The 288,358-nt window shown below is 47.3% G+C and overlaps 3 protein-coding genes and 1 long non-coding RNA gene across 7 annotated transcripts; 2 read left to right on the top strand and 2 right to left on the bottom strand.

Moving 5' to 3' along the window:
- Nucleotides 1–82,417: 82,417 nt before the first annotated feature.
- PHF2 (PHD finger protein 2) lies at nt 82,418–152,191 on the bottom strand. 2 transcript variants are annotated; one of them, XM_084795071.1, is made up of 22 exons: nt 152,014–152,191; nt 116,488–116,573; nt 112,901–113,015; nt 108,168–108,328; nt 106,860–107,001; nt 104,096–104,282; nt 102,515–102,677; nt 101,480–101,567; nt 100,995–101,101; nt 100,501–100,592; nt 99,266–99,355; nt 98,448–98,798; nt 97,386–97,505; nt 96,889–97,004; nt 94,715–94,893; nt 94,548–94,618; nt 93,719–93,879; nt 88,502–88,773; nt 86,642–86,737; nt 85,979–86,088; nt 85,404–85,506; nt 82,418–84,375 (listed from the first exon to the last, which is right to left on the bottom strand). In XM_084795071.1, the coding sequence occupies exons 1-22, from the start codon at nt 152,109–152,111 to the stop codon at nt 84,287–84,289; spliced, it is 2,997 nt and encodes a 998-aa protein (XP_084651197.1). In that variant the 5' UTR covers nt 152,112–152,191; the 3' UTR covers nt 82,418–84,286. The 2 variants fall into 2 exon arrangements, with proteins under 2 accessions (XP_084651197.1, XP_084651196.1); XM_084795070.1 differs by having other exon boundaries at nt 85,113–85,506; nt 152,014–152,190.
- LOC311604877 lies at nt 147,275–156,099 on the top strand. Of its 3 annotated transcripts, none has more exons than XR_014781717.1 (3): nt 147,275–152,061; nt 154,356–154,498; nt 155,006–156,099. It is a non-coding gene; the product is annotated as an uncharacterized lncRNA (long non-coding RNA). The 3 variants fall into 3 exon arrangements; XR_014781718.1 differs by lacking the exon at nt 147,275–152,061 and adding an exon at nt 152,494–152,632; XR_014781719.1 differs by lacking the exon at nt 147,275–152,061 and adding an exon at nt 152,970–153,746.
- A 4,556-nt stretch (nt 156,100–160,655) lies between these two features.
- On the bottom strand, nt 160,656–253,297 carry FAM120A (family with sequence similarity 120 member A). The gene is made up of 18 exons (XM_084795072.1): nt 252,764–253,297; nt 232,839–233,085; nt 228,221–228,303; nt 214,448–214,576; nt 213,500–213,596; nt 205,012–205,109; nt 204,370–204,653; nt 195,980–196,067; nt 193,680–193,907; nt 191,111–191,285; nt 183,669–183,918; nt 178,926–179,040; nt 173,138–173,347; nt 171,517–171,700; nt 171,021–171,158; nt 167,396–167,537; nt 166,889–166,985; nt 160,656–162,541 (listed from the first exon to the last, which is right to left on the bottom strand). Exons 1-18 carry the CDS (start codon nt 253,235–253,237, stop codon nt 162,230–162,232), a joined length of 3,351 nt encoding a protein of 1,116 aa, XP_084651198.1. The 5' UTR covers nt 253,238–253,297; the 3' UTR covers nt 160,656–162,229.
- Nucleotides 253,090–255,502, top strand: LOC311604876 (uncharacterized protein). Its single transcript, XM_084795082.1, has 2 exons — nt 253,090–254,064; nt 254,407–255,502. Exon 1 carries the CDS (start codon nt 253,423–253,425, stop codon nt 253,966–253,968), a length of 546 nt encoding a protein of 181 aa, XP_084651208.1. The 5' UTR covers nt 253,090–253,422; the 3' UTR covers nt 253,969–254,064; nt 254,407–255,502.
- The last annotated feature ends 32,856 nt before the right edge of the window (nt 255,503–288,358 follow it).

Genomic DNA, 288,358 nt, shown 5'->3' with positions numbered 1-288,358 from the left:
CAGAGGGAGGAAGGAGTCACCTGGGAACCAGGGGCTCTCACTCCACCCGCATTATCCCAAAGGGCAGGCAGCCCCTAACTTGGGAGTCCATTCAGGGGCAGGGAAGAGTTGGGGACACTATAAAGAACAGGGTCAAGGGATGTGAGGCACCCCCTGCCCCCCGACACACACACACACACACACACAGAGAGAAAGGTGAGTCTAGGCCACTCTGCAAAGAGGGTGGCCAGGCAGGATAGGAACTGGAGTGAAACTCAGGCTACAACCCCGAGGCTGCTCCTTGGATGGCCCTCAGTGTAGGGGGGAGGGTTTCCTGAGAGGTAGGCAACTTCTATTACCCAGTAGTAGGGTAAGTTGAAGGCTTGCTGGACAAATAGAAAGCTCGCTGGGATAAGGGCAAGAAAGTAAGGGAGTGGATCTTTCTGTGGCCCAGGAGGGGGTGGGCTTTTCCAGTTGAGCCTGCTGGTTCCCAAGGAGCAAGCTTTGCCCCTTGCCAGGTAGCTGGGCCTTCCTGGAGCCTTCCCTTCTGTGCCCATCTAGAATATAAAGAAGACCCTCCCCAAGGGTCCCCTCATCCTCATCTTCCGCAGCACTGCTCCCTCTGCCCATCCCTAGCTCCCCTTGGTTCAGTAGATCACTCCACCCACCCCATGATGTGCCTGAGGGTCACTCACAGAACAAGCAGTGACTGACAAGGCTCAACCAGTCACTTTCCTGAGTCTTTCTGTTTCCTAAACCTTGCTGCCTCAGTTTCCCCAGTTTTTCGGTATCTTTGGTAAGTGAGACCCTTACCTGCCGGGGCACCTAGCATCCATCAATACTCCTAGTCATCGAGGATCAAGCCCCATGGGACACGGGAAGCCTGGCCAGGACCTGGACGTTATTCCCACGAGGCCTCCTGAGCAGGACAAGGACCTGTTTTTCAGGCCCTGGAGAGATGCTTGACCCATGACACTTGGCCTAGCCACTTGTCCACCCTTCCTATTCTCCAGGCACTAACAAGCTTTCCTCCCAAAGCTCCCAGCACCATCCCCAGGCCTGTGGAAGCCTTGGCTGAGGCAGGGTCTGCCCACACAGACTATCTTGATTCTGCTCTCTCATGGACTCTCTGCCTAGCCTGGGATCCACACTTTTCTTTTTCAATTTAAAATAACTTATTTTATTTTATGTGCATCGGTGTAAGGGTGTCAGATCCCCTGGAACTGGCGTTATAGACAGTTGTGAGCTGCCATGTGGATACTGGGAATTGAACCTGGGTCCTTTGGAAGAGCAGACAGTGCTCTTAACCACGGAGCCATCTCTGGGGAATCCACACTCTTGCCTCACAGTCTGATGCAGCCAGTTCTAGTGCTCCTCTCCTGCGCTGCTCCTAAGGCACTGCTGCCATGCAGTCCGCTGTGATTTCTCGCATGTCTGCAGAGCTTGGTACTCCTCTTAGCCCTGTATCCACCTTTGCTCATCCCCAGTCCAGTGCTCACTCCAGGCTGGGTGGGCTGGGCCTGCTGGGCCTCAAATACCAGGCTTGAGGCAGAAGGAAGGAGGCAGGGTTGGGTCCAAGCCTTTCCTTGGCCTGTGTCTGAGAATGGGAGGGTGAGGCAGTGATGCCCGGGGCAAGGCAAAGGGAAATACAGACAGGCAGAGACAGTAGGAATTGGACAAGGAGAGCAATATTAGAGATGGAAACTGAGACAAGGTAACAAAAGGGAAGAAAAACAGGGAGAGAGAGAGAAAGAGAGAGAGGGAGGGAGAGAGAGAGAGAGAAACAAAGGGAGCAGGGGCAAGAAGGGGTGGGGAGAAAAGAGAGAGCAGGCCAGGGAGGGGGAGGGGCAGCATGGGGGTTGGGGGGGACCCTGACCCCAGCAAGGGGGCCCAGCCGGCTCACCGCCCCACTGAGCTCAGGTTTCAGGACTCTGAGCGCCCAGATTCGGTAACAAATGCATGTGTAACGTATTATGAAGAAAGCCTTAAAAAGCCCTCGTTTATCGCTGTTTACGTTATGTGATTGAGGGGAGAATTTGCCAAGACCAAAGGTTACTGCTGGTGTTTCTGTGACGAATATTACCTCAAACTAAGGCAATTAGCTTCAAGGAAGCGTGCGCTGCCTCGGGAGGGTTCTCCAGAGCGAAGGCCTGATGGATTCCGAGGGTACCAAGGTCTTCACGGAGAGCACGGCCTTCCGTGTTGCACACGGGGCCCCTCTGTGTGTGTGAGGTCTGACACCCCGCCTGGCGGGCCTCAGTTTCCCCGTTGGATGGGGAGGGGATAGGCTGAATACAGACATTCCAGGGCTCCCGAGGGTGGCCACATGCTCCACTGGCTTGGCTTCCTGGGGCTGTTTTCGCTCACGACTTAGCTCATTGGATTTTTCCCCCCTTGAGACAATTATGGAAATTGCCTGAGTAGTAATTAGTGAATGGTAATTAGTAACTGCTCTTTTTCCAAGAAGGACAGAGGTGAGAAACCCACGGGGGGGGGGCGGGGCGCGGCGGGGATGGGGGGGCTTTCCTTGGCTTCCCGAGGGAGCACCTAGTGCATCTGACCTGACCTAGCGTGCCTCAGTTTTCCCATCTGAATGCAAGGTGGGGACAGTAATACTTTCATCAAGAGGTGGGTGACGCTGCCCCCAACCCCCAACCCCCCCCCAGGGGACTTTATCACGAGCTCAGCCAACCAGGCAGGTTCCCAGAGAGTCTGAGGCAGAGCCCTGAGGGGGAAGCAGAAAGAGCCAGGAACCTGCTGGGCTGCCGCCTTGTCTCCTGCTCCAGGCACCTTACAAGCCAATCAGTTAGAGTCACGAAGGTATGGCTGCTGTGCCCTATCGTAGCACCTGCCCTATCTGCAAAGGTTGAAGAGACAGGTGCCCAGAGGAGCCAGGAGCCTGGTGGACAGCAAACACAAACAGCCCCCGGGGTCACCTTTGCTCTGCGCCTCACTCTTTCCTATGGATGTGTGTGTCAATGCATGCCCACACTTTGTGTGCACAAGTAGAGGCCAGAGGTTGGTATCAGGGGTCTTCTTCTACCACTCCCCATTGTCATCTGGCTTAGTGGCAACCTTTACTTGCTGAGCCGTCTCGCCTCACTGGCCCTCCACCTTAAGGTGCTTTAAGACAGGGTCAGTCTCTCCCTAAACCTGAAGCTTGCTGTTGCAGCTGCACTGACTGTTCAGCAACTCCCCTGGGGTTCCTGTCTCTGGCCCTGGCCAGCATTGGAGTTATAGACTCACACGGCTGTACCCGGCATTTACATGGATGCTAGAACTCATTCTGAACTCAGGCTATCGTGCCTACGCAGCAAGCAGTTCACTGACCGGGTCCCCGATGTCATCTACTGCCATTTAGAGAGGCCTCTTGGGTTCCTCATGGGAAGCAGAGTTGGCCCAGGGTGCACAGTCTCCTCAGCCTATTTCTCAGAGTGTATGCTCTGTGAGGGCAGGCCTGGCCTCTCTAGCCCACGTGGGTGTCCATTGCCAGGAGGAGGGCCCAGAATGTCTGTGCTGCTCTGGTATTCTATCCTCAGCTGTTCCTGTAACTCAAGGACACCCTGAGAGCCCAGCCAGTCTTCCTACTTCCTGCCCAGAGTGCTCCCAGATAGGGTGCTCCTCTTTGCACAAAGTACGCATTCTTCCTCAGCTTGGGAACTGGGTGGGAAAATATTTTCCAAAGGTCAGTTTGCCAGTTACATTGAAAGCTTGCTTATTTGTTTGTTTGTTTGTTTGTTTGTTTTTGCCACCCTTCATTAAGACCAAGCTCACTGATTTCATAAAGACACCATTTAGCTGAAGGAGGCGGGGGGTCGGGACCTTGCACACAGTTTCTCAGCGTCAACAGCTACCCACAACCATAACTGCTGACTTCCTACCATTCATGTGGTAGGGGACATTTCTCTTCACCCCCACCCCAAAATTATGGCCTATAGGAACCAGACAGCATCCCCATTGCCCAGCAGGGAGGTACAGAGATTTTCTTACGGACTTAGCATTAAGCCCACGTTTATAACGTCTTGCTTGGTTTCCCTGGCTCACTTGTGAATGATGGTGGTTGCTGGAAACGAGCAGTGAGACCGTCACATTAGTGAGGAGCGGTGTGGCTGAGTCCCTAACTCATGTGATGGCAGTCCTGAGGACTCAGAGCTGAATGTAGAGATGTTGGCATGGGCAGGAGGGGCTGCAACCTCCAGGTCCTGGAGGAAAGAGAGAAGAGGACAAGGTAGAACGCAGGCCTCTGCTCGAGGGCTGGAAAATACATCACAGAAGGGACAGATCAGGCCAGGGCTCCTGTCTGTAAGATGAGGGCTCCCAAAACACAGCCTTTAAGTGACAAGAATGATGGATCCAAGGGATTCAACGGAGATGGTTTGGGCTGCTGGCGGTGGGAGGCAGGGCAGGGGGTACTAGACGGCTGGATTCTTTAAGAACAGGGCTACAGGTTCAGTGAGAGACCTTGCCTCAAAAAGGAACTGGATGTGATGGTGCACGCCTTTAATCCCAGCACTCAGGAGACTGAGGCAGGTGGATCTCTGTGAGTTTGAGGCCGGCCTGGTCTACAAAGTGAGTTCCTGGCCAGGGAGAGTCATATGGTAAGACCATGTCTCAAAAAAAAAAATCACAAGAAAAATATAAGGTGGATGGGAGGGGCGGGTAGAAGAGGAAGAGTAGAGGGAAGTAACTAACACTAAAGACCTTTTGAAGAAGTCATATAAAAGCCCTTTAGTGTAGAAGCCTCCTGAAAGGCATAATTTACACATACATATACATATGCAAAAAGCTTAAGGTTGGTTACCCTGTAACAGGGTGACAACTTCCATAGTAGATCCAACGGGCTAGCAAATACAAAGCTCGCTGCTAAGAACGGGTTATTGGTTTTTGTAGTTGTTGGTCAGTGGGGTTCCACAGATCCCTGACTATTGTAGGCTGTTTTCCTTGGTTGCCCTTCAGAACTTGATGGTATGACCCCAATTGCTGAAGGTGGGACATAACTGAGTTAACGGAACATGGTGGGATCAAGCTGGCACTGGCCTGGAAACTTCATTCCTCCTGCCTAGCTTCCGTAGGGCTTAAAGCTGTTACGCACATTACCAGAAAAGAAAAGTAATCACCAATCAATCATACAAAGCTGTTGAACCCTGCAAGCCGCAATAATAACTGGTCTGGCAAAAGATGCCTGCTGGTCCAATAGTGGCACAAATGTCATAGAAGTGACCGACTAATTTCCAACTGAATTTAAGGCCTGCTCCACAAAATGAAAGCCTTACCTAGCACTACCACAGACCAAGAACCCATGACTACACAGGCCACAGGCCCAATCGGGACAACCTCTTACTATCATTCTGCTAAACAGATACAGAATTAAACTGACTCCTAATGACCTATCACTAACCCCATAGATGAGTGGACCACTGAGTCCTCATCAAAAAAGCTCCTTTCGGCAGTAGATGGTGATTAACACAGAGCTCCACAACTGGTCAACATTCAGAGATTGCGGAGTGCTCAGCTCTAAATGGGGGCCCTTATATCACAGCCCCTCCTCTCAAAGTCTGAGATTACCATGGAAGAGGGCTAGAAAGATTATAAGCGCCAGAGGTGGTGGGTGACCACGATGTAAACAGTGTTGTCCGGACACAACAGGGAAGTTGCACTTATGAGCTCACAAGGGATATGATAGCTTGCACAAGATCCGCATAATCTCAAGCCAGGCAAAATACTGACACAGAGAGGGGAGATGGGCACAAAGTTGCCGCCCGTAGCTGAGAAGTGTTGGCAATTGGTAGTGGCTGGGAGACGGGGAGTCTGATTTCTTTATGAGTTTGACGCCTGGTGGGTTGAGCATACTCTAAGGGGTACCCCTCCCCACACAAGCTGGACTCAAGGGACTGTGAGATAGATGTCCCATTTAGGGCCAAGCACTCTACAGCTATTTATTCTTCGGACTTCGGCCAGTGGTGAATCTCCAGGTTAATCACTGTCTACTGCACATAGAAGCTTCTCTAATGAGGGTTCGGAAGTATATTAATAAAAAAAATAATAAATAAAATAAAATAAAAAACAGAAGTACACTAATCTATGTGTATAGTGATCAGTCATTAGATGTCAGTTTAATACTATATTCATAAAACTCAAATGATGAGAGAGAGAGAGAGAGAGAGAGAGAGAGAGAGAGAGAGAGAGAGAGAGGACGCAAAATTGGGTAGGTATGGAGGTAGGGAGGAGGGTCTTGGAGGAGTCTGGGGAGGGGGAGTAAATGTGATAAAAATAAACTACATAAAATTCTCAAAGATTTAATAAAAAATGCTTGAGGAAACAAGGTGGAGCGTTATCGAGGAATATACTTGTAGTCCCCACACACGGATACAAACGTGCACACCTGCCAGCACGCACACGTGTGCATATCCACATGAACAGGAACACCATACAGACACACAGCACACAGGCACACCCCACTAATGAATGAACAAATGAGTGTGTGGCCCTCACGCGACTTCAGCATGGTTAGTGGCGCCCACACTTCCTGCTGCTGCTCCTCACTATCCCCAGACCCTAGGTATTTCTGTCACTGGGTTCTGAGCATCATCAATGCGGAGAAGGCGTCTGCCTTGGAGGATGGGATAACACTGTGCAAAGCCCCTTGTCTTCTTTGGCTTGCAGGCTTAGTCGGCCAATGAGGTGAGCTTTGTCACAGGCAGAGTCATACATGGCTGAGTGGGGTAGGTGCTTTTTAACATTGTGATTATTCCCCCAGCCCGAGGCCTTTTCAAAATGGCCAGACATCATCGGGAGGAGGTCAGACGGCTTGTGAAGAATGACTGGGGATTATGAAGGCCTTAACGGAGTGGTACCTCCTATTACACTGCTATATTCGACACTGCTTTAGTGACGGGATAACTGATACAAGCGATGAAATATTTATGTGCTATATTGGACCTTGCTAACTTCTTTTTAGAACTATTCTCTGAGATGTTGCATCCCAAGATCAGTTTGCACTTATTTGGGAAGGATGACAGGTGGCCTTCAGAGTGAGTGCAAGTTGCTGGCCAAGGACAATCCTGACCTATGCCCACTTCCACATACCACACAAACTACTGCAACTGCTGCAGATTGCATGGCACAACCAGAGAGTAAGTCTCTATTGCTGAGGACATCACATACTCCAGTTGCAGGATACGGAGAAATCAGGCTGGGACCGAGCAGGTAGTTCTCTCTCTCTACTAGCTGATGTTTGAAGTGTCATGAGGTGTCTTACAGGCTGTTAGGGGAAAATCATCACCCATAGCCCTCCCCAGCTCTAGAGTCTGCAAGTAACATTAATCATATTCCGGAAGTCATGCGCCTGCTAGTACAGTAGTGGCTCAACTGTTATGATTGAAACCAATTACCTTTTGTTTGGTTTTGGGAGATAACCCACGTTTGGTAGTTGTGATGGCTGATCTGGGTAAACCTGTGAAGAGAGAGAAGCCCAACTGAAGAATTGTCTTCATTCAAACTGACCTGTGAGCATGCCTGTAGGGCGTTTTCTTGATTGCTAATTGATGTCAGAGATCTCATACCACTGTGGGCGGTACCATCCCTAGGCTGGAGGGCCTGGGCTGAATAGGAAAAGTATCTGATTGTGAGCCTAGGAATAAGCCAGTAAGCAAGCAGTGTCCTCTGAGGTTTAAATTCCTTCCCTGGCTCCTCTCCATGGACTATAATCCGTAAACTGAAATAAACTCTGTGGCGCCCGCACCACCGCGGTACCAAGTCGAGGGCGAGGGACTGAGGATTTAACTCATGCGCACACACATGCACACACACACAATAATACAGCGGGTCCTTCATGCTAAGAGAGCAGCAGCCGCAGCACCAGCCACGGCAGCGGTTTATTATTCTCATCCAGAGTTTCCAAGAGCCTTCTTATAGGCAGCAAAACAGGAATCCTCCTCCCAGGTGAAATCTCTCAAGAGGTGATTGCACAGAGGAGGAAAAGTCTCAAGGAAGGGAGGGGCGCATTCTCAGAGCAGTAAACACGACTAGCTAACCAAGATAAACACAGACATGGAAGCTGCTAGAAACAGGACATGAAACAGCAAGACAGGCAGGCAGCCCAGTCGGGCCTGGTTCCTACAAAACTCCTCCCCCAATTGCTCTTGGCCACGATGTTTATCACAGCGGCAACATGCAAATCAGAACAGTACTATAAACCAGGACAAAGCTGGTGACTCTGACGTCATGGGTCCCAGCAAGTTACTCCTATTGTTCTGATAGACGTGTGCCTGTCAAACTGCCTTTTAAACATGTGTGTCTGTGCCTAAAGAGTACTATCGATGCTGGCCACGGTTGATTAGACTTCTTTTTGCGGTGAGTAGTGGTCATTACAGAAACTCGGAACTGACGGAGCGGCTACGACGAATAGGTTTCTGTGGCATAACATCCCAGTGTTTAGACCTAAATGGACTAAAACGATTATAAATCTATGTCACCCCCTCCAAGGCTCAGGGATATCATGGAAAATGAAGCGAAAAGAATGAAAGAGCTGGAAGATGAGGCTGAGAGCTGCGCATTCTTCCTCTGCATCGGAAACGCCCCTTCCTGTCTTGAACCGAAGCGATGACGATGTCTGACTGTCTGCACGTGATCAGGACTAGCATGCTCTTTGGAGAGAGAGGAGACTCATGGGACTCAGGGGTGCTCATGCCTCGTGACCCTCCGGAAACTCTCCCAAAGTCTGGTAATGTGGTTGCCTACTTATCACCCAGGGGACCCCTCATGGGTGCAGGTTTTCGTGTGTTGCCTGTGGTGCAGGTACCCCTAAGCTGCTCAGGGGATATCCTAGTAATGTAGCTGCCACCCCCCTCCACAAAAGAAACCAAAACTATGAAACTTCTAGAAGAAGATATGAGGGTCTTCTAGACAAGACAAAAAACCTTGCAATTTTGACCTGGGCACTGTTTACCTAAAGCACCAGCCGTACCATAACAACCTGGTAAGTTTAACTACAACAGGATAAGAAATTTCTGCTTTGCATCAGGCATTATTAATAAAATGCAAATACAAACCAGAGATAGGAGAAAGGTGTTTACAGGCCATTTCTCAAAACTCAGAGTGGGGGTGGGAGGGTGGGATCCAACTTAAGAATGAGCATGGAAAGCCAGGTGCGGTGGCGCAGGTCTCTAATCCCAGCACTCAGGAGGCAGAGGCAGGCGGATCTCTGTGAGTTCAAGGCCAGCCTGGTCTACAAAGTGAGTCCAGCACAGCCAGGGCTTCATAGAGCAACCCTGTCTCAAACAAAACAAAATAAACAAAACAAACAACAAAAACAAAAACAAAAAAAGGGGGGGAGCTGGCAAGGTGGCTCAGTGGGCAAAAGTGCTTGCTTGTCTCAAGTCCGATCAAGCTGTCCCTGAGCCGCATATGGTAGGAGATGAGAATCAGTTCCTGCAAGACATCCTGTCTTCCATCTGGGCGCAGTGGCGTACGCCTTTAATCCCAGCACTCGGGAGGCAGAGGCAGGCAGGTCGATGTGAGTTCAAGGCCAGCCTGGTCTAGAAAGCGAGTCCAGGACAGCCAAAGCTAACACAGAGAAGCCCTGTCTCAAAAAAAAATCCTGTCTTCCACGTGCATACTGTGGCATGTGTGCCCCCCCCAAGTGAATAAATAAAATATCTGTAATTTAAAAATTAAAATGGGCAAAGCTTTGAACAGGCACTTCACCAATGAATGAATATATGTGGGTGGGAACAGGCACACAAAGAAAAACTGAATATCAGTGCGGTTACTAGGGCACACGAACTAAAAGCACGTTATTGTATACATACTGACCCCGCTAAAATGGAAGCATCTGAAAAGCTTGTGGGAGTGTGGAGAAGCTAGGCCCGGAGGGAATGTAGCCAGTTGGTACAAAGACCTCAGAAGACAATTCAACCCTTTGATAAGATGTGCAGAGGTATGTCAACCTACTCCCAGAGAAAGAAGCGAAGCTGGCAACAGCTATTAAAATCTCAACAATGAGAAGTGTCTGGAGATTGGCCTCAGGGTGTACACTAAGTGAGAGAGCTATTCAAGGAAGCATAATACAACTTAGTAAGGATGACAAGAACCAGTGGATATATGCAGCTCCCCCCCCAACCCCCTTGAGCTGGCAGAGGCTTTAAGAGATGGGCTTAGTGGGGAGTGATTAGGTCTTTAAGAGGGATTAGAGCTTTCCTAACAGGACATTCTTACTCTTGTGGGAAGTCTAAACGTAGCTGTGATAAGTGCCTAGCATCTCCCCTGTGTCTCTTGCATCCTGTCTTTCGTAGTGACCTCTGCCCCTCTTTCTCACAAACTCCTGCCATTCCTCCCTGCCATGGGTCCCCAGCTCCAGAACTGAGAAGAGGCCCTTGACCTTCTGGGTCCATGAGCTCCTTTGCAAAATACCTACCGAGCCGAGGACAGCAACATAAAATGGACTAAAGCTGATTGGTCAAATGGTGAGCCTCTCTTTTCTTTCCCTTCTGGGTCAGGAGGCATCCTGTGCCTTACTGAGAGAGCAGGTCACCAGCAGGCCCGATGCATTCTGGGAAGGGCAGGAGAGTTCAGCAACTCCTTCTTCTGCCAACTCCATATGACAGAGGCTCTGTACCAAGAAAGAAGACTGGCACCACAATCAGTCTGAGGAAGACTCTCTGCACCCCAAAATGTAAAGCCATGAAGACCCAGGGACTGTACTCCATGCATAGCATGAGCCTTCTCCCAAGGAGGACAAAAAGAGAGAGAGAGAGAGAGAGACAGAGACAGACAGAGAGAGAGAGAGAGAGAGAGAGAGAGAGAGAGAGAGAGAGAGAGAGAGAGCGCACCAGGGCTAGGCGGCGGTTCAGCGCATAAAGCACTCGCTTGGCACCACTGAGGACTAGAGTTTGGATGTGCAGAGCCCCTGTAGGATCTGGATGGGCACGGCAGTCCACCTGTAAGCCCAGAGTTTGGCAAACAGAAATAGGGCATCCTAGGGCGGAATGGCTAAGCACACCAGCTGAAACAGGGAGCAAGAGATCCTGCCTCAGTGTATAAGGTAGAAAGACACTGGGGTCAGTCTCAGGCCTCCATCTGAATCACACCCACCTGCCCCATACAAATGCGTAGACACAAACAATGAGAGGAGGGCCAGGCTGGCGCTCCACAGGAAGACAGACAGAGCTTGAGAGAAGGCTAAGTGTACAGATGCTTTGAAAAGCAGTTTCCTTTCAATTAAGAAAAAGAAGCCAATACACAGGCCCCCTCCAGTTCACCAGAAAGAACCCTCCCCTCCCCCCACCCCTCTGCCGGGCCCAGAACAAAACTCAAAAACTGGCCTCAAAAATTTACCCCTTTCCCAATTTAATGGGATAAGACTGCTCAGAAACATCGGTTCCAGGGCATTGTCAAAAACAATAAGACAATCGGACGATAATGAATGCAGCCTGCAGAATAGAGAGTAATGGTGAATGACAGGGATGGCTCAGTGGAGAGAGCAAGGCAGGGACAGGCAGGAGAGCCCGGCATGAACAAGTGTCGCTCCAGCATGACTGTGTGTACCCAGGGCAATGCCCTGTCCCAACAGGGGCTACACACACTGTCTGCGACTCCACCCTCAGGGGATCCCACGCACTTTTCAGGCCTCCTTGGGCACTGCATGCTGTACACACAGTACAGAGACCCAAGCAGGCAAAACATCAATACACAAAAATGTTTTTAATCTTTTAAAACTTAAGGTAGTTATCCAATTTTAAAAAAACATAATAAATAACAAGAGTTTTCTTTTTTCTTCTAATATTGTTTAAAAAGAAGACATGAAAAAAACACGTATGTGTGGATGTTTACAAAGGGCATTGGTGGGAAACTGAAGAAATGACACTGTGTGGGAATTGCAGCACACAGGAACCAGTGGCTGGAGCCGGAAATAGTACATTAGAAGGCTAGTATAGTGTGTGTGTGTGTGTGTGTGTGTGTGTGCTCATGTGTGCGTGTGTGCGTGTGCGTGTGCGTGTGTGTGTGTGTGTGTGTGTTGTGTGTAGAACATAGGTTGATGTTGATCTCACTGACCCTGTAGCTCACCGGGTAGGCTGTGTGGACAGACTTACAGCCAACTGCTTTATGACAAATTAATGCGATAATGCAACAGAGGAGAAATGGTTTTCTACACAAGTGATGCTGCGCTACCTACGCACGTGCAGGATGAGGTTCAGGCCTACCTCACACCACACGGAAAATGTTTTTTAAACATTGACCTGGGATGGAGAGGTGGCTCAGCAGGTAAGGGCACTTGTTGCTTTCCCACAGGTGAGAGTTAGAGGTGGTGGCAGGTGCCTACAATCTTAGCACCTGGACGGTTGGGGCAAGCGGATTAAGAGTTCAAGGCCAGCTCTGAACATGCAACATGTTTGATGCCAACCTGGCCTATAGGAGACCTTGTCTCAAGTAAACAAAGAGAAAGAACTGAAAAGGCAAACTCAAACTAGAAGGGACAAAAGTATTTGCAAAATCATACTTGATAAGGATTTAATATCCAGAATTTTATATGTACAATTCCCACATCGCAACAATAAAAAGAGAAATGACTCAGTTAAATAATTGGGAAATGACTTGAACAGACACTTCTCCTAAGAGAATATGAGACTGATCAATAAGACGTGAAAATATGTTCAATAACATCAGTGATAAGAAAACCGAGTCAGAGCTGCAGAGAGCACCTCAGCCTCACGATGGCTCTAATGAGCAGTGCTGGGGTGTAGGGGAGCTGGAGCCCTGGTGCTGGGAAGGGAGGCAGCCACTGCAGAAAAATGGGCTGACAACTCCTCCAAAAGCTAAAATCCTGGCATGTCCAACCTGTGACCTGTGACTGCAGGTGTCCTGTGGTAGCTCTCAAGGGTTAGGCCCAGCACACTTGTAGATGGCAGTATTGTGTGCTCATGTTCAAAGGAGGATACCCTGAAATAAATTACCAGGAATCCAGCAATTCCACTTGAGGTGTGTGTGTGTGTGTGTGTGTGTGTGTGTGTGTGTGTGTGTGTGCGTGTGCGTGTGCGCTGGTGCGCTCACTCACATGTTCTCATGTGGAGGCTGGAAGTCAATGCTAAGTGTCTTCCTTTGGTGTGCCCCACACTATTTTTTGAGACAGGGCCTCTCACTGCATCTGGAGCTTGCTGTTGCCACTAGACCAGCTAGCCAGTAAGCAAGCCTCAGGGATCTGCCCCTCTGTGCTCCCCCTACCCCCTGCACTGGCTTAGAGACACATTCTACTGCACCCAGTTTTTGTCCACTGGATGCTAGGGATCTGAATTTACATCTCATGCTTGTATACCAAGTACTTTACCCAACTAAGCCATCTCCCCAGGCCAACAGATTGGCTTAAAAACTTACCAGACACTTCATACACTGTCTTTATTGTATATAAGTTACACTTCAATAAGGCCAACAGATTCTGCACATGTGTGATTTTGATAAGAAGAAAAATTATATTTGAGGCTGGAGAGGTGCTCAGTAGTTAAAAGCACTTTCTGTTCTTCCAAGGACCAAGTTCTGTTTCCTGCCCCTTCACACAGCAGCTCACAGGGCACCCAATACCCTCTTTTGGCCTCCTTGGCCACTTGCATGCATGTGCACAAACGCACACAAATAATCAAATACATCTTTTAAAATTGTATCTGAAGGGAAAGTTACATCCGGATGTAGTCTGTTATTCTAACAATACAAATGCTAAATTTCCCCATTCGATATCCTATACTGAATATAAATAACAATCTAGGATGTCACTGACTTTGACCTATGGCCTCCATATGCACATATGTACACAAGTACACTCACATGCACACACCCATACAACACACACACACACACACACTACACCTCCTTGACACTTACTACTCAGGCTGTGACTACTGGCCTCAGCTTACCCCTACCAGCTTTATGAGTTCATCATGGCAGCTCTGGGGTCTCGGAACATGGATGCTCCAGTGATGTTTTCCTCTGGGCTCCCCAAGCCTTGGTCCTTCCATCCATAAGCCGGCAGTATTGAGCACTACCCAATAGACTTTACAGATTGAATCATACGTCCTCCCCCAAGACCTCATCCTCAAGCTGCTGCTTGGGGGTGGGGCACGGGAGAAACTGTAAAAGAGTGGATCTAGCAGCTCACTGCGGGCCTCTGAGGTGGAAAAGAGGCCCTGGCTCTTCCCTCTCTTTGACTCTCTCTGACTAAGCAGCTTCACCCCACCATGTGCTTCAGCCACAACAGTCTGTACAAAAGCGCCCAAGCAGCCGTAGGCAAAGCCCTTTGCCCTTCCACCTGAGTTACACCAGGTGTTTTGTCACAGTGTGGGGACTGCTGACTAGCATAGATTGGGAGAGCATCTTTCTAATACATCAAGGAGGACCAGCCCATGAAATAGCTGGCGCACACAATGTCAAGGAAGATGGCCTCTCACACCCCACCAGGGAAGGACACATACAGTCCTGCCTGGGGCTCCTGGAACAGAGCTGAGATAGGCCACGTGCACCAATCATGGGAGGCAAGAGGGAAGGGAAGATGGGAGAAGGGGGAGGAGAGGAGGCCTGGGACCCGTGAGGGACCCAGACTAGTTGTAGAGTGATGGCTGAGAAAACCAGGAGGGGCTGGAACAGGTTCCAGGACAAAAGGCAGCCAGGGTCCTGGCCATGGGGCCCCCAAAAAGCCTCTTCAGCAAAAGCTGGGCTCACTGTCAGGGCAGGTCTCCCAGGGTTCATTAGCATATCATTCTGTGAGGTTCCACAGGCTTCAGCAGCCTCACCTGGGCAAGGGAGGGAGGAAGGGAGAGGAAGGGGACCCTGCTGTAACCGCACCCAGCTCAGTGCCTCACAGCTGCCCCTCACACAAAGAGCCCTGTGGTCACTCAAGAACAAGGGCTCCCCCACAGGCAGGGTGGGGGTGGGGATGGGGCATGGACTCTTCATTCGAATGGTCCTTGTGTCCTCTAGCATCCATCCCTAAAGCTGAGCCCTGATCTGCTGCACCCCCGCAACCCCCCCCCCCCCGAGGGCCCAGCTCTGGACAGCCTGACTGGGCTATGAATAGCATACAGCCCTTTTCCTTTCCAAATATAAAAATGTTTGCTTTCAATCAGGGGCGTCTAGGGAGATGGAAATTATAGGATTGGAGAGTGTCCTTGGGTAAAGAATGCCGAAAGCTCTCGTAGGGCCTCTGATTAGGGCTGGAATAATTCCTGGTGTAATATAAACAAGCCTTGCTGGGCTAATGGGGGGCGGGGGCGGGCCAGGAAATAGGGGCACATGCCACGTTCTTTGTTCTCTCCTCTCCCAGAATGCCAGTGAACAAGGCTGGGCCCAGTGTCCAGGCAGCCCGGCACTGGCGGGATCATGGGCTGGTCCCTGCCCTTAGGGTCTGGTGTTCGCACCGTAGCAGGTAGGGACAGGCTTGCGGTATCCAGTGCTGTCTTTTTAGTGCCCTCCCTGGCCCCTAGGCTAGTGGAGTATGCAAGATTGAGAAGAGCTATCCGTATGGACTGTGGCCAGCCAAGGGAGAAAATGGGCTGCCTGGGAAAACAGCACCCAAGCAGGCATTTCCTCTTCATTTTCCCAACAGTCAGCTAGCCAGTCAACAAACATTGAATGGCCCCTCCGATGACATTGGTGGTGAAAGTGTCCTCACTCTCACGTATTACAAAGTAAAGAAACAAATACACAAAAGGTAAGTCTTCACATCATTTTAGGGCCAGTGACCCTGGGAAGGGACTTTCCACGCCTACATTTATACCTGGCTTCCGACAGCTATCTCTTCAGCCCTTGGGGCTGTCAAAAAAAAAAAAAAGACTATTTTTATTCATGTGTATGTGTGTGAGTGTATGTCACGTGCATGCCAGCACCCAAAGAGGCCAGAAGAGGGCAACATACCCCCTTGGAGTTTCAGATTGTGAGGCGCCCGCTGGGAACTGAACTCTGGTGGTCCTCTGGAAGGGCAGTTAGAAACTTAACTCCTGAGCCATCTCTCCCCTTCGCTGCTGCCTTAAATACCAAACTTAGTTTTCTTTAATCTATGTGCAGATGCATGGCTTCCCCCTTTTTTTTTCTTTCTCTCTGAAGCCCAAATCTACACGTGAGTCCATCTGGTGGTGGATCCTGAAAGGGAATCACAAAGCAATGTGGCCCTGGGGTTTCAAGAAGTCTCAGAAGGGTAGTGAAGGAGGCAGGGGGGAGCTGGACTGGGTCCTGACAGTCTCTCATTTGTAAAATGGTGTTAAATAAATAAATGTATGTATGTATGTATGTATGTATGTATGTATGTATGTATGTATGAAACGACCCTAAGAAAGTCAGTAATCTCCCCTCCAGCCCAGAGGAAGATGGCCCAGCTTGGTCCAAGGTACGCTGGGGTGGGCTTGCGCGATTGGAAAGAGGAAAGGAACCTCCACACATCACCAGAGCGTGACACCTGTTCGGTTTCCCCAAGACAGGAACATCCAGGGCACTCCTGGGACATCACCGGTCCTCCCTACGTGACGTGACTGCGGGATCACGCCGGTACAAGTCGCTACTTGCCGCTCATCCTTGGGATTCCGCCTGGCCCTTTGATAGGGCAGCACCGCGGGCTGGGAGGCGGGAACCAGGAGGCGGGACCATCCTGGGGCGGGGGCGGCTCTGGAATGCGGTCGCCTAGCAGATGGCCCCTGTGCGCCCTGCCGGGGCCGCCAGCGGTTCCGTATTTACACTACATTAATAATGGTTTAAACGCTCTCATAAATACATGCTGATTAATTGGCAATCCATTTGCCGAGGGCCGGCCTGCCAGACGGTTTCCTGGAGGCCCCGCTCCACATCCCGATAAACACGCCGGGGCCAGGCGCTAATGCACCGCCCCGCCCCGGTCCGCGGGCCAAGCTACTCAGCTGCGCCTCCTGGGGAGCCCCGGGGGCACGTACGTCCTGCAGTGGCTCGCGCTGGGAGCTCGCGCCTGGCGGGGCAGCCTTGTGGTTCTTCGTGAAGGCCCGCGGTCCCACGCCTCCCCCAGAGACTCAAGAAATCAGGTGGAGGAGGAACCTAGGCGCCGGGGTGAACCAGGTTGTCTCACTGTGCAGAGCCACCTGGGTCCTCCTGTCACCTCAGCCTCCTAGCTGGGCCTGCCTTCTCATCACCTGGCACAGGCCCATCTTCTAGGACTGGGGGAGTAGGGGAGGGGGCGGAATACATTTCCAAGGAAGCAAGAGCGGTGCCCCACGAGTCCGAGCAGCGGCTGTCTTCGGAGTGCATGTCCCAAGGGAAGACGCACCTCACTCCGCCCTTGTCCTTTGGCAATTAGCGCTAGCCTCACCCACCAGGGCCCCTTCAGAGTCCTCAGCCAGCTTCTAGCTCATCAAAGCCAGCTGTTTTGGGGCACATCTCTTGCGTCCATTCTGCAGGTGGGAACATTAACAATCGCCCGCCAGGTGGCTTGGTTGGCAAGTGACAGCTCAAGACACCCCCCGTGCGTCTGCTCCAGGCTAGAGAGTAGAAAGAAAGAAAGAAATGAATGAATACTAAAAGCTCGGAGGGGTGGATGGGTGAGGGAGGGGTGTGCCCCTCTGGTCCCTACCCTGATGATTGGCTTTTAAGCTCGGGCAGACCTCGAGTGGGGAGGTCAAAGGTGGCTGCTGATGGCTGTCACTCAAACAAAATAGGCCCGTTTTCATTTTTCACTTGGGCCCAGACCCCTCCAAACAGACAGTGATTAGGTCCTGATTGAGCCTTTCCTCCGCCTGATGACTCCCACATGTGACCTGCTCCCAAATTACATGCAAATGTTCCCGGACGAGCTGCTGAAAACCCCAGCGGGCCCCGGAGGGGCCGGGTCCCTGCAGCGCCGCACCCCTCCCCCGCAGGTGCTAGCGGCCAGGTCACCGGCCTCACCTGCTGCGGGGCCGGGTTTCTGTAGCGCCGCCTGGTGGCGACGCGAAGCATTCCCGTTTGCTGCGGGGTGGATGATGGAGACTGCATGGCTCCATAGTCCCTATGGACAGGGCACCGCATCTTGCGTTCCCTATGAGGAGGAAGGTGTCGTGGTGCTTGTGATAACGGTCAGAGTTGTGGCAGTGTGTAACCAAATAGCTGAGCGCACAGAGAGAAGCCTTAGAGGGCACAGCACAGCCTTAATGTCGTGAGGCTCATGACGTTCCCGGAACTTTAGGGTGGACATCGTGGGTAGCAGCCTACAGGTGAGGTAACCACAACAGTGTTCATGCGGTACCTGACACAGGGATCCTGGCAGCGGCTCCACAGCCAGCCTGGCTCATCTTCACGCCCAGTCCTTTGAGCTTACTGGAATCATGGGCCTCCTGGCTAAGGGCGTGGTGGCTCAGGGAAGCTGCTCAGCCCGCCCTGTACAACTGGGCAGCAGGGAAGGCATCTGGGACCATCCACACCTGTAGCTTGGAGCGGGGCCCTGACCTCTGCAGGGCAGCAGGATAGCTGGAGCCAACCCAAAGGCTTGAACTCGTCCTGGACCTTTCTTACAGTGAAAGACTCCCCCTTGCACTGTCTCCCGGCAATAGGTCATCCCTGGGCCCAGTGGGGACTGCAGTCCCAAGTCAATGGAGAAGGCCTTTTTGCCACATAGACAGGCCTTCCTGGAGCCCAGCGGGACCTCAGGACCTTTCCCCTTCATTTACCCATCCACCCATCCACCCACCCATCCATCCATCCATCCATCCATCCATCCATCCATGGTCTGTTGGCTCTTGCCTGGGTCCCTTTTAAATTGTCTCCAGGCGGTGGTAGCGCACACTTTTAATTCTAGTACTCGGGAGGCAGAGGCAAGCGGATCTCTGTGAGTTTGAGGCTGGCCCGGTCTACAAAGTGAGTCCAGGACAGCCAGGGCTACACAGAGAAACCCTGTCTCAACAAACCAAAAATCAACCAACCAAACAAACAAACAAAAACACCAGTGTCAAACAAGGAGCTAGCCAGCCTTGCCCAGCTAAATCAGTCACACTTAGGAGGGGCACTGGGGAAAGGGAGGAGGGGAGATTCAGTACACATCTGTGTATACGGGTGCAACTGTGTGAGTGTGGGTGTATGTACTTGCGTGTGGAAGTCAAAGGCTGACTGACTTCACGGATCACCTCTCTGTACTGATTTCTGCTTTATTCTTCGAGACAAGGTCTCTCATTTAACCTGCAGCTCACTGATTGATCTAGACTGACTGGTGAGCTCCAGGGACCCTCCAGGCTCCACCTCCCCAGGCTGGGATCACAGGGTTACACCACTTTGCCTGGGTTTTTACGTTGGCTCTGGAATTTCAAACTCAGGTCCTCATGTTTGCTTGCACAGCAAGCAGTTTGCCAACTAAGCCGTTTCTCCAGCCCTCAGCACACATTTTATTAATTAATAAATTAATTTTAAATAATTGTGTCTTGGCCTTTTGGCTAAAATCATGTATATTTTCCTCTCTCTCTCTCTCTCTCTCTCTCTCTCTCTGTGTGTGTGTGTGTGTGTGTGTGTGTGTGCACATGCACACACACACTCAGGTACTGGAAGAGGCCAAAAGTGGGCATCAGATCCCCTAAAGCTGCAGTTACAGGCAGTATTAAGCTTGGAACATGGGTGCTGGGAACTGAACTTACGTCCTCCGCAAGAGCCGTAGGTGCTCTTATCTGCTAAGCCATCTCTCCAGGCCTCAGCACACATTTTAAAACACTATCTCTCATAGGGCCAGGAGGCAAACCAGAACAATTCACTATGACTCCTAGTTTGCAGGTAGGCACCCGTGGCCAGTGACTGCCACAAAAATAGTCATCACAGAGTGCCAACTGCAGCTGTCCCCAACCCAGGTAGGAAAGACAGTGAAGCTGTCCACTTAGTGGATGTAGGGAAAGGCACAGGTCTGGGAAAGAGATGGCCAGAATGTGAGGCAAGAAGATGCAGTTCAGAGCCACTGAGCAGCAGATGGGCATGAAGGCAGGTGGGAGGTGGTGATTTATGCTTCAGATTGGGAGAAAGGGGAGTGACACTAGTAGAAACGTCGTGTGGGAAGCAGGAAGGGTAGAGAGGGAAACAGTGGGCAGAGAGACAGGGCTGAGGTGTGCCTTTCAGCTTTACCCATGTGGAAGCAACCAGGGGCTCCTTCTAGGGACAGAGGGGAAGGCAGTGGAGACATGGGCACAGCTGTGTGTGAAGGAATGCTCTGGAGGATCCCCACCCCCACCCCCCCCACCCTCCCCCCCACCCCCGCACTGCCTCCTGCCAGGTTGGAGTGCTCTTTATGCCGGCCAGTAGGGGCGTCTTCTCCAGAGTTTTAGGGAGAAAATCAGGAGAGAAGGGTCTGTGAGCAGTATGGCCCCATCTCCACTCCCCACCCCCACCACGTGGCTCCCTGCACAGCAGTGGGGTGTCACTCCTGTCCATGGTAGGCAGAAAGCAGTCATGAGGCCCCACCCTCGCCAGCAGGTGGGTGGCCCCTCATCAGCCTGCTGTGGAAAGTGAAATCACTCCTTCCAATTACGGTCGAATCTGGAAACTTTTTGTGCCTCCGACATTTCCTCCAGTCCAGGAGTTAATCAGCCCTCAGCTGTCCCCGCTGGGGCCAGGGTGTGGGGCACCAGGCCCGTGGTGCCCTAGAAAATTGTTTCTCATCGCCAATTATTGCCCATTAGAGCTAATGGTGGCACTTAATCACCGCACACTTATCTGGGGTGTTTTAAGCCACTGGAATGGCCTCCCTTCCACCTCCTCCCCCACCCAGGCTTGAACACAGCTCAAGCCTTTGCCAGGAATATATATATATATTTAAACCAAATCACACATCTGATACCGTTTTGTTTGAAAAACGATCTGGTCGCCCCTCCCTCATGTCTGCTGGTCACACAATGAAATGTGGGGGCAGCCATGAATTCCTTGGGGGCATGTCACCATGGGGGGCGGGGTGGGGAGGTAGGGCACCCCTACCCAGCTACTCTGCAAATAGGAAGATGCTGAACTCCAGTTACAGAAGAGGAAGCTGAGGTTCAGCGAAGGATGGGTGTGCAGGAGCTGGGTCCAGGTTGGGGACAGGGGAGAAGGGTGGAGGTGTGGGTTTACCCCTGAGACTAGGGTGAAGGAAATGGGACAGGTGGATTCGCCTGTCCTGGCTCTGCCGGTCTCAGACAGAGAAGGCAAGAGAGATTTGGGAGGCTGGGGAGATGGCTCAGTGGGTAAAGAGTGCTGGCTGTGTAAGCAGTAGGACCTGGGTTCAAATTCCGAGTGCTAACACAGCCACTCGTGCCTGTAATGGCAGCAAGGCAAGGCCGGTGACTGGGTCTTGCTAAGAACTAGCCTACTAGGCTTAGTGAGAGACCATGTCTCAAGGGTATACCGTAGGGACCTATACAAATGATCTCTCTCTCTCTCTCTCTCTCTCTCTCTCTCTCTCTCTCTCTCTCTCTCTCTCTCTCACACACACACACACACACACACACACACACACACACACACACACAGTTTGTTTATTTAAGTTTTCTGGTCTTGGTGCTGTGCATGGATCCCAGGGCATCCTGGTGCATACTTGGCAAATACTCACTGAAGCTCAGCCACAGCTTCTCACTACACTGCCCATGTCTGAATCAATGTGCTCTGTAGCTCAGGCAGGAGTTGCACTTGTGATCTTCCTTCCTTAGCGTGACAGGGAGCTGGGCTTGCAGGCCAGAGGTCCCTGTCCCGTCCCAGGCAAGGAAGCTCCATAAAAGCATCGTTGGTGTGATTGGCTGAAAAGTGAGTGTGCTCAGACGTTCCATTCTGCACAGACAGAAGGCTGTTTGTGGTACACCGGGTCGAAACTCTTGGGCAGCTGTGTACCCCACTTCTTTTCAAAGTGCTGCCAGGTCCCACTGGGCTTCTGTTTCCTAATCTGCAGAGCAGGCTGTGGTTCCTGAAAGGCCTAGGCCCGTGAGGACGCCGAGCTGCTTCTACCTGTAGCCAAGCCGGGAGAGCACCATGGCGGTTACAGAGTGATGGTTGGGCTTGCACTGTGGTGCTCACTACTGCCCAGTGATGGTCTGCCCCAGGCTGGGCCTGAGACCACCTGGTGCACGGCACTATCTGTGACGAGGAGGCCTGATAATCCCAACAGAGTTCATGGAGCCCCCTTAGACTTCCCAAATGGCCCTGGCTCGCATCAAAGGACGGAATAAGCCAGTCTCCAATCAGAATGAAGTCAAGAAACAGAGGGAAAGTGGATTCATCACCCGGAAAAATTCTAACGCGTCCCACAAAACAAATGATAGGGTGACATGCTAGGACTAACAGGGTGATGTGTGTCCGCCTCCTCCTTCCTTCCTTCCCTCCCTTTCTCTCCCCCTCATGCCCTCGCTCTGTCTTTTCCTTCCGTAGATAAGGAAGAGAGAGGAAGAGGAGAGGGAGGAAGCAGAAGAAGAGAGGGAAGAGAAGGGAGAAGGTCCTCCTTCACGGGACCTCAGCCTCCTCTTCTGTAACTGGAGTTCAGTGTCTTCCTATTGGCAGAGTAGCTGAGTAGGGGTGCCCTACCTGCCCCCTGGCAAGATGCAGAAAGTGGGGGAGGCCTGAGTGTGATATTTAGGGGTCCTTGGTGGAATAAGGAAACATAGGCACCCTGGATCTCAACTCCAGAGAGTTCTATTGCATAGTTGCCGCCTCTCTATTGTCCCTCGGGGAGGCCTGTGCCTGGTGTCCTGTCTGCGGTCAGGAGATAGACCCCAACATGCTGTGGCTCCAGCTTCCGGGGCAGAGGCCTACTCAGTGGAACTCAGGATGGGTGTTTAGCCTCAGGACACTGCCTCTGCACCACCAGCCCAGCCCTCTGGGGCATCCGCTGTGGGGAATCTATCCATCCCCCGTCCCATTCTTGTCCCCATCTCACCACCCAGAAGGGGCCAAAGCCGGTGTCAGCGAGAGCCACCTTGAAAGCCACCAGGATGCAACCCGATGGCAAGATGGATGGGTGTCACCCGCCGCTTTAAGGCTGTGTTTATGGGACACCCAGGCAGCTGGTCAATCCCCTGGGGCCATCACTCACTGGACTACCAGGGTCTCTGACAGCCTTGGAGATTGTATGGCACCTTAACTGGGGCAGCACTTAGCATCTTAGCCTGAGGCCTGCTGCAGGTCCTGTCCTAGCCTCAGGCTTGACAGATGAGGTACTGTGACCCTGAGGACGAGGAGGGTACAGGGCCAGAGCAGGAGGAACAGGCACCTCCAGTCTAGCCTCTCAGCTTTGCCTCCTGCACCAGGACTATACCTATCCCCCAGCTGCCAGACTCGGGGCTCTGTGTGGTAGATGTCAGACTGGGTAGCATAATGGTCCAGGGATCAGAGAAGCCCACCTCACTCAGGGGATAGAGGTGCATCCTGCTGCTTCTTTGAGGAAGTAACTGATGTCCTGCCTCCCTCTATCTCTCCTTTCCGCAGACGAAATCGATGGCTTAGAAACGGCGTGGAGCATGCTGCCATTAGCTCCACTAGCAAATAGACGGCAAGCAGCACAATCAGCCACACAGTCGGTGGGGGCTGTGGGAGGCATGAGCACATGGCTGGAGCACCCCTACTAGAACAGCTCATGGGTGGAGGAGTAGGGGAAGGGGAGGGGCCTGAGGAAAGAGCAGTGGCTCCAGTCCACGCTGTCCTTCTGAGGGCTCCTGGTTTCCAGCTTCAGTGTCCCTACCTGAGATGCTCGCTCCCTAACTGTCAAGGCCAGAGCTGGGTGAAGAGGGAGACAGATGATGGGCAGACACTGGGCTCCTTGTGGAGCGGCCTAAGCCAGGCTTCAAGGCTGTCTCGCGACGCGGCATTTCAAGGTACTCTGCTGCAACACCCGCGTTTATTCCCAAGAACAATATACAAACCCACTGCGTGCAAACATAACTCCGAGCGGATCAAAGACGCAGCGCAGGAGCCGGAGCTGCCAAGCTCTTAGGCAGTCAGAGGGATAACTCTCGGCGGCCTTGTATCTGATGATAGATTCTTAGATACACCACCAAAACGCAGAAGAAACAAATGAGGAAAATGGATGGGTGGGTCTGATCCAAATGAAAAACCGTTGTGCTTCAAAGGAACATGGAAACATGACCCAGAGAATGGGAGGAAACATTTACAAATCATAAACTCGATAAAGGTCTCATGCCCAGACTAGACAAAGAACTCTTAAAATTTGCCAATAATGACAAGAGCCCAGCTTTAAACCAGGCAAGGACCCGAAGGGACCTTTCTCTAGAGCGATGGTGCTCTGGGGGGTGGGGGGGTGGGGTGGGGCAGAGAGATGGCTCAGCAGTTAAGAGCCTTTGATGCTCTTGCAGAGACCTGAGTTTGCTTCCCAGTGCCCACTTAGGATGCTCTCACAATCACCTGCACCCTCACCTGCACCCCCAGTACCAGAGGGATCCGGGAACTCTGGCTTTTGCCAGTGACCAGTGCAGACATAGTGGCAAATAAATATCCTGGCAATCCCTCCTGACATTAACCAAGGAATCACTTACCTGACAAAGAAAAATATCCCAGACCTGTGCTCAAGAGACTAGAAAGAGCATCTTCATCCAAAAACGTGCAGGTTCATAATGACATCCTTTACAAGAGCCACAAGACAAGACAAGACCAAGCCATGTCCAGATACGGATAATATGCAAGCTAGGATGGTGGCTCACGCCTGTAATCCCAGCACTCAGGAGTCTAAGGCAGGAGGATTGCTGACTTCCAGGCTAGCCTAAGCTACAGAGTGAGACCTACATCTTACTTTCTTTTCCTGTCGCTGTGTTAAAACACACCGGCAAAAGCAACTTACTGGGGGCTAGAGATACAACTCAGCAGTTAAGAGCACTGGCTGCCTTGCTAGAGGACCAGGGTTCAATCCCCGACACCATCTGTAACCATCCCTTGGGTATCTGATGCCCTCTTCTGGCCTGCATCACATGAACACGGTTTACAGACAAATGTGTAAACAAAACAGCCATACACAGAAAATAAAAAGGAAGGCACTTTTCAAGAAGCAATTTAAGGGGGTGCATAATCTCAGCTCACAGTTCATGGTGCGTGTGCCCCATTCCCCATGGCAGGAAATCAGGGCAGCAGGAGCTGAAACAGCTGGTGAGAGGGTTGCACACATCCTCAGCTCTCTTTCTTCCTGCTGCACAGTCTAGGATCACTGGGCCAAGGGATGGCCCCACCCACAAGTAATATGGGTCTTCCGGCATCCGGCATCCGTTAATACAATGAAGATTATCCCCTAGAGGCTTCTCTCCCAGCTGATTCTAAATCCCATAGAGTTGGTTAAATGATTCTACCATACTCTGCCTAAATAAATAAATAAATAAATAAATAAATAAATACAGCTAGCCATGGTGGTACGCCCCTGTAATCCCAGCACTAGAGAGGTAGAGGCAGAAGGATCAGAAATTCAAGCTTACTATTGGCAATATAGGGAATTTGGGGTTAACCTACCTATTTTTCTTTCTTAGCTAATACTTACATATAAAAGAAGTAACCATTTTTTGAAATAAATGACTCAAAGGGCTGAAAGTGGTATGCTTTTTTTTTTTTAAACCCAACATTATTTTACCAGGTGACATATCCCACAGTTGCAGGGACAAGTGTTCCACTTTGAAGTCTCAGATGGATTATTGAGGGATTGAGGGAGGTAATGAGAGTCTGGGGCAGGTGGCTTTGCTGGTGGTGTGGGCCACGTGGTAGCCTCTTTTACATGGTGCCCGTATGTTTGGATCATACAAACCCTCAGAGGTATTGGCAGAGCCTGCCACTGCCGCCCTGCTTCTCTCAGGAGCCCTTCTCATTTCTGTTTAACAGACTCCCTCCCCCCCAACCTAGGCTTAGCCACACCACTAGTACTTGTGTACTTGTGTACTTGGTAAGTAAGCCTCTGTCTTCCGGGCCTTCCCCTCCTTAAGCTCCATGTTGGGGTATGGTAGGAGAGGAAGTTCCCCAGGAGCCAGGCATTCCTAGGTAGGGTATACACCTGTGCCTCCTGGCTGGTAGGCCAAGCTGAGCTCCGCCTTTGGGAACACTAAGGTCTGGGGACCAGAGGGAGAGGGTGGACCACACAGCCCCCCCCCCCAATTCTGTGCGGCATGCAGAGGGAACCAGCCTGGCCTTCGGTGTTCCCTTGGGACTGCAGGGGTGGCAGGGGACGCCTGTGTTGACTGTCTCATCCTGCTGAGAATGTTCAGAAGAGCCGGAAGCAACACCCAGCCCTGTGTGTCCTCCCAAGGCAGGGGGATGGGGAGGAGAGTGCACCCACAGTCACTGCCGGGTCAATGGAGTCAAAGGCCTTTCCGAAAAGCCTCCTGGGCTGTCAGAAGCCGCAGGCAGGGTCCATTAGTACAGGCTGTGATTTGTGGGCTGCTCCTGTAAACACAGGGCTTAGAGAGGGGAAGGCTAGGCAGGCAAGGGCTCTCACCCTGTGCACCTGATTCTGGGGACATCCTCTCCCTGTGCAGGAAGCCAGGCCGGGGGACCACCAGGGGTGTTTCTGCCCACAGGGAGAGGAGACAAAAATGCAGCCCCCCTGAACAGCATCCTTCCCAACAGAGCTGGGGATAGAGTTCCGGCACTCAACCATTCCCTACCCTCCGCCTGTGCCAAGCTGCCCAGTCCTCCCAGAAGCAATGTCTCCAGCATCCACATCACAGGAGCCTCCGTGCTCCCTACCTCTATGCTTGCTGGTATTTTCTGCCACTTACAACTGCCTCCTTGACAAAGGGAGCTTGCTGGAGGATGCTAAGGACCATGTCTCCCTGGCCAGCGCTAACCATCAGCCCTCGAATGAACAGATGGCGAATGAAAAGGGCTGCAAGGTGATGACTCAGCGGGTAAAGTGAAGGGGCTTGCCTCCATCCCTGGGACCCATGGGGTAGAAGGAGAAAACTGGTTCCTGCAAGTTGTTCTCTGACCTCCTCCGTGTAGACCATAGCAAGCAAGCAAACACACACACACACACACACACACACACACACACACACACACACACACACAAGAATGTAATAAAAATAAAAATCGAAGAATAAATGAATTCTTGGGCATTTATCCTAAGCCACACTGTGTGTGTGTGTGTGTGTGTGTGTGTGTATGTTGAGGCTGAGAACAAGAGAGGACAGGAAAGGTCGCAGAGGGCCAGAGGAGGGTCTACGCAGAGGAGCAAGGTCTGCAGAAACGTGCTCCAGGGAAGACTGGGTGCCAAGGCCCTGGGGCAACACTGAGAGGTTAGGGCGTAAGCAACTGTGTGAAGACAGGATGTAGCCAGGGAGGAAAGAAGAGGGAGGTTTGGATTCTGCTGGCTCCTGGGTCAACCCCATTCCACCTCACGTGACCCCACCTGATTCACTCAGGTGAATCATGAGTGATTCTCAATGACACACAACTAATTCCGAGGTCTGGCCTTGTTTCCCTCTGTCCTTTGAAGTGTTCAGTTTCTTTTCCTATGACAATTATAAGTGTTAAACCGTCCGGAGGACTCCCATGCCCAGCCTCCTTCTGGTTTCGAACCCCGGGGGACCCTGCACGCCTCTCACCCTGCCAACCACCCTACACATTTCTGTCACTTTCTTCTTACCTTCAGCACATCGACTTAGGGGACCAAGTGGTCCCCAGAATTCAGTCCTGGGAGGTATATTGAGAAGAAATGGTCACGTGCACTTGGGAACTGCCTGGAAGAGCCCCCAGGTACAAACTGCAGGTTCTGAAAAGTCCAAAACGGAAACCTGTCCAGTTTGCCACGTTTCTACTTCCCCTGCTCCTCTCTTCCTCACTTGTCAGTCAAGTAGGGTGGGAGAGGCAGACAAACTTCAGAAGGTCACCAGAAAGAGGCTTATTCTCCCTGAGAATTGCAGCTCTGTGTGCACTTGATGCCTGGAACCACAGCAGCTTCCTTGTGTCTGTGAGTGGACAAGTCAGGAAGAGGGCACCAAAGCTACTGGCCCTGGACCCTGATGGGGAGGATGGCTATACCCTTTACCCCTGTGTTATGTGAACACGAGACCTAATCCATCCCACCTGCCTCTGACCCATGTCACTTCCGGAACCACCTGACACGGAACGACAGACCCTACTCCAGGGATGAATCTCTCCATAGTCCCGTGTGTCTCTCTCTCTCTCTCTCTCTCTCTCTCTCTCTCTCTCTCTCTCTCCCTCTCTCTCTCTCTCTCTCTCTCACACACACACACACACACACACACACACGAGTACTTTTTTTTTTTTCCTGCAGCTGTCTCCTCTTGACATTCCTCATCAGCCCTGAAAGCTTGGGACATGAGCTCATTTCTGCTCATGCATGTGTTTATGGCTTACAGCAAGACCTGGCAGAGATCAGCCTGACCCAGATGTGGGTCACGCAGAATTTGGTGTGATAGGGTGTGAGAGCGGGAGTGGACAGTGCTAACTTTGAACTGCTAGTCTCCTCTCTCCTAATGCAGAGGTGGGAAGAGGGCTGTGTTTGCCAACCCGCAGTGGGATGACCAGAGGAAGGAGGAAGAAGAAAGAGCAGGAGGGTGGAGTGCAGGGTGCGGAGTTGGGGGGTGCCTCATCCAGAGTTCACCCCTGAAACACGACGGAATTCCTGCTTCCATGAAACACAGTGACTGCAATTGAAAGAGATGCAGGAGGACTCAGTGTGTGTGTGTGTGTGTGTGTGTGTGTGTGTGTGTGTGTGTGTGTGTGTGTGTATTGTGCATATGTGTGCATACAGGTTTTTACATGTGCATATAATTATATACCTGGAGGCCTGAGATTAACGTTGGGAATGATCCTTAATCACTCTTTTGCCTCACTTATTGAGACAAAGTCTCTCAAACAAACCCAGAGCTTGCTGATATGGCTGACCTTTCTAGCCAGAGTTGTCCCTGGGGATCCCCTGTCTACACCTGGTAAGTCTACCTCACCCACCCAGCATTTAAATGTGTTCTGGGGAATCCAAACTCTGGCCCTCACACATGTACGGCGAGTGACTTAGCTGAGCCTTTGCCCAGCCCCTAGCACTTCCATTTTAAAGGGAGGCCTCAACATAAGAAAGCACAGTGGGCCTAGACACGGGCAGGAACCATGCTTGTTCCAGGTTGCACACAGCAGACAATGAGAGAGAGAGAGAGAGAGAGAGAGAGAGAGAGAGAGAGAGAGAGAGAGAGAGAGAGAAATGAGTCCACGGGTTGGTTCAACACTTTCCAACTCATGTGTTACATACACACAGCTGTGGATGAGGCTGTGGCAGGCACACCTCTGCCCCTGGGATGGATGCACAGTTATGCTTGTCCCCTGGAAGGCTGGCAGTGCTGGGGCAATGCTTTATAGGGCAGTGTGACTGTCCCAAACCTTTGGGCTGTTTTGCAATGGCCCACCTCTACCATGGGCAACTTGCCCCTAATCCATTTCAGGAGACAGGTGCGGCCTGACTGGAAGACCTAGGAGCCAGGATCCCCTGAGTCAGGCTGTGGAAGACCCTCCCTGACTGAACTTGAGGAGGCCCGCCTACTCTCCTACACAGATCAAGGGCAGGCGGCAGCCTGGCTGGAGAGCCCTCTCGAGAGGCCGGAGATGAGGGGCCTCTGTGTATAATAAAGGTGACCAAGTGTCAGCTAGATCTTTTTATGCTCTTCCACAGGCCCCAGCTGCCTCGTGGCCAGAGGCGTGAGCTCTTAACCAGTGGCTGAGGGGCCCTGCTTTGAGTAGGCTCCAGGCCAAAGGGGATTGGGGTGGGCCTGGGCACATCTTTGAGAGTCCCTTCCCACTCTAGCCAGCCCATGTCTCCCCCATGCAAAGCCTGGATGTGCCGGTGTGTGCCTTTGATGACGTATGGTCCTGGGGGAACTCTGCCGATAAGAGGCTCGTCCAGCTCCCAAGGCGTGCAGCTTCAGGTGGCCCCGGGCTTCTGGGGCTTCTAAACGGTGGGCTCAGGCTAAGGATCCTTACTTGTTACAAGGCCCCCTGTCTTCAGAGTGCTCATCCCTGCCCTCCATGGAGGCTAAGCAGCTGTGGTTTGGTGTGCGGTCAGTGGGACCCCGTTCTAGGACTGGCACTTGGGACAGGCTCAGTACCTCTCTAGTTCTCCCCCGCCCCCCCATGCTTCTTTCTCCTGCAGTGTAGTAAGTTTCTACCAATCATGGGAATCTGGCCAGGATGGCCACTCGAGGCACCCAGCCAGGCTATGACAAGGACTCCTGCTCGCCAAGGTCCACTACCTGCAAGTCCAGGACCTCCTTATAGGTAGGTACACAAGGCTCTTAGCCATACCCATCCGAGGTCTCCAATCCCACCTGACCTCATGGGCCCTGCAGCTCTGTATCCCCACCTCTGAACAGGTGGTCAGAAAACACACAGTGAACCCCGGATGCAGGGGCAAGTGGCCCCACAGGGCTCTCCAGGCCCGGCCCTGTAGGTGAACCTGAGATACATGGAGTCATGAGGTGTGAACAGAGGTATAGACACTGAAGCGACTGTGGACAGTGTTGCAGTGTCCTCGCCTTCCCACAGCCAGGAGCACCCAGAGCAGCGGCTGAACAAGTAGAGAGGGTGAACCCGGAACAGGAATTGCTGTGCCCCGGGATATGGGCAGCACCTCTGTGCCCTAGTACCAGGCCAGGGCCACCGCAGAGCACAGCGTTCTCAGACACACAGAAGGCAAGGGGCTGGCTGAGGGGCGGGGGCGATGGCTTCATTGGCAAAGTGCTTGCTGAAAAGGCACGACGGCTTGAGTTTCAGTTCCAGGACCCCCCCCATGAGAAGCCAGGCACACTGATGCGTACTTGTAACCCCAACACTCAGGAAGCAGAGACAGGAGGATCCCTGGGCTCACTGGCCTGCCAGTCTAGCCTATCTGGTGACCTCCCGGCCAATGAGAGGCTCTGTCTCAAAGAAAGTGGACAGTGTTCCTGAGAACGACACGCAAGATTGTCCTACCCGCCATAAATACATATATTGTACACAGTAAAACAGAAAAGAAGGACAGAGAGAAAGGAGGACTGGCTGGGTCACCAGGAGTGGAGGAAGCAGCATGCTTGTTACGTTTCTTACTAACCTGAGCCCAACGCCCAGCCCTCAACCCCTGGACCAGAGTCAAGATTAGGAGTCCCCCCAAGTGGGGAAACTGAGGCTTCAGCTGCAGCTTCCTCAACATGTGGGAGTGTGGCCACCTCTTTAGAGCCCCAAGCTTCCTAGGTTCTCCTGCTTTGCCCTTTTTCTGTACCCAAGACAATCCCCCGCCTGAGCTTGGAGGCAGAGCAGAGGTGCCCCTAGGGTCACCACTGGGCCTGCCCAGCCTGCAGAAACCCTTCCTGGCCTCTAGGCTTACATAAGCCTCTTTGGCTCCCTGAGTTGGCCTGGGAGGAAGTGTGCCCATAGCCAACATGACCAGACAGTGTTATCTTCCTTTTGGGAAGTCTTTGGTGAGATGTCTGCTCTTCGACGATAGTAGTGGCAGTGGGCTCATATAAGGTCACAGGGTGTGTGGTGTGATATGATGTATAGCCTGATGTGTTCTCTTTGGCCTTTAGAAGCTATGATCCACGGAGTCCCGTGATCTGGAGCTTCGAAGCCTCTAATGCTAAGACCATAGACAGGACTGTTGCACGTCAAGGCTTCACTCATCTGTATGTCATCATGGCAAGGTCACTGCAGACTGACGTCACATAGAACCCTACAAGTAGAGCCTGCATGTCTCACCTGATGCTGGTGTGGCAGCTGGCTCCATAGCAGGCACTGATAGCCAGGTGTTGAATGGCCAGGATCCCCACCTGGATATTGACTCAGCAGGTGTCTCACCTGGATGCCAGCAGGGCAGATGTCTCATTTGGAGGTCAATATGGCAGGCATCTTACCTGGACTTCAGTACAATAGGGGCCTCTCACCTGGCCTCCGGTATGGCAGGTGCTTCTCACCTGGACACCAATGCAGCAGGTGCCTCACTTGGATTCTGGTATAGCAGGCACTTCTCACCCAGATGCCAGTATCTCACCTGAAGGCCGATACAGCAGGTGCTTCTCACTCAAGCAGGTGCCAGTACAAACATGCACTTTTCATCTCGGTGTCAGGTACACCTGGATGCCCAGCCACTGCTACAGGAGTCTCACCTAGATGCCATGTACCAACAACTACCAGAAGCAAGCAAAATCAATGCCAAAGGGTTAGGAATCCACACTCCAAGATCTGAATGGACAATGCACTGTCTCGTTCAAACAAGAAGCTTACCAAATAGTTGGATGGCAGCTGGTCTCCACAATGCTGTGAGCACTGGCTCCCTCTCTGGGCTCTGGTTTGCAAGTGTCTCTGCCTGAGTGGCTCATCCTCCAGGCCAAGGGCCAGCAGAGGCTTGCCTGGCTTTGGGGACATTCCCAGCATTCATCACTGCCCACTCGCCCTAGGCCTCAGGTCAGGTTTCCATCTGCCGTCATTAGGCAAATGTCAAACTCCAAGGGGCAGCCGTAATTTGGACAATTATGGCCACTATTATTACTTCCTCTCCTTAAACGGGGGCCAAATTACTCACTTAAACACAGCCGCCAGTGCTGGCCACGGGCAGGCGGAAGGGGGTACCAGTTGGGGGAGGGGCTTTTGGGAGGAGCACATGAGAAAGAGAGGGGACAGTTCCAAAACCTCACCAGCCCATGCACTGGTGACTTGTCTGGCAGGTTTGGGTGACATCATGAAGTCACTCTCCTGGGGGGACAGGCAGGTAGGGGTCTGTCGCCATGTCAAAGGGGCTCAGCTGGTCACTGTAGACAGGATCACAGCAGTAAAATGCTTCTTTGGAATCCAGTGGATGGTGTGGGCTGGGCTTCTGCCCACCAGGCTTGGCTTAGGGCTGGGGCTCAGCAGGGAATAGGACATCCATGGGCTGGGCTGGATTGTTCCCCCGAAGGAGACAGCCTGAAGGCAGAATCATTTCTCAGGTGTAAAGTAGGTCAAGGTGGCCTTACGCCTCTCTGGACAGGTGGCCCTAGGACCTGATGCCAAGCCTGGTGAGGAATGAGGGCGAGGACAGGTGACAGCATGCAGAAAAAGAGGTGCAGGCTTGTCCCACTTCTCAGAGCAGGTGCAGCCAGGTAACAGTTGCTGCAAGGATAGCAAGCACTTATGTAGCAAATACAATGAGCTCTCTCTCTCTCTCTCTCTCTCTCTCTCTCTCTCTCTCTCTCTCTCTCTCTGTGTGTGTGTGTGTGTGTGTGTGTGTGTGTGTGTGTGTGTGTGTGTGTGTACTCCTTTCCCTGGAACTGCCCCACAGACCACGCTGGCCTCAGACTTAGAGGTCTGCTGCCTCTGCCTCCTGCATGCTGCTGTGATTAAAGGCATGGGCCACCACCACCTGCCCTGTGTGCATCTTCTATACACTAACTCTAAATCCCCAGAGAAGCCTTGAAAGTTAGCTTCCAGGGGGCTGGAGAGACGGCTCAGAGGTTAAGAGCACTGATGGCTCTTCCAGAGGCTCTGAGTTCAATTTCTAGCAACTACATGGTGGCTCACAAGCATCTATAATGTGATCTGATGCCCTCTTCTGGCCTGCAGGTGTACATGAAGGCAGAGCATAGTATACATAATAATAAATAAGTCTTTTAAAAAAAGAAAGAAAGAAAGAAAAAGGAGGCTGGAGAGATGGCTCAGCCATTAAAGGCTAGGCTCACAACCAAAAAAAAAAAGAAAGAAAGAAAGAAAGAAAGAAAGAAAGAAAGAAAAAAGAAATAAAGTCAGTTCCCATGGGAATAATACACGTTTCTGCCATGGAGCTGGGGCTGGGGCTACTTCCGTGAGATGTGGAGTTGAGACCATTCCAGTACAGCCTGGAACCTAGACTCCTCACACTGGTCTTCGCCCCTAATGCAGCTACCCACCGTCAACTTATTACTGTGTGTAAAGTGAACGATCAGTGCTGGGAGACCGATGGGGTAGACCTGGTCACCTCCCACCACAGTGAGTCCCATGTGATGCTGCATCATGGATGTATATGCAGTCAAGGACCCAAAGGTGGTCACAGACAGGGTGTCAAAACCAGCTTTGATGCCAGGCACTGCCCCTCTGCATCTCACCTCCTTGCAAGTCTGATGTAACTGTCTCCTATAGCCTGGTGCCTGCCCTGTCCTCATCTGCCCTGGAGCTGGACTCCTTCCCTGCACTGTCCTAAGAAATTGGCTCACAGGGCCTGACAGCGCAGGCCTTAGACACTTGTTCTGAGCATGTCAACATTCGTCACTTGGATGGCCAGGGAATGTCCATTTGTCAGCTCCTCACTAGCTGTAGAGCTGGTGGCCAGGGACCTCAGTGCTCCCACACCTCCAGGGGCTAAGCCTGGGGCTCCTGGACAGATACACGATGACAATTAGAAAATGGCTCATGGTTTCCAAGACACCCTTAGGTGCTCCACACTTTCAGGATACCCTCTCCTTTCATTATGATCTCATGTAGGGAAAGAAGACTGAGACCAGAGCAGGAATGTCACACGGCCAGGGGCAGTGGGTCAGGGAATAGGCTAGTGTAACTTCCTGGCTCAAGAATTGTTGTTTCCTGGGCTGGAGAGATGGCTCAGGTTAAGAGCACGTATTGCTCTTCCAGGGGTCATGAGTTCAATTCCCAGCAACCACATGGTGGCTCACAACCATCTATAATGTGATTCTGGTGTGCAGGTGTACATACAGGCAGAGCACTTGTATATGTAATAGTAATAAATAAATACATCTTTTTTTTAAAAAAAAAGAATTGTTGCTCTGGTTTATTTTCTGTTAATATGATAAAACACTGTCCCCAAAGCCCCTTAGAGAAGGAAAGGGTTTATTTGGCTTACAGGATACACCAGAAAGAGGAAGCCAAGGAACTGAGTCAGAGAACACAGAGGAATGCAGCTTACTGGCATGGTTATCTATTTTTAGCATAAAGGCCCAAGCCCACCTGCCTAGTGATGATGCTGCCCACAGTGGACTGGGCCCTCCTGCATCAATTTAGCAATTAAGAAAATGCCCCCCACAGGTCAGTGTCATAGAGGTGATCTCTCAACTGAAATTCCCTTTTCCCAGCTGACTTTACTTTGTCACCTGAAAGTGGCTGTTGCTGCCCCTGCAAGTGTTCAGCACCACAAACCTCCATGTGATTGTGCTGGTTTGGCTCTCAAGAGGCAGCCACAGCCCCTAGCAGGTTCGGGCTCTTCTTATATGGGGTTCTCTGCTAAAATGAGGAGTCTCTGGGACCAGCTGAGGCACGGCCCTCAGAAACCCCCAGTCTGGTTTGCATCATCGGCTCTACAAAGGCACAAACAGCAAAACAGGCTATGATCTTTTAGGATCACAGAGAGCTCCAGGCTGCTCAGGGCTGGGCAATCAGGAGGGGTCTCTCCAGGAAGTGATCTTGAAGCTTGTCTTAGTTTTGGTTACTATCCCTGTGATGAAACACCATGACCGAAAGCAAACCGGGGAACGAAGGGTTTATTTGGCTTACACTGCCAGATCACTGTTCATCAATGGAGGGAGTCAGGACAGGAACTCAAGCAAGGCAGGAACCTGGAGGCAGGAGCTGATGCAGAGGCCGAGGCTGCTTCCTGGCTTGCTCCCTTCTGATGGTTTGTTCATTTTTTAAAGCATGCAGGACCACTGGCCCAGGGGTGGCACCACCCACAATGGGCTGGGCCCTCCCACATCAATCGCTAATTAAGAAAATGCCCTTCAGGCTTGCCTGCAGCCCAATCTTATGGAGACATTTGCCCAAATGAGGCTCCCTCCTCCCTGATGACTGTAGCTTGTGTCAAGTTAACATAGAACTATCTAGCACAAGGCTAAAGATGGGATCCCCAGAGTAAACCCACATTTGCACCCCACAATCTCCTGAGCTGCAGAGGCAGGGACCATGTGTGTCTGAGCACAGCAGGATTCACACACCAACCCCTGGAAGCTTAGAACGCACACCTGTTGGGCCCCTCCAGAATCCAGCCTGCATACAAGTCTGCAGGGCAGGTAGCCTACCTGAGTGAAGTCCAGGAAGTGAAGTCCAGGAAGTGAAGTCCAGGAAGTCAGAAGGGAAAGGAGGGATGTGGTGCAGGATGGGGAAGGGCAGGTAAAGAGAAGAGGTATCAGGAGTCTTCTGCAGGGACGGGAAAGATGGATCATTGCAATGGAAGTTTTGGCTTCTCTGTAAACTCGGATATGTTATGTAACTATGTTTGTGTTTTAATCCCAAGTGTGGGATTTTAGTTTGGGCTTTAGTTTGTCCACAGCTGATAACTGTCTTGTGCTGGGAGTGTTTTTTTTTTGCCAGCTGGTAATGGCCTGCCTCCTGTAGCACAGAGAGGGGCGTGGTCTGGGTCTCTGAGGAAGAAAAATAGGGAGCCTGGAGAGAGAAGATATGGCGTGCAGAGGTGACCTGTAGCAGTTTGGAGAGGCCGGAGAAATATTTCAATGCAGCGGTTCGGAGGAGACGGTGTGCTGCGTTTGCTCTTGACAGAGATTGGCATTGCCCTAAAAGAACCCAATTAACCCTAAACAGCTGGGAGAAGTAAAGGGGTCTGAGCCCCCCCAACCTTCTTTCTTATACCCAGGATTAAGGAGTTGGTGGAAGGAAGGTAGAGGCATCAACACCCCAAATAAAATCCAGCTAAAAAGGACCATCAACAGGCCAGTGGTCTTCCCAAGAGCTGTTCTTCCGAAGGGCCTGAGTTTAGGTCCCAGCACCCACTCACAACCTCTTGTCACCCCAGCTCCAGAAGATCTGGAATTTCTTCTGGCCTTCACAGGCTCCATATTCACACGTGTATGCCCACCGCCGCCACCACACACACAGACATATAGTTAAAATAAAATAAAACAGAGTGTACTACAACCAAAGTGCACTAGAACCAAAGCCTGCTGGAGAACTGGAGGAGGCAGTGCAGAACTTGCCCCTCAGAGAGACGCAGCCTGGGGGACAAGGGAGCTGGCATGCTGGCTGAAGAGCTGACCTGAGGGCCAATTTGGAAGATTTGTTACACCTGACGCAGGCAAGGCTCTGGGGAGCTGGGTTCATCAAGAGTTAGTGTTGGTGCCAGCAGGGGATGGAGGCTAAAAAAGACCAGCGAGGAGAGTGGGGCAAGGTGGTGGCCAAAGGACAGTTCGAGAAACAAACTGCTCTTCAGCTGGGGAGTTCTCAGATTTGAGAAGGAAGAAGGCACCGGGGCCTGGGAAGGCGTCTCCACTGGCAGGGTGCTTGCTTAGCATGCATGCAGCCCTGGCTCCTCCCCCATCACTGCATAAGCCAGGTGTGATGGTGCACACCTGTAATCCTGGGAGGACCTGAAGTTCAAGATCTTCCTTGAACTTGAACTTGAGGCCTTGTCACAAAATAAAACATCAGGCAGGAAGGAAAAGATGGAGGGAGGGAGGGAGGACAAGGGAAGACCAATACTGTCTTCTGGTTGGATTGCTGTTTTTCTGGAAGCTTCTCCACCTAGATCCCCTGGGCCCAGCAGCTTAGTTCTCTGCTGAGAGCTTCACTTGGAGAGCTGCTGCCACCACCCCACCCGGCCAGCACCCCATCCTTGATGGACCCCAGGGATCCTGTGTTGTTTTTACCTGTGTTTTATAGGAGAAGTGGACCCAAGCTCCTCCGTAACTTGGGTGACTTACATAAGGACACAGGAAGAAAGTTGGATTCAGAGAGGACCGGCAGTGCCCTGCCCTGGAACCCAGTCCCTGGGCTTCCATGGTCCAGAAACAAGTGCTGAGAAGGCCGTGCCTCTCCACATCTCATGAATTAAAAACAATGTTCCTGAGGTCATTTCCATGGGGCTTGAGGGTTGGCTGTGTAAATATTTGGCCTTCGGGGCTCTTCACAGCCAAGCTCCTCAGGGTGCTGACGTTAAACACACTCCAGGAAAAATGCAATTGGCTTCAGGAAGCCCCCAGAGCCGGGCGCTCAGAGGGCGTCTGCTCAGAGTAATGTTTGACAACACAAAGCCCATTTTTCCTATGACTTTTTCTCATTTAAGACAAGAAGGATCGCCCTCCACTCGCCAGCGTGCATACTCAACCAGTCATTAATACGCAGGCATTTAAAAACATTTGCAATCAGAAAGGTCTGTGTTTTCTCATTGCTTTAAAGAGTCGGGGAGATTTGAGAGTGAGAGCGGGGGATGAGGGCGGAGAGCGAGAGTGGAGAGGGGGAGAGAGAAGAGGGAAGAGAGAGAGAGAGAGAGGAGGTGGGAAAAGGTTCAGTGTCCACTGAGCACAGTCTTGTAGACGTGTGTTCTGCGTCTGTGGCAATACTTCCCACCTGTGTGAAGCCAGCCCAGGCACTCGTGTGTAAGTGGTCAGGGATGTTTGAGCACAGCCCCAGAAGTCCCCCCCTTGGTGCCACCGGGGGCTAGGGCTTTGCATGGAAACAGCCAATGACGTTCCTCTGGGTAGGGGCGGGTTTGAGGCCTTTCAACTTTATTCTGTGATGAGATGTGAGGTCTGAATTTTCTGGGGCTGCCCAAAGGACTTCAACCTTAGTGTTTTAAACATAGTCCCACAGCTATGGAGGCCAAGGTGCTGCTGGCTGGACCACGCTCCCTCTGAAAGTGCTGTGGGGAGGGGGGGAGTCCTCCCTGTTTTTGCTGTGGAGGCTGCCAAGCTTTGATTCTTCTTGGCCTCTGGTTGTAACACTTGAGTCCCTGCCTCTGAGGCCAGGAGGCCATGGTCTCCTGTGCCTGTCTTCTTATAAAGACGCCACTCATGTTGGATGTGGGTGCAGATCCAGTATGGCCTCCCAGTAACCCATACATCTGTGGTAGTTCTGCTTCCAAACGAAAAGCATCCCAAGGTCCTCTGGACTAGGACCCCCACGTGGCTTCTTGCAGGAACCCAGCACATGGCATAACGCCCCAGGGTGAGAAAACGGCCCTCTGCAGCTGGAGAGTGGTGGTGAAGGTGCCCATAGCTAGAAATCTGTGTTCCTGGCCAGTCACAGGTTCCTCCCAGCTCTGGTGGATGCCCCAGTGGACAGTGTTTTCTTACCTCAGGTTCCATCCCTAGGGAGGCAGCCATGCCTTGCAAACAGGGTGGGTTTCCAGAAAACCTAGACTGAAGGACTCCAGGAGAGGGGTCTGAGGTCAAAGTCAGCTGTGCTCACTATTAACGGTGAGTCTTCGGGAATGGTTTCCTGGTTTATCAGTAATGAGAGAGAGAGAGAGAGAGAGAGAGAGAGAGAGAGAGAGAGAGAGAGAGGCAGGGGGGGGGGTCACTCAGAATGATCTGTCGGGACAGACACGCACTGGGCGTATTGCACCAGATTACCACTGTCCCTTCTGAAGGCAGGTCTAAGACACTGGGTTCTTCACAGAGCCAGGACGAACAGGACTCCAACAATGAGCAACGCTGTCCTCTCTGTCCAAGGACTTCTGTGGGAAGAGGAGCCTGGGAGGAGGGCAGGCCAGAGGGATCGGAGCATGACTCAGGAGAGAAGGAACTGAAAGCACGGCCTCCTTAATGAGGGCTCATATGAGTGATTTTCCATAACATGTGTGCTGTATGAAACATGCCAGGAAATAAGCACCCGAGCCACCAAGAGCCTAAGGCAACCACACCCCTATCCCACGTCCCAGGTCCCATCTGTTTAGACCCATATCCTGCTGTGTACCTCCTCCTCCTCCTCATGTCATGTAAGGTGTCCTTTCACTATGTCCCATGGGCAGATATGCAGCAGAAAGAGCTGGGTTCTAACAGGCATGGTGAACTTGAAGTGAGGTCATGGGTCAGCAGGATCAGCCATTAGAGGTCAACTTTGGAATCAAGCGCTATTGGCCGATTGGCAAGTACAAGCCAAAGGACAGGATATGTAGGACAAACAGGACCCCATTGGGGGAAGAAAGGCTGGCCCGACCTAGACAGTGGGACACAACCAGGAAGGATAAGGCTCACCCTACTGCTGTGAGTGCCTAGGGTCTCCATGGAAGGTGACCAGCAGCTGTCCTTTCAGTGCCACCATCCTGGGGCCGGGTACAGGGGGTGGGAAGAAGCAGCGTTAGCCTCTGGGTCCTCACACTGAGCTAGGACACCAGCCACCTAGAAAACCCACAGACCATCTCACAGGAGTTCCCTAAGCCTGGCTGCCATGAACGTAGCCCAGTCCTGAGGAGGTCCCAGCAGCCATCCCAGCACAGGCTGAATAGCTCTCATCTCCAGCATGGCCCCTTCTAGACCAAGGACCTGGAAAGCACTACACTGAGCTGCCACCTGCAGAGCGGGTCACGCTGCCTCTCTCCTGAGACTGCTAGGTGTGCAGCCAGGACTATGATGGGCAACTGGACCATTGTGAGGGCCCCTTGGCATGTATGAAGGGCCAAGCTCGAGCATTGTTCACAGCCAGCCATGCCTCGGCCAGTCATACCTGGAATCCCATGTGAGGCAGTGGGATGCTGAGAATGGGGGTCTTGGTGGTCTGATGCTTCCAAGGCCCAGGATGTTCCAGCTACTTCTTTCTACTCTATTATCACTCTCCCAGTGCCGTCAAGGACTCTGAGCTGTGGTAGTCCTGTGTCTTGCCCCCAAAGTTCCGCTTTGAATCTGTATCCTCTCTATAAACCAGATGTGTGCGGTCTCCACTCAAGGCTGCTTAGGTAAGTGGGGTACAAAAGGAAGGTAGCCTGGCAGGTAGGGACAGGAATTCCCACCCCTCAGCTTAGGCCATATACAATAGCTTTGAACCAACTGACACTGGAAATGCCAGCTGCCCAGAAACTGTCCCCTCCCAACTGGACGGTCAGACCCTTATCCAGGACACTTTCCTTCTGTCCCTGGCTGTAGGGGCCATGGTCTCAGCTACATAGACAGGCTGAGGTCAGCCTCAGCTTCCTGAAACCCTGTTTCAAACAGCAATAGCATCAACCAACTTTCACACATGCAGGGCTCCCCAGTCCGGGCATCCTGCGGCCCAGGAGAGCCACGCCAGCACTGTTAACTGAGGTGCCTTTCACAGGCTTCCCGGGCCTCTCATTCCTACCCTCCCTCACCCCTGACTCCTTAGCTGCTTATTCTCAGCCGTGTGAAGAAGTCATAAACCATGGCGCCTGCCCAGGTATTTATTTTAGTTAGTAAAAATGCTTTGCACTTTGCCAAGAGCCATTTGCCTTTAATTGGAAACTTTTGAGGCATTAAGAACGCACCGAGGTTCAGGACCGTCTGCAGGCTATGGAGTCATCGATCATACGAGGGAGGCTTTGGACCAGGTGGAGCAAAGGCAGCCTTTTAGTGAATCCACCTCCCTTAATGGACTCATTTATAACTCACAAGTCCGGGTCGAGCTTTTCTTCCATAGCTTCGAGAAGGCCCTGCCAGCATGGTGGAAAGCAGCTCACAGCTGTTGATTGGGATGGAGGAAGCCAGGAAGACCAAAACAGGAGGAGACAAAGGGCAGGGAAAGGAGGGGTCCTATGCCCCCCTCCTCTCCACACCCCCCCATCCCCCGGTGCCTTACACTGGTAGACATCTCTCTTGTACTATGCAGGAGGCCAGAGAGACACCATCTTCAGTTTGTTCTAGAATTGTCTAGCTTGGATCAGAGAGCCCCCTCCCTGGGTGCCAGACCCTTAGGGCCAGAAACAGCCCTCAATCCCAGAACACTCCAGGCCCCGTGTCTGTGGTGGCTCACGTGACTCCCCAACTTAGTAACTGAGAACAGCGAACCCTTATTAACATGTGGCTTTTGTGAATCTGGAAGGCTGGGACAGTTTGGCCTTATGGCTCTGGGGCTGGGGCTGCCCTGGGGCTGCAGGTGCAATGTCAGGTGACTTTACCGGCGCTGCTGGACCGGCCTCTGAGCTCGCTCTATAGATCTTGGCTGGAATCCTTAGCTTCCTATCACAGGGGCCTATCCGGGTGGCTGTCTGAAGCTGTTCCAGCCTGGCAACTGAGGCAAGTGTGCAGAAATGACACACCCTTACCTCTGCTGCTTTTTTGTCAAGTATTAGGTTGAACAATATCCTTCCAGACCCGGGTGTATCCAGATGTGAGAGGTGAACTGATTGGAAGACAGGATCCTGCAGATATGACTAAGATAAGGTTAGACCAGGCTAGCTTGGGCCTCCTTTCTAGACTTATATAAGAGCACCCCCGGCAGATACAGAACCAGAGGAGATGCCAGGAGGCCTGTGATGACGGGGACAGAGGTTGCAGTGATGGTTCAATAAGTCAGCTGTCATATTTAGGCCTTGAATGTGCCCAGGAGCCCCAGTGTCAATGGCTTGGTCCCCACCCCAGTGTGCTACTGGGAGGTGGTGGAAACTTGACGGGGTGGGGCCATGTAGAAGAAGTTAGGGCGTGGCACATGGCCTTGAAGGGAATATTGGGACCCTGCCCTTTCCTCTCTCCACCTCTTGGTTGCTGTGAGGTGAGTAGCCTCCCCATCCTGGGCTTCCACTGCACTAACCAAGCCCAAGGCAATGGAGCCAGATGTCCGTCCAAAACCTTTGCGGCTCTGAGCCAAAATCAACCTTTTCAGGTGATTGCCTCAGGCGTTTCATCCCAGGACGGAAGGCTGATTTCAACACACTGCAGATTGCCAACAGCACTAGAGTTGGAGGAAGGGGCTGGAGACAGATGGCCCCCCCCCCCCCCCCCCCGCCCCGAATGTCAGGAAGAAAGAAGCCTGGCCAGGACACACTGACTCCAAAGCCCTGGCCTCTAGAACTGTGAGAAAACAAATCCTTGCCACAGAAGCCGCGCGTGCAACTTGCACTGAGTTAGCGCACACGGCAGCAAGTTTGAAGCCAGCCTGGCTGGGCTACATGGTGAGATCCTGGCTTAGTGAGAAGAAAAGTTGCCGCTCCACACCCAACTGGTCGGGGTGTGGGATGGGGGCTGGAGGGGTGGGGACACAACAGAACCAGCGAGTCTGTGAGCAGGGCAATGGCTGCCTGTCTCTGCTTCCGGGTGTGCTCCTGAGTCAGAAGCTCCACCTGGTGCAACACCGTTCAAGTACCCGGGAATACGGCACAGGGGCGGTTTAGACGGACGTGTTTGTGCAGGCTGGGCAAATGCCAGTGCCAACCGCAATCTGAAAGACATACTCTCTGAACACAATAACCTCAAATAGAAAACTGGGGAAAATTAAAACAGGGGATTGTTTTTAAGGAGAAAAAAAACTACAAATAATTGAATATTTGAAGAGTGTTACAGGGGTAGATTCTGGGTAATTGCGTGGAGACAACCAAGAGCAGACTGCCTCCTGGCTGCATTGCAATGAGCATTTCTTCCTTTCTTTTTTTTTTTTTTTTTTTTTAATTTCTAAGTCTTTTATTTTTTTTTCTTTTTTTTTTAAATTAATTTATTCATATTACATCTTGATTGTTAGCCCTTCCCCTGTTTCCTCCCATTCCTCCCTCCCTCCCACTTCCCCCCTTCTCCCCTCCCCTATGTCTGTGATTGAGGGAGACTTCTTCCCCCTATGTATGCTCTAAGATTATTGAGTCTCTTCTTGGTAACTTGCTATCCTTCTTCTGAGTGCCACCAGGCCTCCCCATCCAGGGGACATGGTCAGAAAAGGGGCACCAGAGTTCACGTGAGAATCAGATCTCACTCTCCACTCAACAGTGGAGAATATCGTGTTCGTCGGCTAGGTCTTGGTAGGGGTTCGAAGTTTACTGCCTATTTCTCCTTGGCTGGTGCTTTAGTTTGAGGAGGACCCCAGGACCCAGATCTGCCTGTCATAAAGTTCTTCTTGTAGGTTTCCAGGACCCTGTGGGTCCTGTTATTTCCCCATTCTTCCATGCTACTCTCGCCTAAAGTCTCAATAGGATGTCCTCTCCTCTGACCCACTTTCTTGGTAAGTAAGGTTTTTCATGGGACGTATCCCTTGGACTAGTGTTTTGATATAAGTGAGTATATACCGTTTGTCTCTTTTTGCTTCTGGGTGAACTCACTCATTATGATAATTTCTAGGTCAATCCATTTGTCCACAAATTTCGGGAATTCCTCGTTTTTAATAGCTGAGTAATACTCCATAGTGTAAATGTACCATAGTTTCTTAGTTTCTTCCTTTCTATTTGAGGTTATTGTGTGAGTCTGGAGAAGGCACTCACATCCACGGCTTCTCTTTCTAAGGCTCTTCTGTGGCTCAGCATTCACTAACATGGATTCCTGTTAAACTGCCCCATCTTGTGTACACATGTCCGTGCTCTGGGCTCAGAAGTGCACTCGGAAGCTTGTACTCACATATAGAGCACGGAGCTGACAGGTGATATGCGTGACCCAACAGCAGCACTCGCGCATAACTGTCTCTTTGTCCTCTTTGCCAGCGTCTCTGCTCGGCTTCTTCCAACAAAAGGCAGCTTTAATGCATTACGAGCTCTGGAACCTCCCTCTGCAGCCAACACATGTAAAAGGTGCGTTTTCCGCTGCCACTCTCCTCACTGCTGGGTTACGTGTCCTTTTCATCAGAACCCTTCTGCCAGGGGTCAGGGTTCAGTCCTCTTGCATAATCCTTTGCTCCCGTGTGAATTGAAGTTTTGGGGATCATTTTTCTCAAGACTCCAGGGTTTGGGATGACAAGCTTTAGAAAGGATGATTTGGGGAACTTTACATTTTAGTGTTTCTGATCTTTTTAGGGATCACTATTTGAGACTACAGTGTTCGAGGAGGTATCTTTTGGAACTGTGATGGGTACCCCAAGCTTACGTAATGGTATTCAGCTGACACCGTGACAGCCACATGGGCTGTGTGGCAACTTGATGGCGCATCCTATAGCCATTCTTCCCATTTCTACTGAGGCCCAACAGCCGAGCAAGAGCAGACTCATAGGAGAGGCTCATGCACCCCATCAGGGCCTAGCTCCCACATCCCAACAACCAGACGCTCACCTGACAAAGGCTCCAAACAGCATCTTCCACCGAGACCCCAAGCACCATTAGATCTGCTGGAGCTTATAGTCTGAGTCTCTGAGTCACCTGCACAATGGCCTGGGCCTGTGGCAGTGGAGTCCAGTTCCAGGCCCTACTCAGCCTGCCACGTTTGGGTCGCTCAGTCAAAGGTCAGAGTTGCATCTCCTTAGTGGAAAGACGCCCACCTCAGGCCTCTTTCTTGATTTTGCGAGTGGCCAGATGCAGGTTGACCCTTCACCTTATATGATAGTTAACACGGATCGCCAATAAAGACAGGGTCTAGAGTCATCTGCAGACAAATTTCTGGGTATGTCCCATCTGTGAGGGGATTTTTGGATTAGAATAACTGAGGTAAAAAAAAAAAAACCAGACCCACCCTAAATGTGGGTAGCAGTGTGACCAGCTGCCTCCTGCTCCTGTCACCATGATGGACTGATCTTTAGGGTGTAAACCAAAATAAACCTTCCATTACCTTAGCCTGTGTCTGCCAGCAGTTTTGTTACAGTAATGACACGTCTGACACAGCAGACCCATAGATATTTTGTCAAAGTGGAAGTCCCTTGCCTATTCTGTGGCATGCAAATGTCTTCTTACCCATCAGTCTAGAACTGTTGCTCTTTCCTCACCAGGCGCAACCAGCACAATGCTGTCAAGTCTATTGACCAGCATGATGCCCTGTGCCAGGCAACGGTGAGAATGGTTCCTGTGAACAAACTACAGCAGAGCCAAAGAGTCGGCGTGCCACTGAGCAAGGGCGGGGCATGAGGGTGCACTGCTGGCCTCGGTGGCTAAAAGCACACTACTCTAGCTGTGTCCCCGGACAGGGATGTCGGAGAAGGATTTGTTGCATCTGTGGCTGCACGTCAGGTGCCAGGGCACTAGTTCACGTATGCAAGTAATACAACCACATCTGGCATGGCAGCCGCAAGTGGAGAGAGTCCTCACTTGGCTGAGTTTAAGACAGTCCACGTCCCTCTCCTGGATCTGGCTCTCTTGCTCAACACAAATGGGTTTGGATGGAGGGAGGTGTGGAAGCCACCACCTCCGGCACTTAGACCTCTGGTTCCCCAAAGAATTGCACTCGATTGACTGTTGTAGTGGCGGAGGCCGTTCTAAGAGTTGTACTGGGCCTTCCCGTCATCATTGTTCTCACTTTATGTATTCAAGAATAAATGTGGGATTCTACCAGGTCCAGAGTCTTAAGCCCCGCCCCTCCCCCCACCCCTGACCTGGCCCTCCCCCCCCCCCCCAGCTGGGCATATTCCTACACAGTACACCATGATGTTCTCATACCTCTGTGTGGTTTGTGATGGATGCTCAGGTTCACACGTCAGTCAGCCTGCCAGCCTAGTGGACACAGACCAACAGCCCCCTCCTCCTGCCTGACAGGTCAGTCAGCCTGCCCGCCTAGTGGACACAGACCAACACCCCTCTCCTGCCTGATAGGTCAGTCAGCCTGCCCACCTAGTGGACACAGACCAACACCCCCTCCTGCCTGATAGGTCAGTCAGCCTGCCCACCTAGTGGACACAGACCAACAGCCCCCTCCCGCCTGACAGGTCAGTCAGCCTGGACACAGACCAACACCCCCTCCTGCCTGACATTCTGCTCCCTTCACAGTTGTTCCACATCCTTAGTGTCTGTTCATTTTCACATGTATTTCCCCAAATTTCTGTCTGAGTTGGGGGCACAGAAAATGGGTGGTTTGGGGGTGATGCACATTTCCTCATTGGTCATGCGTGCATACCTCCTGCCTTGCCTTGAGCACTGCTGGGCTTTAAATACAGCTTAACGCCAGCAGCCAGCTTTTTCTCTTCTCCTGTTCTTCCCGCAGCTCCGGAGAGCATCCGGGGCTTAACATGTGCTAGGCACGAGCTTTTCCATTGAGCTATGGCCCCAGCCCCAAGACCAGTTACAAACGGAAAATACCTGATGGAGAGAAGTCCTGTGGAAACCAGGCAGTGCCCAGGGAAACAGCTGCCTAAGGGGGGAAGGCTCTGGCGTTAGAGGGTGCAACTTCCGAGAAGGCCCTCCAGACCACACAGAAGGCTGCTTTCCCAGGCAGGCGAGAAGGTCTGCTTCTATCAGAAAACCAAACCAAACCAAACCAATAGGACTTCAATGTCTGGTGACTTCACTCATGTTGTTCCCTCGACTTCTATCTACTGCAAGTTGAAGACTCTCATTTCCTTCTCACTTGATGCTTTTACTTTAATGCAAAGATAATGTCAAGTTGGGAATTTGACCTCTGCACAGAGCTGACCACCATGAGCAGCCATTCAGCCATGCCCAGAGTGAGATTCGGGGCTTCCCGCGGCTGTCAGGGACAAGGATGTCAGGGCAGGCAGAGACTCTTGCGTCACTGACGCAGAACTTGAGTGGGAACTGGGAGCCTGGCCTCCTATTTTCTTCCAGTTCCCTCATCAATCAAGAACAAACCACTCAACGTCATTCTAGTCCTTATTTTAACTCAAATGTTCTAATGTAGCAAATATTTGGCGACCCAGACACTCTCTATTTGATTATAACTGTCCAACAGGAATAATCTCAATATTCCACCACACCTTGACCCAGACTAGCTGTGTTTGTTTCATTGTTATTTGCAGTGCTGGCGTTTGAACTCAGGCCCTTGTGGGTGCTAGGCAAATGCTTTATCACTGAGCTAGCTGCACACAGAGCCCTGGCACTGTCTTCCTTACCATGGAGAACAGGACTATTAGTACCTTTAAGACTGGCTAACCAGTTCCAGAAACCTCCTACCAATCTGGAGATTGCAACTGTGCGGTTCCATCTCCGTGGCATCAGCATCTGCATCAGGCAAGGTTCATGCAGGGATGGTGCTCTGGCAGCTGACAGATGGCGTGCTTCCGCTTGGGAACCATGCCTGCCGTGGGATGATTACAAAGCTCTGCATTTTGATCTGATGTCAGAAGAAGCCTCCCTAGGAACTACAGAGTCAAAGCACACAGTGATGAGACAAGTGTGCCAACATGGTGAACGGCAGTGTGAAACACGGTGGAATAATCACAGCCTCTGCTTTAACAAAGACCTATGCCAGGTGCAGTGGCACACACCTGTCACCCAGAGCCCAGGAGGCTGAGGAAGGCAGATCACAATTCCAAGACCAGTCTGGCTGCATAGTTAGTTCCAGAACTAGGCTACATCATGAGACACTGCCTCAACATAATTAAATTAATTAACAGCTAATTAATTAAAAACAGACACCTAATAGAAACTCCTCTAGAGGGAAGACCACCAATGACAATAATTCTCCATCAAGAAGGGATTTTGTTATATAATATACAATATACTATTATTAAAAAACAATGATTATTGTTGATGTTTAATTTTTTCTAAAGACCTTTGTGATTTTTTTCATATGTGGATAAAGTACCATTTATGATGTTTTACTATTTTTCTTTTAAAAAAGTTTTTGAGATTTTATTTATTTTTATTTTGTGTGTGAATCTTTGTCTGAATATATATGTGGTGTGTGCAGTCCCCCTAGAGGCCAGAAGAGAGCATCAGATCCTGCCCCTCCCCCCATCCCCCCAGGCTGGAGTAACAGAAAGTTGTGAGCTGCCATGTGGGTGCTGGGAACTGAACTCCAGAAAAGCAGCCAGTGCTCTTAAACCTAGACTATCGCTCCATCTCCTTAATAGTTTTCAACTGAATATTTATTGAGATCATTGCAAACTCACTCGAGCAATTATAAAAACTTTCTACAGACAGATTCTGTGGATCTTTTGCTTTATTCAGTTTCCCCCAAAGTAGCATTGTGTGACTGACCATACGACATTATACAACCAAGGCATCACTATTGGAGTGGTTGACCAAGTTGTACTTTGATTTCCCTGGCTTTCCTCTGGCTTGTCTGCCTGTGTGCCTGTTTAGTGCTATGCAATGTCTAATGTAGGCTCATGGCTCTACCAACACAGTGAAGATCAACACGTTCCATCAGAGCTGCCTTCCTTTTGCCCTTTCACAGATTCCCTCATCTCCATCCTCTCATCTGTCCCTTTAGCCACAGCAACTACAGATTTGATTTCCATCTCTATAATTGTGCCATCTCCAGAATGTAACATGCAAACTTTGGGGACTGATGTTTTGGCTCAATATAATGCCCCAAAGATTCATCCAAGCTGTTAGGGCTACAATAAATAGTTCTTTTTCTTTTACCTTATGGCTTACTAAATGCACCAGTTTGTTTTACCTCTTATTGAAGAACTCACTTTTTAAAACATTTTTTAAAGCCTTTTTTTGGGAGGTTTTCAAGACAGAGTTTCTCTATGTACCCTTGACTGTCCTGGACTCGATTGTGTAGACCAGGTTGGCCTTGAACTCACAATGATCCGCTTGCCTCTGCCTCCCAAGTGCTCAGATTAAAGGCATGCACCACCACCAGTGGCTTTAAACTTAGTGTGTGTGTGTGTGTGTGTGTGTGTGTGTGTGTGTGTGTGTGTGTGTGTGCTGTCTGTTTATGTTTAGGAGTCGGTCCCCTCTTTCTGCCATGTGGGCTCCGGGTATCAAACGCAGGCTCCCAGGCTTGTAACAGGCACCTCTCTGAGTGGAACCATCTCGCCAGCCCTGGTTTTTAGTTTTGAGACTTGTCGCCATGATATCCTGTTCCAATTTCTAACCCACAGAACCTATTAGTGTAAGGACCAGACAAACTCCATTTTGAAAAAGAAACTCCATTTTGTGTTAAACCTAGCCAAAGGCTGAACCCAGATTCCAGAAAAACCACAAATTAGTCTAAACAAAAAAATATTCCCTAGCAACACAATCAGCTCACCTTGGGAAAGTCCAAATATACTCTTTGCTGTCAAGCTGACCCTGCAGGTGGTCTGGCACATAGCCACAGCCAATTAGGAGAAGCCAGGCCGAAGTTCCTAACACCCCCATGACTGCATCAACCCATCTTTTCTATAGGCCAACTTGCCCCTACACCTATTACCCAACCATGAAACACCAAGGCTTGTAACTCCCTGCTTGCAGCTTTTCTGCCCAAGTGCCGTCCAATCATATACTGTAAACCCATTTCTTTGTCTAAAACCTATATTAAAAAACAACCAAATCTCTCTCAATTGATACTTGAGGCTACTTCCCTGTCTCTGCTGTGTCAGTGCATAGGAGAGGTGGCCCGGGTTCAAACCTGCAGTAAAAACTTCCTAGCCATTGCATTTGGACTCGGCTCTTGGGTGGTCTGTTCAGGGAGTCTCTCAAAATTTGGGTATAACATGAGAATAACATTGCTGTTTTGAGAAAAAAAAAAGCTAACCAGAATCTAGGACTTATGTTCTAAGACCAAATACCAGTATGGTCCACTTAGATGAGCTGAGTTTTAGTCTCCCATGTGCAGGGATCTAAGTTGATGAAAGAACTCAGATGGCAAATGTACAGCTGTGGGGGTCTGAAGAGGTACAACCTCCATAGAGTCATGCATTTGAATGGTTGGCCTATAGAGAGTGGCACTATTAGGTGTGGCCTTGCTGGAGGAAGTGTATCATGATGGGAGCGGGCTTTGAGGTCTCCTATGCTCAAGCTATGCCCAGTGTAGCACACCGTCTCCTTCTGCTGCCCGTGGATCAAGATCTAGAACTTGGGGAACACTCTTCCATTGCTGGTGGGAGTGCAAACTTGTACAACCACTCTGGAAATCAATCTGGCACTTTCTCAGGAAATTGGGAATAATTCTACCTCAAGACCCAGCTATACCACTCCTGGGCATATACCTAAAAGATGCTCCACCATACAACAAGGACATTTGTTCAACTATGTTCATAGCAGTTTTATTCATAATAGCCAGAACTGGGAAACAACCTAGATGTCCCTCACTCGAAGAATGAATAAAGAAACTGTGGTACATTTACACAATGGAATACGACTCAGCTATTAAATCAAAGAAATCTTGAAATATTCAGGCAAATGGATGGAACTAGAAAAGACCATCCTGAATAAGATAACCCAGCCCCAGAAAGACACACATGGTGTAGATATTAGCAGATTAATACGCAGATATTAGCCACTTAATACAGGATAACCACACTACAATAACAGAGACTGATGCACCAACCAAGGCGCATGTGTGATGTGGACCTAGACCCTCTGCTCAGATGTAGTGGATAGACAGCACAGTCTCCTTGTGGGTCCCACAACATGGGGAGTAGGGACTACTTCTGACATGGACTCTGGCCTCTCAACATTGATACTTCCCCCTGGCAGGGCAGCCTTGCCAGACCATAGAAGAAGAGGATACAGGTAGTACAGATGAGACTTCATAGGCTGAGGTCAGATGTTAGGGGAGGAGGGCTTCCCTTTCTGGGGACTAGGGAAGGGAGGGGGATCGGGAAATGATGAGGGAGGGGGCTACAAACGGAATGTGAAGAATTCAAACTGCAGAACAAGCAGGTAATTTATATTCCTAATCCCACTACATGGCAATAGCTCTGAGACTGACTGAGACATGAATGTCTATGCATAGACAACGCCTCTTGTTCTTCACAGAATTCCTGTGGTTTATTATTGATGCTATTCTTTGTATGGCATGAATGAAGATTTACAGATGTCTTTCTTCTGCTCATATAAAGAGCAGAGAACCAGCTTTAATCGTCCCCTGCATCACAGATACCTCATACATTTATAATTTTAGGACTGTATAATGCTTGTGAGAAATTATATGTTTCCAGAACAAAAGAAACAGACACTGACACTAGACCAGTCAGACTAGACCGGATTTACTCCTCTCAGCAGGCTGGGCACTGACATCCTGCATCCTTCATGTTCTAGCACCAAGTGTTTCAGTTGCTGTTCCTCATCAGAACACGACAGTTCCTAGGATAGCTTGGAAGGAAAGCATCTGATCTCAATTGGTCCAGCATTTCAGACTGTCTCACACAGGACTTTAATTAAGCCTGGAACTTCTCAACATTTAGAAACTTAGACCACAAATGCTATTCCCAGCCTGTTTAACCACTTTCCTCAATTTTGTTTGGGCCCCTACAAAGGTATCATTCATCCCAAATCAGCCAGAAGAAACCTTAAGAGAACAATGCCCCATTTCCCTTAAGGGGGGGTTGGGTAGATTTTTGGTTGCTTTCTTGGGATATAGATGTTTATTTTCATTGGGAGTTAGTTATAAATTATTATTGGTCTTAGAGAGAAAACAAGGGAAGTCTCTCTTTTCCTTTATCTTTCATTCTTAGGTTTGGAGATAAGGCTTGAAAAGAAAGAAGGGGGAATATAGAAATATATAGGGATGATAGGACAAAAAGTAGATTACTGAATCTACTCCTCAACTTAAGGCCTTAATTGTTACTCACAAGACTATTTTTAATTTACTGGTATGAATTTTGTATACTGATGCAAAGTAAGTCTAATTTTGATATATTGGTATAGAATTCAAATTTAAGATTATTCACACATATTATATATATTCACATATATATATTTCTACTCTAATATGAAGTATTGTACCAACTCAACTATAATACAAGCTTTACTTCTAATACTTTGAAAGTGCTATTGCAGGCTGCTTAGGATAATTTAGTAATATAAGCCAATTGTTAGTTGATCAAATCATGGTCATGTCAATTACTAGTCTACGTTTATCACAAGTATATATATCCTAGGTTTAATAGATAGATTTTTTTATAGATAGATAAGGTAAAATAGTTAGAAAGGTCTTCAAAAAATCTCAGAGAACTACAGAATTTGGCATTTAAAGATGCTTTTATTATTTCAAAGATTCTTTGACAAGACAGGTTAACTCCTGGCAACACCCAGCCAACCTCATAGAAGATGATGAGCATCAAAGAACCTTTTTATGGAGATGACTTCAAATGTAGCAAACTTGGCAAAATGTCCTCGTTTCTGCCACAGACAGAATTCTGCCTAAAAATGGACAAGCTTGGATGCAGGCAGAGTGAACAGCCAAACTCTGCTAAGACAGGGTAAGCAAATCCTCAATCGTTCCTGCCTCACAAAGATGTCTGTCAGATATATTGGGCCAGAAGGCTGAAGATGATGCTCCAGTGTTATAGAGAGTTTTGGGTGACTGTTGGTGTAGCAACTGTCTCTGTCATCTTCTCATTTGGAACACTGCTAACCTGCACTCCGGTATACTCAGGTAACTAATTCTATTCCTTCTCAAGTCTCTGATGGGGTTGAAGACCAGGTAGTTTAGTTTTGTAGTAAAGCTTGGTTGTTTAGAGGTTAACATGTTCTTAGGTCTAGATATATGTTTTAAGTTGATAAAGATGAGATATGGTAGGTATTCATTTACATTCAGAATTTTAGACGCACCAAGATAGCCAAGAGGTTTTCTTCAAGGTTGCCAAATACAAATAGCCAAACACTACGAATGTAACATTTAGATAATTCTTGACTGTTTTGTGATTCTTCTTGCTGTAGGTAGTTTATTGTATATATGTGTAATAATATAAATGTATATGTAAAAAAGGAAAGAAAAGATGTAGAGCTCTCAGCTACCTTTCCAGCACCATGTCTGCTTGCCTGCTGCCACGCTTCCCACCATGATGACAATGGACTAATTCTCTGAACTGTAAGCCAACCCCAGTCAAATGTTTTCCTTTATAAGAGTTGCCTTGGTCATGGTGTCTCCTCACAGCAATGGAACCCTAATTAAGACTACAGCTTACTCATTTTCCCCTCCCTTACTCACTTGCTTTTGTGGGCAGATGTTACTAATTGAACACTATGGTTGTTTTCCACCATCACTCTGGGTCATCTAGGGACCAATCCCGGCATTGTCACTGCCCGGACATGCCTTCAGTGCCAAGGCTCCCACCTCCTAGAGCTCTATAGTGACTGAGGACACCCATGACACCCAAGGCCTGCCTATACTGGTACTTGGCTGCAGCCCAGATGGCCACAGTGCCGTAGCTCCAGGCAGGAGAGAAGTGAGAAAGTGTGCCTAGGAATGACGGGCTGGGCGGCTCCAAGCTCCTGTTTCCAGACAGAAAGAAGAAAGCAAAGCAAACAAACAAACATATCAGGTGTGACCAACTCACTTTGTCAGAACTCCTGGGTGTATGCAAGGGCTTGTAGCATCCATGACAATGCTCCAGACAGAAAAGGGCACCTCAAATTGTCAAGAACACAACTTACTCACACCCTTTTCCTGCCCTCCATCATTTTGGTGGCCTTGGCTTTGAAATGGTGACTGCCTGTGGTCCCACAATAATACTCTGTACCCTCAGATAGAGCAAAGACAAATTTATTGACAAACTGTTGTATGTGTATGTTCTAATGACCAGGCCTGGGCAGACACTGGCTTCACTCACCTGACAGGTGGGGGAAATGCTATATGTTGTTTGTATTTTGATTCTATTTTTAATAATGTTTATTTGTATGTACATTGGTGTTTTGCCTGCATGTGTGCCTGTATGAAGGTGTCAGATCCCACAGGACAGAAGTTACAGACAGTTGTGAGCTGCCATGTGGGTGCTGGGAATTGAAACCTGGTCCTCTGGAAAAGCAGCCAGTGTTCTTAACCACTGAGTCATCTCACCAGACCAATTCTGTTTTTTATTTACTGTATGTGATAGTCTGAATGACAGCGGCCCCCATAGACTCATTGAGAATGGCATTATTGGCGGTGTGGCCGATTGGAGGAAGTGTGTCACCGGGGAGCATAGACTTTGAATTCAAATTCAGAAGCTCAATCCAGTGTCTCACTGTCTCTTCCTGGTGCTTGTGGACCCACGTGTAGAACTCTCCACTACCTCTCCATGTCTGCCTTCAAGCCGCCATGCTTCCCGCCATGACGATAATGGGCTGAACCTCCAAACTGTGAGGCAGCCCCAATTTAATGTTTTCCTTTATAAGGGTTGCCATGGTCCCAGTGTCTCTTCATAGCAACAGAAAACCTCATTAAGACACTATATTATCAGAAAGATCGATACATAAAACAATGTGCCTACATTCCTGAGCACACAATGTTCTAAGATGCAGTTGGTGATGTTGGTTACCTACAGGAGTGGACAGAGCTATGTAGAAGGCAGAATGACGCACTCTGAAAACCGACTCGGTGTCGATTTGAGTTAGATTGTTATAACTTGGCTAGAGAGGGGCCTTGGTGGTTAAGAGCACTCGCTGCTCTTGCAGGCGACCCAGGTTTTGTTCTCAGCATCCACGTGGCCACTCACAACCACCTTTAATTCCAGCTCTGGGGGGGATTCAAGACATTCTTCTGGCCTTCATGAGCACCTGCATTCACATGCACAAGACTACACACATACACACACACACACACACACACACACACTCACACACACTCACACATACACACACTCATACACACAGTCACACACACATACACACAGTCACACACATACACATACACACACTCACACACACATACACACACTCATACACACAGTCACACACACATACACACAGTCACACACATACACACACTCACACACACTCATACTCACACATACTTACACACAGTCATACACACAGTCACACACACACTCACACACACATACACACACACTCACACACATACACACACTCATACTCACACATGCATACACACACTCACACACACAATCACACACACATACACATACACACAATCACACACACATACACATATACACACTCACACACATACACACACTCATACTCACACACACATACACACTTACACACAGTCACACACAGACACTCACACACACTCACACACATACACACTCTCACACACACTCACACTCACACACACACTATGCACATAATTAAAATTAAACCTTTAGAAGAATGGTGGCACACACTTTGAATCCCCGCACTTGAGAGGCAGAGGCAGGCGGATCTCTGTGAGTTCAAGAGCAGGCTGTTCTACAAAGCAAGTCTAGGACAGCCAAGGCTACATGGAGAAACCCTGTCTCCGTCTCCAAAAAGAAAAAAAAACAAAAAACAAAAAACCAAAAAACATGCTTACATTCACCACTGCTGTCCCTCACATTGTTAGAATTCCTAGCCTGAGCCAGGTGTGGTGGTTGATGATGTAATCCCAGCACTTAGGAGGCTGAGGCAGGGAGATTATTACGGGAGTCTGAGGCCAGCCTCGGCTACGCACCATGTACCAGGCTAGCCAGGGCTATGCATGAAGACCCTGTCTCAAAAATCAAAATAGAAAGTCAGAGCCAGAGCAATTAGGCAAGAAAAAGAAATTTTAAAAAAGGCTTCCAAATTCAAAAGAAGTAAGATGATCTTTATTCAATAGCATGGCCCTATACCATATAGGTATTATACAATATGTATTCTCTATATGTAACTGCCTTGTTTAAATATTAAATAATGCATATATATACACACATATATGGAAAAAGTTATACCTGGAATAAAAAGTAAAACAAAAAACTATCAGAACCCAGAAATGAATTATCACAAATTCAGGACACAAAATCCACATGCCAGAATAAATTGCATTTCTAGGAACTAAAAACAAAAATGAAATCATGAAAATTATTTTATTGATGTAAAAATATAAAGTGCTGAGAGATTCATGTAATGAAGGGCATGAAATGGCAGCACTTCAGGGACTGGAGATGTGCATATCCTAACGCACTGCAGAAAGAAATCAGAGAGGGTGTGAGTGGGAGACAGCACCCTGCGGCCCCGTGGAAGGCTGCACACTGTCAATATCACCAACAGCCATAATTGCTTCCAAAATCACTGCAGCATTTTTTTTTATAGAAACGAAAACCCCACACTTAAACTCATGTGGAATCCCAAAAGAATCCAGAGAAACAAAATAATTTCAAAAAAGAATCGAGTTGGAGGACCTGTGCTTGCAACCTCAGAACTTTCCAGGCACCAGCAGTGTGCGGTCTGGCGGGATGACAGACATACAGACCAGTAGAATACAACCCAGACAAGGAGATAAGCCTTCCCACGCACAGGGAGGGATTTCCTATTTTGATGCCAGGACCACTTACTGGGAAATGTGTTCTTCAACCAAAAATGTTGGGGAAACTCGATCTTCTTCTCAGAAGAAAAAAACCAGCACTGGACCCCTTATCTCATACTGTTTACAAAAATTAACTCCAAATGAATCAAAAACCCTAAGCTTCGGAGCTAAAACTAAAAACACCCCAAAGGAAACCCAGAAGATAAGCAGGCAGCATGCATACCAGGAGAAAAGATTTGCAAATCAAACCACTAAGAAGAGATTCATACCTAAGACACACTTGAAAATTTGATGGGATGACTCAGCAAATAAAGGCACTTGCTCCCAAGTCTGACAACCTGACTTTGATGTCCAGGACCCACCTAGTGGAAGGAGAGAAACGACCCCTGAAGTTATCCTCTGACTTCAGCACACATGCTATGGAACCTGTGCCTGCATGCATGTGTACACATGTGTGCCTGCACGCACACTAAATATGCTCCTGAAAGAACATTTTTAATCTATTACCATGCAGGAACAAAAATTACAACTGAATTCACAAATGGGCAAAGGACTGACTAGGTGTTTGGCCAAAGACTACATCCAAACAGTCATTGAACTCATGTAAAGGTGTTCAACGCTGTTGTCCATGAGGGAGACACGCCCAGAATGTAAGGAGAAAGCACTTCACAGCCCCTGGCACAGCTGTTGCTCTTAGAATGGAAAAGAACGTGTGTAGGCCAGATGTAGAGAAACTGGAACCTCTGTACATGGCTGATGGAACCGGAGCGTGGCATGTTGCCTGGCAACGGCATGATGCTTCTTCAGAAAGTTAGATGATGAATGATCATGTGACCCGCCAATTCCACATCTGGGTGTGCTCTCTACCCCCTGCCCCTGCTCCTGCAAAAGAACAGAAAGCAAAGACTTGAAGAACTGCTTGTACACCCACAGCCATAGCTGAGCCATTCCAACAACCCAGGCAACACAAGTGTCCACTAAGGGATCGATGGAGCAATCAAAGGTGGCATGGATACAGAATGGAATATTATCCAGTCATAAAAATGATGGATGCGCTGACACACTGTGGAATAGATATCTTGAAGATACTGTTCTAAGGGAAACAAGTCAGTCACTGAAGGATGCTCACTGCATGACTCTCCTGGTGTACACCAAGGAGATGGATTAGGAGACGGCAATTGGCACAGTGGTTGCCAGGGCCTGGGAGTAACTGCAGACAGAGTTCAGCTGGGGACGCTGAGAAAGCTATGAAGATAGATGGAGGTGATGGTTAACAGTATGATATGGTGTGTGTGTGTGTGTGTGTGTGTGTGTGTGTGTGTGTGTGTGTGCGCGCGCGCGCGCGCGCGCGCATGCCTGTTTGTGTGTACAAGTGTGAAAGTATCCATGCCATAGTGTGCATGTTGAGGTCATAGCACAGCACTGGGTGTCTGTCCTTACCTTTTGCCTTCCACCAAGGTCTCTTTGTTGCTCATAGCTGTGCATACCAGGCTTGTTGTCCCCCCAAGTTTCTGGGTATTCTCCTTTCTCCACCTTCTATCTCCAAGTAGGAGCTCTGGGATTACAGAGGCATGTTACTGTGACTGGCTTTATGTGGAGTCTTGGGATTTGAACTCAGGTCCTCATGCTTATATAGCAAGTGCTTTGTTCGCTTTTGTTTTTACTTTGAGACAGGGTGTCACTATGTAGCTTTAGCTGTCCTGAAACGTACTGTGGACTCACAGAGACTTGTCTGCTTCTGCCTCCCAAATACTTTGGCTAAGGGTATGTACCATTGGCCCTGCCACTCATCTGTCATGAGGTGATGTAGGAAAGGGAGAGATGCCCTCCCACCTTTGCCCCTTGCCATGTGTGGCATATGGGAGAACTGGCCCCACAGTCATGAGAGCAAGAGAGCTGTCCCTGCCCCTCACTGGCTACAGTGCTCAGGAGAACAGGCTCTGCACCTTGCCTGGGCAGCACAGTAAAACTGGCTTTGGTGGCATGGGTGCAGGTAAGCCCACTCCAAAGGCATGAGAGTGAGGGCTGGCCCTGCCCCTTACTGGCTGAGGCATTTGGTGAGCTAGTCAGGACAGTGCTGGAGAACTCACCCTGGTGGTACGGGTGAAAGAGAGTTAGTAGTAGGCTGACCAACTCAGCTACCACCCAGATCCAGGGCTTTGAGTTGGCCCACCCCAACATCTACCTCATCTATGAACTGCTGGAGAATATGAAAAGGCCAGTCCTGAAGATCCAAAGCCACAGGATCTCCATGACACAGGGCAACTACAGGATATCTGAGAGGAGTCCTGATGAGGATCCAGTATTAATGGTGTGGCAGGAGCCAGAGGCCTCCAACACAACCAACGCCTCATTGCAATGAATATTTGCGAATAAATATGTGGCACGCTGTTACATCCTACAGCTTCTATGACAAGATGTTTTTCGGGTTGGGTATTTTATATCTTATATTTTTTATTTTGTAGGGTTGGGGGGGAGGTTTGCAACAGTAGAAGTCAGATATGGGGGGATGGGGAGATGGGTGAGATTGGGGTACATGATGCGACACTCACAAAGAATCAATGCAAAGGTTTTTTTTAAGGTATGCACCACTACACATGGCTACCTCTGTGCTATTCTTAATCTTGCTCAACTATATAATTAAAAGTGGGCTGGGTGGTGGTAACACACACCTTTAATCCCAGCACTCAGGAGGCAGAGGCAGTCAGATCTCTGAGTTTAAGGCCAACTTAATACATGGAGTGAATTTCAAGGCAGCCAGGAGCTACACAGAGAAACCCAGTCTCCAAAAACCAAAAATAAATAAATAGAAAAGAAAGAAAGTAAAAAGAAAAAAGAATAAATTTATATTGTGCATATTTTGTCACAATTGAAAAAAATAGGGGTAGGGATGAAGGCAGCTGAGCAGTGAGTATGTCAGGTGGTGTGTGGCGAAGTGGTTTCAGCACCAGGTGATTGGGTTTTTACCTAGCTCCTCACAAGAGGAGAAATCAGTTTCTGAGAGGAGAGTCTTTATGAACAGCATAGACTGAGTAAACAGCCAGCCAGAGCTGGTTGACATAAGCCTCCTGTAGGCTCAGCTAGTCACAGGGTACTTGACCACATCACAAGACGGTTACATTTTCTTGCGTCCCAGGTAGCCTGTTGAGGTCACTCGCTGCAATTTGTCCTCTGCCCTTTGGAGAGGCTTCCTCATCACAGTCAAAGGACACACCGCCTCTGCCTACCTACTCTGCACCTGGGAACAATGACAAGTTCACCCTGAGCACTTCTTGATTCTTTGCCTTAAACCCTCAGCAGCAGAAGGGCTGGGTGACATGTCAGTCCTAGGCTTAATCTCTTGAGAGAGATTTAAAAAAAGAAAAAAAGTTACACTTAAGAGTCTTTTTAGCTTTTCATACTCATTGGGAAACAATAAGAAAGGGTTCACGTCCTTTCACCATGCTGCCAGAGTTGTGCCATCGCCAACACTGTAGTCGGTGGCTGCAATGGGGAGTGGTTAAGTCACGGCTGTTAAGGGCTGAGAACGACTGGCAATGAGCACTTAGCTGCAGACATCTGTATCAGGCACCTCCTCAGGGCTCAGGGAACGTTGAGGAAGAGGGTGTGGAGGGAATGCAAGAGCTGACAGATGGGGAGCAGTGCCTGCACATGACACAGCCCTTGTACACATGGTCTCTCCTCAAGGCTTGCACAAGATCAATCCCCTTAAAAATTCCAGCGTGGAGCAGTAGGAGGGGCTCCCAAAGCCCCACCCCTCGATGAGGAGCTATTGGCAGTTGATGGCTACTGAGGGAGGCAGAGTCACTTTTCTTTAAGAATGTGGTTAAGAGCCTTGACTGCTCTTCCAAAGGTCCTGAGTTCAATTCCCAGCAGCCACGTGGTGGCTCACAGCCATCTGTAATGAGATCTGGTGCCCTCTTCTGGCATGCAGGAGTACATGCAGATAGATAAATAAATCAATATATTAAAAAAAAAAAAAAAAAAAAGAATGTGGCCAGTGGCGGGTTCACTGCCCCAGTGGGTGACCCTGCACCCGTGAGCATATGGACAGCACAATTTGTATTCAATGCATTAAAATAAATAAATTAATAATGATTATTATTAAAGGAGTACACAACGTTAGAAGGAAGTTGGAGGGGGGATGTTTAGAATGGGTATGATTCAGATACATTGTATACGTTATGAAATTTCCCAAAAATAAATAAAAATGTATGTGTTTAAAAAGAAAGCATATAGAGGCTGGGAATGTAAGTAACTCAGTTGGTAGAGTACTCGCCTACCAGGCACGCACGACGCTATAGGGTCCAACCCCAGCACCTAGTAAGCCAGGCATGGTCGGGTATGGCTGCGATCCCAGTGCTCAGCAGGTGGGGGCAGGAGGATCAGAAGTTCAAAGTCATCCTCAGCCACATAAGACTCTGTGAGATGAGAAGAAGGAAGAGGAAGAGGAGGAGGAGGAAGAGGAGGAGGAGGAAGAGGAAGAGGAAGAGGAGGAGGAGGAGGAAGAGGAGGAGGAGGAGGAAGAGGAGGAGGAGGAAGAGGAGGAGGAGGAGGAGGAGGAGGAGGAAGAAGAAGAAGAAGAAGAAGAAGAAGAAGAAGAAGAAGAAGAAGAAGGAGAAAGAAGAAAGTTTTTTTCTTCCAAGTTCCCAGAAGCAAATTCCTGCTGTCACAGGGACTTCTGCTGCCCACTTTTCTCTCCAGCTTCCCAGCTGCCTCTGTATTTGGATCTACCCCTCAGACGTCCGAGGGCTCCCCCTGGAGGCAAAGTGCCCCATGGGGTCTTCGCTGTGTATCACTGGGACCCTCTGAGCCCCCTCCCCACATGCCACGCATGCCTCGCAGGTGCTGGGCCCCACTGCCTGTCCTGCAGTGGCTACAGAGCCAACTGCAGGACGCATCCGAGCTGTGGTGGGGAGTTGAGTTTCTTTTGGCAAACTCTAGAGACTGACAAAAATATTCACGTCAAAACATTTCTACTGCAAAATTCATGAAAGCATTTGAATTTGGCCTGGGCATTTTTCCCCTTCTCCCTCTCCCAGCCCCCTCCCTGTCCTGGCTTAGGGGCGGGAGCAGAGATAGAGTCCAGATGGTGGCTGGGGGGAATTGCTCCGTGCTCAACTCCCTCCCGCCCCTCTGGTCAGAGACTGGGAATCAATGGCTGCTGTGTGCCACAAGGCACAAAGACCCTGGGCCAGCTCAAGTCTTGGGTGAGCCCCGGGAAGTGTCCCCTGCCTGGAGTCTGCCCCCTAACCCCAGGGTCTGGGGTAATTGTCTACAGAGGCAGCCCGGGGCTGAGCCGGCCATAATGATTTAGGCAGGATCGATTTCACTTCAAGCCTTTTCTACTCCGAAGAGGCCTAATCGAAAGTAATCTGAAAATTAGGGAAAATAAAAACCATGCCCGCAGCTACATAAATACCCATTTCCTCACATCGGCTGCTCGAAATCACCTCATTCCAGTGTCACGTGATGTTTTCCTGATGGGCAAGGCCAGGCCCTGGGGGGGGGGGGAGTTTTGGGGGGGGGCGTTTGATCTACCGCCTGCCTTGCCTGACAGCCACCAGCACCCAGGCAGAGGTCGGGCAAGGAGGGGGGCATCTGAGGCTGGCCTTGGCACTGACCAGGCTGAACAAATCGCTGTGGGGGGCTGGTGCTCCTGGTAGCCCTCAGTATGCAGCCTGGGGTAAGAGGAAGGGGCACTGGCTAGGTTTTAGGGGACCTCTCATTTACTCAGCCCTGGTTTTCCCAGGATCCACAGAACCCTCAGGATGGCCCCTGACTTCGTTGTTTGGGTCCACAGATCCTTCCAGCTTGATGACACCCTAGGGCCTTTGGACCCCCAGGACTTTTGTGTGTGTGTGTGTGTGTGTGTGTGTGTGTGTGTGTGTGTGTGTGTGTGAGCTATATCTGTTTCCTGGACCATCCCTCCACGTGGTGTCAGGTAATGTGTCCTTTCCAAGGACCCCTTGTCCTTGCAGCTCCCATCCTGCCCTCCTGGGACTGCTGTTTCCCAGTTGGTTTCTTGTTTCTCACAGCCCCACTGGCTGTGAGAAACAGGAAACAGAAGCCTCATCCAGCTTGGTCACTGGTACTAGCACAGAGTGAACAATTATGGACAGAACAAAGGTTTTCCCGCAACTGTAAGGTGCAGTGGCTGCCGAAGGAGAGGGTTTTCTGGACCCCAACAGACACTCAGGGTCAAATCCCACTTGCACTGTGCGCCTGCTTTTTTTTCAAAGGGACCTCAGGGAGGGCAGCATCCACTCATGGGGTCTCACACACAAGCAGGGTTCAGGGGCACAGGCCAGGGTAAAGGCCAGGGACACCCCCCCCCCCCCCGGGAAAGGCCATGCTATTTTTGTTGCTTGTGTTGATGGGACATTTGGCTGCAACTTTTGATGTGTCTCCCATCAAGAAGCAGGGAAGTAGCCAGGTGTGGTGGCTCACCCCTTTGATCGCAGCCCTCAGACAGGCGTAAGCCGGAGGATCTCTGTGAGTTCGAGGCCAGCCTGGTCTACAAAGTGAGTCCTGGATAGTCACGGCCACACAGAGAAACCCTGTCTCAGAAAAAGAAGGAGGAAAGGGAGGAAAGGGCGGAGGAAGAAGAGGAGGAGGAGAAGAAGAGAGGCGGGGTCCCCCCAGAATGTGTCTGGGCTTGTGAAGTGTGGTCAACAGGGTGAAAGAATGACTCGGTGACAGTCTTTCTGGCTGCAGACGCTACTCACCTTGCCTAGGATCCCTAGAAGTCCTCCCACGGAGCTTGGAACCTTCTCATAAGAGCCTCTAGCCAAAGAAGGCCACCATGCCACCCCCAAAGCCCAAGTCACACAGTGACACCCCACTTCCAGCCAAATGTGTGAGCAAAGAAGTCTCTAGATGTCCCAGCTGCTATTCATCCATTCAACTCAGTTCTTAACCACAGCATGCAAAGCTCCTCCCTGGGCTGGGTCACTTCCCTGCTATGGAGATATGGAGAGAAATAGGTGACCATGGTTACCAAGAGAGTTGAAGAAGTGGTGTGCAGAATGGGAGGAACCCACACACATATCAGGTGGTACTCCTGGGGGCTGGAGCATGCCCATCAACAAGATCTGGGGCTTAGCTCACTACAACTGCTATAACAAAATGCCAGAGGCTGGGCCATTTATGCAGATTAGAGGTTGATTTCTCATGGTTCTGGAGGCTGAGGGAGGAAAGGATGAAAGTCCCAGCAACGCCTGGGTCTACAAGGATTGGTTTCTGCTCTCAAGTGACAGGGCACAGAAAAGCCAGGGAGCTGAGGACTCCTGGGGTCCTTAAGAACAGCCCCAATCCCATCTGCGAGAGGGGAGTTCTGGAATAACCAACCATCTCTACCTCTCTGTCTCTGTCACTCTGAGTGTGTATGGGGGTGCGTGAGTATGTGTGTTCACGTGTGGATGCACGTGTGTCCAGAGGCTGTCATTAGGTGTCTTACTCAGTTGCCCCTCTACCTTACATACTGAGACAGGGTCTCTGCCTCAGCCAGAACCTGAGGGTGTGGTTAGCTTAGCTAGTCGGTTTGCTCTAAGGATCTCTCAGGTGTACCGCTACATCCACCCCCCCCCCCATTTATGTGGGTGTTGGGGACCCAAACTCCAGTCCTCACACTGCTGCTGGGGCCAATGATGCTGAGCACCAGATCTGTGCAGCGCTCCAGCGTGGCTCTGGGGGCATGAATGGTCCAGTTAAACCCGATAAGATTCTGGAAACTAGGAAGCAAAAAGCCTGTCTTCAGATTCGTTGTAAAGCACAACCCTGAAAGGCCAGACCCACCAAAAGCCCTTCGCGTCCACCAAAAGTCAGAGCTGGCGAGTGTCCTGTGAGCTGGAGGCCCCCCAGGGTTGTGGTGTAGAATACACAGTCCTGGGGGTAATGGACAGGGCAGAGCCGTCCAGAGACCCGCAGCCTCTGTGCTGAAGTCAGGGCATGAGGCCAGAGCTGTAGTGACTGTGGACCACACCGGGCCAGGCTGCCTGGCAGGAGGCAAAGGCCCGAGGCTAGGAAGCTACCAGCTCCCTGTTGCGGGAGGAAGGCCAGCCTCTGGGTGCAGGCTGGGCTGGCACGTGTTAGACCTTGAAGCCGTGGGCGGAGCCGGGATGAAGGCCTAGGCAGTAGTCGGGAGGGGTGGCACTGCAGAGGCTGCGGGGCGGAGCCGGGTTCTGTTGCAATTACCCGTAAGCCTGGTGTTTACACGGGGTTTACAGGGAATTCAAAGCATATCTTCCTGTTGCTCTGGCAGCCGAGGCGTATCAAGTGCGTTCAAAAGGGCCGAGCTGCGTTCGCCAAAATAAGAACCAAATGGCTGAGTAATTTCCACCAGAGAAGAACTTACTCTCGCAATTGCACGGTCTATTTAGCGTGCTTTCATAAAACCTTTTAACGAATCAGCTCAGGACCCCTCCCCAACTGCAGGGCCCGCCCCACCTGTGAGGCTTGGATTTCCAAACACAGGTAGGGCCTCTGAGATTGGATGCAGACCTCCTGCCCACTCTGTAGGGCCTGCGCGGCAGGGGGTGGGGGAGCCCGAGTGGAGGTGCCTGCCTCCAAAGAAACCCCAGTGGAGTGGGGGAACAGAGCCTTGGCTTTCTAGGAAAGTCAAATAACAGGTCAACGCTGACACACCAAGCGCTCAGCCTGGAGCACCCTGAGAGGCTTCTTGAAGGAGGCGATCTTGCCACAGAATCAGGGAGGAAAAGGATTTAGCTGACCAAGATGAAAAGGGAGGGCTTTGACGCTCAGGCCTCAGGAAGGTGCTGGTAGGTGGGCCAGAGAGCAGATAGTTTTATCCAGTCTGCCCACAGGAGACAAGAGTAGGGAAAGCGTTCCTGTCAGGTTTTGACTGGCCCAGACCGTGGTCCTTCCCTGTTGTAGGTGACTTTCAAAATGTGCTTCAGCCTCAGAAAAGGGGACAGGGACATGTGGGAGAGTGTTGCAAATCAACTTCCTCAGGCTAAGGAAACTATAGCTCCTGGGCAGTGCTTTCCTAAGAAGCAGAGTCCAAGTGCCCAGCATTGCCAAAGCACAGCTGAGGTGTGAATTAGGTGCCATGAAGTTCACTCTGAAGAGCTGACAGGGTTTGGCCAAGCACCCCTGTGAAGTTGGGGAGCCCCCTTCATCTCCCCAAGAAGTTCCCTGAAGCCCACACTACCCTGCTCACCTCTCAGGTGCCACTCTGGGGCTGTTAGGGGCTCCCAGCCTCAAACCCACACAGCTATTATGTCTGGCTTCTCTGACACTGTGGGAAGCGTCCTTTTCAGAACAGAGCAGGCCGATTTTCTAACCGGCTCATCTACCCCTGTGTGGGCTTCTCCGCCTAACTCATAAACCCAGCTGCTCTGGGCTATCGCCTTCACCTCTCTGGGGAAAATGTTCCCACCCTCACCCCCAATCTTGGATGGCCCTTACAGTGTGCTTAACTTAGCCAACACAATGTCTCACACAGTGGGCCTGCTTGCTTCCTCACGTGAACTGTCACACACAGTGGGCCTGCTTGCTTCCCCACCTTAACTACCCAGGAGTCATTTCCATGTTGATCACTCTAATGCATGTCCAATGGGTAAAACCTTAGTGTAGCTTTCATTTGTATATACCCAAGGAATTATGATAAAGTACTTTTCTATATGCTAACTTATTTATTTGGTTGGTTGGTTGGTTGTTGGTTTTGGTTTTTTGAGACAAGGTTTCTCTGTGTATTCACAGAGGTCCACCTGCTTCTGCCTCCCGCGAGTGCTGGGATTACAGGCATGCGCACTGAGCCCGGCTCCGTATGTTAATTTTTATATGATATTTCATTAAAGCATTGTCCATCCAGTGCTATTGTGTTGTTTGTCTTACTATTAATCTGTAAGAGTTCATTGTTAATTTGGGGTCTATACATCCTAGCTACAGTGTGGCCTTTTACAATTTTTATTTGAATATTGATTGTTAACGATTTTCAGAAAAGTGTACAGAGGAAATCCTACAGACACTTCCTTCCCCCAATGGGAACGGATCACAGAACAGGAGCAGGGTATTAAAATGAGGACACTGGCATCAGTCAGCGTCAAACATGAACGTGTGTCTGTGTTTGCATGTGTGCACACTCTGGGGCTCTGCAGTTTTATCTCGCATAGCTTAAAGCAACTGTGACTGTCCCTTTACAGCCCTGCCTAACTCCATCCCTGACCCCCAGCAACCTCTAATCTACCTCCACCTCTGTAATTACGTTACTTAATGACTGTTTTAGAAAAAGAATCATGCCAGACATATCCTGTTGAAACTGGCTTTTATGGCTCAAAATAGATCCCCTGAGTCATGTACACTTCTCAGACATCAGTCAGTACTAACTCCTAGCCTGACCTGGTGGTTCAGGCCTACAATCCCAACTACTTAGAAAGCTGAGGCAGGAAAATTGCAAGTTCAAAGCTCACCTGAGCTGTAGAGCAAGGGAAAGGTCAGCCTGGGCAGCTTAGTATAAGACCTGTCTCAAAATAAAAATTATAAGGGCTAAGGATTTAGCTCAGGGGCAGAGTATTGGCCTCAGGTGGGCAAGGTCCTGGGTTCAATCCAGTACAGATAACAAATAAACCAAATGCCCCCCCTCTGGTTATGTGTGTGGGGGTATGGTTTGTGTGTGTGTGTGTGTGTGTGTGTGTGTGTGTGTGTGTGTGTTTGTGATGTGGTATGTATGTGTGGTGTGTGTGTGTGTGTGATGTGGTACGTATGTGTTGTGTAGTGTGTGTATGTGTGGTGTGCAGTTTGTAGTGTGTGGTGTGTATGTGTGGTGTGGTGTGTGTGTGTATATGTGTGCGTGTGGTATGCAGGGTGTGTGTGGTATGGTATGTGTGTTTGTGGTGTGGTATGTATGTGTGGTGTGTGTGTATGTGTGTGTGGTGTGGTGTATGTGTGTGTGTAGTATATATGTGTGGTGTGGGGAGGGTGTGGTGTGTATGTGGGGGGTGTGGTATGTTTGTGTGGTATGGTGTATGTATGTGTGTATCTGTGTGTTTTCAAGTGTGCAGAGGCTAGAGCAGGATATCACTCTTCTTAAGACTGAATTTTCTCACTGGCTGGCCAGTGAGCCCTCAGGATCTTCCTGTCTCTACCTCCCAATGCTACTTTGAGTTTATTTATTTTTTTTTAGTATTTATTTGTGTGTGTGCATGTGCTTGCACCCCATTGCACATGTGGACGTCAGAGCACAACTTGCAGGAACTAGTCAGTTCTCTCCTTGTACCGCATGGTCCCTGGAATCAAATTCAGGTGGCCAGGCACGGCAATACGTGCTTTTGTCCACTGGCCCATCTTACCAAAGTAGACCTGATTATTTTTTAATTTCTTATTTATTTTTCTCTCACATATTGCATCCTGACCACAGTTTTCCTTCCCTTCTCTCTTCCTAGTGCCCCACTCTGACTTAAGCTTTAATAATATGTGAGTGTTGACGCTCATTTTTAAACTCTATTTTATTTTGGGGTATTGAAGCCTCTACCTCCCTTCCACCAGCTGCCTATCCCTGGGTGTGAGAAAGAATGTTAGTGGGGAGAGGAGGTGCAGACCCCTTTACTGCTCCCGGCTGTTTAGGGTCAGTTGGGTTCTTTGGGGGCAATGCCAATCTCTGTCAACAGCAAACGCAGCAAGCAGTCTCCTCCTAGCCACTGCATTGAAAAGTTCCTCTCCACTCTGTCTCCAAGCCTCCACAGTTTGTCTCTGGTCTCTCAAACTGCTACATGCTACATGCCACACACTACACACCACACACTACACACCACACACCATACACCATATTTTCTCTCTCCTCAGAGTCCTAGACCACGCCCCTCTCTGTGCCTTTACCAGCTGGCAAAGACCATGCCCCACAGCAGGCAGTTATCAGCTGTGGACATACTAAAGCCCAGACTAAAAATCCCTCACTTGGGATTAAAACAAAAACATATCTACATAACATAACTGAGTTTACAAAGGAGCCAAAGCTTGCATTGCATGTGCGAGTGAGGGGTCTGGAGAGACGGCTCAGTGGTTAGGGGTCCTTTCTGCTCTTGCAGAGGACCTGGGTTCTGCTCCCAGCACCTATGTTATGTGGCTCCAACTGCCTGTAACTCCAGCTCAGGGGGATCCAACACCTTCATCTGGCTTCTCAGTCACCTAAGCCCACAAGTGCATGTGTACACACACAAGCACATACATGAACTTAAAAAAAAAACACACACAAGAGGGCTGGAGAGATGGCTCAGTGGTTAAGAGCAGTGACTGCTCTTCCAGAGGTCCTGAGTTCAATTCCCAGCAACCACATGGTGGCTCACAACCATCTGTAATGTGATCTGATCATACTGTATACATAATAAATAAATCTTTTTTTAAAAAATGAATCTTTTTTAAAGATGTGAGAATTATTTGGGCTCTTTTGTCTCACTCATGAGCACCACCGTTTGTTAGAAAAGTCATTCCTCCTCCCCGGAGTTATTTCTGCTCGTCTGCCAAAAGCCAATGGCATGCCCTTGTGTGGGTCTCTTTCTGGGTCCCCTCCTCTGTTCCACTGATCACATGTCACAACCACTGAAGCTGTACAGAAATTCCATTGGTCACAGGAAGCTCCTCTCACTCTGTCCCTCTTGTGAAGAATCGCTTTGGCTAATTGTCTTCTTTGATAGCACTGGCACAGCCCAGCGCCATAGCACAGGTGGCTTAAGAAGCAGAAATGTATTCACAGTACTAGAGGCTTAATGTTCAAAACCAGGTTTCTTCCTAAAAGGGTTGGCTCCTCGTCTCTCCATGGCTTGTGCAACTGGCATTTCCCATGCTCACCTGGCTTTTTCCGTGTGTGTGTGTGTGTGTGTGTGTGTGTGTGTGTGTGTGTGTGTGTCTCCAAGCTTCCCCTTTTCAGATGGCCTCAGTGGGATGGTAGGACCTACCCTAACAACCTTATTTTAATTTCTTTCCTCTGTAAGAATCTCTCTAAATAAGATTACATCCTGAGGTACTGAGAGTTAAGGAATCAGTGTGTGGCTTTGAGGTGCCACAATTCCACCCGCAGCAATGCTCAGTATCCCATGCTTTTGTTTGTAAATTTTATAAAGTGCTTGACTATGTCTATCAAGAACCTTGAAATTTTAATAGAAATTACATTGTGCTTATATATCAGGTTGCTCTCACTGCCCCCAAGGGACCCTCACTCCGTCAACGTGGGATGCCTGTCCATTTACTCAGACTGTCTTTGATTTGTTTCATCAACTTTCTGCGACTGCTGCCACTTCAGAGCCCCAACCCATGTCCTTACACCGGGACCCTAGTGTCTGTCCTAGTTTCTGCGCTTCCTTTCTTTGGGGGAGTGTGAACACTGCTGTTGGTTCAGTTGTGATCCTCAAATGTTCATTGCTATATGCAAAAAGAAAAAGGGAAAAAGAAAAGAAAAAAGAAAAAAAGATAAAATTTTCTGTGTTGATCTTTTAGCCTTCAACTTTGCACTGCAATTTGTTTTGTTCTGTTTCCTCTAGGTTTTCTATATATTTATGTCATCTTCAAACAGGGACAGTTTTTATTTCTTCCTTTGTAATGTGTGTGTGTGTGTGTGTGTGTGTGTGTGTGTGTGTTTGTGTGTGTGTAAGAGTCTAGTCTTTCACCATGCCATTAACTGTAGGCTTTCTGTATATAACCTTTAGCCAACTGAAGGTGTCCTTTCTGCTGCTAATTTATAGAGGTTTTCTTTTCCATGAATGGTAGTTGGATTTCATCAAAAGCCTTTTATCACCAGTTGATAGGCTCACAGAACTTTTCTCTATTAACCGAGCAAAACAATAGATTGTGTTGATCGGCTTTTAAATAATAATGCTAATTCCTCTTAATTGTTTGCTAGAATTTTTCCAGTGACACAGACTGCGATGGAGGGGTATGAGCATCCTCTCCATTGTGAGCTTGTATGGTTAACTTGACAGCCTGTTCCCACTTCTACTGCAAGACGTTCAGGCTAAAGTGGTCCAGTGATGACCCAGAGAGTACAAGGCCCTAGGTTTAAACTCTAGCACCATCAAAAAGAATTAATACAGCAGGGCGGTGGTGGCGCATGCCTTTAAATCCCAGCACTTGGGCAGCAGAAGCAGGCAGATCACTATGAGTTCAAGGACAGCCTGCTCTACAAAGAGAGTTCCAGGATAGCCAGGGCTATTACACAGAGAAACCGTCTCAAAAAACAAACAGACAAAAAAAGTGTGTGTGTGTGTGTGTGTGTGTGTGTGTGTGTGTGTGTGTAATGCTATAAAGTCCATTAGTATGTTTTTAACTAAATCTCAAATGTTTTGATGTGCTTTTTATTTTTACTTCATTTATTTTTGGATTTTATTTTTTTCTTTTCTTTTTTTAAAATTTTTACTTTTATTTAATCATATTTTAAAGACAGGGTCTCAGTGTGTCATCCTGGCTGTCCTAGAACTCTCTGTGTAGACCAGGTTGGCTTGAACTCAAAGAGATCTGTCTGCCTCTGCCTCCGGATTGCCAGGATCAAAGGTGTGCACCACTATGCCCCACTATTATTGAATTTTCATTGTGAGTTTGTTTCTTTTTGTAAAAGTGTTATTTTCCATACGTTTGGAAATTTTCTTTTGACTTTGCTTTATGATTTCTAAATTGAATCAACTTAATCAGAGAACACACCACATGCATGGTTTCAATTCTACTTTGTTAAGGTGTGTTTTATAACCCACAATGTAGTCAACCTTGTTTAGTGTTACATGACTGTTTAAAGGAAAAGGTGCACTCTGTGGTTGTTCGTCAGGGTGGCCTGTGTTCCATCAGTTACTGGGAGTCAAGCGTCACGGTCCCAGACACTTGTGGATCTGCCCATCCTGTGGCTGTATCAGAGTTTGCTTTGCGTGCTTTGAAGCTATGTTGTTTCGTGCATAAACCCTTAGGCTTGCTTTGTCCTCCCAGCTGACTGATGCTTGCTTGTCACTGTGCCTCTGCAGGGTGCATCTTCACTCTCACTTCAGTCACAACATACAGCTCCACTGCACACAGTCAGTGATTTTCTTTTTTGAAAGACTTGAGATGGTTGGACCACTTCCACCTGATGCTGTGCTTGGACCTCTTCCACCTGATGCTGTGGTTTCTGAAGAGTTTGCCATCAGGAGAACTGGCCCTTCCCTGCTGGTAACAGCAGATTGAAATCTGATGTTTTTGAGAAGATCTTCATGTTTAGTTCTGAGGAGCCTTCTCTGGTGTAGCTCGTTGATGCTGATTTCTTCAGGCTATTCTGAATGACATTCTCCTGGTCTCCTCAGCCTCCGGGTTTATGTCTTTCATGGATTTGCTTTGAGGCTTTCTTATTGTGGTTTGACAAAAGGATTTCCTATTCATTTTGGTGAAGTTCAGTTTGCCAGCTTTAAATTTATGTTTTGTTTTTGTTTGGTGCATGTGTAGCTTAAAACTTAACCCACACAGAGATTTTCACTGTGTCTTCTTTCAACATTTCATTTAGCTCTCTGGTGTTGTTGGCCTTCATTCTTGAAGGTGGTACGCGTTAAGATCAAAGTTAGGGCCTGGAGAGGAGACGGCTCAGCTGTTAAGAAAGCTGGCTGCTCTTGCAGAGGACCCCCATTAAGTTCACAGCATCCACATGGCAGGTCACAAACAGCTCTCTCCTCAGTTCCAAGGCATCTAGAACCCTCCTCTGATGTCCTTGTGCAACACTCATTCATATACTTAAGTAAATGTCTAAGAATGTTTTTAAATGTTTTGAATGTCAATTTTCCCTCCGGCAGATATCTTGCTTGTAAAAGACCTCTTCTTTTTCATCTTCAGAGTACCCTGTTGAAAATCCATGCAGATTAATTTCTAGACATCCTCTTCTATTCCATTTCCCTGTAGCTACTATTTTGTTGGGGTCACTTAGTTTACGTAGCCTTAAAACCATCACCCCCAGTCTTGAGATCAACCCCTGTGCAGTCCTTCTTTTCAAAAACTCTTTTGAATGTTCTGGGCCCTTTGCATTTCCATGCCAATGAATTACAATAAATGTATAGATTGGTTTGGGGGAAAATAAACATCTTAAAAGCATTGACTCTTCCAATCAATACATGCGATTTATCTCTTCATTTACTTAAATCCTTTGTCATTTCTCTCATTAGTTTTGGTAGTTTTAACTCATCGGTTTGCAAATATTCTTGTTGAATTGATCCATAAGCCCGTTTTGTATTCTTAACCATATGTGTGGGAATGCGTGCATCATTTCAGTGTCCAGCCACTTGTTGCTTTGTAGAGGCGTGTTAACTCAGAACATGGATGTTCTGGTAGGAAATCACATCCAAAGAGCTTCTAGGTCTGTGTGATCTGGGTGGAAAACAAACATTCCTTTAATCTAGGAGACAGAGGCAAACAGATCTGAGTTCAAGGCCAGCTCGGTATAGGGCAAGTATCAGGCAAACAAAAGCTTAGGTCCAGGTGTGGTGTGACATGCATTCATTCTCAAACAATAAAGGTAAAGTTAGTTTGTAGAAGGAAGCACCCATGTTTGAAAGTGATGTCTAATTGAGTGGTAGAAAAGGTGATGAATCAGAGAAAATTTGACAGAAGAGGACACGCCCCACTCTCAGGAGAAGAGAGGAAAGGGAAGCTATTTAAGAGGCAGTTTTTAACCAGGACAGTGATAAAGGGAAAGGTTGTAGATAGAACTCAGATAAAGACAAAACAAGCCAGAAAATGAGAAGAAGCCAGAGATTAGAGAAGCTTGCTGAATTAGTTTGAGGCCAAACAGAGCAATTCTGGGCCAAGAGAGAAGCCAGATTAAATAAATCAGCTGGGAGAAGGCTGAGCCAGAAGAGCTGAGTTGGACCAGCTGGCCCAGAGCTCAGAAGGAAGAAGAAAGGGTGAGCTTATCAAGCAGTAAGCCCCAGAGGCTGAAAACAGTCTAAGCCTAGGTTAGGGAGAAGGAGGCAATTAGTCTCCCAGACAACAACTGAGCCAAGAGAATAAAAGTTACTTTTACATTGCCCCATGTAGAAATAAATACAGTCAATTTGTTTGGTGCCGATATTACATCCTGTAACCTCAACATGCTGGCCTTTGCCATCTTAGCAAACACTTGCATGAGAGCACAAGCATGCACACACACGTACATACTCAGGCACACATGCACACACAGGCACACACACTCCGGTGCATGTGTGCACATAGGCACGAGTGCACACTCAGATGATTTATGCTCTATGCTTTTTGCCCAGAGTTGTTCTAGAAGATCTTTTGTAAAAACGTTTTTGAACCATGCTAACACTGTCTGTAGGTATCATGTGATCTGTATTCCTTTGATTGAGTTTTCTTGTCTTATTGCCCTATGATAAAGTACAACATTGATTATAATGTTGAGAATGGACGTCCTTGCCTCCGTTGTGTTCTTAGGGGGAAAGGTTTAGCTTCCTTACTGTGCGCAGATGCCCTCGATCAGGACGAGGACACCCATCCCTTTCTAGTCTTATGTGCTGAGAAACCATTGTGCTGCATGGATATGTAATTTACCAAGTAGTTTTTGATCACATCTTTATCTTCTTTATTCTCTCAATATGCAGGGAGAAGTGAATTGACTTGACCCTCAGGTCAGCTTCACCTTCTAGAAATTAGTTTATCTGAAATATAACATATCACCTTCTACACACTGTTGGATTTTATTTTCTAATATTTTATGAGAGTCTGTCTGTATACACAAAGAATGGCCTTCTCTTTTTTTTTCACTTTTATATTCAGTGTATTTTTTTGACTTGTGTGGAGGTCAGAGGACAACCTAGCTCTTTCTGCTTGTGGCCCTCACTCAGGTTGTACGGCTCAGCAACAAGTGCTCTTTCTCCTGATGAGACATCTTCCCAGCCTAATTCTACCTTTGAGACTGGAATAACTCCAGCCATATAAAATACAGTGAGAAGTATTGCTTCATCCTCTATTTTCAGAAAAAGATTACATAATATATCATCATAAAATGTTCACTGGAATTCAGTGACATCATCTGAACCTACACCTTTCTACTGCCTTTTAATTACAAGCTTAAACTTGTGCAGATGGCTGACTAGATTTTCTAGGTTTTGGGGGGGGGGTTGTTTTTGTTTGTTTGGTTTTGTTTTTGTTTTTGTTTTTTGTTTTTTGTTTTGGTGGTTTTTTTTTAATTTTTGGTATTTTTAAAAAATCATTTGCACTTTTCAAGGAACTTACCATGTCAGCTAAGTTGATCATAATATTGTACTATTGCTATTTTTTTGGTTTTTAAACCTTTCCAAAACACTTTATTCACGCATCTGTGAGCAAGCATGCGTGTGGTGTATATGAATGCTCTTGTGCAGTCCATCCACACACTGTGCGTGGAGGCTAGAGAAAGACACCCCGGATCCTGCCCTACCACCCTCTATGCTATACTCTGGAGACAGCATCTCTCACTAAGCATAGAGCTAAGCTGGCAGCCAGCAAGTCCCAGCACTCCTACTGCCTCTGCTCCCCACAGCCCTGGAGTGACCAGCACGGGTGGTTACACCTGGAGTTTCCTGTGGGTGCTGGAGATTTGAACTTGGGTCCTCATGCTTGCAGAGCAAGCGCTCCTACCTGCTAAACCACCCCCATCCCTGAACTTGTTGCTATTTTCATTTTAATTTATTTTTATTTATGTGTGTGTTCATATGTGTTTGCATGTGTGTGCATGTACATGAGTGTGTGTACATACATGAGTGTGGGGGTGGGTGGGTGGGTGGGTGGCCACTGAGGATGGAAAGAGCATCAGATTCCCTCAGAGCTTGGGTAACAGGCAGTTGTAAGCCATCTGGTGCGGGCAGGCACTGGACACTGAACTTGGGTCCTCTGCAAGAGCAGTATGTGCTCTTAACCAGTGGGCCATCTTTCCAGCCCTATTTTTTTTTTAAAGATTCATTTATTTATTATTTATACAGTATTCTGCCTGCATGCGAGCCAGAAAAGGGCACCAGATCTCATTATAGATGGCTATGAGCCATCATATGGTTGCTGGGAATTGAACTCAGGGCCTTTGGAAGAACAGCCAGTGCTCTTAACCTCTGAGCCATCTCTCCAGGCCCCTGTTGCTATTTTTAAACCTGCTGAATCTACAACCCTCACAGCCAAGCTTTTGTTTGTGGCATGTGGCATGTGCATCCTCTCTGGGTTGTTTTTCTTTGTTTGTTGTCTTTTCTAGAGAGTAGTACACTGATGGTTTTTGGTCTTAAAATATCAATTTTTGGGTTTTTTTCCCTATTGTGTTTCTATCTTCTATTTCACTGACTTTTATTCCTCTGCTTAAATTTAAAGCAAAGTAATTAAAATTTAGTTATATTTCAACTTCCACATTCAGTTCTATCAGCTGTATCTTTGGTACTGACTTCCTGGTTTGAATCGCCACCCTTGGACTTGGACTGATGGCCCCTGCTGTGAAGGGTGGACGTCGCTCTCCAAGCAATCAGCTTCTCTTAGCTCAGCACCTTTGCTAGGATGTTGCTCAGAGAACTTCTCAGATCCATCTTATCTTCTCCATGGCCGGGCCTTGCCCCTCAGTTCTTTTTTTGTTTTGTTTTGTTTTGTTTTTCAAGACATGATCTCTCTGTGTTAGCCTTGGCTGTCCTGGACTCACTTTGTAGAGCAGGCTGGCCTCGAACTCACAGTGGTCCACCAGCCTCTGCCTCCCAAGTGCTGGGATTAAAGGCGTGCGCCACCACGCCCGGCACGTCCTCAGTTCTTGGTATCCACTCTCACTTCTGCTTTCAGAGGTGAGTCTCGCTCAAGAGCCATGTGCTTCATCCTGCTCGACTTACTGCACCCAGCACCTGGGCTCCCATGGGCTCCCCATTTGGAGGAGCTATGACTCTCCCACAGGCCCCGACATGGCTGCTTTTACACGGGATGGGCAATGAGTTAGACTCATGTCGTTGTTGACCCCTGTATGACCAAAGGGGTAGGTACTAGGGACAGAAGCTGACAGAACCAGAGCTCTTTGTGGCATTGGTTTACACGTCTCACTCTGGGCTGCCTAGAAAGGCGACTTGTACCTCACTAAGCCAAGCCAAGTTCAGGGTGAAGCCAAGTATCCAGAAAGTCATGAGTGACACCTTGGCCTGAGTATGGAACGGAGACCAGAGACTGCTTTTGTGAGGCATGGTGTTCTGGCAATTCCAGGCTGGCCTCTGCCTTCTGGGCTTCTGGGAGGCCCTAGCTTGCCCACCAAAGGTGCAAGCAGCTTGAGCTGCCTCCCAGCCAGGCCCCAGACCACCTGTCAAGTGCCCAAAGCCCATGAATCACCCAGCCCTCACAGGAGGAAACGGTGATAACCCCAGACCCCAGCAGGCCCACCCGGATGCTGTCAGTCTTAATCTGGCTGGCCTGGCTCAAGCTCAGCCTACTCCAAACTCCTGTCGTTACTCATGCTGGCTGTCACGCCTGTCCCCTGTCGCCCCATGTCCCCACTTCTCCCCTGACTATCTACCATTGTGTCTTACTTGGACCCTCCTTCTTCCTTGTGTCAGGCCATTTCTCTTTGAAAGACCCTCTTCTAAAAACCATACTGTCCTACTCCGTCTCCTCCAGCAATTTGTTCATGCAGACTTCCATAAACTAGTAGACCTGTGTCCCACCATGGTCCCAAACTGTTGGGTACAATGTCAAGTATGCAGACTGTCTCTGGGGCTACCTGAGCCCTGGAGAGGGCTTGTTTGATCATCCCAAGGATGCTTGGCCGTGGGACTTGAGAAGGTAGGGGACAGAATGTCAGGATCCTGTTGACAGGTTGAGCTGGGAGGTGACCAGAAGAGACAGGTTTCAAGTTTGAACATCGGGTGACAAGGCAGTGAGACACAGACAGGCCAGGGCCTTGCCAGGGGTGTGGCCTCTGGGAGGTGTACAGGGCCTCTCCCCTGTGAGCCAGCAGGATGAAGACTGAGACCCTGGGCAGAATTGTCTCACAGATCTGCAGATGGGCTAGAGACACATCATCACACACCATGAAACAACCAAATAATACAGAGTTTAGGACAAAAATAAACAAGCAAGCCCAGAGTGAAAAGACAACAGAATAAAACCCAGAACTGTCACCTGCATGTGCCCCCAGCCCTTGCTGCTCCCTTTGAACTGGAGCTACCCACCTGCCCTGGCAGGGCTCTGCCCTGGACAACCCTAACCCAGAACCCAGGCAGTGATAAAAAAATCCCATTGCAAGAGCAAGCCACCCACTGGGAATCCAGGTTCCTTGTGATACTGGAATGACACACACATGTTGTGGGGCACGCCGGCCCTCAGTCATGAACTGCATTGTGTCCAGGAGGCAGAGCAAGGTGGCTTACAGCAACCCAACTCAAAGGCAAAATGGATGGTCTTCTGACCAGTGATAAAGATCCAGGCGACCCTGTGTGGCCCTTCCAGGAGCTGGCATGGAGCCGACGTAGTTTATCAATGTAATCCTGGTGGCGCCTGAGAGGAATATGGTTATCCCCGCGGGGTCACAGCCCATGGGAACTCTTCCCAAGTGGTCAGAGCTGGCAGATCCTGAAGGACCCTAGAAAAACTGCTAAAGGAGGAAGGAAACACTGAAGCTCCCCCTTCTAGGGCCAGCTGCGCCTGGAGCTGATCCCGCTGCCCAGGGGACTCTGAATGTTTGTCTAAGAGTTCCTGGATGTTGGGAGGGTGTTTGCCCGTCTTGCACAAAACCCTGTGTTCAATCCCCAGAATCACATAAAAAACAGTGTGGTGGTGCATGCCTGGAAACCCAGCACTCAGGAGATAGATTCAGAAAGGTCAAGGACATCCTCAGCTACAGAGAATTTGAGGCCAGCTTGGATTATAAGCGACCCTGTCTCAAAAGAAAAAAAAAGTTCGCTGTGACACACATAAAAAGAGACAATATTGGTCTGTTGTTATTGAACAATGCACAGGGGGAAAAATGTTCCTCTATGGCAAAAAGAAAAACGGAAAAGATAGTTGAAACCATATCTAGGAAGCCTGTGTGCTTATTAAACAACCAATATGACTGTGTTTCCCATGTCCTTTGTGACATCCAGCATGTTCTCTCCTATTCAAGGCTAGCCCCACAAAATGGGGCTCTTGGTTGGCTCAAGTTCAGCCATATTGGGAGAATGGTACTATTGCCCCATTTTATAAAGAGGAAAGTAAGGCCCATGGGAAGGCAACGAAGGGCCGCATCCTAACATCAGTACCGGAAGTGAGATTCATCCCCTCTTTCTGCTTCTTCCTGCCACCCCTAGGACATCCGCTGTTTGGAAAATACCATACACAGGGGCAGAGCCAGATTCCGATTTGGAAACTCCTCAGGCTGCACCGAGGGGCCCAGTGTGGCCTAGCCAACAGAGAACAATTAATTACTGGGATCATACAGAGGCCGGGCTAGGGCCCAGCGCCGGGTGTTTACACCGCACTCGTCTGTTTGGGGCCAGCAAATCCATGTCAGATGTTAATGGAACTGCATCATTTTTCTACCGAGGTGGCATCCCCCTGAGGGTGTTTGGAGGAGGAGGAGGAGGAGGAGGCGGCTGGACTCGGACTGGGCGGTGGGCGGCTCAAGAGTGAGGACACCATCTGGGCTGCAAACAGCTCAGCCAGGTCGCCTCACACAGCCTTCCCTCCCTCCACAGTGGGCCACACTGCCCAACATCTCCAACCTCTACCTCTCAATAGGGCCTATGGCCATGCTAGTCTGGACATACACACGCGCGCGCGCGCACACACACACACACACACACACACACACACACACACACACAGTGTGAATTGCAAAATGTGACAAAGTCTAGATTATAAGGACGCCAAGACCAGGGGAGCACCCTTTAACTAAGCATTGAGTCAGAACACTCGAGGAGGCTCCAGCCACAGAGGTTCAAGGTTGCCTGGCATGGCAGAAGTAGCAAGTTCACTACAGAACTTTTGGGGCAGGCCCGGCCACAAGAGGGAGAACACTGCTTCCCTCCTCTTCCATCTGGAGATGCTCTTTCAACAAGAAAGCAATGAGAGAAAAGGCCAGGAGAGGGCAACGGAACCCAGGTCCTCTGGACAGGTGTGTAGGGGAAGAATTAGCCTAAAGGACCTCTGAGGGAAGACAGGACCATTCTCTCCACTCTGCAGATGACAGAGCTGAGCCTGCACAGCCAGAGCGGGAGAGAGCTTGCTAAGGCCTGGAGAAGATGGGGGGTGGGGAGGGGCCCAACCTCCTCTTTCCATCGTCACTGCCTCCCAGCTTCTCCTCAACAAACTTGATCCTGCCCCAGGGCCTTTGCATAGTCCGTTCCCGCTGCCCAGCCAGCTCTCTTAAGCGTCTCAGCACTCTGTTTGCTCAGGCCACCTCCTCAGAATGCCTTCTTGTCCAGACAGCCTGGCGTGTACCCAACTGCCCCTTCCATGGGCTTGGGCTTAGGAGCAAAATAAGTCACAATAAGGTGGGGGAGGGGGCCATGCCCAGCACACAGCAGACACATCGTAAATGTGACCATACCGGCTACAGGGCCACTTAGGAAAGCTGTGGCCTGCAGTCTTGGTACCCTATGACTTACTCCAAGTTCCTGAGGCACCATCCAAGAGGGCTAGGAACATTTGACAGTACACCTCTTCCTCTGCTACTGTAGCAGTGCTCAGTTTTCTGTATCCTAACCCCGCCCTGCCTAAGTGCCCCCATCTGCAAAGTGGAACCCTTATTTAGGGCAAAGCAGTCTAGGGTGGCTGTAGACCCAGGTTAGTCTGGGGGACAGAAAAGGACCCAGTGGGGGAGGGAGTGATGGTGGCTGAGACCCTTGCAGAGGCCTAGGCCTCAGGAAACCCTTGAGAGCTACCCACCTGGCTGCTGTCTGCAGGAGAAGGTCTCTCAAGAGGCTCGGTTCCAAGTCATAAGACTGATTACTGCTCTACCACCTGTGAGACACCGTGCCTTAGTTTCCCCATCAGTAGAACACTCTTGCGAGACTTTTTTTCCAGAGGGTGATGTGTCACCTAATGTCATGTGTGTAAGAGATGACAATGCCACTTGCGCTGCATCACTGTGATTTTTCTTGTCTCCTTCCTAGCGCATGCTTATAACTTTGTTTTGCACCCTAGAAGGAGAAGTAACCTCTGGTCCCTGGCCTGTTCCCAGCCTTGCCCTGCCCCCTGGTGTTCATTCTGAGCACTGCCCCCCCCCAGGGGCTCCCAATTACATCCTCTTCTGCCAACTGCAGGTTCGGGACCAGGGGAACAAAGGATCTAAACAACCAGAACACACAGGGCTAGGCAGAGTCACCATGTTGCTGGGCTCCGTGCCATGCATAGTGAAGATGGCCATGCCCTAAACAGGGCTGGAAGAAGCCTTTGCCTTGGGTTCACTTAAGATCCCTCTGCTTACTGGGGCCAACTCAGTGTAGGCTCCCTGGGGCCTGCTCAGCGGCAGTCTGGGCAGCCTGAGGTCTGGCTGACTGGGAAAGTGTCTTCTCCAGTTGGGCAGTACTGGGGCCTCTTCCTGGAGGCTCACAAAAGCCAGCGGTGGTGCAGAAGCGGAGGAGGGGCTGTGCCTGCTGGCTGCTTCCTGAGCTCTTTGCTCACATACATACAGGCCACCTAGCACACAGCAAAAGTTCTCCTCATGGCACATGCTGGCTGGAAGGCAGCACAGATTGGAGCTTGGCCCTGGGAAATGCTGGGTGTCCTTGGGAAGCTCTTCCCGTGCCCAGGATCCTCAGCTCCCTGACGGCCCTCACAACCACCTCGGAAAGGAGGTGGACTGACCAACCAGCCCTGCTGCAGGAACCCTGGGCTCCAAGCCTGACAAGGCTGAGGGTGGTGAGAGGCCCAGATGTCAGACTTGGGGTGTTGTTGCATGGGGGGGGGGGGAATAGGGATAGGGTGGGGACCATCTCAGCAGGTGGCACAAGGGGGAAGGGAGGGTTGTCATCAGACCACCCCATGGTTCATTAAGGTAGGGTGTGAAAGGGTATACAACCCAGGTGCCTGAAGCCTGGAGCTCAGCATGGGCCCAAGGCGCCACCTAGTGGCAACACTGGGACCCATCCCCATGGAAGAGGCTATGTAGCTGGTAGCCCCCTACCTCCCCCCTCCCCAACCACCATCAAGGACTCAGTCACACAGGTCGGGGTTGGAGCCTCTCTTCTGAGCACCAGAGAACACAAGGCTTAAAGGGGCTCACCCAAGGCCATGTGATGCGTTGCATGTCAATAGGCACAAGGAGTAACACCAACCAGCTCATATCCACGCCAGGATATCTGCTTCAAGGCTTGCTTAGGGTGCTGCTGGCAGAGGTCTCGTGCTGGCTCCTTATATCCGGATGGCCTTGGCTATACACTGGTCTCAAGTTCCTTATCTAGAAGTTGCAAGCCCACCCCCATGTTCAGCTCTAGTCACTGTCACTGGGTGACACCCAGGTGCATGTGGGGCTCGGAGAGCACACGGTCCTGCTAGCAGGTTGTGGCTGTTCACCAGCTGTCATCAGCTTCCTCCCCAAAGAGAACTGGTACTCATCCCTTAGCCTTGCCTATGGCACGGTCACATCATCTCAATGGACACTCTGTCATTTCAGTGAATGTCATGGGCAGGGCAGCTTCTGTTGGCTTGCTTCAAACATCAATGGGGGCTAAAAGACGCACCCACCCAAGGGTTCGCCCGGCCAGAGCCCGCCGGAGTCAGGTAAGCCTCACACAGCTGGTTCCGTCTTCAGGTGCCCCACAGGCAAGAGAAGAGTGGTGAAGGAGGTAAGTACGACAAAAACATGGTTCTGTACAAAACCTGAAATATTTTTACTTTTTTAAAACTTTGGTCTAAGTTGCCTTAGACCTCATGGACTCGATACAAGAGTAATATGAACTGGGAAATAGAACACTTTAATAGCCACGATAAACTTTGTTAGAAATGTACATGTCGCCAAAATAATAATAAAATTAAAAAGAGAGAAGGAGAGAGAACAGCTTGATGCCCGGGTTAAGATTATAGAAATGTTCACAAGGACAGGGTCAAGGAAACTTTAAAAAACACCAGTTCTGAGTAAGCCTGGGGCCCGCAAGATGCCCCTCTCCCAGCCCCGGGCCCTGGGGACGGCGCCCCTCCAAACAGGTCAAGTGGGAGTGGATAAGGCCTCCGCCAAACTGCATCTCCTCATGGACAAACACATCCAGGTAACGGGTGTAGAAACGAACCTCATAAGAAATGTACAAATATAAAAAGCTACAAACATTAATAAATTACAGCATCACGAAACACAAATACTTCACAAGGTGCTAGTAAAATAACTGCATCCCCGACCCTCGTCATAAAGAAGGAGAGCGAAGAGCTGGTGTGAGACTGGAGACGCGGCTTCAGGGCTGTGGGAGGGATCTGTGTACTATCCGCTCTGAAAGACAGAGTGTAAGGCCGCGCAGACGCCGTTGTTTTTCAGGCAATACCTTAGTTCCTAAGAGGGAAATAAGAAGAGTAACGAAAGGAAAGGAAAGAAAAAGAGGTGGGGTCTGGGAGGGGTGTGGAGGGTGGGGGTCAGAACCCGACCGTCCATCAGAGAAGGGGTGGGGTGGGGGAGCAAAAACTCGTATAAAGGTTAATGAAGGACTCTATAGAAAGAAATTCCTAGAGATACTTTTGCTCTTGTAAAAAAGAAGTCATTTAAAAAGCTATTTACACGCTACATTCTATGAAAAATATGCTTCCAGAAATACATCTAAAATGAAAATACAGGATTGCCTGAGAAACAAACCCAGCCCCTCCATGTCAATGGGTGGACATGCCACCTGAGATGGCCCAGTGCTCACAAAGCCACCCAGGGGCTCAGACAAGCGCTGCCGTGCTGGCTCCAGCCCTGTGGCCCTGCTCACCTGTCTGCCCACTCGGGGCAGGGTGCCTTGGCCTAGAAGTGCTGTTCCAGAGTGGGGCCCCTCCACGTGGCTTAGCCTGGGTCCCCCGGACCCTAAGACGTGGTTGAGCTGTCACCCTTCCCCTGTGACCCCCCACCATGGCTCCTCCACCCACTAACACACCAACCTAACTGTGGGTCCTGACAACTCCAACTGTCCCCAGGCATTTGGGGTGTGACACCCACCATCTGGCCTGCTACCTGCCAGCCAGGGAGCTGGGGTAACCTGTCCTCACTGGTCAAGTGCTGTAAGACTCGCTCAGGAAGAGGAAGAGGGGGACATTCAATACCCCACAGCTCCTCTCCTACTCTGTGTCCTTCGCCTTGTTTTACGCCTTTGGAGGCTGCCAGCCTGGGGCCAGCTCGGACTCGGGCTGGTGAGCGTGGCTCACTGCACCTTCCTGGAAGGCCTCATGCTCCCAAGCAGAGCCATAGAGGTCACCCGGCTCCGGTGGGGGTGCCTGGAGGCTGTCCTGAAACCAGAATGGTCCGTAAGCCGGCAGGGCCACTTTCCGGTCACTCTAAGCAACTTGAGAAAGGATGTCCATGTTCACAACAAGGGACGGCCATGCTCCGCTCACTCCACCTGCTCAAGGGACAGATGCGCGTGTTGGGGAGAGGTGGCCGGGAGGAGGCAAGGCCCTCCCTGGGCCAGGCGGCATGGCCACCCTCCTGGAAGGGACTGATGTAGCGGGGCTCCGGGGGTCCTGAGCAGAGCAGAAGGATCCTGGCTTTCCAAGCCTTAGAGGAGCAGTTTCCCATTCCGATGGATCTTCAAGATCTTTCCAAGCCTTTGCTTGGCGGTGGCCATGCCCTTTTTTGTACGTTTTCCTATAGAGGCAGGGAGAGATTTTTTTTTTTTTTTAAAGAAAAATATCAAAAGTGGCAGCTGCAGGAGGGGAGGGTACCACGGGCCCTCTACTTCCTCCCCACCCACCTCTGTAAAGCCAGCCAGCCAGGCTGAGCCCTGGACTCAGAAGTCCCCCAGGGACCCAAAGTGCTCAGAGGGGCAGGGGCCATGATGGACTTAGTTCAGGATGGCATGGATAAGATATGAGACCACCCTGCCACCCCAACACTGCCCCCCATCCCCGAGGCAACAAGGTCATCTCAGGCGGCCACCATAAGTAACCATGCCACCAAACCTTGGCCACCAGGCCCAGGCTGCAGTGTAACTAGGTGGGCTAAGGGAGGGCACAGGGTTTCCACGGGGCCTGACTGGTATGACATTCTAACCCACAGAGGGGCTTAATCCACCAGCTTGGCTCATCTCACACCCAGCTTCACCTTAGCAAACAGCTAACCACGTGCCTGAGCCAGAGCACTGCGCTGAGGACTAGTCCTCAAGTTTGATACTGATGAGGCCTAATCAGGCCTTATCTCCTGATTTTAGCCTGTGTCTTTCACATGACTAGGCAGACCAGCGTGGACATTCATGTGAAGGGTGGGGACCATGCAGATTCACGAAACATAACTGTCTCAGATGCCCAGCACCTGCCGCCCTGGGGCCAGAACGCCCCTTGCAGTGTGCTTCCTAAGGGCGGGGGCAGACAGGGCAGAAGGGGTACCTTTGGCAGCAGTGTTGTTGGGGGATGATGCAGAAGGCCGCCTCTGTGTGAGAAAGACTCCAGGGGCCATGGGCTGGGAGGCACGGCCAGCCTGGGCCCCTGCGAACGTGCCGGCTGCTGTATATTCATGGTCAGCCAGGCTACTGCTGTGTGATTCAGGTGGGGGCTCAGGTGAGCTGCCCTCCTGTGATGCTTGGCTGCTGGCTGTGCTGGTGGAGGCTGGGGTGGTAGAGGCTGGGGTGGTAGAGGCTGGGGTGGTGGAGGCCGGGGTGGTGGAGGCCGAGGTGGTACCCGTAGAGGCGGAGGTGGAGGTGGAGGTGGAGATGGAGGGGGAGGCAGTGTTAGGAGTCGGCTTCCTTTTGGTGTTCTTCTTCTTCCTGTTTTTCTGCTCCTCCTAAGAACAAAGTGCAGAGTTGTGCTACCCATCAGCTGCCCCAGGTACCATCAGAGTGGGGCACAGCCAGCTCAGCCTCCACCCAGATGCAGGCTTCTAGGGGCTCAGATCTCTACTGGGTAGGAAGCATAGAGAGCAGTGGCTGAGTCTCTCCCACCAAGCCCAAGGCAGAAAGCCGGGCCTGTACCACTTAAAAGTGCCAGGACCCTTGGGAATGGGAGCAGTCCCTAGAGGCATTTAACAAGGGTATCCTGGGTACCAGAGAGCAACCATGTTAGTGAGAGGTGCCCCTAGGGTAAGGGGCATGGGCTGTGCACCTGCCCCCCTTGTACCTTCTCAGTATTTGAAGCTACTCCTAACAGACTCTATCCCTGGCAGTCTCCACACAGGGACAGTGGCTGAGGTGTCTGGAGGTTAGCCTAACGTCACACAATAGAGACGTACTCCTGCAAGAACCCTTCAGTCTCCTCACCTGCTGGGACAGCTTGGCTGCAGCAGCTGCCAGCCCAGTCTCGATGGAGGCCACTCTGGTCCCCTCACGCACAGGCCTGTCTTGCCTTGGCACCGATGGGCCGACCCTGGCTGTGGGAGACACAGGGAAGGCCAACCAATCAGCACCAGAAGTGGTGGCCCATTCAGCCCAGACCATCTCTGAATCTGGGGGACCATGAGCATCTACCTTTCCAGATGGGAAGCCATATCACATCCCTTCTCCCCAAGGTGGTGCCACACTGTGAGGTGATATGGGAGGCCCAGAAAACTGGACAAAACAAATCCACAGAGACCTGAAGCACATGGCAAGTGGCCAGGGCTGGGGAGGGACAAACTGTGGGTGGGGACAGTTTCCTTATAGGGAAGAGATTCTGAAATGGACCGTGGCAATAGTTACCCAGGCAGGGGACCTTCAAAGGGGGGCTGCCTGATCCCGTCCACCCAGCATGTTCTGGGCGCCCCTCCTAGGAGAGGAGGGGCCCCAAGTGAGAAGCTTCTAGAGTGAGGTCTAGGCTCAGAGATCCCAAGACACATAGCAGAGCCCCACAGAGCTTATGGGGAGCTGACCAATCTCCCCCAGATATGTCTAGAGCCACGTCTATGTCCTCAGTGGCCGCATGTCAGGCCCCCAGCCCAACTCTACCTGTGGGGCTGTAGGGAGCATCGTCTGAGCCTTTCCTCTTCTTTGACCGGGACTTGAAGACAGGGTTATCTTCATCAGACTCCAGGGAGGGGTAAACTGCAGGAGGCAATAGGAGAGCAGGTCCCTGAGCAATTAATTGGTGTAGCCAGGGCTCGAGGGTTGCAGTGGTGCTGCAGGGTTGCAGTGGTGCTGCAGTGGCCCATGGACCTGTCATTAGGTTCTCAGACCTGCTGTGAAACTGAATCTGCCATAGCAAGAGGCAGGAGAGTGTCTGCACAGGCTGCTGGCCGTGCCCAAGCCCAGGCTGGCCCTGTGCCTGAAAACCCCTTAGTCACTTGGGATCAGTGGCTTCAGGAGCCTGAGGCGTACAGCCCTTCTGGGAGGCTGCTGCAGTAGGGACGGAGAAGCTGAGGGGACCAGGCTAATTCCACTGTCTCTGAAGCCCCAAGACCCTCCCAGCAGGTCGGGAGAAGGTGCCCGCCTAGTGGCTTGCACGGCCATGGAAAAGCTTCGCTGGCTCAGGGGCTCCCCAGTACCCCCTACACTGCAGGTCCTGCTTCCTTTACCCAAGGCCTACTGAGAAAACTCCAAGCCTGGGGAATCTGTGGGGGAGGAGGGGCAGCAGGACCTGGCACTCCACACCCCCAAAGGAAGTGGAAACAGGAGTTCATTTGGCTGCCAACTCTCTCTATATAAGCAGACCACACATATCATGGAGCCTAGATCTGTGCAGCACAGGTAGGACAGATCTCCTTCTCAGGAGAGCCCCTCACAGCGGCCTACATCAGTAGACCCAAGCCTCTGGCCACCAGGAAGGCACCGGACTACACCTGTGTCAGCCCTGGGCACAAGAAGCCTGGGCTAGCACCTTTGGCACAATGCTGGGATGTTCCTGAGGTGGGGTGTGACAAATCTGGTGTCCGAGCCAGGCAGGTCCTGCTGGTAGGAGGCATGGCCCCTGAACCTGTAGCAGACAGCCAGAGCCTTGTTGGTTTCTGACCCTCACGTATGGCTGCAGGGGCATCCTTGGGCCTTGGCTTTTCCATCTGACAGACAAGGTCAGGGCAGTGACCCCAAGGCCCTGTCACTGATAAATTCAGCTGCATGGACATCTGTCAGGTAAGCCCTCAGAAAGCCAAAACCACATGGTGACTCATGGCCCAGCAGGACCCTCCCAGAGACACAGCCAAGGGATGAGAGTCCAGGTACCGAGAGGAACCTGTACATACTCATGATTATAGCAGCCAAAAGAAGAGCTCACGGGCCCAGGGATGAGTGCATGCGTGGACTTTCATAACACTTCCTACACAGGAGAGAATACTACTCAGCCTGGAAAAGGAAGGAAATTCTGGCATGTGCCACAGAATGCAAGGGCCCACAAAGAGTCACATGCTACCTGATCCATTTGGGTGATATGGCCAAAACAAATCCACAGAGACTTGAAGCACATGACAAGTGGCCAAGAGTGGGGAGCAACAAACTGTGGATGAGGACAAAGTTTCCTTATAGGGAAGAGATTCTGAAATGGACCACGGCGGTAGTTACCCAGGTAATGAAATGACAGGCTTCCAAATAGTGGTGGTTTGGTTTGGTTTAGTTTGGTTTGGTTTGAGATAAGGTCTCACTGTGTGGCCCTGGCTAGCTTGAAATTCACTATGTAGACCAGGCTGGCCCAGAACACAGAACAGAGATCCGCCTTGTCTGTGCCTCCAGAGTATTGAGATTAAAGGCATGTGTCACCACATACCCCAGCACAAGATGGATTTTGCAGTTTGGGCTGTAGCTCATGGGCCTCCTTTGGCCTGTTCCTACCAGTGCTGCCCCCTACAGGCAGAATCTCTGCCCTGCGGCCACACTCACCATAGTCTGAGTCCTTGAAGCAAGCATCCAGGTGGTCCTGCTCCTCATAGTCCTCCAGATCCACGCTGTTCTTGGCAGTCCTCTTCAGCAGGCGCTTGCCCGTGCCTTTGCTGCCACCGCCATTCTTCCTGGCACCATGGGCTGCCAGTGAGCCGCCCTTGGCCTGGCCAGTGCCCCATGTGGTCTGCAGGCAGGAGTCAGAGGCCTGCAGATTGGCCATGGACAGCATTCCCTGAATGGCTTCCTGTGTGCTGGGTGAGGCAGGGGGCTGGCTGGGGACACAGAGAGACAACAGGCACTCAGCCATGGCGGCCCTTGACTGACAGCCAGGATATCTGGATCACAGACTAGAGCCCCATAGCTCATGGCCCACAATTTGCAGTCCAAGGTGCTGTAACTATAGCCCAAAGCCCATGGCTGTATACACACTGGCCTGGGCAGCCAGCAGATAACAGTGATGTGGGCTGGTGACCTAACAGTGGGAAAAGGCTGGAAAGCCCCTCTGTATACTCAGCCATACTCCAGGAAGGGAAAAGAGGCCTTGGGTTAGAATAAGGAAACATACAGGGTGGCAGACGGGATCAGAGCCTGCACCACAATGCGGGTTCCCACAACTTTTGAGTTGGCCAGAGATTGGTTCAGCTGCCTGACTCCTGTACACTGCCAGCTCTCCACGCTTGTCCACAGCTGACCATGACCTCAATCCTAGCCAGGAACATTCCGTCTCCTCACTCCTACATTGAAATGGAAAAGTCCCCAGTCCTCTCCTATGACCAAGTATAGACCCAGAGCCCCATCTACACCTCCCACCTATGCCCAGACCCTCACCCATACCTGCATCCATGCCCACATCTCTACCTGTACCTCATCCTCATCTCTACCTGTCCACGCATTCGCCCATATCTACCCCTGCACCCTCCCCTATGCTTGCATACACATCCAGCTACACCTGTTCCTACACCCTCAACAACACCTTCATCTACACCTACTCATCCACACCGGTACTCAGCCCTGCACCCTCACCCTGTATACCTGTATGCACGCTAACATCTGTATCTGGGCCTACACATCTCTTGGTTAGGCACAGCCAATGCCTCAGCTCAGCCTGTCTCCCCTCTCTGGATCCCTCCATTCAGACTTGCAAGCTTTCTCTTGAGCTCCGGTTTTCCTCTCTTCTAAACCCATGCAGGACTGCCCACGGGGTTCCGTCTGCATACTTCTGCCTAGTCTGTGTTGCCATACCCTTTATGTGCTTTTCTAGCAATGCCTCTGTCTACTGTCCCACGGCCTCACCTCTTCCTGGCTGCACTGGTACCCTGCCTTCCAGAAAGAGCATCCCAGACTAGGTTCAGGGAGCAGCGATCACCATCATCCCACAGACCTGAGGCCTGGCTGCTATTGGACTGCAAAGACCCTAGGGGCTAAGTCTGAGGTGGCTCCTGGGTGGTCTCCACGGTCTCCATCAGATGCTCCAACAGGATCTAGCTCTGGCTTCCTCAGGGCTCTGTGCTGGCTCAACCCACTCACCTCCTCCAGTCTAGACTTTCCACTTGTCTAAGCTAGAACCACCTGGGTTGCTTTAAAAAAAATGCCCACACCTAGGCCCTGTCGGGAGATTCTGAGTCAGGTCTAGCACCGGATCCAAATGGCCACATGATGCCCAGACAGCCAAACTTGCCCCGGCCCCATAAAGACCGGGCCCAGTGGGAGCTCCCTCTGGAGACTTACTTATCCTAGCTCAGCTGGGCTACGGATGAGCCCAGCCTAGAAAAGAATGGCTTGCTCCAGCTGGTGAAGAAAAACACTACCAGTACCAGGGACACCTACCACATGAGCCACCTAGGTCATGGTCTGGACCAGAGCCACACAGGACCCCCTGTTCTCCTCCCTTACTCCATGGTCCCTTTTCTCCCGAGCCTCCGGCATCAAAGTCCTCTTGTCTCCAGACCCTCTCTTGCTGTATCGTGCACACCCGGGACACACGAGTGTTTGGAACACTTTTAGAAAAAGCTCCTTTGCAGGAGAAAGCATCACAGCCTCTGAGGAAGAGGGTGTGTTAGGAGATGATTTCATGGCAGGCCCAGGGCCAGAATGGTACTGAGTGGCAGTGAGAGCAAACAGCATTGTGCAGACAGGTGTCCCCCCTCCCTCCACGCCTCCCTGCACTTGCTGAAGATGCCACATGTGTGAGGTCATGGAAGGCAGACCACCTTAAGTACAGGCTGAAGGACCCCAGCAGGAGCTCTAACAGGGACCTAGGGAAGCCACTGCTCAGAACACGAGGGTTCTAGAGAAGGCCCTGTTTGGTGGTGGTGGTTGGGGGTGGTTGTCAGAGAGATGGGGCTGGACAGGTGAGTTTGGAGAAAAGCTATCTCCTAGGCTAATACCCCATGGACTGAGGGAAGCCAGTGTCTCCACAGCCCTCTATGACAGCTGCCTCCTAGGCTGAAGCCATAATGGAAGGCCCAAGTCACACAGCCCTGAGTCCTGCAGACAGCAAGGCTGGAGCCACCATCATCAAGCCTTCCCTGCCCTGTCCACAATGCAGGGCTATGTTTCGAAGGCTAGCAGCTGTCCTGTGCAGCTGGGCAAGTCTTGTGGACTTCTCTGAGCAGGGGCAGGTCATGGGCAGGAACAAAAGCTCACCTTGTGCCCTCAAGGTATAAAGCTCTATCCTGTTCTCAACCCAGGCCTCAGGGAAATGCCACAAGACATCCACCACAAGGGCCCTAAACACTGATGGCAGGATCCCCCATGAGAGCCCACTTGGACATGAGCTGCCACCCATGCCATCTGGGTGACCCCAGACCCAGCTGGCCCGTCTATCTGCACGGTTGCTGGAGAATCAATGAACAAAGTTTAACTAGTCATCATGGAAAATAATACTTTAATCCTCCAATTACCATACCCAAATCCCTTCCTTTTCCCATAGCAGTAAACACCAAGCAAACCATCCACGAGAAATTAACATATTTTCCTCCGTTTTCTTCAGCTGTATTTTTTTTCCAGTCAGTACTTAAAACAGAGCAAACGGACCATCAAAAACTGACCCATGCTCCAAATGGGAGACTTCGGGAGAGGAACTGCCCGCGGCAGGCTGAGGGAGCTGGCTGGCCTCTGAGGCACGTGTGTTGAGGACACACGTGTCTGCAAAGCAGTCTCCCAGACTTGGGGCATGGGGCCACAGCAGCTCTGGTTTCTCATCAGCAGACAGGCTCCTCCTGGCCTCACACGTGAGGGTTCAAATGCCCCCACCTGTGTCCTGTCTCCATGCCACCCAGAGCTCTCTCTCCACAGCACCCTTAACAAGACCCCTGATGGCTAAGGCCAAGCATCTTGGCCCTGTCTGCCCTCATCCGGAGTGGCGCCAGGTTTACCCCATGTTTCAACTTCCCAGGCCTTTCCATTGAGGCCATGGGGGATCCAGGGTGCTCGGGGGTGTCTCTTAGATCTCAACATCAGTCATTAAAATGTTAGTGAGCACATACTTTGTCCCAGAAGCCAGGCATCGCCACCACCAGAAACTATAAAGCCCCGAACAAGGCCTTTTTGTTTGCTTGTTTTGTTTGCTTGTTTTCAATACAGGGTCTCTCTGTGTAGCTCTGGCTGTTCTGGACTCGCTTTGTAGACCAGGCTGGCCTTGAACTCGCAGAGGTCCCCCTGCCTCTGCTGGGGTTACAGGCTTGGGCCACCGTGCCCGGCAGGGCTGCAGTCTTGAGTGTGAAGGTGCTCCAATGGGAAGAGGCCACAACCAGGCTTCACCTCGTGGACACCAAGGCTCTCACTGGGTCATGCCAGGCTGAGCCAGTATCCTTGCCCAAAGCCATGCATACCCCGCCTCCCATCATGCTTCACTCCCACCAGGAAAGCTCCTGAGGCTGGCTGGCTTGTGAATATGATATTGCATTCAAAACAGTCATCCATGAAATAAAATATGGCCAACTAATTTTAGCAAAAGCTTGTTTCAATCAAGCCCTTAATCCACCACCTTTCCGGAATCTCATGTCATCTACAAGCAGGCCTGACCTAGGCCTCCACCTGCTGGAGCAGCCTCAGAGTCAGAGTGAGCTGCTGCCTCAGGCAGTAGGCTAAGAACTATTCAGGCAGATGTGGGAGCAGACACCCAAGACTGGCCCATAGGACTTGCTATTGACCCCCATTTTTAAACTCTATTTTATTTGGGGCGTCCCCTTCCACCAACCCCTTAACCCTGGGTATAAGGATGTTAGTGGGGAGAGGCGGAGCAGACCCCTTTCTTTCTCGCAGCTGTTTAGGGTTAACTGGGTCCGTTTAGGGCGATACCAATATCCATCAACAGCAAACGCAGCAAGCAGTCTCCTCCAAGCCTTAGCATTGAAACGCTTCTCTCCTTGTATTTCTAAGCCATCACACTGTTGGTCTCTTGTCTCTCCAAACTGCTACACACCACAAAGCACCACCTCTCGCCACGCTTTCTCCCCCAACCAGGCTGTTCTATTTATCTCCCTCAAAGTCCTAGACCACGCCCCTCTCTATGCCACTCAAGGCAGGCTGTTACCAGCTGGCAAAGACCACGCCCCACATGAGACAATTATCGACTGTGGACAAACTAAAGCCCTCCCTAAAACCCCACACTTGAGATTAAAACAAAAACATATCTACATAACATAACTGAGTTTACAAAGAAGTCAAAACTTGCATTACAATTTGCCTTCCTGAATATAAGGGACCATGAAGGACTGGCATACACAAATAGATACGGCCCAGCACCCAGAGCAACTCTTTAGTAGCCCCAAGTTTGGTCCTTGAGTCAGGTCAGCCCAGAGCCTAGGCCCTCTGCTGCCCCCAACCTGTGGGCCATGGGAAGGCTAAGGCTCCTGAGCCTCAGTTTCCCCAACTATACAGTTGGAGTCTGAAGCTGCCATGAGTCTAGAGTTGGAAAGGAACTACTGTTCCCCCATATGTGCCACAGAGGGTCTCTGGGGGAGTGCAGGCTGTGCCCCATCAGTCACCTGTCCATGCCACACCTGGAAACGCTGATAAAGTTTCAGAGACACAAACAGTGGTCAGGTGCTTAAAACCCAAGTCGACCAGGTATGGGTCTGCCTGGGCCCATCAGGAGGGCAATGAAGACTTCCCCTGCTGCTCGGCAAGCCCAGCACCCGCAATCGGAGGCTAGGGCCTGCGCGCAGGGCCAGCCATGCTCTGTGAGTGCTCTGTGACGCAGCCAGGGCCCACCTGTTGGGGTTGTACTCCAGCGCCCCGACCTCCTCACTGGCCTGCAGCAGGTCCAGGATGCCTGCTGCTGAATTCCCGCTCTCCTTCTTGACTTTGGCATTGCGGCCTGGCTTGGTGTCCGTGTCGATGTGCAGAGAGCCCTCATCAGAGGAGTCGTCACTCTGCAGGGGACAGAGCAGCTGGTCAGGGGAGGGCCTGGGGGTGGGGGGTGCTTCTCCCCTTCAAGGGGAAATGAGTCTTAAAGAGCTCTGTTCTAATTGCTGCCACAGGGTAGTCTCGGGCTCACACTATGGGCGAGGGCCTCAGGAGACAGAAGTGGGGGCCACCTTTCCTAGGGTCCTCGAAACCACCACAAAGGTTAAAGTTGTCTTCACACCCTATACTGCTTTTCCAAAGAAAGCCCCAGAATTTCACTGGGATGTTGCGACTAAAACCCTTTAGCCTGGGTAAGCTTACTCCAGCAGGTAACTCAGGGGACAGGGACATGTGCTTCCTGGGCTCCCCAGGAAACCTGAGACCTCCTCAGCAATGACCCTCTTCTGCCAGAGCACCAGCTTTGGAGGTCATCTTAGTCTAAGACCCCTGCCGGTGGGGAGCAAGCCCCTGCCACCCGTAGTTGCCTGGAGACAAGTTTTGCTGCATTTATCTCCCATGGGGCAGGCCCAGTGGGAACAGGTCCTTAGTCCTGGTGCCGAGGACTGAGGAGGACCACGTCCTTCCTATGCCAGCCCCACATCGCGGTCCAGCCCATGGGGATGGGGGAGGGTGGATGTGCTCGTACATCAGACAGAAGCAGGCCACAGAGGCCGAGGGCGGCTGGGTGGCTCACCTTGTATGCCGCCGAGTCCGGCTTTGGCTTCGCAGCGGGCACAAGGAGAGCCTCCTTCTTGTCCAACAAGACTGAAAAAAGCACAGCAGACAGCAGTCAAGTGGAGAGGCCTTTAGGGGTTTGGCCGAAACCACTCCCACCCTGCTGCCCACGTCCACTACACTCACAGGACAGGTCCCTTTTGGGGGCGTTCTTCTTCCTCCTGATGGGAAACTCGTCAATCTTCAGCTCCCCGTCATCCGATACGTATTCGTACTCGTCCCGCACGGGCTTGGCCTTGTCCTCCTTGAAGCTCTGCAAGGTCCCGAACACGCCAGGGCTCCCTGGGGGCCTGAGGGCCTTGGAGCTAGAGTAGAAGGGATAGGCCAGTGGGGTCCCAGAGCCCTGAGAGGTCAGCAGGCAACCGACCCTCACAGGGACCTGGAAGAAAGCATCCGCTTGGAAGGCAAGCAGCTGGTCAGGGGCTGTGCAACCTTCAGGTTCCACTGTGGAAAGTCTGCACACGGAGGGGACGTCCCCCAGCCCTACAGCCGCCTCCTTCGCTCCATGTCACCTGGTATGAGGCCCAGGATATACAGTCATGCACTGGGGAGAAGGACCTAGGCAACTGAGGTTCTAGAATGATCCACCTGCCCAGGTTCTGACAAGCATTGCCCTCAACCCTCCTTTACAGACTTTCAGGGTTTAAATCAAATCTCAGGTGAGAACAGGGCCAAGCCCCATGTCCCTTCCGCCCCCCCCCCATACTTTTTAAAAACAGAACAAAACAAAACGAAACCCAAGACAGCAGCACTGCACATTCTTCGATGCATTTCCACGGGGCTATGAAATACTATATCTTTCTTCTTGCTAGGGTTAGGCAGGGATGCTGTCCTTACCCCACGAATACATCTGGTATGGACCATCTCTGGGCCTTAGGATACACTTTTCTCAATAGGGGGGACAGCATGCTGAAGAAAATGCCTGCAGTGTTGATAGCACGCCAGGCCATAGCAGCCTCCAGCATCCTCAGGAAAGGCCCGTTGCCCTGCTGCCTTAAAGCTGAGCCCCGAACCACCACACCCGTGCACGTGTGTATATGCATGGTTCTAGCGGCTCCTTCTAGATGACATGGCCCTTTCACAGAACTGGTGTCACTGGGAAGCTTCTCTGGGACCCAGAAGTGACACTTCTAATGAAATGACAGAAGCAGACTCATCAAGTTAGGGGTAGCAAGACCAGGGCCATGTGGATTACACCCGCCTGGGTAATGGTGAGTGCAGTCACTCAGAGTCCCCAGCCCTGTCTCTCCAGCACCCACAGGCCTTTGCCTCCCTTCACACAAGAGGAAACAGAGGCTGCCACCCCTGCAGGCAATGAGGATATCTCAGCAGGACACGTTTGTCACCTATATACACTGTGTGGAGCCTATGGACGTGACAGGGTGCCTGGTGGGCACTCTTCCTAGCCACACAACTGGAACCGAGGCTGCAGTGGCCATGCTGAGGCGCACCTGGCTCCCAAGCTGATGCCTTCCCTCTCTAGTTCAGCACCCAAATCGTACATCCCTCCCTATGGCACCCGTCATAGCCATAAGCTTACGTGGAGTCATGAGTGTGCGGAGTGTGCACTGTCCCACCCTACTGGCCACTGGGCTCAGAAACCCGTGTCCTGATCCCTACTCATATCTTCAGCTTTAGCCTTTGCCAGCCACTCTCAAGGTTTCCCACTGCCTAGCTGGCCCTCGCTAAGGCTGTATTCTCCATGTACCAGTCCAGCAGCTAGACTGTTCTGGAAGCAGAAACAAAGGGATTCCATGCAACAGACCAGCAGTGAGTGAAACCAATGGCCTGGAAAAAGCACTGCTCAAGGGTGTCAACCGAGTGTACAGTGTGGTGCGAATGTGTCACGTGTCTATGACATGGGGCATGCATGCGGTGTAAAGTATGATAGAGTGTTGGGTGTGAGATGCCTGTGGGATGAATGTGCTATGTACATATGGAATGGGTGTGTGATGAGGGTATATAAACGTCCATGTATGTATGGTGTGTGAGGGATGCCTGTATGTATGGTGTGAATTGTGCTAGTGGAGGTTATGACGCAAGGTATATGCTTGTGTGTGTATATGCCATGTATGGTGTCATATATATGTGAGTGTTTGGTGCGAAGTACAATTTGGAATGTTCACAGGGGTGTGCATGTGATGTCGTGTCTATGGGAGGTGATGCAAGTGCCTGTGTCATACGGGATGATGCACAGCATTTGTTATGTGTGGTATGGAGTGCATACACAGTGTGAGGGCATGTATGTGTCGTGGGACATATGTATGTTCACCCGCAGCCCTGCCCAGGCTCTCACGTACCCCAGGAGTTTTCTGTTGGAGAAAGAAAAGGAGAACTTGTCCTTGTTCCCAGCCAGGGGTGACTTCTCCAACCTCTGTTCCTCCTCCATTTTCAGTAAAGAGTCAGGTTTGCTGTTCTGAAAGGAAGACCAAGGTTGTCCCTGAGCCCGTTGGGACGAGGGGCTAGTATCCCAAGCCGTGTTACTGGGTGCAACTGGGGACCAGAATATGCCCAGGAAAGCTGTTGATGGATGCTAAGGCTGCCCAGCCATCAACAAACAGGACCTATCCTGGGGTGCTACCCAGCCTCGAGGTGGGAACACAGACCAGAGATGGGACCACAAAGAAGGTAAACAACAGTAGAGGGAGGCATGGGGAAGACGACATCCTTGGTTTTCACCGACACTGTCTACAGAGGGTGGCTTACAGGAGGCCAGGTCACTCCAGACTCATACAGACTTTCCCCATGGCCCCACCTCCTGGGGATACCCTGTCACAGGCCTATACCCCACCCTCACCTTGTATTTCCACTTGGCCTCTGACTTGCTCTTAGTTTGCTCTCGGATTTCCAGCCTTTCCACATCATTCTGGGTGTGGACTGTGTCCTTATTGGGGACACTCAGGACATTCTTTGGGGTCTGCAAACAAAGTAGCCATGACCCAAAGGTAGACATAGAAGGTGAGTGGGCTTGGGTTACAACAGCATATAAGACCAGTCACTCCTGCTGGTCCATCCATTCCTTCATCCCCCATCTATTTATCTGTTCACTTAGTCTTTCATTTCTCATCCATCCACCCACCTACCTAACCATTTGTCCATCCATTTACCAACCCGTCCTTCTGTCCATCAGTTGACCCATCAGTTGACCCACTCACCCATTCACCTACCACACACACATTCACCCCGCTCTCCCTCCCTCCTTCCTTCCTTGTCCCAGAAGAACAGCCCCAGTGGAATATTACAAGCCACAAGGATGGCCCCCAAGATGTAGGAAGAAGCTTGCTGCCAATAATCCTTAATTTCATAGGTTCAGTAAGACTCCTTATGGAGGCCATCTCTCTCTGTCCACAGGGGCTCAGGCCCTCATAGAAATCTCCTCTCCCAGTTCTCTGCCTTTGCCTAGTGTCTTCCTCAAACAGACACCTTAGCCCCAGGGGTGGGTTCTAATCCTTTGGAGAACTAAGCAGGATGGTCTCCGCGTGAAGACCACCCTGGTGTTGCATCAACCCAGCGGCCCTTCAGAGTGCTACCCCCACCACAGCACAGACCCTCTGTGCTCTCTCAAGCTCTCTCCCCAGGGGGCCTCACTGCTCAGCAGGATCTGCCTGGGGTTTTGGCCTGAATGTGCAGGCCTAGGCTGGCACAGGCAGGGAAGTACTTTGATTGGGTAGATTCATCAGGAGCCAAACCCTGGACCCTTGTGCTCTCTAGAGACCTTACCCCACAGCTGCTCTCCCCTCCCCACCCAGTAGCAAAGGAGAGCAAAGACACATTAGGCCCAGCTGTTCCCTCTGGTCTGGCCCAAGGCAGGGGCTGCAGTGCCTCCGCACATTAGGGAGTGGGGCTCAGGGGGTCCCACCTTTCCTTTCTTGGGAGGCTCCATCTTGGTGAGCGCCTCCTTTGTGTGGGCCTCAAGCAGGTCCAAGTTGGGGATGGTGGGCGAGGCTGACTCCTTGCTCTTCTTCCCTTTCTTCTTGCTTCCATCCTTGAGCTTGAGGGTTTTGGGGGGCTTGGGAGGTTTGGGGATTTTGGATGGCTTGGGCATCTTCACAGTCTTGGGAGTCTTTTTTTTGGACACTTTCTCCAGGAGGGATCGAGGTGGGGTAGCCTCAACGGGAGATGGTGGCTCCTCCTTCTCCCGGTCCCCGTCACAGACCTCATCTGAGGAGGTGACAGCATTTACTTCAGGTCGGACAGTTTTGGAGGCATTCTGGTATGGGAAAAGGAGAGGGTCATTTGTGTTCCCTCTAGGCCATGGCAGGACTCAGGAGACCCTCATAGCCATGTTGGAAGAGGCACTCAGCCGAGAAAGGCATACACAGCTGACACCATGTGACACGTTCATATTTGTTCCACGTTGTCAAGCAACATGCTCATCACACTGTCTGATAACATCAAGAAACATTCACACAGCCCTACAACTCACTCACATTTGTCCCAGACCATAGTCACTCAGGTCCCAGTTTCCTGGGCTCTTCTGCCCTGTCCAGGCCCAGGAGGCTCACCAGCTCCTCCAGGCTCAGGAGAACTGAGACCCAAAGTCTAGGCTTGGTGTTCTCCACTCTTCTCCCCAGGCTCTCTCTAAGCCTTGGGCATGACCACTAATGCAGAGAAATTTGCTATCAAGCTCTGGGCCCACCTTCGTCCCAGGGGTCCATCACCCTGGCATGGCCTTACCTCACTGAACCTGATCTCTTTGGCCAGGTCCTTGATGAGCTGCGAGGGCCTGAAGTGCTCCGGGAGCTCATCCTCGTGTTCTGCCAAAGCCTGTGGAACAGTGGGGTCAGTGCCGACTTGGCCTTTGCAGTGCCTTAGCCACTCCGTGTCCACCCAGCCAGGACCACGGCCACCCCATGGGGTGAGAGGCTTCCGTGGAGCAAAGCGTGGCACACAAGGCTCTGGAGCCCTGCCTGATAAGATGGCTCTCTGTGAGCCACTTCTGTTAGTGGAAAACGCATCAAAACTGAGCATCGCCCGAGGCCACCACCGGCTAGCTTAGCTGACTGTGGAGAAGATGTGAGCCAGCTTTCTTCATGGTCATGTGGTTAAGGTGAGGTGGAGGAGACCACTGGATTATCCCAGCCCTAACTCTCAAAGAGATGGCAGCCATAGGATGGCCCCCCATGAGGGTGGGAACTATGTGGCCTATCGCCACCTGCCAGGCCCACACATGGGTGGAGACAGCCACAGACATGGTTCCTTATGTGACCTCTGCCTCAAAGTCCTCTGAGGCCTCATACTTGTTCTCTCTGACCTAGAAGGGACTCCGTGTCCCTCAAGTAGCCAGGGGCAGGTGATCTGAATAGCCAGAGACTCTCGTAGGAAACAGCATCACAGGCTACCCTACGGAAAGCCAGACCTACTTCTCCCTCTATAGCCACAATCTAGGCAAGAGGAGAATGCAAATAGAGAGCTAACAGCCTTGTGGTCTTTGTCTGAGAAACAGCTCCCAGGGGCAGGAGGAAACCAGTGCACAGGATCACAGGAAAGGGCAAAGAAGGAAAGGGGTACCTAGGTTACAAAGCAAGTTAGCTGGGAGGCACAGCATCACATCAGGCTGCATGGCTGCTGAGTGTCAGGAACCACAACCATATCCCTGGCACTTCCTGTCCAGATCCAGATGTGTGGTCATTGCACCAGCTGTTTCCTGGGGGCTTCTCTGCCATTTCCAGGTTAACAGAAAGTTGTCCTTACACAAATTCCTGAGGGGAATCTAGCTCTGCCAATGACTCCAGGCTGGCACAAACCAGCCACATCTGTCCAACACACCCCTCAGGGGACCATGGTCAGTGTTAGCAGGCCAGCGTAGGCCAGCCTGTAGATAGTGCCTACCATTTGTTCCGTAGAACACACCCTTGGCATCTTCCCCACACGCCCCCTGTTCACTCAGACAGATACAAAGAGGTTCCTACCTGCTTCTTCGTCCATGACCTAAAAGCACCATTGAGAATTTTAGCTCCTTGAACTAAATGTGGGGGCAGCTGTTTCCCAGACTTGTGAGAACCTGGGAAGGATACAACAGGTTAGTGTGGTGGCTGCTCCAGCAAGAGGCCTTCCAGAGGCCACTGCCTCAGGCTGCTCGCCCAACTGCCAACGGTTTTCCTTGGAATCTGGGGTGCCCACCCACCCACCCGGCACCTGCCCTGCAGAGGAAATGGCTGACCTCCCATCTCTTCCTATTTCACATGAAGCTTACTTAACAGGGCACTGAGCAGGCTACTTTTCTCTCCTGTCTCTGCCCAGGAACCCCAAGGCCCAGTCTTAGTAGGTCAGACTGCCCCAAGCCCCCCAGGTACCTTCTTATCCTCTGTGGCCTAACGGGTCATGATCAGGGCTCACAAAGGGTCAGGGTGTCCCTTAGACTAGGGCTATGGGCTCAAGTCACCCAACTTGGAGTAACAGGTACCTTTGAATGCTTCCAATAGGTGCTTTCCCATGTACCAGCAGGCAGTTTCAAAGTTGGGAAACTGAGTCAGGCTGCCTAGTTTTAACCTCCTTTCCACCTCATATGCCCTGGAAGTCACAGGAAAGAACTAATCAGTGCAGGGAGCATCAGGCAGACTGTGACAAAGGGAGAATCCAGGCTACTGATCCAGCTCAGGCTTCCCCACTGGGCCTGAAGTGGCCCAAAGGGATGGACACCATGAGTGGACACAGTGGGGTGCAGTTTCTAGAGAGGCTGGCCACAGTCCAGGAAAGGTGACAGCAGCCTTCGTGATTCCAAACCACTGCTAGCCTGGCCCTAGCCCAGACCATAGAACCCATCTCCCCTTCCCCACAGCACAAAGATGTCAGCATAGCAACCCATAAGCGAAGCCTAGCCAGGAATCTAGCCAAGGTGCCATTGGGCCACCTGGTCCAAGGGTGGACAGCAGTGTGGGGACCACCTACCTCATCTGCATCTCCACACTGAGGCTATGGAGGAAATGTCCAGCGAAGGCCAGGCAGTCCACAGGGGTGAGGGTGGCATATATCCAGCCTAGGAGAGAGACGTAAAGCTGTGGCTAGCTTCTGCCTTCACCTCCCCCATTCATCATGGACTCCAACTCCTACTAGCCCAGGGCTTGCCTCATTGTTTCTAACTGCTCAGGCTAGGTAGGAACCCCTGAGAGACATGGAGGAGGGAGTGTGCCTGAGGTAACATAGGCTGTTGTGACCAGACAGAAACTGAGGCCTGGGAGCCAAGGGGACATGCTTAGGGCACCCCAGGGCAGTGCTGCCATCAGGCAAGGGAGCCCAAGTCTCAGACCTGCCTACACAGGGGTCAGAAGACACAGGGCTGGGACCGTCACTCTCCCTAGAGACTGAGATCTGTCTCTCAAGGGATGTTAATCCCGGGGGATGGAGGTGGGAGCCAGACTCCAGAAAACCTATAATGTCTCCCAAAGTAACTATGAGGATGCCTTCAGGGAGGGAGAGGCCCCAGAGCCAGAGGCAGGGGCTGAATTCAGTCAGGTTCTGGGACCTCATCTGGATCAGCTACTGGATGGTTCAGCGGGGCCCACACTTCACTCTCAAAATGGGTTCAAATTGCTTTAGAGGGAAGACGTCTTTCAGAATGGACTCTTCGGCTCTGGAACTCATCTTCCAGGAGAAGCCAGCAGCCTCGGCTGTTCAGGGCATACCTTTAAATTGCACTAGTGTAATCATCCCTGAGGAATACTTCTCAACACCCATGCTTCTCCTCTGGAGCTACTGACTGAGCCAGGTCTCCCATGCCAAAGCTGGCTGGCCACAGCCCTGAGGTAACATGGTGCTGACTGGGGAAGGTCCAGCTATGAAAAGTTTACTGCCGGCCCTTCCATGAGGGCTGGGCCAGGGCAGAGGACAGCAAGACACCCCTGTCAGGGGAGTGCAGCACGAGGAATGGGGCAGTGAATGTGGTGGCTAACCAGGCTGGGTCCTGTCCCTGGGTGGTACACTCACCTGAGGGGATAAAGAGGGTCTGGCCCTGCTTGACGGTGCACTTATAGCACTTGTCCACCTGGTCGGCAAAAAACATCTCACTGTGGTTGGAGGCTGACCGCCAGCGCTCATACAGGGAGATGTTGGCTGAGGCTGGCCGGATGAGATAGAAGATCTTCTCTCCCTGCCAAAAGAGCCCAGTGGCAGAGCCACAACATCAGGGATGTGGGGCAGAGTCCACTGGGTACTGAGGATGCTGGGCTGGGGGGCAGAGTCCACTGGGTACTGAGGATGCTGGGCTGGGGGGCAGAGTCCACTGGGTACTGAGGATGCTGGGCTGGGGGGCAGAGTCCACTGGGTACTGAGGATGCTGGGCTGGGGGGCAGAGTCCACTGGGTACTGAGGATGCTGGGCTGGGGGGCAAAGCCCACTGGGTTCTGAGGATGCAGAGGTGGGGGGCAGAGCCCACTGGGTACTGAGGATGCCGGGATATGGGGCAGAGCTTACTGGGTGCTGAGGATACTGGGGTGGAGGGCAGAGCTCACTGGGTACTGAGGATGCTGGGCTGGGGGGCAGAGTCCACTGGGTGCTGAGATGCAAGGGTAGAGGCAGAGCCCATTGGGTGCTGAGGATGCTGATGTGGAAGGCAGAGCTCACGAGGTTCTGGTGACGTTTTAGGAGTGGAATAGACTCCACTAGAGACTCTTGGCCTGGGGATACAGCCCACTAGAAGCTGGGGCACAGAGGCAGGTAGCAGAGTCCACTGGGTGCTAGGGACAACGGGCCTGGAGGGGGCCCAATCTGCTGGGGCCCGGTGATGGGTGCTGACTTGACGGGCATGCGCTGAGACTCACCATTCCCACCTACGCTACGTTTCTCCGTTAGGAAGGCTGCCGGTGCGTGAGCCTGACACAGTCAGGAGCAGCACACTCATTACTATTCCACAACACTACAAATTCCGTGTGTGCTCGGGGGGGGGGGGGGGGGGTCATACAAACGCAAACCGCCACCCAGCAAGTCCCCGGGAGCTCTGTTCTCAAGAGCTTCTGGGCTTCCAGGTGGTCACGTGCAAGCCCAGGCCAGGCTCTGCACCAAGAAGAGACAGCCTCATTCTCACGTTCTGAGGCACACACCATGATGCCTTGTTCAGAGCCTCACAGGGCCAGAGTGGGCACCTGAGTGTACCATCCCAGCTCAAGCCGTGGCTGGTCTGGGGAAGCACAGTGTGCAGCAGGCAAGGCCAGAGCTCAGGGATGAGCCCAACCCTCCCTGCTGGCTTGGGTACCCACCACCTTGCCTGCTGTCTCCATTGTTGCTTCTGGGAAGTGAGCCCAGCACCTCTGCACCCTATTCTAGGCTCTAGGTGACCTAGTGGCCTCCCCTTATTACTTATGAACCCGAAGGACATTAGAAAGGGAGATACAGGTATGCCACTGGTCCCAAATGCTCCTCCATTCATACACATCCCTCTGCTTCCTGCCCCAAGACTGTCCATCTCAGTGTTGCCCTGCCCAGGAAGTAGGTGACTTCCTGGCTACAGACAGGGCTTGGAGGGACTGCAGTCTCAAGGACGCGGGTGAGGTCTTAAGGGGTGTGGCTCACCTTGAGAACATGGTACCAGGCTGAGGCACCCCCAGAGTCGATGTGGAAGTCAGTGTAGCTGTCCTTCACACAAATCAGGCAATACTTGGTCACCTTGGGCTTGGCCAGCAACGCGTCATCTGGCCAGTAGTTTTCCACCCATGACAGTTTCTTCACAATGTCAGGTGGCTCCACAAAGCTGGACATTCTAGGGCCATGAAAGGAAGAGTAGTCAGGGAGATGGGGCCCATAGCTTCCATTTTTAACGCATTCTAAGGTAGGAACAGTGCAAGGCTCCTTCCACATGCTACCTTGTAAATCTACAGGCCCCGGGCAAACATCTCGTTTTATAGGGGAGTAAACAGAGGGTCCGGAGGGTGGGATGAGCCCAGCCACCACACAGGGCTGCAAAGGCCACAGAGGATTGTCTCTATTCTAAGAAGATGAGTGAGAGAAGCCTTGTAGAGCCTTTAAAGTGGCCCACTGGGGTTGGCACCACAAGACTTTCAGAAGAAATGCTTATCATACACAGCCCAGTGCCATGTGCATTTGAAGAAAGGCCACCTCTCTCTAGGGCAAAACACAGGCAGCCGAGAGACTCTCTGTCACATTTAGCTGCTGTCAAATGAGCTACATCACTTCCATGGTGGGAAAAGGCATAAGTGACCCAGTGTGTTGGTAAGTTTTTACAATTTGACATAAGCGAGAGTCACCCAAGAAGAGGGAGCCTCAACTGAGAAAATGTCTGTATCAGACTGGTCTGTAGGCACGCCGGTAGGGCATTTTCTTGACCAATAACCAATATGGGATGACCTAGGCCATTGTGGATGCTGGTGCCACCCCTGGGCAGATAGTCCTGGGATGTATAAAAAAAATAGGAGCAAGCCATGGGGAGCAAGCCAGTAAGCAGTATTCTTCCGTGGCCTAGCCATGGGGAGCAAGCCAGTAAGCAGTATTCTTCCGTGGCCTTTGTGGCAGCTCCTACCTCCAGGATCCCTCCATGACTTCCCTGCATGATGGACTATATAGCTATAAGATGAAATAAACCTTTTCCCTCCAACTTGCTTTTGGTCGTGGTGTTTTATCACAGCATTAAAGTTAACTAACACACCTGGGGTTTATGAAATGCCAGCAGCACCTGTGCAGTGACAGAGACCCAGACCTGAACATGCTTGCTGCCTCAGGCCCAACAGAGTCGCGCATAAAGCTACACCTAGCCTGAACACACGTGGCCCTGTGAATCTCTACCTTGCCTCTACTAAAGGCCACACCCACCCTGACAAGGCTGTCTGGATTGGTTCCAGATAAGCTGATCTCTACATCCACCTTACACATGAGCTGGCCTTTCCCATGCCTCACCCTCCATATGGTGTGGAGACTACATCTCTGTGGGGCATCCCCCTTACATGTCTAACTCTGATCACTCCCATATCGTGTGTGCACGATGCACACCTGGCCTGGTGATCCCTCTCAGCCACCGTCCCCCCACCCCCAAACTCATGTCTTCCATCTATAATCAAATCCATTTAAGAAACCCCTCACAGGTTTTCAATGCATTTGGAAGAAGCCTAGGACCCATTAAAGGCATCAGACCCCAAGTTGTTCTCCATGTCTGTGCTTCCCTGATCTTCGGTGTGTGGCCTCCAGGCTTGCTATGCCTCTCCTGACCAGTGGAGAGGAGCTCTCCATCTCCGTGAAAGAGCCACCAGGAATCACAGCCTAGTCCTGTTGCCCAAGCATCACCATCCCACAGCGGTCGTTCCAATGACAATGCCTTGCAGCCTCCACCCTGTTGAGACATCTGTGTGTGGACTCACAGGTTGAGGCAAGTGGAAGGCTTAGAGGAGGTGCACAGTGGCCACCACAGTACAGTTCTGTGTGGGTGAGTATGCACGTGCATGCAAGGGTGTCGGTACACGTGGCAGGGAATGTGTGATGGAAGCATTGAGTGCGGTGGCAGTGAGAGCTTCAGTGGCCATGCTACTGTCAAAAGGGGGCTGTGTGTTCATATAACGAATGTGCGGCAGCTATAATGGACATGCTGCAGGTGTCCTGACCATGTCACTGCTATGTCTCAGGGTATCCACTGAGTGAGAATGTTTGTAAGTGTGTCTGTCTTAAGTGTGTCTACCTCTTGTTCCATGGGTATGTCATGATTATGGGTGTGTCAGTGTCCTGCCTCAGTGTGTCACGACAGTATGTCATTATGCTGTGTCTTAGTTTGTCCATATGCATCCAAGAGTGTATTACGAGTATAAGTGGGTGTGTGCATTGTCTGTGTATCATACACCTGTGAGTTCCTGTGTCACAAGTATAAGTGTCAGTGTGTCATCTCAGCATGCCATTAGTGTTCAGGAGGAGCATGTGCCTCAGGAAAGGCCTCATTCATGCTGCCCCAGTGGCTTTCTCTGGGAGTGGGCTGGCTTCCTTTTAGCTCCTATTTCATCTGAGTTGTTCAGTGTGTTTTAAGAGAAAGGAGAACCAAGCCTGCATGGTGACCTCTGGGAAGCTCACAGGACAGCAGCAGACCATGCAGAATAAGACTGCAGGCCAAGCCTTGCAGCCTCCACCCTGGGCAGAACCCCCAAGTAAGGCCTCATAGTCCCCACACCAAGGTAGAACCCCAAAACAGGCTTCATAGCCCCAGAACCCAGAGCAGGACCCTGGACCAGCTCTTGCAGCCCTCACACCAGCCTGGCCCAACACCATCCTGTGAACTAGTCTAGACTGGTGACATTGACCCTGAGCCAGATCCACCCAGCCCCAACCCAGAGCAGCCTGTCACCTGGTGTCTGAGAATTCAAGGTTGGTCACATTGAGAACACGCTTGCGGTTCGTGCTGTAGTAATAGTCCACAAATTCTTTCAACTTCATTTTGCAGTCTTTCTGCTTGGTAACATCCGTCACGTCCACGCTCCTCTCTGGCCCTGGTGAGGAAGCACAGGGGCATGGTGGGTGTGAACACTTACATGTCCTCAGATGCCCTTGTGCATGGCAGTGCCCCCATAGGATAGATGAGGATGAGGATGAGGATGAGGATGAGGATGAGGGCGGACCCTATCTCTTCTACCTACAGTTGCTGTGGACTCGGAGTAACCAAAGCTCCTCTCCAGGACCCAGTGACACAGGGAGGCAGCGAGTCTCATGTCAGCTACAAAGGCCACATCAGCAAATAAATATACAGATGCCCAGTCAACTTGAGCTTCAGATAACAGTGGACATCTTGGCGTGAGCACTTCCATAATAATATTAAAATTAAAAGCTAGGAGCCCTCCATTTAAAGGGCACTTGTTTGCTGTGGATATGCAAAGGCTTGGTCTTAGCATGTGCTGCTATTCAGTGGCAGTGGAACCTTTAGGAAGGGGGGTCTAGTAGGGGGGTGCTAGGTCACGGGGAGGTCCCAGGCAGGGACAGCAGGACCCTGGTCCTCCTTTTGCTTCCTGACTCATGATATAAGCCGTTTGCTCCATCACACACAGTCTTACCAGAGACCCAAAACTGAGGGCGATGATTATGGGCTGCTAGCTCTAGAAACCTGAGTTCAAATAACCTTCTCCGCCCCCTTTATAAATTATTTGTGTCTAATATTTTATTCTAGTGATAGGATGCTAATACAGGAAAACTAATATGAGTACCGACTTGCTATCCTAATGGATCAATTGATGAGTAAAGGGGAAAACACTTATCTTGCCCTTTCTGTAGGTAATGAGGATAAGTTGAGGCTCTTCAAATAGCTAAGGATGGAGAAGTCTTTACAGAAGGCTCACGATTAAGAGAGCATGAAACAATGCAGCCTAGGCAGGCAAACATGCCCTTTGTCAGGGTCCACAGTGGCTACTCAGACACAAGGAGGAAGCTGTGGGAACATCCGTGGACAAGAATCCTGGACACCAGGCCCCACTGACCATGGCAGCACCATTACAGGCGTGTGTTAGGCACGGTAGATGGAGGTGCACCCACTGGGAAGGGAGAGCCCGCTCTCATCAGATCAAGGATAAGGCCAGGATGCTGCGATCAAAGGCACAGCACAGTTCTTTACCCCAACACCTCCCTCCTCTGGGCTCCTACAAGATCCACAAAGGTGAGTACTCACCCACGTAGTTCTCCACGTCGCTCACATAGAACGTCGGGGCAGGGACAGCCAAGCCCAGTCCATCTTTCTTGGGGACAAGGATGGGCTCAGTGAAGCCATGCTCCTCCATGTAGCCCACAGTGAGCTGGCTGCCTGGCACACGGGACACCACATCTTCAGCACTGTGGGGAAAGGGAAGCCAGAGGCCTCAGGATCCCTGGCCACAGCATGCCTCCCATGCTCCTGGAGGTGGCTGCAGGCTTGTGGTGCTGATTCCAGCAACCCGCCACCCGGAGCGGGGCACACAGGCCCACTGGTAACAGTCACAGGGATGGATGCGCTCCGCCGTGGTCCTACATGCTAGCCACCCTTTCCACGGCAGCAGAGACACCATCGCCCAGACGGATCTCTCACTCTCTCATGCACCCCTGGCATGGCAAACAGAGCAAAGCCAAAATCCTTCTACAGCAGCCTGCCGAATTCCAGGCAACTTTATTGTAGGAACTCACAAGCTGATCTTAAAATTCGCATGGACCACGTAAAGGAGCCAGAGGAACAAACGCAACCTCGGAAATGAAGAGCAAAGGTTCAGGGCCCATAGACCTTGACTTCAAAACTCAATACAGGAGTCAAGCATAGTCTTGGCACGAAGACAAACACAGATCAGCACCTAGAATTTTATCCAGATGTAAATGTGGACACTTAGGAGCAAATGATTTCAACAGAGGTGCCAAGACCTTCTAATAGCAAAAGGGAGTCTTTTCAACGAGACACTGGAACAAATAGATAGCTACATGAGAAGAAGAAGAAGAGGAGGAGGAGGAAGAGGAGGAGGAGGAAGAAGAAGAAGAAGAAAGAAAGAAAGAAATTAGACTTTTACTACATTCTGTATACAAAAATTAACTAAAAATGTGTCAATGTACAAACAAAATGCTAAAGCTACAAAACTTTTAGGAGAAAACAGGAAGATAAATCTTCATGACCTTGGATTTCGTGAAGGTTTTAGATAGCAACTAGAGCACAAGAAGCAAATGAGAGATTAGATAAAACCTACATCAAAAGTACTTTCTGCTTCAAAAGCCACCATCAAGAAAGTAAAAAAAAAAAAAAAAAAAATATCGGGCATGGTGGCACCTTTAATCCCAGCACGTGGGAGGCAGAGGCAGATGGATCGCTATGAGTTCGAGGCTAGCCTGTCTACAAAGCGAGTCCAGAACAGCCCAGGCTACACAGAGAAACCCTGTCTTGAAAAACAAACAAACAAAACAAAGGTAAAAAAACACACCAGGGCAGGAAATATCTGCCAATTGTGCATAATGAGGATGCTTCTAGAATATGTAAAGAGGGCTAGAGAGATGGCTCAGCAGCTAAGAAAGACTATTGTCAGGCAGCTGACAGGACATTCAATGCCCTTTTCTAGACTATACCAGCACTTGAACTTTTGAGCACAGGCACAAACACAGACACGTAATTTCTAAAAGTCAGGGGCTGGAGAGATAGCTCAGTGGTTAAGAGCACCACCTGCTCTTCCAGAGGTTTTGAGTTCAATTCCCAGCAACCACATGGTGGTTCACAACCATCTATAATGTGATCTGATGCCCTCTTCTGCAGATAAAGCACTCACAATAAATAAAATCTTTTTAAAAATTAATTTTTAAGCCAGGCGTGGTGGCACATGCCTTTAATCCCAGCACTCGGGAGGCAGAGGCGGGCAGATCACTGTGAGTTCAAGGCCAGTCTGGTCTACAAAGTGAGTCCAGGACAGCCAAGGCTACACAGAGAAACCCTGTCTTGAAAAAAATAAAAAATAAAAAATCACTTTTAAAAGTCATTAAAATATGTAAAGAACTTTTACAAGACAACAACAAAAAGATTATTTTAAAAGCTGTGAGGTGCTGCACTAGAGAGGTGGCTCAGTAGTTAAAAGCATTTGTTGCTCTTGTTAAGGAATCAGGTTCAGTTTCTAGTACCTACACTGTGGCTCAAATCCATTCATAACTCCAATTCTAAGAGATCTGATGCCTTCTTCTGACCTCTAAGGGCACTGGACACATATGTGGTGCATATACACAAATACAGGCAAAAAACTCATTCATATAAAATAAAATAAATTTTTAAAGAATTTTTATGAGGCAGGATTAGTGAGATGGCTCAGCAGATAAAAGTGCCTGCCACCATGCCTGTTCATGCACACAGAGGCATTTACACACATACACAAATACATATGTAAATATAATAAAAAACATTTAAAGTGTGAGGTAAAGGTTGAGGAAACCCTGTCTCAAAAGAGAATCGTGCTTGATGAACAACACCTAAAGTTACCCTCTGGCCTCCAAATGAGGTGCACACACACACACACACACACACACACACACACACACACACACACCACACATATATACACACACAGTGTATGAAGCCAAAGATCTCAACAGATTTCTCTAAGAAGCGACTAGAAAGGCCCACATATAAACAAAAAGTTGTTTAACATCTCCAGTCATGAGAGACATGCAAATCAAAATATAAGAGACCACTTCACAGCCACAGAACAGACAGATTCAGAAGCACAATTGTAAGGAGAGCTGGTAGAACGCAAGAACTCCCCTCCATCACGGCTGGCGGGGATGTCACGTGATGCGGCTGCCTTGCAAAGCAGTCTGGCAGTTCTCAGACAATTAAACACGGAATTTCCATCTGACCCAGTGGCTCCACACTAAGAAATGAAAACATATGACCACACAAAAACGTGTACATAAATATTTAGACCACAATTATTCATGGTTGTTAAAAAAATAAAAATACAAAAGCAAAAACAGAAACAACCCAAATGGCCATCAGCTGAGCAATATAGACAGCCAGTGTCCAGCCAGACAGTGGGATACTATTAGGCCAAGGAGAGAACAAAATCCAGACAAGCGCTACAACGTGGTGAGCCTTGAAAATAATCGGAATAAAAGAAGCCACCCAATTACCAGGTGATTCTATTTCTAGGAAAGGCCCGACTAAGCAAGCAGATTTACACATGAGAAAGTGGGCCCAGCAGGTAAAGGTGCCCATGGTTTCTCTGGGCCAGGGCAAAGAAGTCGGCAGGACTTCTTTGTGGGGGTAGAAGCTCTGAACATGACTGGTGAAGATGCACACATCTATGAACATAGCAAAAGCTACCGGGCTTTACACAGTGAGTTACGGTAAGTGAACTGCAGCTCATGGAGGTCGGGGGAGCCGAAGAAGATACAACTTTGCTCAGAGGAGCGAGGACAAACAGAAGCTCAGCTGCTATGAGAAGTCGCATAACAAACAACAACAGAAACCCACCAATTGAGGACTCTCCTTCCAAAGTAAGAGAGAAATAAAGATTTCAGTCAGACAAACAGGACCAACCTCTCAAGTGTGGGTGACTCAAAACAGCTTCCCCAAACTGCCCTTTCCCACAGGGACCCTTGTCTGTCCGCTTCTTTGGCAGACCTCAGACAGAACATGGGTGCAGGGACTAGAAAGAAGGAAAAGGCCTCGACGAGGTAGCAAGAGTACGAGGCCGGTGGCCAGACACCAGGACGGAAAGAAGTAATTTCCACCCAGGAGAAGGAAAGTCAACAGTAACACCAATATGCGCCCTCGAGAGATGCTGACAGAGGAGAGACGTTCTTGTCTGTGGAAGCCCTGCGGCTCCTGCCTCAACAACAGGTCCCTGGCTCTTTGCTCTCCTAGAAGAAGGAGTCCCCAGTGAAAGACAGATGGACGGAGAGGGACAGTACACACAGCCTTGGGTGCAGTGACTAGAGGATGGAGGGAGGAGGTGGGGCTTCAGTGTATGGGTCCACCCCTTAGACAGCTCTGCCTAGAGCCCACCAGGAGAAGGCCCACCCACCTGAGGAAGGTCTGCCCACCTGAGAAAAGCCAATCACCTGTGGAAGGCAGTTCACCTGGAGAAGGTCCAACCACCTGGGTAAGGACAGGATGGTCCCCCCACCTGGGTAAGGACGGCATGGTCCACCCACCTGGGTAAGGATGGCATGGTCCCCCCACCTGGGTAATGACAGGATGGTCCACCCACCTGGGTAAGGACAGGATGGTCCACCCACGTGGGTAATGACAGGATGGTCCACCCACCTGGGTAAGGACAGGATGGTCCACCCACCTGGGTAAGGACAGGATGGTCCCCCCACCTGGGTAATGACAGGATGGTCCACCCACCTGGGTAAGGACAGGATGGTCCACCCACCTGGGTAAGGACAGGATGGTCCACCCACGTGGGTAATGACAGGATGGTCCACCCACCTGGGTAAGGACAGGATGGTCCACCCACCTGGGTAAGGACAGGATGGTCCACCCACCTGGGTAAGGACAGGATGGTCCACCCACCTGGGTAAGGATGGGATGGTCCACCCACCTCGGTAAGGACGGCATGGTCCCCCCACCTGGGTAAGAACGGCATGGTCCACCCACCTGGGTAAGGATGGCATGGTCCCCCCACCTGGGTAATGACAGGATGGTCCACCCACCTGGGTAATGACAGGATGGTCCACCCACCTGGGTAAGGACAGGATGGTCCACCCACCTGGGTAAGGACAGGATGGTCCACCCGCCTGGGTAATGACAGGATGGTCCCCCTACGTGGGTAAGGACAGGATGGTCCACCCACCTGGGTAAGGATGGCATGGTCCACCCACCTGGGTAAGGATGGCATGGTCCACCCACCTGGGTAAGGATGGCATGGTCCACCCACCTGGGTAAGGATGGCATGGTCCACCCACCTGGGGAAAGTTCGGCTCCGCAGCTCCTTGATGAACAGCTGGCTGCCGTTCTGCACTGGCTTCATGTCCGGCGTTTGCCCAGGGCCATGTTTGTGCCAAGTCCGCTTTTTCTTGACTGTAGAGGAGACAGGAAATGGGTCTGTTCCAAGCACAGCTCCCACCCAACTCGGAAGGCCCCTATACCTATTAAGAGGACATCCTGGCTAGGCATCACAGGGCACAGGAAGGAAACTAGAAAGCTCACCAACACAGCAAAACCTCTCCTACAGACCCTGCCTGCCTATCCCTGCCTGCACCTCACCTTCACCCGTGGGTCTCACAGTGGAGGTCATTTTTCCACTCCAGCCCTGCCCCCTCCTCACTCAGCCACTGGGTCCGCCAAGACAACCAGAGGCAGCTCTTGGAAGGTTCTCAGCCCAAGGGGCTTCCTATAGTGGGAAGACACATCCTGCTCGACCTCCATATGAAGACCTGCCACCTTCCTGCCAGAACCTTCCCTGTCCGAAATCCTCTTTCCCCACCTCACAGTCAATGTGCCCGTGAACAGACCCAGGAAGATGGCCTGAGGTGTAGGGATGTCAAGCAGGCCCTGGTACTAAAGTTGTCATGTAGCACTCTGAGCAACAGGGGGCAGTGCTGGGAACACCTGGGCTCTCAACCTAACCCCACAGGGACTCTGAGAGGGATGACCTTATGAGGGTGGGCAGTGGGTCCTCTCCGCCAGGTGAGTACATTTTGCCACATATGTGACACTGCTGTGGCTTCAGAGCTGTGCTGCGCCTCTGGTCTCTGTCACATAAGGCACCTAGCCAGGCTCATGTCGAGGAGCCCGACACTTCTGTGCCACATTTTTGTTTGTCAAATAAACCTGTCTCATGGCTTTGACCAAGACCCACAGGCCAAAATTACCTCAAAGAACACTCAGAAACTGTGTGGGGTTGAGCCGCCTTATGTCTCACACCACTGTTGCTTAATGAAGTGAAAACATCATGACAGGGCCCAGCCCTTGCTGTTCACTGTATCCACCCACTGCAGGGCTTGCCTCAGGCCAGGGTGAAAGAGACAGGAAATGAGCTTTCCAACTTCAAGAGGGCTGGAGCTCTCCAAGACCATGGGAGGGCCTCTTGTCACCAAGGCTTTGGGAACGGAAATATGACTACAGCCAGTGTCACCAGCAGACTTAACTCATAGTGCAGACTCGGCTAGAATCTGAGAGTGTGTCCTGGTAGAGAAAGGGCTAGAACTCCAGACCTTGGAGGCTGCAGGAATCAAAGCCTCTCGAAAACAGTAGTGAGAGTCTAAACCCCATGCAAATGGACACATGCATACAAGGCCATGTGCACACACATGTAGGCATGCTCTGACTGAAGTCTGTGCCCCAGATCCATAGGTTGAAATACTCAGTCTTCTAGATTAGGAGGTGGGGCACCTGAGAGGAGAAAGTCGTGGAACTGAGGTCTTCTCCATGGGGAGAGAAGCCACAGGAGGCGACCTCACCCGTCCACCCTGTGGATAGATGGCACCTTGATTTTGGACTTCTCTGTCCTCAGAATGGCATGAGATGAATATGCTGTTATTTAAGCCACCCGGCCCGTGGCATTTGTTACAGAGGCAAATTCATGTAGGTGGCACACAGGTAAAAAATACAGGCCCCCTATGCACGCATCACTCCCCGGGAGCTGGTGGTAAGAACGGGAATCGAGTTGGTACCGGGGTCCCCGCTGAGCGTGGAGCCTCTGCTCAAACCCCACCCAAGCCCAGGGGAGGCAGTGCACATGCCTTCCCAGTGGACAGACGTTGCTGACACAAATGCTGTTTCTGAGGATGCCCAAGAACACACACACACACACACACACACACACACACACACACACAATCAAACTGTTGGCCACTGATGCAGCCTGCTCAGCACCCCCTCACCTTCGTTCTACTCTGGGCAGACTCAGACAAGAGCCCCTAAGCCAGGACCCCTTGCAACCTTTATGGCTGCCAAGAAAGGCCCCAGCCAAATCTGGGATCTCCTTAGAAATAACTCCCAGACGCACCTGTGGCATGAACCACCCAGGGTAGTATGACCCTAGCATCTTCCAGATCACCTTCAGTAGGGACCCAGGGATGGGCACACATGGCCTTACCCCATTCTCAAGAACATGCCTGTTGGTGTTTCTTGGTCCAACCCTGCTCTGCCCTGACCCAGCCTCCCAGGCCCACAGAACAGTTCCTGGGGACAGCCCTCCAGCCTTGTCTCATTTCTGACAAAAAAGATGAAGAAGAACCGGACTTAGCACCGTGCCAGGACCCCTTCCTGTCCATATTACCAGTGACTTCGCTTACCCCACAGTGAGACTTTCTGAGCATGAGTGCTGTGGGTCTGGGAGGTCTGGAAGGTGCCTTAGGAGTCCTTAGGATGCTAAGGATGTGCTAGGGCATGACCAGAAACCAGAGCTGCCTCACCGATCCAGCAATGCACATAGGCCAGGCCCTAGAAGGACCAACAGACAGCAGAGAAAGGCCAGGAGCTGGGAAGAGTCCACCCCACCTACTATCAGCCTCACCGGGAGCCAGATTAGGCTCCAATGTCCCCAGATTCTCAGATAAGCCTCGGCCCACTGAACAGGAGTACGGACTCATGTCCCTCCATTGCCTGCCCATCCCCCTGTCTGTTCACTCAGTACCCCATACTGGAGTCCCCTGGTGTCTGTGTCTCGCCCACTGCCTGCATCCCTATCTCACTACCCCCATCCACCGTCTGCATCTCTCTCATCTTCATTTCTCTATATTCATAGGACTTAGGCCATGGAGCCAGGCGATACGACCTCTCAGCTTGTACTGAGCACCTAGGTGAGGTTCTCCTGAAAGGGGAGTGACACAGTGACTATGACGGGAGCTGGACACGGTCCCCCAGCTCAGCCAGTCCAGCCTCAGGCATGAGATGTGAATAGTTAAACAGCCAGAGAGTGTCCACCTGCAGTGAATGTAAGTGCTTCTAGTACCAGCATAGGCAGGAGTCCTGAGGACAGGGACACACACACACACACATACACACACGCACACGTCCAATCCCTATGTTCCCTAGCCCAAAGCTCTGCTCCCCACTTGTAACTGGGGCTCAGCCTTGGAGCTCAAAGCCTACTTGGGTGAAACTACAGTATGAGCTGAGCCTGCACCTTGGGTATATGCTGCACAGCAGGGCCCAGAGAGCAAGGATAGGGAGGAGAAGTCCTGGATACGTAGCTGCAGGCGGGAAAGCCAAGCCCTCAAAGACTTCCTGTAGGGGTGCTGGGTAGGATAAGCCAGGCTCCTAGAGGATGGACAGCCGCTGAGCCACTCACAAACACATGTCAGGGCTTGGCTGAGCTGGGGGCCCTGAACACCTCTTTTATCACCTGAGCCCCAATCCCACACTTAATATGAGCTAAGTGCACTAAGCATGGCCCTGGCAAGGCCTTGGGGATGCTAAAGTCTGCACAGCGGACTCTGAGGACAAGAGTTAATCAAAAGCAGTCATCTGAGCTGGAATGGCTCCCAGCACCAGAGCCACTCACTGGGCTGTGACTCTGATGTTTCACGTGGGCTGAGGTACTTACGCGTGGACTTGCCATGGGTTTTCTCGCAGTTCGGGCAGTGGTAAATGTCGATGTCTGGTGCCTCCTCCTCTTCCACCCCAACACAGCTGAAACGGGAGGAGAGAGACCGTTGTTACTCTCATTCAGTCTCTCTCAGCACCTTCCATCCATAAGCTCAGGGGTAGCTCTTACTGCCAGGACCAGGACCAGTGGAGCTGTCCAGGATACTGGTCCTTGGAGAGGGATGGGAGAGAGGGCTGCAGAGCCGCCCTCCTCAAACATGAATCTGCAGGGGGATTCACACACAGTTGCAGAGGCTCACCAGGAAGACCCAGTGCCTGTGCCACTCATCCAGCAAGCCTGCCTCTGTGAAGACCATCTCCATCGTCACCCTGGGAGGGTAAGGGAGTGTGCCAGTGACACAGCTCACTCTAGAGGCAGCTGGGGAACAGAATACAGCTTGGAAGTCTGGAGAACCCTGAGCTACGTCACAGCCAGTTGACCCGCTCAGCTTCAGAAGGTCAGGGCAAGGTTGAGGGACAGTGACAAATGTGTCCCCTTTTTCTTCCTTCCTAAGAGCTCTTTCAGCACACTGAAACCCCACTCAGAAACTTGGCTCAGGAGACAGCTACTGGCAGTGACATTCACAGCCAAAGCCACTTAGGGAATGAGGACTGAGTCAAAGGATGCAACATATAACACCAATGGGTTTCTAACAATCACAACCAACACAATGAAAGCACGTCTATTCTGACACCTTCCACTCTTTTGGTTACAGGTAGCAACGAGAGGCCAGGAGAAGAACGCATTGAAAACTCATCTGAAAGGGCAAGGTATGGGAACAGGTGAATCCCACTAACGGAAAAATCAACATCTTTCCAGTGAGCACAGAAGCAAAACGGAGCTACCTGGTATGTTTTTAAGTGGCATTTCCTAAGGCAGTCCCAGAGGCTCCACCCAGGAAGGGCTAAGGGAATTAGCTGTCTGGAAGCCACCAGTGTACACTAGGCAAATGACTTTTATACAGAGAGCAAGCTCTACAAATCCATCAAAAGTCAAAGTTCTCAAACTGCTTCTAGCTGTACTTAGCATGACTTTTAAAATGTGCTTTCTTCTTCTTCTTCTTCTTCTTCTTCTTCTTCTTCTTCTTCTTCTTCTTCTTCTTCTTCTTCTTCTTCTTCTTCTTCTTCTCCTTCTCCTTCTCCTTCTCCTTCTCCTTCTTCTTCTGTTTTTCGAGACAGGTTTTCTCTGTGTATCTTTGGCTGTCCTGGACTCACATTGTAGACCAGGCTAGCCTCAAACTCACAGGGATCCATCTGCCTCTGCCTCCTGAGTGCTGATATTAAAGGTGTGCGCCACCACTGCCTGCAGGAGGCTTCTTCTTTCTTCTTCTTCTTCTTCTTCTTCTTCTTCTTCTTCTTCTTCTTCTTCCTCCTCCTCCTCCTCCTCCTCCTCCTCCTCCTCCTCCTTCTCCTCCTCCTCCTCCTCCTCTTCCTCCTCCTCTTCTTCTTCTTCTTTAATGCATAGCCTCATGATGTATTGGTTCATAGGGAACCACTTTTACACCTATTAAAAATAAGTAAGGAGGGCTGAGGCAATGGCTCAGTCAATAGAGGGTATGCTGTGCAAACACCAAGACCTCAGTTCAGTTTCCCAGAACCGATGCAAAGGTAGGATGCAGTGGTGTACACTCAGAGTCGCAGAATTGGAGAGGTGAAGGCAGGCATTTCCAGCGCACTCGCTGGCTGGAGAGTCTAATCAGTGAGCTTCAGATCCCAGTTAGAGACCCTGTCTCAAAAAACAAGGAGATAGCTAGACATGGTGGCACATACCTATAATTCCAGCACTGCAGGAGGCAGAGACAGGTGGATCTGTGTGAGTTCAAGGCCAGCCTGGTCCACAAAGCAAGTCCAGGACAGCCAAGGCTACACAAAGAAACTCCAAGAAAACAAAACAAAAAAACTGAGGAGACAGCTCCTGGGAATGAGACGCACGGTGGACCTCTGCAAACCTGGAGCAGGAAAGGGAGGTGCTTTTCCTGACTTCTTGTGTCCCTCAAACACCACTGAATGGGGCAGCATATCTCTGTATCTCTGAACTTGTTTTCCACCAAATGAGAACTTCTTCAATATTATTTGGGGAGGGAGTAAAATGTGTATACACTAATCCAGCAACACCAGGGAGAGTCAACAAAAGCAGAAGTTTACAAGCTCTTACCTAGACTGACCAAGACAAAAAAGAGAGGACAGAAAGAAAGATTACTGAACCAGCCATAGAAGTAAAGACAGCACCACTGTCCCCAAGGACAGGAAGAAGACTGTGAGAGAACCCTGCAAATGTTTATAGACCAACAAATTAGGTAGCCTATGTGAAATGGACAAATTCCTAGGAACACACAAACTACAAAAAATTCAAAAACAGCCGAGTAAGTTGTAACTCAGCAGTAGAGTGCTTGTGGCCCACATCTGAAGCGGGGGACTGATTCCCACCACCAAGCAACATATATGTACTCACGCTGACAAAACAGAAAAAGGGACAAGATCTGCAATAAGACATTGTGTCACTGTGAGCCCCCTCAGAGAACTGCAGAGACCAGCAGATGGCTCAGGGGGTAAAGGTGCTCACCACCAGGGCAGATAGCGTGAGTTCAATTCCCTGAACCCAAAGGGTAGAAGGAGAGAACAGACACCTGGCAGTTGTCCTCTGACCTCCACATGTGTGCTGTGATACTTGCCTTAGCCTAAGTACACACACACACACACACACACACACACACACACACACACACACAAACACAATGAATAAATAAAGTAATAAAGAGGAAAAACCCAGAAGCACCACTGATGAATTCTATCAAAATGAATACCACTCCTCCTCAGACACAAACAGAAAAGAAAGTCACATTACTGACCCACCACCTCTTTTGGTGCTGGGGATGAATTCAGAGCCTCAAACATGCTAGACAAGGATTCTACCATTTATTCCCCAGCCCTCTTGATTCCTTTTATTAAACCAGTAATATCTTGATTTTGAAGCCAAAAGCATATAAGAAAACAAGAAACCAGCATCTCTTATTAATAGCAATATAAAAATCCTCAGGAGCCAAGCATAGTGGCACACGCCTTTAATCCCAGCACTCGGGAGGCAGAGGCAGGTGGATCTCTGTGAGCTAGAGACCATCCTAATCTACAGAGAGAGTTCCATGACAGGCAGAGATGCAGAGAATGCCATGTCTCGAAAAACGAAAAAGAAAAAAAAATCTCAGCAAACGATATCATAAGGCCCAGCAGCATACTAAGGGGGCTGTAGTCCACAAGCAAATGAGACTTACCACAGGAATGGAAGAATAGTTCAATACATGGAACAAACCAATGCGTCAACCCCTGCAGCACCACATCTGACCACATGGAAAGCGTGTGCCCTGGGGCCCCACCCTGGAGGGTACAGCACAGGGACCGTGCAACTTTCACCCATTTCTGAGGGCAAAAGGCAAGAAGCACAGTTCATGTGGTCCTTACTCCCTCACATTTCTGTCCCCCTCTCCCAGACCTTCCCCAGCCCCTACCCTTCCTAAATCATTCTTGCCTCATATAATAAACCCACGGAAGACCCGTATGAGCACCTCGACTGAGACAGAAAAAGTACTTGGCAAAATCCAACATCTATTCATAATTTGATTTATTTTTATTTGTGGGGGAGGGAGACAGAGTTTCTTTGTGTAGCCTTGGCTATCCTAGAACTCACTCTGTACACAAGGTTGGCCTGTCTCCCAAGTGCTGGGATTAAAGATGTGTGCCACCAACTCCAAGCTCTTCATAATTTTTTAAAAGACAATCTATAGGCTAAGAATAGACAGTGACTTCCTCAGAAAGATAAAAGTCTAATATGAAAAGCTCACAGCTAATATTACACAGACTGATGAAAAGCCAAAAACCTTCCCCCAAAAGATCTGAAATGCAGCAGGGTGCCTGTCATTGGCTTCTACTCGACACAGTGTTAGAGGTGCAGTGCTAGGCAATTAGACAAAAAAATTAAGTTAAAAGCTTCAAACTGAAAGATTTGCTCTTTATTTACAGATGACAAGCTTAAATATATAGAACATCGCACCGAAGCCAGGCATATAAAACATGCTAGCTATGATGAACAAAAGGAGGAGTTGCAGGATGCAAGATTGGCACACAAGTGTTTCTAGACAATGGGAACAGATATGCTGAAAACAAAGTCAAGAACGTGCTTACACACGCATCAAGAAAGATGAACTATGTGGAGGAAATGTACCTAAACTACAGGCAAGATTTGTACACTGCTGAAACAGGGTAAATGCTGACTCTAAACTCGCATGGCATTGTGAAGGACCCTCAGATAACCAATTCTTCAAAAACAAAACTGAGAAGTTAAGAGGACATATACTTCACAATTTCAAAACTTACAACAATGCCATAGTAACCCAAAGAATGTGCCACTAGCATCTAGCTAGAAACAGACCAGCAGAACAGAATAGAATTAGACCCAGAAAACCTACATATCAGCGATCAATTCATTTTTTGACAAAGGTTGTAAGATCATTCGATAGGGAAAGACTATTCTTTGTGCGTGTGTGTGGTATATTGCACGCACATGAGTTTGCAAACGCACACACCCGTGTACATGCATGTAGAGGCCAAGGCAGAACACTGGGTATCTTCTCCCGTGCCCTCTGCCTTACCGTCTTGAGCAGAGTCTTTCCGTGATCCTAAGGCCTACCATTTATAGACTAGCTTGCCAGTGAGCTCTCAGGGTCTGCTGTCTCTATCCCTTAAAGCTCACCTGATGCCCTACACAAAAACTAACTGAAAACAAACTCATAAACCAAATATAAGATCTAAAATAATAAAACTATTAGAAAAAAACATGAATAAAATCTTTATGCCTTTGTGTTTGGCAGTGGACAACCAGATACAACACCAAAGGAATAAGCAGCAACAACCACAAATGATAAACTGGGCTTTATCAAAGTTAAAAACTTCTGTTTATCTACAATTGGGCCAGGCAACATCTCCTCATGGGTGGAGGAGGAGCCCGCGAGGTCCTGTCCCTTCCTGAGGGACGCACTAGCAGCTACTGGTTACTAGGTAGGGAAGGGCTGCCACTTTCTTCAATACTGTACCTCTGATATGTTGCTCATTCCCCAGTAAAAACAAAAATAAAAAACAACAACCCAGTAAATAAGTAAACCCCCTCATTCATGCTTGTGCAAGAAATCCCAATTAAACTGAGTGGTTCAAAAAAGTAGGAGACAGAGGAGGGGGCTTGAAACTGTAGGGACTTGCTGGAAATGAGAAGAGCTTCAATGGGAGAGGAAGAGAACATGTAATGGTGTGTGTGAAAATGGGGTGTGTGTAATGGGGTATATATATGTATGAGGCTGTCAAATCATTGTTTCAATTTAACTAAAAAACATGTTTGTACATCAAAGAACACTGTTGAGAAAGAAAAGGCTACTTATAGAATGAGAAAAAAATTTTAATTACATATCTGCTAAGGGTCTAGCATCCAAATACACAAAGAACTCTTATAGTTTAATAATAAAATAATCTAATTCTAAAATGAGCAAATGACTCAAACAGACATTTCCCCAGAGAAGATGAATAAACAGCCAACAAGCACATGAAGCGATGCTGAGCAGGCACATCATTAGAAGTGCAAATCAAAACTCCAACGAGATGCAACTTCACACCCAGAGGGATGCTACAGAGAGATTGTGACCCTTCCGTAATTTCTCCAATTGAGAGATGTAAAACGGTGCTGACACAGAAAAAAATGATTTTTTTCCTCAGAAAATAAACATAAAATGAAATATAAGCCAGCAGTTTCACTCAGTTATTTATCTAAGATTTAAGAATTGGCATTTTGCTGGGCGCAGTGGCACACGCCTGTAATCCCAACACTCGGGAGACAGAGGCAGGCAGATCACCGTGAGTTTGAGGCCAGCCTGGTCTACAAAGTGAGTCTAGGACAGCCAAGGCTACACAGAGAAACCCTGTCTTGAAAAAAAAAACTAAATAAATAAATAAGTGAATTGGCATTTCATCAATGCCTTACTCACAAAAAATAGTGAGATGTACAGTAAGTAAGTAGGTATGGCATCCAACATCCAAGACAGGTGAATGAATCAGAAACATGTGATCACACACATAACACATTATTCTTCCTAAAGTTTATATATTAAGCAACACGTATGAATGGAAATACTACATTGGTGGTGGTAGGGGAAGCCCAACACACAGTGCTAATAACAGGTAAATCTAGAGAGACACAGGGCAAGTGGGGTGCCAGGGGTGGGAAAGAGGGAATGTGGAGTTGCAGCTTGGTGGGAAGTGATTTTACAGTCATGGAGCATTGGCATGCTGCTATAGAACAGTCACACCCACTATGGAGCATCCACACTGGTCACAGAGTATTCACACTGGCCATAGAGAATTCACACCAGCCGTGGTGGATCCATACCAGCCATAGAGGATTCACACACAAGTTATGGAGTACTTCACACAGCCATGGAAAAATCATACCAGTCATGGAAGATCCACACCAGCTATGGAGGAGTCATAGCAGCCACAGAATAATCACACCAGCTATAGAGGAGTCACACAAGCCATAGAGCACACAGCCACAGAGCATTCACACTAACCATGGAGCATTCACACTAACCATGGAGCATTCACACTAACCATGGAGCATTCACATTAGCCATGGAGCATTCGTACTGGCCATAAAGTATTCATACCACCATGGAGCCTGTGCAAAGGGTCTGGCTCTGACTTGCTTATCATGGAATTCTCTTCCGTAAGCCCATTTATAGAACGCTTTTGCTTATAGGAAACCCAAGCATGACAGGTAGAAACCACACACTTCCCTAAGCACAGAGTGAGTCATCTATTGTTCCTCAGCTCTAAAGCTGTTTTGTCGGGTACATCTCAAATGTCCCCAATGACAATACTCTGTGACCTTTTAAAGAAACTCGGGGTTAGCCATAACTCTCCCACCCAGAAGCAGCTCTCCCACTCCCTGAGGAGGGAAGGAGCCTTGGGTCCCTTTAAGCTTCGTTGCCGCCATCATTCCACTTAGAGGACATGACAGGCCTTGAAACAAACGGGAGCCCGCCTGGTCTACACAGTGGGTTTCAAAAAGCCAGAGCTACCTGGTAAGACCTGACCCCAAAACAAAATGAAGGAGCCAGGTCAGGGCTGGCTCCGTGGGTGCCCTGAAGAACACTGCCTTGTCTCACTCACCCATGTAGACAGAGAGGACACTCCCTCCCAGAGCCCCTGGCTAACCCATACACACAGAGAGAGGACACCCACACACAGAGCCCTACAGGGTCACTGCATCCCTTCCTGGGCACAGTAATAAAGACAATTCAGGACAATGGGACAGCTTCCTGTTGCACTGAAAAACATTAGGAACCAAAATAAATGATCACTTGCAAATGAGTCACAAGCACCAAAGAGAGGCTTCGGTCTAGTGCTGAAATGCGTATTAAGGATGTAGCTGTGAAAAGACCATTTTCTGTAGGAGAATCATGCGAGGAAATGGCATCTGCCTGACTAGTGACTGAGCTGCAGTTTACAGCTACAGAGGAGGCCACAGCACAGTAGGAAATACCCACTGAACTGCAGTTAAAAGGGTGTTGCTGATGGTGCTAGTCAGCTGTCACCATGACAAAACACCTGAGAAAATCCACCTTAAAAGAGGAAAGACTGATTTTGGCTCATAGTTTGGGAGGTCTTGGCAGAGTCACTAGGCCTGTTTCTTTGGGCTTGTAGTATGGAGCATTATGGTAGGAAAATGGAGCAGAGAAAAGCCTGTCTCCCCCCAGCACTGATTGCGAGGGGTGTGGGGGAGGGGCGGCGTGCCCTTGGAGGACTTTGTTTCCTCCCACTAGCTTTCACTTCCTCAAGGCTCTGCCACCTCCCAACTGCACTACAGTCTGGGACCAAGCATTCAACACACAGACCATTGGGGCACATTAATATCCAAACCTTACCACTGATGTTGCAGACAGACAAGCACATGTGTCAGTCTTATCAGGAGCCCATGTCATCATGATTTCATGAGTGGGAACAGCTGGTATTTTATTTGTGTATGTGTGAGGTATATGTGTGTGCACATGTTCATGTGTATGCATGCATATGTGGCTGTGGGTGCATATGTGTAAGCATACATGTGGAGTCCGGAGATCAACACTGGACGTCCTCCTTTCTAAGACAGGGTCACTCACTGATTCTAGCAAATTGGCAGGGCCCCCTGTCACCCCACCACAAGGTGGGGCTTCAGACTTTTAAATAGATGCTGGGCACTCAACGTACACAGACCCTCAACTCACACGCTTCGCTCACTGAGTCATCTCCCTCTAAGTTACTGTTTGTTGTAAACCCTTTGAGTATGTGATGCCAGGGAGTCAAAGGACCTCACATGGGCTCCTGAGTTATACCCTGAGCCCTTAAAGATTTTTAATCATGAAAAACTGATCTTGTTTCAGTTAAAGCTCTCTGAATTTATACATATATACAATTTTATTTTATAACATATTTTTGTTTGACTGTGGTGGTGCATGCCTTTAACCTCTTAGGAGGCAGAGGCAGGTGGATCTCTGAGTTCGAGGACTGCCAGGGATACCCTATCTTAGGTCTATACTCTGACACTCACAGATAAATCTTTACAGAATGCAAGCCAAAGCAAGTGCTGGTGCGGCAGACCTTTCAGAGAAAGTGGCTGGGATGGGACGCCCTTGAGCAGCAGCAGGACACAACCGCGTGTTACTCATCTAGACCAATCCGCTGGCTGCTCACATAAACCCCAAGCAAGAGATGTGTGGGATAATGTGTGAAGAGAAAAGACTCCTAGGGTATAGCTCTGAAGCAGCACAGCCTCAATAACACAGACCAAAGCACTCCCGGTGGAACCCACCACACCGCGTGATCTCAGTTTCTAGGAAAATCGGAGAATAGGCAAGCATGCAGGTATGTATGAAAGGCCAAGCCTTTTACGTGGCAAGGTGTAAGTAAAGAGAATGCTTCTTCTCAAAGCTGTATATTTGCAACAGGAAATATAAAGCACACTAAAAGCAAAAACAAAATACCCAGACAGTAGGTTGCTCAGTGGGTAGGGCACTTGCTGGCAAGCCTGATGACCTGAGTTCAAAACCCAAGACCCATAAGGTAGGAGCGAGCCTATTTCCAGAAACTGCCCTCTGACCTCCACATGTGTGAACATGCATATGCATGCCCGGGCACACGTGTACACACACACACACATAAACACACACACACACACACACACACACACACACACACACACACACACACACACTCAAACACACAGAGATCTTGAGAAAAGCCGGTGGGCAGGAAGAAAGCTCCTTACCTACAGGGAAGACAGGACAGACTTACATCCAATTTCTCAAAAGCCTTGCAAGCACCAGACTGTGTAGTAAACTATTTAAAGGGCTTGAGGGGTTGGGAACATATAGAATTCTGAGTCTAGCATTTTTTAAATTTCCATGTGCATGTAGCAGGCAGAGAGGCCTGCATAGGTTCTCTCCTTCCTCTGGGGGCTCTGGGACTGGACTAAGATGGCCAGGCTTGTGTGCAATGTCTCTTACTCAGCCAGTTTACCAGTTTCCTTTTAAAGTAATTAATCAAACAGTTAATATTTTTCTTTTTGACATAGTATCTTACACAGCCCATTCGGACCTCAAACTCAATATATATCCAAGTATGATCTTGAACTTTTGATCCTCCTGCCTCCAATTTCCAAGTGGCATATACCACCATGTCCAGCAAAACTATTCTTCAAAGGTGAAGGATAATAATCTCTATTTTTGGACCAAATCAGAACTAGCCACTAGTATACCCTATTTCCAAGATATGTTAAACCAAGTTCTCTTGAGAGGGGAAAAAATTATAAAGGCTGAAAAATTCAAATTATATAAAGAAAGGATGCTATTTTTAAAGGCAACAAGTTGAAAGTTTTAATTCTCATATCCTTTAAAGCGTTTAAACTTTCCTGAAGTGGCTCCTCTGTGGAGGCTGTAGAAGAGCTTGCAGGAACTGGTTCTCTAACACCACACTGGGCCCAGGGAGTGAACTGAGGTGGCCTCTGCCCACTGAGCCATCTATCTCACTGGCCCCTATTTCTCATGCCCTTAGCTGACCTAACTGATAAGTATTTGTTCAAAATAACAGCAATGGCATACACTGTGCCTGATGTTTATGGAAAAGTCAAGTGAAAGACAGCAGTGTTAAAAACATGAAAGGAATTCTTAAAATACTGTTTCTTCCTCTACCAGGAGCAGCCAGAGTCCTGTGTGACAGTACTTGGAGTAGACAGTCATTAATGTACACTGTAAACTCAAAAGCCACCATGTCCGAAACTTAGCGTCTCTGTGATAAAACACCATGTCTGAAAGTGACTTGTGGAAGAGTTTACTTGGCTTATGTTTCCAGAGGAAGAACCATAATATCGGGGAGTCACGGCCGGCAGCAGCCATAGCTGGAAGCTAAGAGATAGCATCTTCCCAAAACAAAGCAGAGAGCAAACCGGAAGTGCGGCGAGGTTGCAAACTCTCAAAGCCCACCCTTGGTGACATACTTCCTCTAACAAGGCTCCACATCCTGAAAGTTTCATAACCCCCCCAAACAGTACCACCAGCAGGGGACCAGGTGTTCAAACACATCAGCCTAAGGGGTAATTCTCATTCAAACCACCACGGCAACCATTAGAAATGTTTATTTTAAAATATTATTGTCATACTGATGGGCGAAAAACACTAAAATCCTACAATATGCATAATTAAACCGAAAAGGGCATAATACGAGAATGGAAGAAAAAAACAAAGAGTGGGGCGATAGCTCAGTTGGTTGTGTCACACAACACGATGATCTCAGTTCAACCCCAACACCCACATAAAAAGCAGGCACAGCGGTATGCTCCTATGATCCCAACCCTGGGTGGTAGAGACAGGAGGATCCCTGGGGCTTGCTGACCAGCTAGCTTAGCCAACTGGTGACCTCTTGATTGAGTGAGAAACACTGTCTCAAAAAATATGGTTAGGAAGCAATTGATAAAGACATGTAATGTCAACCTCTGGCTGTGGGCACAAAGATGCATGCACTTCTACACATGCATACCCATGCACATACAAGCACACACATACACACACATATGTCATATATATGGCAATGAATAGGAGATAGTAATAGATATGGTAAATATTGGCCCAACTATATTAATAATCACTTTAAATATTATTGTTCTAAATGTACTAATTAAAAGGCAGAGACTGTTAGGATGGAGAGCAAAATAGAAAAAGAAGACCCACCTATGTGTTATCTACCAGAAACCCACTTTGCATGTGAAGACTCAGACACACTAAATCAAACTAAATAACTCCATACAATCAAATTTCAGTGACTTAACTGAAATGGACCAACTCCCTAAAGACACACTCTGCTAAAATGTACAAAAAAGACAGATATTTGAGGGGATCTTGATTTACTGAAGATTCAATCAGTAATTAGCAACCGTCCAAAACAAAAGGCACCAGACCCAGATGAGCTCACTGGTATAAATATCTTACGAAGAAATCACACTAGTCTCTATAACTTATTTCAAAGGATCAAAGCAGAGGGAATCCTTCCTAATTCATTCCATGAGAGCAGCATTACCCTAACACATGACCAGACAAAGATGTTATAAGAAAACCACTGACCAGAATCTCTCATAAATATTGAATATAAATACAAAAATAATTCAGCAGAATACTAGCAAGTTCAACTCAACATTATAAAGAGCTATACGCCATGGATTAGTCCCAGCTATGCACAACAGGCTCAACATTTGGCAGTAAATTTCTGTCATCCACCAACAGGTTAGAGAAAAAAAATATTACATAATAAATATTTGATAAAGCCCAACACTCATGCGTGCCTAACTCTTGGCAAACTGGACACAGAGAGAAACTTATGACAAAGAGCATTTACCATGAAAAAAATCCCACAGAGAAAAAACCATAATGCTGCCAACATCAGGAAAACCATGATCTCGCCAGGTGCAGTCCCACACTCCTGTAATCCCAGTACTTTATATACTGGTGGTCCACACTTAAAAGTAAGAAATGGGGGAGGCAGAGGCAGGCGGATCACTGTGAGTTTGAGGCCAGCTTGGTCTACACAAAGTGAGTCCAGGACAGCCAAGGCTACACAGAGAAACCCTGCCTTGGGGGAAAAAGAAAAGAAATGGATAGTAAAGCACAGCCTCACTATCAAAATGAAATGAGAGAAGTGTAAATTTCTACAGAAGGTCAATTCAAGAAAAACTGTAAAACTCCGATGAGAGAAATCACAGAATTAAAGACACTGGGAGACAATCCATGTTCACGGGCAGGAAGGCTCCATACTGTCAGGTGCCAGCTGTTCCCAACTTGATCTCTAGGATCTCCACGATAGCAGAGAAACCTCAACACATCATCTTATAGAGACTAACACACTGCTCCCAAGGTTCATGTGCAGAGGCAAGGGACCCAGGACAGCTACCACAACAGAACAAAGGACAAGCACAGCACCTCCAGCTGTACTACTGAGCAGCAATAACGGAAACCACGTGACCACAAAGAATCAGGTCCATGGAATGAAATACTGAGGCAGGAGCAGACCCTGTGCATACGACAGGGGGATGGGGACGACGCCACTGAGAGGACAGCGTACTGGTAAACAACTAGATATCCACATGCGGAAGAGTGAAGGAACCAGGCAACACCTGTCAATAAAAAAAAAAATCTGATGGTCTATAGCTTAAGCAGGAAATTGGAGGTGGGACATCCGGGAGGTAGAAAGGATTCTGGGAGACAGCCAAGTGTGGGAGATTCGTCAGGCAAGATGTGAGGAGCACAGACATGCATGGTCCCTGAACAGAGGTAATCAGCCACATGGCAGAATATAGATTAATATAAATTGATTGTTTTAAGTTATGAGCGAGTCAGAGAGGAGCCTAGCTATATGGCCTAGGTGTTTGTAAATAATATTTTGGAGATCACAAGTCCTTATTCCAGAGAAAGAAAACCCATAACACACAGACATACACACATACATATCTCACACACACAAATAGCTAAGTGGTTAAGAACACTGGCTTCTTTCCAGAGGACTTGGGTTCAATCCTCGATACCCACATGGCATCTCACAATTACCTGTGACTCTAGTCCCAGGGGGACTTGACACCCTTTTCTGACCTTCAAGGGCACCAGACTCACATGTGGTGCACAGATATAAATGCAGGCAAAACACCCATCCACATAAAATAATACACCTATTACAAATTAAAAGATTCTATAGGAAACAAGGTAGTGTGTAGGGTAGGGGAGGTATACAGGAGTTTGTTCTTCTTGCTTAGCCGGTCTATAAATGTAAGCTTAGTCTAAACTTGTCTATTAAAACTCATGCTGGACCTGGCAGCACAGACCTCAGCTACACAGGGGGCTGAAGCAGGAAGATGACATATTTAATTTAAGATCAGCCTGAGTAACTTCGTGAGGTTTTTGTCTCAAAAGTACAAACATGAAAAGAGAGCCGGGGATACAGCTCAATAGAAAGCACTTACCTTGTGTGTGCACGGCCCAAGGCTCACTGCCCAGCACTGGGAAAGTACTGGAGGAAGGGAAGGGAGGGAAGAGAAAGAACTGTGTGCGGCCACCTGCAGAGCTGTCAGTGGGAGGCACAGGGGAAAGCTACCCAAACAGGAAACTTTCCTGAAAGAGAAGCAAGTCCACACCACAACAAGAAGAACGAGGCCAGGAGTGGGAGGCATCACAAGCAGACCTTGGTGGAGACCAGGGCTTACCACCTGGGTGCCCTGAGAGCCTGCGTCAAGACACACAGAGCGTATGTGATAGCGACACCAGGCTGGCTCCCTCCAGCCAAGCCAGGCTCCAACTGCAGCATGTGGAGGGAGTGGGCAGGTTGGCAAACACCCCACAAAATACCCAGTTCTCACTAAGTGTGGAAAGCCCCTGGGGTAGAAACAAGGGAGGCAGAAATATGAGCAGAGGAGTCTGGCTACTCTCAGAGCCCAAAGGTAGTAGGGTCTGTTAGTACTTGTTACACTTACTTATTTAGGGAATATGCATGTGTTTGGAGAAAGTAATCCACTTTTTCTTCTTTCCTAGACCATGTGAGAACTCTAATTTACAGAAACTAAGGGAGGAAAGCCCTCCTACCACCAACAGAGCCACGGTCAGCTTCCACAGAAGGAATCCTGTCATTGCTCTGAGGTCAGCCACTGTTCTGAGGCACAGCCAGAGCACAAAGCTGCACATTAACTGCTCCTCAAAGGCACTGACACATGCTATAGCTGGGCTCGGCTTCCCTTCCCTTACCCTTGGAGCTACAAGGGTCCTGAGAGCATTCAATCCTTGGGCTTAGCCACTCTGGGCCATCAGATGGGCTTGACAGGGTGCTGGGATGTGTCTGCCACTTGCCTGGTCCTGAAAACATGTCAGAGATTTGGTCCACAGACAACATACAGGGTGTCACATGCTTCTTCCAGGAGGAAGGCATTTCTCAGAGCCCAGGTGAGGAGGCTGAGCAAGGCAGCCTGCGCTGCAGGAAAAGGCTATGTAGGGCTTCACAGAAGTGGCTCAGGTGGCCACACTAGAGTTCTCACAGGTGAGAACCACAGATGTGGTATTCTAGAAAGCTCTGTCCATCCCTCAGGTCCTTCTCCTTTCTTCCCAGAGGAATTGCTGGTGCCAAAACCTACAGATGGCAGCCACCTCCCTCAGGATCTCAGACACTTAGACAAGGGTGGTAGGGTCCTACCACATCACCTGGCCACTGCCAGACACAAACACACACACACACACACACACCATACATATAATACATGCCAAGCAAACATACACACCCCACATATCACACATAAAAACCACATATACATACCACACTTCTATATAGAAACATACCACACAAAATATGCACATACATACTACAGGAACTGTACACCAAGCAAATACCCCTGACACTCTGCACATACTACCCTCACACAAACAAATTACATATTATACCCAGACTACAACAGACATGATAGATAAAACACATACACTCACACTATATACACAGACATCACGCACATGCATACACATGTGCATAGCAGGGCTCTGCCCTGACCAGGCCAAGCTGTTACATGAAGCAGCACAGAGTGCTTAGTCCCTGGCTTCAGGTCTTCTCTGACCATGATAAGGAGTTGTCCTGCATCTGATGACCAGAGTTAGTTTAATTCTGAGTCAGCTGAGCAGGGGACCATGGGAACTGGGTGACCCAGTGACGTTCAGCACCCTGGACTGAAATCAGCCTTTAGTATGCCACTCACTCCAACTGGACTGCCTGATGCCTTCAAACCTGGCCTATGGGAAAGAAAGCATCTGACACGGAAAGGCCGGACAAGGCACAGGCTGGGGACAGGACACCCAAGATGGCAGCAGGCAAGCTGTGGACATGAGAATTCAAAGTGAGATTAGTCATTAAATCTGAACTATCTACTGGGTGCGATGATGCATGCCTTTAATCCCAGCACTGGGGAGGCAGAGGCAGGTGGATCTCTGTGAGTTCGAGGTCAGCCTGGTCTACAAAGCAAGTCGAAGACAGCCCAGGATACACAGAGAAACCCTGTCTCCAAAAAACAAAAACAAAAACAAAAACAAAAAAACCTCTGAACTATCATGGCATCTTCTGCACTGTAACGGATCCTGCCCTGGTGAAGTCCAGAAACTGGATTAACACTAAGATGCGGGCTTTCTTTCTGCTTCATGAGCTTCACCTCAAAAGACCCAGATCCAGTGTTCTCATGAGCATCCTCTAAGCACTAGGCCTCTGTGGTTACATGAGCCTGCAGCTGAAGGACAGCCACGTACACACACGCACACACACAGAGGATGGACTGCTTCTTACATGTTGCTGTGTGCCTGGTACACTCGGAAAGGCCCATCCATGGCACAAAAGCATCATCAGACTATCCCAGAGTTGGATGTTATGTTACTTAACGCACATAGAAGAAAATCTTTCCTGTGTCAATATCCTCACCTTCACATAGGCATTCAGAAGCCCTCAGCAAGCCGCGGTGGTGCACACCTGTAATCTCTGCACCAGGGAGGCAGGGCCAGGCAGATCTCTGTGAATTCAAGGCCAGCCTGGTATGCAGAGCAAGTTCTAGGACCGCCAGGGCTACACAGAAATCCTGCTTTGAAAAACTAACAAACAAAATCAGAAGCTCTCCAAGGATGTTCCTAGAGGGAAGTGATCCTGTTGGCATGACTTCTCATATTTCAGCCTTGGGTCACCTTGCTTCCGGGTAGAGTAGCTGCCCAGAACATTCTGGCATCTGAGAGCAATGGCTTAGCCTCCTTAAGTATTCAAATACCTGCTCATAACCGTTCTGAGCCACTGAGACCTCAATACCTAGAAGTTACTGGGGTCCTTGGAAGAACCTATATCTGTGAGCAGTTGTCAGCATCTGTAAGTACTTGAGAACCTGTCAGCGACAAGTCAGTACCTGAGCATCCGTAAGTTATAATGCTGTCTTGGCAAGTGTGACTTCCCCACAGGACATCATCCTAGCACCTCGAGTCCTAAAGAAGCATAAGTTCAACCTCAGAGCCACATAGGAGTCATCTCCGAGTAAGGAAGTAGAACCAATTCATTCATTACTCTCAGCTTGAGGCAAGGCCAAGCACTAGGGCCCCTGGGTACACACGGATAGAACAGTGCAGCTGGTGACAGGACTGCCCACTGCTCTGCCCATAGGGAAAGGGGAGGATCCATGGGACCCAGGAGTCTGGGAAAGGAGCCCCACCTATCCCCAAGGCTGGCCAGAGCCCTTAGCTTCCAGGCCTGGGCAGGGGGAGGGTTGGGGGCTGATGTGGGCTATAATACAAAGCAGGCAATAGGCTAACATACTCTAGGGGCTGAGGTCACAGCGGAAAGCGGCATGGTGTGTCGAAAGAGTAGGGCGACCTCTCTTCCTCAGCCTTCAGTATCAAGAGGCCCGGGGCTAACAGCAGTGGGACAAGGAGAGTTATTCCAACACCGGTGTCTAGAAACTTCTCTAGGAGCCAGACAATATACTCAGGAGCTGATTTCCTTGCCTACTTTGTTTCCTTTTGCCTTTTTGTTTTGTTTTTAGTTTTTAAAAACACAGCCTATGTAGTCCAGGCTAGTGGCAAATTTATGGCAATTTTCCTGTCTCCTCCTATTGAGCAGGTGTGCACCACCACAGGCAGTTTACTTGATTTCTAACTATGTAAGTGTTAGGTCTCAAACTCAGGACAAATGTTTGAGGTACCTATTAACATATCAAAGCAGACACTATCCCAACCTCTCTCAGCCTCTCAGCCCATCCCTTCCAGATGTCTCTGGCTGTGCTCTCCTTATATCTACAATAAACCTCCTCAACACACACTTAGGAGCATGGTATCCTTGTTCATTTTTTCACTCAAAAAGTAACATGACTGATGTGGAAAACCTATTAGAAAATATAAACATGCATGGGAGAAAGTATCATAACCTTTTAAACCATTCACTTTTTTAAAACTAATTTATTTATTTTAAAAATTATTTATTTTTATCTTATGTGCATTGGTGTTTTGCCTGTATGTCTGTGTGAGGGTGTCAGGCCCCTGGAACTGCGGTTATAGCTGGTCCTGAGCTGCCGTGTGGATGCTGGGTGTTGAGCCTAGGTCCTCTGGAACAGCAGCCAATGCTCTTAACTGCTGCGCCATCTCTCTCCTGCCCCAAATCCTTCACTGTCAAAAATAAAATTTTAGTACTGAAAATTAAATTTAAATATTTAAAATTTTGAACTCATTTTAACTAATTAATAGCAGCTGTCACCCTACTAATAAATAAAGCAAGTCGTTTAATGTTACATTGTAAACATTTCCCCCAGTCATTAAACCTGCTGTAAACACATTGTTGCCAACTGGGTAATTTCCCATTGTGCACACACACAGCCATTTATTTAACCACCCCTCAGCTCTATCATTCCACAGCCCAGGAATCTTGATTTATTAAATGAATATTCACAACTGTCTTTGTATGCACTCTAAAACTGCTCTGTGGGTTCGTTAGATCTTCCAGATATAGGGCAGGGTCTCTTTAAAAATCTGAAGCAGGCTCCAGAGCGTCTATTCCAGTGGTTTCTAAGGAAACCAATTGTATGCAGATGTAGAGCAAATAACTCTTCCAGAAGCTTTGGGAATTAAAGCCTTCTCTCTGGATGAAACCCTCAGAGACAGCAAACAAACCTGACTGCGGAGCAAATGCAGTCCAAGGTCCTCTTAACCAAGATAAGGACTCTAGACAAGCACGGGAGGTGATCTTAACTCAGCCCAGGCGAGGGACAGATCCTGGAGACAGCTGTGCCCTGTGGCTCACGCAGCCAGGAGGGTCAGAGGGTGAGCTCTAGGATTCATCTTGCCAGAAATTTCTGCCACTTATTCTTTGACTTTTTTTTTTTTTTAATGCTCTAAGAGATAAGAACACAAAGATTGGTGAGAGCCCCTCTCCAGAATGAGCCTCCAGCTGGGTCTTGATCCTGACCACTGGAAGTACAGTAGCCGGGGCAGGGGATACAGGAAGAGGATGACACCTCCCCGTGGCCCACTCCATGAGAAGGGGACTGGTCAGGAGCCTGGGACAGGCAGGGGCAGGGATGGGGCGCTCAGAATGGAACAGAAATGGCCAGTGAACAGAGCCGTGAAGCTTGGACACGGCCAGGGCTCGGCAACCTTGCAACACCCATGAAGGTTCTCACCATTTGCAGCCTCCGATGGAGGCATGGCCTCACTCGTTGGGCCAGGAGCAGGTGGCTGACAGCAGCGAGACACCTAGCCACACCTCAGGCAGTTAGCACTCAGGGACTGAAGATGAGCAGATACAGGCACACTCAGCAGGCAGAGGAACAAGGTCTGGTCCGGAGTCCTGGCCCTCAGAGGGGCACACAGGGACTGCCCTCACTGGGCCCACAGGCTGTAGCTACTGTGCGAGGCCTCAAGCAGTGGATACAGTGTTTCCAAATGGTTTTGGTGTCAAGACTGAATCCCATGAGGAAATAGTCCACTCAGGCTAGACTAAGCACAAAAAGAGTGGCACCGCAGTCATCCATCCTGTGGTGGTCCCAGAGACAGAACCACTCTCACAAACCTTCCTCAGGAATGAGAAAAGGAAACCCCAAGATCAGAGGAGTCAGGGCTAGGGAGAAGACTCAGTGGTTAAGAGTGCTTGTTCTTGCAGGGGACCTCAGTTAGATACCCAGCACCCTCAAAAAGGCTCACAGCTGTCTGTACCTTCATCTACAAGGACCTCTGTGAACACCAGGCACACATGTGGTACATAAATACACAGGCAGACAAAACATTCATACACATAGAATAAAACAATAAATAATCTTTTTTCTGGGGGTGGTGGTGGATGTTTTGAGACAGGGTTTCTCTGTGTAGCCTTGGCTGTCTAGACTCACTTTGTAAACCAGGCTGGCCTCGAACTCACAAGATCCACCTGCCTCTGCCTCCCGAGTGCTGGGATTAAAGGCGAGAAGAGTAAACCTTTTTTGTTTTTTTTTTAATCAGAGGAGCTGCTCCAATAGGAATGCATACTAAGAGGTATCTACAGAGCCTCCTGTCACCCATCACAAGGTGACAGGACCAGGGATTTCCCAGAATGAAGACACTCTGAGCTGAGCTGGGTGAGGGCTGAAGCCACAGTTTTGATGCATGGACCTCTGAGTAAAGACCCATTTGTTCAAAAGTAGAGATGCCAGAGCCATGGGAGGCGAAGGGGATCCAGAGCAGACTAAGTGGTTCCAGTGGTTCCTGCGTCCCCAAGCACACAGCTCCAACATCAAGGCAAACATTCAAGCACAGAAATGCCAGTGTCATGGGAAGTGAGGGGGATCCAGAACACAGCAAGGAGCTCCAGCGGTTCCTGTGCCCCCAAATCCAGAGCCCCAACATCACTGCAGACAAGGAACAAACCCTGGATGAGAAAGCTACTTGCAAGGTCCACAGCAGGGCTGAAGGCAGGACGCACACAATGCGACGGCAGCAGCCAGGCAGACCTGTGCAGCCCACCAACACTGCCTGCCTGATCATCCAGTGTTCTGGATGACAGGCCAAATTCTGCTACAGTGATTCCCTTCAGAGAAGTGGTTGAAAGGAAGGAACACTAAGAGATGGCAAGGACCCTGGTCCCCACAGCTACTAACCTCCTGTGCAGTGCCAGTTTCTGACTTGCTAAAAGCGGAGCTTGGACCAAATGCTCCCAAGACAGCTAGTCCTCATCCCCTGCTCCTTAAGCATCTTGTTCAGAGGGTGCAGGCTTTGGGCACTGCGGCACAGAAAGCTTGTACCCAAAGGAGATCCGCAGCCAAACCAAACTGTCCTAGAGTCCAGCTTTTACCACATGAGACTCCACAGATCCATGAGTTAACACTCTCCTTTCTAGAAAGTGAGATGTGGAAGAAACCATGAATAAGAAAATGCACCCAGGCCCATAGACTGTCATTATGGCCACTGTCAGGACCAGGTGGTAACAGGGTGGAGGCTCACAGGCTCATGACTCACATCTCAGCAGATCAGAGGTAAGTGTTGATGTCACCATGATACAATGCCAAGTGACATGCGACCCCTTCCCTGGACACAGCATCTTACCACCTGGCTAGCCTGAGGTGGCCCCATCAGCTGTCAAGGTGTTACAGAGGTATGCTGGAAAACCTAGGGAGAAGCAGCCCCTCAAAATCAAAGGGATCCTCAGATCCAGCCTACACTGCTGTCTCACCTTGTAGAGTCATAGGACAGAAAGAGACGGGGAGGTCACCATGACAGCCAGAGGGGCAGAGACTACCAGCACAATTCGGCCTCCAGGGTGGGGTTAGCAGAAGAGCGGCCTGTGAAGAGGGTTCTGGAGGAATCAAGCCCAGCACGGGCAGGATTGGCAGATGCTGGTCCTAGTCTGCTGCTGCAGGATGTGGAGTCAGGGGAAACGAGTGCCATGGATACAACTTCCCTGCAAATCTAAAGCAACTCTAAGCTCAAAAGTGTATGGAAGGGCTGCTGGGTGGCTCAGCTGCTTGAGTGCTTGCTTAGCATGCTTGAGGCCACGGATTCCATCCCCAGTACCATTTAAACAGGGCCTGGCGACAGTCAATGGTGGCGCACACCTTTAATCCCAGCACTTGGGAGGCAGAGGCAGGTGGATCTCTGTGAGTTCAAGGCCAGCCTGGTCTACAGAGAGAGTTCCAGTACAGAGACACAGAGAAACCCTGTCTCAAAAAGCAACAAAATAAAAAGAAAGAAGGAAGGAAGGAAAGGAAAGGAAAGGAAACAAGGTCTGCTGGCACTTTAAATCTCAGCTCTTGGGAGGTAAAGGAAGAAGGACCAGAAAAAAAAAATCCAATGTCATCCTCAGCTATATAGCAAGTTCAAGGGCAGCCTGGACTACATGAGGCTTAGTCTCGGGGGAAGAGTGGAAAGTGGATAGGATTTTTTTTTTAAGTGAGCTTTTACCTCACAGTAGGCAGGGCTCAAACAAAAAAAGAGACCTGATGAACAGGTGAAGGCAGCTAGCCTAGGCAAGGGTGACCTTTCCAGGTGACATTCACGTTGAACCTGCTGCTTCTGTTGCCATCAGAAAACATTAGGACTATAGGTAGAATGCCCAGCACTGGATAAGAAAGATTTAAATGTGACGAATGGCAGCACTAGATACTGCAAAGTAAAAACTATAGCAGGAGAGAGCTCAAAAGTTCAACTACAAAAATCAGCACGGCCTGTGGTCATTTTGACAACCTGAGGGGTGGCATCCTTCATTTCTATGCTTAGTTCTTGCTGCTTCTACAGCAGACGCACCTGTGGACATGCACTGAGTTAGCCAGGCCCAGGCCTCTACGGGGCAGCACCACAGGGATGCTTTGGGGTGGGGGGGTCTGACCTGTCACTGGGTATCGCTGTCTATGCCTCAGAACGTGTGGTAATGGCTGAAGTTACTTTACTTATTGCAACTCGGGTGCTCCCAGCATCTGCAGATTGGAGGCAAGAGCTCCAGTGCACAGGCCAGGCCCTACCCCCAAACAGTCTCTAGTCCAGAACGTCAACAGCACAAAACTGAGCAGCCCCTGTCTGCACAGGCCTTGCTCTCTAGATGGGATTCCCTGAGGGCCAGGCTCAATTATTAGTTAAGTTTCTCAACTTGAACACAAATTCTCTTGTTTAAAGCTGCTGTCTGTCCTTCCCAGCTCCACAGATGAGATGGTGCTGTGTGGGAGGAAACAAAACAGACCCAAGGGTCATGAGGCACAAAGCAGGAATCCCAGCTCTGGGGTCCAGGGCGCTGGAAAGCAGCTTCATGCTCTCACTCCCCTAGAAGATCTACAAGTTGCCAGGGCTATCCCTGAACATAAATCCCATCAGGCCACTCCAAGAACTGCCTTCAGGGCCTAATTAAGCATTAGAGTTCACGAGGTGAAAGGAGAGAGACATCAGTCAAGCTGGCTCTGTTCCTGTGACGCTCCGAGTTATTCTCAAACTCGCCTTCCTTTGTGTCTAAAAGGCTGCATCTGGTCCAAGCAGTCCACACTCCCTTTCTCTCTTCTTTCCTCCCTTCTTTCCTTCCTTCCTTCCTTTCTTTCTAGGTTTTTATCTTATTTTTTAAATTACATTTGTCTGTGTCTATCTCTGCGTGGGGATGTACACGGGGATAGATGCCCGCGGAGTCCAGAAGATGGCATTAGATCCCCTGGAGCTGGAGTTATAGGCAGCTGTGAATCACAGACATGGGTGTCGGGTACTGATACCGGGGTCCTCTGCAAGAACAGTACAAGTTCCCAACCGCTGAGCAATCTCCTCAGTCTCCAGGCTGTCATTTCTCACAGCTCCCGACTAGGGCTGAGCCCTCCAGGGCTGTCACCATGCACACCCAGAGCTGTCTAACCCATCCTGCGGATCTGCTGGGACCCACCCCAGACGTGGCTCAGAGGTGGGAGAGGCAGGGCTCAAATACAAGACCGCTCCTAGGCCACGGGAAGCCACCAGGGAAAGTGCCAAACTGCTGGGTTAGGTCCAACCTGGACACGGGCAGGGAACAGGCCAGAGAGACCAGCAGGCATTAGTAATAGAAGAGCTCTGGGAGACCAAAGGTCAGTTAGACACAGACTGGGGTACATGGGTCACACGGTGACGCTGTGCCACGAGAACCTCAATGCCAAAGGTAACTACTGCCTCTACTCTCCAAAGAACACTGGTAGGCTCAAGGCAGGAGCAGGACCTGGCAGGCTGAGACCCTTCAAGGGGCAAACAGGTTGGCAAGAGGAGACACCTTCCTAAGTGATCTTTCTACTGCAGAGGCATTAATCGCTCCCTGAGCTCCTCTCCCATTCTTCCAGGGCTGTCATCCCTCACCCCAGGAAACACCGCTAGCTACATGATGGACAGACAGATAAGGAGCCAAGTTACCATTGTGCCTCCTGACTCTAAGCATGGCCTATGCAGGATATCTGTGCTCTGCTGAGGCTCAGTGTATAATGTGTAGTCACCAGACACTGCCAAAGGTAGCAGGAAAGTCTCATGGAATGCCTCCAACCCTTGGTTTTGTCAGTGGGGCCGTGATTCTGGAGATCTGGTTGGCTAGTTTCTTCTGAGCAGCCTCACATCAAAGTTCCTGCAAGGGGAGTTGCTGCAAGGTCAGGGTAGCAGCAGAGTACTCAGAGCTATAGGCAAAAGCCTAGGCAGGAAAGGCCACGCCCAGGGGCAGTCCTACAGCACCTGTCACAGGCAGCTGGGTGGAGGGTCCCAGGATTCGGTCCACTTTTAGACACCACAGCCACTCACAGTGACAGGTCCTCACACTTAAGGGAAAGGGTGTCGGTGGGAAACCTTGTGCTGTGTGACCTGCTGTGTGTGAGAACATGGGGAGGCCCACTCACCAAGGTTACCACATCCCTTCCTCAATATGTTCATCTACAAGACAGACTGGCTCAAAATACAGACTCTGGATTGTCCCAGGCTGGCAAGGGTCTCAGAACTCCAGTTCACAGCCCTTCCTGTAGAGAAACAGGGCCTGTATTCCAGGTCAGGGTTTGCTTTCCCTCCAGCTATGCCAATCAGCGAGCGGGCAGGGCTTTCAGAAAAGCACTCCCTCCACCCCGTTCCACAATAGAGCCGTGAGCACCTCCCACATGCCCTGCATGCTTGTCCACGTGTCACAGAGATGCACACAGTTGCCTCGATGGGGTTTCCTAATACCCCAGAGCCATAGAGCATTCAGTCTAAATGTTTCTGTCTGCCCCAGAGGTCACCACCACTGCATTGCTGGAGTACAGGGCCAGGAGCTCGGCTACAGCCTGGCATCACAGGTGGGGCACATCAGTTCTCACTCAGACTCTCACACTTGCCTGAATGCTGGCCTGTGCCCAGCCCAGTGCTATGTATAAGAACAAGCTGGGGCCTTACATTCGCTCTCAGGGCTCCCCAGGGGCCACTTGTAGGGTGCACATAGCCATAGAGTGTCTCCCAGAGCTCCTGAGGACACAGCCCCACCCAGCACACATACCAAATCTCTGCCACTGTCCTGTCAGCTCCTTCAGGCTGCTCCTGTAAGGCCTGTGCCTCAGACAGACAGACAGACAGACAGACAGACCGACCTACCAGCAGGCTTTCTGTTTCCTGCCCCTGGCCACCACTGCAGCACCTACGTTCTCACTCACTATCTCTCCAGTCCCAGGCTGTATAGCTGGACGCAGGCAATCTGGTCAGGTAGCTATTTCCCTAATACTCACTTGGGTCTTTAACCTGGAAGGACCATCAGAAGAGATGAGAAAGAATTGGGACTCTACTCCAGCCCAGGGCTTGAAATGGCCTCACTCTCCTAGACTTCCTGTAAGGTCCTTGGGTCCCTGAACCCCCAACAAAGCATCTCCAATCATGTCTAGGCCTACGCCTGTAGACCTCCACAGCTTCTCTGGTCAACAGTGGAGCTGCCTCGTTCCGACTCCAGCCATCGCCCCCAGAACATTCCTAATGTCCTCTTCTTTGCCTGACAGGATCCTGTGCTCAGCCCTGGGCTTTCCTGTCACTGTTACTGGTGGATGGAGAGGCACTATTGCAGAGACCTGGGACAGACACACCAACCGCATATGGTTGGTACCTTGTTGTACTGACTCAGGCGATCTAAACCCACTAAGCTTTAGTTGGCCCGCCCACCTGATGGGCTCTCAGGGCAGCCTGTACACCGGTGAGGCCACACACTGCCTGCATGGAACAGCCAGCACAGCTCCAAAACACCGCCAGCCTAACCCTTGTGGGGTCCCCCAACAAGGCTTCAGCCACAAAAGCAACCCCTAGGAGGATGGCTGTGAGGGGAAGGAGATGGGGAAAAAAAATGGAGACTTGCACAAGAGGACAGTATGTGTGAGACAAGCTTTGCATTTGGCACAGGGCCTCAGTGAAGCTTATGGTTAAAAAGGAAGATGGCAACCATGTTTCAAAGGTATACAAGCATGTACTGTGCACCCAGCATCTGGGCATGCCACACCACCGTATGCAGAAAACCCAAAGGGGGTTGGGGCAGGTGGCACCCTGCACAGGTGTGATTCTGAAAATCGAGTTACCGCATGTTACAAAGGGACTATGAAACTATGTAAAAAGGCCAAAAAGGGTGCTGAGTATAGCTCAGGTAATTTGTCTAGCATACACAAGGCCTTGGGTTCAATGTTCAACACTGAAGGGGGGGATAAAACAGGCACCATCAATGAATGAGTTACAGAAGCAGTGCCCTCAAAATATTTAGAAACAACCGGAGGAAGTCAAAGACTTAGATACCACAAAACACTGATGAAATGACTGAAGACACAAAGGAATAGAGAGAGAGATGTAGTACTCATGGTCAAAAGTCTTAAGTCTGTCTACCAAGAAGAGACTTGCTACCCTATGAGCATATACAGGGGGAGGAGATGCCCCTCAGTCACAGTCATAGAGTAGGGGAGTAGGGGGAAAGTGGGAGGGAGGGAGGAATTGGAGGATACAAGGGATGTGATAACAATTGAGATGTAATATGAATAAATTAATAAAATATATTTTTTAAAAAGTCTTAAGTCTGTCAAAAGAGCAATGTGCAACCTATAGACATTGAAATCCCTGTCAAAATCCAGCTCCCTCCCCCTTTTTTCTTTTTCCTAATTTTTATGTTTGCAGAAATGTAGCAGTGAACTCTCACATTTACATGAGATTGCAAGGAGCTAAATGCTTGGTTTCAAACAGCCAAAATAATTCTGAAAAAAAAAGAGGGGGGGGGGGAAATGAAGCACAAAGGCTTACACTTCTGACTTTAAAACACACTACAAACCCACGGTACTTAAAACCATGTGGCACAGGCCTAAGGATAGGCATAAATACCTAGGGAGCAGAAGTGACAGATCAGAAATAAACCCTGTATGTACAAATGATTTTCAACTAGGGAGGACATTCAATGGGGCAAACGCAATCTTCAAAACCACTGTAGGGAGATGAGTGTGGTGAGACATGGCTGTAATCCCGGAACTTGAGAAGCTGAGTCAGAAAGACTGTGAGTTTGAGGAAAGACTAGGCTACACAGCAAGGCTATCTCAAAAACCCAAGACGGCTGGGGCTGGGGCGACTGCTCACTCACTAAGGTACTGGCTACAAGGACCTGAGTTCTAGTCCCCAGTGCTCATGTTAAAACAACAACAAACAAAGTCCACGGTGTGGTACTGCTCCTGTAGTCCTAGTGCAGGGTGAGAGGGGAAGAGGAGGGTCTGTGGGGCCTGCTGGCCAGACAGTCTTGTCAAATGAGAAAGTTCCAGGCCAATGAGCAATCCTGCCTAGAAAAAGAAAGAAAGAAAGAAGAGGGAAAGAGTAAACAAAGTAGAGTGATAGAAAAAATTATTCAACATCAACCTTTGGCCTCCACATTCACACTTGCCCATGTGAGTGCACACACATGAACATGCATAAAAGTATGATTCACGCAAACTTAAAGCAATGTGTCCTAGTAACCATGTCACAAAACTTGAAAACCAGGAACCAAACCTTTTCTTCCTTTAGGCATCTACCTTAGGATTTCATCACAGTAGTGAACACAGCATGAAAACAAAAGGAAGAAAAAAAAAAAAAGGAAGAACCCAAGACCCAAGATACTACTTCATACAATGGATCAAATACTTAACGATGCTTGCCACCAATATGATCTGACCTCAATCCCCAGGACCCATACAGTAGAAGAAGAGAACTGACTTCTCCAAATTGTCCTCTGACCTACACTCACACACACACAAAAACACTCAGATAGTCACACACACACACACACACACACCTGTGGCATGTGCCCCTTACCACACAAATAAATAAATGACAATTTTTTAAAAATTTAAAAGCCAAGCTTGGTGGTGCATGCTTTTGATTCCAGCACTCAGGAGGCAGAGCCAGGTAGATCACTGTGAGTTCAAAACTAGCCTTGCCTGCAGAGCAAGTTCCAGACTGGTCAGGACTAGATAATGAGACCCTGTCTCAAAAACAAACAAAACCAACAACAGCTAATAAAATGAAGGATTTTAAAGCCTAACTAAGAGCTGAGGGCCAGGGAGGTCACTTAGCGGCTAAGTGGTCCTGGCTGCTAACCCTGAAAACATGAGTTAGATTCCTGGGCCCCACACGGTAGAAAGAACAGCCCCAATTCTCACACGTTTTCCTCTGACTTTCACATGTACATGATTGTATGCATACATACATGTGCATACACACATATGCACACACATGTGCAACACACTGACCTACATGATGGTGTGCATGTGTTCAGACACACACACACACAAAAATAAGTAACATATGTGTGGTCTTTTAAAATAAAGAGATAAAAGTATGAAATTCTTCAAAGAAATCACTAGAGTAAGCCTTGTAACAATTGATTTGACAAGAGACTCTTAAGACACTAAAAGCATGAACAAGAAATATAAATAAGTAAGTAAGCTGAACCTCATTAAAGCTAAAAAAATGTTTATACCCAGCGGATGATATCATGAACATGAAAAATTTACCCAGGAAAATGAAGAAAAGAAAAAAAAAAAAAAAAAACTCCCAACACTTGCAAATCATGTATCTGATAGAGGTGTGATTGCTAGACCCCAGAAGGCTCAGCAACAGAAAGAAAGGATTCAGTTTTACAAAGACAAAGGAAAGGGCAAAGATGGCTTGGTGGGTAAAAAGTACTTGTACCCAGCCTGGTGACCTCCGCTTGATGCCCTGGACACATACAATGGAAGGAGAAAGCTAAATTCTGCACACGTGCTGTGGCATATAGCGTGTACACACAGCCCAACACCCATGATAAGTAAGTAACAAAATAAAGTGGACAATGGGGCTTGGAAGTGAGTGCGGCTCAGCTATGGATTCCATCTCCTGCACTGGAGGACGGGGTCTTGACTAGACACTTCTCAAAGGCAAAGACCAAAACACCAGCCAGCACCATCGGTTATCAGGAACAAATCAAAGCCATCACCAGACACTGTCTCACGCCCACACCCACGAAGACGGTTATAATAAAAAGACTGGAAAACAGCAAGTGCTGGTGAGGATGAGAGCACGGGCCAGGCCCTGTAGCAAATACCCTGTTGGTTACTCAAAAAGTTAAATATAGGGCTGGGGGTGCAGCTTGGTGGTAACACATGTGGTTAGTACACCCAGAAAAACTGGAAGCAGGTGTTCAACCAAACGTTTGTGCACAAGTGTGCATGGCAATACTACTTACAACAGCCACTGGTGGAGACTGTCCAAACCCGACCCAACTGACAATAACTGTGGCCTAGTCACCCAAGCGGTAGACTATTATTTAGCCATTAAAAAATAAAAATCAATAAAAGTCAACACATGGGACTGTGTGAATGGGCCTTAAAAACAGAGGCCAGATTCAAAACGTTTGGTGTTTGCCTGAGTCTGTCTACACAGACTATCCTGGATGGTAAGCCACAGGGCCCTTAGGGACTAGGGATAGGCAGGGAACGTCACATGGCTGCTTGATGGGCAGACGTTTTACCTCAGAAGGATGAAGATGCTTGGGAACTGGACAGAAGGGAGGGTCCCACAACCCCATGCACCAAATGTCACTGAAACTCTTCCTTGTGTGGTGCAGAGCTAAACAGTCGACCGTAAAATGGTTAACTTTATGCTAACTGAATTTCACCTCTGCATTTTCAGAAAAACAAGAGACTAGCTGCTCTGCTTGCCTGAGAGCTCCGGGTCTCAGAGTTTGAGATGACAACCAAGCAGGCTAGAGTTCCAGATAGGGTTTCTGTTGTTGTTGTTGTTGTTGTTTTAAACTCAGTGCTTTGGTGTGGGCAGGGTACTACCAGAGTAGTTCAGTGTCACCAAACCACAAAGCTGAGAGTGGAAGTCACCAGAAATATGGGGACTAAAGATGGTCAGCAGGACAGGAGGAAAACGAAGGTGAGAGAGAGGTGGGGACTGAGACCCAGCAGGGAGTATTCAGATGGCTGCTTGGAGCAGGGACCCCTCCACAGTCAGCACTGCCTGTGGACCTCCTGTTGGGTGTACACTGCACCACACTGTCATATCCATGGACTCATGTTATCAGCATCCAGTATCTGTTCAAACCTTGAACAAGCAAGCACAAGCTTGCCACACCCTCTCGGAGGCGAGCACATCTACCTGCCCTGGCTCAGGGTGCAACTGCTAGGGTCAGGAAAGCCGTAAGTGACAGAGCGCTGGCTGCCTCCGGGTCAGCACTGAGAATGGAGTTGGAACTGTGACTGCTTAGACTACCTTCCACTCAGAGTGTGTACGGAGACCAGACAGGGTGAGGCTCTCGTAGTCCCACAGACACTCAGCATGGCCTAAATATGGTAAACACCTGCAGCCCATTGTCATCACTGTGGTTTCAGGACCCAGCTAGTAGACTTGTTTCGCCCACACTGGAGCTTGAGAAGTTAGTGGATTCTTGCAGGGGGCTCCACCGCGCAGGGTTAGACGGTGGCCTCCTTCCAACAGAAATCCCTTCCACCCTTTATAAGTAAGAGCCTGGCAAATGTGAGGTACTATCAGGAAATGGCCAAAGGGAAGAAGAGAAGAAGGTAGCCTGGAAGAGCAGGGTTGGCACTTGGTATCCCAGATCTTGGGCCATCTGTGGTTATGCCTGATGCCCAACTGGCCCAAAACAAATGTGGGCTGCAATCCTGTGTTTGTACCACGCCTGTTGCCAGCCAAATATTTCCAGTTTAAAATTTAAAAAAAAAAAAAAAAAAGCAAACATCATGGCGATTAAGACGAGGCTCACACTAAGCTGCTTCCTTCCAGACATCTGCTTGCCTTGGGAAACACCATCAGGGTTCCCGGTTGCCTGGATGCTGAGTGGACATTCTTCCCACTTCTTCCAGAACTTTGAAAACTCACATGGGGAGAATTCCTTGTCTTCAAATGATGAGTTAGGGGCTGGGGAGATGGCTCAGAGGTTAAGAACATAGGCTGCTCTTGCAGAGGCCTGGGTTTCAATTCCCAGCACCTGTGCACATGGCAGTTCATAATCATAACTCCAGTTCCAGGCAATATGATGTACCATTCTGATCACCATACGCATCAGGCATATGCACTGTACACACATGCAAGCAAAACGCTCATACATGTAAAGTAAATAAATCTTTAAAATAAAATAAAAGATGAATTGTTATTCCTAAACACATCTCCATGCTGTTTCAGTGGGAAGGGCCTCTTCCTTATATTCAGTATCAGAGTCTCTGATAGCCTAGACCCCTCTTAGCTTCGTCTCCTTCCTGTGGGACACAAACTCTGCTGAACACCGCCACAAGCCCTACTCCATGTCTCCAGGCCCTCCAGATGCAATTCACTCCAAGGACCTTAAGGCTAAGTGGACACAATCAACCCCCCCCCCCCAGGCCACCTCAGTCTGAGGGAACTGGACATAGGAACAGAGCCCCAGGAAGAGGGACAAACAGACACGATATCCCCAGGAGCCCTATGCTCTCACTTAAATGGTGGTTCCCCACGCCTACCTTGCATCTCTCCCAACAGCAGCTACCAAGACTCTGACAAAAATCTGTCATGAGTAAAGCAATACAAGCCTTTAACTGCAGCACCCAGGAGGCTGAGGCAGGAGGGTAAAGGCTGCAAAGCTGGCCTAGGCTACACAGAGAGATCCTGTATCAAAAAAGGAGGAGGAAGGGAGGCAGGATGGGAGGGAAGGAGGGAGGGAAGGAAGAAAGAAAAATAACAACAAAAACAACTCTCCGAACCTGCTCCTGCCAGTACTTGGCCCAGATCCTCTGCCACTGCCGCCACCCCCACCGCCCTCCACACACACCCCTGCACACTTCCTGCCTATACCTCAGTTCCCTCTCACTCGACCTCCTTGGCTTCATTCCTATTTCTTTGCTTCCACAGGTCTCACTTGCCACTCTGGGACGAGACACCCCACCCCCTAGAGTAAGCTAGAAGTCCATCTGCAAGTCCAAACCACATGCAAGAACCCAGTAACAGACAGGCAAATGGTCTGTCCACCTGGCCACCCCCAAAGGCCTCACCGCCATCTCTGAGCCGCTCCTAGAACAGAACAAATATTTGCTGAGAAACAAGTAAAACTTTTGTCGCAAAGTCACCTGCACATCTTCTAAGCTTTCTGAAGTCGATTTTATTGGCAATGCCTCCAAGGAACCTTCTGATAGAATGATCAGCCATCACCCATCAGAGGGTCAGAGGATCAGGTTTAAGAATGTTGGATGAATTTATGCAGCCATTCCTGCCTCCCAGGGGTCAAAATTCTTCCAAGCAAGTCAGTGACAAGTGAGAGGCCAGTTCGTCCAATACATGCAGCAGGCAGGAGTGCTGGGCATGGGGTCTGCTTCCATCCTCCCAATAGGTGATACAAGGAAGCACTGCCGTTTTTGACCTAAGTGGCTCTGTACAAGAGAAAGACTTGTGAAAAGGACAGGTTCCCAAGGCCCCTGTAGGGCTCCAGGTCCTTACCAAAGGGACCAGACATGCCACCTCTGGGGCCAGCTGCTTCCTACAAGGTCCTGCCTTCAAATCCATCCTCTCTAAATCCAAGACCCAATTCCCAAGGACCCCAGAAAAGCAGAGAGAGTATCAGACGTGGCCAAGACAAGACTGGGTGAAGAATCTTGCCATGGCTCAGGGAGAGGCCACTCAGACACAGCCTACACACGTCAGGGACAGAACGGAGAGGATCATTCCTCGTGCATCCCACTCCCTAACGTCCTCTCCAAGGCTAAACACTCTTCAGTGTGGCACCTCATCCCATTCCACCAGGACTGTGCCCAAAGAGATTGCCTGAAAGGGTGCTATGGAGCTTAGTGCCCCTCAGAGGCACACTCACCATGGAATCAGGCATAGGTCAGGCCACAGAAGCAGCCAAGAGCCACCACTCCACCACTGTAAGCATGAGTGACTTAAGAGAGCCCTCATTCCAATCCTCCCCAAAGCAAGGCTTGTCGGGAATCTGTAATGTGACCCCAGGTAGGATAAACTCAGGTTTTCTGGTTAGTGTGTTTTGGTTTTTGTTTCATTTCAAGACAGGGTTTCTCTGTGTAGTCCTGGCTGTTATGGAACTCACTCTGTAGACCAGGCTGGCCTCAAAAGCAGAGATCCACCTGCCTCCCCCTCCCAAGGGCCGGGATTAAAGGCGTGTACCACTACCGCCTGGCTACTGTGTTTATTTTTATGGTAACTGTGTATGGCAAGTTACAATAATGCTCCATTTTGGAGAATGATACAAAGTTTCCTTTTAAAAGAAATGTTTGCCAGGGTAAGGAATCCAATGCTGTGGGATCTGGAAACAGGAAAAGTACACAGGAGGGAAACCTGGCTAAAGAAGTTTGAGTCAAGTGTGCCATTCAGTCCCTAGCATTGAGCCAAAGTTCCCGCCTTAGTTTCTAAGCTGGCTTAGCCAACTAAGTCACTTAGGAGAAGTGGAGTGGAAGGTATATGTAACAAAATCCTACCCTTCGGTTGTTATTGGTGTTTTTGTATTTTTTAAAATTACTTTTAAATTTTATTATAGCGGGGAGCCCATGTCACGGTGTACATACATAGGTAAGAGAGTATTTTGTATCTACCATGTGGGTCCTCAGAATAGAACCAGGGTCAACGGGCCTGGCAGTTTATCTGCCCAGCCATCTTACCAACCTTTGTTACTACTTTTGAGACAGGGTCTCATATACCTGAGGCTGACCTCAAACTTGATGTGTAACCAAGGATGGCCTTGAACTCTTGATATTTCTGCCTTCACCTCCTGGGTGCTTATATTATAGGCATGCTCTATCATTCCTGGGGATACCATTTTAAAATTTTCTCCAGTAAGTCTTATTTCCTCAAGATCAAAAGTGTAAAAGCATACAAGCTGTTCAAACATGAGCTAAAATGTAAACTCTGAGGGAATTAACAATTCAGGTGCTATACAGCTCCGAAGAGAACCATCAGGGGTCTTCCAAGAATATCTGAAGGGACAGTCCAAGCACCTTCCACTATTGATTAAGAAAGACTTGAAAGGGATCTGGTCCAGACTGCAGGAGCAGGAAGAGGCCCAGGCCCTTCCCTCCCTGCCTCACTTAGGCCTCAACCCTTGACCCTGCACAAAACTAGACAGAGGTCTAGACCCACGAAGAGGCACCACTCAGGGAGCACTTGAGCATAAGAAAACACCTGCCATGACTGATCCCTTTTACAGTCCAGAGCCCCCAATAGGTGTAAATACATCAGGGCTAATCAACTGCCTGTCTCAGATCAAATCAAAACCCTAAGATAAATAGCAAGGTGACTAGGCCTCTAAAAACAAAAACAAAACAAACGTCAAGCCTCTTCTAGTATCAAGGCTGGTCACTGATCTCATCTTCCCTTTCTCTGTCTGGGCAGCAGCACAGCTGACAGGTACCCAGGGGCACCACAGGCCCTGGATTGAACCATGAAAAAGGAGTTCTACCACTCTTAGGGCTACTCAGGTCCAGATTTCTCAGGTCTCTGGATTTGGAGAGGTCTTCAGGCTCTTACCCACTGTGATCTGGCCACAGACCTCTTGGAGATAGATGCCAGTTGGTTGCTGTTTATAGTGGCTCTGTTTTGAGCAGACCCCAAGGGTCACACATAGCTCTGGGGGCTCTCCACAGCCCCAGATATTCGGGAGTGCAGCACAAGTTCAGTGAACCATAAAGGGCCACCCCTCCTAAGGTCAGCCAGGTTACCCCACAAGGGTGGGCCTCTGTCCCAAGGCCTACAGGCCCATTACATCCTGGCTACCTAGCTCCCCACACTTAAAGGCGACTGACTGAACCAGAGGCCACAGCTCTCTTTCAAGAGTCCCTAAAGATCCTGGATATGAGGAAATATGAGGGTCTTCTCTTTGGAAGGAAGGCCAGGGACCATCCCGAACCACACACCCTTCACTCCCTCCAGCCTGCTACTAGCTGCTAAAAACTCACACCCAGGGGACAGACAGACCTGTCCAGCTTCAGGCCAGCCCTCTTGAGGCCCAAGCACATCCCACAAGCAAAGTCAAACACAAGAGAACCTGTTGGAGCAGTTTAAGCAGAATGATCACCTCTTTCTCCTCCTCTTACTTCTGAGTAGGAAAGGACTTAGGCTCTTGAAAAGTAGGCACAAGGCCAGGTCACGGCCACCAGCAAGGGCCCGCAGGGCGGGTTTAATATCTCCCGGGCTTACCTCCTTCCCCCTCCCCATCTTCCTTAAAACACATAAGGTCATGTCAAAACTGGGGTGTCCCTGCCCGGAGCAAAGAGGAGGGAAATGGGGAGCCGAGCAGGCCAGGAAAGAGGCGGCCAAGCCACAACACCGCCACCCCAACACACAGACAGACACTCACATCGGTCTGTCACTGCACTCCGCCTAGGCCCGCAGGCCGGCCCGAACCAGTAGGGGCGCGGGGTCCCTAGAGGGTCCTGCCCGCCAGGACAAGGTCTGGCGGAGGTTCTCAGGCTCCGTCAGAGGCTGGGGGCACTGGCCACCACCTCGCTACCGTCCCCCGGTCCGCCCTAGCCCAGCAAGCTCCGGAGCCCGCCAGTCGCGCCTCTCGGGGGACCAGCGCCGGGCCGCGCGCCCGCCTCTCCCGGCCCGGCCGCCCCGAGCCCGCGCGGGGAAAGTTCCTGCAACTTCGCAGGGGGCTGGCGGCGGGGGCCCCGGGCCTGGGCCTCGTCCCGCTCCCGGCCTCCGCGGCCACTGCGGCCCCGCTGTCAGACAGCCGCGTCCCAGCCCCATGGCGGCCGGAGCCCCAACTTCCCCGCGCCCCTCGCCCGCCCCGGCCGCGGGCCTCGCTTTGTGCGCGGCGGCCGTACGCCCCCGCCCTGGGCACAAAAGGGCGCGCGGCCCGGCGGCCGAACGCGGCTGCGGTGCCCGGTGGGGCCGGGGCGCGCGGCCGGGGCGCGGGGCTCGGTGGGCCGGGCGGGCCGCGGCGCGCTCACCTGCCGTGGAACCAGTCTTTGCAGGCGTCGCACTCGATCATGAAGCGGGTAACGTCGTAGGGCAACCGGCAGACGCAGTACACGGGTACCGTCGCCATGTTGCCGCGCCGCCGCTCGCCCCGCCGCTGCGCTGCCCGGGTCGGGCCGGGCCGGGCCGGGGGCCGCGCGGCGAGGGCGGCGGGGGCGGCGGGCGCGGGCGCCGCGGCCGGAGCGGACGGGGCCGGGGGCGCTCGGCAGGGACCGCGCGCGCGCTCGCCGCCGGGCGCGTCCACACAATGCCGGCGCGGGCTGCTGGGGCCGCGCCGGGAGCCGCCCGCCGGGCCGCGGGGCGCAGGGCTGAGAGTGCGCGGGGGGCCCGGCCGCGCGCGGGACACAAAGCGAATGGACGCGCGGGGGCGGCGGGCGGGGAGCCGCGGCCCCACCGAAGGGACCCCCGGCCGCCGAGCGGCCGCTACGTCAGCGCCCCGGGTGGCGCCGCCTCCGCCCGCCGGCCTGGGCCCCGCTCCCGCCGCCGAGAAGGCGGGCCGCGGTAGAAGGTGGGCCGCGGGCTCGGAGAAGCCAGAAGCCTGGCCCTGGGGGGACCTCGCGGAGAGAGGGTGGCCCCGGGACGCCAGGGGAGGTGAGCCTCGGAGCCCCCTGCCACCGACTGCGTGAGCACAGCCTGCACAGCCCTGCCTCAGCCAGAAGCAACTCCTTGGCCTTAACTTTCTTCTGACCCCCGAAGTGGGATGGACAGGGGGATCTTCCTCCTCTTCCTGGGCCCAGCGGCCTCCCTCCCATCCCGAACTGCGACTGAGTTGCTGGCTCTTGAACAACCTCCTTTTCCCCTTCTTCCTAGCTGGGGGCTGCCTGGCTCCCTCGCGTGATCCGGTGAACTTCCCTGATGCTCCGGCCCCCAGAGGTGGAGGACAAAAGTCTGGGGACCCGAGAGTGAACTACAGTGGGACACAGCTTACCTGGCTTTGGTGCTGCCCACGAGCCCACATTACAACCCATAGACCCCACCTCCCCACACCCCGGACCTTAGGGGCGGAGGACTGTCCAGTGACTTGCATCTGAGCCACAGGATTGGGGAGAAGACAAGGGGGTTATGTTGTCGCTCTCGCCCCTGCAGCCTTGTCCTGAACTGACTCTCTGGTCTCACCTGTCTTGCTTAGGGCTTTTTTGTTCGTTTGTTGGTAAGATTTGAGTGGAAGTCCTCAGTCCCCTACCCAGGCCGCTCCTGCTGAGCAGGGCCACATACCTAGTAAGAAACCTGTCTGCTAGCGTAGCCTCTTCTCTGCCTGTCCTCAAACAACAGAGATGTACTCTCATGCAGGTGAACTCAAGTCTCAGACCCTCTGCTTGACAAGGCAGAGTCCCTGCTTCATCCCTGCCCTGACTGCAGCTGTCAGTCAACCATTTGCTCTATTGCTGGCAACACAGGGAAGGTCCTCTCATTGAGCCAGAATCTGCCCTAAGCACCCGCCACTCTCCCCAAAAAGGTGAAACCGGAACCACAACTCAGGGTGTGAGCCAGGGTACACTTTGTTAGGTAGGGGCACACATGTGTAAGAGGAAATAGGAAAAATAACTTCGGAAATTGGGGGGCAGGCAGGGAAGCCCTCCAAACTGTACAGAATGAACTCAGTTCAAGCCACCAGACTGAATCCCAGCTGCTACCTTGAGTCTCCTTTGTCCTGGGTGGTTCTTCACATGAGAAGGCCCCTGCCTCTGGACAGCATTAACATCAGGTGTGAATTCCCTACAAATAAAGGGCAGAGTGACCCAGAGTGAGTCCTAGTGGGGTAGGCGCTGCCCTGTTATCTAAGGCACCCTCCATTTCCCCAAGGAGTATGCTGATGCCATTTAGCAGAGGGGAAAAGTGAAAGAACAGTTAAACACAGAAAAGGAGCCCTGGAGTGGTGGCAGATGCCTTTAATCCCAGCACTCGGGAGGCAGAGGCAGGAGGATGCTGTGAGTTCGAGGCCAGCCTGGTCTACAAAGTGAGTCCAGGACAGCCAAGGCTCCACAGAGAAACCCTGTCTCGAAAAACAAAAACAAAAATACAAAAAAGGAGTGGCCTGCCAAGGGTAGGGGCAGAGGGAGCAAGGGAAGAGCACACCGCTGCCCAAGTCCTGAACCTGTTCCTCTCACTTCACCCTTCTCCCGGAAAGCCTGTCCTTCTCATGTTCTCTCTGGCAGCCAGCTGTGCCCACGACATCTGTCCCTGTGTTTGGGGATAGATACTTCCCTGATTCCCAGAACCCTCCTGCGCTGCTGCACTTGCAGCAGCAAAAGGGCCCCTATCCAGGCTTCTGGCCCTGACTTCTGTTTTCCCCATCCCTTCTCCTACCTCCTAGCCTTAGATGTTTATTGAGCACCTACTGAATGCTGACAGCTGTGCATCAGAACCCAGAAGACTCTCAGCTTTCCTGTTCACCCTGGAGTTGAGAACCCGTGATGGACTTAGCCGGTGGAGGAAAAGCATGGAAAGACTGAACAGGTGAGTCACCTTCTGAGAACATGACCCAGGAGAAGGGGACAAGGAGGTGATAGTGAGGCACTTCCACTACCTGTAAAAGGAAGAGGCACTCCAGAGCAGGGGCAGTGTGGTCTGGTGGCCCCCTCTACTGGTGCTTCCTGCCCCCCTTCACTCCTTAGGGCTCAGCTTCTGTTCAGCACCCTCGTCTGTGTTCCCACACCGCCACTCACACCCCCCATTGTCTGGCTTGGGACCCTATCAGGGGAACCTGCTCACAGCTCTGTGGTCCCCACACCAGCCTTGTACCCAGGCACTCGAGTGACACCACTTCAGTGCTACACAGCAGCCAGACTTCTTGGCCCAGAAAGATCTCCCTCTGAGCAACTCTATTGTTTTGCCTGTAAACACGGTTTCCCAGAACTATTCCTAAAGAGATGGCCCTTTCTTCCTAGAATGATACTTGCCTCCTTGTCAAGGTTTTGTTTTGTTTTTCCATTTATTTAGTCTTTTTTCTTTTTTTTTTTCCAGAGCTGAGGACCAAACCCAGGGCCTTGCGCTTGCTAGGCAAATGCTCTACCACTGAGCTAAATCCCCAACCCCTTGTTTTTCCATTTACTTATTTAGTGTATGTGTGAGAGCATTCACGTGTCATGGTGTGGTGTGCATGTGGAGATCACAGAGCAACTATGCAGTAGTCAGTTCTCTGGGCCATGTGGGTCCCAGGAACAAGACTCAGGTTGTCAGGTTTGGTGGCAAGCACTTTCCTGACTGAGCCATCTTACCTGGCCCTTCCTTGTCTAAACGATTTGACTCTTCATTGAGAATTTGGTTGTTCCTAGGCTCTTTGTTGTATCCAGCTTGTCCATGTATCTTTTTAAGCTGATGTTACATAGTTTTGATTGCAGTACTTTGTAGTAAGCTTTGTATTCAGGAAGTGTGAGTCTTCTAACTCTTTTGTATAAGATTACTATGGCTATTTGTGGCTCCTTAAGATTCCATACGAAATCTCAAAAAAAAAAAAAAGTTGTTTGTTTCCTAGGCTGGGTTGTGATAGTGCATGCAGACAGATCTGTGAGTTCGAGGCCAGCCTGGCCTATAGAGCGAGTTCCAGAACAGCCAGGGCTACACAGAAACCCTGTCTCGAAACTCCCCCCACCCCACCCCCAAAGTTTGTTTTCTTGAGGGCTGTTAAAAGTGTTTGCCATAGAATCCTAGCAACCTGAGTTTGATAGATTTTCCAGAACCTACATTAAGGTGAATGAGAAAACTAACTCCACAAAATTATCTTTTGGCCACCATGCAAGTGTGCGCACACACAGGAGTTTCAAAGATTTGTTTTTGAAAAAACACATTTCAATATGGATTGTAGAAAATCTATAGGTTTTAATTTTGTTTGTTTACCTATTTATTTTGGTTAGAGAGAACAATTTTTGTGATCCATCTTCTCCTTTTTTAGCATATAGGGCCTGTGGATCGAAGTCAGGTTGTCAGCTTGGCAGTACATGCCTTTACCTGCTGAGGTGTCTCACCATCCCTATACGTTGTTTTCAAATGATTATGTACGAAGTTTTCTAATCTGTGAACACAGTCTGCTTTTCATTTAATTACTTTGAGCAAAGTCATTTGCCTTGCCTCCTTGGTTTATTTTTTTGAGTAGTTTGTTGTTGTTGTATTTTACTATTGCATTCATTTACTTTTAACATTTACTCTGTGTGTGTGTGTGTGTGTGTGTGTGTGTGTGTGTGTGCGTGTATACATATACATATGTGTGTGTGCGTTTGTGTGGGGGTAAGTACAGAGGACAACTTGGAGGAGTCTGTTCAAATTCAGGTGAGTATTCAAATTCAGGTGGCCGTCAAGCTTGGAATGAAGCACATTTACTGAGTGATCTACTGATCTAGTAGATCACACTGATCTACTAACTGTGTGTGTGTGTGTGTGTGTGTGTGTGTGTGTGTTTCCTTTTTATTTTTTATATGTATGGATGACTTGCCTAGATGTATGTCTATACATGTCTGGGACCCATGGAGGCCAGAAGAGAGTATCAAGTCTCCTTAGACTGGATTACAGACTATTGTTAGCTGCCACGTGGGTGCTAGGACTTGAACCTGGGCCCTCTGGAAGAGCAGCTAATGCTTTTAACCACTGAGCCATCACTTCAGCCCCCTCCCCTCCCCCATACCCTTTTTTAAAAGTCTCTTGTAACCATAGCTGAGAATGACCTTGACTCCTGGATCCTCCCACTGCTGTCTCTTGAGTGTGTGACTTATTATAGTCAGGCCTTAACCACACCTGGCTTATGGGGTGCTGGGGCTGAAACCACGGACTTCATGCATGCTAGGAAAACACTTCACCAGAATTCTGGCTTTTTTTTTTTTTTAAGGCTGTTCACTGTATGGAAACAAAACTGATTTTCAATGTTGATCTTGTGTATTGCTCTTTACTGAAGTCGTGTATTTTAACAGAAGGTGTGTGTGAGTGCACACACATGCATATTAATATTTAGGGCTATCCTGGACACATGTGACCTGCCTAATGACTCACTTCTCCTCCACATCATGCCGTAGTGTAGCTTTCCCTGGTACCTAGTCCATGCAGGTTTTTAATTGCTTTGCTGTTCTTTCTGGAACCTTCTACTCCTTCTCATTTTTTACATGGATTCCTTTTTACCTGTGTGTTTATGTAATTTGTGATCCTGTTCTCCCAACTCAGGTGATACTCACAGCCCCAAATAACTATGCCTTTTGCAGCAGGCTCAGTGTCAGCCCCTGTAACTCCCCTGGAGTGATCAGTCAGGGCATCAAAGATTGGATGGGCATCCCTATACTCAGAGAAAATCAGATCTTTTGGTCCAGATACAAGGGTTTGGGGGCACTTGTGCAAGGTCCACAGCAGTACTTGGTTCAGACCCTCAGCCTGAAGTCCCATCTACCCTTGTCCAAAAGGCAGTGACTCACTGGAGTTCTGGCTCCTTAGATATGTTCATTCTCTATGGAATCACAGCTGTTCACACTAACTAGCCTGGGCAACTTTCAATTCCAGAAGCCGGGGCCAGGGAGTAAGTATAGCCTCTGGGGCGCTGGAGAGATGGCTTAGCAGTTAAGTCTGCTCTTCCAAAGGACCGAGGTTCAATTCGCTGCACCCACGTAGCAGCTCGTAACTGTCTGTAATTCCTGACACCCACATACCAATGCACATAAAATAAAATTAAATTTAAAAAAAATTTTTTTTAAGTATAGCCCCTGGGTGAACCAGGCCCTGTTGGGGAACAGAGAGGAAGGTGACCCTACTATGGACTCAGAAGCATATGAAAATCCAGGACTGTTTAACAAAGGACCGGACTGGGTGCTCTGGGTAGCAGGCATTTACTGTCTCCAGGTCTAGAAGCCAAAAGCCCCTAACCAAGGTGCTGCGGGGCTGCAGTCCTTCAGCTGTACCGGAGAAGGCTCTGTGTCTGGCCCTGTCCACCTTTTCATGGCTTCCTGGCCCAGGACAGTGCTGCTCCCGTCTCCCCATGGCCTTGGCCCTGTGCTTCTGTTGTCCAAGCCATAGTCATACAGGATAAGGGCCCATCCTACTGCAACATGACCTTGTCCCAAGTCCTCAGCTGATTGCATCTGCAGAGACCTTATTTCCAAATAAGGTCACATTCTGAGATCCTAGGACTTATGTCTTGGCCCAATGAGTTAAGGAGGGAGAGGGGGGTGGTCTTAGTTCAGATCCTAATACAGGAGGCTGCATCTTTACAAGCACTTCCACATGACTTTGCCTGAGGGTCTCTAGGTCATCTCAGCCTGAGCCACAGCCACAGCTTCCTGAAAGAGCTCGCAGGGTGATGACAGGGAGCCTGAGAACCCTAATGTGGTCCTTTCGGAAATGGTAGAGCAGGACCCAGCCACTTAGCGAGGCCTGTATGAAGGATACAGGTAGGGCTGGTAGATCCACTAGTGACAGGCCCATGACAAAAAGACCTTTCCCCTGCCCATTCCATCACATGAAGTGCTAAGTAGGAAGGGACAGGCTGAGAGGGGAACAGTAAATTAGTACACTGTCAGAGTTGACCACCAGTGCTTGCCCTTCCCTTCGGCTGACTTTTATATCCCCTTTGTCAATGCAAGTGACATATGGATGAAGGTACAGACAGGAAGTATCCAACATTCTCTGTCAGATAGAAAATAAAGAATGAGGCTGCATTAACATCACCCATGTTTGCCCTCCCTAGAAATCAAGGCCATACAAATGAAAGCCTATTTTTGCCTGACAAATGGCAAATGGCCAGTGGACTGGCCTTGCCAGGCAGCTGGGCCTGTTCATACAAACAGCTCCTGAGCTCTAGGGGCCAGCCACGGCAGAATAAGGAACAATCACAGGACTCACCCACTGAGCAAGTCCACTCCTTACTCCATCTCCTGTCATTATATTTTTCTTATTAAGTGTGAACATGTGTGTTGTTCCCCCATTTTAATGGAAGTGTTTCAAGGTACAGGCCTTGTACCTTGTCCCTTGGAGGGCAAGGCCTGGTAATGGTGCTGCCCAAGAACCTTACACAAGCAAGTAGAATGTCCCCTCTGTGCCGAGGAAAGGAAAATACACATTACATTAAAAAAAAAAAAAAACCACAGTGTTACAATAGTTGTTTAGAGATGGCAGAGCTACAGCAAAAATCATACCTTTCTTTTTAAAAGAGAAAAAAAGAGAAAGAAAACAAAATAAAACAAAACAAAAAACTACAAAGTGCACCAGACCTACCACAACTGGCCATCTGACCAGGAACAACACCAAGCTGAGTTCATCCTGGGTGTGTACAAAGCCTCAGATTTGGTCCTGAGTTCGGACCAGTGCCAAATATGGCCGAAGTCCCTTGAACTATCTTGGCTCGAGCCTCCCAATAATCCCCTGCAATCCCAGTTGTGTGTTAAGAACAGTGAATGCGTTTCTAGCAAAGTGAGGGTCCAGGTGCATACCCATGGAGCCTCCAGAATCCCCTCCTTCTTGCTCAAGCCTAAATTCCGGGTTTTTAAGTAAGGTGGAGGCTTGCCATGAGGCCAAAAGAGATCTCTTAGGCCTAGAACAAATGCCACCCAAGCGGAGGAAAGGACATCCCTGAGATCCCTGTTGGTGGAACAAAACTATCTGTCCCTCGCTCTAAAGTCAGAAGACCGTTCTGTTCCACTTGTTGGACTGAGTGAGGTTTGTGGGTGTCACCTCGGGGAGACCCTGTGAGGGTGCTGTGGGTGAAGGCATATTTAGAATAAAAGTTTTCTGTTACTCTGGCTGCTGGGCCATTCTTTTGGGATCCAGTGTGGGCTGGATTTGCTTTCCACGGGCCAGTCTTCCCTGGGACCCCTGGCTTTTGTAAGATGAAACAGGCCTGGCTACCAAAAAAAGGTTCAGGTGGCCGGATAAGGGCAGGAGATACCAAGGTTCACTCTGTCACTGAGACTCCGGAGACCAACTTAATAGACTCGGACAAGAGGGTGTCTTCCCGTAGTTTGGACGCCACATCACAGTAGGCAGACGCCGAGGCGGGCGCCCGTGACTGAGCCTTGGATCCTTTCTGGGGCCTACGGAGGCCGCGAGGTAGCGGAACCCAGCCGGAGCAAGGCCGCAATCCCGGCTCTTGAAGCTGGAGAGCCTGACCAACCGAGCAGGCGCAGTCTCCCTCGTTATGCATTTCCGCCCTGGCGCGCAGAGGACCCAGCGGCCTCGGGCTTGGCTGAGCTCCGCCCCGAGATGCGCGCGCATCTGCCATGTAAGCCCCGCCCCACTCCCGCCCGAGAGAAAGAGGCCTCTGCTCTGAGCGTGCATGCTCCAGTAGCTTCCTGGCCTCATTGCTGGACTTACTTGAGGTAGGCTGCCCGCAGATTGAGGTAAAAAGATGGCATGAAAGCAGCCACACTTGCAAGATGTAATTGAGATCCGTTTTCCCCTGTTAGGCCTTTATAAAAGCCACTTTTGACTCCTCAGCCTGACTGGTTGGAGAATGTCTTTAAAGGCACTCAAACGTTTCGCTCATCATAATCTTCATATTAAACACCTACTAATATTCCTCTAACATTACTTTGACAAGGCACGGTACTCCTACCCGTTTTGTTATCTGACGAGGCTCTTCATGAGCTACCTCATTTACATTGTAAAATGTATGCCCTTACAAGTGAATTTAAAAGCCACACCATACTTTATACTAAAAGAATAAAGATTTTTATTAAGCATTGTAAGTTGCATTCAATAGCCTCCGGATACACCACACCACAATCCATCAACAGTCAATCAGACCCAACAGCAGTTCATTCTTCACAATCCATGAGTTAGGGCGGAACTCCCTTCAACTTACAGTAAGATCCTACTTAGCTCTTGCGGGCGGGGCTGGGGAGTTACACCTCATTTCTGATCACTAATGTGATGAAGAGCATCGGAAGTGTATGAAACGTAAGAAGTGATTCTGATTCAAAGTACATTGTTTGGAAACAGTAACAAAACATCAAAATGATAGAAGTATACCTGCTTCTACTAAATTCCTGATGGGAAACTTCTCAACAACAAGCAATTTGTTTCCTGCTACAGAAGGGGAGGGGGTGTTTTGTATTTTAAGATCAAAGGGGATTTTTCTTCACAGAATTTCATATTTTGCTAATATGAAGGCATAAAACAGCAACAAAGAACAAGAACGCACACAGCAGTGAGTACGCCAGGGTAATGCTGATACCCCAAACGGCTAGATAATTTGGGGGGTTTAGAATAAATGCAACAGAGGTCAATAATCACAAAATTTTAAGGTTAGAGCAAGATCAGTCAATGACTAAACAGAGTTAACATCTTTTATAGGACTATTACTGATTATTAGCATTTTGTTTTGCAAATGGGCACATACTGGGAAGAATGGAAGAAAGGACAATAACATGCATAATATTAACTACACACTTTAAAAATTATGAACCATGCAGAAGTTTAGCTCAAGTAGTAGTACTAATGGTCTACATCCGATTCAAAACCACATAGCTCATTGATCACAGATGCATGGTATTAGTCACGAAGTTTCAGAACACATTGTGTTGATTTTGAAAGGTCATTTGCATCTTCTATGATTTCAACTTTATCTCCATTGAACTTGCTTGTAAAGTATGTATGATGTACTGTGTATTCAAAATCAGCACAACAGCAGTTTACTCTATAATTTTTTTTAAGTTTTGATAGTTGCACTTTTTTTTAACACAAAAGAACCACATCAACAGTGATGAAATTTAAGTAAGAAAGAAAAACTGTGGTTGTGCCTTATTTCTTTCATAATCATAAAAATCAAAGCCTTAAAACAAAGCTTCATTGTGAAACAGTAATGCAAAATCAAATATAATGGCATACATATGGTGCCAAATGCTAAAAATGATATTTTAAGCTATATATACTTAAAGACTGCCAAAATTTGTTTTCTTTAATAGTTCAAGAAACACAACTCTAGGCTTTTGTCGTAACCAGTTTAAACTTTGTGTACTTCATTTTAAGTGCGGGAGTCAAATGCTCTTCATTTTCTTTCTCTCTTTTTTTGTTTTATTGTAGCATTTTGACTACAACTGGTTAAAACTAAAAAAATGTGTTGTTTAAATCTCTGATATCAAAGAGGGATCTGAATTTCCAAAGTCCTCATTTTTCTCTTACGGAAAGGACAAAATGTACATAACTGCAGGCTCTCTTTCTCTCCAGATATTCCTAAATCCTTACCCTTCCATCATCCTTCACCCTCTATAAAAAATAAGTTTACTCTTCTTTATTTAAGACAGCTGCCTCCAGAGCAGCCTCCCTGCGGCAGGCGCTGTCTGTACTTAGTGCATTTAAGTGAGGATTTGTATTGCACGTTTTAGAGTCATTGTTCAAGGCACTTTCAGAGTGGCTGGGGGCCCTGGTGTCACCTGTGCTCCCATTAAGTTGGGGCATTGGCTTCTCCTCGGCCATTACTCCGTTTTCGGCCAAGGACCCTTCTGAGGACATGGCAGAGGACTTGGATTCCCCAGATTTCGACTTCAGTTCCTTGGCCACTTCTTCTGCTGAAGCAGCATACGGAGGTCTGCCCTGTGGAGAAGCAGAGTGAGGAGAGCCTCAGGCACGGGGGCGCTGGGCGGGGCTGGCAACACAAGGCACAGATAGCAACACAGCTTGGCTTTAGGCCTCAGCCAGAGAATTCAAGCAGCTAGGCCCTCTGCCTCTGTTCTTCCATCTTGGCTCGTTTCTTCTGTGGCTCCTTCCCTCAACACCGCTGCTGGGAATGTTAATTTAGAATGACAGTCTCACTTGGAGCACTCTAACTCTTCACACAGCACCTCACCATTATGGTTACCAGCACCTTTCAGTGAGTCTCCTCTGAAATGAAGGCTGTCCCCATATTCCCCAAAATGCATAGGTCCCAGAACACAAACACCCATCTTTACAGGGTAAACAAAACCACAATGGGGCAACCTCAACACAAAGCAAAGCAGCATCGGTAACAGCACAAGGGTTGTGAATGGATCCCCCTTTGTGTCACCTCTCCTCCTTTAAGCAGGTTGACAAATAATTTCCTTGAAAAAAAAAATGGACCTTGAGCCTGGCACAATCCTGTACATTTCCCAACAGCTTAGCAGTTTTCTGTTGTAAGCGCCCCCACCCGACCAACAGCATGGTTATCAAGTTGTGACAGTCAAGGCCTGTAAAAGTCCCTTGAGACCAATGAGACAGAATGGGATATGAAAGGAAGGTCATGGGGCGGGGCGGGTGCTTTGGGGAGTAAGAGGAATGGTGGGACTGGCGGCCATACCTGCTTAGTCTTGAGAACAGACTAAAAGACAACAACAAAGATGATCCAACCCTTAAGATATATCTATCAACACAGAAATGAAATAGCAAGTATCTACACATGAAAAGATGTGTTAACCATCAGGTCACCAGAGAAACACACTTTTAGACTATTTAACTAACAGAATGGTCAAACTGCCAGGATAAGAGTGAAAGACACTGTCACTCACCAATGAGAGGTAAAATAAAACAACGCTGCCACTTAGGAAGTCAGCTCAGTAGCTCAGCACTAAGCTAACTCTTGTCATGTGATCTAGTTATCTTGCTCCTTATATTCACCCTACAGAGATGAGAACCTGGGAAGCTACAAAAGCCTACATTCAGTGCTTTTAATTTGTGGTGCTTGAAATCAAACCCAGGGACTTGCTAGCACCATAGCACTGAACTACATGCTTAGCCCACTGAGATGTCCTCAGTAGTGTTAGTAACAGGGAAAAATGTAAAGACACATATTGTGAGTGAAGAAAGCAGTTTAAGGGGCTGGAGAGATGGCTCGGTGGCTAAGAGTATTGGCTGCTCTTCTAGAGGACCAGCACCCACGTGACAGCTCACACAACTGTCTGTAACTCTAGTTCCATGGGATCTGACACCATCTCCCCCCCACTCTCTCTCTCTCTCACACACACACACACACACACACACACACACACACACACATACACACACACAATCTATTTAACCTTCTGGAAAAGGCAAAACTTGGGAGACAGTAAAATACTCAGCAGCTGCCAGAAATCTCAGGAAAAGTAGCAGGTAGCGGAGCAGAAAACTTTTAGGGTAGCAAAAGTTCTGCGACACCATGGCAATGGAGACCCTGGCCAGCTGGCACTCTTTGAGCCGGTGGAATGTACAACACCAACAGTGATGCCTGATGTAAGCTATGAACTGGGAGATTCCATGTGTGGTGATGATGGTGGCACCAACTATAAAAAAAAATCACTCTAGCAGGAGACAGAGTAAACAGGAAGGCACAGAGGGGAGTACAGTGCTCTGGGAAATCTGCGTTTCTTAGTGCTGTAAGCCCAAAACTGCTCTAAAAGCAGCCAGGCATGGTGATCCACACCTTTAATTACAGCACTTAGGCAGAGGCAATCAAATCTGAGGTTCAAGGCTAGCCTGGTCTACACAGTGAGTTTCAGGACAGCCAGGGCTATGTAGAAAGACCCTGTCTCAAAATACCATAAACAATTAAAAAAAAAAAAGGAACTAGGGTTCAAATGGGTAAAGCACTAACATTCTGACTTTAACCCTTGGAACATGCAGAAAGGTGAAATAAAAGGAACTAATGCCACAAAGTCCAACTTTAGTGTCACGTGGCAGTGTGGCTAATATATGCATACACATATCATGCTCACATTCATATAGTAAATAAAAATAAATATGTAAGCGTAGCATGGTGGTCCACGTGGCACAGTGGTCCACAACTTTAATCCCAGCACTCAGGAGATAGGAGCAGGGAATCGCTATGAATGTGAGGCCAACCTGGTCTGCATAGCAAGTTCCATCCTGGGCTAAGTAGTGAGACAGTCTCAGAACAGTAACAACAACCAAAAATGAAAACAGAAAAGAGAAGGGAAGGGGGGAGGCGGGGAACCGACAAAAACCCTAGAGGTAAGCTGCAGCCTGAGTTATAAATCAAAAAGAAGAGAGGAGATCGGCAAAGAAGAGTCTGCCAACACCGAAGGTGGGCATAGCAGAGCCAGTGAGAGCGCAGTTGAACACTGACCAAGAAAAGGAATGGAGCCAAGCACTATCATCAGGAGAAAGTTCCTGAAGGGAAAGATCTAAGCTCACTGTTCTGAATGTGGTGAGCAGAACAGCAGTGCAAGGGGCTTCTGGGAAAGGCAGCAAGTTTTCACAGAAAATCAAGGCCAACCTGGCCACTTAGGTCAAGCACATGGGTGAGTTCAACGTGAATGGCATTAGGTAAGTCTTTGGTAGCAAGGTTTTATGTATGAGGAAAATGAAGTAAAGCAAGACAACTGTGGAGAAAGCCTTCCAGACAGTGTCCTGACTAGGAAAGCAGTCTTCACACGGAACACTGTTTTCATCAGTCCTTCCTGAAAAGCCATTCCTCAAGAACCCACTGAGTAAAGGACTTCAGAAACCAGAATGGATACCTAGAGCCTGGAGGGGACATGGGACAAAAAGGTATTTATAGAACCAAAACAAATGAGGCACAATGGGAAGTAGAGTGGGTCATGGCTCCCTGCCTAGATCACAGATGAGAACAGCACAGTTAGTGCTTAAAGAGAAGGTGGTGTGAGAATGAAGGGGGCACACACAAACATGCCCCCAGCTGCTCTCAGTACAGGAGGCTGGCCTCAGCACTGTGAGCTGGTACTGAGCCTGTGTTTGCAGTGTGTGAAAAAGCACTGACTAATTATGAGATGTTAATTTAATCAAGGTTCTCCAAGATGGACAAGACTACATCTAGACACTACAACAGAGTATTAATAAAATGCCTATCTGTTAGAACTCAGCAAGTATTTCATTGGGACAGTGAATGACAGCACATTGTCTCCACAGGGCATGCACAAGTACAGGTGTCCATAAGAAGGCTACATGCAGTTCATCCAGGGAAGAGACATGTGACACAAGAGATCAAAGAAAAGCATAGACACAACAGGTAGACATGAGAATCTTATCTTAAAAGTGGTGGTGAGAAGGGCTCTGAGGTTAAGAGTACTGGCTGCTCTTCAAGAGGACCTGGGTTGGATTCCCAGCCCCTGCATGGAGACTACAACTGTCTCTAACTCTAGTCCCAAGGAGTCCAACACCTTCTTTTGTCTCTAAGGCACACAGTGCCCAGACATACATGCAGGCAAAGCATCCTTACACATAAAATAAGCAAGTCTTAACACTTAACACACACACACACACACACACACACACACACACACCAATAAAACCACTCACATTACACATGTTTAACCAAGAACTGTGATTTATCCTGTGGACTGAGTAATGATTGGTACCTGGCTTATAGCTCAAAATCCCATTTCTATCAGGTGGTGATACATGTCTTTAATTGCAGTGCTCAGAAGGCAGAAGTAAGTGAATCTCTGACTTTTTTTTTTGACTTTTTTTTTAAGATTGTGTTTATTTTATGTATATGAGTACTGTGTCTACATGTGCATCTGCATACCATAAGAGCACGTTAAAGAGGGTGTCAATGGTTGTGAGCCACCATGTGGTTGCTGGGAATTGAACTCAGGACCTCTGGAAGAGCAAACAGTGCTCTTAAGCGCTGAGCCATCTCTCCAGGCCCGAGTCTCTGACTTTTAAAAAAAAAAAAATCTATTTTCCACAAAAGTGGCTATTTTGAAAAACAGATGGCCAGCGGAGGCTGGGCCTTCATTTGGCCCAAACAAGAAGCCACACACACAGGTATCATTCAGTGGACTTCCTGAATAGCAGAGAAATGATTTGGGCTTCCTGGGAACTTGATATAACCATGGGGAGCACCTGTGGCCAGGTATCAAGTCTGAGGTCTGACAGCTACCCAACAAACTCAGTGGCCTACAGACAGAACACAGGCAGGGACACTTAACTTAGAGGGGAGACACAGGAGCATGGGGGCATTACCTGAATTGCTCCCTGGCTTTTGTAGCCTCTGCCGTAGTACCTTCCACCTCTTCCAAACGTTCTAATCACTGGAGTGGAAATGACTCCCCTTGGACGCCTGGGTCAATACAGGAAGACAAGAGCAAATAGACTTAAACCTATGAAAGATTACATTGAAAATTCTCTCAAGTTTATCTTATGCTGTGTGAGATATTGAATATTAAGTATGGTCACATCGAATCCAAGGAATCATATTTTTGGTTCATTCCCAAGGCATTTGATCTCAAAACCAACACTTGAAACATTTAAGAAAGACAATTCCTTAATTGAATAATGCATGGCTAATTATTTAATAATGGTGAGTCAAATAATTATATAATGCTATATAAGAGGATTCCATGTAACACTAAGAGCAGTGTTAAACAGGGACTATCCAGTGACATGAGAACAATTCCTGCTCAGGAGGAGTCTGGCAAAGGCTGTTTTCTGCACTTAACACAAAGCACACCACCTCAGCGCAGTGCTTACCCTCTTGCCGGTCCTCCCACGGACACCACCTGCAGAGGGAAGGGCCCTCGGGCCCCACGGCCCCGCCTGCTCCCAGCCCAGTGGCCAACCACGGTGCCAGCTATTTCTAGCTTCCCTCCCTGAGAAGGAATAGGTTGGACTCCTACATGAAAACAAACAAACAAAAAAACACATGAGAAGATAAAATCTTTACAACCACAGCGTTAGGAGCAAAGAAGAGAAAACAAGCAAAGCAAGTCCTACTGGGTTCTAGTTCCCGTTCAGTTAGACGCCAGTTACCGCGCTTTGTGAGGACTTTCTTACAGAAGGCTCTCTGTGCACACCGTGCAATGTATTATTACTAATACTACCACTATTATTATTATTATTATTATTATTATTATTATTATTATTATTATTAATTTTGTTTTTTGAATGCAAGTTTCACTATGTAATAGCCCCGGCTGTCCTGGAACTCTCTTGGTAGACCAGGCTAGCCTCAAACTCAGAAATCTACCTACCTCTGCCTCCCTGCTAGAATTAAAGACATGCCAGGCCCTACACTATGAGATTGCAAGCTGTAGTTAAGTACCCATAACAGAGCTAAGTACAATAGTAAACACCTGTGATCAAAACACTTGGGAACCTGAGGCAAGACAATTGTGGATTTGGGGCCCGACTGGACTACAGATGGAGACTCTGTGTAAATTCAGAAAGAGAGAGTGAGGCTGGAGTAATGGCTCATCCATCCATTTATGGTGCTTACCCCAGGCCTGATGGACGATCTATGTCCTATCACCAAGTTCCACATGTTTAAAGGAAAGAACAAACTCCTGCAAGTTGTCCTCTGACCTCCATTAGTACCCTTTAGCATGTTCGTATGCACAATGAATGTCTAAAAAGGATTTGCAACTAAGTTGGATTCCCACTGCCATAGTGAACACCTATTTAAGGAAATTCAAAGAAACGTAGCTGAGTGTCGCTGGCTTGCCTTCCATGCCACCAGATGGACTTGTATGCAACCTCAGTATGCTTTTCTCTAGGTAAACACTTCCATATTTATTTTGTTAGCCAAACATTAGAGAAATTAATCAATAAATCTAGAAGCAGCCTTTCCTTCTCACTCTCACACTAGGAATGGAACTCAGGGCCAGGCACAGGCAAGTGCTCTAGCACATCGTGAATTTTAAAAACAGTGTCTCATTGTGCAATGCAGGCCAGCTATGAACTCTTGGCCCTCTTACTTCTGTGTGCTCCATAGTTATTATGTGGTTAAATTAGAATGTCCTTAGAACAGACGTAAGTGTGAGCTGTACTCACCAACTCTGTAAGTTACTGGTGGACGGAATATTCTATTTTTCTGACCTAAGAACTTCCTTAAACTGTTAAGTTATAGGAAAACCTTTAAAACAAAATGAGCTTGAATATTTCATTCCTGACCTTATCACAAGCTCCCTCCCATCCTGGTGTTAAGATAATGACGTATGCTATGACTGGCTCCACACAACTATGGAAACACTGGAAACAGGTCTTTAGATCCTCTTAGGAGAGGCCTATGTTTCCTGTAGCCACATGAAAAAAGTATAAAGAAAGAGACAAGATGGTTTTTGTTTTCTTTCTTTTTTTTTTTTTTTTAAGATTTATTTAGTTACTATGGATAAAACATTCTGCCTGCATGTGCACCTGCCTACCAGAAAAGGGCATTAGATCCCATTATAGATGGCTATGAACCACATGTGGCTGCTGGGAATTGAACTCAAGACCTCTGGAAGAGCAGACAGTGCTCTTAACCTCTGAGCCATCTCTCCAGCCCCGGTAGCTAGAGCTACCTGTGTAGACCAGGCTGTGCTAGAACCTGCCTCTGCCTCTAGAATGCTAGACTAAATGTTTTAATAACATCTTATTTTATGCCAATAATATTATTTCACCAGGTAATTAAGATAAACAAATAACTGGGTTTTTGAGATACAATATCATTATGTAATATTGGCTGAACTGAAACTTGCTATGTACACCAGGCTAATCTTGAACTTGTCCATCTTTTCCTTTTTATTTTACTTCCCTCCCCTTTATTAAAGATAGATTCCCCCCTCACATAACATATCCCGAATGCAGTTCCCCCTCCTTCTCCTCCTCCCAGTTCCTCCCTCCCCTCCATCCAGATCCACTCTCTGTCTCATTAGAAAACAAACAGGCTTCTAAGAAATAATAATAAAATATAATGTGATAAAACAAAAACTAGCACTTTGGAATTGGACAAAAACAGAAGGAAAAGAGCAAAAGAGAAGGCACACAGAAATCCACTCATTCACAAACTCAGGAATCCCATAAAAACAATAACCTGGAAGTATAATATATACTCAAAGGACCTGGTGCAGACCTGTACAGCCCCTGTGCATGCTGCCTCAGTCTCTGTGAGTTCATATGGGTTTTGCTCATGGTGACTTAGAGGCCTTGTTTTCTTGGTGTCCTCCATCCCCTCTGGCTCTTATGCTCTTTCTGCCTCCTCTTCCGCAGGGTTCCCTGAGCCCTGAGGGGAGGGATTTGATGGAGACGTCCCATTTAAGGCCTGCCCTGTCTTCAAAGGTCTGGAACACAGGTGTGCACTACCACACCCTAGTAAGACTGAAGATGTAGTCAGCTACTTTCCATCTACTTTCCACCTTCAACTCCCTGCATGCACCTGTACTTCAGGCCCATAGCTGATGTGTTTCAGGTGTGCACTGCACAGCCCAGGAGTGAACAGGACAGTTAGGAGGCAAGTTAAGTTCCTTGAACCTTCTCCGCACACTGTCGCAGGTAGCGCCTCCCCCTCCTTGCTTTCCCCAGCCACAGAGCATGCAGCAACAGTCCAGATCCACAGACCCTGAACACATCAGGGTCAAAGAGTTACAGGAGCAGCCACAAGGTAGAGACGCCCTCAAGAGGCGGAAGAGCAGGAAGGTTAGGGCCGACTGGGGCTGCAGACAGTTGCTCCTTGGCCACATCTTTCCACGTGCCGTTCTTCTTGCTGGCCACAGTAGTGCCCAGTAACTGAGCGGCAAATGCTACCATCCAGAAATGAATGACTACCCTGAAAGTAACTCAGAATTTATCAGACCAATTCTGCAACATAAGGTGATGGCTTCAAGTGACAGTAGAATTGCAATAAACTATTTCAAAAATTCTTCCCTTTACAAGCCAAACATAAATGATGATCAAAGGAAAATCTAAAACAAACCTCCTTACATTAAAATTTTCTTTAAAAACAAATGATAAGAGGCTTTTATGTGCCAGGAATTCTGCACCTGCTGGCACCTTCTACACAAACACCTTTATCAAAAGAGGGCTGCATGAGTACAGCACTATACAAAATTGTCAGCCTAGCCTGAGAGCACAAGCTGTTGGCCAGGTCACACTGTTGCAGAGAAAAGTTCTCTTCTGGGTGGACACTCAGTGGCCTAGCCTGGAAGGAGAAGACAAGATAACTACAACAGGGTCACTACACAGACCTAAGGGCAGAGGGTCAGTCGGGAACACAAGAGAAAAGCCACTGCATTAGAGGTAGCTTGAAAAGACAGGCAAGAAGGGAAGGGGCCAAATGCCGGAGCAAAGGAAGTGCTGGTAGCAGAGGCCTGGAAGGGTGTGGGGTGTGGGTAATAATTACCGCCCTGGGACTTGCTAGTCCTGCTGCTGTCACCACCTGAGAAGGCTCCACAATGTCCCGATGCTGCTGTCACCCGGAAGGCACGGTAAGGGCCTGTTGCTACTGTTTCCCCGTAGTGGCCTCCAAAGCCACAGACTCCTGTGGAACCCACAGTAGAAGAAACAGGAAAAGCATGAAAGGTGAGTCTCAGAGGGACCACTCATGTATGCAAAACAGCCTGAAGACCCTGGAGGAGTGGTCCTAGAAGACAGCTCCCTCAGACCCAGAGGGATTTATTTCCACGCATATGAAACATGAATGAAATCAAGGTGGCTCCCTCTTTCTTTCTCACCATCTCCTTCAGGATCTTACTCTCTTATCTCTATTTGGGAAGAATTACTGCCTTAATACTGCTTCCTAAAACCCACTGTAACACGTCTCCATACAGCAAGCTGTGATGTCACCAAAGGACCACATGCTCTGTCCCCACTTGAAAGATTTCCAAATTATGACTCACCTGCAAAGCCCCTGCCTCTGCCCTGTGAGGGTGGGACTGGCCCAAAGTGCCGGGGGTATACAGATGCTGGGTAGAAGGGCAGAGCAGGAGGTGGTGGGAAGGGGAGTGGGTGGTTCTGCCGGGAGAAGTTGAGCCCCTCCAGGATGCTCTGGCGCATCTTTTCCACCTTGGCAGCCTGCTCAGCCTGGAAGTCAAGGGACAGGCAGATAAAACATCACCCACAAGTTTGAACAAATCTGAACTGTCAATAACAAAGCAGAACCACAGTTATGCAAAGTCTGCATTCTTTATATTTATTTTCTTTTTATGTGTCTGTGTGAGATTGTGCATTATTTGTGAAATGGTCAGAGACCAACTCCACTTCCCTGTGCTGGTGGTTGTATGTTGCTTTATATGGGTTCTGGGAGCTGAACTCAGGTACTCTTTACAATAATACATACTCTTAACTGCTGAGCCCTCTCTCCAGCCCCTCACCTACTTATTCTTAACAGCTAAATCAAAAGTCATGGATACTTCCCTGATCACCATAGGACCTGTGCACATCAGGGTGTAGGATATGACAAACTTCCCACATGAACTCAAATGGTACAAAGTGCAGTTCATTCTGAAAATGGGGCTCCCTGCTGGCCTGTTTTGCATTTTTGTCCTTTTTGCTGGTTTCACTGGTTAAGATAGTCCCGTGGTGCTGAAATGCTTTGTGGGGCTTGTAAATGCATACCTGGTCATAATGTGCTGCAAGCATGTACCATTGGCCATGAGCGCAACAATCATGATCGAACAACAGATATTAAATGAAATATCCAAGAAGGGAAGCCACAAGCATGGTAGCACACGCCTTTAATCCCAGCACTCGGGAGGCAGAGGCAGGCGGATAGCTGTGAGTTTGAAGCCAGCCTGGTCTACAAAGTGAGTCCAGGACAGCAAGGGTGACACAGAGAAACCCTGTCTCAAAAAACAAAGAAACAAAGAAGAGAAGCCACACAAAACAGGCTATGCAACTGAAAATGTGAACAAAACCTCATGGGAACCTAGCCCTGATGCTTCTCAGCCACGGTGGTTCACACTCACTGACTCAATATGCAAGGAGCTTTCTGGAACCTAATTCTCTCAAGTAATAAGAATCAATTGAGAAGGTGTTCCATTGGGAACACTCAAGTTTAGAAGACAGCAGGTGTACTGGATAGTTTTATGTTGACTTGACCCAGGCTAAAGTCACCTGAGGGAAAACCTCAATTAAGAAAATGCCTCTATAAGCTTAGGCTGTAGGCAAACCTATAAAGAACTTTTTAAATTAGTAATTGATGGGGGTCAGGGGGTCCCCAGGCCATTGTGGGTGGTACCATCCTTTGGCTGGTGGTGGTCCTGGATTCTATAAGAAAGCAAGCTGGGCAAGACAGAGGGAGCAAGCATTCCTCCAGGGCCCCTGCATCAGTTCCTGCCTCTAGGTGCCTGCCCTGACTTCAATGACATGTAAGCAGAAGTCAAATAAACCCTCTCCTCCCCAAGTTGCTTTGGTCATGGTGTTTCATCACAGCAATAGTAACCCTGATTAAGATAGCAGGTTTAGCTCACAGGCTACATTCCACTATAGTCAGAGGTGGCCACCCTGTCCCCAACATACCTGACCATCACAGAGGTCGATGAGTGGGGTCTTTTCCCGGCTGGCTTTGAGAAGTTTGGACTGGAAGAGCTTCCCATCAAAATACATCCAAGGACAACAGTGTTCCCAGGGGATGGGCTGCCCACATGCATCATTGGCAAACAGTGCCATGTCTACTCCGCTCATGAAGAGAGCTGACAGCTGAATTCCTCGGGGGTCTAGGTTTTCAATCTTTAAATTGAAAAGAATGATTTTTATGGAGGAGGGGTACTACAGTGTCATACTTTCCCATTAAAACTCCCAAAGTTAATAGAGCACGATGCTCACCAGTCAGAGTGCCACACCTTAGCTTCACCCAGACCTGGCCTCAGTCAAAGAAAACCACAGTTTATGTTTTACTAGAGTATTCAAGAGCATGTTTTATGAATATACGAAATAGTCTAGCATCGGTAAATCATTACACACTGTGGATAACATGGTGATTAAGGCTAGATATGACAAAGGGACTGATGAGGTACAAACTCCTTCAGGGCCCAGAATTCTACTCCCCTCAGGAAAGCCTAACACTTTAGGTCTGAACTCTGGCCATGTGCTAACAGAAGTGTATCCAAAAGGAAACAGTTTAAGATCCTACGTTTTTCAAGTAGCTGTATTAAGAAATTACTTGTCACAATAAATTTTCACTATGTTTGTTGCGTTACAGGTTGTTTCGAAGAAATTTAAACTCAAAATGTTTTAGGAGACACAAGTAACTCATAAACAAAAGAAAAACTGTACTTGAACTGTGCACTCTCAAAACTTGCATCTTCCTATGTATACTGACTGCCGGCACCTGCCGGACCAGAACTCTGTCTTCTCACAGACAACGGGCAGGGTAAGACACTCGACACAGTCCAATCAACTCTTGATCATCTGTGTGCAAAGGGCCTAGTTTGTGGATTATCTAGGACAAAGGTTTAATTTTCTATCTTCTCCCCTCAATGGCTTTTCAAGAATAAAATCTTTGAGGGTATGAGTACAGGTAAGGCTGCACTGTGGCAGGGGAAATGGCGTTTGGAAAATGGTGTTGTATGAAACACAAAAAAGAACATTTCAGTGCCAAATGCTAATGAATTTAGGATTATCTGTTATTTATTTCCCATTGTTTGTAACAGTATTTTCCATCAACAGCTAACGTTCTTGCCAATATTTTCTAAGGATTTTAGTCAATGCAATTAAACTTGTAAGGACTGGAGGAGCCAGGTCATGAATTTATGAATACTGTTTATCTAAACCTCTGAGTCCTCGTGTGTGCACTAGTCATTTATTTGTGGGAAACATAAGGGACTGGGAAATGGAATTAAATGCATTTTCATTTTTACATGCAACAAAGAGAGAGAGGGTCAATTTAACCAAATGCAAAGAACGCATGTTTTCTTAAGCTCCCACCTGTGTGCTATAGCAAGGACGGAGGAGCCTTACTCACCAGTGAGAGTGAGCTGGCCTACTGGAGTGAGGCCAAGCAGAAGTGGGCTGTAGTAAGGAAACAGAGCTACCCCAGGACACAGGTCACCCTCCCACTTCTATGGGGCAGTGGCTATGAACGCTCTTAGTCATCTGGACCACTGTTTCCAGCCCATGTCCTCTCTGTGTCCTACACCAGAGAATCAAGATCAAAACTTAGAGAGAGAGTTGGTGGCACTCTAAAGTTCTGTATGAAATACCATACGGCCTGTCTGTGAACACAACTGTGGCAGCCTACAGGCAACTCTTGAGATTATGAGTTACTTCTGGTCATGCTCTGATACAAAGTCCCACTGATTAAAATCCTGGCCATATCACTGTATGTGGAGTTTAAAAGAATGCATCAGAGGTGCACAGAACAGAAGTGCCTTGGTTGGAATTACTCATTTCTCAATTTCCTAAGAGGAATGGACCAGGACTACACTGTGTACATTCATTCATATATGAATTACACTGGCCACTGAGGGACTCAACTGTGGATTTTAAAAATGACATTAGGTCTGAGGATATAGCTTAGTGGAATACAACTTGTTGAGTATGCATGAAGTCCTAGGTTCACTCCTCAGAAATTAAAAAAACAAAAAACAAAAAAAAGTATACTTTGAAGAAAATCATCAATTTTATTAATGACAACTACCATTAATTTAAAGGCAAAAATTCCTAAAATAAAATCTATATAATTATGTTAATAAGATTTCCACTGCTGCTAAGCGTGATGGTGCAAGCCTTTAATCCCAGCACTCGGGAGACAGAGGCAGGTGGATCGCTGTGAGTTCGAGGCCAGCCTGGTCTGCATGTGAGTTCAAGACAGCCAAGGCTACACGGGGAAACCCTGTCTCAAAAAACAAAAACAAAACAAAGATTTCCACTGCTGGGTACATTTGGCTTAAAATTTTTTTTTTCTTTTTGTTTTATTGTTTTAGAGATACCATCTTACTACATACCCCAAGATGGCGAAAAACTCTATCGTTCTGTGTCTGGCTCCTAAGTAGGTGTCAAAATGCCTGCCCAAAAACTTTCTAAAATTCACACTGCAGTGTTTTAATTTCCTTAAATGTTAATTGTTTCATTTTATTGTTATTGGTGGTGGTGGTAGTGGTTCCCCCTTTCCCACCCCCCCAGACAGGGCTTCTCTGTGCTAATAGCCTTGGCTGCCCTGGAACTTGCTTTGTAAACCAGGCTGGCCTTGAACTCACAGAGATCTGCCTGCCTCTGCCTCCCGAGTGCTGGGATTAAAGGTGTGCGCCACCACTGCCCAGGAATTTTAGAAACTATTTATGTGTGTAAGTGTCTATATGAATGTATATGCAGCCCATCAGCAGCCAGAAGAGGGTGTTAGAGCCCCGGAACTAGAGTTACAGACAGGTGTGAGCTGCCATGTGGTGTTAGAAATCAAACCCAGGTCCTCTAGAAGAGCAACAAGTAAGCTTAACTGCTAAGCCATCTCTCTAGTTCCCTTAACGGTTATTTATATCTCTGAACTATAGTACTTATTGCCTTATGCCAATCAAGATAAAATATTCAACATTATCCAAAGTCTTTCAACTAGAGAGAAACAGAAAAATCTGGCTTCATAAGAAATAAAGCTGCAGAATTATTTTCTGCTGAGTTAGGTCAAGAGCCAATTGTAGTGAGGTGATGTTGCCTAACGTCTACTTACTGCCCTGCAGACTCCCTCTCTCTCTGTATATAGGTATCATAAACACGTTGCTGCCCCTGATATTGTCTCTAAAGCGCTTCATTGTCCAACTTTTATATTCTATATTGGCATGTGAACCTGTTACAAGAATTCTAGGGATGTCAAGAACAAGGGAGAAGAAACAGGACAAATATCACAAATGACAAAAGTTCCTTCTCCTTGTCCTTCACCTCCCCACACTGAATCCCAGGCTCAGTGCTAATTTTACCTGCACAATTACGCTCATGCTGGAAAACTAGGAGAATGGCTCAGAAAATTTAACAGGGAAGCAAATGAGGGTCATCAATCACTGTCACAGGTACTCAAGGAGCCACACAGAACATGCTCAATTATTCATGGACATGGTGGACAGAAGCATGGATGAGATGAATTCTTAAACATTAATTTCAGCTAATGGTGTAGTGTCTTTTCCCACTAACCCTCCCTTCAGAAAGCTGGTAGCAAGAGTCCAAACTGGCAGAAGTGGGACCTTTCTTCCTCTTTTCCGCCTCTGATGGCAGAGTGTGTTTTGGACACTGGCGGGGCTAAGAGTGACAAGGTCTAGGCAATCCACAAACGGGGTGACAGCCCCGGCACAGTGACAGCCAAGAGGTGACTGTGTCTTAGACAGTGAAGAGGCATCTTACAGAAAAGCACCGTCGTTGCATTTCAGTTGTCAAAAACCTTTAATGGTTAAATGAAAAAGCAATTTTAAATTTTAATATTCTACTACTGCACTCTGGAACCCCAAACTCTCATATGAATTTTGGGTAGCCTGAAATAAGAATACTCCTATCAGTTCTCAATTCAACAGCTGAGAGGATGCTTAATCTTTAAAAACAAACAAACAAACAACAAAAAAGAACAAACAAACCGAGCTGCCTTCTCTTAATCACATGCTGTTTTTCCCTCACAGCTCTTTTGAAATATGTGCTAACCCTGACAATGAAGCTCTTAGTGTGGGCTGTGCTCGTGAAACGGGAACCACCAACTTCCACACAAGAAGACCTGGGCTGCGACGAGTGAGACAGAAGGCCCCTGTTTGTGGAATGTATCTCACTGATACATCTTTAGAAATGTCGCGCCTTAGATGAAGAATCAGGCGAATACCATGAAAGCACTAAGGCCTCAAAAGAACCAAAATGAAAGCTTTCAAAAAGTACATCCTGCATGTGGATCCGAAAATGAAAAGGATATGGGAGAGAAGATGGACTTTGGTTAAAGTAACTTGATGGTGAATAAGGCTTGGTGGGCATACCTGGTCCCTGGCGGTCTGATTTTCAGAACTGGGATGTCAATACTGAAGGAATAATCTACACAAGAGAAACAGGAGGAGAGGTAGAGGGTGGCACCACACTTTAGGGCAGTGATTCCACCCCCTGAAGCACAGCCTGCGGCGAGGACGGTGGTGACGGGGCACCCGGGGAACACGCGGGAGGACCTGATTGGGTCCGCCACACTGCCTGACACCGAAAACAAAAGTGTTAAAGACAGTAACAATTTCTGCCTAACAAACAGAAAAGCTTGATCCACAAAGTAAAGAACACAATTTGAGGGGGATTCTATTGAGCTTTGGTCTTGTACTTAGCTTGTTTCAAAGTCATCAGAAGCCTCAACAGAGTTTCACTTAGCACCAAAATATGCAATTTAACATGATAATTTAGGGAAAAACCAGAAATTTATTGAGAACCACCTGTCAAATACTAAAAAGGAAAAAAAAAGAGCTAGTCTAAAATCTTTGCCATAAGATGTGTTCATAAAGAACAGCAAAAAGATCTAAAAGTGATGGCAAATTTATCAAAAGAGATTGGCAGATTTTTAAATAAAACTTGGTAAAAAATTATATAACTGATGACAAAGAAAAACAAAACCCTAACATTAAAAAGGCAGAGCTGTGAGTTTAGCTAACCTTGAGGTCTTGAACTTTCTAACATTTAATACAGAAATTGGAAAGCAATTATAATCATGAACATAGCAACTAATGAGTGTAGTGAAAAAGATGACACTACAAAATCAGGGCCAACTTAGGAGAAAATAAACACTGCCAACACAAAGAACAAAGGAGTGCTACAAGGCGAAATTAAAAGGAGCATGATATTAAACACTCATGAAAAGGGGTAGCGGGAGGATGGCCGGACACCGTTCTTCAAGTGGTACTTTAAAAGGGATTGTGCAACACTAGAAGGGCAAAGAATATGCTTTAGAGAAAACTAAAGTTGCAGCTAGGAACAATGGAATGAAATAAGAAAAAGAATCCTGGCTAGATGTTAGAAAATTCCTAAGATTGAGTCCTCCCAGGGCTTGGAGTCCCCTGGTAAAATAAAAAGAGAAGTTTATTTCCTGATGTGAAAAAAAAAAACAAAAAACAAAAACAAAAAACAAGAATAAACATCCATTGGTAAACAGGTAAAATCTGATAAATGTGGAATTGACTGTTTATTTGCTTACAAACCCTGATAGTACAGCCATACCTAAACAGGACTATCCCCTTTGCCTTGAAGGCTTTGACACATATGACATTAGTATTATTAGTTTGGTGCCCAAACAACAGTCTGGTGAGGGTTAGCAAAGTTACACCAAAATCCAAAGCAAAACTTTCTAGGACAAGAAAACAAGGCTGATCGGTACCTTGAGTTCCTGCAGCTGGTCCGGCTCATAGAGTTTGGGGGACAATGCCTGAGCCAGGAAGGCATCCAGCTCCTGACGACGCAGAATGCGAGCTCCGGGCCACTGCACCATATACCTGGTGAGGAACAGAAGGAGAACGGAGTGACTGGAGAACCAGAGCAGGAGGCGCTCAATAAATCTGAGATGGTGCAAGTCAGGAAGTTGCCTTTGTATTATTCTCTTTCAGCCATTCTGTTTCCATGAGAGGATTCCAGGTGAAAAGTATACACTTGATTAACATTCAGCATGCTAGTATGTTGTGTTGTGTATAGTCTTTAAAAAGAAGGTGCTAGGCCAGACCTGGTGACGTGTGCTTTATTCTCAGCATTTAGGAGACAGAGGCAGCTGGTCTCTGTGAGTTTAAGGCCAGGCTTGTCTACAGAGACAGTCAAGGCTGGAGTAAGATACGTCTCGCTTGAATTAAGGATTTTTCAGCAGCAGCTCAACAGGGAATGATGCAGGAAGTGCCCATGAGGAGGAGGTCCCTCAATGCACTCATGAGGACCCCTTCACATTTGGAACATCTTGGTGTGGGTGGCTAAAGGGAATCAACTTCCACAAGGATAGAGTTGTCCAGCAGCCAGCTGCCTGAATCACTCCACAGAGTACCACCTCAGATAGCTTTTAGTATGGAAATGAAAATGGCTACCTACAATAGTCATAAACCTGCAAGCCCATTAGTACTGACTCTGTACCAACAAACCTTACAGAGGACTAATCAGATTTCTAGGTATCATTAAAAAGCTTCTGGCCAGGCGCAGTGGCACACACCATTAGTCCCAGCACTCAAGAGGCAGAGGAAGGCAGATCTCTGTGTGATCAAAGCCAGCCTGGTCTACAAAGCGAGTCCAGGACAGCCAGGACTACAAGAGAAACCCTGTCTTGAAAAAACAAAAGGAAACAAAAAACAAACAAACAAACAACAACAACAACAAAGCAAAACAAAAACCCAGAAGCTTATTTATTATCCTAGCAATTCTAAAGCAGGAGTAAGTATCCTGTAACAAAGAGGAAACTGAAGGACAGAGCAACACACTACATGGCACGATTATGTACCTCAAGTAGATGGGCATTAAATTTCAGTGTGAATGAATATTAAATATTTTTACTTAAATAAAACAGCAACATAAAAGTAGACTAAACTATATTAGTACTGGCAAAATTATAACCTTTGACTGGGCATGGTGGCACAGGCCTTTAACCCCAGCACCAAGGCAAGAAGCAGAGGCAGGCGAATCTCTGTGAGCTGAGGCTAGCCTGGCCTACATAAGGAGTTCCAGGCCAGCCAGGGCTACATAGTGAGACCCTGCCTCAAATAAGTACATAGATAAATATTGCATACTTTGCAACTAAGTGCCATAAACCATACACAATGGTCCCACTGAGGTTCAATGAGCTTGATGAAAAAAAAAAAAAAAAAAACAAGTAAATGTGACAGATGCTCCCACTATTGACTGAAAAATATTATTGTGGAGATTATACTCAATATACAATATTCCTTTCCTTACATAACCCTAGTTTATGCTCCTCTCTTTTATTCATTAGTTATTATTTATGCACTTATATTTGTTTTTAATAACTGTGTTTATTTATAGCAGTATACACATAACACAGCATTCCCTATAGTAAGTGTCCATCTCTGAACCTGTGGGCTTCAGTGGTGCTGGCCCGTTCCCACCATCCTAGAGCCTCACTCCCTACCAGACTTCTTCCATCTCTTGGATGGAAACTGACACATGAGTACTAACTCTTCACATTCCATCCTGGTTCTATGTTCCTTTTGAAAACTTTGGATCAGAAAAGAATGGCAGCCATAGTTGCAATTTGTTTCTGTTTTTCTTGGAGGTGACTCAGACCAACAGCATATTCCTGTTGGTCAAAGTATCTGTTTTCTGACTTTGCCTTTCTATTCAGCCATTCAGCTGTTCTTAAACAGACACATGACCAAAACATGTTCATGAAAGCAAGGATCAGAGCCCCCAGATAACAGAAACAGCAACTTACTCTGGGGCATCTCATTTATTCACTGATTTCTACCTGAGCATTTAGAATGTTTTCAGATCCTATTTGCATTACCAAAGGGATTTTCTGGAGATTTTTAAAACATTTATTTATTTTTATTTTATGTATATTGGCATTTTGCCTGCATGTATGTCTGTATGGGGGTGTCAGATCTTGGAGTTATAGACATTTGTGAGCTGCCATGTGGGTACGGGGAATTGAACTTAGGTCCTTTGGAAGAGCAGTCAGTGCTCTTAACCTTGGAGCCATCTTTCCAGACCCTTGGAGATATTTTTTAGTGACTATTCTTTTCCATGCAATTAATTGAGCAAAATATAATGGTAGGTGGGCATAGTAGCCTATGCCTTTATTTCCAGCACTCAGAAGCAGAAGCAAGAGGCTATGACCATGACTTCCAGGTCAGCCTGGAGTACATAGCAAGTTCAGGCCAGCAAGAGTGATAGAACCTATCTCAACAAACAAACAAACAAACAAACAAACAATTACCTGACTAGCTTGCAGCAATGATCTTGGAAGAACTTTTAAAATATTCTCCCTCTCTACTTTTATGTTCTACCACAAGGGCTAATAAGCAGTCTAGACTGTTCTAGAGCCTTCAGAGACTTGTCTGCCCTTACTAACATGAAAGCTGGAGGAACGGCGGTTTGACACCTTCCTGACACACCTGGCACAGTCCAAGGCATCTCCAAGCACAAACAGAGAGCTGCAGCCTTGCTATTGTACCTTGGCCCCTTCTTCCTTAAAAAATATTCATATATACGTGGTTGATTATTTTGTCTTTTGAAATAAGATCTGACTTTGTAGAACAAGGTGGCCTTGAACTGTTCACCCTCCTGCTCTAGCCTCGCCTGGTGCTGGGATTAAAGGTGTGCATAAACACATGCAGCCTCCTCCTTGATGTTATCACACTGATTCAAGTACTCTTCACATAAGCCTGGGCCACATCTATTTGCCTGCAATTTTGTCTCTTTACTTCTGAGGAAGAACCTCTTTGGTTTAGTCTGTGTGTAACATGACAGCAGACCTCTAGACCTTCCTCCTACCACACAATACCAATTTCTGCTTACACTCCTTGCTTCCTCTGTTGCCTTAGATTCTAGAGACTAGACCAACACTGCTCCCTATCCACCCTAAGTACTGCCTTACTGTGACATAACATGACAATACCTAAGTGACCTCATCCAAGGCTCGAGTGAACACTGGCAAAAGCTGTCTCTGGAGAATAGGAGAACACCACACCCTTTCTGTGGTTCCCTGCCTAAGTGTGCAGGCTGAGGCGTCAGGGATAAATGACACTCTACACAGGGAAGCAGAGGCTAGAGATACTTGTGTTCCTCCACTTCACCATTCCCATGACCCTAGGTGCTGGCAAAGAGTGAACCTCTCACTCGTTCCTTCTTTTTTGTTTTGTGACAGGGTTTCTCTGTGTAGCCTTGGCTGTCCTGGACTCTCTTTGTAGGCCAAGCTGGCCTCAAACTCATAGTGATTCTACCTCTGCCTCCCTGAGTGCTGGGATTAAAGGTGTGTGCCACCTCTCACTCATTGAGAAGCCCAGAGAATAACAGTCAAGACATAAGGGTATTATCAGTCCAGGAAGCAATAGTTTTCCATGAGACAGACGAAACATGAATGTCACACCTCATCCATACCTAATGGATGTGGCCGTGTGCTGCCCAGAGGTGACTACAAATTATGTATCATACAGGGTACAGTGTGCTGCCTAGGTCAAGTGTTAAACGTCTTTTCACACACATAAACTGACGATGCTTGATACAAACTTAAGACATACCTGTGAGAGAAAGTCTCAATTGAGGAATAGCACCTATCAGATTAGCCTGTGAGCACACATGTGTGCAGGCATGTATGTGTGCTTGTGTGTTGGCGGTGGTTGACTCTAGACAGCTGTGGATGGTATTATCATCCCTGGGGAAGTGAACCTGGGCTTTTTACGAAATGTAACTGAGCAAGCCAGTAGGCCAAGTTCCTTCAAGGTCTCTCTGCTTTAGTTCCTGCCTCAAGTTCGTGTAGTTGTCCCTTGATGGACTATAACCTATAAGCCACTGCACTCTTCCTCCCCCAAGTTGCTGCTTTAAGTCTTGGTGTTTATCATAGCAACCGAGAAGTAACTAGAACAGAACCAAATTCACTTTTGCTCCTGACCACAGAGCACACAGATGTTATTTTCTGTATCTTGTGGGGGGGAGGAGGCACAGAGGCTACCTTCTTAAATCACTCTTCTAGCTTATGTTTAAAGACTGGTGCACAAACATACATACATATAAGCAAAGTACCAATACACATAAATAAATTATGGTAAGGTGGAGAGTAACTGAGGAAGAAAACACCCAGTGTGGACCTCCAGGTTCCACAGGCATACAGGTTTACTTGTTTTCCTTCTGTCTCTCTCATACACACACACACACACACACACACACACACACACACACACACACACACACACGTTTACAAGCTATACATTTGTCAAACATACCTACTCTAGTATAACTGTTTGTATCATCTATGTGACCTATACTCCTAGACTACACACACACACACACACACACACACCTAAGACAGCACAACTCCTGTAGAGTAAGCTTGTCATGTTTTCCAGAAGACATTGAACATGGTGACTGTGCTCATGCCCCATGTCACCCTGTAGTCCCACAAACAGTCACGCACCGTAAGACGCAGCAGAGCACCATGAGGTGAGTGGGCACATTGGCAGGGTTGAGCATGGCTGGGGTATCCGACCTCATGCAGGCCAGAAAGGCCCTCATCCGGCGGTTCTTGTCCTCCACTGCCTTGCCCAGCCAAAGCCTCTTCAGATTAGGGCACGTCCACTCCCGGAAGGCCAGTGCTTCCACTAGTTCTGGGGTCTGAGGAGACTTCCCCTTGTAAGCTGCCCATTCCTTAATGATCACTGGTGAGACTGCAGAGGAAAAACACAAAGAGGCTCATTGCTGCTTGCTCACTGGCCTGCCAGCCTACACAATAACAACCTGTTCTAGCACTGGCCTCCCTGGTAGAGAATGAGGCATTCTTTCCTTAGCAAGCTGCTAATTCTCTCTCACAATTCTATTCTGTGATTAACAGCTCAATTAGCTTTTCAGTCAGGCCACACATAAATTTCTTCTCAGACAGATCAAGACTTGATTTGCCTACTTGCTGAACGTATAGACAATAGATGTTAGAGACTTGTTGACACTTTAAATCTACTAAGAATTTCAATGCTAATGAAAATGAGCCTAATATATAGAAATGTGGTATTATTCTCTGGTACTCCAATATATCAGCCCAAATTAGGTGCTCTCTTTTTCTACATAAATATTCCACAAGTCATATCTGAGAAGCCATTTACATTTTGCGACAACTTTACTTAAGGGTTTCCTAATTAAATAGGCAGTAGACATTACAGGGTGGCCAGTATGACTGTGTAGAATCAACATTCCAACTTCTGAATCCCAGATGGTGGCAGAACACAGCAATTATCTTCAGCAGGACTTAAGACTGTGCAAAGTTCTCCAAAATTTCATTTTGAAAGAGGCAAAGTGTCCTAAGTTCACAAAACTAACAATGACCTCACATCCAGTATTTCATCACTGCTGGAGTCAAGTCTTACAAACACAGAAACATGACATGGTTCCACAGTCTTCAAATACACCAAGGGAAATCTACAAGGGTGGCGGTAAAAGACAATGCAGCCTGCGATATGGAAGTTAGGACCCCCCAGCTCCACTGAGGTACCAATCTGATGATGGATCTGGATGTACTTTTCTCAAGCAACAAACAGTGAACACAGAAGCAGAACAGAGCCTGTACTCAAGGCTCCATCTGACGTGGAGATCAGGACGGAGCTAAGGATATACTATCCAAACGACCTTGACCCCCAGGTTCATTTTCTCTAATGCAATACCTAAGGCCGAGGAGATTCAGAAAACTCAAAAATCATGGCAGAATCACCCAAGTAACTAGACGATCTCAAGTTCCACTCTGAGTCTAAATAAAGTCAGGTAATATAATATTCTCTTCAAATATATGAAAACTGCCAGAAGTTAGGTTCTGGGAGGTGCAATGCATCAGTTACAGAAAGAAAGAAAACAAACAAACAAACAAACACACACACACACAGTTCAATCTCAACACACAAGACAATAGCATCACATATGGGGACATGATGGGCACAGCTTTGAGGAGAGCTCCAGGCAGTGATGCTGTTGCATGCAGGCCAGCAGGCCAAGCAGGGACACAAATACAAGCACTGCTGTCGTGAGACAAATTCGTTCCATTTACATTTCACTATCTTAGATGAAAATATAAGTACTAACACATTCAAGGCTAGTTAATGTTCAATAGTTTTAAAAGGATAGCTGAGACAACTTAAATGCTTACTCGAAAGTTTATCAACTCAGAACATTCACATGTGTATCAACATATACTTTTTGCTTTTATTATTTTAGGTGTCAAGAAGAAAATCCCCAATAAAATTAGCCATCACCAAGAGGGCCTGTCCGTGGACGCACAATCTAAAGCATCACCATCCCACCTGGTTCCCACTGTGCTCCAACACAAGTCAGCTTCCAGAAGCTTCCTCAGTTGTGCCAACATCAGAACATGTACAATTCCCACCACCACTACCAACACCACCACCCCACACACAAGCAGCCACCCTGGAAGGCCATTCCTCTCCTTGCCTCCCTTTATGGCCAACACAGAGGACACTCAGTACTGAGAAGAAAAGAGCAGGCAAGGCTTCCAACTGAGCATCTGACTAGGTTCCTACATCTGTGACATGTGTTCATTTGTTCATTCATGTTCTTCCCTCTCCCTCCCATTCCATACATTCACCACACAAAATCCAGTGTTCACAGCACACACTGCAGTGACCATAGAGACTACAGGTTTCCTGTGTCTAGAGTCTTTCAGCATTCTAATTCATCTATCTTTGTCGTTCTAGTTCTTTCCCTTTCCTCAGATGTTTTTAGACTATCTTTAATCACTTTTTAAAGCACATACTGTGTTTTATTTATTTTGGGGACCAGATCTCAGTATGTACATGTCTTAGTAAAGGAAATCTCCACAATGACGTGTTTTATGTGTATTCTAGGCACTGCCTGCCTAGCGCATACAGAAGCATTTCCTCCAGCCTTGGTATCTAAAATTTGCCTCATCTGATGCTAAATTATGGACCCTACACCTTGGTCTTGCCTAGACCACAGACACAGAAAGGATGGGTGAGGCTTCTGCCATCTCTCACAGCACTAAGCATTTGGTCATCCACCTGCAATGGTCATGAGCAGCACAGTTCAAATCTAATAGGTGTAATAATCACACAAAGCTTACTTGTAGGACTTGTTTTTCCTAGATGCTCAGCTGTTTTTAAACATGCTAATATTTGGAGACCACTCAATAGCTGTGCAATCGCCGGCCAGTCACTAACCACATCCTGTGAGTACTTCATACGCCGGGCAGGGACAGGACAGAAGAGACAGTTGTGGCAACAAAATACTAATTATAAACATAAAAAGCACCCAGCACTCTCATTATGAAGGGAAAACTAAATAGCATAGCTTATATTTATGTTAAATTAACTGATTACAATATTGTTTTTAAATTTAAATTTTAACATAACATTTTATTAATTCTTTCAAGAATTCCATTTAGTGGTTCCACCATAGTCACCTACTACTACACCCAGATCTACCCCTACCTCTGTAAACCACTTTAAATAACAAATTAAAGAAGGTACCAGGGCACTAGGTTGCCAGGGTGGCACTGTCTGGCCAGAGGCAAAGCATGGATCAGTGGTAGGATCAGCATAAGTCATGCTTATGCTGCCTTTTCAAGGCAGAGCAAGAGGAACCAATAGATCATTCATGACCTGTCACCTCAGTGAATACTAATGTCACCTTTTCTACTGACAGAAAAGCTCTTGGCAGGAGCCCACTTCTAGAAAGCAATAGAGATGAACTCGTTTTTTAATTTAGTAAAACCAGTTCTAGGACAGCAAGTGTTTATGGGATTGGAGGCTCAATTTACAGAAAACACACCCTAAACACTGTCATATTTAAGCTGTCAATAAAAACCTGGTGTTTGCTACCGGACATTGATCATGTCCTTATATCATGCCTAATAAGTATTTTAGGCATCTACCCACAAGCCAAGAGCAATAAGCCCAGTCCATTTTGTAGGAATTCCTAGAGATTCATAGTGGCTGTCTCTATAGCCTGGTGCCACAGAAGTGCCGTTTCAGGAGCATTTGCAGCATGCCACACCACCTTTACAAGGGGATGGAGAATGTAGCAAAAGGATCAGCTTCCAAGACCTGTGGTCTGTGTGCACTGCACTGGGGAGGAGCTGCTGTTGTGCCCGAGAGTGTCCAGGGGAAATTATGTAAGCAACTTTAGCTCAGGATAGAAAGAAAACCTGGACACCATGAAAGCCTCCCCCTCCCTTTGGTTTTTCGAGACAGGGTTTCTCTGTGTAGCCTTGGCTATCCTGAACTCACTTTGTAGACAAAGCTGGCCATGGTGACCACCATCAGGAACTTACTTCTATGTGTTCTGAGATTACTTTGCACCAGGCTACTGGAGTTCACCCACAAGGGTCTTACTATGGAAAGAACCATCCTACACAGATCTGCTCTCACAGGACATGTCTGTGGCTCATGGCTTTCCTTCCATATATCAGTGATCTCATGTACTCTACAGGTCATTCAGGAGTGGCCACAGGTTAGAGTGACATACCAACAAGACTGAAATTCAATCATTTGAAGTTCTAAAAGTTTCATTAACTAACTACACAGGGTCTGCAGATACCCTTTCTTTCCCATATAATGTCCTCGGCCCTACATTATTTCTAGACTGACCCCAAACCTTGAATGATCCTCTTAGTCCTATACAAAGATTAGAAACAAAGAGTACAAAAATGGGGAGGGGGTTCTTAGCACTAAGCCTTCAAAGGTCCTCAGTAATTATACACTCTCTCACAGAGAAATTCTAATTTCCTAATACACTAAAAAATCTCATGTATTCACCTCAATAAACCATAACCATCCATTTGTAACAACTGTTCGTCAATATTCCCCCTGCCCCCAACACACACACAGTTTTCTCTGTGTAGCCATGGCTGCTGTGGAACTTTCCTCTGTAGACCAGGCTGGGCTCAATCTCAGAAATCCACCTGCCTCTGTCTCCCAAGTGCTGGGATAAGAGACATTCACCACCATCACCTGGCCAATTGTTCATTTTGTGACTGCCTAATAGACACTCCTGCAGGAGTCACACACTCAGTAGCAATAAGATATGTTGATAGAATTGATTCCAAATACTTGCCACCTAAGCACAAAGCCCCATTTGACAAGAAGCTATCTCACCAAGAAGAGACTTGATACCCTATGAGCATATAAAGAGGGAGGAAGTCCCCCTCAGTCACAGTCATTGGGGAGGGGAGTAAGGGGGAAATGGGAGGGAGGGAGGAATGGGAGGATACACGGGATGGGATAACCATTGAGGTACAATAAGAATAAATTAATAAAAGAAAAGAAAAGAAAAAGAAAAAGAAAAAACATTGAAAACATAGCTGCTCCTGAATCCTGGGTGAGTATGAGCTCTATCATCTGGTCAGTTTTGGACTGATGCCTGAGAAAAGAACAACAATCTACTTGGCCTTCTGAAGGTTTTGACTCAGGCCTTATTACCAGGGGATTATGAAGGAGGGGGAGTTGGTGATAGAAAATCCAGAAGCACAGCCTTGTCTGCAAAGCAAGACTGATTTATTTTGTTTTATATGTACTGTGTAATCCTGCATACATTTTGTGCACCACATGAGATGCAACACCTTCAGAGGGCAGAAGAGCAAATCAGGTTCCCAAGAACTGGAGTCATAGGTGGTTGTGAGCCACCATGTTGGGCCTGGGAACAGACCCACTGGTCCTCTCCAAGAACGTCAAGTGCTTTGGACTACTGAGCCACCTCTCCAGTGAACCAAATTGTTGTAATGTCAAAAAATAAAAACATAATTTCTACTGCTTTAAAAAAAAAAAGCTATCTCACTGCTTTCCTTCCAAAGCCTACCTGGCCAGGCCCACTCAGGCACACTGTTACTTGGTTCCTTTTTCCCCAAAGCAAGCCCGAACACCTTCTCATTCCTCAACTTCTCCTGCCCTTTTCAGGACACCACTTTCCCCCCCCACACACAACACCCCACCGCTCAGGTGCTTCAGCCTGAGCCCAGAACACTGGCTCCTTATTTGCACTTATTTCTATTCGGGCACATACGTTTTCTGTCTAGAGATCCTTCCTAGTGAAAAAGAAGTCAAAGTATTTAATTTTCAAATTTTATAAAGGAAAAGGAAGGGAAGAGGCAGCCCCAGTCATATCCACATCCTAAAGCCAGGGCCTTTCTGCCATCTCAGCTGTGTCTAAAGAGAAGAGGACATGAGGAACAGCTTGCCACCTCCACCCTTGTCCATCCTCCCATGCTCCTTTCTCTCTCAAACAGGTCAGCAGCCTGCACACTGGGGTGCCTGCTTGAGCCACCTCATATTTTCTTAGCCCAATCTTTGCTTTCCTTGATGGTTAATTCCCATGGGGTCTCCAAGGCCTGCTTGGAACAAAATTAAAGGTAGGTAGGCATTATTAAGGAAAAGGCTTTGCCTGGCCCCTAACATCCTCCATTCCTTATGTACTTTACACATCAGCTTTCCAAAAGACTTGTCTCTGCTGCCTGCAGACCTGAAGCAAGATGTGCGAGGTCAAGATTGTTCTCTTAGTGTCTCTGGTATGGCAGCACACCACACCACAAAGACTCCAGGCCTGAGGGGGAGAAACCAGTCACACCAGGTTCTGTGGAGATGGCATAAGTGATTACTGGAAACTCTATGAAGAATAGCCCTGCTTTAAACACATAAGCAAATAAACTAAAGAACATCCCTTGAGAAACCAATCCAGTCCTCTGGAGCTGAGGATGAGGGCTGAGAAGAGGCCCAGGTCAGAGGCACAGGAATCCACAGGCTTTTAGTAGCGGATAGAGAGAAGCCCTGATGGACCGGCATCACATCTGCCAGCTACAGTTCACAAGCAACTCAGCTGCACCTTTCAGTGTAACTAGCTCTGAGACAGGGGAAGGAAGGGCATTTGTTTTAAAGTCTTATAGGTTATAACTTTGGCACAGGAACAACAAAAAGAAATTTTAAACCAGGTGTTTTGGCTCATAACCTGTAACCCCAGACCTCAGGAGGTTGAGGCAGGAGGACAGCATTAGCTCAGACTGGCCTGAGCTACAGTGTAAGATCCCATAGACTGAGTTTGAAGTTTCTATGCTCAGAACTATACAAGTCAGGTAGGAAGTGCCAGCCATGTGTGTCACCATCTAGTGAGGCTAGTGAGGTCAACATTCACTCACCACAGCCGGAGTCACAACCAAAGGACCTTACTTGAGAGAATTCATAGTACTCTGATTTTAGATTCTATGTTTTAGAGATCATTTGTATACTTCCTAGCATGTAGTGATTTTTGTATTCTTAAACTGTAGATAAAAATGTCAAGAAGAAAGGGCGGCTTTCGCAAAATATGACACAGGCCTCATGAAAGACAATGCTTTGGCCCTCAGCTTTGACCAGCATTATAAACAGTCCTTTCCAGTGTCCCTCCCCGCCCCCCAAGTCGATGAGCTGAAGTGGCCATACCCAGGCAAACCATGGCAGTTCTGAAGTGAGTCCACTATGGCGGCAGCACCTCACTGGAGCTGCTCTCCAGACCTGAGCTGCTGGAGAGCATATGTCTGTGCCTCATGGGCAGGGGCAGACACATTTTGGCTACTAAAACAGGGCAATTAGAGAGAGTGATGGCTACTCAAGATGTTTTCAGAGAAAATCAAGTTTAACATGGAAACCTGCTGTTTTATTCTTTTACCAGATAAGCATCATTACTAAAACAGTACCAAGTGTGGCTTCTCCTCCTGTTCTGAGGGCTCAACACTGTCCTGCCATCCCGAGAACAACCCACCTCCTGCACAAGGAGGGTCTCAGGCAACTCCGCCATGATACGTCTAAGGCTTTAGAAAACGCACAAGAGATTACGAGGAACCGAGGGAAACAAACAATGGATTGTTACAGTACATACATTCTGGTGGAAGTCTGTTCTTTCTAAAAGCAAGTCTCTCAGTTTTCTTTCTGCTTTCTGCCAAACTAAACAGGACTCCGTAAACATACTGACGAACTGGCCTATAGAGCAGGGCGGCCGGAGGCAGGTCTTTGTTGGCTTCATCTTCAATAGAAACAGCAATTTTGATTTCACCCTTTGCATGGAAGAAAGCAGAATAATATTGCACATTTTTCATGTTGAATTTATAAGAAACTCACAGCAATATACTGCATCATCCATTAACGACATAGCTATTCTATCCCAATGGCGTACAACTCGCCTACAGTGAGATGTTTAGGAGAGTCCACTGGCAGTCTGTGGTCCAAATGTATGTCCAGAGACTCAAGGTTAATCCTATTATTACTTTATCTTTAATCCAAAACCAAGAACAAAAGAAACCACATAGATGAGCCAAAGTCTTTTAAACATTCTACACAGATAACACCAGACAACAAATACAGAAGAAAGCATGAAGAATCTACAACTTTTATTCATAGGTCAAGATGGTCAGATGTAATAAAATTTGTAATATTCAATGACCTGTACAAAATCCAAGGAATGCAGTATTCTGAAATGAAAGTCATATTTTTACCAAGCTTTTCTATGAAAAGTTACATGTTAAAAATGATCTCCCTAAGAGAACTCTTTACACACGACCTCAGCGTGTCCCCCGTGTAGTAGGTGCTTACCATGTGTCCTGCCATGGTCGAGGCCACAGACAGTGGCTGGGACAAAAGATGAAAGCATTCCATCCCCAGCTCAGGCCCCAATATGGTAAGGCCTTCATCTAACCCAAGAACATGCCACCAAGAAACAAGCCATTGTGGTGTTTAGGGAGTTGACTGCTGCCAAACTTCAATTGCATAGTATCACAATACATCAAAATGCTCAAGGAATTTTACTTATGTATTATTTGTAACAAAAATACACGCATGACTTTCAATGAATATTAAACACTACTATTAATATCCACCTTGTATATTTAATCTTTCACACAAATTTATTTCAAAATTGCTTTTCTCCTTATCCTCAATACTTTCTTTCCTCTTCACTAATACAATAGTTAAATATACTCTAATATACTCATTTATTATGACGATTTCTCTTACTAGTAATTCTCAAACATCACTATGAAGCCTCCTTCATGTTACTGTGACTGACTCAACTGCACATCATGGCTATTCAGTTCATAGGAAAAGGTATGTATGCATTGCAGCCTAAACTCTCCCTCTACTGAAAAATCCTAAGTAGTACCTTTAAAATCTGAAAGGATGGTTAAGTTTACTTTTCTCAAGCCTGGACATTTGAAATTTGTTAAGAACAGAAGAAAGCTATTAGGACCACCTGCACTCTTCACATGGCTCTACACAATTGCCCAGGCATCAAAGCTGGCAGCACGGATGCAGAAAGTGGCTCCCATGCTGCTAATACCTCAAACTGTGCCACAAGGAATTAGTGCCATCTCTATACATGTTCTTTTGAAAAATGTCTTCCAAAATACTGGATTTTTAACTACACCATAACAAAACCACAACAAAAAAAAAATTGCAATTTTTGATGATTCTCTAAAATAATGCTTTTCTTACGACCACAATCTGACCACTGATATTCATGCATGCCCATGTTAAACAGTAAGACGAGACTCGGAGGCAGTGACAAGTAAAAAGTAGATGAATTAACAGTTGAGTTAATAGCACTGGTTAAATACTCTCTGTGTTTGGATGAGTCACAGTCCACCTCATGAGAACTGTGAAACAAGAAGGAGCCTTTTGCATTTACTGACTCCATTTTACAAGCCACAAATGGATTGCAGAAAATAGAGGCAGGGGAATGACAGGGGCCGTGTAATGAAGAAAACATGTTGATAATAAGATAGTAATAAACCAATTCTGTATGACAAATTTATCACTGAAGTAACTTGTGCCAACACAAAGACAATAAATCACTGAGAAAATTTAGATACACAGAGATACACTGAGACACAAGATTAAAAACCAATCTCAACTACATGCATATTTTTAGCTACCCATTTGGTAAGATACTAACAAAGCAAATTTTGCCACTATATAAAAAGATGACTGGCATTTCTAAATATGTACATTTTAATAAAATTCTGTATTTCATTTTTGGGTCCTATCATTAAAACTGCAGTCAACAAAGTAGAGGAACAAAGTCAAAATGCAAAGTACTATTAAAGGAGAAATGTTATTGCCTGAGGACAAATAATAAAGAAGTCAGGTACCATTTACGACATTAGGATTAAACTGACATTACAACACAAATATGGTGTAAAAAAGACTTTGCCAAGAAAAAATTATGAATCATGAAACAATTTCACCAAGGGTTAAAAAAAAGTTGTATTAAATTGAAGAGGAAAGTAAGATTTTATGATTTGCTTTTAAATTGCATTTATAGAGACAAATTTTAATCTTTTGTTTAATGTTTAGAAACTGGAAACACTTTATAAAGAAAAAATGTTTCAAAAGGAAAAAAAGGGATGCAATGGCTATCAAATACTTAAAGCTACTCCAAGGCCCCTGGATACTACCTTTGTCAGGACGTGGAAGATATAGGGGTACATCAGTCCCTTCTTGTGCCTATGCTCAGCCACTCTCAGCACCTCAGGTGCGACAGGGGGCAAGGGAGGTGTGGTGATGTCCATGTGGTTCCTGGTGGGCATCGACAGGAGGCACGGGATTGGCTGGACAGTGCCCATATGGCTCCCTTTGCCTTCAGCTAGCTGGCTTCCCGAAGAGGCAGTGGATGAACCTTCTGCCTACAGGGCAAAGGGCAGAGAGTGGAGAAAAGAGTTCATGTCCCATTCTTATTATGTCAAACATACAAGGCATTTGTCCTCTTAAACACCAGAGGGCATAGGGATGACTCCTGCCTGCAGTGGCCAGATTCAGTGCCAACCAAAAGGCAGGGTGGCCAGAGGACATACTTACCTGTCTCTCCTCAGACTGCCTTTCACATAAACACCAACAACACATGCTGTACCACACAAGGCAGCACACACTGCCTCCTGTTGTGTGAGGGGCTAGAAGATTCATCTCAAGACGCAGCTCTAGCTCCCCAACCCCGGGCTCCCTAACATGGTGTTTCCAGCTCTCTGAAGCTGCCCCATTCTTTGACCATCATCAAGTGTTTCTGTTTCTGTTGTCCACAAGATCTTGGTTAAAGTCTTACTCTTTATGAAGCTAGCACTCAAAGCATTTGACCACTGTTCTATAATCAGTAATTTAAAACACTGAACTCATATCAGGTCTGCCTTCAGCCTTGTTATTGCTGGTACTCAAGAACAAAATTCCCATCTAAAATTCCCTCTACGGTCATGATAAAGCCCTAAATTTAATTACACACAGGCAAAAGTAAAACAGAATAATAACAGCAACAATGCAGAACACCACAAAAACAAAAAACAAAAAACAAAAAAAACCACCACAATGACTCAGACCTATAAAAATGGATAATACATTTCTAGGTGAAAAATGCCCATTCTGTTAACAACTGCTCACACAAACAGCAGGCATGGGTACAGGGCAGGAAAGCTGGACCACAAGGGACTAACTCTGGGTTGCACCAGTGCCAGGCAGGGCTCCAAGGAAAAGAGGAGCAGAGGCAGATGCCCTGGCATGCTTTGAACTGTCTGAAAAAGTGCCTAAGAATAATTATTATTTGCACAATTAACTTTTTTTTTCTTGATCAAAATGCTGGAAACAAGAACTGCTTATTGTTTGATTTGGTGTCTTCCTAAAACATGTACGTTTTGTGTTTTGGAATAAATGTCTTCATTACAAGAGTATATAATTGAGTGCTAATTTTACCCTTTAATACACAAGTGCCAAATTTGGTCTTAAAAGAAGAACCCACGAAAAATTCACAGGGCCTTTCTACACTTTCCCTCTTCCATGAGAAGATAAATACAAAACAGTGCAAAGTATTTTGCCAGATTCTTTCATGAACAGCAGCTTCTCATGAAGTTTTGTTTTTTTAGCTATGTTTATTACATATACAGTGTTCTGCCTACGTGTATGCCTGTACACCAGAAGAAGGTACCAGGTCTCATTATAGATGGTTCTGAGTTACCATGTAGTTGCTGGGAATTGAACTCAGGACCTCTAGAAGAGCAGACAGTGCTCTTAACCGCTGAGTCATCTCTCCAGCTCCCCCGTGAGGTATTATTATTGCTTAGTTCTAACTGATTCACCATCATTCAGTTGACTCAGAGTTTTAAATTAATTTCTGATACCCAGATGATCTTGCCCAACCCTTTTGAAACTAGAGTCTTATATCTCCCCAGGGACCACAAATGGCAGACATAATCTCACAAATCAAAAAACAAAAAAGGATTTCCAGAAGTCACTACTAGCAGACAGAAGTAGGTAAGAGAGAAATAGAATTGAGTTTACTTTTTTTTTTTTTTTTTTTTTTTTTGAGACAGCATCTTACTATGTAGTCCAGGCTGGCCTGGAACTCACAGATCTACCTGCCTCTGCCTCTGTCTCTGCTTCCCTAGTGCTGGGATTAAAGATGAGCACCCCCACACCCAGTTACTTCTACTTTTACCTAATACATTCCAGGTGCTTTTTCAATCTTCACAACGTCCCCTTAAAAGAGGGCACAGGAAGGCTCAAGTAGCAGGTTCTGAAGAGGAAGGAATGCTATGGGTGCCATGCTTCCCAGGCCAAGCAGACTAAGGCAGTTCTACACAATTCCTTCCCTTTCTGAGCTCTTCAGAAAGCATCTGACTCATGACACATTTCAGAAAGGATTTATCTTTAACTTGGTCACCAGTGCGCATGCTCAGTCAGAAACTAAGCAATAGAAGGTGTGTGGGTTCTATACCTTTACTTGGTCTCCTGGATCTCCCCGTGCCAGTGGCTCTGCATGGCTTCCGGTCTTCTCCCAGCCAATCTTGTTCCCGCTGATGTGGCTAAACACAAATAAACAGGTTCAATGAATACTATGGACAAAGCCACCTTACAATGAAAAAAAGAGCCCAACTATGTCTGTTGACTCAACAGCAATAGCAGTAACTTTTCATGCTCTAATGGCCTTATATTTTCCTCATAATTCTATTTCAGGAATATTTCCTACTGCTTTAAAGGGAAAAGAGGCTATCAAGTATGATTCTTACGTGTAAGGCAACAAAACTTCTACAGGTACCTCGCCTTCATGGGGAAGAGTGTCAACCACCAGTAGAAAGGGAAGAAAAGTGGAGTGTAGGCACAGGAGATATATAAACTCGAGTTTAGAGAACAGGGACAGGGGAAGACAGCTTGGTGGCAAAAAAAAAAAAAGGGGGGGGGCAATATGGGAAAAGGAGGATGTATTTCAAGCAGCACCTGATAAACTGGAAGGCAACTTATAAGCTGCCTGAAGCCTCTGAGAACACTTTACTGGGCAGTATTTTCAAAACCTGAAATGCAGCAGAGGAGTTGTCTGGGTAAGCATTACTTCATAAATTCTTCTTTCACTTGTACTTAAAGGACACAATATTAGCAGGAAATAGACATGGTCCCTAGCAAAGGTAAAAAGTGCTGTCCTATAGGTAGTGGGGACATGGGGACATAAGGGGCTTGACACAGAAAGGTGAGGCCGGGAAGAAAGCCAGCTAACAGGGTGAGGATGGCTGGGGCTGCTCTGGGTACGTGGTTCTAACATCCGTCCTTCACTGGCAGCCCTGTATGCCTAAATTCTGTGATGACTACAGAAGATGCCACTTCAGAATACTGGCTTACCTTTCTAATTGAACTATATGGCTCTCCTACCCACTAATCAATTTCACTTTAGTTTTATCCAGAAGAGGTAAGGAAAACATAAAAGCTGTCCCTCCACCTTGATTCCACTCACTACATGGCAAGTTCTTCTAGCCAAAGACACTGCACAATTACATAAAAAGGTAAAGGGCTTCCACTAGGTTGCCAGGGTCAGAAAAACCACTGTTCTGTACAATGGTCACTACTATGTATAAAGCCTCAACTGCAACTTAACACACAGTAATGACCAAGAGACAAAAGGAACACAATCACCACATTTTTGGTGGTGGTGGTGGGGGACACGACACACACAAAGAGGGAATGCTCTGACAGTTGAGTGGGCAGAGATAAAGAGAAGGGTCCACTCATAGATTGTCATCACTAACTTGTTGAGTGCATGTTGTCCAACTTGAGTCAGTAAATGGACCGCTGAGAATAACGGGGAACGATAAACCATTCAGTGTACAGCCAAGGTGCAGACCTTGCTTATTTCTTATGTGACATAAAAACAACAGAGGTTCTGAGACTGCTTCTAATCAAGAAAACTGCCTGAAATGTTCAGAGTGCACAGATGTGTGTGCAGTGTTCCTGGGGTGCCTGGGGTTACCTGGCACTGGATGGCAACAGTAGGAAGGAAAGCTGAAGGAAAGGGGGCCACACTTCTCTGCTGACTCTACCGCTCAGGTGCAGTGCCATGCTACCTAACAGCCCTGAGAAACCCCACTGGCCTGCTCTGTTCCACATATGCCATCAAGTTGAAAATACAGGAATGCTGCCACCCTGATTGATGCTCACGAGACAGGCTAGCATTATTCTTCCCGGAAAGCATCTTGACCATAGCCAATTTTAAAATAGTCTAGTCCACTTAAATAGAGTAGCCACTACTTCACAATGTAAGGAAGCAAAGTACATGGTCAGGTTAAATGCTTTGCTTTGAAGAACAGATGAAGTTCAGCATTCTGTAATTCATTTGTCACAAATGATAACACCATAAGCTTATTCTTAGAACCAGACGTCTCACCAACTAACATTAGCTCTCTTTAAATTTAACCCATACCCACATGGCATAAGTATTTGATGATCAAATTCAGGCACAAAGAAATAAATCTAACCCTGACCTCCAAGAAAAAGGCACTGGACTCAGTCCCAGATGTACTACTCCAGATTCTGCTACATACTGTCACAGGACAGCCAGCTGTACATACAGTTCCACGTACATACAAAAACACAAGCAAGCAAGCACTTCAACTCTGACTCCGTCTCTGTGGAGACAGCTGCAGAGGGAAATGCCAGTGAAACAGAACAAACTGTGTAGGCTGCCAGGCTGCTAGGCAGCACCACACCAGTGATGCTTAGGTCACAGGAACCTGAAGGTAGCAATGTGTTCCAGCCCTAAACAATCCCATCCCACATGAGGTCTCCCTTCAGAGAAGAGGCAAACTCTTTTCTCATCTGACAGTAGGACATGGCTCATGCTTTTCAAGACACCAGTGTCTACAAGCTCTGTATGTGATAAGATTGATATGAAACAGCTAGCAGGCAGATAGACTATAGACTCTCTTGCTGAAGAAATAAATATCAAAGTTATTTTTCCCAACATATAAAATTCTGAGTTGCCTCAATGGAAAGACCTTAGAAATGTGTTAAAAGAATCAAAATGTAGGGCTGGAGAGATGGCTCAGCGGTTAAGAGCACTGACTGCTCTTCCAGAGGTCATGAGTTCAACTCCCAGCAACCACATGGTGGCTCACAACCATCTATAATGTGATCTGATGTCCTCCTCTGGCCTGCAGATGTACATGTAGGCAGAGCACTGTATATGTAATAAATAAATATTAAAAAAAAAAAGAATCAAAATGTAAATGTGAGTTCTGGCACATTAGCCCAACCACTCAGAAGAAAGTCATCCGCTGCACACAGCAAACCATTCCCAGCTGTCTGTAATATCCTTGAACCCCAATATAGGGAAAAAGGAATTCTCTGTTAGTCACCTTAAAAAAGAAAGAAAGAAAGAAAGAAAGAAAGAAAGCCAGCCCATATCTAGAGTCTCTATGTCCTGAAATACGAGGTCAAGGCACTGAACAAAATTCTTTAGCTATCTTACACTAAAAACCAAATAATTGTTTTACTTTTGTATTGCTCTAATATTTAATTTTTGAACAGTGTGACAGCTACCATTTATTCTAGATATATTAGCTTATATAATTCACAAACAACTCAGTAAAACCCTCTTCCACATTTGAGCAGGAAGCTATGTAACCACAGCTAAAATGCCAACCCAGACCCTGCAAGGGCAAGGAGCAGCCCAGCAAGCCTTTGAACGTTGGAACATTGGCATTCAGCAGCCATTTTTCCAGGGCTCATTTTTCACAGGTTAGATGTGATCCTCTGGGAGTCACATGCTATTAGAATTAGTGGAAGAAGCTTATGCAAGAAATACTACCAAATTACAGGATAATGTAACTCAAAATCACCAATACATACTGCACATCTTATTATATTGAATTCTCTCTCTACCTAAGACACATACATTATATTCACAAAAACAAGGCAAGTCTTTACAAAGCCACAAAACTGAAGTGTTCGTTCTGTCTGAATAATGACTTTTTAATACACATTTAAAAACACCAGTAAAAAGCAATATTTATCAAATGAGCATTATTTATTAAACATTAAGTATTCACACATTATACTTAGATGCCCAACTATACTTAAATAATAAGCATATTAAGTATAAAAGAAAAGGAAAAGGAAAAACTGTCCCTAAGATATTATTATAAAATATATTTTAGTATATGCAGAGAAATATAAGGTATTATGTATAAGCAATCCTTGGCTGACCACCATCTAGACTTGGAATTGTGCAGTATTTTTTAATGTTAGAACTCTACATAACTACGTCTACTAAAGGTGGTAATTAGCAAAACTATGTAAGAATTTAATGCCTTTAATCCCAGCACTAAGGAAGCAAAGGCAGGAGTATCTCTGTGAATTCGAGGCCAGCCTGGTCTACTGAGAATCCAGGACAGCCAAGGCTACACAGAGAAACTCTGCCTTAAAAAACAAACAAAGGCACAAAAAACCTCCAAGTTAGTCATCTCCTTTGATTTAAATCTTACAAGTCCAAATAAATCTATAAAAGCAATTCAAAACAAACACTTCCAATATAGACCCAACTATAATTCTTACTCCAAAACATAACTCAAAGGTTCAATAGAGGCCAGGAAAAGAAAAAAAACATTACCAACTTTTTTTTTTTGAGCAAGAAGTGTGTTCTGGTGCCCATACAGCTTACCTCTTCTGGTGGCCTGGCTGGGTGGCAAGTGGGCACCCACATCACAGAAGACCCCAAAGGAAGGAAGGGTTGGGCAGAGCCACATCACATCCATCCAACTGGAGAAACCAAATGCTGGACAAGCATTAAACAATAAAGGGCAATGAAGGAGTAAAGCATAGGGACTGCTCAGCTCGTGCTGTCCACAGCCTGGCAGCGTGGCCTGGCATCTGCCCACCAGTCAATAGGAGCCTCTGGAGCCTCTGTGGCCTTGTGGGAGGACATCTCTGCAGCACAGGTGATGCTCCCTGCACAGATGCCCTGCTAGCCCTCTAGAAGCTCAGAAAGCTCTCTTAACTGCTGAGCCATCTCTCCACTCCATTACTTTTTGTCATTTAAAAATATCTGCCTTATTATTTGCAGGAAACTTTTTTTGCTTTTTATTTCTTCTGAAACAGTCTCCAATCATCCATCATCTTACTTAAGGTTGAGGCAATAAGACCACTTACTCTGTAGACCATCCTAGATCACAATCTGGCTAATTGCACCCAGTATAGTACCACACAAAATAAACTCAAGGAAATGTTTCTAAATTAGGAGCTGATGGTCTGTTTTCTGCCATGGCATTTCATCCTAACTACAGAGTATTTACGGTGTGTACTGTGCTTGGCCAGAAGCATGGCCAAGTAGTCTTGGGGCGAGAGCTAGCAAGGAAAGTCACATAGAGGTGTAGGTAATAAGGACACTGAAAGGACTCTCTTCCCTGCTAGTTTACAGTACAGATACTGTAAGGGTTGACAATCCTCTGCTGAAGGGGTTGGAATTATACTTCTGAGATTCAACTGTATACTCCTTTCTTCTTCTTCTTTTTTTTTTTTTTTTTTTAAAAAAAAAGGTCTTTGTAGGCCAGGGCCCATTCAGCTCTGCAAGGCCAGGCCTAGAGACCAACACTTAATCTGTCCTCTGCTTTCTACATTTCCTTTGGGATGCTACAGGCCATTGTGGACAGTCCTCCAGTACAACATACCATCAGAGCACACTTCCTCAGCCATGTCTACTGGCAAATACAAGTGCTCAAGCATTTCTTGGGTAAACAAATAGATAATGTCCTTTCCCTCAAGACTCCTAAAAACATAGTGTTGGTCAAGCTCACATCAAAGGTAAAGTCCTGACTTACTATTCCTACTGTTTTGTTCCTGCTTTGTTTGAGTTTTTGAAAACAGGACCTCACATGTACCCCAGATTGGCCTTAACTACTATGTAATCCAGGCTGGCCTCAAACCTACATTAATCCTCCTGCCTCGGACTTCCAAGTACTGGAATTATGAGTCTTATTTATTATTAAGATACTAGACCTGGGGGCTGGAGAGATGACTCAGTGGTTAAGAGCACTGTCTGCTCTTCTAGTGGTCCTGAGCTACATTCCCAGCCACCACATGGTGGCTCACAACCATCTACACTGAGATCTCATGCCCTCTTCTGGCCTGCAGGTATACATGCAGATAGTGCACTCATATACATAAAAGTAAATAAATAAATCTTTTTCTTTTGAGATTTATTTATTGATTATTATGTATACAGTGTGTCATCTGCATGTCAGAAGAGAACACCAGATCTCATTATACATGGTTGTGAGCCACCATGTGGTTGCTGGGAATTGAACTCAGGACCTTTGGAGGAACAGCCAGTACTCTTAACCTCTGAGCCATCTCTCCAGCCCACTAAATGAATCTCTTTTTTTCTAAATAAACCTTTAAAAAAAGAAAAGAAAGACACTACAAAGCACTTTATGTTCTGATACAAGGTCTCATCATGCTACCTAAGCTGAGCACTTGGGCTCACAAGAGCCTCAGTCTCCTGAGCAGCTGGGATTACTATGCCCAGGGTCCAGAGCCACTAAGAGCACCAAGGTCTGTTCTCATATGTAGATGTGAGCTGCAATAACACACTCTACACACAACACACTCTGGCCTAGGATCCTCCCTGAGGACTGTAACCACACTCATAAACCCCAACTATATCAAAGGATCTACCATAAGCAAAGCTTCAAGTCCAGGGCTTCAGGAAGAAGCACTTTCTATCCTCTGCTGCCTTCCTCAAATTTCTAACACAATTTTATATTTCCTGTTATAAGTGAGACAACCAATTCAAGGAATTAATCCCTGGATCACACAACTCTAGTCCAACCTTGACTGGAGGTTATATATGTAGCAAGTTTCCAGAAGAACATTTTCTCTACAATAATGGCAAAACACTAACTGCCTGCACCAGCAGTTCACATGCCCTTTGCAAGAACAAGATGGACAGGAAAGAGTAAATTGACAGTATACGGGGAAAGATCATGGGAACTTCAAGAAGGAACTCTGGGAATCCAGGAACAGCCACCCAGTCTTTAAAACAGCACAGAGCTGAAGACACTCTCATCCTAACCAGACAGCAGCATGCTTCTCTGTAGGCATAAGGTTACTGTGTAGTTTAAATTCTGATTTCCTGTCTAAATGTTGGGTAAACTCTGCTCAATTGTCCCCCTGTTATGTCAATAAAGCAGCTGACAGCCAATCAACAAGCAGAGGAAGGAATAGGGTGGGACTTCCTGCCAGCCAGGGGAGGAGGAGTTAGGAGCAGAAAGAGGGGATTCAGCAATGGGTAGAGGTTCAAGGAAGATCAGGAAGAAGGAGCTGGAGCTGAGGAAAGCTACAAAGTACAAGTATCACTGAGATGTTTGCCAGGAGTACGACAAAATAGCATAGAGGGCTAAGAACAGACTTAAACTGCTCAGATTGTACGGTGAAGCCTTGTATTATAAAAATGTCTCAATTATTTGTGTGATAGCCAGGTTAAGAAATAAGCTATGAAAAACAAACACTGTTTTATAAAAATAACTTCAACATTTCTCAATGTCCACCTCCACACCCAGTAGTCAACACCTACCCTCTCCAAGCGACTACCTAGACCTGTTACTGTCCCTGCAAGGCTCAGAGTCTAAAGCTTTCTTCTGCCTTCTGTAAGTGTTTCACAATTTACAACAAATGTTCCTTATACTGACACCTTGGTCTTCAGACCTAGTCAGGCGCCTCAGAACTCTAGAGCGGAGAGCTTCTTAGATCACCTGCCAGTGACTTCATGTTCAATGAGAATCACAGGGTGCCTGTTTAAAACGCCCATTTCTGTGGTGGCAAGCCAGAGATTCTGGTTCAAAAGATCATTTAAAAGTACAAATTCTAGGTAACAATTGTTTACTTCCTTTGGCCTTCCTACCTACAGGCAGTGAATATTTCTCAATTTTACACATCTGTGCTCCAGGCAGTCTGTGCAGAGCCAGTAAGCACTGCTCCAGGCCAGCAGACATCTGCTCCCATGTTGTAGTTGATACATGAATGCTGAAGATTGCACCTCTCAAATCTCTCACGCCTGAGGGCAAAGGTAAGTGCAGCATGTGCCACCTTTGCTGCCCTGGTTATGTATCCACAAGGCAGGGCTCAAATTCAGGACAAGACAGTGGACTCACAGGAAAGGTAGTTAATTCGTTCCCTTATTCCAAAAGTATGTGAGGGGGCAGACGAGGATACATTATGATTTCTGCCATCTGATTTTAAGCAACTGTGCATTTGTGAATTCTATTACTCTCTAGGAAGAAGTGCAATCTGAACCAAGGCGGCATTCCACATTGTGGCTAGGCAAATAGTGCTATTTCAAGAATGGTCCCAGCTGGGCATGGTGGTGCACGCCTGTGATCCCAGCACTCTGGGAGGCAGAGGCAAGCTGATCTCTGTTGAGTTCCAGGCCAGCCTGGTCTAAAAAGCAAGTCCAGAACAGGCAAGGCTACACAAAGAAACCCTGTCTTAAAAAAGAAAATAAAAGAGAAGAGAAGAGTCCTTTGAGCTAACTGAGTCTGAAGAAGGGGAGCCCAGATGTTAATGCTGTCAAGGGAGTTGGTATACATGATGGGCCTGTGGTGCCACAAAGCAACCCTAATATTTGAGCTATGACATAAATGAGTTACTGTCACACTCTCCCAGGTTCCTGGGATCTCCAGCTACAGGGCTAAAACAGCAAGACCTGGCACTGGGCAGACCTGTCCTAGGTACAAGTAGCACCGACCTGTGGTAGACACCTTTAGGCATAAACCCCAAGTACTTGCAGAATGAAGGAAGCCCTCAGTTCATAGCACCCAGAGCACTCTGTGACCGTGAAATACTCACTTGGTTGCCCCTCCACCACCATCATCATTGTCTGATGATGATGATGTAGAAGAGCCTGGGAAATAGGCAGAATCCACGTGATTGGGGCTGCCACTCTGAGCTGGGTTGATGGGCGAGGAACGCTCATACAGCGGTGTGTGCTTCCCCTCATGAGGAATGTTGCTGTAGCTGTTCTGCTCTGTCAGGTTCTTCCCGCTAGTGTCCAAGGCGAGGGCAGGCTCAGGGAGGCTGTATGGGTATGGACCCTGGCCGGGGGCGCCCCCTGGGCTGGGCACCTGTGGGACCTGAGGTGCAGAACATAAGTCAGTGACAGGGTTGGTAGGGCCTGAGGCAATCCTGGATGGCTATGTCCTCTTCGGTAATTTTTAATTTGACAAACTGGCATCTATCTTATGTATCAACCAAGGAATTTTTAAAAGTTCATATCTGGCCAGGCATGGTGGTGCATGCCTTTAATCCCAGCACTCAGGAGGCAGAGGCAGGCAGATTGCTGTAAGTTTGAGGCCAGCCTGGTCTACAAAGTGAGTCTAGGACAGCCAAGGCTACACAGAGAGACCCTGTCTCAAAAAACCAAAAAATAAAATAAAAATAAAAAGTTCATATCCAAGGCCCACAACGCCACTGCACTCAGGGCCACCTTACCGCGGGCTTTGCTTGCAGAGACGTCTGTGGAATGTTGAGCATCTGAGGGGGAACAAATGGTGGCACCATCCCAGGCATTCCAAATGGATTTGGTCTGGCTGTTTTGTCAATATAAGAAGGAAATAATAAGACAACTGTAAAGAGAATGCTATATCCCTAAGACATCCCTGAGGTCAACCCAGGGCCTATGTGCCCTGTCCCCTTCAGGTGCCCCACCCATTTCCCAGAAATCTTTAGAAACTCAAAATTTACTCTGCAGCTTCAGAGGCCATGGCTTCCTCACCTTGCTGTAAAAGTAGAAACAAAACTAAGCCAGAGTTCTGATACTCAGCTTTCTTAAGATCAGAGGGCTTTTATAGCCTCTGCTCTAAACAGTACTGGACAGGGGAGGCATACATGACCACCACCTCTTACCCACTTCCAGCCAAGTAACCCACTGGTCCCAGAGTTCCACTCTGCCTCTCTGAAAGCAAAATGCCAAGACTAAACTGTGGGGGTGATTTTTAAACAACACAAGTCAGGGTCAAACCAGGACTATAAATGCAACGCTAGTCTAGCTGCCCCAGTCTGGCAGACACCGGGTCTCCTGAGAACACGGTGCAGCCCATAGAGGCTGAAAAGAGAAGCACAGATCACTGCTCACGTCCACCCGCTCCAGGAGGATCCAGGAGCCTCACAAGTTGCCATCTCTCTAAAATTCTCATCTCTGGGAGCCTGCAGCTCTCAGCTCTGAACTGCCACAACAGGCCTTTGATCCTGGCTCGCACTAACTGGAAATCCTGGCACAGCTTCCCTCTTTGTACTGAACAAAGAAAACTGCCGTACAAACAGCAGGGAAGAGTGACCATGGCATGTATGCTCAAAGGGCACATTTACACATGTAGACACACCAAACATGCATGCACCAGACACAAGTAACAAGTCTACAGCTCTCCTCCAAGTGTGAGGTAAGAGTCACTGCACCTGTTAAAAACACTCTATGGTAATTCGGAGTCACAGCTAGGAGTAGGAACAACAACAACAACAAAAATAAAATTTAAATTAAAAAAAAAATGCTGTAAAATCCAGCAATACTCAAACATTGTCATTGGAATCACTGTAGAAAGTCTGGTTAATTTCTGGTAGCTTTTTTTTTTTTAAAGGTTTTTGAGACAAAGTTAACTGTCCTGCACCTTGCTTTGTAGACCACACTGGCCTCAATTTCACAGAGATCCACTTGTCCCTGCCTTCCTAGAGCTAGGACTAACAGCGTGCACCACCACCACCCCTGGCTAACTTCTGAATGGTGAAAGCATGGCCTGGACTCACTGCTTCCATCTGCCGCTCTCAGGTGAAGATACCACTCTGTGCCATGCTACTTTTAGATATAACAACTTAAACCTCAGTAAAAATCACCAATTTTCCTTTGAACAAAAAGATAAAACAATAAAACATAAAACCAACGTCTCTTCTTAAATTGTATTTCTATTATTTTGTTTGTACATGTGTCACATGAGTATAGGTACCAGTGAAAGTGCCCCCACAAAGCACCAGATTTCCTGGAGCTGCCTGACATGGGTGCTGAGAACCTATCTCACGTCCTTAACTGCTGAGACACTGCTCTAGCCCAGGCAAACCAAATATTTGGAGTATTTTCTAAAAGGCACATTATAGTCAATGGCTTCAAACATACCCTATGTCTCCACAGAGCAAGCTACTGTTCTCTCATATGTCAGAACTGTAGTCACTGAATGAAGTCATGTACATTTTCCTGAAGAAATGTGTGGCCACTCAAGACCTGTCTCTGGAACCCACAGGCCTCTCTCTAAATTGGTTTTTGTTCTCCATGCCCAGTGAAGCAGCTGAAGAGAACCATGGTCCCCTTTCTCTATGACAAGAGTGTCTCCAAAAAGACACAGGGCCCTGTGTGGAGGCAGCACTGCTGCTTTCCTATTTCTTTTTTTACCAACACATACTAGAGGCAGGCTTTTATTAGCAAAGTATGTACCACAACAAAGAAAAAGGATGCAGGAAGAACGCTTCATTAATAGGATTTTTATAACTTAAAAAAAAAAAAAAGTAAGTATTGCAGACCTAGGCGTGGTGGCACACACCTGTAAAGCACTGGGGAGGCAGAGGCAGACAGATTGCTGTGAGTTCAAGGCCAGCCTGTTCTACAAAGCCAGTCTAGGACACCCAAGGCAAAATAGAGAAACCCTGTCTCGAAAAGCCAAAATAAATAGATAGATAGATAGATAGATAGATAGATAGAAAGAAAAAAAAGCATTGCAGACCTATTCAGAAATGCATAGAACAGTAGCAGATACAGCTGCCTTTGAGATGTGCTCACTGACTTTTCTCCCTAAGAGCCCAAAGCACAGTTCTATGATACACCCCAGTAACTCTCAACCCCTATGGAGCAGCCGAGCTTTTGCTCTATATTAAACTAAGATACCTGTTTAAAGGCAGAACCACTCCTGCCTAACTATAAACATCACAGCCCAGCCCCCATTCCCATCCCAACCTAACAGAGGCTTTTCTCACTTAGAGATGTTACATTATTTAATCAGTTCACAGCCCAATTGCAGACCCATCCCGTCTCTCCTCCCAGTCCTACCCTCACATCCCCCTTCAAAGAATGAAACAATAACTCCTACAGTTGATATTAGTTTTTAATGAGTGTTTGATAACTAGTGGACACTCTTTTCAATGGGCACATTTACTGGGTCCTGAATGTGCTTTAGGCTTTACTTAGTCATTGCTCCCTCATGAGCACCCCAGGACCACTCTTTTTCATTGTCTGCATGGTCTGCCTTTTTCTATGGAAATATGAAGTATATTCCACAGTTGGAGTCACATGGAATGGAGCCTTTAGTTTGGTTTCATTTACTTAGCAATGTGCATTTAGGTCCCTTTGTGACTTTGCGTGGCTAAATAATGCTCCATCATTCCAGTGCTATAGTTATCTGCATAGCCCCTCTTAAGAACATCCTGGTTGCTTGCAAGCTTGGACAGATATAAATTAAGCTGGTACCAACATCCAAGCGCAGGTTTCTGTATGGACAATATCCATAAACATACCTGTTTGATGATATATGGTCAGAGTATGTTTTGTTTTGTGAAAAGCTGCCAAATTGCCTCATAAAGTATCCATCTCGTTTTACATTTTCACCAGCAACAGGTTGTTGTTGTTGTTACATCTTTATTTATTAATTTTGTGTGGGTGCATGTGTGTGGGTACCAGACACGTACACACAACACAGCATGCAGGTCAGAGGACATGTGAAAGTCATCTCTCCCTTGCTCAGGTGGGCCACAGGAACTAAACTGCCGTTGTCAGGAACAGCAGCAAGTCATCTCACTGAGTCATCTCAAGAGAGCAACAGACCTCTTTTCTTCCACATCTTCAACAGCATTCAACAATTTCCTGGACAAGAGTGTACAGAAGAGCTCCTGTGTCCTCTTAAGTGTGGTGGTTTGAATGAGAACGGCCCCACATGCTCATGTGTTTGAGTACTTAGTCCCCAGTTGGAACTGTTTGGGAAGGACTAGTTTTGGTGCTGTTGGAGAAGGTGTGTCACTGGGGCAAGCTCTGAGGTCTCAAAAGCCCATGTCATTCCATAGTAGCACTCTGCCTCCTAGTTCTGGACCAGACGTGAGCTCTCAGCTACGGCTCCAGTGCCCAGGCTGCCTGCTGCCATACCTCCCTGCTGAGATAGTCATGGTCTCAACCTCTACAACTCTAAGCCTCAATAAACTCTTTTATAAGCTGCCTTGGCCATGGAGTTTTATAGTAGAGATAAACATGTTTTTGTTTTGATCCCAAGTGTGGGATGTGAAACAGACTTGTGTGAGGGTGTGCAGTGTTTGTTCGCTGGAAACAGACTTGTGATAGGACCTGTGGTATTTGTCCACTGGAAGAGGAACCACCTCTTGTGGGGGGGATGGTCTTTGCCAACTGATAAACATCCTAGTACAGACTCTGAGAGGATATACATGCCCCAAACCAGAGGCTTGGCTTTTTGTTTTTGCATCATTTGGCTGTTCATCATTCTGCTTCGAGATGCTCCTAGAGAGAAACGCTCCAGAGAACACGTCAAGGCTCTAGCTGCTGTGGTTGCAGCCACTTTTGCTAATTACTGCTCTGCTGCTTAACATGTCTGCTGGAGTCCTGACGATGAGGAGTGGAATCGCTCCAAGGAACTGAGTGTAAAAGGTCGGCTTCTCCTGCGCCCATTATCCTCTTTCCTCTCCTATCTAAGGTAGGTGATTGGAAGAGAGGTGCAGGCATTAAAGAACCCCAGACAAAGTAAGTTTGTAAAAGTTCAAAGCCTACAGTGTCTCTTCACAGTAACAGAAAGGTAGCTAAGATAGTAAGGAGGGCTCTGGTTTCACTCAGGCAGCTTTTAAATGTGCATGAGCACTTGCGTCTGTTCACACAGCTGGTATCGCATTAGTAATTGTACTTTCTGTCACTTTAAACCACAAATTGTGAGAACTCAAGACTCTCTTGTACTTGTGCTCAGTATGGTGATTCACAACAAGCTATAGCTGACAGTGTGCTGGGACACAATCGCAGCATCCCTAGCATGTGTATGCTGACACACAGCACAGCAGATGTGTGGAGGTTGGCAGACAACTTGCTAAAGTCGGTTCTCTTCTTCCACTCAACCTCAGTAGGACAGCCATGGCAGCAGGAGCCCTTATCAGCTGAGCCATCTCAATAACCTCTGTACTTACTTTTAAAAATCTAAAAGGTACAAAAACATCTGAACACACTGTTTTTTCATCCTTCAATAACATCCCCCACATCTAGTTCACTCTTGAATGTTGGCCTAGAATACTTAAGCCTCTGGGGCTGATTCCTAGCACCTCAAAAAACAAAACAGAGAGATTCATATTAGCACGGCTAAGACAATGGAGAGATAAATGAGGCTTGGGGGAGAATACCAAGAATGAAAAATTATCACCAAATACCAGGCAAGGGACGTTTTGTTTCTGTAGTGTTATGGCTGAGATGCTGATCTCTCTCCAAAGCCCGGCATTGGAAGCCTGGCCCCCAGGGTAGCAGTGCTGAAACGGTAAGGATTTTTACCAGGTCGTGCCCAGAGAGCAGTCCTTCATAAGCTCAAGGTGACAGCCTTTGAGTGGATTAGTACAGAAATGAAACTGAATTCTCAGTCAACTCTACCCACAAAACACTTAAGTATCACTTAATGACTGAAAACATGAATGTACTTCACAGACGTTGTAACTTTAAAAGTCACCATGCCTTCAACACGATCACTAGCCTGGATCAATACATGTATTCCAAGGGTGGTATCCTGGTAACTCCATTATCCCGTTGATATTAAAATCCTTGGCTGTCCAAGTCCCTTCCATACACGGTACCTTTGCATAAAATGTGCACAGAAAGACTTCATACACGGAGAACATGTGCACACAGAACCCATACACAGAAGCTGTGCGCACTAAGAACGACACGGACTAAATAACCGCAAGGTAAATGCTATACAAACAGTTGCTATACTGCATTATTTGGGGAGAATGATAGGGAAAATTAGTACATGTTCCATATAACTTCCTTTTCAAACTTTTCAGGAACTCAGATATGGAGGGCAGACACTACCTTTCACTACACTTCCTGTTCCTGAATACACTGTGAGGCTCATGTGATCTCCAGTAACTGTGTGGACTGTAGCTGCTGCTTTCTGTCCCGTGTCTTCTAAAGGTCCATGTGATGGACACTGGTCTTTACTTAGTTAGGTGGTGCTGAAGGTGATGGATGGGTGGAACCCTCAAGAGCTGGAGCATAGTGGGAAATGCTACTGGCCTTTGGATGGGCTGGTGCGCCCCAGTCTGTCTCTTACTGCCAGCCTCACAGTATGCTCTCTTGTCACAGCACAGAAGCACCACTGTGGTCTCATCTGTTATGAGGTCCTCACTAGAGCTGAGCTGAGTCCACTGCACAGCCTTGAGTTTCTAAAAGAGTCAGCTAAATATGCATTTTTAAAATTATTTTATTTGGCCAGGCAGTGGTGGCGGAAGCCTTTAGTCCCAGTACTTGGGATGCAGAGGCAGGCAGATGTCTGAATTCAAGGCCAGCCTGGTCTACAGATAGAGTTCCAGGACAACCAAGGATACACAGAGAAACCCAGTCTTGAAAAGCCAAAAAGAAAAAAATTATTTGCTTATTTTGTATACACGTGTGCCATAATATGCACGTGGAGGCCTGAGGACAAGTTGTGGGAGGTGGTTCTTTCTTTCCACCATGTGAAATCTGGGGTAAAACCCAGGACATCTGGCTTAGCAACAGGCATAACCTTTACCTGTGATTCATCTTGCCAGCCCAGGCTTCTTTTCTTTAAAACGTTACTTAGCTTTAGATATTTTGCTATAGTAGTAAAAAACCAAAGTAACATGTAGAGGAACAAATTGATGGTGTGTGTCCTACTTCCCAGAGCTGCCAGGCTTCCTAACTTCATCTCAGCATTCTGTCATCGAGTCAAGCATTTGGTGCCCCTTAGGCTGCTCTGCCTATAATAGGAGTATCTGCCATTAACAAATACCTCACATACACTTTCTTTTTCATATTCATATACTGATGCCACTACAACAGAACAAGAAGGCCAATGCCAGCAAATAGTTGCATTAGATGGGCCAGACAGAGGGTCTAGTGTTGATTTATTTCATGTTTTCTAGCAACCAAACAAGCAATTATGAAACATTTCCTGTGTGCAAAGCATACAGCAGATATATCTTAACCAATGAAACGATGTTTAGCTACCTGTTCCATTCTACCAAAGCACATGACATTATCTCCCTCCCCTGATTCAAAAGCTTAGTGGCCTAATTCATTCAGTCAAGTGCTTATCCACTAGGATGCAGAAGGCCCTAGCTCCCCTGGCTCCTACTCTCTGCAGGTGGAAGAAGGTGCAAAGGCAAAGCTACCAAGTGTTGCAGGTGTGTGAGGATTGTAGCAACTGACAGAAACAGTGTCCTCAGAGTCACTCAAGTGTGAGTCTCTTACACTAACTGATCTGAATCCCAAGGCAGTCAGGGAAAGGAGCACCAAACATAATAGTCGGTGCAAAGGCCACTGGCAAAAGCCAGCTTCATTCTCTCAAGGCAAAAAAAATTACTGCACATCGAGCCTGTGGGGCAAGCTGTCACCAGGTAGGGTGGGCCAGGTGTAAGCAGGATAAAGTGATGGGAGTCAGGCCAAGTGTGACAGGAAGACAGTGCAGGGGTTTAAGTGTGGTATGGCTCATATTTTGAAACATTATTCTGACTGCTCTGAAAAAAAAGAACTGTATAGTGTACAACTAAGTGAACAGAATATTAATAAAGAAGCTAGGTGAACAGGTGGACCTGCAACCCCACCTCCCTCAGCCATAGTGTCTGCAGGCTACACTGACTCACCCACCTCTCACATGTTATGCCAAGCCCAGTATCTCTGATCTGGGTTCCCAGTGCCTAACACACTGACAGAACAATGCTTGAATCCATGAAACACAGCTCTTAGGGTCTAAGTAAAGGTGCTTGCCACACACACCTGACAACCCAATTCTGAAACCCTGAGCTCTCATAGTAGGAGGGGACATCTCCCAAATGGCAGCCATGTGTGTCCACTCACACACACAACAGAAACACAAAGACTATTTTTTAAGTCTAATTTTCACATATATCTGATGAACGCTCCTATTTTTGTTAACAGTTAATGAGAACAAATAATACCAACAAGCCAGATGTGACACTTAAGACTTTCCTTTCTTCTTGTTGTTGGGTTTTGTTGTTGTTGTTGTTGTTGTTGTTGTTGTTGTTGTTGTTTTGCTTTTTGCATTTTGGTGGGTTTTGGTTTGTTTGTTTTCCCCCTGCGACAGGGTTTCTCTGTGTAGCCTTGTCTGTCCTGGACTCACATGCAGACCAGGCTGGCCTCGAACTCAGAGATTCACCTGTCTCTGCCTCCCAAGTGCCGGGATTAAAGGTGTGCACCACCAAGTCTGGCTCAACTTTTCTTAATCTCTATATTGAACCTCTATTTTGAACTTTTTGCAAAAAGAAAAAGGAAAAAAAAAAAGGATGTGGAAGGGGAGGAAGAAGAGAAAAGAGGAAGCAGCAGCAGTAGTAGTAGAAGAGAAGTTGCTGTCAACCCACTGCACTGTCTTGTGTCCTCAGGGGACTCCTCTGCTGTGATTTGCCAGCCTGTCTCCATGGCCTCTGCTTTCCTCTTAGAAGTTTATACAGTCCCTCTCAGGAACGACTCAGGGACCACATGTATGTAAGTGCAGAAAGTCATACTGTCACAGAACAAAGCTGCCATGTGTGGTGGTGTGCATCATTAACCCCAGCATTCAGATGTGAAGACAGGCAGATTTCTTAGTTCAAGCCCAGCCTGGTCTTCATAGTGAGACCTTGTCTCAAAAAAAAATAATAAATAAAGCAAAATGAACTTTGTTGAGGAATAACCAATCTCTAATGCAATCACATGGAGACTTTGTTTACTTACCTAAGTAATGTGGTGGGTGAAATGGCATAGGCTTGCTAGTTGCTGAGTAATATCCAACTGCTCTCTTAAATCGAATGACTTTGTCATCTGTTCTAGACTGAAATAGGCGTGGGAAAGCCTTAGTTATGCCACTGGTCATATGTATAAACACCTTTATCATAACGAGTAATTTATAACATGAATAATTTATAACCTTTTGGGTTAGATAAGAATGCAGAATAACATGAAAACTTTCAGGTCAAACACAAAAGACTATTACAGGGGAGGGGGGAAGAGAAAAAGAAAAGAAAAATTGATGCAAATTTAAAACAATGTGGTCAAAAGGTAGATTTCTCAGCTGGCAGCAGCCCTGGGTGCAGGCTCTATAGTTTCTCTGACCAGCTCTGCTGGTCTCTGACCTTTGACATCCCCTCTTAACACTGCAACACCACAGCAGGTAGAATGGATGGCATAGACTGGAGGTAAACCATGACTGCCATGGCTTAGCCTCAGGGCAGAGCAGGAACATCTCAAACCTCATTCACTCTACTAAGCTGACTTGTCAACATGTTTTACTTCCCAAAACAGAAAGTCAAATCAGCAATCTACAACATCATCTGACGAACATGAAGTTTATCTTTTAAAACTCGGGCATGAGACTGGCATAGTGATGCAGCACTCAGGAGGCAGAAGCAGGTGGGTGACTGTGAGTCCAAGGCCAGCCAGGGCTACACAGAAAGACCATAGCTTTAAAAAAAAAAAGACCAACAAACAAAACCAACCCTCTAGCACATACATCTTATGAACCTGACAAGCATGGTTAAGTGGCTCAGACTGCCCAGCTGGTGGATGATACAACGGCCAATCTAACCCTTTTACCCACAGTTTCCTGTCCCAAACACATCTTTCCAGCCTAGACCCCTAGGCACAGCCCATGCAAAGCCCCGTCCTCCCAGTTTGTGATGTTACCTGTGAATGCTGGAAAACATCCTTAGCTATGGCGTCCAAGTCAGAAGTGTCGTGAATGTTTCGGACATAGTCAGCTACAGCTTTGATCACTACATCACAGGGAGGCAAGACCAGCTGGTGGGCTCGGACCTGGGAGGACAGATGCACATGTCAGCAGTAGTTAGGAGCCTCAGAGATTGGTAAGTCTGCATGCAGGACCTAGACACTCCAACAGTGTACCTACTGGGGGTCTGCTTACCACCACCCCCCCATGAGGTTCTGGCCTGGACTACTGTACGAATGGCAGACTCTGCAGACAGCTTTTCTTTTCAGATGATGAAAGACAATTCACCTGCTCAAACCCTGTGAGATTAAAAGAGCATGGCTGTGATCTTTGAACCTGCACTCAAGGCTCCCTGAAACTTTAAGGATAAACTCAGCTACAAAGTACCTACACCCACCAAGTTTATCTAGGAACATGACAACAATAGTACCACTGCCCACTGAGGGGCACATTTGAAAACAGAGGAATAGCGAATGTAGTCTAATATCCCTCTGTCATTATCCAAGAACAGCTGCTACTGAAGGTGGGTTAGTAGACTAGAAAGAAAGCAAAACCACCTGAGAAGAGCTTTGGAGCAGGCAGAACAATCCCCCACCCCCACCCCGCTATTATCCACATTCCCTTCTCCAGAACCTGCATACAGTGTTATGTGGCAGGATAGAAAGAAGGTTGCCAATTGGCTCACCTTAAAATAAAAATGTTGTCTCAGATTGTATGTGTTGGCAGACTGTAATCACAGGGTCCTCTATGTGTCTGTAAAGTGGCAGGAGAAAGACATGACCTGCCATTGCTGGCTTTGACAGCAGAGATGGAAGCCACAAGCCAAGGAATGTGACCAGCTGCTGGAAGCTAGTAAAGTCCAGGGAGAATTCTCTCTGCAGAGTTCAGATGAACACGGGCCTGCTATATCTTGATTTTAGCCCAGTGAGTCCCAATCTGGGCTTCTAGTCATTCTAACACTGAGGTAATATTTGTGTGTGTGTGTGTGTGTGTGTGTGTGTGTGTGTGTGTGTGTGTGTGTGTGTGTTAAACCAAAGAGGTGTGTGAGGAAGTGAGTGAATCAGAAAAGGTAAACTTTAAAAATGAAATGGAGGGGAGCTGCAGATGGCTCAATGGTAAAGAGCACTGGCTGCTCTTCCAGAGGTCCTGAGTTCAATTCCCAGCAACCACATGATGGCTCACAACCATCTATTATGTGATCTGATGACCTCTTCTGGCCTGCAGGTGTACATGTAGGCAGAGCACTGTATGTATCATAATAAATAAATCTAAAAAATAAAAAATAAACTCTAAAAAAAATGAGATGGAAAAATACATGCATTAACACTTTGAGATTACTACCCAAATTTCCAGATGCCCAAAGCTACATTAAATTTCCCTTTTAAAAAAAGGGGGGGAGGGGGGGAGGCAGTGGTGGCATATACCTTTAATTCTCCCCAAAGAAGGCAATTTGTTTCTCCCTCTTAGCACACATGGAATTTTCCATGTGGATCACTGTTTTTCACCCTTAAGAGTAACACTTTTCATTTGGTTTGTAGACTGTGGTACAGGGAAAATAGCATAAGGGCTCCCTGAGCATGACTGTTTTCTGATCCTTGCCATCCAGGAACATGCTCCCAGCAGACATGTAGAAGGGTAAAAGTGCTTGGGACCACTCAAGGTAGAAGGGACCATGCTCTGCCTCCTATGAGATATTTCAATAACCCCAGGGCAAAGCAGATGAGGGAAGCCAGGGAAGTAAGGCCAGGACAGCAACCCTCAGCTACCCCACACCACCTCACTCCCATGTTCCTGCTGGCAGACACATGGGCACCTTGCTCACAGTGAGTGTCTCATCAGGAAGAGCAGCATGTTGGGGGTGGGGGATGGGGGTGGGGGTGGGGCAAGGGGTGGGGGGAGAGCGGCCCGAGACTGGGAAAGTGTCCTGATGGCCTGGCCTCAACCTGTAGGTTCAACCCTGCAGGTGTTTGTGGCTAGCAAGCCACTCAAATACCAGACACTGTACAAACTATGACTATCTCCCCATGCTGTGTGTAGTATAATTATTTTAGGTGGTTTTATCCATTAAGAGATAATAACTCAGATGGCAAGAACACAAGTCACTGGCTTCCTGACTGCCTCTTTCAGGATCAAAAGCAGGCCCGTGGCTGGTGCCTGGGGGCCTCCTTGCTATCTCTCATCACCTCTACTGCTGCTTCCTCTAGAGTCCTGACCTGAACTGTCAGTGTAGTAAGCATACCCTCAATCTTTATAGTGGCCAAGCAACAGCTGTTTTTTCTTAATTCCATTTTTTAAATTTTAGCTCAAAACACGGGGTTAGAGAAAAACAAAACTCAAACAAACTCCAGTGACTCTGAAATTGGAAACAATTATTCTGTTTCTGAGATGAGTGGATGATTTCTGCTTCAATAAAAACTGATAATGAGCCAGGTGTAGTGGCGCACGCCTTTAATCCCAGCACTCAGGAAGCAGAGGCAGGCAGATTTCTGTGAGTTCGAACCCACCCTGGTCTACATAGCAAGTCTAGGACAGCCAAGGATACACAGAGAAACTCTGTCTTGGGAAATAAAAAAGAAAGAAGGAAACAAACAAACAAACAAACAAAAATGTTTGTGATCAAGTTCCTTTGTCATGAAATTGTAAAGGATTTCACTGTAAACCATTTGCTTTGCTCAAAAAAGGAGGGGGTAATCAAAGATCCACAGGATTTTACCAACCCTATGCTTCCAGGCAGGAAACTTAAATAATAGGTAAATATTTCAGTAGAAATAATAATTACCTCTACATAAAATTCTCATGTGAACTGTCATGTGGTAACATTCCTTTAATCCCAGCACTTGGGAGGTAGAGGCAGGAGGATCTGAGTTCATGGGCAGACTGGCCTAGAGAGTTCCAGGGCAGCTAGGGCTACACAGAAAAAAGTTGTGTGGGGGGAGGGGAGAGGTGGTGGTAAAAGTGAGTTTTCGCTTTTAGCAAAATGAACCATTTCCTAACGAAAACTTTGTGCTGTGATCTCCCATACACCTGTGACAGGCAGACGTAACACAGAACCACCACAGTGGAATCAGTGAAAGGCCAGAGCGGCCCCAAATGACAGATGGTAGCCAATGAACCAGCATAAGCGCTTATCCTTTGACTTCTGTTGTGGTCTGAATATGAAATGCGTGCCCCCCCCCCAATATGTTGAGACTCTTGGTCTCCAGGTGGTGGTGCTGTTGTTGGGAAGGCTCCAGCACCTTCAGGAAGTGGAGCCTGCCTAGGAGAAGGATCACCCTGGGAACAGGCTCACTTCGCCTCCTGTTCTCTGCTGCTGCGTGTGGACAGCTGACACGTTCTCAGACAGCCTTGTCTCGCAGCCTTGCCTTCCATTCCATGATGGACTCCATCCCCTCTCAGCTATAAGCCGAAATATCATAGTCCGTTTGCCCCCAAAGTTGCTTTTTGTCAAGGCATTCTATCACAGCAGTAGAAAAATAACTAATTCAGCATTTAACTGAATTTTTAAAAATGTCTCCAAGGAGCCTCAAGGCCCAGGGCTGGGTTGGTGGTGTGGGCACTGGTTGCCCTCAGCCTGTCCTCTGCAGGTACCGCTAACAATCAGTCACTGCACCCACGCCATGTGAGGTCCAGCTTTCCACCACGCAGCTGACAGCCTCAGGGCTGCTTTCATTCTCCTAGAGATGGATGTGGAGCTATCCTCACCCCACACGAATACAAGAGGTAGCCTCTAGCAACTACCTCAGGGTGACCTTAAGGGACTTTTAAAAGGAAGTCCACTCTGCAGCCAGAAATCCAGATTCTCTATAACCACTGACTTTGTTCAGTTATTTCAAGGGACATTTCAAGGAAGCTAAGAAGTAACAATACACTATAATGAGATTAAAGCACAAAAGGAAACAACCTCTTCCAGATAAGACTACATCCCAATAGCATCTGTTACAGAGTATTTAGTTATTCACTGTTTTTAGTATCTCACTGGGTATAACCCTGAGTCTCAGCCTTGACTATATTGTACAGCTCTGAATTCACTTAAATAATGTCACTATATTACATCCCAGTTGTTAGATTAAGCCAAACATGCCACAGTATTTCAGGTATTTCTATTACAACCTAAGACTCAAGGAATATCATTTGATTAAAAATAAAATAAAACAAAACAAAACAAAAACCCCTTGCAAAGCTTTCTAAAATGTATTATTAGAAAGGCCAACTTGGCAGTCTTTAACACAGGACACAAATATAAATGATTCTTTGCAGGGGTGAGGTTCCACAGAACATGAAGCTTATAGGAGAGCGGCTTTTACAAAGTCCTAGGGGAAAATCAACACAGTTTCTGAGTTTTAATCAGGCATACTTTTTCATGAGGTCAATCAATGCACTATACTCCACTTTTAGACAGACGCTGCCTCAATTCTGGTGGTCTCAATACCTCATCAATAACAGGAGTGTGTGTGTGTGTGTGTGTGTGTGTGTGTGTGTGTGTGTGTGTGTGTGTGTGTGTATGTAAGAAACTGAACACTTTCTCAACTATACATATTTTTATGTTGAGTAACATTCTTTTCACCTCCTTTTTTGAGGCAGGGACTCAGAGTGTGGCTCAGGCTAACCTGAACTTGTTATATGGCCCTCTCAAAACACAGCCTCCAACCCCGCTGCCTCCGCCTCTTGAGTTACCAGGGTGTGCCACCAATGCTCACTACTTCAAAACTCTTCTTCAAAGTTTGTGTCTACTTTGTTTACTTGTTCCTTTAAACAACTGTTGGTGCCCATTTATCCTATGTGAGAGCTACTGTTGTATTCTTAATCCATCATTTGGGTCCTGCACCATGCTACCAGACCATCAATCTTATCTATGTTGTACTTAAGGAAAAAGAACTTCAGCATTAGGCTGGCCACAAAGCAGAGGAGCACATCTATATACTGACCTGTCTAACACACACACAAAATGAGTGCCCTCAGGCTGAAAGCTCAGCTAGAAATGGGTAACACAACGTCAAACACTGAGTTCAGAAAGGGCACCGGTTTACTCTAATTTTTTAGCCATTTGCATTCTTTTCATTGTATAGGCAGAATTCAGAACTTTGCTGTTCACAAACTGAAGCCCATGAAACAGTAAATAGTCCTGTGGCACACCAGATTCTGTGTGTGTGTTGGTGTGTAGATAGAGAGCAATTCCTTACGCAGGTTTTTCCCAGTCAACACACATCGGCTAGACATCTAGCTTTAGTAGAAATGCTAGTTAAGTGTTCTTTAAACTGGTTAAGATGATATTAAAGTGGAAGATGGCCACACTTGATGCCACAATGCTGTGCTTCATGGTGCATTCATTTCATGGGAAACAAGTTTGTGACTTTAAACATCTTCTTACAGAAGTGTTTAGAAAACATAACAGTTTTAAAAATGCAAATACTGAATATATGAAGCAAAATTAAAATCATGCCATGTGTTTGTTTTGTTTGAAAAGACTGCAGTTTTGTATCAATTCTCTTGCTTCTGAGTATTCCTTCAGTGGCTTGGGAAATGTTAAAGCATGCCATTAAAGATTATATAATAGCATCTGTATTTTCAAGTTTTCATTAAGTATTTGTATTTTATAAGAAACTGCTTTTAGACCATTCCCAAAGCAGCCCAGCCTACCACTTATCTGCTTCCTGTCACTACAGTTGTCTTCCCTACAGATTCATAAAAATGTAACCCCACCTATTTTCTTTGGGTCTGCAGATGACACTGATGGGATCTGTACATATTAGCAAGATCTAGCGATGCTCCTTTTGTGGTTGTCTATGCACCCATCATCTTTTACTATGGATTATCTCTAGGCTAAGACAATAATAAAGTTGCTATGAATAGTCAGGTAGGAGTTTGTAAACATGGCCTTTTACTTCTCTAGTAGAAACGTCCAGGAGTGAGACTGCTGGGATGCACAGCAAGGATATGTCTGACTTTAGAAGAAACCCCTCACACTGCCCTCAAAGTGACTGTTTTTCCATGGCACAGAGTGGCAACTGCTTGACAGTCTCCAAGTGCTTGAACTATCTGTTACCTTCATTCAGCCTTCATTCAGCTAGACGTGGCTAACCACGATTGCTTTAACTTGCATCACTCAATGCATTGCAGTACCTCATGTACTCACTGAGCATTCTGTAAAATACCTGACCCAAACCTGTGTCCATTATTTAACTGGGTTACCTGATTTTTGTGTCATTCTCCACATATCATGGGTGTAAATTCTTTATTAGACACACTCTATTTTGCAAACAGTTTCTCTTAATGTAATTGTTTTTCATTTTCTTAACTGAAAAGTTTGTGTAGCTGATAGTTACAAAGATTTTGTTACATATTCTTCTAATGTTAATATTCTCATTTTTTCACATGGATATTCATTTGTTGAAAAAGGATCCTTGGCTTATTAGTCACCTTGGAACTTCTGATGAAAATAACTGACCACACATATGTATTTCTGGACTCTGCTTTGTTCCCCTGATTTTTATAATCATCCTGGCAGACCGTGGTAGCTTTTGTCTTGAAACTTGATAGTAATAAGTCATCCTACTTTGTTCTTCATACTGAAACTATATTTGGGGCTCGGGAGGTACCTTAGTGGTAGAGGACTTGCCTATATGCTCAAAATCCTGGGCTTAGTCCCCAGTATAAAAAGGGGGATGGTTGTTGCTATTTTCAGTCCTTTGAAGGTCCATTTGAATTTTTAAATCAATGTATACAGAAAATCTTGCTGCAATTGTGATTAGAAGAAGGACATTTTGACAATGGGCTCATAGGCCCTTTCTTTAAGTTAGATCATGTCTCCACAGTGCCATCCATGTGTTCTCTAAGAGAAGAAGGACTCGGGGATGGAACAAAGTAGGAAGGTAGGATGGCTGATGTGGGGGGTATCAAGTGCATGATGCTTCATCAGAGGCTCCTTGAGTGTTCCTGTTTCTGTACTGGAGGTAAAAGGTCGCAGTAGCAGAAGAAACAATTATTTAGAGTTAAGTCATTAAGTGGAAACTTCTGGAAGACAAAACCTGGCTCTTGGCTCTAGAGACAAGAGGCTGCAACAGAATACAAGAAGACCAGGGACAGTACAACCTAGATAGCTGCACTAAACTAAAGCACACCAAGGCCCAAGGTGGGAACTGTAGGCAGGAACAGGGACAAATGACAAAATGTAACCAAGTTAGTGATGTGGAAACTAGCAGGACACCACTGAGAAGATGAAAAGGGCAACCACAGACTCAACATGAAGGTGCACGCCTGTAATCTCAGCACTCGAAGAGGGTGGAGGCTAGATAATGGGAAGGAGGAGGCCAGAGTCGCTCACCGTTTCAAAAATTAAAAAATAAAAATCCAAAGCATTTACAAATCTTTATCTGACAGAAAACTTGCATCTGAGTATATTAAAATATATTTTAGCTTAATGAAGATAAACAACTGATTTTAAAAATTAGGTACATTAGAGTAGACCTTCACCCAAGGGAGGCAGAAAAATGGCCAATGGCCACAGGAAAAGATGTGCAACATCATTTGTCATTAAGAGAAAGGCAACAAAGACCTCACTAACCACTGGAGTGATTGATACAAGAACAGACAGTAAGAACTGCTGCTAAGGACATACAGAAATCCAAACCCCCTCATGCTGCCAGGGAAACAAAAGCTGCACAGCACTGCACAGCATGAAATGGTGTGATGAGCTCCCAAAACACTACGCACAGAATTAGTACACGGCCTGGACAGTAAAGAGAAATGAAGGATGTAGTTTTTTTTTTTAATGTTCCATGCATTCATAGAATTTATAATCACCAGAAAGCATAAACAACCTAAAAGCCCATAGATTGCCAAGCAAACAGAATGTAGCATAATAGTACAATGTGGTATCATCCAGCCCAGGAAGGAATGTGGTGCTGAGACAAGCCACAGTATCATCAAACCCTAGAAGCATTAAAACAAGTAAAAGAAGCCAAACACAAAGACTGTATGGTGTCTGATTCTATTCATAGTGAAGAACAGGGCTTATTATCAAGGAACTGGGCTGTATTTATAAGTACATAATTTCTTTTGGAGTTAACAAAAATATTCTATGATGGTTACATAGCTCTGAATGTTAAAACCATTAAGCTGTAGGAGGTCCTGGATTTGATTGTACGTGAGTTATATGTGTTAATGCAACAGTTACTGACAGGAAGACTACTACAACTGTAGAAGTGGATATGGGAACCAGCTGTTCCTGTGCCTGAGCCTGAGCAAGTAAGAAAGTGGGGAGAATCCTATATAAAAAGCAATATTAAACACCGCCATGGGAAAAGGCTAGTTCCAAAAGGCCAAAAGAGAAACCAACTTGGACAAAGTCTAAGCCAGGGACAAAGCCAGGCTGGCACACCCTCCACTTCCAACCTAAGAAGAGTCTTGAAAACCCTTGTCTACCCTAAATCTACACACCCACACCATGTTAAGAATGTTCTGGATAGAAGCACTCTATACTGACTATCATCCTGGACCTCTGGTCTCATCTGAAAGAATGATATTCTCTAGGGAACAGAACCGCCCTGGAACCTCCAGTGAACTGATATAGTATGACAACAGCGCTGGCCATCTGTTCAGGGGACAGAGATTAGAAAGCAGCACTGAATGTCACTTCACCCCAGCCCTGCCCTGAGTTTAAGAGTAAGGTAAGTGCTAAGCAGGAAACAATGGAGTCCACTTGGTTTGGAATAGAGGCAAGGCTATGGACGCAACCAGACAGGACATGAGTTACTGCCATTATGCTGTCATTTAAAATCAAACTAGAACATTGCAAGGTAAGCACAGAAGGTACAAACACTTTGCACCCTTCCTCCTGGTTCTCTCCACGGTTCTCAGAAATACCTGCCACACTGCAGTCTCCAATTCTATCACAGGTCCACTAAGACTGGGCAGTGGCCTCACAGGGCCCCTACCTACTCCACGGAAGAACAGCAAAGCCTCTTTCTTCCCATCACTATGACAGGATGTCCATCCTCACCTAGGCAGCCACTCCTGAAGCCCAATAGACTGCAGCACATTCCTTACAGCTGCATACGTCCCACCTTCCATTTCAAGAAACGGAAAGCCTTTGCGTTGTCCTGTACTTAAAAGTGTTCCACTTAACAACTCAATAGATTAAGTTAAAAAAAATGAACAAAGAATAAATTTCATACTAAATCTAGGCTCTTAGGGTTCATATTAACCACTGAGAACATGCATGTAGCCAGCCGTGGTAGCTGATGCCTGTAATCCCAGTACTTGGGAGGCAGAGATGGGAAGATTCTACTGAGTTCTAGGCCAGCCAGAGCAATACAGCAAGACCTTCCCTCAAAATAAACACCACAAAATGCCTACCACTCAGTGCTAAACAGCAGCAGATACAATTACTTCTGGAAGACTAAACACAAACATGTTTAAAGCAATTCTCTTTTATAGCAGGATTAATTCCCATATTAAACATTTCTCTACCATTTGGAGTCTGGAGAATAAAAATGGAAAAAAAAAATAGGAAAACTAAAAATCAACTAATAAGAGCAGAATGTCTAGGCAAACCACCTCATGTTACTGCCTCCATTTTTTTCTCCTGTAGTCAGGCTATGTTTTGATTTTTTAAAGGATAAGAAGGAACCTTACCTTTCAGTCCCTACAATTGTTTTCTCCAGAATCCAGGAAATGTTCACATTTCAGGCACTGTTTCTTTGCTCTTACTGAGCTACAGACTGACTTAATGTAAAGGATGCATGCACTATCTTCAGTTCGACACTAACATACAAGCAGGAATTCCTTTCCTAGAATATGAATGGAAACTAAGCTGTCCCCTTATGCTAGGACAAAAAGAACAAAACACGTAAATGAAGTCCACTTTTTTTTCTGTTTGTCAAATTTATACCCAACCTAATTTTAGAGAACATTCCAGAGCACTAAGGCCACTGGACCACCAGCATAGCTCCAGTGCTCACTAACACACAGCACCCACAAAGCACCAGAATTTGCAGCTCCTCCTGATGGAGGCTGGCTCCAAACAATGCCATTGGCCTGTTGGGCTCCTGCTGCCACCGTTCCAAGGACAAGACCCAACATGCAGACACTAACACTGGTGACATCAGACAGTGAACATCATTAGCACCCATCTTCACAGAGATCTAGCCAGCCAGGGCAACATAGCAGCACAAACACATACACACCCCAACGGGGGGAAGGGATAGTAAATCGTTCCAGAAACTCAAAATTCATAAAAACCAACAAGAAGAAATTAAAGCAAGTAATGTTGATAAGACTTTTTAAAAATAAAAACAAAATGGCCACCAAAAATTTTAAATTTTTATAATTGGTAAGGAAACAAAAATCATAGAATAATATAAACCCACAAAGCACACCTGGAAAAGTCACTTCTAGTGTGTGCCTGTGGTGAGGGCCCTGTGTGCCAGGCATTGGTTGTAGGGTCAACCACTCTGCAGAACACTTTCGGGGCTGGTGGGAGGCTAGTCACTAATCTTAAACCCAGGCAAAGTGGCTAACAATGCCCAGGGCACAGGGAAGCAGGGTCAGGGGCCCACAGAAGCAATGGTAGTTCACAGGTCTGAGGCTAATTCAGCTTCCCCAGCATCTAGCTGCCAAAGCCTTCCATGACACTTAAAACATTCTTAGCCAGGAGTAGTGGTGCATGCCTCTAATCCCAGCACTGGGGAGGCAGAAGCAGGAGGATTGCTGTGAGTTCGAGGTTAGCCTGGTCGACAAAAGCAAGTCTAGGACAGCCAAGGCTACACAGAGAAACCCTGTCTCAAAAAAGAAAAAAGAAAAAAAGAAAACACTCTTGCCAAGCATGGTTGTGCCCACGAGCAACCACACCTGGCTCGTGATTCTTTATAAGCTATTAAGAGATGATACTTTCTCTTTTTAGCATAGTATGCTGGATTCTTTTCAAGATTTCTAGTCTGTATCCTCAAGTGTGAGCCTTCACCTATTCCAACCTTTTATCATACCACATTTGCCGTGTTTGCTAGAGTCAAATTTATTACTTTATTGTTCACAGAGAGTTGGTCTTACATGAATCTACTGTCTAACAATTCAAAGCAACTCAAGACCTAGCACGTGAGAACAAGACAAAGGAGAAAAGGGGTTTCAAGTAGCAAAGAACAAAAGGAAACAAGGAGCAAAGGAATTCTACTTGACCCCTGCAGAAACAGTAAGGTTAAGTGCAAATTAAATATAGAGAGGAAAGCTTCAATTTGAAACTAAATACCAATTTTAAAACCAGTTAAAATTTTGTAAGTATTATGAAGATAAGCAACAAGAATCCAAATTTTCAAAAGATAGAATTAATCTTATAGCTGAAAAACGAAAAAGAGTGAAACAGTAGCTGGGATACATATCAGTAATGTTCAGGGAAAAAAATCATCCCGTTCGGATCTCCCACCCATGTAAAGATGGTTAAGATGGTACTCCACACAGAAATACCTACAAAGAAATCGAAACATTGGCTAGAGAGATGCTTCAGTATTTAGGAGCACTGGCTGAATGACTGGACAACTTGACTGTGGCACCAGGTAAAATGCTGGCTGTCAAGCCTAACAACCTAAGTTCAGTCTCTAGATTCCTACATTATGGAAGGAAAAAAATGCAACTTCTGCAGGCTGTTCTTTGACTCCTAAAAGAGATGAGTGTGTATGAATGTCCATGCACACACACACATACATAAATAATAAATGTGAGAACATTTCATTAAATATTGTATTTAATGTTCATACACACATATTTAGATCGAAGTCATTTCTCATTCCTTCCCCTCCAATTCTTTGTCTAACCTCCCTCAATTCCCTATTTAGGAACTGCTGTGAGTTTTGTTACTGGTTAACAGTAACACACTGAGAGGATATCCTCAGCAGTAGGTACAGTGAAGCAGAAAGAAATATGCACAGGTGAAGTGCTGTGACACCTGCAACTTATTTCCAAATAGTCTGACTAAAAACAAGACACAGAGAGAGAGAGAGAGAGAGAGAGAGAGAGAGAGAGAGAGAGATAAATAAATAAATAAATAAATAAATAAATAAATAAATAAAAAGACACAGACGTATCTATATAGCTTATGGCAAAATGTCAACTAGTCAACTGAACCAAGATGGTGGCTATTTGGACAGACCTCTTTCTGTCCGTTCATTATTACATAAACACACTAAGCTGGTTCCTACAAATTTCTCTTGATAGCTAGGTTGATGGAGCGCAAGACACAGGCAAAAGCTGAACATGTGACTATATCTGCATATAGCATGAGGTCTCAGGAGTCCCACTCAAATCCCTTAAATTTGAATTTAAGGCTTAAAACAAAACAAAACTCCAAGAAAGCAAGTGTCCATGAAATGTCTCCACTTATAAGGACCCGGTGCTTAACAGGCCAAGTGTAACAGGTGCAGCAAGCAGAGCCCAGCTGCTGGAGACCGCACCTTCCCAGCCTATCATCAAGCGCTCAGAGTCAAGATATCAATCAGGTCCTGTCTTTCCCCTCTCTGAAAAACATGGTTTCTCTGTGTAGCCTTGGCTGTCCTGCACTCACTTTATGGGCCTCAAACTCACAGCAATCCACCTGCCTCTGCCTCCCTTAGTGCTGGGATTACAGGCGTGCGCCACCATGCTGGGCTGTCACTTCATTCTTAAGAATACTCAGGAGACATTTCATCACCAACAGCAAAAAGAAAGCTTTTCTCTGTAGAGCACAAAAAGCAAAAGGAAAACATGTAATTTCTAAAAGGAAAGGGAAATTAACTTTCGAGAAAAGTTGAAGACTGTCTTAGCCAGGAACATTACAGAGAAAGGAAAACATTTTGAAGCACACAGGTGAGAGAGGAAAAAGAGGTGCCAAACAGCAAGGAACAAAAATAATATTCTACATGAGAGATTTCCTTTAAGAAATCAATACTGTGCAAAGAAAGAAAAACTTGTATTTGAAACTGAACATCAATCACAACTGTTCACTGCAAGAGCGTCACTGTGACGGAACTCAGATTTTACAGCCCGCCTCTAGAAACCACCCACATCTCTTGACCATAAGGAAGCTAGTCCCAGAGCTTGAAGTGATACGGTGTCCAAGTCCCATCTCTGCACTTCCTAAACCACTTAACAAGTGATAACAGCAGTCACAGTAGTCACTGGCAGGTGCCAACCAGAGTGTCCTTATGGCCCTTGGCAATCTCACTCAAACAGATAATCTCACTTCAGAACGCCCTGGTGAAACGTCTCTTTTCTCGTGTTCACTACCATGACAAACGGAGAAATCAAAAGGGAACCGGGTAGAAAAACATTGTGTTAATAAGCCAGTGCAAATAAACCACTCTCCCATTATTCAAGAAACATTTCAATAGACTATTTTATAATCATAGAAAAGTGAAAAGTTATGAAATTCTCAGGCTGTTAAAACATGTTCATCTAGCTGACAGGTGACATTACCTATTGAAAAAATTAGTATCTTAAGCAAAAATGTTAATCTATGAAAACTGAAGTTCAGAAAGACTCTTCCTGTCTAGCTAGGCACTAGAGTCGCTGAATCTATCACACAGGTGTTGAGAACAAGGAAGGAAGCATGGTTATGAAGACAGAGCAGATCCGAAGATGAGTCACAAACAAGACACTGCTACCCACACAGCATGTCCCCTTCTTCAGCAAAGTCCATAACACATTGTGAGAGCAACAGCAGTAACAGTGGAGTCAACGGCTGGGAAATCAAGCCACGTTTGTACCTTCAGTGAGGCGAGTGGATGTTCTGGACCAAGTAAACTCCAATGAAAGGAAGCCAGGTCCTCATCAGGTAGTATGTGATTTCCTAGAATATAAATGTGGATAATATAAAAGCCATCATGATCAGTGCCTTCAACACCACTCTACGCTAGATAACGCAAATTCAGCTTCCAACCAGAAGCCGAACATTTCTTCACACTGTACTATGAAGTGACACAAACAGCAGGCAGCCCTCACAGCTGACTCAAGCACCAAGTGAATTTGCAGTATAGTTTGGACAGCATTTGCACTAAGGACTTCACAGGGCTACACACCTAGCAACTTCCCAACATATGAAAAAGTCAGTCTAAAGATTTCAGGAAGTCACATAGGAACCAGACCTAAGTTTTCATGTGTTCCTGAAACACCTGTGGTTCAAAATTACTTGACAATTACACAGCTAGATGTGAAGTCTGCAGTTATAAAATCTTCCTTAAGAATATGAAGCGACAACCGTGTTACAGCATGAATTAGCACCCACAAGTATCATGACAGAGCACAAGACTACAGCAATCCCTGGGCTGTCTGTCTCTAGGTAGCTGCTAGTCTACAAGTAAGACCTACATTCTCGAAGGGTATGTATTCTACTCTCACGGCAGGGCCTGGGTGCCTGAAACATCTATGGGGTGTTGGTGCTCTTGCTAAAATTTAAAAGTAGCTATTTCCTAAATGACTCTGTGATGTACGCCTCATGGTTTAATCACTTCCATATTAGAACACCAGCTTCACTAACTACCTGCTGACAGACAACAGCGCAATGTGCAATCTTTCGCAGCATTGCTAAGCATACTATGCCAAACACCAAGGATGAACCCCCAGGACATGCAGACCAGCACAGTCTAGTCCAGCTGTGCACACGGCTGGGCTCTGTGCCTCTTACTGCTGTTACTGGACTGTACAGAATTTTATTGTAAAATATGAAATGTCAGAGATTATATTAAAGACTCAACTTAAGAAAATATGAAGCTGCCAGGTATGGTGGCACACACCTTTAATCCCAGCACTTAATAGGCAGAGGCAGGCAGATCTCTGTGAGTTCAAAGCCAGCTAGGTCTACAGGGAAAGTTCCGGGACAGCCAGGACTATTACATAGAAAAACCCTGTCCAGAAAAACCAAGAAAAAGAAGAAGATAATTCCAATATCAGCAATGGGCTTTATAAAAACTTAAGTCAAAAATCTAATGAGTATTCCACTCAACTTCCCTAAAATAAAATTTTAAATAGTTTCTCCTTTTATTACAGAAAAGGAAAATAGCTTTAAAGACATTAAAATTTTTACAAAGCCTAAAGTAAATAATCTTACTTATAATTTACCTATAATTTGCCTAAACCTCTTACATAGACTAGACTCTATACCTCAAATTAATTAGTTTTTTTGTTTTGTTTTATTTTTGGTTTTTTGCTTTTTAGGAGGAGGGGGGTTTCTTTTTTTAACTACTGGGAATTAAACAGAGGGCAAATATCATTCTACCACTGAGCTACTTACTTTTTTTGTCTAGTGACAGCATCTTACTAAATTGCCCAGCAGTACTTACATTTATGGTCTTCTTGCCTCATTCTCCTGGGTAACATGGATACACAGACCTAGCTAAAATATTACTATGGATTTTTTTCTTTACTTCTTTCAAAATTTTCTAAGATACGTATCTAGGAAAAGTCTGAGTTGATATTACCTCCCATTAAAGATATCAGTGTTTCTTACAGAGAAAATCAAGCGTTCGTATTTCAAATTCTAGGCAAAAAGCTTAATACTTACGTCAACATGGAATCATCTATATAATGTGCCACCTACTACCAACTTCTTAGTTAAATAGGTTCTTGATATGCTATTTAACTCTGCTGGCCTAGAGCAGGCTTGTCACCCAGCCCGGCCTCAAGTTCCCACTCTTCCTGTGTCAGTCTCCCAAATGCTGAGTACCCAGCTCAACACATACTTTTAACATCAAAACAAGTATCCTTTTACATTAGAACTTCTGAAAATATATTTCTTTTCTTTTTAAAGATTTGTTTATTTATTATTTTATGCACATCAATGTTTTGCCTGTATGTATGTCTGAGTATTTCAGTTCCCCTGGAACTGAAGTTACAGACAGGTGTGAGCTGCCATGTGGGTGCTGGGAACTAAACCCAGGTCCTCTGGAAAAGCAGCCAGTGCTCCTAACTGCTGAGCCATCTCTCCAGCCCCCTGAAAAATATATCTCATTTGTTCTAATTTTCTAAATCTCAAGACACAAAAATTCCATAAGAAACTATACATGCAACTAGATCCAAATAAACAACTTATAAAATTAATATTCTGTTATTACACAACAAAACATAAAACTGTTTTATACTATTTATAAAAATCTTTCTGGCACTAGAGACGTAGGTCAGTTGGCAAATGCTTACCTTACAAGCATGAAGACCCAAGTTGTAACCCCAAAACCCACATAAAAAGACATGTGTAATGGCACATCTTTTATAACTCCATGAGTCATGTGTGTGTGTGTGTGTGTGTGTGTGTGTGTGTGTGTCTCCCATGTGCACATATGGTTGTGAGGGTATGTGTCAGAGACAAATAGATCCTCCTTAGGGTTCACTAGCCAGCTCACCTGCTTATTGGTGAGCTCCAGGTCCCAGTGAGAGACCCTGTCTCAAAAACAACAACAACAACAAAGTACACAGCTGGGCTGTCGTGAGGAATGTCATTAGAGAATGACTGTCTTCCGTACACCCACCTTTCTGATGAGTAAGGATTTCTAAAAAGAACTCACAATCTAATTAATTTCACAGAATAGGCTAACTCTATAGAAAGTACAGTAACTTTGCTAAAGACCATGCAGCTTCCCAAAGGGCCCTAAGAATCTAAAGCAGGGAACCAAGAGGTTAAGTCAGAACTCCAAAAATATGCACTTCTAGTTGGACCTAGTTATGCCAACTCAAAAGTTAGAGCTGGACGTTAAAGGAGCTTAACACTGACACACACACGAAGACAGAGACACAGTGAGCTAACAGAGGAAAGGAACTACATTAAGCAAGTGCAGGGTAGAAAGTGTACATGTGCATGCTTCCTCTTAAGGATCTAAGTAACATAAATTAGTACACAAAACCCGCTGGGCAGCGGTGCTGCACACTTTTGATCCCAGCACTTGGAAGGCAAAGGCAGGTGGATCTCTGATTTTGAGGCCAGCCTCAAAACTTACTCAATAGAGTAAGTTCTAAGACAGCCAGGGCTACACAGAGAAACCCTGTCTCAAAAAACAAAAATAAAACAAGAACAAAACCCTACCTTTCTGGAAATATAGCAAAAAAAATTTCTTTCACAGGTTGTTTTGGTTTGGTTTAGTTTTGGTTTTCAAGACAGGGTTTCTCTCTGTGACGGCCCTGGCTGTCCTGGAGTCGCTTTGTAGACCAGGCTGGCCTCAAACTCAAGAGATCTGCCTGCCTCTGACTCCCTAGTGCTGGGATTAAAGGCGTGCACCACCATGGCGGGCTTGGTTCTCTTTGTTTTGTTTTGTTTTTATTTACTTGTAAGAGTTTGTTTTTCTTTTTCTTTTAAAGCAGTTATTTACCTATTGGATGTGATGTCACACATCTGTAACCTGTGGAACAGAGACAGGAAGACCTGAAATCCAAGCTCGACCTTGGCTACACAGTGACTAGAAGTGACCTGTTCTACATAAGACTCTAGTTCACAGCAAAACACAACAAAAAAGGTAGCTGTTCTCTTTTATAGTGGTGGCTACCCAGAAATGGGAAAGAAACCATAACAATGCTTGGCCCTGTGGCACACTTTGTGTTGAAGATTTGTTTGGATTTTTTTCCCTTTTGGAATTTTTTTGGGGGTAGGAATTGAGACAGGATTTCTCTGTGTAGCCCTGGTTGTCCTGGAACTCGCTATATAGACCAGGCTGGCCTCAAACTCAGAGATCCACCTGCCTCTGCCTCGTGAGTGCTGGGATTAAAGGTGTGTGTTGCCACTGCCACCTGGCAATTTTTTTCTTTCTAATTGTAGACTTATTTTATTGTTTAAGTGTTTTGTATGTTATAGGTATGTATGTGTACCACATACAAGTGTACCTCATGCTCACAGGTCAGAAGAGGGCACTGGACGGATCCTCTGGAACTGAAGTTATAAATGGTTGTGAGCTACCATGTAGGTGCTAGGAACCAAACCAGCGGGGGAGTGCGATCCTCTGCAAGAATAGTAAATGCTCTTAGCCCCTGAACCATTGCTCTAATCCAAGATTTATTCTATTTTTAACTGTGTGTGTGTGTGTGTGTGTGTGTGTGTGTGTGTGTGTGTGTCTGTTTCTGTTTCTACATGGAAATATGTACATGTGTAAAGGTATTTTCTCCAGACCTTTGAGTTTATCATAGAGTAGGTTTTCCAACCTGGATAGAACAACCATGCTAGAAACTAGAAACAAGAACAATACATTACCAGGGGAAAAAACAAATCCAATAGAATGCAATTAAAGAAACCATTCTGTCATTCTGATACAACACCAAAGCAGTCAGACAGAAAAATCTTCAAAAGATACATCAGTGTGCTTACTGTACCACCCCCTTAGAAAACAGTTTTCACACTACTCCACCTACCTAACAGAGCAGCAAAAATAGGAAAACGGTTTGGGTTCAGGTCCAGTTGCTTGGCAACTTCGTGCATCAGATATTGGCTTGTGGTGAGACTCTTCCCGTTGCGGCTCAGTTTCAAGGCATGGGCACTGAAGTAGTAGGGGATGTTGCACAGTGCGTAGTCAGAGTCATAGGCCACCAGGCCATGGAAACCATTCTCTCTGCAGAAGCCAATCACTTCCTGATGGTGATCCTCAATGCTCTGTGCAACCTACACACAAAAAGGAGGAAATGTCATCAGATGCAGGCTTTAACTGCAGCAGCAGGTTCAACAGGCAGATGTACTTGGCATCATTAAAGACCTCCTGATATAAACATTATCCAAATGATCAATTAAGTGCCAATACAAGTGTGTAACACACTGCTCCGACAGGAATCTCAGAGATAAGCTGAATTCAAATCATATGTCAGTAATTTACCATCCAATCTAGACTGTAAATTAATTCTCCACTCACGACAATTCAAAAGTCACTCTCCTTGAAAACAAGCAAATTTGATAGATCCCTGTGACAATATTTTAAGAGAAAGGAAAATAGAGGGAGGTAGAGGAGATGAAGGAGTAAAATTAAGCAGAAAGAATTAAGAAAAAGAAGCCGCTCACCTCTGCTATAGATAACACAATCTCTTCAGAAGTCAGAGAGCAATGCTATTCTTCCTTTAAAGGCCTGCATTACCAATCTGTCTCCTAGGTCTATGCTCCTGAAGCATTCAATACAAGGGAACCTCAGGGTACACATGACCACCCTGAAAATAACTGTCCCTCTGCAAAGTCAGGACCACCACTTAGACTCACTATAAGATAACTGTCATGTTTGTGAAGAGAAGAGTCCAGGAATTTTCACTTTGCACCCCCATCATAAACCATGCACAGCAAACTAGCCTAAAGGCTCACGAAGGAGCAGGCAGAAAGATGGCATCTAAGAGGTAGGTCCCCTAGAGCCAGCGCAGTCCTAGACATAGAACCACAAGCAGTGAAACAGCTCTGAAATGTTAAAACCTAAGTCCAAATGGCTTTTTGAATTTTAAGAAAGATATACTTCAACTCCCAAACTACTGATTTCTCTTTTCTTAATTCTCAAGCTGCCCACTAAAATTCTAGAAGGCACAATACATGAAGATATTTCTACAATAAATGAAGATATTTTAGAGACTAGATTTACATTAAATCAGGAAACTCAGTTAAATCTTGAGACTTAGAAAAGAAATTCATGCCCTCTTTTTTTTTTTTTAAGATTGATTGATTGATTGATTGGTTTGTTTATTTATTTATTTATTTATTTATTTATTTATTTATTTATTATATACAGTGTTCTGCCTACATGTACACCTGAAGGGCAGAAGAGGGCATTGGATGACATTATAGATGGTTGTGAGCCACCATCTATGGTTGCTGGGGGTTGAACTCAGGACCTCTGGAAAAGCAGACAGTGCTCTTAACTGCTGAGTCACCTCTCCAGCTCCTAGTTCATGCCCTCTTCAACCGAAAATTTCTAAAACCACAATCTAATGTATGGATGTCATGAGTGAAATTTCAAATTAAATTAAATTCAGTATTTACTTCCAGCAGCTAATAGTCAGGTGACTATTGGATTTCAGACCCAGGACAAGCTGCTAAGGTGCCTTTTTGTTTTATTTTTTTATTTTGTTTGTTTGTTTTGAGATAGGGTTGCTCTGTCTAACAGAGCCTTAGCTGTCCAGGACTTGCTTTGTAGACCAGGATGGCCTCAAACTCACAGAGATCTGCCTGCCTCTGCCTCCCAAGTGCTGAGGTGCCTTTTTTTTTTTTCCTTTTGGTTTTTCGAGACAGGGTCTCTCTGTGTTAGCCTTGGCTGTCCTGGACTCGCTTTGTAGACCAGGCTGGCCTCGAACTCACAGATTAAAGATGTGCACCACCACCGCCCGGCTTTACAAAATGAAGTTGGCCTCCAGGTTCTCCCAGCATCCCTATCTGCTGTTCCAGGGCATGGCTAGCATGCTGTCTTCTACCCTGAACTCTCCAGGCCCTGTAGGGCCTCCTCGCCCCAGAGGTTCCTCACTATATAACACAGACTTTTTTCTCTCTCTCTTGTGTGCCCTCTCTTCTGTCTCTCCCCCTTCCTTTCATCCCCTTCCCCCTACCTTTTCTTGGAATCAGTGAACCCGCCCAAGAACTGGCCCCAATATACCTGCATTTATATATTCTATTTTCTCTTGAACTGGATCATTTCGCTGGCAGAAGCATACCTATCAGTGACCAGGAGCTAGGCTGCTGCATCTTAGTGCCGCAGGCCATCCCTGTCTCCTAAATGGTGGTCATCATTAAGCGAACCTCCTCTCTGGCTTTCACAATAAAAGTAGTTTCCAGGTCTTGCTGAAATACTAGTTGTAATGAAATCTCACCAAGAGGCAAAGCAAACTGTTAATGATAATAGTTAAAGGAAAAATAACCTTTTGAATTCTCTTCAGGAAAAAATGTAATAAAGCATTATACATTATAAGAAAAGGCAAAACTAAAATTAGTCAAGTAATTCTCTATTCCTCATAAAAAGAGAAATTTACTTCATCCTTAACTCTAGAAACAGACCAACTAAAATAGAAAAGTAGCTCAAAATTTTTTCTAAAATTAATCACATCCAGAAATGGTAATATTTGTCTAGTCCCAAGTTCTTTAATCAAATAATTTTCTTCCATAGAAAGTTTAAAGTACTGTTAAATTTAAAAATCACTGGTTGTTTTCCAGCTGTCCCTAGAGAGCCACCATTCGCCCCTTCCTAGAGGGTTCCTGGGACAGAGAGGTGGCCACTTGTTCTAGAGACCCTTGTAGCAGATGGTGTAGGAAGCCCGTGCAGCCATGTTTCTATCTGCAGGTCAGTTTATCAGCACCCTTGCTCCAGAAAACTGACATTAGTTCCACCACCAAGGTTAGGAAGGAGGATGGCTAGGCTCAACCCCTAATTACATCACTCTCTGAACCTCCCAGGCTGTGGGCTTTATAGGGCAGAGGACAGGGTCTACATTCCCAAAACACTTCTCCCAAGGAATGAATAGTTTTTCAGCCACAAACTGAAAAAAGAGGCTGCTCTGGGTAGGTTTCCAAAGACACGCCCATGCAGATAAGGCAAATTCAAAGACAGGGAATTGGCCCTGGCCTGGCAGAACTCCACCTGGGATCAGGAGCCAGAAAATGGAAGGTGAAGACTGAGAGTCAGCAGAGGGCAGGTCTAACTTATCAGCTTTCAAACAAAGCTGTGAGCATTGTAAAACTGTAGGAAATATGTTTTTAAAACTATAAAACCTGCATGTTCTTTGACCAGAAACTCTATTCCAGGAAACAGCCTAAAAATCAATCCACCAAACAAAAATCATTAGCATCATAAAAACAATCATAGTAACTTCTACAAAAGAAAACTAAACTTAACATTATGAAAAAAGTAGTCATTGCAATTTTTCATGGAAAAACTTGAGGAAAGTTTCATTAAAATTTTAAACAAATCATTTTAGGCACAATATAATGTAATTATAGCTATATAAAACTGTGTCTTTAGAAACAGGCTAGAAAGGAAAAAATCCAATAGAATATGTGTGCACAACTTGGGGGTGGGGGGTGGGGACAAAACAAACAAAGCTAAGAAAGCTTGGTTAAGGGCTGGAAGCAGGTTAGTGACTGGTTGAGGGCCTGGGCTCCATCCCAGCACCACCACAAAAGAACAAGAAAGAACAGTCCCACTAGAAAGCAGCCCACTCCCTCTCCATTGTGGACTTTGGGCAGACCCTGACATTTTACAGACAAGGCCCTCCACTCACACATCCACAGCAGCGGCTCATTCTCCCACCACAGCCACTCATTCATACACCCCAGCCACTGAGAGTGCTGTTGCTGCTGGAGAGACCACCTTGCTAATCTGCAACTAAAGAACTCTTGGGAATTCACAAGACAGGGCATTTCTCCTTCTCAGTGCTTTCCGGGTATCAGGACATAAGCCTTCTCTAATACAAGCCGTGTGTGAGCAGAATCCTTGTCTTTTGTAGAGATGGACCCATAAAATATAGGAATCTGCTCAACGTCAACCGCAGAAAGAGGAGCAGAGCGGGTTCCTCACAGAGCTGTTCTTTTTCCTTTTCGGTAGTAGTGCTGGACTAGAACCTAACACTAACCCACTTCCAGCCTTTAACCAGGACCAAATGAATGAATGAATAAGCAAGCCAAGTAACTATGAATGTTTGCAGTGGCCCAATAAGCAATTCTTCAAACTTTAAGCCATGGGTAGTTGACAAAAGACCTAGGTAAGAATATGAACAGAGTGAAAACAGCACAAACAAGAGGTCTGAGCTATAGGAAAGAGATTACTATATCAAAGTGATCATCTATCCAAAAATAAAAATGAAGACACTGGGCATGGAAGCCACACCTGTAAGCCCAGCACTTAGGAAGTGACCGCAGGAGGAGCCAGCCTGTCTCAAAATAAATAAACTGGATTAAAATTTAAATCAGGGCTTGGGGCGATGGCTCAGGTGATATACCTGCCACACATGCAAAAGAACCTGAGCTGGGATCCCCAGAATTCATGTAAAAGAACGCCTGTAACCCCAACACTGGGGAGGAAGAGCCAGGACGATCCCAGGAACCCAGGAGCCACAGCTCTAGCTTTACTGAGATCCTGTCTTAAAAACTAAGGGCGAGAGCACTGGCCTCCGCATGCACACGCATACATGAGCACATGTACATGTGCACACACATGTACATCACATATGCATGCACACCCAAATTAGTACTAAAGCTTCAGTGCTGGGGAACCAGGGTAGGGCAAACAAGAGCTACATCCTATTCTCTGGTAATCAGGACTCCATTACTTTTCCCTTCTCTTGTTTCTTCTCTTCCCAGGGTAAGCCTGGGAATAATACAATAAAATTTTTATAGCTTCACAGATTTGTTAATGTCAGTTTTCAGAAGTGAATAACAACTATTAAGCTTAAGGCTAGAGAGATGACTCGGTGGTTAAGAGTGCTTGCTCTGCCATCATGAGGACCAGAGTTCGGATCCCAGTACCCACGTAATGCTGGGCAGCGGTGGCGCACACCTTTAATCCCAGCACTCAGGAGGCAGAAACAGGCAGACCTGGAAGTTCATGGGCAGCCTGGTCTACAGAGCGAGTCCAGGACAGCCAGGGCTGTTACACAGAAAAACCCTGTCTCAAAAAAACAAACAAACAAACAAAACAAACAAACAAAAAACCCACAAGCTTCTTCAACTCCAGCTGAGGGCAAGGCCAGTGACCCACACAGGGACCAGCCTGAGCCAACAGGTGAGAGCTACAATCCTCCCACAGAGCAAGGAGAACTAGTGCTAAAATTTTACGGGGCAGCAAAGCCTCAAGAACATACTCTCTACTTAGTTTAGGGTGCTTATTTTTATTCTACTATCAACTTACCACAGAATTCTGAGCTAATGTTTTAATGTCAGTGTATTTGTTGGCGGAGGCGGGGTTGGTTTGGTTTTAACACGGGGTTTCTCTGTGTAGCCTTGGCTGTCCTGGACTTACTTTCTGGCCTTGAACTCAGAGATCCATCTGCCTCTGCCTCTGGAGTGCTGCAATAAAAGCCTATATGGTTTTAAGTATCAGATTAAAAAGAAACAAGCAAAAAGCTGGAGAGATACCTGAGAGGTTAAGACCACTCACTGTCTGCTCTTCCCGAGAACTAGTTTGGCTCCCAGCAATTTACAACTGTCTGCAACTCTCTTTCCAGCTTCTAGCTTCCATGGGCACCACACACACAAGTAGTACACAAACATATGCGCAGGCAAAATACCCACACACATTCAAAAAATTAAGGCAAATAAGTCAAAACTGATTTTACAAAGAATGATTTAAAAGTGAATACATTTTTCAAAATAAATTTAAAGTAAACTTTAAAAATTAAAACTATTTGAAAAATATATTAAAATATAGAGAGAATGAAAAATGTTTTAAAAGAAAAAGAATGATTTAAAGTTTCCAAGATTAGGTAGCAAGTACAGTAATTACTGCTAACTATGAAGCAGCCACAGGGATAGCTTGGAGACAGTACTGCTGCTCCTAAAATCTAGGGAAAGCACACTCCTATCCAGGTAGGAAAACTGCCTAATTAATATCTGTGTTCTGTCTTCGTCACATCGAAGCTAGGGTGACGGACACATTACATGTGAGCCACTCACAATCATTTCAGGTGACAAACACTTGAAACGTGGCAGGCACTCCTTTTTAAGTAAGCCAGGATATGTCAAAGAGAAACAGCACTGTGTACGGCTTTTCTCAGAATGCTTTTATGATGGCTCAGGGGATCTGAGAAGACACAATTAGCCTGGTCATATGAGGATGCAGAGGAACCTGAATTCTTCTGTTTAAAAACAAGAACAGGCTTTGACTTCTGCCTGTGGAAGTCCTGTCAACAAGTGTTAGGTGGTGAAACTCCCAGCTTCTGCTCCTACTCTAGCCCAACTCACAGACTGGGGTACAGCAGTCAATTCCAGTCCGGTGAGGTAGGTTGTTGTTTCTGACTTTAAAGGGGAGACTTCTTATTTAACTATAGCAGCATTCATTTCCATTTCTCCCTCTAGAGAAACTACAATCACAGCCAACTAAGCATATCTTATATGCCTTGTTTGTTCCATTAGAATGGAAGGCAATGGTCTTAAAAGCAATGTTTGAATTAGCCTAGAACTCCACTACAGCTAGCAATGTTTCTTTAGAAATAAAAGGAGTGGCACCAAGAGATTCACTACTTTGGCAAGCATTAGGGAACTGCAAACCACAACCACAAGTAACCACATTCAATAGGATGGTACTACTCAAAACTAATTAGAAATTTAAAGCAAGCATGTGGGGAAGACAGAACCCTTGTGTCGGATAAGAGCATGTAAGCGGTACAGCAAGTGTGGAGAATCGCACAGTTCCCCCAAAAGTGTGTATCACTCGGGTTGGGGAGTTGGATCAGCAGATAAAGCTTCTGCTTTGCAACTGCCCACCCACGCCCACATACACATGGGGTGAACATGGCAGCCCATCTATAATTCCAATGATCAGAAGATAGATAAAGATGACATTCCTGGAGCAAGCTGGCTAGCTAGACTAGTGGAACCCCTAAGCTGAGTTCAAGAGAAAGATCCCCTGAGTCTCAATAAGGAAGGTAGAGATCACTAAAGGTTGACACTTGACATCAACCTCTGGCCTCCACATGTACACACATACATGTGCTCACATAAGCAGCACACTGCACATAAATATGCAAAAAAATGGCTAAGGTAGCAAAATATAAATTATTTTTACCATATTACAACAACAACAACAACAACAGAGTATCACCCTAACTTGATAAGATATGACTGCTTTTTCTTTTTTTGTTTTGTTTTGTTTTGGAGACAGGGTTTCTACATGTAGCCTTGGCTGTCTTGGAACCTCTGTAGACCAGGCTGCCCTCAAACTCATGGAGATTCATCTGCCTCTGCCTCCCAAGTGCTGGGCTTAAAGGCATGTACCACCACCACCCAGCCAAAATATGATTTCTTACTTAATAAAAAAAAGAAATACAAGTTTTATTTGCCCTGTGGATATGACAATTAAGCATGTGTGTAATACTTTTTCCAAGCTACCAAAGGGTATGGCTTTTATTCTATTTTTCAATTTTCATCTCTTTAGCAGGTTGTTTGTTATGTTTGACTCAATGCTTATTTGGTAATAAGTTTTCTTTGTTTTTCTTCTCTTCTCCAAATAAATAAATAAATAAATAAATAACAAGGGAATAGATACCTAAAAGAAATGCAAGCTAAATTTTATATTTTTAAAACCTGATGAAGAGAGACATCCATAGTATTATCATATGAATTCTATTTAAAATAGGCTACTATAGTAACCTCCAAATGACTCAGCTAAAACTTAACAAAATTGTTTTTGTTAAAAATCATTCTAAGCTGAGCACAGTGACATATACCTAAAGTCTAAGTTATAACATAGCAACATCTTGTATCTAAATAAGTAACAAAATTTTAAATTCATCCCAAATTTTTAAATGCCAAAACTTAACTTTCAGAGTTCAGAAAAAATAATTTTAGACTGATAAAATTTCCCATAGTGCCGAGCATGGTGTTTCATGCCTTTAGTCCCAGCATTTGGGAGGCAGAGGCAAGCAGATCACTCTGAGTTTAAGGCCTGCCTGGTCTACAAAGAGAGTTCGAGGACAGCAAGGGCTATTACACAGAAAAGCCTTGTCTCAAAAAAACAAACAAACAACAAATAAATAAATAAATAAGCAAACAAGCTTCCCAGAGCACTGTTGGCAAAGGCCTAAGGTCCAGCAGCTTTCAAACACTCTGGGCAGGGTCTAGAGAGCCCCAGCCATCTCAGTGGGCCTATCACTATTTTCATGAGTGGGCTCTAGCTACAAAACGGAGACCTAAAGACCACACTGGACCTCACGAAATCAGCCCTTTGGCTGGACCCCTCCTGTTAGTTCACCATACAACAGCATGGGAAAGCCCTTCTCATATTGGGGGGCTGGGGGGGGGGTGTTGAGACACGGTTTCTCTGTGTAGCCTTGGCTGTCCTGGACTCACTTTTAAACCAGGCTGGCCTAGAATTCACAGAGATCCACCTGCTTTGGCCTGATTAGTTTAATTTTTTTTGACATTATTTTTGTTTTGTTTTGTTTTTCTAAGACAACAGCAAAATAAATAAATACCAAATGCCCTGGGCACAAATGGATGATGCTATCTCTCAATGGCAGCTCAGGCCATGCTTCCCCCAAGATGCCTAGAAACAAAGTGCCTCAAACCAGGAGCAACAAGACAGAAAGCCCCCAAACGGCAATTCACCTACATAGCCCTCTTTATGCCTTCTTAACAGAGTTGAATTAAGATGAATAAAAGGATTACTGCGAGATAAAACCTATGCACCAGGTGGCTGGGATGAGCTCAGGCCTCACCTTTGGAATTAATTCTGACTCTAGACAGGAAAAACTCTACTTCCTCCTATCACACAGCCTGGGGGGAGGCAGTGACAGCCTTGGGTGTGTCACACTGCAGGTAGTCTGTGAACAACTACAGTGAGCCAGAATTGTTTGTTCTAGGAGCTCGGTGACAAGCAAGGTCCTCGAAGTAGTTACTCTTCATAGGGGAAAAATAAGTAAAAGCAAAATTAAAGATAGGCTATACAGACACCTGAGGAATTTTTAAACATTTTAGAACTCTCTCTGTAGACCAGGCTGGCCTCAAACTCATAGAGACCGGCCTGCCTCCGCCTCCCAAGTGCTGGGAGTGTGCCACCACCGACAGGCTGGTTCCTGTATTTTTAAGAATATGTATATTATTCTTTATGTGTACACGTATGTCACGTATATGCATATGAGTGAGGACACAGGGTCTCATTAGACCCCCTAGAGCTGTACACTATGTGCTCTTAACCACTGGACCATGGCTCCAATCCCAAACCCTGGTTCATTTACATGTCTAATTGGTTTTGGGTTTTCTGGTTCTTTTGAAATTCTGGCTATAAATTCACTGGGAAATAGCCTAATTATTCAAAAATTCTAAAATACCTCTTCTTCATATACAATTTTTTGACATTTACTCCTATAGTTTGATTGCCTACTGAGGCTGGGATGTATACTATGTGTTAATTAGCTTCTTTCCATTGGTATAAATTTCAGTAAACTAAAATGAAGAATACTGTAATCTAAAAATATCTTAATATATAAATGCATGATTAAACACTTGAGCTATATTCTTAGTTCTCTTCCTGGTATACAAAGGTTCCAAGGGTCCTACAACTTAAGAATCCAGGGATTTGGTCCCTGCCTTGGCACTGCTGGTATTTGGGACTAGCTAATTCTGCCAAAGGGAGCTGTTCTAGGGGCTACAGAATGTTGTAGCATCCCTGGCCTCTATCCAGTTAACACCCTCTACCCTGAGGGCTCTGAACACTGCCAGCTACCTCATCTGTCAAACCTAACTAAGAACTATTCACAAGTCTTCACAAATGCATCTTATGGCATCAAAAAGAGTTCTAAACATTAACAAGAAAGACTTAACCTCACACTTTCTAACCCATGACAAGCTTCCCAAAGACTTTCCTAATTCTCAATTCCTTTCAATGTTGCACCCCAGGCAGTAAGAGGCATTCAGTTGTCCAATAAAATTACACCCCTTTCGGGGCTGGAGGAATACGCCAGTGGTTAAATGCACAGGCTGCTCTTCGGGAGGCTCAGGGGTTCGAGTCTCATCACCCCATACAGAAGTTCACAACTATCTACAATTCCTGTGCTAGAAATCGGATGCCTCTACTAACCTCCGTAGGCACCACGCATGCACACAGTGTAGCTATATATATAGATGCAGGCATAAAATAACTAAAAAAATTTTAAACAATAATAATAAAGCCCCTTGGGAAACAGAAAAGGGAATATAATACATTTTAATAAATGCGTGTGGATTCAAATGTTGAAAGAAAATAAAATTTGTCTGCATAAAAGAACACAGTAAGTATTTTCATTAAAAAGTGAGTATTGGGCCGGGTGGTGGTGGTGGTGCATGTCTTTAATTCCAGCACTTGGTACACAGAGGCAGGCAGACCACTGTGAGTTCGAAGCCAGCCTGCTCTATGGAACGAGTCCCAGGACAGCCAGAGCTGTTACACAGAGAAACCCTGTCTAAAAAAAAAAAGTGAATATTGGTATAGTGGTACAAATCTTTTCGCCTAGCACTTGTGAGGCTGAGGCCATCCTGGTCTACACAGCAAGTTCTTTTTGTTGAGATTGGGTCACACTACATAACTTGCTATGTAGACCAACCTGACTTTAAACTCAGCCTTCCTCTACCACCCAAGTGCTAGGATCAAGGGTGTGTGCTTGCTCGCTAAGCAAGCTCTTTAAAAAATAATTTATTCTTATTTTATGTGCATTGGTCTTTTGTCGGCATGTGTCTGTTGTGAGGGCATCAGATCCCCTAAAACTTGAGTTACAGACAGTTGTGAGCTGCCATGTGGTTGCTGGGAATTGAACCCTGGTCCTCTGGAAGAGCAGCCAGTGCTCTTAACTGCTGAGCCATCTCTCCAGCCCCTATATAAAAAAATTTTGGATAAGACAAATCTACATAGTAAAACCCTGTCTCAATAAAAAGCCTGGCACAATGGCACATATCTTTAATTCCAGCGCTCCAGAGGCCTACACGGGGAGACCCTGATTTGTTTGTTTGTTGTCGTTTGTTTGTTTTTCAAGTGAATGTTGGAATTGCAGAGATGGCTCAGCGGCAAGAGTGCTTGTTCTGCAACCATAAGGACCTCAATTCAAATCCCCAGCACCCACAGCTGCATGCATCTATAACCCACCCTTAAGGGGCAGAGGCAGGCAGACCCCTAGAACCTGACAGCCTAACCAAAACAACAAGCTGCCAATTCAGTGAAAGGCCCAGTCTCTAGGCAATTAAGTGGTCACTGACAGAAGTAGATACCCAAAGGCCTCCTCAGGCCTCCAAATGTGCACACATGGATACACACATGCACCCCAAGAAAGAAGGTGGTATTTGAGACAGGCTTTGAAGTGAGTAAAAATTTGACAAGCTAAGCGAGGTAGCAATCAGAAAAGATGGGATGACAGAGTCAAGTCAGTGAACAGGTAAGTAAGGTAGGGAGAGTGTGCATCATGAAGTAAGATATAATGGCTAGGGCTGCAGAAGAGTCTACAAGTCTGAACGAGTCAGGCTCTAATGGCTTGCTTCCAGTCTGAGCATGAGAGGCCTCCCTGAAGATGTGCTGGGCTGCTCTATGAGGGTGTGCAAGATGAATAATTTGGGATAACTCTGTGGGACCAGAGGCCATTCCGGCCAGTCAGTATGACAGTCGGGAAATGGTACTGGTTCATAGATTCTGGTTGTATTTTAATCTAGATCATTTCTTTTTTGTTTGTTTGTTTTTTTGTTTTGTTTTGTTTTGTTTGTTTTTCGAGACAGGGTTTCTCTGTGTAGCCTTGGCTGTCCTGGACTCACTTTGAAGTCCAGGCTGGCCTCGAACTCACAGCAATCCACCTGCCTCTGCCTCCTGAGTGCTGGGATTAAAGGCATGCGCCACCACGCCCAGCAATCTATATCATTTCTTAAATACCAATAAATAGCCAATAATTTGGTTTCAGAACCTGCCAACGGGTTTGGCAGAGCAGCTGTGGGGGAGCCTCCTGTGTCAGAGATGCTGGGAATAAGGAAAAGGACACTGTGCTATTGTTACTGTAAGGTCTAGCAGAATTGAGGGTGAAATGGTCAGGTGGATCTGGAGTAGTAAAGACTGATGGGAGTGAGTCTCAAACCTGTCTGCAGGAAAAGGAAAACGAGAGACTGAAAAGAAATGGTAAGAGGCAAGGGGGATCTGGGCAAGACGTCCAGAAAGGAACACACAGCACACAGGCCTTGAAGGGGTTGGCATTTATCAAGTCTGTACTGTGGGTGAGCTAGCGGTGAAATTAGAATTCGTTCAGAATGAGAGGCCCAGAGGCAGGCTAGGGACCCAGCTGGGTATGGGGTGTGGAGAACAAGCCTGGTTGGTAGAAGCAGGAGGGGGGACCCCTAGTCAGGAGGGGACAGAGACAAGACATACAGTGAGAGCTTGACCCATGTCAGATACTATGAGCATATGGATAAGATTCCCCTCACAAAAGGTGATCCTGGACACCGGGAACACCGGGAAAAAGAAGAACATGTATCGAGAAAGCCCCAAGGACTTTCACAATTTAGCAACCCCAAGAAATTGCAGGTGGGAAAATACAGTGGGACTCTAAAAACAAAAAGAGATTTAGACGATTATAATAATGTGGTAACAATCAACGCTCAAATAATAAGCTGGTGCTCAAGAGCTGAATCCAGTCTAGAGCTTGGCTTGGCTTAGCTTGGCTTGACATTTTTTAAGTGAACAACTTCAAATAAAATGTGGATTTCTGATTTACTTGAAGAATTTGAACATCTGGCAATGTCGATGCACAGTCCTGCATGGCTTTCATGTCACTGAGCATGGTGGCTCATGCTTATAATCCCAGGAGGCTGAAGCAGAAAGGTTACTTTTAGTTTGAGGCTAGCCTGGCTACAGTTAGCTCCAGGCCAGTCTGGGCTACACAGAGTGATACTCTGTCTTGAGGAGAGAAAAGTAAAAAGCAAGACAAGACATGGGAGGAGAAGGAGGGTAAAAGAGGAAGGAGACAGAAGAGGGAAAAGGGAGGGAAATGGTTACATGAACCGCAAAGGCTGGACAAACTACAGATCACTTCTTTAAAAAGAAAACTACAGGGGCTGGAGGGTGGCTCAGTGGCTAAAAAAGCACTGTCTGCTCTTCCAAAGAACGCAAGTTCCATTCCCAGCACCCTCACGGCAGCTCACAACTGTCTGTAACTCCAGTTCCAAGCAATCTGACATCTACATATCGATGCACACAAAATAAAAAACTTAACAAAACAAAACAAAAACAGACAACTACAGGGAGGGATGTGATAGTGCAGGCTTTTAATCCCAGCAGAGGCAGAGGTGGATGGTATCTGAAATTCAAGGCCAACCTAGTCTACATAGCGAGTTCCAGGACAGCAGGACTAAATAGAGACCTTGTCTCAAAACATAAAAAATAAAAATAAAAAAATATATATGTGAAAATATTTTTCACACATTAAAAAGCTGCTGCTAGCCGGGCGTGGTGGTGCATGCCTATAATCCCAGCACTCGGGAGGCAGAGGCAGGTGGATCGCTGTGAGTTCGAGGCCAACCTGGTCTACAAAGCGGGTCCAGGACAGCCAAGGCTACACAGAGAAACCCTGTCTCGAAAAACAAAAACAAAACAAAACAAAAAAGCTGCTGCTAATGTATAGTATAACATATGACATAAAACACATAGCTTTGGGAGCTGGAGAGATGGCTCAGTGGCTAAGAGCACTGGCTGCTCTCCCAGAGGTCCTGAGTTCTATTCCCAGCACCAACATGGTAGCTCCCAACCATCTGTAATTGGGTCTGATGCCCTTTACTGACTTTCAGGTGTACATGCAGAGAGACTTGACCAGTCAGTTAGACTGAAGTATACTTCAAGAAAATGCCTGAATATGCATTCCTCCTGTTAGCAACACAGGGCTGTAGTTACAAAACTGACATACTGGAGAAAAATATTTATTCTTAACAGATGACCTGTTTGAGTAAATTCTGAACTGTATTTCCTGGTTACTAAGGTCCCTGAGAATTGCTCTTAGTTCTTTGGAGCTAATGATGTGTGATTTTCTTCTACACAGAAACCCTGCTGCTCCTACTGTAACGGCAAAAAAACCCCTGCTATCAGAATGGCCAGGGTGTGAGCACTATGTAGGCACACCCTTAAAGTACTCGTACAACGAAACTGGACTTTTGACTTGAGCCTGCACTTCCCTTTGTAGGGTTACCAGACTCCATTTGTAACTGAGTCAGTTGGATGTTGCTTCTTACCATGCAAAATGGACAGTAAGACACTGAGCACTAAAGGACAGAGTGAGTGAGTGTGAACAAGGATCAGCAAGCATCCAGGCTGACACTACTTGTCCCTGCCATTGACTCCCAAGAACAGATCACCATCCCTAAAGGCAAGTGGCTTGGCTGAAAACAGGAACACCATTTCATGGACATTCCAAGTAAACAGAGCAGAGCATTGATTTACCCAAGCCCCACTGGAAGGAACCTCACACCTACACCTCCAGCCTGCGAGGAGAGGTGTTTAGACTGTGCCAGTGAACTAATGTCACCAAGATTTTTAAATAAACACAAGTCATTCCCTGCGGGTTGAAAGGTTACCATGACTCAAGGCACAAAAAAAGGCCACTCTCCCAGTGACCAACAAATGCCATGTTCAAGTAATGCTGTATAGTGTCCACAAGAAAATTATCTTGCCTATAAGCCAACTCCTAACGCGACAGAGATGCACTGTGCCAAACATGCAGCTAGTATGGGTAGCAGGAAGGCTCCACAGACAATGGCACCTGCAGCCAAGCTCAACAACCTGAGTTGTAGTCCTGGGACCCACATGGGAAGAAACTGTCCTCTCGCTTCCACGTGTGCCCGCCCACAAATAAATTTAAATGTAATTTTAAAATATGATTATTACTCTATCAAAAAGGTATTCTCTAAATAAAAAAGGATTTCTCTAAATAAAGATGACAGGAAATTATAACTTTCCGCCAACATATAAAACACTAGAGAAGGTAAGGGAGTAGGAAAGAGGAGGTAGAGGTGGAGCCAACCAAGAAAACACGGTTTACATGTATGAATTTTTCAAGGATTAAATAAAAGATATCCTATTTTTAAAACACTAGAAAGAGCTGGGCATGGTGGTGCACGCCTTTAATCTCAGCACTAGGGAGGCAGAGGCAGGCGGATCGCTGTGAGTTCGAGGCCAGCCTGTTCTACAAAGTGAGTCCAGGATAGCCAAGGCTACACAGAGAAACCCTGTCTCAAAAAAAAAGAAACCTAGAAAAATGAAAAGGACAGTTTTTGTAGTTTTGTAACAGAAATGCTTTACACAATATAATATATGCCTATGTGTTCATGTCAATATTTATCTAACTTTTCTTAATAGTAATTATCATACAGTAAATTAATTTGTATTTATCTTTGGCTTAGAGTTTTGATTTTTTTAATGTTATCGTCACCAAACAGAGGACAGTTTGGCCTCCATGTAACAGCTCACGATCACTGTCAGTGCCACAGCCTCTCCTCCTTTGACTCTCAGAGACACTGACTGGATCCCCATCACTGTGGCTTTCTTTTTAAGAGAAAGTCATATAAAGAGAATCACATTTTGTGAACTTGGCTCTGTGTGTGTGTGCGTGTGTGTGCATGTGTGTGTGTGTGTGTGTGTGTGTGTGTTTACATGTATATGTTGCATGGAAGCAGAGGTTGATGATGGGCATCCTCCTCAAGTGCTTTCTACCTTATTTTTTGAGAGAAGGTTTCTTCCTAAACATGGCACTTGACTTCCCGGCCAGCCAGCCCCAGGGATCGTCCCACGTCACCCTGCCAGCACTGGGGTTGCAGCTGCACACTGCAATGCTCAGTTGTTCTGTGGGTGCCAGGGTCCTACTTTAGATCCTCTTCCTTGTACAGCAGCCATTAGCACCCGAGCCACCTCCCCAACTGCTAGTTGTTGCTGGTTCCGGGTTGTGTTTTGTTTTTTCCATGACAGAGTCTCATGGAGCCTAGGCTGGCCTCTAATATGCTTTGCAGCCAAGGAAAATCCTGAACTCTGGTCCTCCTGCCTTTACCTCCCAAGAACTGAGACTAGAGACGTCCAGTTTATGCAGTGCTGGGCATAGACCCCTGGGCTCCACACAAGCAAGGCAAGCACTCTACCAACTGGCTACATTTCCCCAGTGTTTATGTGACTAGTCTCTAAGAAAATACCCATTGGTGGGATTTGCTAGAACATGTACCTTAATGTACATGTACCCTGAGAAACTGCCACTAGAGAAATGGCTCAGTGAGAAATGGCACTGACTGCTGCTCTTCCAGAGGACCTGGGTTCAATTCTTAGCACTCACATGATAGCTCACAACCATCTGTAACTCTAATTCCGGGAAATCCAATGTCCTTTTGACTTCTGCATGCACCAGGCATGAAGGGATGCAGAGATACACACGCAGGCAGAGCACCCATACCCATAACAAAATAGCTGCCAGACCAATTCCAGATGCTCAGAATCCTGCTAGCACTCGGTACTGATAGGTTTTCTTAGTCACCCATTTTAAAAGCTATGTAGTGACAGTGCATCACTGTTTTAAATTTTATGAGCATTCAAAAAGCATTCAAAAATCCAACCCACAGTCACAAATACACACACACACCTTTAAACAGAGAACACCAAAGATAATTTTTATTACTCAAAAATCATTCTTTTTAAAACATGTAAATTATTACTTTTTAAATTTTATTTTTATATTTATTTTGTGTGTGTGAATGTTTGGCCTGTTTGTATGTAAGTGCACCACATTCACATCTGTTGCCTGTGGAAATCAGAAGATGGGTTTGGATCCCCTGGAACTGGACTTATCGATTGGGAACCAATATGTGGATGCTAGGAGTCAAACCCAGGTCCTCTGCAAGATTAAGTGCCCCCCTGCTAGCCCCTCAAAATCATCCTTGAAGAATAAATACTGCACTACCTTCAGGGACACCAAAGTACACAGAATTGTTTTCTTGTTTAAAAATAGCACCTAGAATTCTGTCTGCTTTTTTACAGTTTCACATCTTCTCTCTGGTGTCACTTTTTGCTATTAATGGAGCTCCTGCCTCCAACAGACTTTCTTCTTCACCCTCTCCTCAGACAGAGCTGAGAAAAACAGGCAGCCAGAGTTGCTAGTTATATCTGCAAAGGATGGAGCAGGTTGAGAGAGATCATAAGGACCCTTCAGGCAGGAAAGACAACAGTATCCCCTAACAGTCTATGCAACACTCTTGATGTCTTGCTTGGTTGCTGATTTCTAAAAGCTAAATTTCTTAGGCATTTTTTTTTCCAAAAAGATGAGGGTGCTAGTTAGAATACCAGATTTTCACCCTCAAACCTAGGGTCCTCCTAACAAGCCTACCTAGCTCTATCTTAATTGTAGCTCAACTCTAGCTCCCAAACATACCCTACTTAGTCAAAATCCTGGGTGCCTACTAAGTACCTGAGGCATTCACAAGGGCTCAAAGATGTTACAATTAGCCAGGTGTGGTAGCAAAACCTTTAAGTCCCACCTGAGGAGGCAGAGGAGGGATGAAAGGACCTCTATGAGTTTGAGATCAGCCTGGTCTCCACAGAGAGTTCAAGGCTAGCCAGGGCTATGAAATCCTCTCTTAAAAAAAAAAAAAGTTTACAATTTAAAAAAAATCCAACATTTCTCACAAAAAGATCAAAGCACACATGCACACACCAGCGCATGCACACACAACTGTGGGGGTAGGGAGACGGGAGGGAGAGAGGGAGGGAGGGAGGGAGAGAGAGAGAGAGAGAGAGAAAAAGAGAGAGAGAAAGCGCTCCTCTAATCTGATGCAATATTCAGTGTTCTCTTGATTGTCTTGGCTGACTAAAGATACAGCCCTGTGCTCTTAGCAAAAGTAGGTAACAAATAAAGCTCATTTTGTGTCTGAAATGTTACTACTTCCCATCCCTAAACAACATTAAACCAGGCCTGTCTTCAGGCTGTCCACTAGAGGTGGATCACAGAGAAACGGCTTCATTTTCCCCTCCAAAGAGCCCCAGGCTACAGAGAAAAAGTGAGACGCTCACATCGCCTCTCACAGGAACTCTCTGAGAAATGACACACTGTGCATCTGCCACACTCCCGCGCCAATCACCACGCTTCCAGCCGCCTCCACCCACAGACTTAAACACGACTTCACCAATTACAACAGGACCCTGGGTGGGACTTCCGCAATCATTTTAGACTTAACTACCACCATCTCATCAGTGCCAGCAGGGATGATGAGGAAGAGGGAGACAGTCTAAAACTTTTAACTCAAGCTCAGTTCCCCCCTCCCCCAAAAAAGAACAAGTTAGAAGGCAATGGCAAGCCTTAAAAGTTGAAACAGCCTCATCCCCCCAAAAATAAGTGTTTTAAAGGAAATGTGAGGGACAGGTGCTCAGCTCTCAGTCAACTGCTGGGCCGGTAAGTTCTCCTCTGGCCCAATTGTGGGTGCAGAGCCTTCTGCCAAACAGGCAGCAGAAGGCTGACAACGTGTTGTGGAGCTCTCCTTACGCACCATCAGGGCCTGCTGAAGGTCACTGAACGCTTCCTGTGCAGCGGAAAAGTAGCCCGAGCAAGCCCCTTCCTAGCTCTTCCTGATTCTGAACAGCTACTTTCACATCAGACATCCAGAACTGAACCACTTTAAAAGTCACAAAAGTGACAACATCCCACCTCACCAAGTTTTACAGCACCTTGAAATCTAAAACCAAAGTGCCATAGACAAGTTCTCCAAATGGAGCAGGGGTCTGCCTGCCTTCAGAATCAAGGGACCAGCACGGGGCTATACACACAGGCTTATCTCCCACAGTTCTGCAGGCTGTTTTCAGCCTTAAGGGCCTGGAGAGCTGCTGTCATTTATTCGACAGACTTCCAAGATAAACCTGTTGCTGGGAAAGAGCGGGTTAATTTCGACAGATCGGTACACACTGAAGTCTAAGACCACTGGGTAGTCCGTCTGCCTCCAGGGAAGGGGGGAGCCTAAGGATGTTGGAGATGACACCCCCAATCCCACCTAAGGTGGAGGTCTATCCACCGGCTTCAAGTGTCTCCTGCACAAGGCAATAGGTCCACAGCAGGCCAGAGAGTAGGGAGGGAGGAATGGCTGTGGGAAAACTTCAACTACGCCGGGCCTAAAGGGCCTGACATCCATCTTGCTCCAGGCCCCCTCAGCCGAGCTTGTAGCGAGCCTGGGCATGGTGACACACCGTGTCCCGAGAGATGCCCTGAGGGACACTGAGGCCTGCTCTCAGGCCTGCCACAGGCAGGAGCACCCAAGACTCAGCCTGGGCCACACTGGGCTTCCCGGAACTAGTTCAGCGCTGACACTGGCCCAAGAGACACCCCCTCCCCCGCCCCGATTCTCCAGGTCCAACCCAAACCCAAGTCCAAAGAGACCCGAAGTCTAAAGCCTCGAACCCTGGCCCAGGGTCCCCGGGCCCAAGGGACCTCTGGCTCAACTCCGATCCCTGTCCAAGCAATTCCAGACCCAGCCCAAACCCAAGCACGAAGAGGCCCGTAGCCCAACTCTGACCCCTGCCCAAGTGACCCCAGACCCCGACCCTGACCCAAACCCGAAGGCATCACAGTCCAAAGGGCACCAGGCCCGACCCTGACTCGACCCAAAGAGACCGTAGCCCCAACCCCGAGAGACCCCGGCCCACCGGCCCCTGCCGCACCTTGACGTGGAAACGGATGAGAGCCAGGCGGATGCAGTGGGCCATGCAGACCGGCGGCAGGAACCAGACCTTGGGCGGTGGCGTGCCCTTGTTCTGGACATGGCTGACGATCTGCTGCGCCGTCTGGCGCTCGTTGCCCTGCCGCTTGACCCATTCGTGCAGCCGGGCCTTCTCGAGCGCGCCGTTGAAGAAGACGAAGAGCTCGATGTTGCCGCCGAAGCAGGCCTTGGCCAGAGCCGCCAGGTAGCCGAGCATGTGGTTCCACTGGCCGCCGCTCACCCAGTCGGTGTAGAAGCCACCGTAGAGGCGGTGCAGGCAGTTGTCCGCATCCACCAGCAGGCGCAGAGGGGTCTGCGGGGGCCGCTGCCGCCCGCCGCCCACCAGGCTGCCCCGGGCCAGCTTCTGCAGCTCCACCGGCACCACGGCGCTCGGGCAGTGCTTCTCGATGTAGTCCTGGAAGCCCTGCACGCCCATGGCGGCGGCGGCGGCGGCGGGGCGGGCGCGCGCGGGCGGCGGCGGCGGGGCCGGCGGCGGCGGGGCGGGGGGCGGCGGGGCCGTGGCGCGGCCGGCGGGCGCGGGCAGCCTCAGGGCGGGCTGGGGCTGGCCGGGGGCGCGCTCACGGCCGCCGCGGCCGCCATGTGCTGCCGCCTCCCAGGGCCATGTCTGGGGAGGGACCTGCGCCGCCGCCGCGCTGCGAGGCCGAGGCCGAAGCTGGGCCGGGCGGGGCGGCGCTGACGTCGGGCCCGCCCGCGCGGATGCGGGAGGCGGAAGAGGCGGCGCCGGGCCGCGGCCGGGCTCCCGGGGCGGCGGCGGCGGCGGCGGCGGCAGCAGCGGTGGCGGCAGCGGGGCGGAGAAGGAGGAGCGCTGCTTGGCTCGTCGGGCCCTTAGGGGGCCGCGGCCGGGCGAGCTCGGGGCGGCGCCTGGGCCCGTGCAGGCCGCGCCCTGAGGCGGCGGGCCTCCTCGGCCGGCTCCGCCCCGCGCGCAGCTGCGGGCCCGGGAGGCGTGGTCCGCAGCTTGCGCTCCTCCTCCGCCGCGTGTGTCGCGCGGCGGGGCGGGGATGCCAGGAGCGTCCGAGTGCAAGATTCCGAGGAGGACAGCGGCGACAAGATGGCGTCGCTCCCGGGGACAGCGCCGGGGCTTCAGAGCTTCGCGTCAGAGCCGGGCTGAGAAGACTCCCCGCGAGCTGCGAAGCCTCCCCGGGGTAGCGCCGCCCTCCGGAGGCGGGCGGATGCGCGCTATCTCGGGAGCGCCTGAGAAGGCAGCTCCGGCCGTGAGGATCCCGCTAAACCCAGGCGGCTGCGGTACGTGTGCTGTGCTGGAGCCGAACGTTCTGCACGAGAAGTCGTTCCCAGCACCCCAGCTCATCTGAAAGGGAGCCGGGGATGTGGCTCAGTTGGCACAGCGCGTATCTGGCAGGCGCGGCGCCCAGCCTGCGTGCTGCGCAGGCTGTAATCCCAGCACTCTGGAAGGGGAGGCGGGAGGATCAGAAGTTCAAGGTCATCTCATCCAATTGGAAGCCAGCCGGGCTATCGGAGCTGGCGTCTCAAAAAAAAAAAAAAAAAAGGCGGGGGGGGGGGCGGTGAGTAAAGGAGCGTTTTGTTTTGTTTTGCTTACCTCCAGTTCTTAGTCTGTTCTTTTTCTAGGTAAGCCGCTGCTGGAGCAGGGTGCACTAGACACAGGAATGACCCATCACGCAGATAGCTACTGAGCACCAAGTCCATGTAGACCCAAAGCCCCCACCCCACCCCGCATCAGAGTCTCCGAGAAAATGCAAACTGGATTCTATTTTTTCTTTCTTTCTTTTTTTTTTTTTTAAGAATACTTTTTATTCTTTGACAATAGGTTGTGAGTATAACACTCCGTTCTTCCAACGGGCTTCTGTGGTGCCTTGATCTTTTTTTTTTTTTTAAAGGCCAGATACGTTATGCCATTTATGTATAAAATTCGTGATGAGGCCTGGCGTACACGTCATTTAGAAATTAAGAGTTGCACTTAAAACCTCACTAAAATAGTCAAAATTTTTTGTAACTCAGCCGGGCAGTGGTGGCGCAGGCCTTTAATCCCAGCACTCGGGAGGCAGAGGCAGGCGAATTGCTGAGTTCGAGGCCAGCCTGGTCTACAAAGTAAGTCCAGGACAGTCAAGGCTACACAGAGAAATCCTTTCTTTAAAAAAAAAAAAAAATTAACTCAAGGCTAGTCTACAAGACTGAGCATGAATCATCATCACGTATAGTTTGATTAGGAATATGCCCCATATATTTTCATTTCTTGTTTAGGTTTGAGTGTATTTTTGCTGTGGTTTCTTGTTTGCTGGTCTGTTTGGGCAGAGCTAGTGGACCAACCCAGGGCCTTACACATACATGCTTGCTCAGCCTCCTGCCACTGCTGGCTCCCATCCTGTTTTTAATTCTTTTAAACATTCTTGCTTTTACGGGGGGGGGGGGGGGCAGCTTTTATGCTAGTATCTATGATTCTGGAATTAAATGTACTTTTCATCTTAAAATGCTACGGTTGTGGAGGTGGACCACCGGATCTGTCTCATCTTCACTCTGGTCCTTCTGAAAACTCACTTTACCTGTGAGAACCTTGGCTTTCATTTACCTCCCAGGTTGTTATACAAATGCTAATAAGACTGGCTTTTATGGTCACTGCCTACTCTGTGATTATGTATAGACTTTATACTTTAGAATTTGGGGAACTTTACAATTCATTTTCATAAATAAACCCCTCAAGATTTAATCATGCTTACTTTTCCTACTTAACTATGTATGCACCTCAAAATGTACTAATGATTGGGAAAATGTTTGGCTAACAACACTATAAAGAAAATTCAGTGGCGCACACCTTTAATCCCAGCACTTGGGAGGCAAAGGCTGGGGATCCCTGGATCGCTGTGAGTTCCTGGTCTACAAAGGGAGTCCAGGACAGCTAAGGCTACACAGAGGAAACCTAGTCTTAAAAAACCAAAAAAGAAAAGAAAAGAAAATTCAGGGGTTGAGTGATACCTCAATAGTTTTAATATTAACGTAAAATACTATTAAAAATACTAAAACTAGCCAGGCAATGGTGGCACACGCCTTTAATCCCAGCACTCAGGAGGCAGAGGCAGGCCTGGTCTACATAGTGAGTCCAGAACAGCCAAGGCTACACAGTGAAACCCTGTCTCAAAAATAAAAATAAAAATACTAAAACTTTGTATCTGCTTGGGAATACAGTATGGTTAGGTCATGATTAGGGTCTTTTTTCTTCTTTTAGTCTTAGGACTGTATTAGAGAAAGTTTACAAAGAGATTACCACAGTGCTGAGGGAGGAAAACTGAATAATAAAAATGCTAAAAAACTGCATGAGCATGCGCTTTCACAAGAATTACCAGATAAAAGTAAGATTTCTGGCCGGACAAGGTGCCACATACTTTTTCTGGTCTGGGAGTTTAGGGTTGGGCTTTGGAAATTTTCTTTAGACAGGGTTAAAGTCATAACCCAAGATGACCTGAAACTCACTGTGCAGTCCAGCCAGCCTCAGTTTACTGCAAGCCTCCTGACTTGGTCTCCTGAGTTCTGGGATTACAAGTGTGAGACACAATGCCTGACAAAAGGTGAGTTTTACTTCAGGCGGTGGAGACCTCCCTCCTCCTCAGGTAGTCAGTAGTCAAAATACAGGGACTACATAGAAGTCTGGACCCTGTGGCCAGGGGAGAGGCACCGTGTTCCAAGTCCACACACCACAGAGCACAGGCTTGTTCTGCAGTCTTTGGCTTCTCTTGTTTGGGGACTTCTGGTCTCTTCTCCTTAGTTAGGATTAAAATGCTGTTCTCGTCCCAGCTTTGAATTATTTTTCCCTTTGAACTATTTTTAAAATACGTTTTAAACTTTTTAAGTTGCCAGCCAGTGGGAAAGTAAAATTCTAACTTTTGGATGTGTCTTAACTAGGCTTTCTCTTGCTGTGATGAAACACTGTGGCCAAAAGCACCTTGGGTTGGAAACCGGTTTATAGTCTTTCATGAAGAAAGTCAGGGCAAGAACTCAAACACAGCAGGAACCTGGAGGCAGGGGCTGATGAAGATGCCATGGAGGGGTGCTGCTTCCTGGCTTGCTCCCCATGGCTTGCTCAGCCTGCTTTCTTATACACTCCAGCACCACCAGCCTAGGGATGGCACCACCCACAAACGGTTGGTCCCTGTCACATTAAATCACTAATTAGAGAGATGCCTTACAGGCTTGCATATTTTCTCGATTGAGATTCCCTTCTCTTAAATGACTCTAGCATATGTCAAGTTGACATAAAACCCGTACCACACAGATAAAGAACAGAGTCCTAGCCAGATGGTGGTGGTACAAGCCTTTGATCCCAGCTCTGAGTTCCTGGACAGCCTAGTCTACATGAGTTCCAGGACAGCCAGGGCTACACAGAGAAACTCCATGTATGGGGTGGGAGCGGGAGGGAGGGGGAGGAGAATGGGACCAAGCCCTGAAGTGACGGGGTAAGTTATTTACCATCTCAGCCACTTAGTCTCTACACTTTTGATTGCTGGAACTGCCCCTTCATTGCCCATCAGTGCTAATAGAGACTGTTTGGTGTCCTTTAAGTCTCACTTGACCACTTCTTGGCATCTAAGCTCTCTTCAGCATCCCTCTTTACTGAAGCTAGAGATCGGGCATCACGCTTTGCGGGACTCCTACCCAGAGCTCCTGAACTGTAATTGCTGTAAGCCAGGATAGAAACGAGAAGAGAAAGTATCTGACTCTGCACTCGAACCAGGATCCTAGTAAGAAGATTTTTCTGTGTCAACAGATCCTTTCCTTTTCCCCTCAGACAGTGAATAGGATTTAGGGGTGCGTTGCTGTCCTTTGAGAACCCATATTGTATTCTTCCCAGTTCCCATATTGGTGAACAAATGAAGGAGAGTGACTCCTGGCCCTAAATTGTTAAATTGTTTGCAAACGTTGTAACTGCATAGGGAATGGAAGGTCAGCAGTAATTGATCCCCTGGGCCCATCCAGCATGCTAACCGTTCTGTTTGGTTGGTCCTCCAGCCCTGTGATAGCTCGTGTGAGAGTGAAGGCTGATGAGCGTGCATTACATCTTATAAACAAGTGGTGGGGAATTACCTTTCTTTCTCTTTTCAGATCTTCACAGGCTGTTGTGTTAATCACAAAGTATCTCCCAGGACCAAAATAAACATACTCAGCAACACTTTCATTTCCAAGGCCACCAATGTGGCCAGACATACATCAGCAGGCAGACAGACCTGCTTCTCCTACCCAAAAGGTCAGCTGTTGCTTCCGACTCAGGAGTTCACAGGTCTTAAAGATCGTGTAGCGACCTGGAGAGATGGCTCAATGGCTGCTCTGCAGGGGACCCAGGCTTGATTCTAAGCACTGACAACCATCTGCAACTTCAGCTAGGGAAACCAACACGCTCTTCTGGCCTCTGTAGGTACCAGACAGACAAGGCAAAACACTCATACACAAAATTGTTAAACTATTTTAAAGAAGATGCCATCATAAATGCTGGATATCGTGTGAAGGGCCAGGAAAATACAATGGCTTGTAAATTCCATGCTGCCACCACACACAATCCACACCTCTTCTCAGACTTGGGTCCAAAGGGGTAGAGAGTTCCATTTCCAAAGTCAGAGTGGAGGTCGTCCACAAAACAGTCCACTCACGGAGTGCCTGGTATATGCAGGCGTTAGCTAGCTACTCAGGATATGGATGCGAAGAAAACAGTCCCTTTTTTCAAGAAGCTTAACTGAGAGGCATAGACAATAAATCCCTATCTGGTAAGTGCATCGGCATGCTTACATAGAAAGGAGAGCACAGGCCATGCTGCCTCTAAGGCGGAGGGTGTAGTCTATGTCACTAGGTCCACATGCACTATGGAGCCAGATAGCCCCATGTGAATACCCCAGCTCTGCTGAGAAAGAACCCCTGTGTCATCACCAAGCAGAGACACAGTTTTCTCAGGTTGGGTAGGACAGGTCCCGCCACATGGATGAGAGCAACTAGCACCACTGCTGGACTTAGGTTCTCAGAGTTTCATCTTAAACTGTCAATCTAAGCATGGCCTGCTTTTGAGCATGTGCAGTTGCCCCTGCATATGTGTGTAGAGGCCAGAAATCTGCTAATCTCCATCTTCTTTCACTGAACCTGAGGTTTGCTGTTTTGATTAGGCTAAGTGGCCAGTGAGAACCGGGACTCGGCTGTCTCTATACCCACTCCCATGCTGGGGTTACACATGGTACCACTGTGCCCAGCTTTTTTGTGGACATAGAGGAAGAGAACTCAGGTCCTCGTGTTTGTACAGCAAGCACTTTACCTGCTAGGCAGCCTCCCCAGCAACACCCCCCCCTTGTTTATCTTGTTATCCAAACTTGTGTCCAGATGGCATTAGGCCAAGTCAAAAATAGCTATGCTCAAGAAAAGAGTTGCAGAGGACTTTGAAGTGAAACGTATGTTCCCTAGGCAACTTCTAAGTGGTGACCGGAGCATCAGCAGCAGTAGTGGGAGCTGTTGTGGTGTAATTTTCTAGTCATTCCATAAATACTGCAGGATGAAATCTCTAGGTTTTTGAAGACAGACCCACAGTATAGTGCCCAGGCCGGCCCCAAACACATGATCCCCTGCCTCTGCCTCTGCCTCTTGTGTGCTACTGAACTTCAATGAAATCATTTTTTTTCCCCAAGGGTAGAAATCCAATGAAAGTTTTAAAGAAATTCATGCAAGTACAAAGTCATTTTAGGGTTTAACCATTTCCAGAGGAGCTACTTAGCAGTCTGCTACTCTGTGCAAACAGGAACAATTTTTCCAGAAAAGCACTGCTCTTATTCCAGAGTCTGAGAAGCTGTCCAGGCTGGGATACATGAGCCTGAGTCTCTGGAAAGCACAGTCACCCTGAGAACACTGGAGACTCCCTTGTTCAGGCCTGGGACTACAGCCAAAGAGATTCGGGTTACTTAAGCTACAAGAACAAAGTGCATGTGGAAAATGGAGAAAGTTCTGCCTCAAATGCAGAAAGCAATGGGGTAGAGCTACTGACAGCGTGGGAAAGCCCATCCTCAGACACAGACTGAGAACTGCCCTTCCTTGTCCTGCTTACCATTGCTGGCCCCTAGAGATCCCCAACATGTGGAGTCGTGAGAGCTGGCTCTCAGAAGTGGGGCCTGGGCATCATCTACCACATAGGGCAGTCCACCCAGAGTTTCATCACTATTACATGACACCTAGCCCTTTGTATAGAAGCCAGCCTTAGGCTCTACATGGTGGCACTCACTTAATTCCAGTGTTGGGAGGCAGAGGTGTAGTAAGAATTTTGGTGTCTTTAAAAACCCAGTATGTAAATGTTTTTATTTTAATCCCAGGTGTGGGATATTCGGCTGCTTGAGATTGTCCACAGCAGCCAACTATTTACCTCATGTGCGCTCTGGCAGGACTATGGTTCTGCCAGCTGAAGATAGTTTAGTTCTGGGGACTTGAAAGCGTATAAAAAGAGCAGAGCCAGCGGGCGTGGTGGCACACACCTTTATTCCCAGCACTCGGGAGGCAGAGGCAGGCAGACCTTTGTGAGTTTGAGGGCAGCCGGGTCTACAAAGCGAGTCCAGGACAGTTAAGGCTACATGGAGAGACCCTGTCTCAAAAAACAAACAAACAAACAAACAAGCAAATAAAAAACAAAACAAAAAAACCAGAGCCCCAAGAAAGGGGGTGAGGCTGTTTCTCCTGCTGGTTCCTGCTGCTGACTTGTCAAGTGGTTGTGGGAAAAGAGACAATAAGAAGAAATTGAAGATAGCCTGACCGGACGAAGATTGAACTTGCTGCAAGGATCTCAACACCCCTAATCAGCAGGAAGTACTCCAGAAAGCTCTCTACCCGCCTCTCCACGCTAACACGCCTCCTACCTGCTGTTGGGGGTGTTGGAAGGGATTGGGGTGGAGAAGAGTAGTAGCTATAAGAACCCATAGACACATAACTATACCAACACAAAGGCAGGCCTGGACTGCGTAGGGAAAGCCTGTCTCAAAAAATCAAAACCCTGTGAAAAATAGTATATAACTGATCAAAATACCTGAGTAATTTAAAGGATGAGAGATTTATTTAAGGTTTTAGTCTGTGGTTGTCCCAGGGTACTTAGCGGGGTTGTCACAAAGGGAGAGACAGGATGGAGAAGGATGTTCTTGACATACCAGACAGAAAGTAGAACACCTGGGCCCAGCTATAAACTTACTAGGCCTGCTCATGGGCCCCCAGTGACCTACTCCTTCCGACCAGGCCCTACCTTCTCAGACTGTCACCACCCACTAGAGCCTATCCACATGAGCCTGTGGGGAACGTTGGTGTTTGTGTCAAAACCAAGCATTTAATGACCTTGCATGAACCAGTAAAATTACGTTTGTGCTAGGAAAGAATTTCTATCGCCTAAATAGCTGTAAGCCATGAGTGCCTACTGTGCAATCCGTAAGTGGCTAGATTACCGTTAGCTTCATGTGGCTAATGGCTACAATTGAAGGCCTTTTTAAACTTTTGTTTTGCATGTGGGTGATTTTCTTTGAATGTATCTGTGTAAGATCTTAATTCCTGTCCAGTGTTGTAGCGTACACCTATAAACACTCGGGAGGCAGAGGCAGGCGGATCTCTGCAAGTTCGAGGCCAGCCTGGTCTACAAAGTAGTCCAGGACAGTCATGGTGACACAGAGAAACTCTGTCTAGAAAATAAATAAGTAAACAAATAAATAATCTTAATTCCTAAAGGTAGTAGTAACTACAGTAGTGTAACTTGCTCAGCAGAGGCAAGTGGATCTCTGAGTTAGAGGCCAGCCTGGTCTACAAAGCAAGTTCCAAGACAGCCAGGACTATTACACTAAGAAACTGTATAAAAAGACAACCTGCTGGGCCTGGTGGCGCATACCTGTGATCAGAGCACTCCGCAGGCAGAGGCAGATAGCACTGTGAGTTTGAGGCCAGCCTGCTCTACAAAGGTAGTCCAGGACAGCAATATAACACAGAGAAACCCTGTCTTTTTTTTGGGGGGGGGTTTGAGACAGGGTTTCTCTGTGTAGCCTTGGCTGTCCTGGACTCACTTTATAGACCAGGCTGGCCTTGGTCTACATCGATCCACCTGCCTCTGCCTCCCGAGTGCTGGGATTAAAGGCGTGTGCCACCATGCCCGGCGAGAAACCCTGTCTTGAAAATAAATAAATTTAAATAAATAAATAACCCTTGAAGGGGCTGGAGAAAAGGCTCTGCAGTTAAAGGCACTGCTTTTCCACAGTCTCTTTAAGACATATAATGGGCGGGCTGGAGAGATGGCTCAGCAGTTGAGAGCACTGACTGCTCTTCCAAAGGATCCGAGTTCAATTCCCAGCACCCACATGGCAGCTCACAACTGTCTATAACTTCAAGATCTGACACCCTCATACAGACATGCAGGCAAAACACCAATGCACATAAAATAAAAATAAGTAAACTTTTTTTGGGGGGGGGGAGTTTTGAGACAGGGTCTCTCTGTGTTAACCTTGGCTGTCCTGGACTTGCTTTGTAGACCAGGCTGGCCTCGAACTCACATCGATCCACCTGCCTCTGCCTCCTGAGTTCTGGGATTAAAGGCGTGCGCCACCATGCCCGGCTATAAGTAAACTTTTTTTTAAGACATATAGTGGGCTGGAGAGATGGCTCGGTGGTTAAGAGCACTAACTGTTCTTCCAGAGGTCCTGAGTTCAATTCCCAGCAACCACAAGGTGGCTTACAACCATCTATAATGTGATCTGATATCCTCTTCTGGCATGCAGGTATACATGCAAATAGAGCACTTATATACATAAAATAAATTTTAAAAATATTTTTTAAAGATGTATAACAAAGTCAGTTTGGCCTCTTGGGTCCAAAAATCATTATAATATAAACAAAGTCTTCTTTTTTTTTACAAAGATTAATCAAAGAGCCAGGATTAGAAATGGGAGGCAGAAGCAGGTAGAGTTCAAGGCCAGCCTGGTCTACAAAGTGAGTCTAGGACAGCCAGGGCTGTTACACTAAGAAACCCTGTCTTAAAAAACCAAAAAAGAAAGAAAGAAATTGTAGGAATTTAGGTGGTAGCTTGGCCAAGCATTCTAAGGTACTGGGTTAAGAAGTAGTGGCATTGGGAGGCAGAGGCAGCTATGTCTCTGTGAGTTTGAAGCCAGCCTGGTCTACAGAGTGAGTTCCAGGACAGCCAAGGGTATGCAAAGAAACCCTGCTTCAAAAAAACCCTTAAAAAGAAAAAGTGGGAACTAAGAATGACAGGCACTGCAGGGTGGCCTTCACTAAGGAGAGGTAAAGCTGGGTAGTAACATTTGCCTGTCATCACAGCACCTGGGATGCAGAGGCAAGAGTTCAAGGTCATCCTCTATAGGTAGCAAGGCCAGCCTGGGGCCTAAATCTCAAACAGGGATTTAGATACCAGAATTGAACCATTTCACAAAAACTAGACATAATTTCTGATAATACACACACACACACACACACACACACACACACACCACACACATACACACACACACATCATTTAAGAGCTAGTAAGATGGCTTGGTGGGTAAAGCAATTTGCCATGCAACCTGGCAATATGACTTCAGTCTCTAAAACAGTGATTCTCAATGGGTCACAATGACCCTTTCACAGGGGTCACATAACACCATCAGAAAACAGATATTTACATTATGATTTGTACCAGTAGCAAAATTACAGTTATGAAGTAGCAACAAAAATAACCATGGGTGGAGGTCACCACAACGTGAGGAACTGTATTAAAGGGTGGCGGCATTAGGAAGGTTAAGAACCACACTCTAGAACCTACGTAAATTTGAAAGACAAGAATCAGCTCCACCTCCTTATGTGTTCAGTAAGACACTAAAAAAAAAGGTGGAGAGATGGCTTAGTGGCTTAGGGCACCTGCTGCTCGTTCAGAGTTGCCAAGTTTGATTTCTGGGACCCGCATGGTCGCTCATACCCATCCTAACTCCAGTTCCCAGGGGATACAACACCCTTTTCTATCTGCAGCTTCTAGGCAGCGATGTGGTGTACAGAAATAAATGAAGACAAAACATTCATGTACATAAATATAAAAAAATACCCCCTAAATGTAAAAACATGTCTATGGCACAGGGTACGATAGATAATCCACTTGCTTTTTAAAAATTTAATACCACAGATTACACTAAAAGCTCAATGTCTGTATTTATTACAAAGGCTCTCAATAAAAATGCATGTGCATCTTCCTGTTGGTGTCAAAACACTGCATGCCATTTCCATCATTTAGGAGGCTAAAAACTGTTGTGGCAAATAGTTGGGTGGTTTAATCCATCAAGCCCATGCTTATTGAGCATGTATATATGCATGTATATATATACACACGTACATATTCATGAATATAATTTATAGATAGAAATTTTACTCACAGGGTCAAGTTTGTTATTGGCAATATTGACAATGGTTGTAGAGATAGTCACTGAAACAGATTTAAGATAGCTAGATAAACCGGGCACGGTGGCGCACGCCTTTAATCCCAGCACTCGGGAGGCAGAGGCAGGCGGATCACTGTGAGTTCGAGGTCAGCCTGGTCTACAAAGCGAGTCCAGGACAGTCAAGTCTACACAGAGAAACCCTGTCTCGAAAAAACAAAAACAAACAAAAAACAAAACCCAAAAAGATTGCTAGATAAAATCCTGAATTTCTCATAATAAGGAAATCTGTAGTTACCCTGAATTTCTCATAATGAGGAAACCCGTAGCTCTACAAATGGCATAGTAACAGGTGAAAGGGGAGCAGTGAGCTGAGAAGACAAAACAGGAAGATCTCTCTCGAGGCTAAAAAGCACAGACTGAACTCACAGCAAAACAGCAGAGGACATGGCCCTTTTCAAGGCCAAGTTCTGACAACATTCCCTATGTCAGTTCAAGCCTAGAACAACAGTTTCCATGTATTTGGTACTTACTAGTATACCAGAAAAAATACTTATTTGTTATAGAAGGGCTCCTTTGTATAAAAAGCTAGAAACACATACTTATTATAACCCCACGTGAAACCTAACTTCCTACCATTTGGACTACAGTGATGGCAAAAAAATGAAAATAAAAAATTTAAAAAAAGGCATTTAATCCAACTGGCATCACTATGTTGCTTAATATAGTCTATCCCATTTTAATCTGTACACAGCTTCAAATTGTGATGTCTTGGGTTTTATTTATTTTGTTGTTACTATTATTGATTTATAGACACAGGGTTTTTCTGTGTAGCCCTGGCTGTTCTGGAACTAGCTCTGTAGACCAGGGTGGCCTCCAGCCAGAGGCCTACCTGTGCCTCACAAATGCTGGAACTAAAGGCATGCACCACTACCACCTGGCTGTTTTTTAAATTTTTCTTTTTTTAAAAAAAATCTAGACCCTTAAATTTACTGCAGATTTATCTATCTTGTAGTGCAGTCTACTCTTTTTAAACAGTGCTCTCAGGTTTTTTTCCACTTTAGACATTTCCACTGGGCTTGTGTTTTAGTGCTGGAAAAATAGAACAGCGCCACTGGTAACAAATGGCTCTTGAATTAAAGGTTTGTCAGTACACTGCTCCAGAACCCTCTTTTCACGTGTCCTGACTGGTTTCCTCTCTGTCGTTCTGAACACTTTAGCATCCTTGACAGCTTGGGCTGTCTCCATGGCTCAGTTCTCACCAGTGTTGACAGATATAAATAACTTCTCTCTGGCATCAAACCTGTTAGGATATCTAGTTTCAGCAGATAAGCAATTAAGCTTCTTCAAACCAGTTCCTATAGTTTCTGGGTCTAAGCTTCCTGCTATGAATTTTTCTTTGCCAGAAGTTATCTGAATGGCAAAGGTGTTCTGCTGGTTCTCAATTGCGGCTTAATGTCCACTTAAATTCTCAGTGATCTCTGAAGTTGAAGCCTCAACAGCTACTTACAAGCTCCAGTAAGTTCTGACACTCCTCTGTCCTTTTAAGAAACATGCCCACTGTTCAGAAAAACAAACTGCTTGTATTTAGAGCATCACATCTCTCTATGGTCTCCTAAGGTTCAGTTTCCAGGTTCCTGCTGAGTGAATCATAGAGCTTTACAGAATCTTCAGCTAGCTGTATGTCTTCCCTGTTAAAATTCACATTCTTGCCGGGTGTGGTGGCACATACCTTTAATCCCAGGACTCGGGAGGCAGAGGCAGGTAGATCACTGTGAGCTCAAGGCCAGCCTGCTACAAAAGCAAGTCCACGACAGCCAAGACTACACAGAGAAACCTTGTCTTCAAAAAACAAAAAGCAAAATAGATAAATAAATAAATTTTAAAAATCATATTCTTATGATAATCCATCAGAATCAGCAATCATTTTTGCTTGTTTTTGAGTCAGGGTTTCTCTGTGTAGCCCTGGCTGTCCTGGAACTTGCTCTGTAGATCAGGCTGACCTCAAACTCAGAGATCCACCTGTCTCTGCTCCCTGAGTGCTGGGATTAAAGAAATGCACCACGAGCCGGTCTACAAAGCGAGTCCAGGACAGCCAAGGCTACACAGAGAAACCCTGTCTCAAAAAACCAAAAAGAAAACAAACAAACAAAAAAGGCATGCATCAGCACCACCCAGTTGGTCAACTTTATTTTATCATACACAAATAACTCTGTAACCCTACTGAGCCCCTCTTTCCAAGCACCAATTTCAACTAACTCAACAATTCATTCCTCCTGAACAGTTACTTTCCATTCATGGCTCTAAAATTGTCTTCAGAGATCTGTACTCCACTTTGCTCACTCCAAACACTGTCTCTCTGCGTCATCTTTAATACGTGCTCCTGTGGTGGGCATGTGTCTGATCAACTGCAGGCTTACTCCGTGTGTTCTTTCCTCTGTGAGCGTATCCCAGTACACTAGCAGCTCCCTCAAGATTGAGAGATGCAGGGGGACTCAATACAATTATAGATGTCCTCATATGTCCCCAAGAGAACCTTGCAAGATTCTCGTTAGTTTAGATTCTGGATAAAAAATATGAAGTATTAGCGCCACAAGAGCAGTAATAACACTTCCCAAAGTCAACAGGGATTGACTGATATCTTCAGCTTCCTGAATGCTTTTGTCAACAGCTCCAGGACGGCCACATTTTCATTTCCTGCAAGATTAACCAAATTCAGCTTTCCATGCTCTTCTCCATCAACTATGGTGTTTTGTTTGTTTGGTTGGTTGGTTGGTTGGTTGGTTTTGGTTTTCTGTTTTTGTTTGTTTGTTTTTACTTTGTATTGTATCAGAAAAAGTAGGGTAAGCACTCATCGAGGTCACTACGGTTCCCTCTCTTGCTGCCCTCCTCAACATTTGGTAGACTTCGTCTTTGCTGTGCACTGTAGTTTCCTCTAACCCTTTGACTATCACCCTCTCTTGTTATAGGATCATCAGACAAAGCAGCCTATCAGAAACGGGCAGACTAAGAATATCAAAACCTTCTTCATAGCAGGGAAGTGGTGGCACACTTCTTTAATCCTAGCACTCGGGAGGCAGAGGAAGGCTGATTTCTGTGAGTTCGAGGCCAGCCTGGTCTACAGAGCAAGCTTCAGTACAGCCAGGGCTACACAGAGAAACCCTGTCTCAAAAACAAAACAACAAAAACAACAACAAAGTTCTTCACTACGGATATCCAGTAGAGACACCTCGGCTGAAAGTCCAGTACCATTATCAGTTAAGTTTCCCAACATATTGATAAGCTCATGAAATTACACCAGCTGAAGGAGCCTCGTCCCAGGTGACCTTTCATTCATTTCCTGCTGTAAAAGTTTTTCCAGTGCCAGCATGTAAAGATGGTGCAATTATAGCCCATAATAACTTTATCTAGAATTAGACAAACAACACTTCAGTAAACATCCCTTTGTTCAGTATCTATACCAAACACCATATCAAAAGTAAATGTTTTCCCTGATCCCCTGTCAGTGAGTCCTACGGTTGATACAGTAAATTCTTTCTGTGCATGATCACATTCTACCACTAAATGTAGCTAGCTTTCCTCCCTTCGAAATTACGTGGTTTGTGTCTCACCACAACCTGCATCTTCTTACCCTTCTGGTCTTCCTTCCTCCAAAGAGCTCCTCCTAGAATGTTGTCATAGTTACTGTTTCTATTGCTAATGATGGAACACCATGACCAGAAGCAAATTGGGTAGGAAAGGCTTTATTTGGCTTACCCTTCCACATTATAGTCTGTCATTGGAGGAAGTCAGGGCAGGAGCTGCTGCAGAGGCCACGGAGGGGTGCTGCTTACTGCCCTGCATCACGTGATCTGCTCAGCCTGCTTTCGTATAGAACCCAGGACCATCTGTGCATGAGTGTCCTCACCCACAATGAGCTGAGCTCTCAACCATCAGCCATGAAGCATTTTCTCAACTGAGGTTCCCTCCTCTCAGATGACTAGCTCTTATGTCAAGTTGACATAAAGCTATCCAGTTCAGACATACTGACTTACTGCCAAAATCTGCTCACCTGGAGATGGTTCCAAAGCTATGGGGCCAGAGCACCCACAGAGTTCTCCCAACTAGAGGCTTGCAGGTCAGCACCCCCACTGCTCACACAGGCGTCTGGCTGTGACCACCAACCTGCACCAACTGGGGGAAACTGAACCTGGGTAGACTCATCTCTACCCAGAAACCAGCAACAAAGCATTTGGATTTTTAAAGCACTGTACTGCAACTCTTGTTCTTCCGTAGTCTCCAGCCCACGAAAGGTAAAATAGGCCTGTATAAAACTTGCATTAATTAATACAATAATTAATTCATTCAGTTGATGCTCGAAAGGTGTTTGGAAAGGAGTTAGCTCATATCTTAGGGAGCATATGAATATATCTTAAGATTTTATTTCAACAAATTAATTTTAAGTTGAATCCTTTCACTTCCAGCCATGAAAAGGCACCAAATCCCCCTACTCTCCTGAAACATTTACAATAATAGAGAAGAGCTGAGGAGAGGACAGAAGGTAAAGCTCTCACCGTGCAAACACAAGGACCGGAATTCAGCTCCCCTGCACACCAGGCAGCTGTGGTAGCTCACATTTCACCCAGCACAAGGAAGGCAAACAAAACCCACATGGCAAGCTGCTAAGCTAGACTAGCCAAGTAGGACAGTGTGGGTCCAAGCGAGAGACCCTGCCTCAATATGGGAGACATCCAACATCAACCTCTGACCTCTACACACACCTGCACTCACACCCGTTCACATACAAGTATGTCTATGCACGCGCGCGCGCGCGCGCGCGCGCGCGCGCGCGCACACACACACACACACCTGCCCGAAATATAAAGATGAAAACTATTTAAAAAACCAAAATAGCATACAAAATAATAGACATTCAAGTACCAGGCAATGAAGAGCAGGGGTCTTTCATTGATTAAAAAGATATGAATTTCTTTTAATCCCAGCACTTGGGAGGCAGAGGCAGGCGGATCTCTGTGAGTTCGAGGCCAGCCTGGTCTACAAAGCGAGTCCAGGACAGCCAAAGCTACACAGAGAAACCCTGTCTTGAAAAACCAAAAAAAAAAAAAAAAAAAAAAAAAAAAGAATGTCTCCATGGCTATTGCTCCCAGCCATGAAGTGAGAGATGGCACCTGAAGTAGAGTCTGTCAGTCCTCTTGGGTTGAGGCCTGAGCAGAATGGATAGAAACAAGAAAGCTGGGTCATGGAAAAGGGGATGCTATTCAGAGAGCATGTGTGAGCTGGCCATAGTGGTGCTTGTCTTTAATGGCAGCATTCAGGAAGCAGAGGCAAGAGAATCTCCGTGAGTTCAAGGCCAGCCCGAGCTACACAGCGAGACACTGTAGATAGATAGATAGATAGATAGATAGATAGATAGATAGATAGATAGGCAGGCTGCAGAGTCTCCTCTTACAGCATGCAGCTGTCCCTGCCACACTGAGAGAATCTGTGGCCTTCCCAAGCTCAAAACAAAACAATGGTGTCCAGTAAAGTTACCCTGTTAGCAAAGAACGTGAACAGCTTCAATGGAAGGTACTAGCTTTCTATTGCCTTTGTGATAGCACCGCAAACTCTATGGTTTAAGTTAACCCAAATTAGGTTAACTGACAAGCATGAACAGGAGTTTGAATCCCCGGCACCCATGTACGTGCCAAGTGTCTGCGAAGGCCCTCCTCTAACTCCAGCCTTTCAAGGTGAGATCCCCAGAGCAGCTCAGCTAGGAAGATGAGCCACACCAGGGAGCTCTGGCTAAGTTTGGAGGCTCTGCCTCAGTGAATAAGGTGGAAAGCAAACAAAATGTACCCAGGCTCCCCCCACCCCCCACCCCCCGCCGCACATAACGGTGCGCATGTTGTTGGTAACAGTTCCCTTAAACAGAAACCTTCCCTCTAGGAGGGATAGGGAGACACATAGGACTCAGGAGGTAAAAAGTCACAGGTCTGGGACTGTGGGATCTTGGAGGATTCTTGAAGGCCCCTCCCTTGCTTCGGGGAAGGAGTAAACAACTGCTGGGGAAGGCAAAGCAGACCAGGCGAGCCACAGAGAGCCTTCTTGGACTGTCAGGGAGCCTGGAAATTGTACAGAGTCCCAAGTTGCTGCTTTCATGGGCCGGCACGCATGTTGGAGTGTGCTGTTCAGTCATCTGTGGCTGCCTTTGCTTCTCTAACCTCTCACCCGCACTCCTGTTAGTTACCAAAGCAACGACAACAACAAAAGCCTCATTACTTCACAGAGTAATTGCACGGACATTGGTGCGATTGCTGCTTTTGTCTGTTGTGGGTTCCCTTTCTGGGGAACTGATGTCTGAGTTGAGTCTTGCCCGGAAAAGCCTGCACACAAAAGCGTGTGCCAAAACACATGTAAAATGTGCTTGCCATATGCATATCCCCCCCAACACACATGAAAACAAAACAAAATAACACAAATCATTGTTCTTTAGACAAGATTTCATGTATGCCAGGCTGGCTTTGAACTCAATTTGCCCCCTCAGAGTGACCTTGAGTTTATGACCCTGCTGCCTCCACTTCTTCCTTTTTTTTTTTCTTAACTTTATGTGTGTTGGTCTTTTGTCTACATGTATTTGTATGTACCACTTGCATGCCCCAGTGCCTTCGGGGCACAGAAGAAAGCATCAGATCCCCTAGAACTGAAGTTTGAGATAGTTGTAAGCTGCCCATATAAGGGGTGGAAATCAAAACCAAGACCTCTGGGAGAGTAGACAGTGCTCTTAACTGCTGAGCCATCTGTGGAAATTAAAAAAGACCCCCATAGGCTCATATATTTGAAGACTTAGTCATCAGGGAGTAGCACTATTTGAAAAGGAATAAGAGGTGTGGCCTTGTGGGAGGAAGTACAACCCTGGTGCTGATTTTTAGGTTTCGAAAGCCCATGCCAAGCCCAGGGTCTATGCATCAGCTTACCGCTCTTAGCTGCTTCTGTGGTACCACACTTGCCTGCCACCATGCTCCCCACCATGATGATAGGCTAACCCTCTGAAACAGTAAGCAAGCCCTCAGTTAAATGCTTTCTTTTACATAAGTTGTCTTGATCATGATGTCTCTTCACAGAAACAGGACAGTGTGACTAAGACACTATCTCTCTAACCCCTTTACTCCTTTTTGGAACTTGTGGGATTGACAGGTGTACACACCACACCTAGTTTAAGCGATACTGATGATTGAACCCAAGGCTTGATACATGCTAGGAAAACGCTGCCAACTAAGCCACACCCTCAGCTCTTACACATTAACTCTTATTGAGCAGTATTGAAATCTGAAGCTGCCTTTGTTACTGTCCTTTTGCTGTGATGAGACATGTAAGGGCACTTAAACAACTCAGCCAGTTCCCCAACCCCCCTAAACTTGCATTCTCAGATGTATGCTTCACATTTATAAATTACACTTGACTTTTTCTAATGTAACGAAGTTAAAAATAGCCCAAGACCAAGTGAGAAGGATAAGTCTAAAAGAAAAAAACTTAGAAACACTAAGAGACTTGAACTACCTGCCAGACCAACACCTATGTAACTGTGGCTCTAAGAGGAGGCATCAGGCAATGTACAGTGGAGTAGCGTTTCCCTGAATTAAAAGGAAAATGATTGGGGATGAAAGAGCCTGCGGAGGCTCAAAAGTGTGATAACTTACCAGTTCCCCAGCAGTAACACGTTTTTAAAACCTTAGCTCAGAAAATAAACAATGTAACAGATGTTACCCCTTTCCACACATTAACAGAGTAACACAGGAATGACGGACAGCACATTTCCAGCAGAAACACTACCATCTACTTCCTGAAAACCAAGAACTGCTTTTATCTAGTCAAGTCTTGTTTCAAGGGCCAACAAGATGGTTGGCCAACCTGGTGGGTAAAAGTGCTTGTTATGCAAACTTGACAACCCAAGCTCTATCCCAGGGTCACACAGTAGAAAGAGGCAATAAACTGGATGTTTTCTTTTGCCCCCACAAGTCATGGCATGTGCACATGTGACACACACAAACACAAAATAATAATGTTTAAATGTATCTTAAAAAGAAAAAAAAGCTAGGGCTGGGCATGGTGGCACACACCTTTAACCCCAGCACTTGAAAGGCAGAGGCAGATGGACTGTTGTGAGTTCGAGGCTAGCCTGGTCTACAAAGTGAGTCCAGGGCAGCCAAGGCTAACACAGAGAGACCCTGTCTCAAAAAAACAAAAACACAAACAAAACGCAACAACAACAACAAAACAAAAACAAACAAACAAAAACTGCTAGCCTAGTCTACAAATCAAGCCCCGGACAGCCAAGGCTCCACAGAAAAACCCTGTCTTGTAAAACCTCCACCACTACCACCACCACCACCAACAACAACAAAAACAACAACAACAAAAACAACAACAAAACCTGTATCTTTTGTTAACAAAGGAAATAATGATATTTTCAAGTATAAAATATCAAAAGAGGCAGGCGGATTGCTGTGAGTTCGAGGTCTACAAAGCGAGTCTAGGACAGCCAAGGCTAACACAGAGAGACCCTGTCTCAAAAAACCAAACCAACCAAACCAAACCAAATAAACAAAAAAGAAAAAAGTATCAAAAGACTCAGCCCTATAGGAAATGTCAGATGAGCCAGTCCATGCCTGTAATCCCAGCAGCTGGAGGCTAGAAGAGCTCATACTAAGACTTTGTCACAAAATACAAGTTAATTGCTGTTCTTCATACCAGGAGGAAGCCCGTGCCTACACAGTGGAAGAGGACAGACAGCTAGATGAAGCCAGCCCCTCTTTTCTCCCTCCCTCCTTCCTTCCTTCCTTCCTCCCTCCCTCCTTCCTTCTTTTCCCTTAAATTTGCTGGGGCAGAGCCTTGCCATGTAGCCCCATGATAGCCCAAAACAAATGATGGTAGCCCAAGCTAGCCTCTAACTCATGGTCCTTCTACCTCAGCCTGGGTAGATTATAGGGGGAAAACTACCACACATGACTAAAATTCTTATATAATCTCTGTGAGGAAAGTTGAGTGTGGTGGGCGATACACACCTGTAGTCCTCAGAAGGTCTAGGTAAGAATGTTAGCTCAAGGTCAGCTTGGACTGCATTTTTGGACAATGTCCCAAACAAACCTCCTTAGGAGATTAATTTATCAAAAGTTTAAAGCCACATAATAATCATGTATATTAGTTTATGATGCTGTGACAAACAACCATAGACTGGGTGGCTTAGATAATAAACATTTAGCTTTATCACAGTTCTAAAAGCTAAAACTGGGAATTCGGGGAGCCTGCATGGATAGTCAGGTTCTGGAGAGGAATGTGTTCCTGGCTTGCTGATGCCTACACTCCCACTGAATCCTCACATAAATGGAAAGCAAAGAATACTCCCCTAAAAACACTAATCCAGATTCCACCCTGATGTTCTTGATTAGCCTTATAGCTCTAATCCAAACAGTCACTTTGGGCCAGAGCACAATTCAATCCACTGCACTACAGATTGTAGAGTCTGTAACCTGCAGAGGTAAAATATATAAATATATATATGAGCAAAACACAACAAATGCTTCAAGGGAGGGATGAAAAACCATTGTTACAAGCTCCCGCTATGTGTGAAGTCTGCAGTATCTCTTGGAAGCTCATTGAAGTTATAACTTCTGCAACTGCTGAAAAAAGCAGCAAAATATTCAAGTTACAGAAACCACAGAGGATACTGACCGAATCACACAAATACCCCCGAGATCCAAGCACACTCGGAGAAGAGAAGGAACATCAAGAACACAAGCAATAAACTGACAATGAAGGACAGCAAACAGAGCGGAGTCGTGCTCACACACACGCTCATGCACACTCAGAGCCTGCTTCCAGAAAGACAGAGAGGAGGAACCTTTTCCTGTTCCGCCAAGTCGACTGAAAATGTCACCTGAAAAACAAACATAAGATGTCACTGGACATTACAGAGCAGGGAGAACATGGAGCAATAGGACTCCAGGCCCTGGGAACAACAGAGGGCTGAGCTCCATAAGCCTTAGGCTACAGCAGAAAACACCAGGGGATGTAGACATAACAAGGGAAAAAAATGAACAGACTTTGGTGGAAAGAACCAGGGAAGGGGCACACTGAATTAACAGTACCTGTAGGCAGGAAGCACTTTCTTCCAAGCAAAGAGATTCAGCCTGACTTGAACACACACATGCACACACCTGTGTCAGACATTAAAGAAGTTTCCCCTCCCTTTGTGAGTCTTTTCAAAGAAGACTAAACAGGGACTTAGCACTTTCATTCCAGGGTCGGGTAGACCCCTCTGCCCCATGCATTCTAGGAGACTGTGCAGGGAGCCTGGACTTCATCAACCCATGAATAGTAAGGCTAGAAGGGCCTCAGAGGAGGCCTAAAAGGGCCACCATTCAGCAACACTGTGCCCACTGCTCTGCGGTGAAGGAGGCCCTGTCAGGGGGGAAATTAAGCCTTCTGCTCCCCATAGGCAGGTAGTTATAGGCAAGGCTGGGCTAGCTATCTGGAGGACCCCCCAGGCCCCCTTCCACACCTCCTTACTGTTAGAGGTCAAGCATGGGGCCGGAAAGGCTTAGCGGCTAAAAGCACTGGCTGCTCTTCTAGAAGATCAAAGCTTGGGCCCCAGCACTTACAGGCATTTGTAACTTCAGTTCCAGGGGATCTGATCTAACGCCCCCTTCTGGCCCCCATGGGCACTGCTCTCATATGCATAAACCCATTCTGACACACACACATGCACATAATTAAGAGTTGTGGGGGTTTTGGTGGTGGTGGTGGTGGTGTTTTTTTTTGTTTTTTGGGTTTTTTTTTGGTTTTTCGAGACAGTGTTTCGCTGTGTAACCCTGGATGTCCTGGACTCACTTTGTAGACCAGGCTGGCCTCAAACTCAGAGATCCACCTGCCTCTCTTATGCCCAGCGGTAAGAGCAATTTTTAAAGAAATTTATAAATATAGAAAAGGAGCAAAAGGGAAAATATAGGGTAAGGAAGGACCCCAAAGACAACGTCTTTGGGTAGTTTCTTCATGCGTTCTCTAGAAGATGCTGAGGCTCTTCCGCTTCGTGCTGTTCCAACTGGGGATGGTACACAGCCAGGTGCTTATCAGGCTGCAATGGCTTTATGTGCCTTTGCCTGCCCTGCTGAGGCTGCTCCGCCTGTATATCTTGGGGTGGCTAATGGCTAATGTCCGGGGAGTGTGGCGTTATCAGGGAGCCTGCTGACTGCTGGAGCACTGAGGTCTTTCCTGGAGGACAGGTCTCAGCGATCTCTGCTCCTACTCAAATTACTCCCAGAGGATAAGAGTCTGCAGAGACCATCCACTGAATCTGAGATTTAGACTCCTCAGTCCTGCGAATGGAAAAACTGCATGGCAGAGAGGAAGCCGTGGAGTTTGAGAAGCCTGTTGACCTCAGGGACAGGCTTGGCAGTTTCCTCAGTTACCCTGTTCTTGGCCAAAGAGGGTGGAGCTCATGTGCTCAAAACCCTCCCGCTGCCTGGACTCCTCAGCTGTATCTGTGTCCAGCTCTCCGTGACCCACGACTGCTTCCTGCACCAAGCGCATGCACTGGACCAGGGGTCTCAAGCAACGCATTCCCTCCAGCGTATGGAGAGCACCCAAGTGGACTTCCCCAAAGCTAAACCATCCCACAAGAATCACTCCGACACCGAACCCTACAACTGGATGGAAGGTTTCTGAGAACTGTGGGCTTTCCCTGTCTCTGACTGGATTAGCTGCCAGTCTCTATACGGGTACTCCTGGCCTGTGTGGTAGGAGAGTCTTTGGCTTCCTCTCCCCTGCTGGAGTGCTAGACTCGGCTTCATTCTTTCTGCTTAGCCTTTCCAATTCTCCAGACTGTTCGGCCCTCTTGTGACCGCCTATGTGGTTTGTGGTGGTTTGAGTGAAAACAGCCATCAGGCTCATGGGGAGTAGTACTATTAGGGGGTGTGGCCTTGTTGGAGGAAGTGTGTCACTGGGGGGTAGGGGGGGTGGGCTTTAAGCTGTCAAATGCTCAAGCCAGTCTCAGTGTCTCTCTCTTATTGCTGCCTTAGTATCTGGATGCAGAGCTCTCAGCTCCCTCTCCAGCACCATGCCTGCCTGCATGCCGCCATGTTTCCCGCCATGTTGATAAGGGACTAAGCCTCTGAACTCTAAGCCAGCTCCAGGTTAGTGTTTTCCTTTATAAGAACTGCCATGGTAGCTGGGCGTGGTGGGACACGCCTTTAGTCCCAGCACTCGGGAGGCAGAGGCAGGTGGATCGCTATGAGTTCGAGGCCAGCCTGGTCTACAAAGTGAGTCTAGGAGCAAGGCTACACAGAGAAACCCTGTCTCGAAAAACAAACAAACAAACAAAAGAGCTGCCATGGTCAAGGAGTCTCTTCGCAGCAATAAAAACTGTAAGACTTGGTTTCTGATAATCCTCCTTTCTCCAGAAGCCACCCTTGACTTCCCTGAGCTTTCTCAGTGTGATGTCACCGGAAAGCTGTGTTACTTCTGCATTATTCTGACAGGCTTTCAACGTGTGCTCATCGCTTACATTTTTCTTTTGACTTATTTACTTTATGTGCACGAATGTTTGCCTGTGTGTATCTATATGCATGAGTGCCTGGTGTCCATGAAGGTCAGAAGAGGGCACTGGGTCCCCTGTAACTAGAGGGATGAGTCACAGATGGCTGTGATCCCACACATGGGAGTGGAAAATAGAACCCAGGTCCTCTGTAAGATCAGCAAGTCCTCCAAACCATTGAGTCCTCTCTCTCTCTCTCTCTCTCTCTCTCTCTCTCTCTCTCCAGAGTTTCTCTGCATAGCCCTGGCTCTCCTGGACTCACTCTATAGACCAGGCTGGCCTCGGCCTCCCAAGTGCTGGAACTAACCACGCCCAGCTGAGTCATTTCCCTTACTGCTTAGCTGCTATTATTACTATTTACTCTAACTAGCACTCTGCAAAGAAAAATGAAAGAAGGAAGGAAGGAAGGACAGAAAGAAAGAAGTCTAAAGCAGGTGAGGAACATGCTAAATCAAACCATGTGGGCTAGAATCCAGAACAGAACAACGATTCAAATTCTTTTTTTTTCCACAAAAAAGAGAGACAAAGAGATGAGATTAAGCAGAGGTAGAAAGCCAATTCTCAACAATTTTTAGAGTTCCAAACATAAAATGTGTTGTGAGTGTGTGTGTGGGGGGGTGACATGTGTTCACATGGGTGAGTCACCCATGACACCCAAACTAAAGATATGTTAAAAATAAAAAACTGAGCTGGAGAGATGGCTCAGAGGTTAATGGCACTGACCTCCAGAGGTCCTGAGTTCCATTCCCAGAAACCACATGGTGGCTTACAACCATCTATAATGTGATCTGATGCCCTCTTCTGGCCTGCAGGTGTATGTGCAGGCAGAGCACTGCATACATATTAATAAAAAAATTTTTTTAAACTTATAAAAACTATAGAACAATATTATTCATTAATACAAACATGAAAATACTTTAATATATTGATATTAAAATATTATATGCATTAATATTATTATGTTCCTACTAGACTGGCTAAAAATTACCGCTTATTATCAATTTTTATTTTTTTATCAATTTTTTTTTGTTTTGTTTTTCGAGACAGGTTTTCTCTGTGTAGCTTTGGCTGTTCTAGACTTGCTTTGTAGACCAAGCTGGCCTCAAGCTCACATTGATCTGCCTGCCTCTGCCTCCCAAGTGCTGGGATTAAAGGCATGCACCTCCATGCTGGGCAAAAATATTTATTTTTGTTAATTATATGCATAAGTGTGTCTGGGTGGATATGTACACAGACATGCACATGCCCCTGCTGCCCAGAAGAGGGCACCAGATTCCCTGGAGGTGGAATTCTATATATAATTGTGGGATACCCAACATTAGTGCTGGAAACTGAACTCAGCCCCTCTACAGGAGCAGTATACATTTTTAACTGCTGAGACATCTCTTCTGACCTCATTATCAACTTTAAAAGATGTTATCAAGCTGGGTGTGGTGGCACACGCCTTTAATCGCAGCACTCCGGAGGCAGAGTCAGGCGGGTCACTGTGAGTTCGAGGCCAGCCTAGTCTACAAAGTGAGTCTAGGACTTGCAAGGCTAACAGAGAAACCCTGTCTTGAAAAATAAACAAAAAACAAAAAACTGATCCTGTTGGGACTGGTAAGATGGTTGAGATGACAAGGGCGCTTGCAGCTAAGCTCACAACTGAGTTGGACCCTTGGTACCACACTGGGCAGGAGAGAATCAGCTCCAGAAAAGTGGTCCTCTGATCTCCACACAGGCATTGTGGCATGTGCGGATGCCCGCACTCATACACACACATCATGTACACCGAATAATAATAAATACATAATTGAAAGAATCAGTATTGTAATACAGCAAAAATTATTAAACTGCACACACCACTGGGAGAGCTGGGTCTCAACTGTGTCTCAATGCTTCATGCATATGGGTGTTTTATCTACACGTATGTCTGTGCACTCTGTGTGCCTGGAGCCTTCAGGGGCCAGAGCAGGCAGTACTATTTAGACTCAGTGGGTTACAAACAAACAAAACAAACAAAACAAAAAACAAAGAAGAGGCCATGAAAGTGGAAGAGCAGAGAGAAGAACAAAGTGAGAGAAGTTAGGGACAGAGATGCTCAAGATACATTGTATGAAATTATCAAAGAATGATAGGTTTTAAAAAAAAATATTGGAGGGTGCTGCAAAGATAGCTCACCAGTTCCTGGGGACCTGAGTTCTGGTCCCAGTACCCTCCCTAGGTGGTCCCATATCTCAGCTCCAGGGGCTCTGACACCTTGTTCTGCCTTGGAGGGTGTACCTGCAGGCACGTGGGTAAGCACACACATGCACATGCGTGTACGAGAGAGAGAAAGAGAGAGAGAGAGAGAGAGAGAGGGAGAGGGAGAGGGAGAGGGAGAGAGGGAGAGAGGGAGATTAAAAGGGGAGAGGCATCAAGATAGTTCAGTAGGTCAAAGTGCTTGCTGCAAGCCTGCTGATAACCTGAGTCTGATCTCTGGGACCCACATGGTGGAAGAAAAGCTTGATTCTTGCAAACTGTCCTCTGACAATCACAAGTGCTCTGTGGTGGGTACAACACACACACACACATGACGCGCGCGCGCGCGCGCACACACACACACACACACATACACTTTCTTTCTCTAAATTAATTAATTAATTAATATGAAAAATGTTTTGTAAAAAGTTGTCCTCTGGGCTGGAGAGATGCCTCAGTGGTTAAGAGCACCGCCTGCTCTTTGAAAGGTCCTGAGTTCAATTCCTAGGTGGCTCACAACCATCTATAATGTGATCTGATGCCCTCTTCTGGCCTGCAGGTGTACATGCAGACAGAACACTGTACACATAACAATAAATAAATAAATCTTTAAAAACAAAAAAAAACCAAGTTGGGCTGGAGAACTGGCTCAGAGGTTAAAAGCACTGACTGCTCTTCCAGAGGTCCTGAGTTCAATTCCCGGCAACCACACGGGAGCTCCTAACCATCTATCATGAGAACTGGTGCTCTCTTCTGGAGTTTAGACACACATGCAGGCAGAATATCAAATACACAATAAATACATCTTTTTTAAAAAGTTGTCTTCTGACTTTACGTGGGCATCCTGGACATATGCCCTCCACACACATACCATGCATCCACACATATATGCATCGACACAAATAATAATAAACTTAAAAGAACTTAAAACTAAATCAAGTCAAGCAACTATGTAACTTTTAATAAATGCTTGGTTTAAAAGTATACATCTTCAATGACGCTGTAGGTAGCTCAAGACACAAAATTCTACTGCTCATCCCTAACACTGCACAAGAGCCTACCCGTGTATTTGTTGGACAAATAGTGCCGTGGAGGTTCTGCTCAACTCTTTTGTCATGGGCCACAGAGAGGAAGAACTTGTTAACTTGTTGCTAAGCAACAGTACTTCCTGGAGCAGGACTTTCCCACTGCAAAGGGAGAGTGCAGTGCGAATTGTCCAGATCTACAAAGGAAAGAGCGGTGGAGTGCACGCGTGAATAGAGAGGCAGGAAGCCACCTCTGGAAACCAAACAGAGGATTCAAGCGAGCAAGCGAGCGTCTGAGAAGGAAGCCCCAGTCCCCATCTGCCAGTCCTCCCAGCTCATCACCCTCACTAAGGACCGGAAGCCTGGCCCTGCCACCACTCCATGAAATCAAAGTGAAAACCAGCAAAATGAATTTCATGAATGTGTTTATTTACAAGACTTTGCTAAGATTTGTGATGCCTCAGAGAATAACAAACAGTGCTTGCCACCAAGGCAGGAGACCTGAGTTTGCTGCCTAGGACTCACTCCCACAAGTTGGCCTCTGACTTCCACATGAGCACTGTGCTATCCAAGTCACACGCACGCACCTGCACTAAATAAATATCACTTAAAAAATCTGCTATAGCTGGGGTTGGAGAGATGGCTCAGAGGTTAAGAGCACTGACTGCTCTTCCAGAGGCCCTGAGTTCAATTGCCAGCAACCACACGTTGGCTCACAACCATCTGTAATGTGATCTTTCTGGCCTGCAAGTGTATGTGCAGGCAGAGCAGTGTATACATAATAAATAAATAAATCAAAAAATCTACTATAGTGGTAAGAGAAAACCACTACATTTTTACCAAGAGTTCATTAAATTCTGAAACTGAAGCACAGGGCTAACTTAATTGGAAAGGTTACCTTCATTAAGATTTGAGACTTAGAGCCAGGCAGTGATGGCACACACCTTTAATCCCAGCACGTGGGAGGCAGAGGCAGGTGGATTGCTGTGAGTTCGAGCCAGCCTGGTCTACAAAGCGAGTGTAGGACAGCCAAGGCTGCATAAAGAAACTCTGTCTTGAAAAACCAACCAAACAAACAAACAAAAGATTTAGATTTGAGACTTAGATTTTCCTTTAAAATTTAAATGAAAACCTTATTTCTTTAGAGAAAGCATTTACAAAATAATGTTAATACCTCTTTTAAAGACAGGGTCTTTCACTGAAACTAGAGCTTGTGAACATGGTTAGGATAGCTGGCCAGCAAGCTCCAGGGACCGGTGTGGTTTTGCACCCTTCCTCCCAGTACTGGGGTAACAGATATACTGCCTGGCTCTGTGTGTGTGTGTGTGTGTGTGTGTGTGTGTGTGTGTGTGTGTGTGTGTGCACGTACACACACATACTTAAGATACACACTCAGGTCCTCATGCTCACTGCTCGAGGACTTTACTCACTGAGTCATCTCCGAGGCCCCAGGTCTCATCTCTTACTGACTCTGCTGCCTTACACATCATCAGCTGGAGACCAAGTTCCTAACACGAGAGCTGCAGTTCCGACCAGACCATAGCAGGACTCCTGATGAGATGTGGGAACGAATCCTACGGTATTGCTCATTAGGAAGTGAAATGGGGTGTGTCATCGTTTTATCTCCTGCTGCTGTGATAAAACACTTTGACAAGAGCAACTCAGAGGAGAAAGGGTTAATTTAGCCCACAGTTCGCTGGTTATTGGTCCATTGCTGTGGGAAAGTCAAGGTAGGAGAAACTTCACCAAGCTAGACACATTCCATGCACAGTGAAGACGCAGACAGCATTGCTAGCATGCTGTTGCTCAGAACTCTTTCCACTGGGACACAGGATCTCTGGTCTAGGAATGGTGTCACCATACTGGGCGGGCCTTGCTACACCAATTACTATAGTCAAGACAGACCAGGCCAACTGTCCTAGACAGTCTTTCACTGAGACTCTCTTCCCAGGTGATTTTCTTGCTTGCTTGCTTGCCTTTTTGTTTGTTTTTCGAGACAGGGTTTAGCCTTGGCTGTCCTGGACTTCACTGTATAGACTAGGCTGGCCTCGAACTCACAGAGATCCACCTGCCTCTGTCTCCCAAGTGCTGGGATTATAGGCATACACCACCACGCCCGGCTCCCAGGTGATTTTCAGTTGCATCAAGTTGACAATTAAAATCAACCACTTTGTGCTGTTGCTGCGGGAAACCACTTGGTAGCTCACCAGAAAGTTAAACTTAGAACTGTCACTCCACGTCTGGGCATTTACCTCCAAATAACTGAAAGCAGATACAAAAACAGACATTTTGTGCTAATATTCGTTGAGGCTTCATTCCCAATAGCCAAAGATGGGAAAAACACGAATATTTACCTTAAGAACAGGTGAGTAAAAAAATAAAAATGTTACATATGTTAGATGGAATAGTTTAATAAAAGGAGTAGAATTCTGACTCATGATACTACACGAATTGTACAAGGTTTCTGTCACTGGAACAGAGACTCTTAGAAAATAAATTTACTTTTATTTTTATTTTTTGTTTTTTGAGACAAGCTTTCTCTATGTAGCTCTGGATGTCCTGAAATTTGCTCTGTAGACCAAGTTGCCCCTGAACTCACAGAAACCCACCTGCCTCTGCCTCCTGAGTGATAGGATCAAAGGTGTGTGCCACCACAACCCGGCCTCAGAAAATAAATTTATAAGATGGAAAGATTTATGTATATAAATTCTCTAGCTTGGGCTGACCTAAAAAATCACTACACAGCAGAGAATAACCTTGAACTTCTTTCAAAATATATATATTTTAGATATATTTATTTTGTTTTATGTGTGTTTGGCATGCATGTTATTTATATGCACCATGTGCATACTGGAGCCTGCAGAGCTCAGAAGAGGGTCAGATCCCCTGAAACTAGAGCCATAAGCCACCATATTTGTCCTCAGTGACCCAATGTCCAGTAGGCCTCACCTACTTGAGTTTGCATTCCCTCTTAACAACGCTATCCCCTGGCTACTAAGACTAAAATCATCACGATGCAGCACAGAGGCCCTGTGCTAAGTGAAACAAGCTTCCCACGAGAGGTCAAGCATGGTATTGCCTCAGTGAATTTCAAATATTTGAGAAAAAGTACACGGCAGTAAACAGGCTAAGGAGAGGGGAATTGTTAATAAGAACAGAACTTCAGAACATAGAGTTTCCGGAAATAGCTATGATGTTTGCGTAAGACTGTGAATTTCATTAATGCCACAGGAATTTAAATTTACAAAGGGTTAGATGGTAGACGTAATGCTGTATATATCTTACCAATAGCTTAGAAAAACATATTGGCAGGTTGGAGAGATAGCCCAGTGGTTATAAACACTGACTGCTCTTGCAGAGGACCCAGGTTCAATTCCCAGCCTCCACAAGGTGTCTCACAACCATTTATAATTCCAGTTCCAAAGCCCTTTTCTGGCATTGTAAAGCACTGAGCACACACAGTGCACAGACACAATATATATATATATATTTAAAAATACTATTTGGGTACTTCAATCTATCTAGCTCCATAGTGAAGCGCTTGCCTGACATGCAGGAAGCCCTAGGTTCCGTCCTTGGGCTGAAAACAAAATTCCCCTTCTGCAGAGGAAAGGCACTCACTGCCTTCAAACACAGCCTCACTCACTGCCTGCTGTGTAATGAGACAAGCGAAGGAGATGTCACCACCCATGCAGCCCCCAGCCTTGGTAGCAGAGTGTCCCTACCCACAATTCCTCCTTGCAGCCACCTCCTCAAAGCTGTACTCTCAACAAAGGACTCCTGGCTTGAACAATCCTCAAACGGCTCATCTGTTGCACAAGCCAATGAGCCAGCAGTGGCTTCTGTCTGGGCCTCTAGGGTTTGCATTTCTTCAGAGTCAGCTGAGAATGAGTTCAAACACCTACCAGTGTCAGACTCCAAAGCGTACACACCCAGCTGTTTTTAACTATCCTCCAGATAAACAGACTTTAAGGCACTTAGAACCTGCCTGTTTTGCATGCTGGGAAAACCTGTGCCCAGCCCCTGCTAAAGTTAAGATTATCCCTAAAACCGTGAGGACCCCAAGTCACTGCTGCTTCTGGGATTCCGTAACCTGGAGTGTTCCCACGGGCTGTTGACTCCTAGCACTTGGCCCTGTCAGCGTTCCCACAGTCTAAGGGGCTCTCTGTGTGTTTCACCATCTCCAACCAAAAGGACTTACAGTATGCAAGGTTTTGAGTTCTACTGCCACCTTGTGGACATATTTTCTTCTTAATCCTGGCTTCTTCTTGAACCCCAACGCCAAGCATCCTTCAGACCTCTGAGTAGAAGGGCTTCATGGGAAGCAGCCAGCAGATAGAGGCATGTAACTAGGCAGCCTGGACTCCCGTCTTCTCATCCTACAGGTAGTTGGCTTTGAGCCTAGACCGGGACTCAAGCTCCCTGAATGCTCATCAATAAAATACAACGAATAGAAGCACCTGTCATGAGGATTAAATGGGCTGTCCACCCAGAAAGAGTCTGACCCAAAATAAGTACTCAAGAGGTGAGGCTGTGGTCTTCTGTGTGGATAAGGGAGTATTCGGGTTCTTCGAAGCTCATCAGGGCAAAGTTTCATTAATGTATCCTCTGAAGCATTTCTGTTCACAGAAGGCCACTTCCTAGGCACACCCACGGATGGACACCGTGTATCCACAACATTGTAATCTGTTCAGTGTAATAACATATTGGAAGACAATTTCATGTTAAGCTCACAGATTAAGATCCTAATATCTTTGGACCCAGAAGCCCTTAAGACAAAACAGGTTACTGTCGTTGCTCTTGACTGCTCAGCAGAACTAGATAAGAGCCTGTTGCCGAGGACACCACACACTTTGGTGGCAGCACATAGAAAAACCAAGCGGGAAGTGAGCCAGAACCACCTTCCCTGCTGGCTAGCTTTCATAGTGCTGGAAGGTGCTATACTGGCCTCTATAGAAGAGATGTCATCAGTGGACTTACCTAGCAGTATATCCTCCGTGTTATAATGCCAGTTGACTCAATAGTAGCATGACTGTTAACCGGGTAATCAACTGCTTTCTGATTGGATATGGGAGGAAATTCATGTCTGGTACTGGTCAAAAGCCTATAGCTGGGAAAGGCATAGGCTGTAGTGGGAAACCTACTGAGACTGTTTGGCTAAGTGGGCATTGCTCTTGTAAAATGTAAAATGTAAAAATGCCTTCTAAATATTTATGTGTATGCCCATAGAATAGTGCTGCTCTCTAGCCAGGTGCTGTGGCACATGCCTGTAATCCCAGCACTCGGGGAGGCAGAGGCAGGCAGATCTCTGTGAGTTCGAGGCCAGCCTAGTCTACAAAGCAAGTCCAACACAGCTAAGGCTATACAGAGAAGCTCTGTCTCAAAAAAATTTATTTTTGGGCTGGCAAGATGGCTCAGTGGTTAAAGAGCATTGGCTCTTCCAGAGAACCTGGGTTCGATTCCCAGCACCCACATGACAGCTCACAACTGTCTGTAACTCCAGTTCCTGAGGCTCTGAAACCCTCACATAGACATACATGCAGATAAAACACCAATGCATATAAAATAAAAATAAATAAAAATGTTAAAAAGAATAGTGTTTCCCAGCACTCGGGAGGCAGAGATAGGCGGATCGCTGTGAGTTCGAGGCCAGCCTGGACTACAAAGCGAGTCTAGGACAGCCAAGACTACACAGAGAAACCCTGTCTCGAAAAACCAAAAAAAAAAAAAAAAAAAAAAAAAAAAAAAAAAAGAATAGTGTTACTCTCAGTCTTAGTTACAGAAGCTTAGTTTTGCACTGGGTAGCTGATGCCAAGATCAGCTTTACAAGGATAGGTAATTGTTGAGTGTTCAACTAAACAGGACATATGCATCCACTCTCACGGCTCAGGGAAGCCATGGAAGAGCAGAAAGAACATAAGAGCTAGCCTGATGGTGGTGATGCTCACCTTTAGTCCCAGCACCCAGGAGGCAGAGGCAGGTGGATCTCTTAAGTTCAAGACCAGCCTAGGCTACAAAGTGTGTTTCAGGACAGCAAAGCCTACACAGAGAAACCCTGTCTTGACAAAAAAAAAAAATGAGAGCTGAAGGGTGAGAGTTCTGTAAAATGATGTCTCCTGGATATTAACATGGCCGTCATACACGTGAACTCACAGCAGCTGTGGATACTTGCCCGAGACCTGCACAAAACTGAGCTGGTCAACATGCCAGCATTTATTGGAGAGGGATTATGAGGACCCTCCTTACCTAGAGAGCTATTCAGTTAATACTGGGGAGAGGGGAGTCATTCTTCTTCAGTAGTGTAGTCGCTGGTAATTTGCCCATGGTCCAATAAATAACCCCAACTCAAATAAAAGAAACTATAAACTATAAAAAGCCAAATAATAATATTAGTAGCAATTTAGCTCAGTTGGTCAAATGAAGGAGAGATAAACATGTTTTTTGTTTAGATCCCAAGTGTGGGATGAGGAACAGATTTGTGAGAGAGCAGGTGATGGTTATCCCCTTAGAAGTCGAACCATTTTGTGGCAGAGCTTGGCTGTTACCAGCTGAAAAACATTCTTGAACGAATTCTGAGGGGAGATATAAATGTGAGACAAAAACAAGAGAGGTGGTCTTTGGAGACTTGGGATTGAGTGGCTGTTCATCTCTGGCTATCGAGGCGTTCCTCAAGAGGACCGCTCCAGGGGAGGCTTTGGGGTTCCAAGCCCTGTTGGAGGCTCCGAGTTCCAGTTCCAGGTTCTGGTTGCTCCAGGTTCCAGCAGAAGAAATCCTGCTGACGGTGCCAGGAGAGTTGTTCCTGGGAACTGATACCCAGAAGATTTCATTTTTGTGTTCTTTAATCTTTCCTTAGGTTTATGGTAGTCAGGTTATAAGGGAGTACGCTCGTTTGATAAGTTCATAATAAAATATAATTGTTAAGAAAATTGAGCTTATAGTCAAATACTTGTCTGGTTAGCATCAGGAAATGAGTTCAATGCCCAGAATCCATGCACAGGAGCCTGGGCATGGTAGTGTCAGTGCAAACACACAACTCTCACTTCAAAGGGGAGAAAAGATTGTTTATTCTTAAGCTAAATATGAGTGACCATGCCTGTAACACAGATTCAGGCTACTCCGAATTCCATGTTCCAACCAACAGTGCAATGAAGTTTCTATGGCAGCAGAGCAAAGACACTTTTCACATGCGTTGGTGGAGGTGTTACAGTAGAACACAGAAATCTCAGCTGGAGACTTCTCATGCTATCCGATGACACCTTTAACCTTTCGGTTGGTAGAAACAGGTTTTGTCAAGTTAATACATCCCAAAGGGTGTTATCTGCTAGTCACAGGATGTTAGGTCAGACATACAACAACAAGGCTATTTAGGGAGCTAGCGATGGCCCAGGACAAATTGTAATTTGGCTGTGGACCAGCAACATCCAAACCTCTCCATGGTCACTGACGTTCTAATCTGTCAACCAGCCTTGTAGAAGTTCCCAAGGGTGGGAGAGCTTCTGTTGGGTCATTTCATCAGCAGTGATCCCTAGGGCTCAATAGTGCACCAACCCCGTGAGACATCCTGTCTTAGTGTGCCTGAGGGAACGACAGCCTTCTGGCCTCCACAAAGACGTGCACATTTCTGCACTCTCTCCCCACACAAAAATCATTCATTTTGCTGTTTGAGACAAGCCCAGGCTGATCTCAAACCTGCCTCTACCTCCCAAGTTTTGGAATTACAGGTGTTTACTACCGTGTCTGGTGTGAGATGATTTTTCAGCAGCTATATTATAGGGTGACATACTATTTTTGTTTTGTTTTTCGAGACAGGGTTTCTCTGTGTTATTTTGGCTGTCCTAGACTCAGCTTTGTAGAACCAGGCTGGCCTCAAACTCACAGTGATCCACCTGCCTCTGCCTCCCGAGTGCTGGGATTAAAGGCGTGTGCCACCATTCCTGGCTGATAAACATACTTTAACAAATTGATATTTGGGGACAGCTGAGTGGTCTTTTTTTGTTTTGTTTTCCAGACAAGGTTTCTCTGTGTAGCCTTGGCTGTCCTGGACTTGCTTTGTAGACCAGGCTGGCCTCGAACTCACAGAGATCCGCCTGCCTCTGCCTCTCTGAGTGCTGAGATTACAGGTGTGAGCCACAGTGCCCAGTTTGTTGTTTTGCTTTATTTTGTTTTTTGTTTTTGTTTGCTTGTGTATTTTTGGCTTACTTTGAGTCCTCATTAGGACAGTAGACTGAGCTGGTCCATGAAGATGGCAGACAAGAAGCGGAAAGACAGCGACAGTGGCAGAGTCTGCCGCAGTAATAGCAAGGATTGGCACTGAAGAGTTCTAGAGAGTGGCCAGGGCAGGAACCACAGGG

The sequence above is a fragment of the Acomys minous genome (assembly GCF_964271855.1).
Source record: "Acomys minous genome assembly, chromosome: 9".
NCBI lineage: Eukaryota > Metazoa > Chordata > Mammalia > Rodentia > Muridae > Acomys > Acomys minous.
The sequence above is the reverse complement of the archived record's forward strand: the minus strand, read 5'-3'. Positions and strand labels throughout refer to the sequence as shown.

Coding starts and splice junctions, on each gene's coding strand:
- PHF2 (XM_084795070.1), bottom strand. CDS start 152,111: ATGGCGACGGTACCCGTGTACTGCGTCTGCCGGTTGCCCTACGACGTT. Junction 108,329..112,900: donor CGGAGCCGAACTTTCCCCAG/GTGGGTGGACCA, acceptor CTTTCCCCACAG/TGCTGAAGATGTGGTGTCCC. Junction 85,507..85,978: donor CAGCCAAGCTGTCCCAGCAG/GTGAGGAGACTG, acceptor CTTTGTTCTTAG/GAGGAGCAGAAAAACAGGAA.
- FAM120A (XM_084795072.1), bottom strand. CDS start 253,237: ATGGGCGTGCAGGGCTTCCAGGACTACATCGAGAAGCACTGCCCGAGC. Junction 233,086..252,763: donor TCATCCGTTTCCACGTCAAG/GTGCGGCAGGGG, acceptor TTTTGTGTGTAG/GTTGCACAGAGCATTGAGGA. Junction 171,701..173,137: donor TCGACCTCTGTGATGGTCAG/GTATGTTGGGGA, acceptor CTTGACTTCCAG/GCTGAGCAGGCTGCCAAGGT.
- LOC311604876 (XM_084795082.1), top strand. CDS start 253,423: ATGTCTGGGGAGGGACCTGCGCCGCCGCCGCGCTGCGAGGCCGAGGCC.